This window comes from Passer domesticus, chromosome 2 (assembly GCF_036417665.1).
Source record: "Passer domesticus isolate bPasDom1 chromosome 2, bPasDom1.hap1, whole genome shotgun sequence".
NCBI lineage: Eukaryota > Metazoa > Chordata > Aves > Passeriformes > Passeridae > Passer > Passer domesticus.
The window spans coordinates 105,397,242-105,601,674 of NC_087475.1; the positions used below are offsets into that span (position 1 = coordinate 105,397,242).

The 204,433-nt window shown below is 47.0% G+C and overlaps 5 protein-coding genes and 3 long non-coding RNA genes across 16 annotated transcripts; 3 read left to right on the forward strand and 5 right to left on the reverse strand.

Annotated features, from left to right (window-relative positions):
• Nucleotides 1–17,574: 17,574 nt before the first annotated feature.
• On the reverse strand, nucleotides 17,575–41,001 carry GPR156 (G protein-coupled receptor 156). 5 transcript variants are annotated; one of them, XM_064410263.1, is made up of 11 exons: nucleotides 40,937–41,001; nucleotides 32,862–33,003; nucleotides 32,609–32,750; nucleotides 29,840–29,976; nucleotides 28,178–28,313; nucleotides 27,202–27,312; nucleotides 26,041–26,166; nucleotides 25,496–25,591; nucleotides 22,532–22,768; nucleotides 20,227–20,385; nucleotides 17,575–19,697 (listed from the first exon to the last, which is right to left on the reverse strand). In XM_064410263.1, exons 3-11 carry the CDS (start codon nucleotides 32,711–32,713, stop codon nucleotides 18,513–18,515), a joined length of 2,292 nt encoding a protein of 763 aa, XP_064266333.1. In that variant the 5' UTR covers nucleotides 32,714–32,750; nucleotides 32,862–33,003; nucleotides 40,937–41,001; the 3' UTR covers nucleotides 17,575–18,512. The 5 variants fall into 5 exon arrangements, with proteins under 5 accessions (XP_064266333.1, XP_064266332.1, XP_064266334.1 ...); XM_064410262.1 differs by having other exon boundaries at nucleotides 32,609–32,753; XM_064410264.1 differs by lacking the exon at nucleotides 25,496–25,591 and having other exon boundaries at nucleotides 32,609–32,753.
• Nucleotides 41,002–41,072: 71 nt separating this feature from the next.
• Nucleotides 41,073–55,729, forward strand: LOC135294686 (uncharacterized). The gene is made up of 2 exons (XR_010356769.1): nucleotides 41,073–41,433; nucleotides 53,623–55,729. It is a non-coding gene; the product is annotated as an uncharacterized LOC135294686 (long non-coding RNA).
• LRRC58 (leucine rich repeat containing 58) lies at nucleotides 54,560–71,763 on the reverse strand. Its single transcript, XM_064410276.1, has 4 exons — nucleotides 71,216–71,763; nucleotides 61,895–62,023; nucleotides 60,318–60,595; nucleotides 54,560–58,884 (listed from the first exon to the last, which is right to left on the reverse strand). Exons 1-4 carry the CDS (start codon nucleotides 71,731–71,733, stop codon nucleotides 58,676–58,678), a joined length of 1,134 nt encoding a protein of 377 aa, XP_064266346.1. The 5' UTR covers nucleotides 71,734–71,763; the 3' UTR covers nucleotides 54,560–58,675.
• A 2,842-nt stretch (nucleotides 71,764–74,605) lies between these two features.
• On the reverse strand, nucleotides 74,606–126,722 carry FSTL1 (follistatin like 1). Its single transcript, XM_064410288.1, has 11 exons — nucleotides 126,626–126,722; nucleotides 126,469–126,528; nucleotides 88,830–88,934; nucleotides 87,498–87,627; nucleotides 86,309–86,341; nucleotides 84,669–84,799; nucleotides 81,593–81,711; nucleotides 80,738–80,850; nucleotides 79,828–79,938; nucleotides 78,069–78,166; nucleotides 74,606–77,792 (listed from the first exon to the last, which is right to left on the reverse strand). Exons 1-11 carry the CDS (start codon nucleotides 126,626–126,628, stop codon nucleotides 77,748–77,750), a joined length of 948 nt encoding a protein of 315 aa, XP_064266358.1. The 5' UTR covers nucleotides 126,629–126,722; the 3' UTR covers nucleotides 74,606–77,747.
• On the forward strand, nucleotides 78,711–111,860 carry LOC135294696 (uncharacterized). 4 transcript variants are annotated; one of them, XR_010356779.1, is made up of 3 exons: nucleotides 78,711–78,820; nucleotides 80,699–80,927; nucleotides 109,897–111,860. It is a non-coding gene; the product is annotated as an uncharacterized LOC135294696 (long non-coding RNA). The 4 variants fall into 4 exon arrangements; XR_010356777.1 differs by lacking the exon at nucleotides 109,897–111,860 and adding an exon at nucleotides 101,275–102,529; XR_010356778.1 differs by lacking the exon at nucleotides 109,897–111,860 and adding an exon at nucleotides 101,323–102,529.
• A 182-nt stretch (nucleotides 126,723–126,904) lies between the features above and the next one.
• Nucleotides 126,905–170,899, reverse strand: LOC135294695 (uncharacterized). The gene is made up of 8 exons (XR_010356776.1): nucleotides 170,784–170,899; nucleotides 170,463–170,654; nucleotides 166,995–169,900; nucleotides 166,341–166,715; nucleotides 163,360–163,505; nucleotides 147,868–147,998; nucleotides 128,044–128,159; nucleotides 126,905–127,751 (listed from the first exon to the last, which is right to left on the reverse strand). It is a non-coding gene; the product is annotated as an uncharacterized LOC135294695 (long non-coding RNA).
• A 113-nt stretch (nucleotides 170,900–171,012) lies between these two features.
• On the forward strand, nucleotides 171,013–173,383 carry NDUFB4 (NADH:ubiquinone oxidoreductase subunit B4). The gene is made up of 3 exons (XM_064410289.1): nucleotides 171,013–171,261; nucleotides 171,529–171,675; nucleotides 173,219–173,383. The coding sequence occupies exons 1-3, from the start codon at nucleotides 171,061–171,063 to the stop codon at nucleotides 173,282–173,284; spliced, it is 414 nt and encodes a 137-aa protein (XP_064266359.1). The 5' UTR covers nucleotides 171,013–171,060; the 3' UTR covers nucleotides 173,285–173,383.
• A 118-nt stretch (nucleotides 173,384–173,501) lies between these two features.
• Nucleotides 173,502–204,190, reverse strand: HGD (homogentisate 1,2-dioxygenase). 2 transcript variants are annotated; one of them, XM_064410286.1, is made up of 15 exons: nucleotides 203,884–204,190; nucleotides 203,722–203,787; nucleotides 196,022–196,093; nucleotides 192,817–192,905; nucleotides 191,055–191,160; nucleotides 188,273–188,332; nucleotides 187,684–187,775; nucleotides 187,057–187,091; nucleotides 185,842–185,921; nucleotides 185,613–185,712; nucleotides 183,151–183,275; nucleotides 182,477–182,581; nucleotides 181,206–181,332; nucleotides 177,686–177,867; nucleotides 173,502–177,102 (listed from the first exon to the last, which is right to left on the reverse strand). In XM_064410286.1, exons 3-15 carry the CDS (start codon nucleotides 196,088–196,090, stop codon nucleotides 176,971–176,973), a joined length of 1,302 nt encoding a protein of 433 aa, XP_064266356.1. In that variant the 5' UTR covers nucleotides 196,091–196,093; nucleotides 203,722–203,787; nucleotides 203,884–204,190; the 3' UTR covers nucleotides 173,502–176,970. The 2 variants fall into 2 exon arrangements, with proteins under 2 accessions (XP_064266356.1, XP_064266355.1); XM_064410285.1 differs by lacking the exons at nucleotides 203,722–203,787; nucleotides 203,884–204,190 and adding an exon at nucleotides 201,141–201,276.
• Nucleotides 204,191–204,433: the final 243 nt, after the last annotated feature.

The window sequence follows — 204,433 nt, forward strand, 5'->3', positions numbered from 1 at the left end:
CAGTGCGGCGCTGAGGCGGCGGCGGCTCCGGCGGTGCGGCCGCTCATTGCGCCCGCACGGGCAGCTGGCGGCGGCTCAGGCACGGCACGCTGCACTGCGGGCGGCGGCTAGCGGCGACGGCACGGGCCATGACGGCGGCGCCTTCCCTGCTCCTCCTCAGCCCGGCTTCAGAGCGCTGGCGGCGGTGGCTGCTTTTGCTGCTGCTTCCCCAGGCGCCCAGGGCACATAGGACTCGTCCGCCCGGCTCAAGTCTCCCGCCGGGCCCCCCTCCCCGTTCCTGACGATCAGTCCCTTTGTCCCCGCTGCTCCCTCCGCTGCGTGCTGGGCTCCCGCCGCTGCGCTCTGTGCGTGCGCCAAAGCCGCGCAGCCGCCCGTGCCCGCCGCCGCCCCACGCTGCGGAGCAGCCGTAAGCGCCGTCTGTGAATACCCGGCCGAAGAACCCGGCGCGCCCGCGAGCCCCCGGCCCGAGGCCGATACGGAAATGCCCGAGCCTTCTCGGGGCCAATCCTGAGGCCGTGGCAAGGATGCCTGTAACTGGCCGGAACCAATCACGGAACCACCGCGGGCGCGACCGATTCTCCCCGAAGTGAAGCGGAGATCCAATCGGAGCACGCCGCCGCCGCCCTAGCAGCGCGGGCGGGCGGCCAATGGAAAGGAGGGCTCTCTTCCGGCCATCGCCGGGCCAACCCGAGTGGAGCCGAGGAGGGAGAGCCAATCAGAGGGCGCGCTGCCTCCGTCACCCAGCCCTGGGACGTCTTCAAGCCGCAGCCCGAGGAGGAGCGCGGCCGCGGGCTGCGATTGGCTGGCGGCGATGAGGCCGCCTGCAAGGGACCAATCGGGAGGCGCGGGGCCACGGGCGCGCCCGCTCCCGACGGGGCACGGCCGCTTCCCTCTGTGGGGGCCGGGGGAGGGCAGCGCGCATGCGCAGCGCGGCCGGGCACCGCCCCTCAGGCGCGTCCTCGCGGCTCATCCCGCCGGGAGCGCGCTTGGGGCAGCGCGAAAGGAAACCCGAAACTGCGGGGTTTGTGCCTAAAAGCCGTCAGGCGGGGAGGTGTTGCGGCTCTGCTTCATTGAGCCGTGAAGGAAATGGCGCTGACGCGCGCAGTGCTGTCAGAGCACCACAGAATGGTTTGGGTTGGCACGGCTCTTCAAGGGCCTTGCGTTCCCACCCCCCTCCTTCCACTGGACCAGGTTGCTCCGAGCCCCATCCAGCCTGGCCTTGAACATTTCCAGGGATGGGCCATTCACAAGTCCTCCGTGTAGCCTGTTCCAGTGTCTCACCACCCTCATGCAAAGAATGTCTTCCGAATATCTGATCTAACCCTGCCCTCTCCCCGTTCGGAGCCATCCCCTTTTGCCCGGTCACAACAAGCTCTGGTGAGCAGTCCCTCTGCAGCTTTCTGGCAGGGGACGGGAGGCTGGGACAGTCGTGGATGTGGTTCATGAACCATTCTGTACAAGCTGGGCCAGGCAGGGGAAAGAAGATCAAGGCTCTCATGGAAAGTCCTCGCAGTTCAGCTGTTACCAGCAAGGCTTCCTCACAGGAAACATAATTTGTATTGAGGCACTGAACACCCTCAGGTCCCACTGACACCACAGGTAGATTGAGCTTGGCCCTGGCCAGAGTTCCAGGCACTGTTCTGGAAGAACTTGTCCTTCTTCAGGGCTCTGGAGCATCCCTGGGGACAGCAGCTCCCAGCCCTGGCACAGCCAGCACTGAAGCACTGCTGCCTGCTGTGAACTCGGTGGAATTACTCGGCAGACATCAGCAAAAACTGAGCACCGCTTGCTTATGCCATTAAAAAAAAGAAGTGCTCTTGCCAGAATAGTTTATACCACAAACAAAATAACTTGGACTAGCAGAAACATATTTTGCCAGTGTTAGAGACTAAGACTGCTGTTTTCTTTTAAGGCACCAAAATATTGCCAGATTTACTTTTTTTGCAGTCGTGTTCTGAACACCATTGCTGTGTGACCAAACAAAGACCTGGCCAAAGGCAGCTGAAATTCATCCTTTACAAGAGCTATTTTACAAAGCAAAAAACAAACCCAGTCTCTCAAAATGGTTCTGTTCAGTACTTTGCTCGCCCTGGGGTGTTGGCTTGCTGGAAGCCTTTTTTCTTGCCTGAAAGATGATGAGTGGTTTTACCTACTACAAAGGCCATGGGACTGTGAGACATTTGATTCTCCAGGATCTACCTGTGCTGCTCTGTACAGCTGGGAACCTGACAGGTGAGAGTGGTGTCCCCCAGCAAGGGCTAAGGGACACTGAAGTCCCAGCATGGGAGTGGTTCTGCAGCCACCCCAAGCCACCCTACCATACTCATTGTTCCAACCCCCCTCTGAAGCACCACTGTGGCAAATGTTACTTAGACACGGCTTCAGTGAGCTGCCAACAGTGAAAATGAGATTTTCTCTCCTGTTTGGCAGAGCAGTTGTCAAAAATTAGGGTTACAGATTAGGTTAGCTCTCTGAAGAACATTCTTACACAAAGCAACAAAGTAAATGTGCCACCAGGCAGTGGCCAGCTCTCTTGTACCTGAAATGTACCACCAGGCATTCCAGTCATTATTTTTTCTGGCTTTGGGCATCAAAATGCTAACACAAATCACATTTTCTTATTTTCTGACTAAGTTCTTTCAAATTACTACGTAAACAGGATAACTGACTTAGGAGAGACAACCGAGCTTTGTTTCTTGACGAAGTTGGCAGTCTGAAAAACAGCAGGTGGGGGAGGGTGAGCTCTTTGCTTTTCAGCATTTGCTGTTACTCATGACAGTGGTAAATAAAAATCAGACCGATGCATAATTTATACTGATGGTGCCCATTTGAAAAATGTCCCTTAAAGCTCTGTAATGAGTCTACAACCTGATAATAAAAATGGGAAATCAACCTCATTTCCTTACAGAGAACAAGCTACTTCATGAAAATAAGTTTGTGCTTGTCCTCCTTTATCTGATATACCCATTCTCTAAAATCACCCTGTTTCCTCTTCAATACCAAAGTAATCTATATCAAAACCACAACTTGGTTGCTACAAATAACACTTTTCTGAATACCAAGCCTACCCATGCACAGGGGGAATGCATATTACAAAACCCCCAGCTGCAGTATTTCATATTTGGCAATCCTGCACATATTTCCATTTCATAATTAAGCAACCAAGTCTTCAAAGCCTGTCCATTCAAGTTGTAGCATCTTCTCATCCACCAGGAAACCACAACCGTGTTTTAAAGGCAAATTGTGATGTATTTGAGGGGATGGAAATGCATAAAGCACCTCCAATTTCTGTTAGTCTGTTCATAGATTCTTTCCTTAACTAAGACGACTCTCGGAAAAGCCCTAAACACACAATAAGGGCATCTATTAAACTTTCATCCTCAATGTGAGAATCATGAGTGAGCTAGTTGCTTTTTTAGACTGAAAGATTCTCTTTTGACAACATTGCAAAGTCCATATTTATTTTTGGTCCCTTGGCTGATGAAATGACCTCCCTTTAGAATCTGCAAATATAAATAGAATTGACGTTTTAATGATCAGTTTTCACAAGCTATTATAATCCAGCATCCCAAGCATCAATGTTGTGCCAAGTCTGGATGCACGGGGCAGTTTTACCCTGCTGTGTCTCTGTAATGTGCAAATGCCCAGGGAGCTTACCTGAATACATGAAGTGTCCGAGAGAAATTACTGAGGTGTTATCTCCCTGAAATGCCATAAGGTGGCAGTGAATTGGAAAATTGGTACAATTTCTGGGTAGAACAAAGCTCTAAGGAGTTCAAGAGAAGAGTAGGGCAGGGGTTTTGTTTGCTTGTTTAGGGGTTTTCATTTGTCTGTTTGCATTTCATATATCAACAATAAACTTCAGTCATTCTAATCAGACACTGAATCAGCCTGCTCCAACAGGTAGACATGTTCCAGCACAGTAACTCCTGCTATTTTCTTTCTCCATTGCTTCCTTTTCAAGTGATCAGCAGGAAGATTTTCTGTTTGCTTACCTTGCAGCTCTTGCTGGGTTGTTCCACCAGAAGTCATGGTGACAGGCCTACCTCTCGCTAGTCTGATAAGGACGCAATGATTCAAGGCTGTTTTGAACCTTGCTATGCTAGAGAATCTAAATTATATTAATGGAGCTACAAGTCTTGTATCTAACTCCTTGATATTGCCAAGGCAATTATCCAGAGAACAATTTAGTGAGACATTATAATGGCTTGTCTCTTGTTTGATTGGCATGGGCAAACTCAATAGTTATGGTTGAACTTTAACTTTGCTTTTTTTTTCCAGTGGAAAATCAGCGATTGTAACAGTAACAAATTTACCGATTGCCCAGGCGTTAATGATTAAACAATAAATCCTGAAAAGTGGTTTTGATTTTTGTCCTCGAACAAAACCTGAGGGCATCTATGTTTAGAACATACCAGTTGCATGTATGTTTCTGAGCAGGACACAAATTTTTAATCCCGAGAACCCACTATGTTGTAATCACTTCCTGTCACAAAATATGTCATCACCAACAATTGCTTCAGAGGACAGCTGATGTTTTGCTGATCTGGGTGTGCGTGGGTGCTCCTTGTCCTTGCAAGACTCCAGGTAACTTTGCCAGAACCAATAAACCCGAGTGGTCCAAACAGTTCAGTGTAACAGAAGCTACAGACAACTTTCTGTATTCCAATTTGTAGTGGAGGTGAATGAGCAGAGACACCAAATAGAGGTTCATGGCAATATTGCAACATGTGGAAAACATCCGTGACTGAGTACACAGGCAGATGCATCCTTCTGTGGAATTAAGTTCTCCCTGCTGATGTTCTGCACAGGTTTCAAGTTAGTTTTATCCACTAGCTCTTGACAAAAGCATCAGGTTTCCCATCATGCCAGGAGAACATCTTGTTCAGTTGAACAGTTGCCTTTGCCCCAGAATTTGTCTGACCACACTGTCTTCATAGGAAAACCTTTCACCTGGAAAACAACGGTGTCCAGAGCCAGAGAAGCTCTACCAGTCTAATGAGCTTTTGACAAATCTTCCAGATTCTTGTTTTCTGGAAAGCAACATCTATGCCCATTTCCTCAGAAATCTGAAAGGGTTCAAATCTAGAAAAAACGTTGGTCTCTTCTGTGTGTTTCATTTCACTCACGTTAGATTGAGTCAAGCAGCCCGAGACTGACATCCTTTTACTCTCTCTGTACTACAGTTTTGGTGGAAGGCCCCATGAATGTCCCATTCTCACAATTTCCCTGCTTCCAATCTGGCTGTTGAGGAGACTTCTAAAGTAAAGAGAGTTAAAGCCAGCCTGAATCCTGAGGCCTTCAGTTCTTTTGAGAAAACCTTAGAGGGAGAGACAGCCCCAACTGCAGCCCCAGGATTAGGACTACTCTTTAGCTGGATCTTGGGAGACATATGGAAGAGGCGTGTGCAGGGGAAAAGAGCCAGGCTGGCTTTCCAAATCATCACAGTGACCTGGAAGTTATACCAGGAACCAGGCACAACAGCCAACAAAGGAGATTTTTCTCCACTTCCTCCTTCAGACAGCTGGGTGATGTTGCACCAGGGTGATCAGGTTTATTGTGCCTTCTCACAAACACAGGAAGAGGATTCGCTAGTTCCTACTGAAATAGTTTTTGGAAAGAAAGCATTGCACATGGTGCAAGGTGCCAAGAGAAGAAAAGGCTGTTGAGAATAGATGTTTGCATCACCAAAGAAAGCAAAGAAAGCAGCAATAGGCCTGGTGAAGCCTGTCTGGGATGCCGTCCTTGCTGGAAGGGCTCTCTGCAGAACAAAATTACCGTCCTTAACTGCAGTGAAATGCTCATCCAGCTCTTGCTGCTGCAGCTGCTTTTACCCTGGCTGAGAATAACTGCATGGGTACAGGTCTCCCCAGGACAGCCAGCTCTGCGAGGGAGAAAGAGGACAATAGTGCTCTCTGGGTTAGAGCCATTCTTGATATCCACAAGGCAAACTGTGCTATAGTATGTCTGCAGAGAGAAATGCTTGCTCTGCAGTAGACAACACATATCCAAATGGTTGAACAGAGCCATCAAACCTTGGTCATACATCAGCTACAGCAGTGACCTTGTACGGTCGTATGTCTCGCCTGTGAACTGGGGTCTCTAGTTTGCAGCCCTGAATTAAAAGTGGTGATTCTCTTCAGAAAATGGGAGAAAATGAACAGCTAATTTGAAGTGGCCAAAAATGTAACAGTATTTTCATTTAGTTCATTGAGGTTTTGCCAAGCACTCTAATTGATTTAATGATCCCTGTCCCTGGCTGCTCACTAATCACCATCGCACACTACTTCCTTCATCTTTGGCTGGCAAATGGTTACTAATTGTTGCTGCATCTTGCATTGTACATCTGCTGTTGACAGCTGTCCTTGCCCTGAGATGGAGAGACAGCTGTTTTTAAATGGAGAGCTCGCTCTCAAATATCTAAAACATCTGGGAAAAGATGGCACTGAAACTGAGCTATCAAATGTAAAAAGTTAGCAAATATGTGGACAGGCTAGAGGGTCTGCAAACACAAAACTTAAAAGTAGACACAGGAATCAGAACAGAGAAGACTCTCTGCTGTGTCTTTAAAACACAAGTCCTGGGTGTTTCCTATAAAACGTGACTCTTTCCCCTAATCCCTGTAGACTGCTTGACATCATAAAATCTTTTACACTCTGCACACCTAATTTGATCAGGCTAACAACCCATGTTGCTTTTGCTTCAGCCTATTAGACATAATTCAAAAGCCTTTTTAAAAGGCAGGATTCGGGATCAGGCAGCAAGATCTAAGCGGCTGGAAACAAGAAACCAGTAGTACGAAAGCACCAAAAAGCCCTAGAAATCAATGGAAACAATTGCATTCCTTAAAAAAATAAGCCCAACCAATCTTTTCCAGAATCTCCTTTCCTCCTGAACATTTTGTGACGGTGATTGTTACGAGGAACCTATTTTTTTCCTCTGCCTGTTTATTTTGTGTATTTAGCGGCACTGAGCGTACAGTCCATTGTTTTGCTAATGGTCAGCAAAGCTTATCTCCTGATCTAGCCGAGCCGCTATTGCTCACATGCTGTTCTGCAAGACTTGGATGAGCACTCCTCTCAGACCCTGCAGAGGCTGCAAGCCAGCAGCGTGAGCAAGGTTGAACTCAACAGGCAACAATGAGCAGGCATGTAAGGACACAGAAAGGAAATGGGTGAGCTTTAAACCAGGTTATCGTGATTGGAGCAGGAGACACTACAAATGACCCCTAGGAAAAGAGTCTGCAAGCAGAAAATCCTGGCAGAATTAACAACGCCTTTTTATAAAGGAGTCATTTCAGGACATCTGACTTAAGGGAAGTGCCACATTTATGTATTTTTAATTGGACTGGATTTAAGCCATATCAAGCTGATGATGCCATTCTGAGTTCAAAAGGATATTCTCTTTGCCTCGTAGCACAGGAACAAGGGCACAATGCAATTAACAGGAAAGGCGGCACTTTCAAAAGCAGTAGAAGGGAGTATTTTTAAATTAAGCAGTTATTGTATATTTCAGGCACTTAAAGCAGAAGTTTGTGCTAATCAGTGGAAGGTGAGACACTACTCCAGGAGATGATTCCAATTCTCAAGTGTGGTTGCTTTTAAACTGCCCCTAGAGGAGCCTGTCTCTTCTCAACACCCATGGAAGGACTCTAGAAAGTCCTGCCTGGTAAGTGGCCTCTGGAGTAAGAAGCCTCCCACGAGGTGATGGGAATACAGTTACATTTCTAACTGGACTCTGAAACTCCCTGATGGAGGATAACACTGATGGGCAAGAACCTGGATAACAATGATCCCTTTTTTGGTGAAGAGCGCTGTTTGGAAATGTGCTGTTTGAATTGAAATCACTCTCTTAAGTGTGGATGTATGGGAACATTTATAAAATGCTCTGAAACATCTTGCTCTGGCCACAATAAGGATCAAGATGTTGAACTAGAAAACAAGGGCTGAGCTGTTTAATCATCTCCTTAAAGCTCAAGAGTGGTTCATCCTGACAAGAAGAAAATCAAGCAATGGTGGCAGGAGGCATGTGTGGATGAGGTCATGACTAAACTCTGACATAAAAAGGAAATGCACAAAAGGTGGAAGCAGGGGTAGGTAGCCCAGGAGGAAGCCTTACTGGTGACAGTGTCCTTTAGCAATCCCAAGCCCCTGAGCAAGGGGCCCAAAAGTGCTGAGGAAACTGGATAATGTAATTAAAAGGCCACTCTTTAAAAGATCACACTGATCAGGAGAGGTTCCTGAGGCCTGGAAGAAAACCAGAAGCCACTCCTATCTTCAACAGGACAAGAAGGAGCATCTGGGGAATTAGAATCTAGTCAGCCTCACCTGGAGTCCTGTGCCCAGTTCTGGTCTCCTCAGTACAAGAAAGACAGGGACTTCTGGCAATGACTCCAGCAAAGGGCACAAAGATGATTGAGGGACTGAAGCATATCTCATGTGAGGGAAGACAGAGAGCTGGGAATATTAATCCTATTCATCCCAGAGAACAAAAGGCTTAGCAGGAATCTCATCAATGTGTATAAATATCTAGTGGGAGAGAATGAAGAGGGAGATAGGTGCCTGCTGACAGGACAAGAAGCAATAGGCATTATTTAAGACATGAAACTCCACTGGAACACTAGAAAACATCTTCTTACTCTGTGGCTCATCTGGAGAGGTCATGGAGTCTCATCTTTACTGTGTATCCAGTTCTTTACTGTGAGGGTGTTGAGGCACTGAAAGGTTGCCCAGAGAAGTTGTGGAGGAAGTGTTCAAGGCCAGGTTGGATGGGGCATTGAGCATGTTGGTCTAGTGGGAGGTGTCCATGCCACAGCAGGGGGATTGGAATGAGGTGATCTTTAAGGTTCCTTCCAATTCAAACCATTCTATGATTCCATCTATGAGAATGTACAAAACCTAACTGGACCCAGTCCTGGATACCAGGTGTAGCTGACCCACCTTGAATAAGAGGGGGTTGAACCAGATGATCTCCAGAGATCACTTCCATCCTCCACATTCCTGTGATGATCCTGTGAGCTGCTACAGTAGTTCCTGGTGTCCTGTATGCTCTTTGTTCTTGTGTGTTTTGCTGATTTTTCCCTGAGGTAATTAATTATTGGTGTAATTAATTGTGCTGAATGCATGTGCCTCTGAGGATGAGGCGGTTGTGGAGAAACCTGAACTTAAAAAAACACTCAGAAGAATTGTCCATAAAAAAAACCTCAAAAAAACAGAGGATCTGGGAATCACATTCATGACTGTGAGGATGCTTTCAGCAGAGTAAGGACGGTCCAGGGAGATGGAAGCTGACAAAGTGCACAGGGCAGGGTCAGATGAGAAGTGGGAGAAGAGTGACATATGAGAGTTAGTGCTGAGTATGACACACAAAAACTTCAGTTTTATTTCCCAGGCTATGAGAGCAAATGCCACAAGGTCTGGGCAGTCTGGGTGGTGGTGGTGAAATTAAAGCCCTAAGACTGTATCGAAACAGGGCACCTAGCATGGACAAATAAATCAGAGTCAGTATTTTCAAACTGTGCACCCAGAAAATGGAGAAAACACAATTAATGACTACCCGGGAGAAGCTGGATTTACATGACCACCCAGGAACTCTGAAGCACAGACAGTTCTCCAGGGCAGCAGTCCACAAGCTGAACCATGAGCCTGTTCTTTCTCCAGCTGTGTTCCCAGTCTCCTTCACAGCATGCTCCCAGTATATTTTCTGCACTAAGGCAGAATGCCATTAAGAAAAAAATATGTGACTCTGTAATTAATGTCTGTCTCACAAAAGAAGATTAGAGAAACATTTGTCAAGAATCATCTAGGAATAATTGTTCCTGCCTTGGGAGAAAGAGATGGACTGGAGTCCCCACATGGCTTCTTGAGGTCCCTTCCAGGCCTCTTTTCCACAAAGTCATACATGCCAAAATTAAGCCAAATTAGGTTTGTGCACATTGTTTTCATTCCAGTTTTCTGTAACTTCTGAATGCTTGATTTCAGAGCCATTTTGGCACAGATACAGTGTCCCGCTTTTTAGGATCCTGGTCAGTGTGTTTTAAAGCCAATGCAACTTAGCACGGATACCATGATATGCACATTCATCCCTTGTAAGAGCCTTCTCCTGACAAAGACCTCTTCAAGGGACTGGCAGAGAAAACCAAGGTGACTGTGACCTCTCCAACTAACAAAGGTTACGGTGGCAGTGGGAGGGGAAGCACCAGAAACTTGCCTTTCAGATCCACATGCTGGGAGCAGATAAGATGAAAATCTAACGTTGCCTAGGTTCCATCCCAAACTCTGCAGAACAATATCTACCACTAGGAGCTTTTTTCTTCTTGCCATCCCTGTTCTCTCCAATCCTATTATTTTTTCAGATCCTTGAAAGCAAACAGCTCCTTTGCTACCTCTTCTGCTCCGTCCCACCACTGTCAAGTTAGGGTCTTTCATCTTCCCACTCTTGCCTCCACTCACCTCAAGTCATGCCCACACCCTACCTCTGTCTCCCTCCCAGTCCCCTGGCTTGTCCTGCCATCACACTTTTTTTTTTACTTATGCTATTTTCCCTACTTCCTCACCTCCTTTTTTTGCCCAACAGCTCCCAAACCCTGAATCCTTGGTGGCTTAAACCTTCTCTCTGTTCTCATTGCTGTTAATTGTTAATTGAGAAAATGAGCCTCCCCCCATTCCTGCCTCTGCCCCAGTCAGAACATCTTTCCCTCTTACACCACCTCCTCCCCCAGCTATTCCAGCCCCAGTCACAGCAGACTCTTCAAACAGATTTATCTCTTTCCTCCCACATCTGGCTATCACAACCACTTCTCCTGCCATGCTGCTTCACAGCCAGTGTGGCAGTCATCACTTAATGAGATAAACCCCACTTTGCTCTCAGCTCAGTGCAGCCTCCCACTGCAATGCCTGGCAGGTGGGCTGGGCTTGGCCACCACCTGTGCACAGCCCAGGTGATGGGTGCACCAGCAGCTGCCAGGACACAGAATATTCTCAGCCAAGATTTTCCCAGGGATGATTTGGGCATGCCTTTTTGTCCAGTAAGTGCTAATAAGCCTCCACAGACCTATGTGGTCTATGATTTTTCAAAGTCATTAAGTGTGGTCCAGTTTGGATAGCTTTTGTCAAGACCCATAAAAGCTGGATTTCCAGTTTGTACAGTGTAAGTGTCTCAGACCAAAAACTAAGACATACTTGAAATGCAAGTATACAAATGCTTTTTTTTTTAGCCGCCTTCTTGGAAATGTCCTGAATCACTTTAACTTTTCATCACTCTGAAAATTGTTTGTGAATGAATGCTGTGCAGCTTTAATATGCAGGGAATATGATGCACTCCTATGCATAGGAATGTTAATTTTTAGATAATGCAATCATAAAGTATTTCACTTTTTTTCACCTTTGTTTTTCTCATATCCATTCTCACCAATTATCAAAATCTGCTAATTGCTGCATACAGTGGAACTCTAATATTTTACTCTTCATTGGAGACCTTTTTGCTGCAGGACAAACTTGTCATTAGCTGGAACATCCCCTGAATTCATTTATTCAATTTGTGACTCCTGTGTGACTCCACATAAAAATAGTGGTATTATACTGAGGATTTAAGTCATAGGCAGTGTTAAAGGAGCAATCTGCTTGAGGAGCTGAATTAGTCTGAGCAATATCCTTTTCAGCACAGTGTCATGAACTTGCCTTACACTGATCAGGGTTTTTTTACAAAGATGATATTCAGGTTTTTTAAAGGTATTTCTCTTATCCTGGTCTTGGGCATGTTTGCTTAGTTGCTGAAAAAAAAGCCACAAGGTTTATGTCAAAAGTGGAAGTCACGGTGCTCTTTCCCACAGACACAGACATCAGCAGAACAGCTCTTGCTGCATGAATGGCATGAGCAAATCGATTTCTTACATCTGTTTTGGTCAGCCCAGCATTTCCTTTATACTCCACAGGTAAGTTGCAAACTTGCAAATTCAAGGAGACAGTGGAAATTTCCCTGTGAGGAAAGCGTGTCTCTCAACGCTTCCAGGCATGTTGTGGCAGAACAAAGCTGTGACCCATTATTTCATCTGCCACCCTAAGGGAAGGAAGATCTCTAGAAGTCAATGTCTCATTTATGACTGTGCATTAGAACGGCCTAAACTGGTCACAGAAAGAAATTATTGTACAATAATCCTGTAAAAGGAGAGACAGAATCTCTGTAGCTCAGCTGTTGGCTGCACAGGGCTTGGCACTGATCTTGAAATCTGCTGAATAACGTTGGAAATGATATTGTTCCTCGATTTCCAGCTGTAGCGGAAGGTAGGTGGTCAGTGCAAAACCTACCCTACCTCCTGCTGCTGCTGCTGCTACAAGATTGATGCTGTCTGGATCAGGGGGAGGACAGCCCAATTCTGTAAAATAAATAGGATCCTGCTGTGTCCAGCATAGAGGCGTCATCTCTCCTTGTAGGAGTGTGGCCCCCCTGCAGCCCAGGGTCTGATGGTGTTGCAGGACACTCATTTTTCCCAGTGGAAAGCTGCAAGATGATTTTTTTATTTAAGCGCTTTACCAGACATACCTCACATGCATGTGGGGTTGTTTCTAATGCTTTCATTATCTAGAAAAATCTTTGCCTCATGGCAGAAATCGCATACTTGCTGATGGCGAACAGGGTTCTTTTCTATTTCTAATTGATGATTGTCAAATTCCAATTTTTCCAGACGATGGGATGATCCTGAGAAAGTGGGATGTTTTTCCTCTGTGTAAAGACACAAATATATGCATGAACATGCACAGAAATATTATTCAATTCACTAGAACCAGCTGTTGTGAACAAACCACCCACATATAGCAACTACTCAACAGCAAAAACATTGGTCTCCCCTGTTAATACTCCAGACTGTTGTCTGAACTCCTTCCCCATCATCTCTGGCCTCTCACTCACTTTTTCAAGAGGACATTTGGGATTTTCACTGCCATCCAAAACCTGCTGTTTAAGGAAGTTAAAAAAGACCCACCTGGGAGCATCAGCTCCTGTTCTCCTGTTCTTTCCTGGGTCCTGCTGGTCACTCAGGCCTTGCTGGTGAAACACTTAGATCCAGTTTTGCAAACATAGTGAAGAAATCTTGATGCAACTCAGGGAGGTGGCACTTGAATGTCAGGTGCCAGTGAGTGACAGAAGAGACTGTGGTGTTTCTCTCTGAGATGAACATAACAGTCAGTAGAAGAGACAAGGCTGTTGACTCCCAAGTTTCCTCCTTGAGTAAATTGGACCCCATGTCATCCTTGGATACACTTTGTTGTTGTTGGGTTTGTCTGCTTTAAAGGCTTAATTCAGATGCCATCAGGCAGCTGTGGCTGAAGGCAGTGGGGGCTGGGAGCTTTTTTCCACGAGAAGGCAGTGAGTGTTCAGCCCAAAGGTGTTGCACTGAGGCACAGCAGGTACTCAGTAATGCCGGGCTTCCAGGGAAGGGAGGGCCTGGCTCCCCCACTGACTGCAGCACGTTCCTATCAGTTATTTGTAGAACTAGGAAAAACTCCCATTGGAGCGTTGTGAAGAGTGGACTGCAGAAGCAGGAGAGCTCTAAATGTGTTTTTGTTACTGGCATGAAAAAGGCTGTAATAGCAAGGAAGTTAACTGATACTTGCCAAAGTGTGGTTCACCATCAATGTAAGATTCACCTGTCAGAGGGAAGGAAGTCTTTATCCACCAGCTCTATTTGGGGGACTGTAAAAAAAGACCCAACCAAAACCCAGATGCTTTCAAACAGGGCTTGAATTTGCTGTAATCATGTACAGAGCAGCCTACTGTTCATGGATCTAGCACTAGCATTTGCAGCCTAGCACTGCTGTAATTCAAGGTGCGATTGCATCAGCTAATATTATTCCTGCTGTTCTCTTTGGTTTGAAATATCACTCAACTCATTTGGGTTAGATACGAGATGCAATTGCCTGGAAACCAGTGCCCAACTCCAGAAAGGTGCCTTGCTCATTATATTCACCTTTTCCAATAAAATATCCATGATATTCCTATGTTGGATCATGTCATCAGGACACTGCAGAGGAGATTGCTTTCATTTTCCCCTTCTGTGAACCCCTTGAGAGGTATCAGGGGCTTTCTAAGGAACTCAGATCCTTATGGATTTTCTAAGCCATGGGAAACTCCAAGAAATAAAAGCTCTTCATGGTTTCTTCATTCACCAGGCAGAGGTGCATCTCTCAGCATTTGCAGGAGGGGTGTTGAAAGGAAACATGGATGGACAGCCCTTCTGTGAGATTATTAACATACTAGTGGTAAATCTAGGCCCCAGGGCTATTGCAGACTTGCAGAGAAAATGTCAGCTTCCTGATGACCCTCTGGAATTTTACCTGCTTCTGGCCTGCCTTTCTGATGTCCTAAGTCCTAGTGAGTATTTCTTTTCTCTTTTCAAAGGTGAGCATGATCCTGCCCCAGAACCCTGGGACTCCTGTGCTGCTGGAGGCAGAGAACAGCGTATACAGCCATGCTCACGTGGCTGCCAAGGGAAGGGTATGACCTGGTAGCAATAAAACCAGGGCTCTTCCTCAAAGCCTTCCTGCAGACTGAAAGAGGGCTAGGTATGAGCTGCTGGAGGGAACTAAAAATAGACAGTCTCTTGTCTGAGTAGATCCTGGGAAGAAGAGGCCACATTCTTCACTGGCATGTAAGAGAGTAGGTTGGAGAACGGGAAGGAAGCACAGCTACTAACTAGAAGATAGCACTGGCATGAGAACAAGTAGACAAAAATAGGCTATGAAAAAATGTGGGCTGCAAATCAGAAACAAGTTTCCTTCTGTCAAAGTGAAGTTCTTGAATAAGCTGCCAAGAAAATTCCCAATGACTTAAGATGGACTGTGATAAATTAACAAGAGGGACTTATGACTCACTGTTTGTCATTGCTGGGAAATAGGATGATGACTAGGAGATCCCTTCTAGCCCCACATTCCTGCTGGTATGATAACAGAGGAATCTGTGTAGGGTGCAATAAATGCTGAATCACTGAGTGCTTTATCTAGCTGCCTGGCAGGACAAAGTCCCTCGTACCCATCCTGTCTGCAAGAACTTCCAGGACAAAAAAAAAAACCCAACAAACCTTACGTAAATGGTTGTGCTCTGGCAGCACAAAGCATGCAGCTACGGATGCCTGAGTTAGAAGAAAACCAGCTCACCTTCAGGCACCTCTAGACAGGGGAAAGGTGGTGGTATGGATGTGAAAGCAAGGAACCCCACTGTAAACACTGAGAGGTAAACATTCCAAGGTGAATGTGCTCCAGCAGCTTCAATACACAATCTTCACGAGAGAAAGAAACTCTTGGAACCGTGTGGCAGTGCTCCAAGCACTTGCTCAGCCAGGTGTGTGCAGGGATCGATCAGGTCCATAGGGCATGACTGTGTCAGGTAGCAGAAAGTCCCTGCAGTTACATCAACCACTGAGCCATCCACAGTTCTCCTGCCATGCCAGAATCCACAATTCTTTTGATGGTATTTTTCCCCTGTCTCCATGGAGTTCCCCCAGCACTTTTTGCCTGAGCACAAGGCCAGCAATCAGGATTCAGCTTACACTGATGGGTTTGGTGCCTCACAGCTGGCTGCAAGTGCAGACCTTGGGGTAACAGCAGCAGCTGGAAATTCAGCAGTGCAGAGCTGGAGGCAGAGGCCAAGCAGCCAGCCCTGAAAAACCAGACAAGGGAAGAGATAGTCCCAGCCTTTTGGCTCAGGAGAGCAGTGCTGCTCAGGAGGAGAGTACTTCTCCACAACCCTCATGGCTGCCAGACACAAGGAACATTTTTCTGGAGCTTCTTCCAGACCTGTGGAGGTCATGGACAGATGTGGGCGCTTCCTCAACTCCTCCAAACCTGCAGCACAGGCTACTTGGAGTCGTAGGGCCCCTGACTTCTGCTCCCCGCTGTGCCACAAGAATGTCTCCACACAGATGTGGCACTGTTGTGTCCAGGGATTGCATGGTCTGGTTACTCTAGGAAAAGGACACCCAAAGGTTCTCTCTCCTGCATTACTTTCAAATACTCATTATTTCTCATAACTGCATCCAGCCTCAAAGATCAGAGCAAGAGGTTTCCAGAGATCCCAGCTGCTAATGCCAACATGAGGCAGTGGGAAACTTCCACACCAATGGTGAGCACTCCCATGCCAGAGAGCCTGTCATAATCCCTCTCTGGCATAGCTAAGAAAGCTCTTTTCATCTCTTTTACCCCTTTTCTTTTTTTTTTTTTTTTAACAGGCAGCTGAATCACAATCAAGATCAATTTATTTCCTAAGCAGTGGCAAGCTGAGGGGGTGACAGAGGTAGACTGAGCCACGGCAGGTGGTTGTGGCACAAGACCCTCAAGGCTTCCTTGCCTTCCTGCCTCTTGCCCAAGGCTCACCAAGCAAGCATGGAGAGAGATCTCATCCTGGCTCTGACGTGACCCTTCCCCTAAACAGCCACCAGCAAAGAAAGGGCTCAAAACTGAACACAAGATTGGAGATGTGACCTCACCAGTGCTGAATAGAGGGGGGATGATCACTGCCCTGGTCCTGCAAACACTACTCTTGGCCTTCTTAGTAGGTGCATCCATAGGCTACGCAGTTTTCAGGTGGTGGCTGCTGGTCACTGCACAGAAAAGCAACGACCTCAAATTCCAGCAGTGAGTTTCCAAACAAACCCTGGGTTCAAAGTCCTCTGGAGGGTTTTTCTGCATTCACTAGTGGATTTAAAGTTAATTTTTATATCAGCCGCTTCCAGGTGGGTTCATGGTTGATCTTTTCCTTTGACTGTGCTGCAGTATTTCCCAGCCCCAGAGCAAAATGTTATTCTAAACACGTTTGGGGGTGGGGAGAGGTTTCGACCCATATTTAATAGGGTCCCTAGAGCGTGCTTGTCTCCCGCCCTGTCCCGGCGTGGCGATGCCGTGGGATGTACTTGGTGTTTGCCGGCACACGCGGCGTGGCAGCAGCAGCACCTGCTGCGAGCGCTGCAGAACTGCAGGCGGCTGCAGGCGACAGAGATCCCGAGTGCCACTGCAGGGAGCCTCCCGGCTCCCGGGTTTGCCCTGCACACGCAGGGGACCTTCCCAGTCAGTGCATTTCTCCCACACCAGAGCCATAAGTGCTCAGACAAAACTGAAAGAGAACGGTTTCTATTAGCAAAAAAGTGACCAAAAAGAAAAAAAAAAAAAAAAAGAAAAAGAAAAAGAAAAGGAAAAAAAAAAGGATTACACTCTGTCTGGGGTGTTTCCATTTTAAAAGCAAACAGGGGCTGTGGCAATATTGTTCCTCATAACATTACTGAGTCTGATGATTTGCCCTACATGCAAGCTTGGGAAACTGCACAGGCAACGGGGGGAAAAAAGGGTGACACCAGTGAAGGAGTGAAGGGAGAGGGAAGTGAGGGATTTCACCCTCATGAAGGGTAATGGAGATGGCAGTGCTAACATGCTTTGTTCAAAACCAGGTCTGGGATTTTCCTCTGACACCTGCTTTTTTAATCAAGCCTTTCTCCAGAAGGTTATATTGCACCGAGCATCAGGGCTCAGCGTCCTGAATGTCTGTGGAGGCAACGATAAGCTCAAATGTCATGATAAATACCCCAAAAAGGCACACACACGGGATTTACTGTTCTTGGTGTTTCTAAGATAAAAATTAAACAGAGCATATTAATTTAAACAAAACTTATTCCAGATTATATCATCCATACAAAGACAGACAGAAGAGCACAAGACCCAGAAATCAAGGTAAAAAAAGAAACCCCTTTTCAGATCCTCCATTGCAATGGCTAGTTTGTTTTTCCTTCAGCTCTGACCTGAGTCTCACCTACAATGATGCACCTGAAGAACACAAAATGCAAAGATACCTCAACAGACATCACCTTTGGACTCCATTTTCTTGTTCAGATGCTACAAAAAAACCCCATCAAAACCCAAAAGTTTGCTGTGCACCCCGCATTCCAAAGTCCTTGCTTTGCCTGGAAGCAGCACACCCCAGGTGAGTGGCAGCCTGCAACTGCTTCTGTCCGTCTCCCATGCTCGGCTGGGGGTGATGCCAGTGGGATGCTCTGCTTGGGCAGCCTTGGGGAAGGAGTCCTCTGTCGGTCCATATGGAGAGGTGTGCAAGAAGCCAGGGCTGTTTCTGAGGCAGGATGCTGCTCCCTGCCAGAGAATCACGCAGGTCTCACAGGGAAAGCTCTCTGAGGAGATGAAGTTTGGGCTCTCACAGACCCCCAGTCCCAGTTTCTCCACTGCTGGCACCAGGATGGACAGAACTGCTGGCTACCTGTGGGACACAGGCAGCTGCCCAGAGCAGCCAGGACAAGGCCACCGCCAGCTCCCTGAGTGCTGCCAAGCCCCTCTCAGCCAAACTGAGGCTGCAGTCACGGCTGACCAGGGTGGGGCTGACACTGCAAATCAGAAGGGGCAAATCCCCAAATTCCAGAACAAGGCACATTCCCCAGAGGGATGTGTGGCTTTAGCATTGCAGAAAACACGCAGTGTTTTGGGGGTGGGAGGACGCTTGCCTTTGCAGCAGGGGTGCCCCAGTCACACAAAAGTGGGTTTCAGATCCTCTTTGAAATTCACCACAGGCTGGGGCCCACCGTGGTGCTCTGTCTGGTGATCCTCACAGTCACTGGGCTCTGTGTCCGTGTCCGTGCTGCTGCTGTCCAGGGAGCCACGTGGATTCTGGAAGCAAACCTCGCAGCAGGGTCGGTGGCAGCCATGAAACATCTCCTCAGAGCTGCTGCTGCTGCTGGAGTCAGAGTCTGGGTAATAGTACAGGGAGCGCAGGGAGGGCTCAGCGGGGCCCCTCGGGGTGCCCTGCCGCCGCCGCCGCTCCTGCGGGATGCACGGAGAAGCACCCTGGGATTCGGGCCATCCCAGCCACCCCTCTGGCTGGAGGCTGGCCTCCCTCGGGATGGCTGCAGGGGATGGTGCTGGGCGGTGAAGGAGCCCTCTGCCAGCCATGTCCCCTCCCATTCCCAGGGAGTTTTGTGCTGACTCCCCACGGCCCCAGCTGCCCACCTCCTTCACCCTGCAGCTGGCACGAGGGGATACGTGTCCAGGGAAGCGTGTGGAGGCAGGGAGCAATGGGATCCTCCGTTGATGCCTTGCCAGGTAGGGGCTGAGGGCTGTGTGGATGCCTGGGTAGCCCTCCTGGCCCACCTGTGTTTCTTCCTGCTCGCCTGAGGTGCCCCGGTTGCCAAGTGGGGGTCCTGCAGATAAAGCTGGGCTGTAGTTTTTGCCATCCAGGCTTAACTCTTGCAAGATTTCCCACAGCTTCTCGCTGTTGACATAGCTGACTTTGGGGGACGACTCCCAGGCTACACCAGCTGAGTTGTCCTGGCCTGGCAGCTTCTCTGGAGGCTGCACCTGCACTGCAGGTGTCCCACACTCCTGGGCATCTTTCAGGCCACGTTCAGTGCTGTCCCCTGCATTAAAAAGCAGCACCTGAGTGCAAACAGGCTCCTGGGTTGCATGTTTCTGGAGGGCCTGAGCATTGCTGCCAAGAGGCGATGTACCCAACAAACAGGGGGGCTGCCACCCATCCCTCTCTGGATCTGGGGGGCAGCAGTCCCCTGGTGCATCCCCAGGCTGCCCTGAGCTCCAGGTGCAGGGAGCTGCTGGTAGCACACGGGGGTCGCAGCCGCTCTCCGCAGACATCAGCCTCATCAGCTTCTCCTTGGCGCTGCTCACTTGCTCCTGCAGGCTTTCGATCACGGCGTTTTTCTGTGTCAAACAAACAAGCCTGTCAAGTGTGGGGCAGGCAAAGAGGAGGAAAACACTGCCAGAAAACAAATCACCCCTCCCTGCATGGCAAGAGCCACACCAGCAGCATGTGTGACCTCAGCCTCCCCTGCAGACCCCCAGACATGTGTGTGGGAAGGGGCTCACTGGGCAGGCAGCTCTTCAAGCTGGGGTGTTCCTGCCCATGCAGGTGACAGAGCAGGAGGCTGGGGGCTTTTCTGAAACAGAGCATCTCCCCTCTAAATTAACCATGCTTGACAAGGCTGTGGGAACCAGGCTCTCTTGCACTACTCCCTACAGATGTTTTTTAAGCCCTCCAAATTATGCCTAAATTGTGGTGCTTTGGAGTGTGACAAAACAAAGCAGCTCTTCCCCTCAGGAAGGAAGAGGCTGGTGAGGGATCACCAGTGTGGACAGGGGTGTAGAAAAAGGGCTTCCCACCCTGCAAAGCCTTCAGCCCACAAAAGGGAAGGGGAGAAGCTGGAGGAGGGGGGCCAGCAGAGCCCCGTACCTCGGTGAGCAGCCGCTTCATAGAGTTTTTCTCCCCTATGAGCTGGTAGAGCTGCTCCTCGCTGTACACTGAGCGGCAGCTCCTGCTCGGGCTGGTGAAATATTTTGCCATGTGGCTCATCGTTTGGCTTTCTTCTTCAAAGGCTTTCCACTGCTTGAGCTGGGGAGTAGAAGAGGGTGTTATCCACAGAGCCCCAGCCGACACAGCGGGAGGCAGGCACAGCTCAAGCGCGAAGGAGACAAAGGGATGGGGAGGGGGAGACAAAGGCAGGGTGTGACGGGGGAGCAGAGACAGCCAGCCAGAGATGGCTGGGCGAGGGGCTGCAGTGTCACTTGGAGCCTCCCACCCATCTGAGCCCTACCCTGTTCCTGGCTCCAGCTTTTAATGCAGGAGAGGGTCAGTGCCTGGCTGCACTGAGACTGCTGAGCACACTGTAAAAGCCCCCTCCCACTTCTCCCCACTCCCTGACTCCATGACAGACAAAGACAGTGTCATGCATGCCCCCTCATCCCTGAATCACTGGTGACAAGCTGAAAACCAGCAATGTTTAGTATCTATTTTCTCATCTAGTGTCTGCCTGGAAGCCTTGTGCAGCCCAGCTCCAGCTGTTTATTGATTTCAGATGAGCTATAGAAAAGCAAACCCATTAGGAAAAACAAGGTAATGAATTAAAAGATCCAAGTTAAATAAAATGTTCAAGGGCCCCAGGCTCCCAAAGAAAAATGGTACAGGCGAAAGCACAGCTCATCAGCTTCTCTATCCTCAGTCCAAAAGACCTGGTGCTGCAGCAGGCCTGGAGCTCACCAGAGGAGGTTTGGATCCTTGCTCCCAAAGGCTGCTCATCTAAGGGCTGGGGGCTCTGCAGTTACACTGCCTCAACTGAGGCAGGAGGGGACCTCTGGAAATCATCCCAAGTGCCCTGCTCAAGCAATGTCAGAGGGAGCAGCCTGCTCACGCCTGTGACCAGCTGAGCCTTGAGTATCCTCAAGGATGGAGACTCCACAACCTCTCTAGGCATTCTGCTCCAGTGCTTTACAACTTTCACAAAAAAAACCTCCAGCCTTTTCCTCATGCTTAAATAGAATTTCCTGTGTTTCAGTTTGTGCCCATTGTCCCCTGTCCTGTTAGTGGATACCACTAAGAGCCTCGCTCCCCCTTCCCTATTCCACCCCCACCGATATTTATACACATTGCTGAGATCCCCTGAGCCTTCCCTTGAGCACACAGATGTGCTTTCCTCAGCTTCACCTCTTCCTCCCTTTCTCACCTCATGTCCTTGAGCCCAAACATCCCTCCAAACATTCAACTAAGTAAATAACTGTTTCCTTTCCCTCTAACAATGGGAGCATTATTCCCACTAACATGGTGGCCAGGCACACCAGGCTGCTCCTGGAGGACACAGGAAGCAGAAGTGCCTCACCTCACCACAAAAGGCTTCCTTTAAACACCTCTGCCTCCTCCTCCTCCTTGCTTGTGGCAAAGCCCAGCTTCCTTCTCCAAAAGTGCAGAGGAGGACAGCCTCCAGCAGCAAAGAAGTCTCTGAGAGTGGCTGGGCCATCCGGATGGTCTGTGCCCGGCTCCATCCCTGCCAGCGGCAGAAGCTCCAGGTGTGAGGGAAGGACAACTGCACAAAGGACACATCCCACCATCCACATGGAGCAGGAGGAGGAGGCCAGCGGCTGCCTTGCAATGTGTGCTGTCTGTGTGGCTGTCACCTGTGGCATGTCCCTGCAGGACTGTTTCTAAGCAGCAGTGCTGCACTCCATGGAGACTTTCCAGGCCATAAAGGGGGCAAGGAACAAGCAAGCTGGAGATGGACATTTTACAAGGACACAGTGATAGGACAAAAGAGAATGTCTTTAAACTGAAAAGAGGGTAGGTTTAGATTAGATATAAGGAATAAATTTTTCACTATGATAGTGGTGAGACCTTGGATGAGGGTTGTCCAGGGAAGTTGTGGATAGCCCAATCCCTGGAAATATTTAAGGTCAGGCTGCATGGCACTTCAAGCAGCCTGGTGTAGTGAAAGCTTCCCTTCCCAAAGCAGGGGTGTTGGAACTAGATGATCTTTAGGTCCCTTCCAATACAAACAATTCTGTGATTCTTTGAGACTCAGGGAACTTGCTTGGGGAAGCAGAACCACCAGGGTGGGGTGGGGCTTGGAGAATGACCTGTGCAGGTAAGTCCAAACATTTGGGGGGAAAAAAGCAGGAAAGTGAGTGTGTTGATGCCCACATCTGCTGCTGTTAAACTCTAAAAATGTGCCCATTTCCAGCCAAGTGACAGGACAGAGGTGGCAGCATACCTGTGGGACAAAGATGAAGCAGTTGATTGTGGTTGTACACACAAAGATGCCTCCAGAGGTAAAACCAAACAGCAAATTGTGCCAAGTACGGAAGAAGCGGTGAACTAAGCAGATGGTACCAGCAGCCAGGAAAACGAGGTTGACCCCAACAATGAGTGTCAAGGACTGGTTCACTGGTGAGGAGCTGACGTTGTCGGTCAGACCGGCCAAGTAGGTCCCGTATAGCAGGAGGATACTCTGGAAACAGAAAAAAGAGGTTTCCAGAGTGTGGAAAATTACAGCCTGATGGTGTCAACCCCCATGTATGTCGCACCAAGCCCGGTGAGCTCAGATCACACTCAGCGCAATCCTAATTAATGCTCTTTGATCTATAATGCAGACCTGGAGCGTGCGGCGGTGACGCCGTGACAAACACCTGGCACGCTGCTGCAGGCCAGAGTGGGGCTGGGGACACAGGGCAGGAGTGAGGGCACTGGTGGGCACGGGGGGCCCCAGCCAAAGGGTGTGAAGAGCCATGAGTCAGAAGTCAGCAGGTGCTGCCAGAGAGCAGGGGGTGGCTGGGAGAAATTGTGAAAACCACCCCTTGGGCAGCCTGGAGCAGGAGAAGCAAAGGCAGACAGGAAGCAGGGGTCTCTGCAGGGATGCAGCAGTGGGTACTATCAAGGAGCAACAGCATACTTCTCAAGGAGCAGTAAAGATATCCAGAAGGAATTCAAAGAAGAAGGCAAGGAGACACGGAGGTTTAGACTGGAGGGAAGAGGATGTACTTGGTGCCTCTTTAAATAGCAATAATCCAGGAAACTACCAGGTGCAATTCTTTTCCCTTCCCTTAGCTGTTTCCTGACTCCAGCAGCAGAGAAGGGCACTACAGAAATGCTCTGTACATAGAGGCTCTCCCTCCCCACGCATAGAGCAGCTGTTTCAGAGCAGGCTGTCTCACCACCCTCCTCCTCAAGGGACTCATGCATGCATTTTGCCAGTGTGCTCAGGATAAAACTACCCAGCAGGATAAGCCTCTCCTTCCCTAGGTGACACTAGCAGGAAACACCAAGTAGTTTTTGCCTGCTTCCATAGAACTGAGCATGGTCTGCCTTCAGGATCATTTGGAAATACCATCTAACAAAATCCCAGCTCCTGCAAGGAGCTGGAATGCAGGGAGTGTGACCTACATTATTCCTGTGCTACCCAGTAAGTGTTAGCCTTTTACTGAGAGTCATTGTTATTTGGGCATCAAGAAGTACTTTGTGACACAAGATGCAGACGTTTTTTAGACCCTGCTGAACCCCTCTGTGCTGTGGCTGGTTGATGACTCTGATGGCCACTGCCAGGGTTAAGGTCTGGAGGGACACAAGCAAGGGAGGTTCATGTCCAGCTCTCTGGTGAGACTCCCAACTTCAAAGAAGCATGAAGTCTCAGGGTGGGGTTGTAATAGTGAAACCTGCCTTGCTGGGAACTGGGCTTGTGCCTGACCCTGCTTTGTAGAATCTGCACTGGATCATAAAAGTGTCCACCATGGGGCACCTCCAAACAGCCCAAAGGCAAGGCAACCCCTAATCCCTCAGCAGGAAAAAAACAGCACCAAAGTCCCATTTAAATTCATGCAGTCTATCTGGGACACAGACAACACTGCTGCAGTCTCCTAAACTAGGACTCTCAGTGGTTTGTTTGTTTGTTTGTTTGTTTTAAACTTGAGCAGAGGACCTTGCTCCTAATTCCAGGCATGTCCTTGGCAAGTCATTTCTGTTCATTGCTCTGTGCCAGTAAAACCAGGATAATACACTGACAGTCTTCCCAAAGGGCAGAGCATATTAATGCTGTGGATGCTAAGAAGTGCTATGTACGCAGAGATAAAGCCTACACTCACATTTGTGTAAATCCAGACTAACTCCAGAGAAATCACCAAGGAAGTACTCCATGACCTCCAGTAAGCAGGAAGGAACAGGGCCAGATTCAACACAACATTAAAAAGATTACCTGGAACTGATTATGGAGATGTTTTATTTCCAAAAGGATTTTTTAAGGGCTGTAGGCAGAGACATTACCTCTCTAAACCCTAACACAAACTGCAGACAAAATCAGAGGTGGAAACACAGCACTGAAAGCCCAGGTAATGCCTACATTCCCTAATACCAGAGGACTTTCAAGGACTTTGAAATTAAGTGTAGAAAGACTTGGCTGTGTTGTGAGGTCCCTTTCTGCTCTTTTTCCTATGATTCTGGGTAGATGGTCAGTGAGTATTACATTACAGTGAATCACAAAGAAAGTGCCTGTGCTGCATGCAGAGATTAAGCCATTTCCAAAAAAAGACTGTGATCTCACAAGCTTCATCAACATCAGCTTTCTGAAATGTGTCCAGCCTCTGCCATACCAGAGACACATGAGACCACAGATAATTACAGTGATAATTATACCAACATAGTTACATCAGTATAACTAACACTGCTGGAAGAAGACTGGCCATGTGCAGAGATTCACCAGTGAAAGTGCACCTCAGAGGTATAATTAACCCGATAAGCATCCTGCAAAGGTGGGGACGAAGCACTTGTCATCAGCACCTCCTTGGTTTGAAATCACAGGACACAGGGATTGAGCCACCTTGGCAGTGGCCATTCACTGCAGTCTTTAGGGAAGGAGTGTGACATAAAGAACAGCAAGATGTGAGTTCCAAGAAGTGAGATGAAGCTCAGGGAGTTGCCTGGGAGAGATCTAGAGAGACCGTAAGTGCACAGTGTACATAAAGGAGATGGTGAAGCAAGGAGAAAGTAGCTAGCAGGACTTTCAGCCTTCCCAAGATGGGAAGGGCTGGAAACAGGAAGGCTTATGAGATGAACAGGAGTAGCTGGGATCTGCAATGGGCATGTAGCTTGGGAGGGCAGCAAAATGACAAATGCTGCCAAACAGTTTAGGCTGAAAGACGGGGAGGAGGTGAGATACAGTGCAAGAAGCAGTCAAGAGGTTACATACCTTAAACCCTAAAATGAGAACGAGCCAAAGGTCGGAATAGAGCGATGCACAGGACTGCACCCGGCTCACGGAGCACGTCATGCCTTTCTCTGTTGCCTACAAGGCAAGGGAAAGGCAGAAATGAAGGCTGTAGCACGGCACAGACTAATGGGAAGAAGCATCTAAGCTGGTCTCCTTTGTAAATTTCTGAAAGGAGAGGCCAAAGCTGGTGCTACCAGAGTCCTAAAGCAAGAAAACGTTGGCCTTCTGCTGCCTACAGGGCTGGTTAAACATTTCTCTAAAGCAGATGCCTTGGAGCCCTCCTGTGTCATGCAGGTGATCTGCACAGACCTGGAAATTTTGCAGTGGACTCTCGCCTCTGTAATAGACCAGACATAAACCAAATCTAGAGTGCCCAAAAGGGGCACTGCCTCTTTTTCTGCCTCTATTTTCTTTCTGTTGTTTCTCAAAGACCACCTCCAAATGCCTGGCCACCCATTAATTCTTTCCACAGAGCTCAGACAGGACACAGCAAAACCCCACAGCACCCCTCCTCATTCTTTTACCCGCAGTGAGACGCTGAGGCTTCGGAAGCACTGGACTGGGTCAGAGAACACCCAGGTCAAGAGCAAGACAGTGTCTGCCAGCACCAACGCTGCCACCATTGCCAGCAACTGCAGGTCTTTGATAATCTGCAAACAGGCAAGAAGTAAAAGTTACTACGGGGAAGAAATGGACACCAATGACCTCCATCCCCCTTGGGTCCCTTTCTGTTGTTTCTTTCAAGTGACACACCTATCCTACTACTTCGCCCAGAGAGGAGTCCAACATTTGAGTTGGCCACAAGATCTCTGTCTTCAGTTCCCAAATTCTTGGAGATCCAATCAGGCTTGAGACCAGGTATAAACCCTGCCTGGTGGTGTGGATAGCAGGTAAATGCTATGACAAAAAACAGTTCTTCCAAAGCAAGACTATCATCCTGTATGACCATATCACCAGCAGAGACAAAAAGGGCAGAGAAAAACACCTGGTAGGAGCATAATTTTGCAAGTTTAACACAGATCCCAGTATGAAACAGGAGTCCTTGCTGGTACCCAATTCCCCTGCAAACCCTCTGTCCCATCTTTCATCTGAGACCTAATTTTTTCACTGGTGCAAAGTAACCACTGAAACTTGTAAGTGCACTTTTTTGTGCACAAATTTTCCATTTCCCCCCCAGTTTCTGAATCCCCATCCTTAAGTGCTGCAGAGGAGAGCCCAGTGCTCCCTTCCCGCCTTCAAGAGCGGAACATATCTATCTGGGGATGGCCCTAGATCAGATGCTTTTGAGAACACCTGGTTTATTTTCATCCCACAAAAACAGCTGATTGTTTTTGTGGGACGAAAATAGACCTGAACACAAACATTGGTGTGTAGCGTAATGAAGGCATGTGGCCAATGTAAAGTGAGAACATAGCTTGGTGATGGAGCTGGGACTCCACTGGTGAAGAGGCAGCCTGGCAGGGCACACACTTGCCAGAAGAGCGGAAAAGCTCCTGCCTCATTGTGCAGGAATAAATGAAGGGCCCATGCCCAGCCAGGTGTGAAACTAGACCTGTGATTGTGGCATCTATCCCTGTCATGTGGCAGTTTCATCTGCTATCCCACACTGGTTTGGGACTTGCTGGTGTTTGCCCTCCATGGGAAGTCTGTCCTCCCCCGCTCCCGCCGCAGAAGCTGGTACTCACCACCCGCTTGTCGGGCACCCGCTGGGTGAACACCTTGTAGAGCCGCCAGCTCTTCCCCAGGACAGGGCCGAACACCAGGGAGGTCCCCACGCACAGCAGGCACAGCCTCACCTGCCAGGGGCCAGAGCGAGGGGGCTGAAAGGGGCTCACAGGGACACCACACACCCTCCCAGCCTGGGGTGCCGTAAGGATGGCTGGGGACGTGTCTGCCCTCCTCTGACTTCTGGAGGGTGATACCAGATACTAGAAAGCTGACTACAAGGTGAAATAAATTCAAAGGCAAGTACTCCTCTGTAGGCATGCCTGCTGCCTACCTTTTTCTACCTACCTAGAGACTCTCATTGGAAGGGCAGGCAGGGAGAGACAGGCAGCTTGTGAGCAGCAGGGACACAGGAAGTCCCAGCACCCATAAATCACTTTGCTGGCACCTCCGTTAATTATCCTCAGCCCAGTGTCTGAGTAGGATGCAGGATGTGCACCGTCCCACTCTCCCACACAGTCCTCAGTCCGGCAGGGTGGCTGTCTCAGGCCAGGACATGGGGGTTCATCACACAGGCAAGCATTTTGATGAAAATCTGCTCTGCAGCCAAAAATCTCACCCACAGCCTCACAGCACCTGTGCTGTGTCAGGCAGTGGTGGCTGTGTGGAGGATCCCATCTCCCTTTGTGCTCCCCTCTGTCTGCTGCACTTCTACCAGCCCAGCAGCCTGCCTGCCTGCAGATCTGTCCCCTGGGGACCTGCCTCGAATCCCTTCCTCAGTAGAGATGTGGTTTGCAAAACAGCAAAGGCCATTCAGACAGAAAGTGTCTGGTTGCCTTTTGCGTGTGTGAAAGCCACAGCCCAGCTGAGCAACGTGGTGGTGACAGGCTGTGGCTGGGACAGAGCATGTACAGGCGACAGCTGGCTGGGAGAGAGCACGTACAGACAGGCCTGTACATGTGTCAAGGTGCCCCTCCCAGCAAAACCCCCGCTCACCTGAATTAGCTTTTCCATTGAGTCTCCAGATGGCAGGCTCTGCTCCTGAATCCCAAAGAGGTAGGCACTTGTGTAAGTCAAGCCACTGCCCAGCAGGGTCACAATGTTGAGATTGGGGCTGGACATCTTCACAATCCTCCAGGAAACAAAGCAGGGGATTTGGTGACAGTTACTGAGCATCATGACCTGGTAGCACAGGGGTGAGGTCCCCTTACAGGGATGATGACGATCACAAGGAATGGTGACACACTGTCCACCCCCAACCTGTGCTGTTCACCACTGTTCCAAAAGCTCAGCCATTACTCCATGGTCCCATCCTCCCCCCTTTCTTGCTGGAGTGCTTCACAATCCTTCAAGTATGCATTTAGCTCTATGCCAAGACTTCTGCTTCAGAGGGTCAGAGGTGACACCACCCAGCACAGCCCAGGGTGACAGTGCCCAGCAGTAAGCTTTAGGTGCAAGAGCTACATGTGCCTCCAGGAACAGGCCCTTCCCACTGCTCCTTCCTCTGAGGAGATATCTCCACACTCAGCACAGGAAGCTGCCAGCAATGTTCAGGTTACAGTCTCCCCTCTGTAATTTCACCTCATCACTCATAATCCTGTAACTGTATTCAGGGAGGGGAGAATCAACCCACTGATCTCTTATGACCTGTCACCCTTCCCCAGAAAGCCTATTGAGTGAAAGCTGCCACCCTTCCCAATAGCTCTGCCCCTTCGACCTGCTGCCAAGTCATTACTTTTCTCTCTCCTTGAGTTCTTTCTTGGCTTGCTGTCTTGCAGTCACAAAGCCTGGGGTTCATCTTGTCTCTCTCCCTCCTTGCCTTTCTTACCATGTCTCAGCCTTTGGAGAAAGATATTCACCAGCTCATGCTCTCAGCTGCAGCTGAGAAAGGTCTCCTCCACGCTCCCAGGTTCAGGAGGCAGACCAGTATTTATTTTCCCCAGAGCAAATAAATAATGCACATTCATTACAGCACGTTCCGAGAACATAAATTCAAGCGGCCACTGAACACCACTCAGTAAATGAAGTGCTTCAGACTGGGATGCAGTTGGGATGCAGGTCATGCAGCTGCTGCAGCACAGCAGGCACGGGGCTCTCAACACAAACCCTTATGGGCAGGACCCTCCCGACTGCACCGCGGTTGTCAGCAGCATTAAATTAAATTAAAGCACAGAATCATTAATCTGGAAAAGACCTCCAAGACCATCAAGTGCGACCTTTGACCAAACACCACCAGGAGAACTAAACCACAGCACTAATGGCCACATCCAGTTTTGAACACTTCCAGAGATGGTTATTCCACCACTTCCCTGGGCCTGTTCCAATGCTTGACAACCTTTTTGGTTTTGCTGGTGCCCAACCTGAACCTCCCCTGATGCATTTCCTGAGGCCATTTCCTTTCATCCCGTCTACAGCTCCTTGCCTTGGGGAATAAAGGAGCAGTCCAAACAGGACTGTCTCCACCAGTGATCAAAACTCTGTGTGATGGAAGAAGCCGCAACATCCCTGGCATTACCCTTGCTTGCCCTGTGCTGCTCCTTCAGGTTTACACCCTCCTGACCCTTAGCTGGTCATCAGCTCAGAGCTTGGTCCTGAGAGAGCCTAACTCCCCTACTCCAGCTCAGGGGAAATGTCCCAGGAGAAGAGGGATGCCCTTACCTGTTTTTCCTGAAACGAATAGTGAAGATGAAAAAGAAGAGTGCTAGCAGGACTCCTCCAGTCAGGAATGTCCACACAACTCCCAGGAGACCAGCAGAGAACGATGGGGAGCTCTTCATACTGCGGTCAAACGATGTCTGCAGGAAACAAAAGGGATAAGGAAGAACAGGACATTGCTGGGGCTCTTAGCAATGAAGGTCCCTGCTCCAGCATGATCCCTCCCCACAGTTATCCTGCTCAGCCAGAAACCACAGCTCCCAGTAAGAATACGCTCCGGCACCAGACCAAGTCCTGCAGGTAGGGCCACTGAGATGTGTGTGGACAGGACACGTGCTCTGTCTCTTGATCAGTGTTCAGGAAGACACAGCAGTCCAAGAGCCCTCTTTTTATGGCCAACTAGCCAAATCCATAATGAAGCTGTACAAGTGATTCATAAATCTCAGGCAGCCCTGCCTCTGAGACATGGGAACCTGGACACTGGTTCCCCACTGGTCCTCTGGAAAGAAATCTTTGGAGAAAGGCCCTGTGGTGCCTCAGTCAGTGTCATGCTTCTTTAGATGCTTCTTGGCTCCCTTACCCCTCCCCGCAGCAGACAACTGATCAGCTGGTGGACGTGACTGGGAGCCAGCTGCAGGGCTGCCAGTCAGTGCAGGAGCACAGCAAAGGGAGTGTGACAGCGTTTTTCAGAGGCGGTGACACACGGAGCTGGAATCCACCCGTCTCCCAGCCGGATGGAAACTAACTTGGTCCCAGGCAGGCATCAGCTGAGAACTGGCTTTTGAGGGACACTCCCAAAGCGGGTATGATGGAGGCACCTCTCTCCTTACACACAAACCACCTTATAGGTTTAAATCTCCATTTAAAATAATCTCTGCTATCTCCTTATTAACATAAAACGGATAAAATGATCCCACGTGAAACAAGAAACCCACTTCCGCTGCTGATCTAAAATGCTCCAGCAGTTTTAACAGGGTGTGCATGTGTGGGTTACCAACCATTTTTTCCTTAAAAAACCCATCACTTTAATAAAAGTGCTGGCACATCCCCTTTAATGGGGGAGGGAGAAGAAGGGGGGTTAGGCTGGGATCACACACCTCCTCACTAACTTCTCTGGTGCTGAGTCCTTTCTCAGGTATTCCTGCATCCAATTTCTTTTGCAGAAGACTACTTTTTCCTTACAGTTGACACTGCCCCAAACTCACAATTTTTACTTCAAGGTCTGAGCTGTTTCTGCTTCCAGCCTTGCTAGAAATAAATCTTCAGGCAGAAGAAAGGCATTTGTTTAGAGCCAATGCCTCATGCACCTCTTCCCCAGCCAGGCTTCATCTCCTCTGGGCAAGCAAGAACAACGCACAGCTTGCAGAATTAAAGCCACCACATAATTCTTGACACAAAAACGTGTCACTGCCACACGAGCACAGCTGATCTGCAGGCTCCTGGCAGCTCACATGCTGGTGCCACGCTGGTCACAGGGCAACTGGGAAAGGCAAACCCCTGCCTGGGAGAGACATCCAGCTGAGAGCTGCTGCTGCTGGGATACAGCTGCACGCACTTCTCAGCCTTGCTTTGCAGCAGTGTGGAGGGATCCGTGGGGGGATCCTCATCTCCCTCCTGAAAACTGCTTCCTACCTCCTCTTTCCTCTTCCTATTCCCTGGGGAGTCTTTTGCCTCTCTGGGAAATGAAGACCACACCAGATGGTGAAGATGGTCAGCCAGATCAGTCCCCCACTTACACCAGGACTCTCTGTGTAAAAACCCCATCATTCAGCACAGATCAGGCCCATCCTCCCCCTACCTGGAGCTGACAGGGCTGGTACAAGGCTGTAATGCCATTCTATTTCTGTGCCCTGCCTGCTTGAGCCCAAGGGTAACACCTGGCTTTTGCCACTGAGGTGAGGAGCAGGGCAAACTCAGCATTCTGGAGCTTCAGCACTTCACTCCCAGATGCACCCAGCAACAAAATCACCTCTGGCTGCTGTCAAAAGTATTACTGCACCCTATTCCCTCAACCACCCAGGGTTCAGAAACACCCCTGTGATCTCTGCTTTTTCTCTCCCACACACCCTCCCACCTGACTGCTGTTTCCCTGGATGTTGATGCTACTTGAAGTTGATGGAGCGCTTTGCTGGCTGCTGAGCGGAGTAAATCCTGGTCCTGGCAGGGGGAATATTAATTGTAAGCCGGCTGCCGGAGCCAGAGGAGCCAAGCAGCTTACAGTCTTTTAATTAAAGGCCCATGGTCGTGCAGGACGTGATGGAGAGCCCAGTGGGCCAAGCCTCTCCGCTCCATCCTGCAGCCCCACGTGGTGCCAGCTGCAATTGAGTGCACCTCAGCGCCATTTCTACCGCCTTGCTGGTGGAGGGGGGAAGGTACCATTTATTACACAGGATGACTTTTAATTAAATCCTACTCTGCTCATATTTGAAAAGTTTCAAACTTCACTTTGAAGTTATAGAGGACAGGAAAGGTCAAGGGGAGATGGGGCCATTGCAGGCCAATCCTGAGCAGCTGGCTGACACATGGGAGGGCTGCTTGACATGATGTGGCTGTTGTGGATGCTTTCCCCCGTTCTGGATAACTGCTGGTGCCACCTAGACTGGGCGTGTCTTGTCTATCAACCAGGTGACAGTGTGCTGCCTTCAGCTGGACTGGAATTGCTTGGCAGCTGCAACCCCCTCTTCACCCCTCCCCAAATCTACTTCTGCTGAGCAAACCTCATGCCCCAGAGCACTCCCCTGCACCCATACATCCCACTGCATCCATACATACCAGTGTCACAGTGCAGAGCTCCTGCAGGGCCCGCTGCTGCTGCTCCGGGCTGCCAAAACTGGAGCTGCCATCGCAGAGCTCAGAGCAGTTGAATCCCGGCTCCATAGCACATCCTCAGTCGTCATCCAGCTGTACCTTTGCCCTGCTGGAAGGATGAGCATTGGCTTTCCTCAGAGAGAAGAAACCTCTGGCACACACCACATCCCCCCTGTCAGCAGGGAAGGGTCTGTGGACAGCCTGGGGCTGAGCTTACCCAAACTGATGTGATGCACATCCAGAGTCAGGAGAGGGAGTGGCCCCTGCCGGTGTCCCTGGGGTGTCCTCTGCAGCAAGGAGAGTCAGCTCGGGACCTGGGCTCCCACAGAGCACGGTGGCATCCCCAGCACTGCTACACCCTGCAAAACAACACCTGTGGAGGGTCACAGTGGCCTCCAGCCCCTATATCCCAGCTGGGAGCTGAAATGAGGTCCAAGGAGCATGGCACCCTGGCACCCTGAACATGCTGCATCTTTCCTTTGCCAATGCATTTCCCTTCACTGGAGTAATTTCAGGGTCATTTTGCAAGTACCTTCCTTGTGCTGGCAGTGACTGCTGGTTTCATGAAACATCCCTTTCTTCCAGCAGAGAACCAGCGAGCGAAAACAACAACAAACAGCAACAAGTGTTGCCATCGCCTACCAGGGCCTACACCCAGGCCTGGGTAAGCAGAGGGGAAGGTGCTTGAACGCAGAGTTTTGGCTGACTCGGCCCGAGATGCAGCTTGGCTGTTTATTAAGGAGATGTAGAAGCCTGACAGGTATTGTCCCTGCCCGCTCCTGCTCCCTTTGCACTACCTTTGCCTCTGTTCCCCCTTTCATTTCTCTTTTTGGTGTGGATTTTAATAGGCCTCATTACCATTTTAGACATGAGGTCATACTTATCCTCAAGCATCCTTACTCAATTACCATTGTCACCAGGTTTAATTAGCTTCCAGCGCACGACCATAAGCAAGTCTCCCGTCATTAGCAGCTGGGGAGGAGGCACAACAGCTCGCTCCCTATTTGCTTCTAACAACAGGTGGGAGGAAAAAATTATCCCTATCATGCTCCTCAGTGCTGCACCCTGGCTGAGCATCCCCTGTACCTAGCCAGCGCTCCAACCTTCCCTGTCGCTGCTCCTGACACTTTGATGTCCTCTCCTTCCAAGTCCTTTCTTTGGAAGAACTGCCGTCATTTTGTGAGCAAAGAAAGAGTAAATTAAAAAGAAGCATGGTCACCAGGGCCTGGTCTGAAACTTGTTGTTCGTCACAGGGCATAATTGGGATTCAAATGCCAGAAAAGCTAAAAAAGTGGTGTTCTCAGCTCGAGTGTAGACTGATTTTTCAGCTTTAGAGTAGCTGCTTACAAGTGCCAGCCCAAGCACATCAAGCTAAGTGGACTCCTTGTCCAAAATTAGCAGACCCACCTCTGAAGCAATAACCCCAGCTCTCCTGCTGGCAGAAGCCATCAGGTACTGCAGGTCTGGGTCCTGTCCTGCCCCTGCCAGAACTTCCTCCACCGTGAGATCAGCTCGCTGTGTCCTACAAACACAGTACCACACATCAGCCAGACTGAAGATTTTACACACATGACGTGTTTTTCAAGAGTGCTGAAGCCACCCAGCTCCATCAAGCCTCCTTCTCTCTAGCTTGTAGCAAACCGTGGTGGTGTTTCCCCTCTGCAGCAGGCTCATCCTCTAGGAATTTTCAAGCCCTCCATAGCTCAGGCTGAGTGACTGCACAAGAGCCCTGGCTCCAGAAGATATCCAGCTGCTGCAGTGAATGCCAGGATTGCTACAAGGCTGGAAGTGCAGTGGAGAGGAAGAGACAGGCTCCAGCTGAACAATTCAGAGACCAATGGACAGTGTGGAGGGACTGGGTGGGGATGGGGGTAGGAGAGGGGCACTGAACCTTTGATGCTAAGAAGACCTGAAGGTGAGCACTGCCCAGCTTCCAAGGGGCTCAGCTCCTCCCCACGCCCCCGGTAGGTTTAAAGACAAAAACCCTTTTAAGTCCTTGTAAGAATTATAGGGGTTTTTGTCTTTCTGCCATGTCAGATGGGGAGCACACCTGGCAGGTGGACCACTACCTAGGGCTGGCATGAGGCCAGCAGGCACAGCCTTCCTGTGGCTCACAAATGGAAGTGTTACCACAAGGAGCACCAGCTAAGCCCTCATCCACCCAGGAGGCCACCCCCTTGGAGGAGGGCAGGAGCTCCTTGGGGTCTCCCCAGCCCCCACCCCTGCATCCTGCAAATGGCTCCCACACAAAGTTGGTAACAAGCCGCGGCTAATTAGCGTTCATTAGTATGCAACAAAGCTAGCACCAGTGCAGTCGTTGCTGAAAGGCAACAGGCATTTCCAGCCCAGCTCCTGCCTCTTGTGAGAGCTGGCAGGAACACTTCTCTGTAGCCTGGAGAGGATCCAAGGGGGACCAGCACTTTGGGGGGGTCACTGACCTTCAGGGTGAGGCTGGGCAATGATTGTCAGGACAGACAACAACACAGGTAAAACCCTACATCCTTAAAATGAAAGGGTCTGTTGAGAACAGAGACTTGTGGGGTTTGGTTTTTCGGGGGTGTTTTTAAGACTTAAAATGCCAACCAATTCTGATAGATCGCTTCCAGAGCAGAATCACAGAATGGCTTGGGTTGGAAGGGACCCAAGAGCTCTGCTTGCCTTGCTCTGCCCTTGCTGCCCTTGCTGTCTGTGGCCTTGCACCTCCCGGCTGTCTGGGACATGGTGGAGAGCATTTGGCCACAGAGTAGCACTGGCTTGCACGCAGACATGATCCAAAAAAGCCAATAGGAAACAAGTGACTGGACCACATGAAAAATATTAGCACCATCATCTTCTCAGATAAAAGGGAAGCACTGACTGCTGGAAACAATATTTGGATAAAAGCAATTTGTGGTCACCTCAACAGTTGATCTCTGGGCTTGGAAAACCTGTTTCCTTAGATCTGTCGAGACCCAGGAATACTTAGCATAAAATCATTTCAGTTGGAAAAGAGCTCTTAGATCATCAAGTCCAACAATTAACCCAGCACTGCCAACCCCTCCACGAAACCATGTCCTTAAGCATGACATCTACATGTTTGTTGAACACTTCAAGGAACAGATACAGAATCATAGAATCACTAAGGCTGGAAAACACCTCAAAAATCACCAAGTCCAATATCTAACAATGCTGAGTAACTAACGCATAAATAGCCCTCAAAATAGATGCAGTTGAAGTCATCTAAATGCACATCTTGACTCTCTCAAAGTTTCTTCTTCCCTTTCAAAACACTTCTTTTGGGAAAAAAAAAAGAAACCCTTTAAAGAAGATGAAAAATTGGTGCAGCATGTATAGACCCAGAGTGGGCAGAATGAACTTTTCACCCCAACAGGTTCATTTTGATGTAGTGCTGAAAGAGAGGCTTCTTCCCAAGGGTGACATCGCTGCTCGGTGAATCAAAAGGTGCAAAACTGAAGATGTCAAATCACAGACAACAGATCAATCGCATTCAGAAATGTGCCAGTCTTCATGAGCTCTGCAATCCTGCCTGGTCACACCAGCCCTGGCAGAGAAATGGTACATGCACATCTCTGCAAGGAGCACATCTGGAGAAACATCTGCTGAGAACTTTTGGGAAGGCGGCCGTGTGGCCAGAGGCAGAGAACAACAACTGGGGAGAAGGAGCAATGTGCAAAGGGCAGAGCCACTCCTGCTGCCTCAGGAGGGGAGCAGGAGACCTCGGCTCACCCATGATGGGTCTGTGCTGCTACTGGCAGTCCTGGTGGGAGATGGAGCTGTGCTGGTGCGGAGCAGCCTCGGCTGGCAGTGGGAAATCAGCTGGATAACTGTTCCAGCAACATGAACACTGCGGGATGGGGTTTTGCAATTCAAAATCTGGAGCTTCCGAGTCAGGCTCCTGCTTCTTCCTTCTGCTCTTCTTGTCCAACAAGATCCCTTCTAGTCTGGCCTGAGAAACCTGCAATATTGCCATCCCCAAGGCGATCAAAAAAAGTCACAAGCCAGACTTACTGCAACACCCCCCGCAATGAAGCTACTTAAAAACTGCGAGCTAAAACACACAGCATATCTGAAGATTATTTTTAATTTATATTTAAAACTTCAGCACCTACATTTTCATGCTTTTCCTTGCAAACACAAAAGGAAAAAGAAAGAAAACCAAGAAACCCATCACATCATCCTAAAATGTGGGTTACAAAGGCTCAATCCCCAGGAACACTGGGGAGCTGCAAAGTTGTCACCCTTCTTCTCAGCGTCTGTCCTGTGCTCCTGCTTCATTCTGCTCCTGTCCCTGGGATTTCTAGAGCCACTTCCAGGCCCCTCAGATATCCTCATACCTCACAGATGGGCAGCAAGCTCAGAGAGAATAACCACCAGGAGCTGCAGGGCCCTCTGCCCACAAAGGAGGGAGATGCAGGACAAGGTGCTTCTGACTCTGCGTGCATGGGGAGCTTGCTGTGTGACTGAAACCCGAAATTTTGAGTTGACTGAAGCTAGGTGAGATTTTCAAGCTTCCTATCATTTTGGAAAGCATGTCCCAATATCATAAAAGCAACTTCTGAATGCTGATCTTACTGCTCGTCTGTCTCTGTCCACTGTAGCTCTCTCAGCTTGGGAGGATGGCACCAGGTTGGCACATTTAGCTCTACCTCTGGACTTTTCAACTTTAAAAGCACAGGTTGAATACCCACCTGGCTTTTTTCAGTTCTGTGGTTTACATTTTGAATTAAAGAAACCTCCATGCACAAAACCCCCCCCCAAAAACCACATTACTTCTTTTTTGAACCACCACACAGGCCTGCAAGGGGCTGACTCACACTTCTCCCACTAAGGAGCTGATAAGGCTTTTAACTCTCTAACCATAATTGCTATACAATGACAGGCATGTGAGAAACAGAGACAGACTAGATTGGAGATGCTCTAAGGAAGGAAAATTAGGAGGGAATACCGAGAAGCATAGGGAGCATGCCACAGATGAGGCCAGTAAGACCAGAGCTGATGGGGAGGTAAACCAAATCCTTGGAGCTATTAAGGAGTGACTTTGTGCTGCTTGATGATCTGAGCCCTCCCTCGTGTCCAGCTGCAGCAGCTGCTGAGCAGCAAGTGGAGGAAATGAGCAGAAACCTCCAGGTTTCTGCTGCCTCAATGTGCCTGGGAGTCCAGGGGTCGGGACCCCACTGCCCCTCGTGCTGAGCTCATCCCTGCTTGGCCAGGTGGCCTGGCAGGCTCCTCACACAGAGCCATGCAACAGCAGGAACAGCCAGAAAAGTCCTTCCAGCCGAAATTTAGTGACACCACGGTACCCCCAGGTGGAAGCTCACCTTCCTGCAGCCAGTGAGAGAGGCAGTGGGATCTCTGCTGCAGACAGCAGCCTCTCCAGCTGGGACCAAGCAGGGCACAGCTGCCTCCCCCAGAAATGGGCAGGGGCGTACCCCAAGCGCCGCTCTGAGAAGGAGCAGAGCTGCTCCCATGCCCACTGCCCTCAGCTGGGGCCGCAGCAGCTGGGCTGCATGCACAGGAAGGACACCCAGAGGCTTTTCACCACTCTGGGAAAATTCTTGGGTTTTCTTCACTCAGTAACAACTTCACCAATCATTTCATTTATTAGTGGGAGACCACATCTGTACGTATTGTTCTGCCTCCATGGGACAACCTCCCTGCTCATTCCCAAGCCCTGAGTCAGGAAGGTCTCCATCCCAAGTGCTGGGCATGTGGCAGATGACCTGGAAGTGGGATGGCAGGGGCTACCTCTCCAGAAACACACAGCCAATTCCATGCTGCACTGCACCTTCACCGCAAAGAGGCAGAAGTGGCCAGGGCTGGCTACAAGGCCAAACTGCCTTGCCACCATGCCCCCAGAAATGCAGCTCCTGCCTGCCACTCTGCAAATATCCCCAAGCATCTGCTTCACAATTTGCCCTGGTAGTTGCTGCAGGCAAACCATGAGCCCCCCCATCTGCCAGGTTGGTCAATCCTGAATCCCTGCCATGGATCACACCCATATCCCTGCCCCAGAGAGGATGGCACCTCATCACAGGACAAGGAGGCTGCAGGACTCCACTCTGGCTCTGTGACACTCACACTTTTCCACCAGGACGCGGATTCAAGGTGCTGTGACTGGGGCAGCATCACCAGGTCTCAGGGCTCTGTGCCCATTCCTGGTGTCTCTGTTGCCTTTATATCTGTTTCTATCCATCCACCTGCCTCAGAAAGCTGCCTTTTCCCAGGCCATTCCCATCACTTGCTGCTACCTTCTCCTTTGGGCATGTGCCCCAATATGCTGCTCTGAGGCACAGCTCAGCCCCAAGCACTGCTGCTGGAGGCTCCAACATCCCTTCCTTCCATCAGCTTCCTCTGTCTTCAGGGTGCTAGCACCAGCCTGACAAACGGGAACGCACTAAACAGCCGTACAGGAAGGTGTAGCCTGCAATTTTTTTCTGTCTTAACTGTACCACCTTTAGAGAGGCACCATGAATAAGAGGTAAAAAAGCCTGATGATTTAGAATTTTGATTTACAAGGGAGATCTACCTTGTGGTTGAGGTGTGTATGACTTAATTAAAACAGAAGCTCACTCCCACTGAAGCTGTTTGCTGCCGAGCTATCAAATGCAGAGGAGGGAGAGACCTCAGAAGGAGCATTTCCATAAAGCCATGTTTCACATTAAGCATATGCCTTCAAGAGCTCTCCCTTTCCAAAGCTGGCAGAAAGCTGCAGCTGCTACTTCGTGCAATCAGACACCATCCCCTCACAGCACTCGCAGCGCCAGCACACCTGTGTTTGCACAAACAGGGCTAGGATGGCCAGGCTGCAAAGCCACACAGCCCCAAGCATGGGGACAGCTTCTAGCCCTAACAAGGGCAGCATGTCTTTTCTCCATTTTACTTTTTTTTCTTTGAAATCTGGCAGGATTTTGGAAATCAAGTGACACACTTAGTCCTTAAAGAGGCAGGAAAACAGAGCACTACAGCTCTTTCACCTTACCCCTGATGACCAAGCAGCAGGGAATATTTTCCCCTAGGAGACAGATTTGACTTAAGGCTCTGAAAGCCAGAGATGTCCACGGCTCCTCTGGCTCCCCTCCCAGGTACCACAGGCTGCCAAACTGCACCCAGTGCTGCCCTGCTCGGGCTTCTAGTCTCCTTGCTGGGCAAAACAAGCCCCCCACCAAGGGGCAGGGCCACATCAAGGTTTCCACGAGGTCTGCCAGCCTGGCTCCCTGCAGACAGCAGTGAGGCTTGCTCAGGGGTGGAGAGGGGCAGCTCCGAAACTGGAGGCACAACCACACTGTGGAAAGTGCTGCTTGTAAACTGTGGCAGGACAGAACTGACAGCACAGCGAGAGGAGAGCGTGCAGTGCCCCAGCAGCAGGTGGGTGAGGGCATGTGGCAGCTCCGCCAAGGCTGCATTAGAAATGCCAGCTGCAACTCAACACTGGCAGCTCCTGGTTACCCGGGATCTGGTTCCCTTGGCCTCCTCCCTGCCCCTTTGAGGATGCAGAGCACCTGTGGGGCAGCGGAAAATCCAGCTCTGGGTCATGAGCCACCCTTCCCAGAGAGGTGACCAAGTCCTGGGAGTTGTGTCACGCTCAACTCTGGCAGCCAAGGACAAGCAAACAAGCTGGGTCCTGGAGTGTTTCCTTAGGTCTCACCCCTAAGCAGCACTGTGAGTCCAGGGCACACGGATCCCTCTCTCTCCCTCTCCACCCAGCAGGCTGCGGCACTGTGGAGTTGGTCGCAACTTTTCTTCCCCCTATTTAGAACTCCAAAAGGCACACGGCTCGCCCAGGTAACAGCAGTTTGGTTAGCACAAACTGACCTAGTGCTGCAGCTTCACATCCTTGCATCCTGCAAGGCAGCCCTTTCCCATCGCCAGGTGCTGGCAGGTTCCCGGTCCCACAGGCGCCTCCCGAGGGCTGCTTGGAACCTTTGGGACGGTGTTTTCTGGAGAGCTACAAAACACCGGCCCCAGCCCGCCCCGTTTCGAGCTCAGGATGCGCTCCGGGCACAGCCAAGCCAGCGAAGGGAGCTCCGCATGGCCCCGAGCGCGGCCCGGAGCCGCAGGGCGGGAGCGCCCGGGGGCCGCCAGCGCTGCCCGCGGCCTGGCCCGGGCTCCGGCCCTGCACCCCCGCGGGCAGAGGGGCACGGCCAGCAAACCACCCAAGCCAACAGCGCCAGGGCAGGAAGGCAGCTCGGCAGGTAACCCGGGCGCCCTCGTCTCATCCATCCCGCTCGCAGCCCCAAGCACGGCTGCCGGCCCCTGTCTCCCCACACCGCGCCCGGCGGAGCCCCGACCCACCTGCGGGGACGGCACCGCGGTGCCAGCCTGCGGAAACCTGCGGGAGCCCGGGCCGGGAGCAGCCCCGCAGCCGCCGCGGGACGCGGAGCTCGGCGCCGGCGGCCGCCCCTCAGCGCCCCGGCTCCGCCCGGCCCGGCCCGGCCCGGCCCGGCGGGGGCGGGCGGCGGGAGGGGCCCGCGCGGCCGCGCTCCTCCCGCTCCCGGCTGACCCGCGACAAAACTTCTCGGCAGCGGGGAAAAAGCCCAGGGGCCGGGGCTGTCCCGGCAGGGCTGGACCCCGTTTCACGCCGGCGGCTCCTCCAGACGAGAGCGGCGTCGATCCCTCCCCAGAGCGCCCCGGAGCCGGGAGAGCGGGACCCCGGCGCAGCCCCGCTCCTCCGCGGGCCCTGTCCCGCTGCTGCCGGCGGGATGCGCCCGGCTGGAACCGCCTCGCTCGGGGGCTCCTGGCGGCTGAGGCAGCACAAAGCCCCGCGTCTGTGGCAAAACCGGCCCGAGAAGGTGAGTAAAGGCGAGGGCGGCCAACCTCGTGCTCCGTGCCCTGCCCGTGCCGCCCCATGGCTAGTGGTAGCCAGCGTGACTACTGCAGCAGGTATGCTTGTGTGAGCAGCGCTCGGTGTCTTGCGGACAGACCCACCGCCACTGACAGCATCCCCGTGCTGACCATTTCCCTGTCTCGCCGCCCACGGTCCTGCAGCTCGCTCGCATCACCTTTGTACTCGCTCTTCTCAAGACACCCACTCCATTTTACTGGAATTTTTCCCCAACTCTGAGAGCCAAAAGCTCTGCTCCAACACTCTTTCTCTCCCAGCCTGCAGCCAAGTGCCAGGTGCTGCTGGAAAGGGCTGTTTGCAGACAGGTGTAAGGCCGTGCAGGTTTTCTCTCTTCACCACGTTCTGTTTACCTCATTCACCCAGCTCCGCTAGGCCTTGGCGTGAGCAGTGCTAATTTTTCACTCCTGCCCATTCCCACACCTGCAGAGCCATGGACCAGGGGCAGCTGTGGTCAGAATGGGAGCAGAGAGGTTTGCACAGCACTGTTGGTCACGCTCTGCCCCACAGCACCATCAGAAGCAAACAGTGACCTGTTACTTCCCAAGCCTGGTGAAAGCATCCAGTTTGCAGCCTCTGCTGTGGCAGCAGCTTCCAGTCCCCTTTACTAGATTTGACTGATGTCCCACAGAGGAGAAGCTGCCATAGGACCTCTCCACTCCCTTTCCCCTTCTGCTCTGAGGCTAAGCAGAGGCACGTACCTTGCCCAGGGAGTCTAACACCACCCTCCAGAAAGTGTTTTCCAGCCTGGGCAGTGATGGGCGATGAAGGCTCAGTGGGGCCAAGGGTCACATCCCGACCAGGTGAAGGAGGCAGAAGCCTTGTTACTGCCACGTAATGAAAAAGCCCCTTGGAAAGCCTTGGGAGACCAAGGTCCAGTGATTTAAAATATGGAGACCCATGGATTAATTCTGAATTTTGGCACTGAAAGCAGCCCTCGAATTTGCAGAGGTGTAGATTATCTGCAGTTCACAGTGGCTGTAATGAAGGTCTCCTTATTTCAGTACCTCTGGAAATCTGATCTCTTTTAACACATACAGGCTCTTAGACTGAACTTAACAATCTGGTCTCCACCTCCATGAAACCAGGACCATAAGTAGAAATATCTCTCAGCAGGCACTGAGGGGAGAGGAGTGAGACCCTGACAGTTCACACAGGAGCAGGAGTGAAGTGACTTATTTCTGGTTCCTCCCAAAGCTAGCAGAGAGCACTGCTGTTGCCCCACTGACTCATGCTTATTACTAAGCACTTTGTAAACTGAGATAATGAGAAATGGCCGCTTTGTGCGTGCTTCAATTTTTTCTCCTGGGTTTCGCTCTTAAAAAAAAAAAAAAGCTTTGGGATTATGGACAGTTCCTTGGCAACTGCTACAGGCACATGGATATGCATCACCTTTTATTCCTCACCCAACAGAAGTGGGACCACAACCTCATCCCAGTGAGCTTTGCAGCCCTACAAGAGCTGGGACATCCTTCTGGGTGTCACTTGGCATTGTCAGAGAACATGCAGTTGCAGCCAGGATGTTGGGGAGTCTGGGAAAAATGCCTGGATGTTTTGTCTGGAGGCAGGAAAGTGCCTGCTGCACTACAGGTGTGCACCAAAGAAGGATTTGTGCTGCTGAGCAGGAAGGAGTGGAGGTCTGGAAAGGCACAAGTGAGGGCAGACAGCCCATAGTTAAGGTGAGTTGTTACAAACTCTGCAGGGACGAGGGTCCTGCTGTGCTTAAAGCACGGTCAGTAACCCTGTGTTGGGAACACATCACCCCGTGCCAGAGAATTGCTGGAGCCCAGCAGCAGCATGGCTCAGCCCAAGGCTGGGTCCTAGGAAGGGAAAGCAAAAACTGAACTCATTTGAAACAGCCAGGGGAGGCAGGATGCAATTTTCTCCATCTATTTTCCATGCCTTTTCTCAGCCCTTGCTCTTTTAAAACATCCTGTTGAAGAGTTGAATTCAGAGCTCCCTGGAGGGGTTCAGTGTCCATCACTGCCTGATAAGAAGGATAAACCACCTGCTCATGCCTCTTCTCTGGCTCTTTGTCCTCAGCACCTCGTTCATCCTGCATGGGGCTACTTACCTGTTACAGCTGCTGGATCCCTTGTGGGAGCTGTGATCACCTGGGACACAGCACCTCATTTTGGAGGTCTGGCCCACCTCATTTGCTCCAAGATGTACACAACGGTTGGATCCTTGTTTCAAGTTTACTGTTGAAAAAAGGGGGCTTGGGTCTGATTTTTGTGGACTGAGACCTCCCCTTGCTTGCCAGTCATTAGAAATAACATTTCTTTTCTGGGGTCTGGCTCAGGGTTTTAGCCCATTTCACACTTAGGCTTTGTCCATCCTCGAGTGTTCACATCTGCTAAACTCTTCTTAAGCAACTCACATTGCAGTCAACTTTCACTAAATTTGCCAGAGTTTTCTTTAGGATGAATTGCATTTGGTTTTTGCTTCATCTTGGGGAAAATGAGTGTCTTGGAAAAGCCAAATTCATCTATGACTACCTATGATAGTCCTGGCTTTGCTCAAGTCCATTGCAACTGCTCAGCTCTACTGTCTCTACCCATCATGATGAATCTAAAAGGGAGACAGGGTGTGCTGGATGGACACATCCTCTGCTGGGAAATTATCATCCAGCTCACTTAGAAGCTCTCATGAGACTTGACTGTGGCCTGCAGGCAATCTCCACAGATGTGTCCCAGAATTAAATTATCTATGCAAATACAGTTTTCTTTTCACACGTTGCAAATGAGCCAGTAGAGAGAGACCCGTGCTGGGCCTCGTTTGATGAGGCAGTCAGGTACACACAGGCTTGTGCACCGTGCTCCCTCTTGGGCTTTCCTGATCTGCATAGTCTGCTCCGGGTCCCCGCTGTAGAACGGGTAATGTTGCCATTAGCATCAAGCACCACCCTTCTCTCTTTCAGGCTCTCACTCCTTTCTCAGCATGTGGCAGCCAGCAGTTGTAACATCCCCCTTTAAAAAAAGCATGTAGCCACACTTAGGCAATACCAGTTTTGTCCCATTCATTCCTAAAAGGGAAACTTCTTCATGTTTTCCTCTTACAAAGTTTCTTATTTGGGAGTTTAAACAACTGAACATTTTCTTTTCACATACTCACCTAGTCCATGGTCCCTTTGGTGTAAATTGTTTAAGTTTTACCCATTTGAAGGTTCATTAAAGTCATCCTGCCTTTCCCAGCCCATTTCCAGGCCATGAGGTTGGGCACTGGACTTTGGACAGGCAGCCATCCAGAGAACCCATCCGTAAGAACCAGGGCTTGTACCCCACACAGTGAAGCCTCTCAGCAAACACCAGCCACTTCTTCAGCCTTCAGGAGCTTCTATTCTCTTCTCCAACTCTCAGGAGCAGGACCTTGGACTATTTTTCTGCTTTCCTGAGATTTCTGAAGGTTTGACCAATCTTTTGCTGTTCCCACACCATCCTGTTGGCTTTCCGACACTTTCCAAACGACCTCTTCTCAACTCCTCTTAATTTCTCTTGACAGAAGTTCCCCATTATAACCACTTACCTTGATAAGGCAACTGGGAACATGTGTGGACTATTCTTACACAAAGAACTGCCCTCAGGGAGGTTCCCACTGCTCACTCTGTTTCTCCCAGTACATCCTGGAAGACTGTCCATTCAGATGGTGAAATCTCTGCCAGGAGAGAATCTCACCTCAGTTGGGTGCAGCTGAGGACACGAGTATGAACCAGGTCACATTCCCTTTGAAGCCCATTTTCCATGGCTCTGTGAACTGCTTTAAGATAACTTTGTAACTTGCTCATACCACAGAAAACTTTGAGCCCAGTTAGTACCTCTCCATCCAGGGCAAGTTAAAAAACCTTAGTTTGTAGTACAAGGCTCTGCATCTTGCCAGATTTGAATCAGTCTCTCAGAAAGGTGACCTTTCTATGGTTGATGTGGACCCCACTGTTGCTAGATGGACAAGCCAAGATCTTAGGAGTGACCCAGGTGGAAAAAGAAATAGGAAAGAGAGAGGAGAACCAGAGGGATCAAGAATATGGTGGAAGAATAACACCATGTGAAGCAAAGTGACATGTGACCCACATCCCCTTGTAGCAGAAGCTACAGCACTTTGAACTTGTCTAGGGCAGGAAGATCAGCTCCAGCGTGGTTTCCACCATGCTTAGAACTGCAGCTCACTCCCACCCATGAAAACTGGTTTGTTAGCAACACCCTGCTCATCCTGCCCGTCTCTTATGCAAAGTAAGGCTCATCCCAGAATCACCTGACAGGGGGCCAGGTCAGAAAGTCACAGAGGGCTTGGGCCTGAGACATGACCTCCTTCAAAGCTGCTGTTTGGCAGCTCCCTGTAGAAGTGGAGCTGGTTCTCACTACTGGAAGAAAGGCTGGTCTGCTTCAACTCTCCCTAATCCTTTCTGCTGCATCCATGAAGCCAATTTGTGGGGTGTTAGAAACTCTCTGTGTGAAGACTTTTTGCATCCTGCCAGTGGCATTGCTGGATGGGGACCAGCTGGATGGAGAAAACCCTCAGTCAGTCTGTCGGATGTGGGAGAGAGACTGACAACCTTTTGCAAGCTGGTTTCTCACATGCTTTCTAATTATTGCCTTTTTGGGGGATAGCATCAAGGGGAAAACACGAGGTTATGAATTAGGTACTGTGGCAAGGAAAAGGGAGCCAGGGTAGAGCTTCTGAGAAAGCAGCAGGATGATCCCGTGCCGCAGTGTGTAGCCAGAGTGGGTGGGAATCAAGCAAGGCTGTGACCAGGCTTTCTGGTGGAGGAGGCACCAAGCAGCTCTCTGGCTCTGAAAACAAGGATGTTCATACAGATTTGGTCCTGGGACTCAGAGACAAGTGGCTTCATCTTTGATGAGATCCTTTCCAAACAGATAGGACCATCGCTCCAAATGTCCCCCATTCCTCTTTCTTCCCTCCGCTTTACATACTGAGCATGATGTCACAGGGTGTTGAATAAATATCCCTCTGGTCAGTTGCTGTCCCCTGTCCTGGCTGTGACCAGCCCCCCAGGACTCCCCAGCCTCCTCCCCAGCCTGGCAGCATGAAAAGCAGAAGAGGCCTTGGCTCTGTGTAAGATCTGCTTAGCAATAACAAGAACATCTCCATATTATCAATCCTGTGGACAGCACAAATTCAAAATGCAGCCCCATACCAGTCATTGTAAAGAAACTTAACTCTACCCCAGCCAAAACCAGCACAAACGAGAGAGAGAAATTTAGTGGATCATTCCGTCTCCCATATGGGGTTGGAGCACCTGCACAACTTTTATTAAACATCAGCAAATCCCTCTCACAGGGATGGGGTCGGGCAGAATCAAACTTTATGGCAAAGCACAGGTTCTGCCAGTGGGAGGACAGGGCATCCTTGACTGAGCTGTCCACAGGTTGACACGTTTTATTTACCATAATATAAAAAATAGTGCAGGAGGGTGGGCAGGTGGGGTGGAGGGGAGCAGAAGAAGAACAACACAGTTTTCTTCTTGTTTTTTTTTTTTTTTTTTTTTTCCACTTGTATTTTCCATTGGAGTCTTGGTTTTCATCAGTCCCTGTTTTTGGTGAGGGAATAACAAAAGCCCTCCAAGGTTAGGTGGTGCTTCAGTGAAAGGCCATGCCTGGTACCACACTGCAGAAAAGGCTGCAGAGGTCCGAGCTCCTGAAGGACCAGCCAGGCTTTGCCCAAGCTCTAGTGCACGCTGACACAGGAGAGCAGGAGTTCAGCTAATTTCAGGTAAGGGACTGGTCATGCCAGATACAGTCAGTAAGCTTGCCCACTCCTTCCTTTCATACTGAGTCTTAATGTAGGATTTTTATTAAATGTTTAGCATGACCTGGAAGCCAGAGGAAACAGTCAGCCCTTTGGATGCTAATCTGAACCACCAAAACTTTTAAGGTTCTCTTCATGCTGCCAGCAACACCCAGTGCCAGCAGTGATTAGTGGTCTCCTGGGAGGTATCTCAGCCTCTTAGGATTTGACAGGGAAACAATAAAGTTTGCAGTGGAGCCGAGTTTCAGCTGTACCCATCTGCTAAATAACAAGTGGCAAATGATAGTTTCCTTCAATTGTAGCAGTCCATGACTACTCATGAAGTCATATAATGATCTCATCTCAGTTACTCACCATGTTCTTTCTTCTACCTGACACAGTGAAGATGTTTCTTTTTTTCTAACAGTAGAGAGTAAAACCAAACCCAAATCCCCATTAATACAGATCTAATGCACATGCAATGCACAACAGAAGCATCTCTTGTTTCTGGCTCTAGCTGCCACATCTGAAGTACTTTTCCATCTAAGAACAGGAAAGACAGGCCACTGCCTTCCTTTTAAGGTGTGCCCTTGTCACAGCAGGGGCCTGGCACTTGCCTCCCTGGATGCTAAGCACTCTGCTGCCAGGTAAGGATTGCACATCCCTGTTTCCAGATCCTTACAGACAATGCCCTCTTGCTCATGACAGTTCTTAGAAACCAAGACTTCAGGCTGAGGCTGAGAACCATGTGGCACAGAGGGCATTGGTGGAGATGTTCATCACTCAAAATTAGTTCCTGATGCTGGTGGGAATGTGTTGAATGAGAAGGGTCCCATGTCCATCCTGAGTGGGCCATCCTGGAGCAGAGACCATCTGTCTGTGTCCTTTTCTGTCCCCGTGGGGACAGCTGTGGAGTGCTGGGGGCCAGCTGTGGAAGGTGTTTCTGGGCTCACTGGGAGGAAGAAGAGGAGGCACAAAAATGTGAGGACAGAAGGAAAAACCACAAACGACTTGCACCAACAAGCCCTGTAGAAAAGCACGTCCATGAGAGTGGGCTCCTTGGCATAGTGGATGTCTATGCTGGCTGCCAGAGAAGGGGCTGCTGTGTGAGGAATGGAAGGGAAAAGGGTCACCATGGGGTCATGGAAAAATCCTTGTGCAGAAGGAAGAACAAGAAGACAGGAAGGGGGTGCTGTGTGGAGGCAAATGGGAGTAAAGATAAGCCAGTAATGCTGAGAAGCTGAATCAGTGTGCTAAATTAGTGCAAAGTCTTGGCTTTCACAAGGACAGCGCTGCTGACCTCAGAGACAAAGGCAGAAGGGGTTATGAGAAACAGAGCCAGGAAATGGAAGTCACCACCATCTATGTTTGGGCATCCATAATGCCAAGAATAACTTAGTAAATAGGAAGTTAAAAGCTAGGAGCTCATCAGCTGAAGTGAACAAGGAAAGTAGAGCAGGAACAGGAGGGGTGACAACTGAGAAACAAGGCAAATGCAAGCCTGGCATGCAAGGAAACAATTGTTTCTTATTCTCTGTAAAAGCTGGCACAAACAAATTTTAGAAGCAGAACTATTGTTTCCAATCCAGCTTTCCGTGGATGTGCAACACCCAGTTTAACAACCACTAAAGTGGTGGATGCTGATCTAAATATGCCCACATTTCACAAGTCACGTGATAGATTTTCCATGGCCTTTAAAGCTATTTTGAGTCAAGGACATGCACCTGAGAAATCACAGACCTTTAGTACAGAATTTTTAACTATGCAGTGAAGCACTTTGATCAATAAGCTTGCTGCTTTGTTGCCACTGTGAAATTCAAAGTGGCAACTGCTGATTGCTTTACCCCAACATTTAGAATCTGTTATGGGAAAATATTGTACAACTCAGAAGAGTTTCTGCTTACTGTCCTTTAAAGGGATTATAATCACAGGCTTCATAGGACAACACACACCAGCCTTGAAGTTGTGAACTCCTCAGTCTCTCTGAAGGTTCTGAAAGCCCATTCATCATGCGCTGCTTTAAAAATAAAAGAAACACACCTTTCTTTTCTTAAAAAGAAGTTGAAAAAATGGATGTCTTTGAAAAAGTTTGAGTAGATGCTTGCCAATGAAATTTGCATGAAGAAGACACTTGTTGCTGAATAAAAGATTGTGAAGACAAGACATTTCTCAGCTTTATTCCCCCTGGAGAATTCTGAAGAAAAGTCCGTGACAAAAGCAACAGGACTTGCAAGTATGAAAAGGTTGTTTCTGTAAAAAGAGAAGAGAGGAGAGGGGAGGAAATGGCTGGGCTGCCATGTACAACTCAGCAGTCACATGGAATAGCTCTCAGATCTGGGATGTTCAGGCACGTTATGGCAAGGAGAAAACACAGGCAAGGGAGGATGTTTTATCACTGTAGCCAGGAGTGCCAGCATTGATGTCTTCTCATGAAACAGCAACTCAGCTTCTGCAATGGTTAGTTAAACCCAAGGATATACCAAGTTTCTGGGAAGCAGGCTTGGGAAAATACATTATGCTGGTGCCTGGAGCAGTAGCAAAAGATGACTGAAAGAGCCTTTTCAAATGTCATTCCAACCTTTCTGTTGCCAGGCTATTACTCTGGACTTCAGAAATGAATGCACAGAATGAGCAAAGTTACTGCAGACCCATGCACAACTCCTGTGGTTCCCTGGACCGAGACTATAACCAACATGAAGTTGTCTGCAGAGCCTGTGGAAGGACAAAAGGCTTTTCTGCTGGTGGTGAACCAGCCATCACCTTAAAGATTTGCTGGGTCATGATAACCATGAACCTCCTCAACCATCCCAGGTTCCACTGGAGGATTCATCTGTTGGTGCATTAATGAATGAGAAAGAATTATTTGTGAGGCATATTTCCATATTCCTAAATCCCTTTCCATGGAAAAAGCAACATCTATTACTTTACACATGATGAAACATGTTTTGCTCTATCCAAAGGCCCTTTGTCACACCACTGTTGCTATTTAGTCATGTCAGACCAGGGACTCACTTTGTCATGTCAAATTATCATCAGGCTTCACCTTTGGCTACGGAAATCTGGGGACAACACCATGATGGTTAAAAAAGCATCATGTGAGACACCCTCACTAGATACTTGTGATGTGTGGAATGGTGTAGTAGGCATCTTTGTTGAAAAGTTGTCCGAAGAGGGAGTGGCATTCAGAAAGTGCCATTGAAGAGGATGTTTCCTTCTCACTCACTCGGTACAGAAGCCACCTTCAGAGCCCATGATGGATGGCACAAATCACCCCTGGTGTTCTCCTTTTGCCAGGAGACCACAAATGATGTTGGAAGGTGTTCTCTGTCAGGACACCCTTGGTTCAGAATCTGGTGTTGGGTTTGAGGAATTACCTTGGGGTCAGTATTATTTCATAATGTGAATCCCCAAAAATCTTAGGTAACTGGCAGTGTGACACAGAAGTGACACTTGCCACCCATTTTCAATATACTTCTCAAAGGGAGTCACCTTGGAGGGGCACATGTGTGACTGTGGGAGCAAAGCTCCTGTGACAATCCAGTGCAGAAAGCAAGCAGGCAGCCACTGGTGAACCTCTTGCTCCAAGAGAAATGACCTTTTGGATGCAAAAACTCAACTGGTATAATGGCAGAGGCATCTGCCATTTCCCAATCCAAAGGAGACACCTGACATGAGCCTCCCTTGGACCATGCAGGAACGGGCCCTTTTGACATCCTCACGAGCAGACAGTTCTTAGAACTTGTTTTTGGGCCAGCTGCCTGCAGCATCAGCAGCAATTACAGTAACACCCCTGCCCTTGCACTTGCCCTTTTCCAGGCTGCTGGTGGAAGACAAGCCCTGCTAATCCCCACCTGTGCAAATGGCATTTCTGTGCAACTGTGCAGGTAAACAAGCACAAGCTCAGGCTCCTCCTTGCCGCAGGCACACGCTGGCCCTGGGAGACGCTCTGCCTTTGCCCTCTTTCCTGTGGGGAATTCACTAGCCACAATGCCCTGCTTGAAGTGGGATCACAGGAGCAGGAATACACCCCATCAGGGCTTTGCCAGCCACCATTAATGCAGACCATATTTATATCAATAAATCAAAGCAGATCCTTATTCATGGAGAGTTTAAATATAACATGCCCACAGCCCTCTATCGAGAGGTGTGGAAGCAAACAAGATGCTCCTGGACATGCTGCACAGTGGTTTTCTTCCTCATGGCCCACAGTTTTAGGGATTTCTGAGCACAGGGTTGAAACTACCTGCTGTCACAACACGCCTGGCGTATGCCAGCTGTCAGCACTCAGTCAAGGGCAGTTTTTGCCTCCCAAGGCCATACTTCTCCCCTCCACATACACACCAAACAAAATCTGTTTTCCTAGAAGCCCTTTTTTCTAGACAGAATTCTTGGAGAGCTGTGCATAGGACCAGGGACGAGCTGTGGCCAGGCACCACAGTGTGGGCTTTCCCTACAAACCATGGCAAAGGGTCATCTCTGAACAGGTTTTCAAAGTGCAAGGCAGCCAGATGGGGTTTCAAGTTGTGAAAGACCAACATAAAGTTTCAGACATTCCTGGACCATTTCAAAACATGTTTTGACGAGCCCAGTTGCATGGGGTTTTCTGCAAGGCCTTTTATGATTATATCTCTCAGTCAAAGACTCAGGACTGCTTTAAAGAAAGAAAAACAAACAAAAAGATGCAATTTAACTCCAAATGCCTGAAGAGAGTAAGTAGGGAACCCAGCTTTGGAAAACACACTGCAGTGTTTATTTGAAGATAAAAACTACTGCTGCAAACCACTTGGGTCTGATTTAGATTATAAAGGGTGTTTGGTTATATAAATGCAAGGGATGTTTTAAAGTCTTCCAGCAAGGCCCTTTCAGCAGCGCTACTCACAACAGAAACAAAGTGCTGGGTTCAGCCAGTGCTTTCACCAGGCCCCCTGTGCCTGTGGGGAGGTTTTGTGAGCAGGGGTTGAGTCCAGGGCCCTCTGAGGGAGACCAGGACAATCCACAGGGAAACAAAGCCCAGTTCTGAGTGGCCCAGGGCGATCTGCTGCCAAGAAAGTACACAACTTGCAGCAACCCATTAACCTGATACAAAGGATGTCCCCAAAAGGACAGATTTACCCCAGCCTTCAAGAAATACCCAGCGTGTTTGAAGCAGAGGGTTATTGTTAAAGGAACTGCAAGGTCTCTGATTTCTAGCATCCAGGTTCCTATCCACATTCTGCTCCATTCCCATGAAATGCCAGTTCGGTCAAGATTTGTTCAGTGTTCTCCTGTTCACGAGGAGAATCCGTGAGGTCACGTACACCCATCACATGGCTGTTCCTGAGGAACCACAGGCTGCCCTTCCAAGTCAACAAACAGCATTTGCAAAGCAGGGCTTTAGAGCAACCACGTAACATTGGCTGGCAAAAACGACATTGCTCAATACTGTGCATGTTTGTTAAAGTAACTTTTAGTAGGGATGCCAGGAACACCAGGAATTACTGAAAAACATTTTTCCACAATGGCATTTTCCTATCAATTTTCAAAGCCTGAAATTTACTCTTTCAGGGACAACCCCCAAAGAAAACAATGCTGTGCCTTTCCTACATGTCCTTTCACCAGCAGTAACTGTCTGTGTCCTTGCAGACAGTGCAAGGGTGACATGCTGACCTGCTGGGCTCACTCTGTCAGCCCCTGCCCCCAGCTAAGCTATCACCCACATGAAGGGCTGGTTTGCCCTCCCAACTCACCTGTTCATCAGTGCCCAAGTCAAGCTCTGGCAAAGACCCTGTAACACTGTGGTCTGTCTCATTCCCTTACATAAGGAGTGACAGAGCTTGATGAAATAATTTATTTGTCAACACAATGGTCTTCAGAGGTGTGTAAAATGGCAGCCAGCCTTTGGACATTCTGGTGAAAGGGTAATATTTAGGATAAATATACAACTCACTTACCAGTGCTGACTTTAGATCCTGCTTTTTCCATGAAGTCAAGAAGTGATTACAGACAGGACACTTGGACAATACTGAAGATACATTAATCCTTTACCACTCTGAGAGTAGCTTTGAGCTGCTACCAGTAAGTCCCAGACCAGGACAAAGAGATGGCCCTGCCCTTCTTCAATGCAGCACTTGGACTTTCTCCTAATTTTTTTTTTAAGGCAGGCAACTGCAACTGACAACTTCAGTGCAGAGAAGAAGGTGCTTACATTCAGCTCTTAACTCTCTTGATCACCTAAGGCAGCATGTCTGAGTAAGAGAAGTACAGCTCTACTTGATGACACACTTCCAATGCATCAATGTAACACTTCCCTTTAGATCTGTGCAGCTGCATGAGCCTAAAATGTCAATTTGACATTCTGAGCATCTGGTTCAGCCACCTAGTCACTCACATTTCCTCTGCACTCTTCCTGCTGTTTTAGTGCTAAAGGCAGAGGAGAGGGTGTGAGAGCCAAGCTTTGCTGAGAGGAAAACATGGGCAACTTGTGTCAGGAATCATCACTTCAAGGATTTCATTTCCACATATAAGGTAGGCATTAAGAAGGTAAAGAAAAGTGTATCCTTAAATTAGTTAACAAAAAGAAATAAGAATATTCTCAGCCTGGCTATTACTGCAAGGTCACTGCACTCCTCTGTACTTTATGTTATTCAAAACGGAGCTGCTGCATAATTTGAGAGTTTTTTCCTTACATATGGGAAGTATGTTGAACCATCTCCTGCTGAAGTTAATATCAAGTCGTTCTTGTTTCCCACTGTCCCATTTTCCAATACACCACATTTCTGCACTGACAACTGGTAATTGCATGGCAGGATCCAAAACATTTTGGCAATAGATCACAAAACTCTTCAGGATGTAGGAGGAAACATGGGATTACTCAAGAAATGGGAACACATTAGCCAGTTAACACAATCAGAAAATTAGCATTCAAAAAATCATTTACAGGTTTCAAGGTTAGTGTATTAGGAGGGAAGCAATTCACAAAGTTTAGAACTGTTGTTTCATATTGTTGGAAAACTCCACCATGACGCCACTGCTCTTGTTCAGGTATTTATCCTGTCTGTGAGTTACTTCTGCCTTTGAACTGTGGAGCAAATCTCTGCAACATTCTTCCAGAAGTAAAACAGGGTCTGGTTCTGTAACACACACTGGTCTGTCACAAGTGGGCCCCAAGAGCCAGGAGTTTCAGCAGTCCCTTTGGAAGTCTCACCTACTCTTGGTTTTACCCAGTACAGGTCAAATCCCATCCACTCCCCACCCATGTACAGCCCCATTTTAATACTTCCAATCCTACAAGAGTTCTGTCTGCAGAAACACCAGAACTGAGATGTCAGGAAATAAAGGACAAACAACAGCAGAAATAACATTGTTGTAGGTTTAGTGTTTGCAATTTGTTTTACAGCTTATAATGAAATACTGTTAGAGATAGTCTACATTCATATGTTTCAGGCAAAATACAGTTTTAAAATCGTAAGGCACTTTAAGATGTCCTAAAACAAATGCTTATATAAAAATTCAACAAGAGAGCTGGATGAGAACCCTTTCTTACCCTTAGTGTTCTGGTCAGTAAATGATCAATTCTCTAGTCAGGCAAGCAAGTGAAATAATCAATATAAAGGTTTCCAAGACAGAGTTACTGCTGTATTAGTGTGCACTCTGGAGCACTGTATTTGAAGTGTCTTCAGTTGGGGAGGGAGGGTATGGTGTGAATAAGATGCATTAAAATAGTTCTTTGAACTGGGTAACAAAGATGCATTGCAAGGATTAAGTTTCATTACTTTCATTGGATTAAATTCCTTCCATTCATTATTGCCAACAAGAGTGAGGAACAAAAAGAAGTTGGTTCTCCCTTCCCTCCCCCCCAGTCCCATTATAATTCAACACAAGATTTCAAAGACTTAAAATGACCAGGACAGAAGCCCATGAAAAACTGCATCTGGCCACTTCAGAGTATTTTTAAATATTCATTACTGACTTCCTCAGGTCTCACCTCTTATTAAAGAAAGAGAAACATAAAAGAATTGGCAACTGTTTAAGTTGCTTCCCATTGAATTGCTATTTGGCTTCTTTTTAACACGACCCCACTGTTCCCATCAAGTACCTGCATTCAGAGACACACCAGCAGCTCTCCCTGGCAGAGGCTTGGCGGGGCAGTGGGTGAATGCAGCCAGGGCCCCAGGCCCCACATGGAAGAGGGAATGAGCAACTCTGCTTTACACACTCGTGTCTCAGCTTAAGAACAGCTTCAAAAGCTGCTCCATGCTGGGCTGCTGCAGCAACAAGGGGACTGATACCAAAACGCTGACTGAAGATTTCACTTGAAGATGCATCTTCAGGAGCTGAAATCTGCTAAAAACTGACAGAAAACAAACAAACAAACAAACAGACAGTGGCAAAACCACTGCCTACTTCTCAGGGCCCCTGAAGAGGGGATGGTAGAAACTAGTGCCTATCATCCACCTGCATGTTTTCAAGTTGTGTCTCACCTACTTTATTGCCCAGTACATTTTCAAGTCTTTGGGGGTGAACAATTGCTGAAAAACAACTCACAGGGGCTCAGTGTGTTAGGCACTACAATATATATCTGCATCCCTAGTCTTCTCAAAACTACCTCAGAGAGAAAAAACCTCAAACCCAACCAACCAACAAACCAACCAACAATTTGTTTTTCATACAAGTTCTTGATTGTTTTAAGTTCTGACTTATTTGAATTGCACTTTAAAGCCCAGCAGCAAAAAGAAAACTTTGTAGCTATATTCCGGAATATATATATACATATAAATTTTAAGACACATTTTATCAAGTCTAAAAATGCATAGATATCAACTGCATAAGCTGTCAAGTTTTGACCTGGCTGCAGTGAAGAATCTGTTAAAAAATAAGGATTACTCTAAGAGACCATATAATATTTGGGCAGAAGTGGGATGACTCCTTAGTTACGAAAGACACTAAGTTAAGGATCGAGCTAAATTAGAACCAGCCACCACTGGTCTGAACTCATCACACACAGGTGCTACTGTGCAAGCAGGAACTCTGATGAAATCTAGCTTTGTGAAGTGAAAAAAATACATGACTTCAAGGCAGCTGCTGCTAAAGACAAGAAAGAAAGGTGGTACCTCATGGCCCTGAGCTCAAAAGATCTTGAGATCTCAACTTGTGTGGCTCACTTTTGCTGGCAGGAGAGTCAAGCTCTAGATCACTCAGTTGATTGCTATGGTTATACCAGCAGGCAAGTTAAAATTGTGGCTCTGGAATCATCTTACTGTCATCAGTATTGCTGTGCCTACGTTCACTTGGGACAGCAAGAAGCATCTGAAAGAGGAGATGAACAAAACAGGACACTCACTGATTGCATTTTCATTAACAGCATGCAGTTGGTTTCTCTGAAAACCTGTAGGTTCTTCTTCCCAAGCAAACCTCACAGAATCTGCTGAAGTGACATCCAGTTGCTTGGCACATACACCTCATTGTGTCTTAAAAATATACTTAAAAAATTATTTGGAAAGGCATAGAACACATGCAATTAATTCCTTGTGGATCAATGCACACAGGGAATCCCATGTGTGTGTGGGAACTAAGTTGCAATGATTAACAATGGACAGGGTACTATTTTACTATCAGATAATTGCAAATTCCAGTTATTTCCAAGGGAAACTGGGGAAATAAAGAGTTCTGTCAAGGAAATGCACGGCAAGAAATTCAACTTGCTCACCAAGACAGACTGGAACATACAAAGTTTCACAGACCATGTTCTTCAGGTCACATGAAAGCAAAAATTGTAGTCTAATTTAAAAAAATCACTAAAGCTAGTTATAAAGAGCAGAATTATCAAAGTGCTTTAATACATAAAGTGTCGAACATAATTAAACAGGACCATTAACACAGAGCTGCCATAAGATGTTCAAATAGGTATATGTGTTTTCTGAATGCAGGAGAGCAGCACAGGTTTTTAAATTACCCTGTAGGGCCAAAGTGGGTTAAGAAAGTTTTTCTTGCTCATTTCAGCTTCTTAACACGATGGTTTTGCTCTGTTCATGCATTCAAAGGCACAGCTGGATTTGCTCTATCAGAAACTGCATCAAAAGGACTGTCTACCATGAAATATTAATAAAGGGGCAGCTCCCACTGAGTGAAGCACACAACAGCCTCATAAAGTAGATTTATAGATAGCTGTCAATTTGTAATATTAATTTCATAAGATATTTCTTGATGCTTAAAAATTCTGATCTATTTTCTGCAGCTTTCTCTTAAACACAGTTTAAGATAACTGAGTATATTATTTGAACCATCAACAGACTGCCAAAGGTACTGCCATGAGAGCAAATGCAAACAAATAAGGAAGACATTTCAAAAGCACCTTGTGCAAGACGCTCAGACAACATGCCTTTGCCTCCCTACCAGGTTTTCCCCTTCTGTTAGGAATCAGGAAAAAAAGACATTCTCCACAGCACTTCTCTGGGTATTTAAGTTCACTGAGCTGCTATGTACCTTAGGCCCATGGCCTTAAAGATGGAAAGTAACTCTATCAAGCACAGCAGAGCAAACTGCAGTGGGGAAATGTGGCTGTTTATAACAAAAAATGTCAGTCAAGACCCTTCCTACAGCTATAAAAGCAGATTTGCTCCAGTAAACCAAGAATCAAAAGTATGATACAGAGCATCACATCTGGTCCCTTGCACAGGCCACAAGTCTGAAGTAATACCAATTATAACAGAACAACTTGTCTGTTTTCTGAAGGCACCATAAAGACAGCAACACTTCAGGTGTAATGGGAAGAGGAAGGAGGAGGAAAAATTACAAATATTGTTAGAAGGAGACACTAAGAGCAGCTCAGCATAACAAGGGAGAAAAAAAGTGGCTCAGTTCTAGGATGGCTATAACATCTGTAACAGTACAGAAACCCTACACCTCTAGGCAAAGGAAGAGTAACCAGAGTTTGGAAAAATCTAGTCCTGAATAAAAAAAATTCAACTTTCATTTTCAGTGGATGGGTGTAAAATCTGTCACTGAGATCAAAGGAGACAGAAAGGAATCAAACTGCTATAAAAAACACTGGGGTCCATACATACTCACATGGCATCATTAGCCTGTTTCTGATTTACCACAGTGTTAAAGGATCTGGACAGTCTCCTTTGCTCTGCAGGATGACTGAAGTCCAGTCAAGTTTCATATATTAAAATCCTTCTGAATCCGCCAGTGAGAACAAATCCCTCTCCCAGCCCATCTGAGGCAGGGGGGTGCCTCCCAGCCAGGAGACATTTCTAACAACCCCAGGCAACCTACAGGCAGCATGCTACTGAGTTAGATCTCCTAAGCAGCACTGCACCAAGCAAGTCCAGGCTTGCTAAGATGTTCTGTCCCTGCATGGACTTGAGGACAACTTCTCATGAGCCCTTCAGACTGGTAGCTCATGCTTCACCATTCCATGATTGCTTTTCAAATCCATTTTCCTTCCTGTCTTCCCCTGTGGCTGCCCGTTATCCCAGGAGGACTTTCTGCATCCTGTGCGCGGCGACGCTGGCCTCATCCTCAGAGTCGGACTCGCTCTGGGAAGTGGAGCTCTGGGAGGCAGAGCTGAAGGGAGAGGAGCACTCTGGGGAGCACAGGTAGTGCATCAGCGGGAGCCGGTACTTCCCACAGAAGTCAACGAACTTGATCTGTCTGACGCAGCTGTCAAAGTACACACCTGGGAGGAGAGGGAACACAAAAACGTGAGACCCTGTGCCCAGGGACCTGCCAGCTCCGCAGGGCTCTTGTGCCTGGAGCACGTGCCTTCAGTCAGGATTTCACTGGCACTGCTCTGCACTATATGTAGGAGCACAAGGGATACTGGTGGAAGGGAAGAGACCAGGATACCTCTGGAAATGTGAAACTTCTTTTCTCAGTAAAAAATTCCTGTAAAACTGTATTTGGTAGGTGACTCAGAACAGCACACTCTTCACATAAAGACACAGGGCAGTTACTTCCAAATAACACAGCAATTTCTTCTAACCATTAGGGAGAAAACTCAGGCTGGGAATTTGCAAACTTCTGAAACGTCAAATGAATTAATGCACTCCATTTTCAAACTTGTAAAACCTCTTCTACCAGCTAGTAAAAACACATTCACAAACAGACTTTCACAGCTCTACTTTTCTTCTGCTTGAGTGAAGCCACCATGCTGAGCTTGGATGCTACTTACCATGGCAACAGTCTTGCTGTAACACACAATTATGTTCTCTTCCTGTCACAGCAAGTGATTTTAGACGCTGACATTTTCAGAAGTTTCCAGCAGTGTTTAAAGTCCTAGCTGGTCAGGAGAAAACTTTTCTCCTGCAGTGCTGGAGCAATGCTGCAGTACTGTGCAAGTTCATACGGCATAGTGAAAAAGCACAAAAGCACTGTTATCCAAGCTGTGCAAAACTCTTAAAAAAAGAAATTTTTATTTCCCTCCCAATATAAGTCCCAGTCCTTCCATCTTTGCTTATGGAGCATGCTTTGATATTGTCATGTAAGAAGAAAACAGCTTGCATTATGACTGCAGGGTAGATACTAATTAATTATGTTTTTCCCCTTAGTCTTCTAAATGCTAAATATGCAGATCATTTACTCTTAAGCCCAAGCATTCCAGGCTCTTTTATCAAGTCCTCTCCTTCCAAGAACTGCAGGCTAGTGGTCCCAAGCTAGAGCTAAACAAGTTACTGTTGGTAACTGCTAAGCACTAGAGCCACTCTCCCCTTTTCCATCCAGAAACGATGTTCACCATTCAGCAAGAGTGTGTGCAAAAGTTCTGCTGTCCATCACTTGCTCTGAGCTATTTCAGGGCAAGTGGATCGGAAATTTCTGATCATAAAACCACAGTGGAGTGCTGGGATGAGCTACAAAGACTCCGACAGAAGTGCTGTCTTACATTCCCATGCAAATACAGTAAACTAGCATTGCAACTCTGAATACTGCTCCTAAATGAACAAAGCTCCTTAAAGCCAAGTTTCCAGGAGACCTGGAGCCAGGGAAATACAGCTAGAACGTGGCTGCAGTGAGTAACACTGAACCTGAGTGAGCTTATAAAGTCACAGCAAGTCAGAGGGAAAGGCAACCACAAGGTAAGAGCAGGAAGCAGAGCTGTAAGGGTGAACTTACCCCCACATTTAGGATTGGGGCAGTTGGTGGCCAAGCTCAGGTAGCGGACAAGACTCTCTGGGAGATCGCTGGGAGTGTAGGGAATGTTGCGAGTTTTGATGGTGCGTCCAGCCAGCTCCTGAAGGCTCGGGGGATTGTAGGTCAGGTCACGCACAAAGCGCACCACCAGCGGGTTCCCACGCAAGCTCAGCTCGTCCAGGTGAACCAGGTTAAGGATCTCTCGGGGAAGGTAAGTCAGCAGGTTATTGTGCAGGCTAAGGGAACGCAGGGAATGCAGCCTAAGGATGGAGATGGATACTCTGTCAAGAAGTGCAAGCAAAATTGCCCCACAGCTCCATTAAGCAGATCTAATTACTCTCCCAGCTCCCACCAATTTCTTTTTCTTTGGCTTTTCCTCCTTTTAATACATAAATTCATGCTAAAAGAGCTGTTCTTACTCCAGCACACACAATACATTAGAAAACTTGGCTCAGCACCAGAATACCTGCTAAAGAAACACAGTCTTAAACATGCTGCTATCCCTCTCAGTATTCCCCCCACACACGTCCCAAAAAGGTAGAACAAAAGTGTACAAAGGGAGTGCTTTCAGGGGACATAACGTTTCCTTGTACCCAGCACATGCATCAAGAACAGTCCCATGCAGTGCTCTGAATAAGTCACCTGCTCTGTCTCATGCATTAAAGATGATTGCTGGGAGGGAGCCAGCCCTGGAAAGCCCCATGTTTTCATTGCTCGCGGCTGCACCACCTCCTGCTGATACCACCAGATCCCAACGAGGTCAGGCCAGGCCAGCAGCAGCACAGGGGACAAGCTATTAGTTTGCTTTTGGACGAGGCTTTCCCCTCTCAGGAAGCACAAAGCAACGTTCCAGCACAGCATCCAGGGCTGCTCCCAAACTTGTAAAAGTTACAAGACATTGTACTTTAAGAACAATCCCACTACACCATCAAATTCCAACTTGGAGAACTCCAGGCTGCCATTCAATTGTTTTTAGGATTACAGCTATACATTCCATCTTCATCTCCCACCTTAGGCTACACATACAGAATTGCAATGTCCTCTTCCCCCCATTATGAACAGATAAAGCAGTAACCTAGCCAGTAGAACTCTGCTATAGCATTTACACAAACACTCTGAGATCCTAAGGTAAGGAATGCCAAGGGAACACAGGGGGTGGTACAAGACAAAAGTACACACCAAAAGGTTTTGGGTGAAAGGCAAAACCCACCCAGCATTCACTACTAATACAACAGTACCATTCTTACTTCTTAAGGTAGCAATTTATCTTTTCTGAGTTGCCCAGGTACTTTTCAGGATCCTCTATGCAAATCTATCAATTCACTGTAAGGTGCAACTTCGATGATGGTTTTTTAACATTACCCCTTCATTGAGTTTTCCAGATCATATATTCATGGTCTGCCTGCAGTGGACCATGCCAAGGATGTTCTTTTTCAAAGCCAGTCACAGTAACAAACTGAAGGACAAATAGGTTCTCCCAGGTACTTTTATCCACATGCACAGAAGTAAAAGTTCAAAGAGTTAATTACAACTGGTGGCTGATGACAGTAAATACTCACTGTGCCAGCTGAGGTGGAATGCTCTGGATCTTGTTGTCACACAGAACTAGATACCTCAGAGAAGGCAGTTTTGCTAATTCAGGTGGAATTGCCGTAATGAAATTCCCTCCAAGGTATAGAAACTCTAAACTGAAAAACAGAGGAGAAAAGAGTGCATTATTTCATTAATTTCAAGTTTCTTTTAACACCTAGGTTTTCACAGCTACTGCATTTCTTAAAGGAAACTGACAGATGACTGACTACCTATGAGATAATTTGCTGAGAGCAGGAAAAAAAGCTGAGTTGCACATCACAATTACAACAGAGTTGCTGTTTCACAATACATAATGTTGAGCTTTTTACCTCCAGACTCCTGCAGTCACCATTACACCTGCAGGTAGGCACCAGACAACGGTGTATTCCTACACCAACCCCTTATGCAAAGCTCCTGCTCCTATTTCCACGGATGTGCAGCCTGCAAACACAAGGTCTGCAGGACCTCCACAGATCCTGTGGCAGCCAGTGGGAGCTCTCAGTTTCAGCAGGAGTGAAGCACAAGCACAGTGTCTCTTCCTGGAAATCCTGGCCCTGCACCATCACTAGCTGCTCTTTGTGGAATCATCTGACTCCTCAGTGACTAACTGGAACCATTAGTCAGAGGCAGCCCCCCTTTGATGCAATTCACATACCACCACCACAGCTGCAACAGCACACAAGTGCACCTAAGTCACACAAGAACATGCACTAGCAATTTCTCAGATTAATTTCACTACTCTGAAGTCATGAAGCCAAAACCAGAAACCATAGCTGGGCTTCACTGCAGTCTGGGCCCAAATAAAAGAATCACTGGATGTCCTGTGAAAACTCAGTGGATGGGACACAGGAACAGAGAGAGGCACTAGATCCCTTCTGCCAGGAGCAGCCAGTTATGTGCTGTGCATCTCTGCCCTTCTAGGAAGAAAAATTGGCAAGCATTTCTCTTTGACATAATAGCTTAAAGTTCCAATTCCACAGATCAAATAGCTGTCTTTCCCTGTTCTCAGATGTCATCTGAAAGAGGAGCAAAGGCAGGCTTAGTTTGGGTACATTTTGCTAACCACAGTCCAGCCAAGATTTTTTCCCATGTTTGAAAAAGGTGGATTCTGCAGTCCTGGTTCAGTACCTCCAGTACACACTCAGGCTGCCTAACTACAAAGCACCTTGGCTTTCTCTGATGCAGCAAGCATTGCTCACAGGCCAGGGAAAGTGAACTCATCCAGGCTCCATCAGCCTGTCTTTAAGTATAGGTTATAACTTCCTTGGAGCAGGAGACACCTTCATCTCACGCCAGCAACTGAGAAATGCCATGGATACAACTGGCACAGAAACACAGGAACAGAGCACCCAGAGGACATGGTGGTCCAGCCAGGCAAGGTCTGAGCCCTGAAACTCTGTGCCACAGCATATGTGGAATGCAGAGAAGCTCCCCGCTGAGACTTCCCCTGGAATGGAGCAGGAGAACAACAGAGTGTGTCTATTTCACTCAGTTCTTGCAAGAAACTTGAACCCCAGAGATCCAATGACAGCATCTGATTGGGCTACAGAGGCCACTACTGCAGCACAAATGCACTTGCCCAACAACAAGGACAGAATGACACACCACAAGATGCTCGCAGGGTTCAGCTTTCTCTGGGTTCCCTTATATTTTTCAAGTGTGTCAAAGGCAAGCTAAATAATAGAAATTGGACAAAGGGGGCAGAAAATGAAGTCTTAAAATGAATTTGATTATATGCAAGGCAGTAACTACAGACCAAGTGGGACAGCACATTTGGAAGTTACTCTGAAGGTGCAAGAAAGTGCACAGTGAAAAACCACCACCAAATGCCACTGCTTCGAAGTAACCTTAACCTCTCTTCTACTCTGACAACCTGGATATTGAGGAGTGGGGGTAGGAGGAAGGCTGCTGTGCAGAGACCATGTCAAGGAGAGATTATTTTAAATTAACTTTTGATCCCCTAACAAAGCCCTGAGTTTTAACCAAAATTCCTCCTTCAAACCTCCATTATTTCCTGAGATGGATTTAGGCTGCTTGGCTCTCATTAGGGACTTAACTGCTGAGTATACAATTCCATATAATTCCTAACTCTGTAACATTGCTGGAGTCCACACCAAAAGCTGTTGGGCAAGGGAATTCTAGCAATGTGGATTTCAATATTTAAACAAGGTTTAGATGTGTACGAGTTTGCACTTCCTAGGAAAAGTGAATAATTAACTCCTCATCCTTTGTGTTTGAGGACACTAATGCCTGTAAAGTGACATGGCATAAAAAAATGTAGGCACCTCCTACCAGGGTATGAAGAAGACATATGAAGAAGACAGCACAAGTTATACAGTAAAAATGTTTTGGGAATTCATTTCAAGGTATAAGAGGCATATGTTTCAAGATCAGCCTACTGTACAAACTAAGTGTGCAAAAACACTGCCTACTAACTTCTTACAGCTTCAAATCTGCTCTTTGTAAAGTCTGTAATGAGAACACTCAGTGATACCAGGAAGGATATAAAGACCTAACATCAGAATACAAACTGTCTCTAGCTAAAAACCCACTAAATAAGGTAACTCCTTCACTGGCAACAAAATGCTTCTTAAAAATTGTTTTCTTTTTACTTATCTTCTGAATCACCTTTTTGGGGTCAGTTGTCAGGGGGCCCATCAGTTGTCTCACGGGGCCCAGTCCAGTACAGCAAATTCAGAATTTCCACATCAGCTTATGGTATTAATTAGATGATTAATTTATTTAAAAAAACACAGGGAGGAGGTTTTGAAACTGCAAAGAAACTTATTTTAAGCATAGGAAAGATATTCTTCTAGCTTCCAATGAAACACTGCTCAGTGGGAAAACAATATCCATAACTCCCATCCCTGTAAGTACAATTTGCTAGGAAGAAGGATTTGGGCTGATGAAGGTGAAGGAATCAACAACAGCCATTTCTACATCAAACTAAAGTGTCAAGAATTGCCTGAGCAAAGCTAATCATGACACAGGAAAGGATTTTCAAGAAGCATGACCCTTTATCAAGAGCACTGACCACAGTAGTGGGATGCAGTTTGTTCCCAGCTCATCTGCTCCTGGCCTGATATTCATGTCACACTCATCCTAAGCCTGTATCTGGAAGCAAAGGTGATGCTGGCTCTCGAGTTGTCCTGCTCAGGGCAGGACAATTTGCTGCTCAGTAAGACAAGCAAAAGCACTGCTCAGCTCTGCCCTCTTCATACAGGAGCCCACAGTGAGGCAATCCACAATGTTCAGCCCAGGTTTATCACGAGGACCACAGCAGGGGTGGCACTGAGCTAGGTGAATTCTTCTAACTAACCTTTCACACTTAGACCTAGTCCTTCTGACAATCATTAATCTGTACAGTCATTTTGATCGATCAGCTAAGGTCTTGTGAACTGCTGTGTACACAGAGGTGGAACTGGATTTTTTTCTGCATTTTCAAAAGTTCAGAATCTTCAAAAAGCCAGAGATCAATTATCATCAAACAAACAAAAGCTCAGTTCCAATTTCTGAAGCTAGAATGAGTGATTTACTTCCAACCTGCCACAGTTTCATGATGAAACTCATCTGAATGAGTTTCAAGAGGGGACAAACACTAACAAAATCAACCTCAACAGAATCTGAAAAAATCCCCAACAACCATGTGACAGAGTTACTAATGAGGGTTGACATTTTCTCTCCTGCCTTTTAGCAATGTTGACAAATACACTAATAAAAGGCCAGAGTCCCTTTCAGCCTCACACCCAGCAGCCCCCTGCTCAGCACAACCAGTCCTAATTGCTGCCAAGAGCAGCCAGCACGCTGAGCCCATCATGTGGTGCTCCTCTCTAGCGTATTTCACACCACTGGGCCGTAGGCTGGCAATGAAAATACTTTTACCTGCTAGGAAATGAGTGGAGAAATGCTCAAACATCTATGATCAATTCACAGGGTGGCAGCAAAGTTTAACATGCAAAGAGACTTCTCACTTGAGTATGTCCTTGATATTTTCAGGTCATCATATAGCACAAATCAAGCCCAAAAGCCTCCTAACATTCAGTAAGTAAGAACAGCCTCTCTGAGGACTAGAGGTATTTTTTATACCCTATCAATTACCACAGCACTCCCATAGTCATATTTCAAGGGGATAATGTCTTCAGGCATAGGAGATACTCAAATTTTGAATCCACCCTGTTTCCCCACAGATGCTTCTTTGGATAAAATTTAACAGCTGACATCAAACAGATGCATCTAAACAGGTAATATAAAAAAACCCAAACCAACAATGGTGCCTGAAATAGCTCCGGGTATTTTTAAGATAAACTTTTTAGCAAGAAATTTCCAGGGCAGTTCTGAGGCTCATGCAAGGGAGGAATTTCAAAGCAGCCCACAATACACTCCTGCTAACCCTGTTCTACGATTTGCTAATTCCTGAGAGAACTGCATAGCCTTTGCTGACACGCAAATTTAAGATCAAACAGACGTCTGAACACTATTTGCAAAACGTTTGAAGAGGGGAAGAAGAAGGGAGACAGCAAGCAGATTTCCTAATGCTGTATCTTTATCAAAGCTCTGCTTGCCCTTTTTCCCACACTAACAGCCGTCCTTTAAGCGTATGCTTGTCTAACATGCTTAATGCTACCCACGAATGAAAGCAAACGCTCTGGTTTTCTATGCATCTAAGCCTTTACACAAACCTCGCATGAATCCAGTTAGGCATTTGAGGGCTTTGATCCCAGCCCTCGCACAGCCAGGCTTTATGAGAGGAATACCAGCAAGAAGGAAAGGAACATGCACGGGTCTTTTCCAAGCTCTGCCTGCTCCCGGTGCTCTACAGAGCATGAGAGTATTCACCAGAAGAGTATGACTAAACTCAAAATTCCCACGGGAGACCTGAAGTATCAGCTGCATTTCGCTAAGCCTTTGAGAATTATTCATTTTACAGGACACTCGCAGGACATTTCCCCAGGCCTGCATGCTGATCAGGATAAATCTTGCACCCTTTAAGCCAAACCTCACAGCTGCACCATTAAAATCAGAGCTATGTTTGACCAGATTTACCCTACAAATTTTGTGCCAGGATGGGCACAAGTAGATGGCCACATTTCTAACTCACCAGCTGTAATACACCTTGCCCCATAGTGCACACCCAGTTGGCTCAGCAAAGAGAGGATATACAGAACCAATGTGCAATGGGATCTCTGCAGATCACAGCTCAGGAGCTGCTGAGGGCTGTGAATTGAGTCTGAGAGAGAGTGACTGACCACAACATCTCCCACTGAAAACACAGCAAGGTCAGCAGGGAGAGCTACAGAGAAGATAACACTTGTGTCTGCCTATGCTAAGCTTGTATTTTATCTGGCAACAAACAGGAAAGCAATGCAAAGACAGACACTCTCACATGTCTGGTGCGTTCCTCAGTCTAAATTCACAGCAGGAACCAACACTCAGGGCTTGCACTGTACTGACACACCAGCTGACAGGAATTGGGGATGCTGGGCATACAGAAGGACCTGGCATGGCCTCAACATGACCAAGAAAAAGCCCTCAGCAGGGTCAACACCTATATTTCTCAGAAACACACGAGGCTATTGCTGGTCAGATTCAATGCTTACAGTGAAACTATGATGAAAGAGCACTGAATTTTCCTAATGGAAAACATGAAGCAGAGGTTATTCATCCCTGGTGCCAGCTTGCTATGATCAGCATCATCCTACTGCCATCACCAGAGCAATCATGATCATACACATATGAAGCCATGCAAAGGAAGCTTCAAGCATATTGGTGGTCCTTGCATAAAAACCTAGGAGATAACCAATGATCAGGAACACAGCACTCACTTTCCATGCAGGATCTTGCACTGCACACAAAACATTTGTGTGGGCAAGGATGGGGAAGATGGCTGAAGCCAGAAGGAGCAGGACATGACAGCAGCAGGACTGGCTGTGGTTCTTACCACCAAGTTCAATAACTTGCCAAGACATCAGGAACATGCCAGGGAAGTTTGTGCACGTCTGACCCAAATACAGCTTGTGTGAAGTGGTGGATTTATTATCTTCCTGTGTGTAACAACACATGGCACACACTTCCCGTTCCAGGACCTTCACATTCTAGTCACCAGCATGTGCCTTCTCCTTTGGCAGCTCAGACACATCAGCTTTTTATACTTTCAACTTTACCACATACACAGACTCTTTACCTGCTATATTCCTGGCCTTCATTAAAACTGACATGCTGTCCCTTCAAAAACTAAAACAGCAAACTATGGGGTGCAGAGGAAAGACATGAAGCTTAGTTGTCAAGAGTATTTTTTAGGAAAAAACTCATCACAACTCAGACATTCCTTGGAAATCCAAGAATCATTTCTAGATTTCTGCAACTCCAGTCTGTTCTATAATCAGTGACAGGAGCAAACGGGAAGCTGCCAGGGTCACAGTAAGAGGAGAACTGCTGGTCTCAGGAACTCTAGTAGTAGCAGGAGGAACTTGATCAGTAAGAGTGGTGCCTGCATTCCCCTGTGGTCTCAGAGCCCCTAAGATGAAAGAAAAATTTCTTTTTAGGAGATATTTCACATGGAAAAAGGGTCAAGGTCTTGGCTCCTCAGCAACAGCAAGACTGCCATTTGCAGACTGAGCTGTGAGGTTAATAGAAGCCACAACACCAGGTCCCACCTCCAGCTTCTAGAGCTCAGAAACTAACAGAGGTCTCCATGCTGCTGTGCTGTAACAGCTGGCTGTGCTCTGTCCTTGCTCAGGCTCACTCTACCCACTTCCACAACAAGCACACTCACACTGAGGACACCTCTCTTGTCAGCAGGTAGGAGCAGAGTCTGGCAACAGATTCTCTCCAGAATGTACTTTCTATGTTTTTGGGAAGGGTCACTGGTTATCTGAGTCCCAATGAATAGATTCAGGAGTCCCTCTGGAGGAACAATACATTATGGAGTGTTTTCTCCCTGCACTGGCAAAGCCGTGTGCAGCTCCCTATCATTACTTAAACAGACCCAGATACAGAAGTCACTGATGGCACAGTGCTAAAGAAGCTGACAATCCTGGTGGGGCACAGATTTGCTATCTTGAGCTAAAGTTCAATTGTATTATGTTGACATGTTAGCAGAAGTTCAATGAGGTAGCAGTGGTGACGTGGACAGCAGACAGGAGCTGTGTCTATGTGTAACTTTTCCCCCCGACACGTCACTTTGCAATGATGAACAAACAGTTCAACAGCTTTGTCTGCATTTGCTCTCTCTGAATTCTCCTTCTGGGGGTTCCAGCATGACCAAGAAAAGCTGCAGGACAGGACAAGAAGGAGCCCTGCTTCAGGGCAGGTCAGAGGAACAAAGCAGAGTGACAGAGGTGCAGTGTGGAACACAGGTCACAGCCTGCTGGGCCACCATGGGCAGTGCCACACAGCTCAGCACCTTCCTGGGGACATCACAGAAGAAAAGCAGGGCTGAGGTTTGCATTCTTGGGAAAAAAAAAGGAAAGAGAAAGAAAAAAAACCACAACCCACAGAGACCACAGAAACAGCAGCAGGGAGCCTCTGACTCAGAGGTGATAGCAACTATCAGATCCCAACCACATCCTGGATGCTATCAGACATGCTATGGAGACAATGTGGATCACCTTCCTCATGCAACTGCCCTCCTCCATTGGCCTCCCCTCTCTTGCCTCATTTTCTTTTTCATCCCTGAAGTATCTGTTCCCAGACAGAAAAAAAAGCTGAGCTTCCTCTTCCTCATGACAGCCCCAGCCCAGGATGCATCATAACTCTGCCAAGGATATGGGCATTCTCCATCACTCAAAATGTCTCATAGCATCTCTTAGCCGAGAGAGCTTAATCCAGAATTGCTTCAAATCCTTAACAGGTGCATGCTATGCCACCTGGATAAAAGCCACAAACCCAAAAGCCATTGTATTATACCGCAGCAGACAAAACCTTTCCCCAACAGCACTCAAGCAGTTGTGGTACCTCCCACCTTCACCCACAGGAGACATCACTCCACACAAAACATTCTGTGTTTCCACTGGATGCAGCTCTGCTGAGCCATCAGAGTGAATCCCGGTATTTAGGGTCAAGGGTGCTGGAATTTGCATTAAGAGAGGCTGCCTCTGGCGAGCCCCTTGGCAAAGAGCTGGAGCAAACAAAGTTCAGATCCAAAGTCTTAGCAGAGAGCCACAGAGAGGCCAGCCTGAGGCTTGGGAATGCAGCAGAACACACTGAGGTGCCTGTGCCACCTAAGCCACCAGAAGCATCCCGCTTGCCCAGGAGGACACCAGGCTTCAGGAGTGCCCAGCCCAGGCCTATGCAGGCAGCCAATACCCTGTGCTGTGTAAGGCCTGCTCCCACCCCACTAATGTGGCAATTGCTGTGATTCAGCCCCAAGTTCCTGTAGGACAGGCCTGAGGTGGCCGGATACAGTCCCAGAGGCAGACGTACCACCACACTGAGCACAGCCCAGGGCTCCACGCTTCGGGTCTGTCGGTATCTGTCAGATGTACACGAGAGAAACACCACAAAACCCCATCCATGACAGCAGGCCCCAGTGGGACTGCAGCTGTATGGGCAGAAAGGCTCCGTTGTTTGCACGAGCCACAAACGCATCTTTATCCTCCTGAGCAATCCATCGTGCAGCCATGAGCTGCAGGACACATGGGGTTTATCTCGCTGTCACCCAGAGGTGAGCATGAGAGGAAAACCACGGAGAGCCTTCCTCATGCCAACACTGACACCAACCACACCATCACCAGGGACTGGGCAGTGCCAAGAATCACCCAGTTTGTGAGTATGGAAGGCCCATTGTCGCCTGAAGAACAGACAGGATCAGTTGGGTTAGAAGGGACCACAGCAGGTCATCTGCTCCAACCTCCCTACTCAAGCCGGGTCACCCTAGAGCACACGGCACAGAGTTGTGTCCACTGGAACACCTTCAGCGAGGGAGACTTCACAATCACTTTGGGCAACCTGCTCCAGTGGTTGGTCACCCCCACATTGAAGTTCTCCCTCACGTTCAGGAGGAACTTCCTGTGCATCATCATTTTCGGCCTGCTGCCTCTTGTCCTATTGCTTGGCACCACCAAGAACAGCCTGCCTTCACCCTCAATGCCCACCCTTTAGATACTTTTATATATATGCACGTGGATGAGGTAAAGAACATCCTGGAGTTTTGGTAACTCAACACGACGAAGGGAAAGAGCCACGTTAGCGGCAGCAGTGCTTGGAGACACCTGAGGCTGGAGAGAACCGACCCCCTGGTGGGGAGTGTGGCAGGAAACCCGGCCGGGCTCGCCGAGGCTGTCCCTGTTCCCGCGGGGCCCGTCCCTCACCTGTGGAGCTCCTGGATGTCGGGCGGGATGCCGTGGAGCCGGTTGCCGCCGAGGCTGAGGCTGCGCAGCCCGCGGAGCTGCAGCAGCGCGGGCGGCACCTCGGAGAAGCGGTTCCCGCTGAGGTTGAGGACGCGGAGGGAGCGGGCGAGCGGCGCCTGCTCCAGCCCCTTGGGCAGCGAGCCGGGCCCGCCGAGCCGGTTGTTCTTGGCCAGCAACGTGTGGAGGCACGGCAGGGACAGCAACTCCGTGCCCATCTCCGTCAGCCCCGTCCCGCTCACGTCCAGCACCTCCAGCGCCGGGAACCACTGCGACAGCCCGGCGGGCAGCGGGCCCGACAGCCGCCGAGGCGACAGCACCAGCCGCCGCGCCTCCGCGCTGCGCCGCGCCGACAGCTCCGCCGCCAGCGCCGGCTCGGCCTCGGGCTCCGGCTCGGGTTCCGGCTCGGGCTCCGACTCCGGCTCCATCGCCAGCTCCGGTCCCAGCTCCAGCTCGGGGCCCTCCCCGCCTGCCGCCGCCATCCCGCCCGCACCGACCGACGGCCCCGCGCCTCACCCCGCCCCGGCCCGCCCCGGAACCTGCATAGCCCCGCAACCTGCATAGCCCCGCCGCCGCCCGCCCCATCATGCTCGATCCCGGGCTCGCCGCCGGCCGAGGCCACAGCGGCCCCAGCGAGGCGAGCGCTCTTATGCAGATTGCGGGGCACCTGCGGACGGGCGGCGCAGGGAGCGGGAGCGTTCGGCGGCCCGGGAACGAGCACGGGAGGGCGGCGCGCAGGCGGGGCCGGGGGCGCCTCATGGCCGCGGCTGCCCCGGTGCCGCTGCTCGCTGCTGCTGCGGCCGCAGTCTGCGCGGCTCATGCGGGACCGCCTCACTTGGCAGGGAGTACGAAATGGCCCCTACTCCCTGCCAAGTGTTTTACTCAAAGCTTGGGACACCAGAGCTGCTATGTGTAAAATTAAACCATAGCCTTTCCTGTGCCCCTTTTGGTCATCCTCGGAGCCCGAAGGAGTGGTGCTGCCTCAGCCCGTGTGCCCCATGGCCTCTCGCCTGTGGCAGCTGGTGAGGGAGCACGGCCCAGGGTCCCTGGTCAGCGGGTTTGTCCAAGGGTTGATCTGCTTTGGTCCCTGCAGAACAGGGAGGTTGGGACTGAGCGATCTTTGAGCACCCTTCCAACCCAGAACATTCTGTGGTTCTGTGAGGTGCTGCCGTGGAGCACCAAAAGGGAGGTACTCCCAGAAGTACCTCAGAGCGTGTCCTTGCCTGGATGTGAAAGGACAGCTTTGTCTTGAGCCGGGGCATTGGCAGGAGTTAATCCATAACGCTCACAAGTCTGCCAGGCGAATCAGTCTGACGCTGGTCCCTGATCCAATGGAGCTGACTGCTCTTCTGTCACTGATCCAATGGAGCTGACCCCCGTTGTGTCCCTGATCCAATGGAGCTGACCCCTCTTGTGTCCCTGATCCAATGGAGCTGACCCTTCTTGTGTCACTGATCCAATGGAGCTGACCCTTCTTGTGTCACTGATCCAATGGAGCTGACCCTTCTTATGTCACTGATCCAATGGAGCTGACCCCTCTTGTGTCCCTGATCCAATGGATCTGACCCCTGTCGTAGCATACGTACGCAAACAGGCAAGTCAGGATCTGTGCTTTCAGTTCATTGCTCTTTGAACGCAGGGTAACATCGGTGTAGTCAGCAATCAGAAGAAGAAGCAGCAGCCATGTGTGATAACAATGAGAAGAGTCACAATCCAAGGGAACTTTTTTCTTGGCTTTTTGTCCAGGCTTAAGAAGCAGACTTGCTTCCTTGTGATGCATAGAGAAGCCAAAAAGAAAGGAATAGCAATCTCCCACCTACTCAAAACACTTAATGTACACAAAAGTCTCTGTCATCTTAGACTGAAAGAAGCACAAACAAAATCACAGTTTGCAGGTACCAGCCAAGAGTTTAAAATGTGTGAAGTAGCAACAATGCTGATTTCAAAGGTGTCCAGAATACTATGGTCAAAACTCATAGCCCACTTGTCCTTCCATTGGTGCTCTTATAAACTCTGGATTTTATCACCACAAATATTTTTACATGACTGCTCCTGTTGCTGAGATGAGAAGGTTGTCAGGGCTATGCCCAGCCTTCAAGAAAGTGTGCTACAGTGGGTAGGAATGAACAGGTCAGTTTCCATTGGACTTGTTTCATTTGTTTTCCAAGAGTCTGTGGATTCACAAGTATAAGCCCTGATGTGAACCCAGAGATAGCTGCAGAACAGACACTTCACCAGTATCGTTAACTTCTTATCAACATGATTTTCCCCACTTTACAAACATTGTGCTGTTCCAGGACAGCTTTAGGAGAGTTTACATAAGCACAAGAGTAAGGTCATCTGGATCTTGCTCTTGTCTTTTGTAGTGCTTTCAGCCTGGTTCTCCTCAAGGTGTGTCTTGTGACATGGTTCAGGAACTGAGTCTTATTATAGATCAGTCTGCTCCTGTCTTCAGAACTCAAGTTAATAAATACCTTACAAAGGCAGTTCAGTCTCTTGGTCTATGACTTAAATAGTCTATTTCTCAACCTGAAGCTTAACAGCACTGGAGAATTGTGATTAAGGATATGTAACTATAGTGCAGTAATTTAATACTCAGATGTGCACAACTCCATAAACAGGTCAGAGCTTTTCCCAGGCCTCTACAAGCAGGGGACAGCAGAATTTTTGCTTTTCCTCTCTCCCACCTCAAAACCACTTTGCTTCAGGAAATATGCATGGAGCACAAGGCAAAACATTTGTAGTTTCACCTAGCTAAACTTGTGCCTGCTGCTTCCATTAATTTCTTAAAATCCTGGGAAATCCTCGCAGTAGAAATTGCAGTAATAAAACAGCCTCACTTTGCAGTTGAGCAGTGAATGGGCAGGGAATGCCACAGAAAAGATTGCACGTGCAGCAGCTGGTACATGCTAAAGAGGCCATTTGGTGTGAAAAATAACATGGAAGAGCCAGTGTTTGTGAGTTGTTTGGTTTTCTTTTTTAAACAGCTTTGGAAGGAGCACACCAAGTGGAACAAAGCAAGGCAGCTTTCTCTTCTGTCAGACCATTATCGCACAGAAGCACTCACAGCAGCGGCATTACACTTCAAGGGGAGATGAACAGTAGGGCACTTCCTCCTGTCACACAACACCATCGAAGGCTATTTCACCATTCGGTCACATTTTCAAGGCCTTTAGTCACTGTTTTTACTTGCTTATGGGGTCTTTCCACCTGATTCCCCAGCTCTAAAACAGAAACAGTCATGTCTTACGTTTGTCCAACACACTGAGGTCTGTGTATGAATGTGCGAAGACAGATGATTCTTTTTTTTTAAAAACAAGTTGTGAGGCTTGTGAAAAATAAACCAAACAAGTGTTATTTTTAAAATTTTGTTTCATTTATTTGGCAGTAATATCCAAACCCCCCTGCTTCAAAAAAATTACAAAATCAAGTAAAATAAGTGCACTAAGGAAACCTACAGAATACTGATAATTTTCACACACGTACAGGAGGGAATATAGAGGGAGGAGTGGGACTTTTTTGTTTGTTGCTTAAATTTGGTTTTTTGGGAAAAACAAAACAAAACACCTTCCCTGCCCCTTGTAGTCTGTACAGCAATCATCCCAGAGGGCAATGGCTGAAATTCAGCACTTCCTTCCCCAGCAGCCAGGTCACCCTGACTGCCCAGCCTGCGGAAGCCGAGCATTGCTTCCCCTCTGTGCAGGGAGCTGAGATGTTTTGGTCCCCTTTGAGAACTGCTGCCCTTAGAACGGGTCCTGCTTTCCACCACGTCCCTTTGTGGGGGCACAAGGAGGAAGATGCTCCACAGGCAGCAGCCCTTTCCAGAGGCACTGTTGCTGCCTGCTGCCCTAGGCTACCCTGGGATCTGTTGTATGGCTTCTCGGAGAGCTCCGCTTGCCGGAGACCGCAGCCCGTCCCTCCGCCTTCAGTGCAAGAGCAAGCTCTGTAAACCTCAGCTGCCAGCACATGTCTCCGGCTGCCCCAGCAGCCACCCCCTCCACACGGCTGCACAGCCACAGCGGGCAGGAGGGGACAGAGGACACATCACAGTGCAGCCTACAGAAGCCCTGAGGCCGTGCATTCGCCTCCCCTTCCTGCACGCGCTCTGGTTTTCACAGTTGGGAGATATTCCTGACTGAACAAGATGTTATCCCTGTCCAGGGAAAGCCTTTAAGGCAAGCTGTTGTGTTTTCTCTAAGGCACTTTAACAACCCAAGCTGGAAGGAAGTGATCTGGGAGGCACTAACTACCTTTTAGAACAGGGCTGGAATAAAGCAAAACATTTATTAACAATGTTCCTGTGACTCCAGATCCAGCACATGAAGCCCTTTCACTCATACTCTTGGGAGGAAGCAAGTCTATGTCTAATGGGTGCTCCTATTTCACCAACCACTTCTTCCAGTGCCACCAGAACACAAACAATGACTCTTTCCCAGTGTAGCATTGTCCACATTACGCTCAGCTCATATGGACTCATTCCTCTCACATTCACAGGTGACAGCTGCTCAAATCCAGGTCCTCACGAGAAAAAAAAAAACAAAACAGTCTCCTTCTGTGTTTATGATGCCAAAACCTCAATGCCAGGGTACATTATAGCTCTCACTGGAAAAGTGGCACTATGCCAAAGTCAATGGAAGTCCTCTGGCTTCACATCAAGAAAACAGCTCAAAGACCAGCCAGCCTTTAACACATCTGGCTCATGGGAAAGAGCACAGGAGGGACCAAGCTTTTTTCTTTTCTTATACTTGTAGGTACCAGCTCATTCCTCCTCTCCAAGGAAAGCACTGTGTAAGAAGGGGAAAGTTGGGACTAAAGTCCTGCTGATCTTCACTCAAACCAGACATGCTTTTTCAGATGCAAGTGGAATTTTGCTTGAGTGAGCAATAGGGATTGCAAGATACACAGCAACAACTGCTGAAGTTGCTCACAAACAGAAAGATGGAAGTCACAAGCAGTCGATCAGGATACATGCAACTGCTTGGGAAGCACAGCACAGGCATGAAGGGAACGTGGATGTTCAGGTGTGCATGAAGTGCATTTAACAACTGCATAAGAAAATCAGCTGGGCTTCAGGCTACAGAGGTGACTATCAACAAAAGAGCATTTCATTTACATCTAGGACCAATGCTCTGAGAAATGTGTGGGATGAAACAGACCCATGAAGGAATGTGAGAGTGGTCAAAGGTGGTCTGATCACTGACATTAAGAAATGTGTCAGTAATGAGGCTTCCAGCCCTGACTCCAAGCTCATACCTGGAATCAAATAATGTTGCTGCCTCACCCCAGAGGAAAATGAAAAGCCCAAGATGATGCCAACAGCACAACTAAACACTTTTCTACATAGTTAAGCTTTTTAAGATACTCTACTAATGGGACTGCCTGGTCCCTCAGTCTCTAGAGTGCTTTGAGCAATTTAGAGAGGCACGAGCAGACTTTAAGCACATGGTCAATGCTAGCTACGAGAGTGAGAGCTAGAGAGCTGCAGTGGCAATCTGTGTCTGGTGAAACTAATTACATCCAACCCTGTCTCTTCTTCCCATGAGGGACACTGCTATCCCCCAGCTGGGAAATACCCTGTAGTGCAAGGCTCACAATTCGCCTGTGGTGTTTGTGGCAGCTGAGCGCAGTGCAATACAAACTGTGCATGGGCATTACAGCACTGTCAACAACAAAAACCCACACGCTGGGTTTTCTTGAAAGATCTAGAGCTACAAAACATACAAAAGCTGAATCACTACCATAGGAAATAAAATAATAAAAAACCCGAAACAAAAAAAAATTGGGGAGTCAGCATGTGAGTGTGATAAGAAAAAAATACGATAGCACCTCTAAGGAGGGGGCAGGGAGAGTACGAGTGAGATGAGGTCAAAAGGAACCATGTTTTGTTGGAGCCCACAATGTACTGGAGGAGCTGCTGGGGGCAGTCTGGTGGAAAGCAAGGAGGAATGTGCTGGACTCATGCCAGCAGCATGGCACCACGACTCCCAGGTGTCACACCGGCTGACCAGCTTTGAGGAGCTCGAAGCAAAGGGTAAGGTCCATGGACAGTGATGCCCTGCAGCACACGTGTTCAGCTACAAAACTGCCAGGCCTGTATTTCTGCAGCCAAGGGTGGTGTTGACAATTGTATTGACTGAAGACCCCCTTTTCTATCCAGCATTGACCTCCATCCTTTCCCCAGATCCAGAGGAACAAGAAATCCCTGTTAGCTCTTGGAGGGAGCAGCTGTTTGCTCTGGGGAAGAGCCCCAGAGGCTGCTCTAAGTCCCTCCCAGCCTTCCAAGGTCCCAGCAATGAAGCTCCCTGCACAGGTGGGCTCTGCTCCCCTTTCCTGGCCCCATTCTTTGTGTATTACAAAACAAATAACCCATCGCTATACATGTAAATATCTGTGACTGGGCAACTGTAGCAGACACTTGTGCATACTGAGATCAGCACTGGAGGACAGGGTGGCAGATTGGGCCCATCCTCCTGGGCTCCTCCGCTGTGGAGGCCCCTTACATCTCCTTGGTGCTCATTCTCTTGGTCTTCTCAGCCGTCTCCTAGAGAAAGAGAGCACAGAAGTGAAGCTCTGTGCTGACACAGGAATTGGTAGCACTCTGAAATCTTTGGTCCATCCACAGGCAGTGCAACACTGGCTTGTATCTGAAAGCCCCACACCTGTATTTGTCCCCACAGGCAAGAGATTTACTCTGCTCCTCCTTCTACCTCTTGCCCCCTTCTACTTCATCTAGAAGTTTCCTAGTGACAGAAACAGAAGGAGCCCATCTGGCAAGGGGAGGCTTTGTGCAAGCAGACCTTCCCAGCTTCATGCTAACCTGATGCTTCTGCAGTTCCTGAACGTATCTGGCCATCTCCTCCTCAGTCAAATCTTGATCAGGTCGGTGTCTCTGAGCAGGCACCTTCTCATTCCTCCCTGGAAGCAGAAATGGAGTTTAGTGTTTCATAAATAGGGAATGCAAATTTCAGATGCTGAACCATGAAGAACAAAGGGAGGCAGGTCAGCCACAGCACCCCTCAAGCTTAGGAAGCCTTTGCTGGAGGATGGTATGGGTTGGCTTCTTAGAAAGAGAACAGGCCTTGTGGCTGCCTGGGACTTCACAACTTGGGTGTGCAATTTGTCCCTGTCTCTCCCTCCCTCATGACTGGTAATAAAGCCACATATGAAACACCTATAATTAGCTCAAACATCTTGGCCTCTTGTAGGGAATAAATGGAAGCTCAGTGCTACTTAAGTACAATAACTGATATCTAATGACGAGGTAATTTTGCTCAATGAAGAAGTAACTTGCTGATGCATTTGATCTGATTCTTCAGTTTCATTATTCCTCTAACAATAGCCTCTGCTGCTCTGACATGGGCAGAAAGTCAAGGAATCGTTATCCCATTGCATGCTTCTGTCATGGATGCAGGGAACAAAGTAGGCAGCAAGAACAGGTGTTGCATAGCAACTTTGACGGTTGTTTCTGTGGAGGCAACAAAAAGAGCCTCTCATTCTGTTGCTTAATCTATGACACCTACACACAGCTCCTCTGGCAGTTCTATTAATACTACAGTTGTCTTTTCTCAGGTGAGTTCCTGCTGCTGCAGCTAAGTTTGAGCTGAGGTGATCCTGAAGCCTCTGCTACAGAAGATCAGATAAACATGAAAAGCTCTGTACACACTGCTGCCCTTTCCCTCTCTTCTACTCTGATCTGCAACAGTGTACTCCTGGCAGATCCCACACAGCTCTGAAACAAAGCTCCTGCAAGGGCCTGGTTTCCAGGGAAGAAGGATATAAAAATGCAGAAAGGGCTGGGTTTCTAGGGAAGAAGGCCAGAGAAATGCAGCACTATGCTGGGAGGTGGATGTGGCTCCTTGGGAAGGACCCATACATTTGCCAACACAGGGAAAAGGTGGCATTCCACTGGCCCTGGACTATGTGTGAGAAGGTTAAACAGAGAGCTGTTGTTCACAACTGCACCATGACCTCTCACAATTGTACCCTGGCTGTGCAAGTTTAAGGGCCTTCCAAAGGAGGAACAAACAACCCTCCCTTACTACAGCACCACCTCCCTTCATCAGCATTATTCTACAGTTTTTGTGGCAAGAAGCTAAAGTGCTTTCTTGGCATTGGATGAAGGTTCCTATATCCCCTCTTGATTGAGACAGGATCCTAGATCCTGTTTTACAAATTCCATAAACAGTGAGGATATGGACACATACACAGGAAAGCTGACTTGCTCACACCTACACATACAGTCGCAGCAGTGACCTATTTGGTCTGCACCAGCTGGATGCAGAGTAGCTCTAGTTTGGAAGATTTAGTGCTGAATTTTCATGACACCAAGTCCAAACTACAAACCCCAGCAGCATTGCCCCGAGCCCAGTTACACATTTTCTGACCTCTGCATCAGCACCAGCTTGGGTTTGACTAACACGGAACAAGTGAGGGTTATGCAGAAACCACCCATGGAGAAGCTGAGGAAAAGCTGGAGAGAGGAGAGCCCTGGATAGCTGGTGCCTTTGGGAAGACACAGAGTGAGAATTCCTTTTGCCCAAACCCAAACCCAGTAGTTTTCTGGAGAGCATACAGACCCTCGCACGTCATTGCGGTGCACACCCAGTTCCCACAGGCACAGACACAGCGGTTGCACTCCACCTGGGTCTCTGCTCCATCCTCATAGGTCTCATCTTCCAGGGCACACCCTGAAGAGGCACAATATAAGGGCAGTGCTTGTGAGAGAGCGAGCAGGCTAAAGACAACATACTTTGGAGATGCCTTGAGAGAGAAGATGAGGTTTAAGGGGAAGCCGTCCTTCCCCCAACCACCAGAAGTTTCCTCATGACTAAAATATTCATGCTGAATTTGGTGAATGAAGTCAGCCAAAATATAATTTGGGAAAATCAAACCCTTTATTTTTCTTCCTCAGAAGAACACATTTCGATTTCTCAATTCCAAATGAAATCTCAGTGTTGGTTTTGTTTGAATTTCCTTATCTGTCACACAAAGAAAAGAACCCCTGAAATGAAAGCTTGGGTTATTCTGATCCAGGTGGAGATAAGTTGGGGAAATGATTTAGAAGGATAGTGAACTTTGAGATGCTCATCAGGGAGGCTCTCTGTGTGAAAAGTAGAGCATAGCAGGACTTTGGTCTGGTCTGACTTTCCTAAGTTATCCGGCCATGAACTCCTCACATGATTGACCTCTGCACTGTTAAATACATGCCTTGACCTTACAAGCATACCATACCCATTCAGCCTTACGTCCTTGCTTCTAAAATGCAAACCTTTCTTATCACAAGAGCTGCAGGAGCTCTGGAACAGTAAAAGCAGTACTTTAACAATGCAGGGACAAAGGGTGCTGTTGGTTGAGAGGCAGGCATATATTAAAATTATATCTGGCCGTGGAGTTACAGCACCCAATGTCTGGCCTGAAGCTGATCTCTTTTCTTTCCTCCCTTCCCAGCACCCCTCTTGTTCCCCAAGATAAGTGAGGAGTTCCTACTTTTCTCTGGTGGGTTGAAGGATGGGCTGAGGCACTTGAGAAATTCATTGAAGCTGAGCTTCCAGTCAGCATTTTCATCTGACAGCTCGATGAGGGCATCTACGCAGAGTCCCCTGAAAGGAAATACAGAGGCTTTTTCTGCACAGGGCTGTGCTAGCCCAGTCCCTGCTCTACTGTCTTCAGAGTGCAGGTGAGTAAATACAGTAATAACTAGGGAGACTCCAAGATATCTGGCAGAAGTGGCTTCTCTAAGGAAACCTCATGGGATACAGAGAAAAGAAAAACAGTCACCAAATACTCCCTGTCTGGCATCAGGCCGGGCAGTGGGGGATATTCAGAACAGCAGGAATGGGACATCCACATTTGTTGACATCTACATGCTGTCACATAGGAAGAGATGCAAGCACAGCATAACCACAAGCAGCCTATTTTCACACAGTGGCAAACAAAGAAAGAGGGAAAACTCTCAAACTATAGGCTGCATATGAACAGCATTTTCCCACCACCTTCCATGCACTGGATGTAGCTATTAGGCAAAAGGTGAGGACAGTCCCCAGCAAGCTAATTTAGGAATAGAAAGAAGATGACAAATCTTCTGTTACCCAACTCCCATCTGGCTGCACAACTGCTAAATTTAGGGCAAAAGAGGGCTGGAATACGTGCCTAACATGAAGGGTAGAGATAGGACTGCTCCTCTTGTGGTGTTCACACCTATTTAAACTGGAAGCCACTTCATACACAGTTAACTCTGCCAGTGCAAGCCCTAGCTGATATTTACCATGAGTGAGTTTCTATGTTCCATTCTACCACATTTGTCCCCCTGGCCCTCCCTCTGGCATCCTGTCCACTGCTCACCTGAGCAACTTGTTGGTCTCCTGGTCCATGTAGGTGGTGATGTTGATGGCAGTCTCATTCTGCTCCACAAACTTCAGGAATTCAGTGGAGTCCAAGCGAGAATCACCATCATCAAAGCTCTGTAGGGGAAGATAGGAAGATATGAGAGGCTCTCATTTATCAGTTCAAAGTACCCCTTCCTTCTTCCTCTTCCATACATACATATCATTTTGAAGCTTTAGTGAGACAAGTTCCATTATCACTGTTTTTCACAAAGAAAGAGGCCCAGAGAAAAGCAGCAACATATCCACATTAGCCTCAGAATAAGAGAGAAATGATCCTAGCCTTGTTCTCACAGATAAGCTACAGTGCCTCTCATTCACCTCCTGCTGCTTGATTTATGGCTCTAACCCTATTTCTTCTGTTTGTTTCAGCCAGCTCTTAGCTTTCTTATATACCTCCTGCCTTAAAGCAGACCAGCTGCATTCAAGGAGGTGTCAGCTTTCCAGTATGTGTAAATCCAAAGCTGTGCCTGGACTCTGACAGTGACAAAAGGGAAAAATCACAGGAAGCAATTTTCTGCTGATACCAGGGTAAAAATTTAATGCAATAGCACAACACCTCACCATCAACTTCTTAAGGTCCTGACAAGACTCCTGGCACTGAAGAGCAGCGTTTTTAGCCCCAAAATCCTGGCTGTAATCCCAAAGAAATAATTGCATTTTGCTTTCCTGTTTGGAGACGTGACACCGCAGTGCTGGGCACTCAGCAGGAACTGCTGTGCCCCCTCAGAGACAGCTGCATTGCTGGGAGTGGAAAATTAATCCTGCACACGGACTGCTGCCACCTAATTTTTGCTGTGTGATTGGGGCAGGTTGCTGTGGCTCCTTGTGCAGTGCTCTCAGGAATGCTGGAAAAGACACTGCCTGTTGTTACCTCTATGTGTTTCAGGAGAAACATCTAGGGCTAGGGAAATAATCCTGTGTAACTGCTCCACATGTCAGCTTCCACTAGACTTTGAAGCTTCTTGTCCTGCTTTTTATTGTGAAAATGACTGCAGTTCTCTTAAAGACCCAGACTGCTAAGTGAGTTTTCTTGCCTTTCGAAGTTATGGTCTGCATTAAGGCTTTTCCACAGAGATTCTCCAAAATGGAGCAGCTTCCTACTACCACTCTTGCTCCTCTTGAAATAATGTCCTTCAAGGTCATGGCCTGCCTGATGAACAAAGCACATCCCAGTGAGCCCCACAAGTCAGGCTTCCAGGAGGGAAATAGCTTAATGCCACATCTACAAACCTCCCCAGCAAGGAGAAAAGGGAAAAGCTTTGTTTGAACTGTGCCTCCAGTGTTTCCTACATGCAGGACAGGAATCAGGCCATTTGCAGGAATGCAGGGCATGAAGAGCCCCACAGCCCTGGCATGACAAAATTCCTCCAGTAACAGCAGACACTCGTTGCTGACACAAATTTCTGTGTGTTTGAAACCATTTAGTTTCCTTTGCCTTGATTTGTCCCAAGTTGTTCCAAACTCTGAATTCTGCTTAAAAATGTTTCAAAGCTGTAAGAATAAGGTAGTTGAAAAGGTGGATTACCACCTGATAGAGAATCACAGAATTATTAAGGTTGAAAAAGACCTCCAAGATCATTGAATCCAACCTCTGATTGAACACCACCTTATCAACTAAACCACAGCAGCAAGTGCCACATCCAGTTGTTTCTTGAACCCTCCACCACCTCCCTTGGCAGCCACTCTTTCCCCAGCCTGTAGTTCTGCTTGGGATTGTTGTCACCCGACACTTACCCTTACTGAACCTCATACTGTTGACCTTGGCCATGGAAATTCTCCCTTTGGTACAAGCAGAGATAATTCTTTGCCATAAGAACTCTCACCCAGTGGCTGGGATCAGTGCTCCAGAAAAAGTGGGACAATAAAGAGAACGTGAGGCTGCCTGCCTCTGAGCTGCAGCCTCAGGATATCACCAGCATGCTGACAAGCGTGGGGGCAGTGGGTGTGAACGGCTTGTGCAATGACAGTGGAACAAGCCTGTGGCTGGCTCATGCATTTCAGCAAAGCCCATGATCTGGGGAGACCCTGCAAAAGTGCCTGGGGACAGCACATTTGCAGGGAGAGGGACTGACACAGGACACTGCCGCTTTTGGGCGTTGGCAGGCACTGACAGGAGCACCCAGGGCAGTGAATTTCCACAGACAGAGCAGCACAAAGGCTGCAAATGTAAGGATGCTCTGTGGAGAGAGGGGACCAGCTCCTCTGTCTCACCAGGGGGTGCCATTGCCATGGCAAATTTGCTTGCAGTGCTAACTCCTGTCAGGCACCATTAATCTCTGGCTGTCAACAGCTCATGATTTAAACGTTCTCCCCTCTTCCCCACCTGCTCCTCCAGCTCCATCCTGAATGCTCTGAAGTCTCTGGCAGGAGCCAGGCGTGAGGGGGAGGGACGCAGCAGTGCATGTGGCAGGAGCATGGGAGAAGCTTGGGATCTGCTGGTTACAGAAGGGGGTGCAGATGGGCTGAGGGACAGACTGACAGGGAGGAGGGAGGAACAAGATTATTGCAAGGCCCAAGACTCAAATGGCTCCTTTCACTCTGCAGAGTACTAGGGAACTGCCAGCTCAGCCACAACTGGGACATATTCCTTGAAGCCCCCAAGTGTCCCTTACACCCATCTCAGCATGGCCTTGGGACTACCTAGACCAAAGTATAAGCAGCCCCTGCCACAGCTTCCTGCATTTGCAGCACTTTCACCTCTTTTCCCCTGGCTTTTTACCCCTGAGATTAGTGCTCTACTCTGCTACAGCCTCGTGTGGCTTGCCCTCCTCCTTTTCCCCAGGGCAGGTCAGACACCAGGAGTCAGAGATGTTCCACATCTGGTTGTCACAAGCTGTGTCAGTCGGTCAGTCAGTGGCTGCTGCAGGCAGCCCATAACACATGAGGTTGTAGGACTTATCAGATCCCTCTGGTCCCCAGCTCGGCAGGCACATCACACACTGGAGCCTCTCAGCTGGGAGCACAGCAGCTGTTACGCAGTGACAAGGCAAGAAATGTTGTCTAGGCTTTGAGGCAGGTGCTGCTCTACTTGCCTTGAAATATTTGTCCAGGACTTCACTGTAGTTACTGCCCTTGGAGAACCACCCATCTGGGATAATCTCAGCTTCCAGCCACTGGATGACCCGGCGACGAAGCTCGTCCCTGTCCGACTGGTAGCAGACAACTGTGATAGGAGACAGTGCAGTAGAAGGAAAAACAGGAGTGAGAGAAATCAAGCTGGCAGGGAGATCACAAAGAAAGGAAATGAAAGCCAGCTCGCCCTGATGGCAGCTTGCAGCCCCTCGGTCCAGTCCTTAGTTACATCACTGCTGTCAAGTGCTGAATAGTGGATGGGCTGTTGGTGACACCATGTGGCACGGCTGGAAAACAACACTCCTGCCAAAGCTTTTCCTTCCCATTCCTGAAGCTTGTGGAAGAACAACCCAGAGCTGACTCATCTTGGTGTGAAGAGTCCCAGACCGAGGGAGGAAGGTAATTGACAATGTCCCCAGGCTTCCTGACACTGCGCAGAATTGTCATTCAGCTGTCAACCCTAAAATACCAAAACCTCCATCCTCTGCAAGGGGGAAGACTAGACTGAGAAAGCCTTTCTACCTACCACTCTGTCTCTAAGACTTGAATTTTAGGGCCTATTATCTCAGGAAACACTGTTTCTTCAAAGCCCTGGTTTGTCCACTCTGACTGGAAATGAGAGGGGGTCAGACTGGGCTTGTTCACTCACAGTGCTTGCCAGTGTCACAGGTTTCTCCAGGGGAGTTATCACTTTGTGTGCTGATACAAACCATGCATTTAGAAACAAAACTGAAATCCTAGCTGGGAATTGTCACACCTGCCCAGTACTCAGTGTGCATTCATGTCACACACACTAAGGATCTTCTGATTCCAGTGACTACTATCACAATCAGATGGAGATGAAAAAAAATTCAGCTCTGTAGGGATTCTACATGTTTAATTTTGTACTTCTTTAAAACCGCTTTAGGGTGGTGAACATGCTCTGACATGGTCCTTCCTCTTCAGTTTGTATGAGACTTTGCTCTCATCTGTCCTAGGAAGTTAAAGTTGATGATTATACAGCTCCAGTACTTAGAGGCCATTAATAGGAAAAAGGCTCTCCTGATGACAAGCCAGGGCCCTAAAATCCAGTGTTAAGTACACGTGGCAATACATAAGGGGAGAAACCAAGCACAGGGAATCAAAGAGAACTTATAACTTAGATAATCATAGAATAATTTAGGTTAGAAGAGACTCAAGATCATCTTGTTGGCTGATGGTATAGGCAGTTCAGTTGTACCTCCTGACTCTCTGCACCCATTGGTTCATCACTCCTAAAGCAAAGTTTCCCTTTAAAAGAGTGCTTCATCCCTCAGTCTGGGTGATGAGCACAGTTTGAGTCCCTGGGGGCAAATTGGGTTTTCATTGCACCTTGTCTATGCTGAGTCCCTGAGACATCCCAGCACAGTGAAAAGCCCAGGAGATGTATGAGCTCTGAAAGGTTACCCAAGAGTAAAGAGCTGGGCAATCACATTTCAGCTGATTTATCAACTCAGACTCTTCTACAGCCCGTGCAGGATATGACTTCTACACAGAGCTCTGCACTCCCCCAGCACACCCTCTGCCCATCTCCCAGAGCATACAAATTCATACAGAGGCCAAACTGGAGACAGCTTCTTACCTGGACTTGCAGCTGGATTCTCAGACTTCTTCTCTGTTAATGGAAAGACAGAAGAGGACATTTCTGATGCAGTGTGAAACAATACAAATCTCTTCCCACCATGGGTAAAAGCAGAGGAACCTGGGAATCTTTGGATATATGAGGGCCACATACATGATTGAGGAACTGGAATCCTCTGCACCATGAAGAGATACTGAGGAAATTTTAGACTGAAGAATTGAAGGCTCAGGGACAATCTCATCAATGTTTATAAATCTGATGGAAGGAAATGCACCAGACTTTCATCCATGGTATTCAGTGACAAGGTAAGAGACAGGGGGCACACATTTAAACACATGAAACTGTCTGAACACAAGAAAACCATGCAGCTGGTGTGTGTGTGAGTTAAACAGGCCCACTAATGAGGCAAAATCCTTGCTCCTAAAGTTATTGAGGGTCCTTATGAACATGAATGATAGTATTGATTTTAGGAGTTTATCCTCAGAGCATGACTTTTCCTCAGCAGTTAAACTGAGACACTTACCTGGCTGAATCCAAAAGCTTAGAGTGAGGCAACAGGAGCTGCTCACTGAGTGCCACACTCCCAGAAGCTTGGGGAGCCAATAGTTCCAAGGTCCCCCACAGTCAAGGTGTCAGGGTTTTGAGTGCACTTATGAGGGCCTTAATGACCCTGCTGGCCTCACCTAGAGCCTCCATCCACTCCATCCAAACTCTCTAACCGTGAGCCATGAGGTTCCATTTAATATCTGATGGCTCAACTCCTAGTCCTTGCCTGTGATTATTATGTTGTAGCCATGCCTGTCTCCAGCTCTCTTGCAACCACTCTCTCCCAAAGACTGTTGATCCAGGCCCTGACCTGGTGACTGTGTTCCCATCTTGATCTCAGCCCTGCTACAGACTGCATCACTATGAGCTTGTCTGGCTCTTGTCTGATTCTGGTTACCAGAATCACCAGCACTGACTTCACAACTTGATTTCAGGCCTATTTCATCATTGCCAGCTTGCCTGGTCATCTGGACTCTTGCTTGAATCTGGCTACTGTCCTGAGGCCTGCCCTGTTTACCCCACTCAGCAACTGTGGGACAAAGTCTTGGCTGGTGAGGCCTCTGCCTCGCCTTGTTATCATGCCATGCTTCCCTTCCAACTCTTTGTCCCTGAGAGTGCAGCCAGCCCTCCTTGCCAGGGTTACCTTTGCAGTGGCCATCGTAATCCACCTGGATCTTGGAGCCGGTGAGGCAGGCGTCACGGTGCAGCTCGCAGTGGTTCAGGTACGTCTTGCCATTGCTCCCGCACACAGGCCTCTTGTGAGGTTTGCATTTCTGTGGGAGGGCCAGACAACACAGCGTTTCACCTGCCTCCTTGGGACAGCTTGGTGAGTCCAACCATCAGCCCAGCTCAGGACAAGTCCCTGGCAGAGTCCCCTTGGCCCTGTGTTTGGAACAGGCTAACTCACCCATCATTACCCCAGAAAAACCTACACAGGAAAGTCTGTGGGTGTGAGTTCAAAGGCCTCACTTCGTCCCAGTTTCCATCACCACCAGCATGACAAGAGTCTTTCTGAAAGCAGACCCCTGCAGAGAAATCAGTGCTCAGCATAAATATGGAGCATAATCCTGCAACTGCTGCTCCATGTGCCGTGGCCATGCCTGCCCAGAGGTGTTTCTGTGCCTCTGGTCTATGCACCTGGCTTGGCTCCATTTTGCATCTTTCTGCAGACTCTGCTCCACCCTTCTGCAACCAAATAGCAGAATAAGCCATCAGCCATGAACAAACAGCACAGCCTACAGCAAAGAGAGAGTTCACCAGTGCCACTGGTCAGGCTATGAGCTTCTCTCTTCTGTCCTTTTTGGTCTGGCCAAGCCTACCCAGAGTGACAGACTCTCTTCCTACTAACAGAGCATTTCTCTCCAGTGCCCAGGCTGGTCATGCCAAAGTGGCAAGCTGTGAGGGAAGGGGGAACAAAGAACCACATGGCCATTCCCAGGATCCAGGCAGAAATGTTTTGAAGGCATGGAGCAGAGCACAGTAGGGAGACATTGTGTCCCTACAGCTGGGAAAGACTCTTCTAATCATCTCTGACTCCCTGCTGGATAAAGCTATTCATCCTTACAGCATTCTACCACAATTATTTCCATTTTACAAAAGCTGATTTTTAGTAGGGTGCTTGTAACCTCCTCAAACAAGGTGCCAGTGAGGGCAGGCTGTCTTGGAGCTCACAGACCACTCTCTAGAGTGCCCTTCAAAGCCAGCTGCACATCCATACCTCACCGGGCTTTCCCAGCAAGAGTCTCCTGTACATGTAAAGACCCTAAGCAGTCCTGCAAGCAGCACAGCTGTGAGTCCCAGACTATATCTACCCTACAGGACTCTTCTCCCACACAACACTGGAAACAGTCGTGCTGTTTGAAGAGCCACTGTGAATTTGCAGCTGCTTTAAAACAGCCATAGCCTTATTCCATCACTGGGATCCTTCCAGTGACAGAAACCCATCCCAGACCCAGAACCTGTGCTGCTCCCATACCTCAATGCAGAGGCAGGTTGGCTCTCCCTTCTCGGTCACTGCACACTCACGCCCAGCTCCACAGAAAACATTGGCACAGATCTTAGATTTGCTCCTTGGCTCTTCCTGCAAGATACAAAGTCAAAGACACAAAATACATCATTAACCAGAAGAGTAACAACACAGTTAAAAAAAAATAGCACATTTAACTGGTATCAGGACCAAAAGGTACCACGGTGTTAAGGTGGAGGTGACAGAACAAGAGAGACATGACTTCAAAAAATGGACAGCTCAGACAATAAGAAGCAGCAGGCACAAGAACAAGGGCTACAGTCCCAAGAACACAGGGTTTTCTTCAGGTCATTCTTGGAAAATCACCTGGGAGAAGTGGAGCAAACATGAGCAAGAGGAAGTCTAGCATGAATGGCAAGAATAATTTGCTCATGTCAAGGACTGCTGTCTTTAAAATTTCTTTTCACAGAGGGTAGGGAGCAGAAATGTCTTTGCTTGAGACACTTAAGAAGAAGGTGAACATATCCTTAGAGAAAGGTACAATACAAACAGGCAGAAGAAATTTCCATCAGGCACCAGATAATGTCCTTGTCACAAAAAAGTCACAAAACTACATGACCCATTATCTTGCTTTCACTAGTCAAGATCAAATACTTTAAAGGAAGAACACTGTCATGGATGAGATAATTATCCAGTAATCCTCCTATAATGAAAGTTCCTTCCTGGTTCCTGACAGCCTGCAGTTGACTTATGTCCTGCAGTACAATTTATACACTTTACAGTTTTCTCCTAGTCAAAGTAATCACAAGTATTGTTGTTCACATAACTGTCCAATATTTTCTTTTTTTTTTTTCTTGGTGTCCCACAGCATTCCTAAACTGGCGACACCTAGCGTGGAATATTTCCATAGTTCAATCATGGTTTTGATACAACTACCACTTATTTTTATCCTTTTAATGCCTTTTAAAATAGACTTTTAAAAGATAAGGTAGTTCTAGGGTTCAGATTTTGAAGAGCCTGGCTTAATTCCCTGCTTTGTCATTAATTTCCTTTGTGACTCTCATTTCATCTAACATTTTCCACCTGTATGTTGAGTATCTGGTTTATGCCAGCCAACTGGCTTCTGCAACAGTTTTGCATCAGAAAGAAGACTGAAGAATGAAAAATAATCAGTGAGATAAGTCAATCACATCTGCTGTGTTTCTTCCCTCTAATACAAAAATGTTTTTTCACCTTCTCATCAGAGTATTATTCTTATACTCTGCTCATTTGTGGCATCTTTGTACCTCCATCACATACTATTGAAGATAGGTGATGAAAAAGGAACAGAATTTGTCAAAAGAGCAGGCATTATTGACAAATGCTGAACACATCTTTTTCCTCCTGTTTCTTCTTTATTCTAGTTTTTTGTTTGCTTTGCTTTTAAACCATAATTTCATAGAGAGGTGCTGTCTTTACTGAACAGCCCATAGAGACAGCCAGATCATTTTCTGAATAACCTTGCCCTGGTCTTCAGGATGGTTCGTTTGCTGGCCTACTGCACAATTCATCAGACCCAAGAAGGTCTTTTCAAATCACTGCAGGAATCCCTCCAGGTTCACATAGTGACAAACATCTTTCGTATTCTCTGCAGGTGTTCCTATTTTGCTGCTTACTCTGTCAAATACAGTATTTGGACATGCCAGTCTTAGCTGAGAAATGTATTCCATGTCCCAGGCTGTTCTCCCCATGAAGACAGCGTTACCCTCCTGCTGCCTTTTCATGTCCTTTCACACATGGTTTTTGAGCTACAAGTGACACCCTCTCCCTTCTACTGCATCCACCTCTCTCTAGTCACCTTCCAGTGGAGGGCTGGGGTAAATGAACCGGGCATTTCTGGGGTGGGATGGAACAATGGGAGTACTCCACTGCACAAAGCAACCTCATGCAACTCAGGGCAGGGAAGGAAGAGTAGCTCATTTTGCAAAATGCACAAAGAAAAACCCAAATTGTCCAAGGCTGGAGTCTGACTTTGGACACTCACATACCTAAAATGCAATGTAGCTACCAAAGTGCTGATCCAGTTAAGGATTTTGAACAACTTGTCAATCCCTTCAAGCAGTCAAAGACAGAAAAAACTAGCTGGGCACAGCTTTGAACGGCCACCCAATGAGGTCTGTAATCCAGGTGCCTGGCAATAGATGGCAGTACTCTGCCTCTCCCATGGACAGGCAGGACTGCCAGCAGCCACCTCTGTCCATGCCCACCAATGCCAAACCTGGCTTTTGGTTCCTGGCTGGGACTTAGGGCACTGCTACAATGCAGCCAGCCTCAACAAGCATTCACAGTGCTCAAGCTCAGATTGCTGGACTCCTCTCCCCAAGGGAGCTCACTTGGAAACCCAGTCTCCAATGTGGCCATCCACAGCTCCCTCCCTGATAGTGCTAAAGTGCAGGAATTATCCCACAGCTCTTCCACTGGAACCTGGGCTGGGGATGCTGACAGGGTGACATCACCAGCAGCTTCTGAAGACACCCTGCCACCTGCCAGGTTAGAATGCCATATTACTCTGATTTTTCTTATTAACCAAAGCAATACAATTTTCTGGTTGCTTCTTATTGTCTTAAGTTGCCCTAGGCTGGCAGGGGGTTGGGGCTGATTGCCACATTCCAGCATGGCTTTCTCCACCTCAGGATTCAGCCAGAGGAAGAAATGAAGCTGGCTGCTCTGCCTGCCTGCCCTCTCACTCTGGCACAGAGTTTCTCAAACCCAGCTGTGGTTACCACAGGGTGGGAACTCTTTCTAGCAGCTCCTGGCTGCCTTCCCAGCAAATGTGGGAGTCTCCTGTGCCCAACTGAGAATGTAACAGGGACAGAGGTGGATGACTGGATGAGTACAGTGGGGGTCTGCAAATGAGACTTTATGATCTCCCAATTCTCTGGTGATCTCCCAGAAGCTATCAGCCAAACTGGTTTCTTGTGACAGATACTCTGATCTTACCTTGGACCTTGTCATGTTTGCTTTTTATAAAGCTTCATCTGCTGGAGTCATGTGAGTGAGGATGGCAGCTGTCACTTTAATATTAAATAGCCCATCCTTGCACCTGCCTTGTAAAAGCTTGAAAATATAAACCACAAATTTTTAAAATTTAAAATTTTAAAAAAGGACTCCACAGTGTTTCAACATCATTGCCCTTAAATTAATTAATATCAGGATTTGGGGGCTGGAATCATAGCTTTTATACTGCTACATCTCCAAGAGCTGCCACTGCCTTTTCTGTCATCCTGTGCTTGGGAAGTGTCACCCGTTCCAGTCCACAGCACGCTCGGGCAGGCGGAAGGGAAAGGGCAGAGAGTTGTTATTAATTGCTGCATGGTGGCATTTCCACTGCAAGCTTTGGCAAGGCAGCTCCTCTCTTCTGCCTCGAGTGAGGTGCCCAAGCTCTCTCTCTGGGCAGTGCTTTTACATACTCCTCTGCTGCCCAGAGAGCAAGTGGGAAGGTGTAAAAGCAGCAAGGATGAAGCCAGGGCAGAAGTGCCTGTGCCTTTGGAATGTCTGCCACAGCACAGGGGCACTCTGACTCTTCACCCTGCAGGGGCACGACCTTCCCAGACATGCTCTCTGGCAAAGACCATGGAGAAAGCTGTTCTCAACAGCTCAAGGGCCAGAAGTTCAGGGCAGCTGGGCAGCGTCATGTATGAATAGCCCAGCTTGCCTACTGAATGGAGATGGGAATGCAGAATGCTTTTGGAGGGCTGGGAAGTGTAACCCCATGGATGAAGGTTCTTGCATGTTAACAGGCAAACATTAAGCAGAAGACCTGAGCTGACAGTGCAGAGAGTCACATGCAATGCCTCTGCCTCAGCTGTTGTCTCCTGAGGAGCAGGGAGGAAAAAGACATTTCCAAGGCACCCGAAGGCGAGAAAGCCAGAGGCAATGCCAGTGGTGAAGGATCACCATGGCAACCAGCAATGCAGGGCCTCAAGGTGGAGAGCTAAAATTAGGAAATTAGGCAGTGGAAAGGGCTGTTTCTCATCTCTGGCAGCATCTGGTGCTGAGAAGTTGGACCCCCAACACAGAGTGAGCACAGACATACGGAGCATTTCTGAGCCCCTGGCTGTACCCAGATGTCCAGGACCAAGTGTGACTTGACACACCAACACAGTGCCAGGTCTGCCCGGGATCCCAAGGTCCTGCAAGGTGCTGTGCCTGCTCTGCACTGGTGGGACTTCATGGGAACAGTGCAGTGTCTGCAGTGAGATACGAGTGATTGTACACATGACAGAAAAGAGGTATCGTGGCTCCTTGCCTTTACAAGGGAACTGCCCACTGCAGCTCTCCCTTGGCTGCCTCCTGCCCTGGCCTCTGTTGAGCCATGACTGTCTGGTATCCCTTGGTGGGAATTGGGACTTTCCCAACCAGCCTGTGAAAGCTGAAACCATGAATGATTCAATGACAAAACACTTCTGTAAGGAAGAACAAGCTTCCCCCTGCAGAGAAGAGCTGTGCATGCAGCTCCATGTCCACAGTGCCCTATTGCCCAAAGAGAGCAGCAGGGATTACTGCCATTACATGCATTCTGGAAAACAAGCAGAAAGATAAGATGAGGAGTTAATATGCTTCACAACAACCCCTCATACTGCCTTGTTTTCTGCATATCTTTCCACACAAAATCTCCTCTTTGAGACCTCAAAAGTCTTTTTCTCAACAGCCCATACTGCACTGAAGAAATACTACCTACTGTCCTGCTCCTATTGATACAAGTAACAACCTTTTCTGGTTGTGAGGGCAGGTCTTTTTTTCTTTTGGCATCACTTTCTGGAAATCCATAATCCATTATTTGACCCTCACATAATGCTCTGTGCTGTTTGCTGTAAAATCAAGTTTTTGTGGTTTTGCCTTGCGTGATGTGCAAGGAAATCAAAGTGCTGTAAAGCTGGAGCACTGAAAGCTCCTATGGGAGGCAACCCCATGTATTATACAAACTTGAGTATTACACAGATAAGGCAAAACTTAAGGGCACCAAAATGATGTCTGGGATTGCAAGACATGCCCAGATTCTCATGCCTCAGGGAAGGCAGCAGCAAAAGCTGGGTGCAAGTTTTCAGATATAATTAGTACAAGTCGCAGTAGACTCCCCTCCATGCAGCACAGAGAAATAATAGAAATACATAGCTGTGCAGCTATGTATTTCTGCCAGTCCTCCCTACATCTTCACTTCCACATCCCTTTTGCCTGTTCCCTGCCACAGCTAACATGGGAGTAGGGGTGTAAGGGATCTCTGAACATGCCAAGGTGCTACCCATAATTTCTAAACCAACTCGACATCCAGCCATGAAATCCAGCACCTTGTCTAGCTGTTGTCTTGGCAATGTTTGCTTCTGAATGCAGAAAGATTTGGAAACACAAGGCAGTAGGTTAATGATGCAGAAGGCTGAGACAAGCTATGTCTCCTAACTCCCAAACTTCCCTCCTCTCCTATTGTGGAGCTGGGAGGGAGAAGCACTAGTGTGCTGTAACATTCAAAAAGAGAGGGCTGGGCAGCAGAGCAGCTCAGGGGGGAGCCAGGAAAATTTAGCAATTCCTGTACAGTGATGGCATTGAGAAAGCATTTGGCTCGTGCATTCCATCCCATTACCCAAGTGTTTCTCCAGCTCTTTCAGCAGCAGCATCCTGCTGCAGAGGTCCAGGGAGACCAGATCCCATGTTCACCGGAGGGCACGAAGGGGCAGCCAGCTTGTCACCTCTGGTCATTCATGCAGCTGGCTCTGGCAGCACGTTTGTCCCGTTGTTCTGGTTTGCAACTAACAAGCAAAGCACTTCTTCCTCCCTGTAAACCTGACCCAATTCCTGTGGCAGCTCCCTGGATCCATTAACACTCTGGTGCGATGGGGCGGAAATTTGGCAGCAGCATAAACTGAGCAGATTAGTGTGAAACAAGAAGGCACCCCTGACACTGGGTTTGCCATAAATAGATAGGTAAGGTGACCATTACAGTTTTCCTTCCTTTGGGCTACTGCCTCAGGTTGGAAGAAAATCCACACAAATTATCTTAAATTCTTACTTGGAAGGCTTGAGTTTCATTTAGCGAAAGTAAGATGGTGATAGCCCAGCAAGTAGGGATTGAATCATTCTATTCCCACTTCAGCTCTCCAAAAAAAACCCAGACATCATCAGGACAATCCCAGAACATCATCACTATTGGGATGGTACAGTAGGCTGTGGAATAACACATACTCTACTCTGGAAGGAAACCTCCTGCCAGAGGTTGCTGTACACACTGGTGCAGGGTGCTCTCTTGAATGCTTCTTTTGGTCTGGTGTCATCTGGACTCAAAGTGGCACTCTCTGGAACTCCTCCCTCTCCTGCTGCAGGAGCTCCCCCCCTGTCTCTGGAAGGTACATGGTACATGTCCTGCAGCTCACACCAGCAAAGGTGTTGTTAGGCAGCTGGAAAAGCTCAAAACCAGGCTATCCCTGAGCTAGTTAGTTAGAAAAGAAGATATATTTGTCAGGCAAAGTCTGGACCAGGGCTAGATTCCCCAAGGGACTGTGACCAGCTGCATTTGACAATGTTCCCAATGCTAACAATATCCTATTTGAAGGGTGTCAGTACGGGGTCCATGCTGGATGCAGAGGGGTCCAGTGCCATTTAAACCGCAGGATTCCCCCTCCCCCAATTCCTAAAGCCATCCTGCAAGTGGCAGAACTAATGAAGGCCAGTTTCCAACAGCTCTCTCTGCATGGCCTGTCAGCCAGTTACAGGGCAGCTCATGGACTCCTTCCTCAGGGGAGGTCTTCACAGGCCCCTCTCATTAAGGCAGTCACCTAAGTCACAAAACCAGCTGGATCCCATTATCTCGGAGGCCTCCACCGCTTTATCAGCTGTGCCGGAAACAGGCCCATAGATTCAAGGCTTGCTGGAGGCCAGAGACAGGCAGGCAGGCACAGACAGCCTGCTGACATTGCTTTGCTTCCTTAGGGAACCAGGCAGGAATTCCTTTGCAGAGCTCAACACAACACGTCTCTGGCTCAGCCTCTCCTCTTGACAGACTCAACATCACTGCTGCTTGCAGTCCTGAGAACAGATCTTTACTCCAGGCCCCATGAATCCAGGCCCCCTGCTGTCTCCCTGCCACTGACCCCTGTGCTTCCCCTACAGCATTTTCTTTGTGTTGGAGGACAGACCCCCATCTCACTTCTGCCCCCTCAGAGCTTCCATCACTAGGGTATTTCAGCCAGCTTCAATCAAGGGCTGTGAACAGCGATCTGGACACAGTGTCAGGAGCTATTGCACTCCCTGTGGGATGCCTGCCATGGAGGACAACATGCCCTAATCCACCAACCCACACGCTTAAACATCAGCCAACCCCTCTTTCCAATCCTTCCTCCTATCTCTTTCTATTCTCAACTGACATCTAGGACTGGCTCTCTTAAAGCATCACACCAAGTGCAACCCCTTAAAGGCTTTTGAATGCTTGTGAGATGAATATTTAATGGCAGCTGACTTTGCTAATGGGAAACAAGCCAGACCATACATCTCTGCACATGCTGGGAATCAGGGCGTGTTCCCAGAAAATCTGGATGCAGAGGAAAGAAGGCAATAGAGGGAAGGAACTGCATCTCCCAGAGCTCAGAGGAGGTTCCCTCTCTGCAAACTCATACCTCACCCATTTGTGCAAGACCCTCCCTGACTAGCTGGCTGCTCAGTCCAGGATCCATGGATCAGATGTGTCCATCACATGAGCATTGAGCAGGAGAGTAGCTGAGGCTCTGGCTGACCTCTGTGATATGGGGGCTCATCAAGTCAGTGACCTCTACATGAGGCCATGGAAAAACAACATGCCTTGTGAAAACCTGCTTGTTGGATTCCCATGACTCTGTCAGGGAAATGGAGATGAAAATGTCTGATGCTTGTACTGCTACTAAAAAAGACTGCCTGGGCAGCATTGCCTTGCAGACATTGGTAGGATGGATACAGAGCCTTACATCCCCACTGACTCCTGGACTGCTGGCAGGAACAGCAGCCCTCACACACCAGCCATGGCTTTCTCATGTCACACAGACAGCAGGCAGAAGCTGGTGCCTGCACAGAAAGGGAAGCAAGAACTGGGAAGAAGGAAGGTTTTCTCCCCACAACCTAAACAAGAGCAAAAAGGCATCAGCCAAACAGCTGATGTCTCTTACAGCGTGATGCTGCTAAAACAGTTCCAGAGACAAGCACACCTCTTGGGGACTCCACTGCACAAGGGCTGTTTTCCCTTTTAAGCTGCAAGGAATGTCTGTGCTCTGGCCCCCACAACCTCATATTTTCCACCACAAGGCAATGACCGGTGAGGCCCCATTAGGGGAACAATGACATGAGAGTCTGGGGAAGAGGAAATCTCTCCTGCAAACAAGTCTGGAAAATGGCTGCTAGAAGGAAGGGAGCTGCATCTGGCAGCACTCTCACTCCTGCAGCCTCACTGCTGCTCAGGCAAAAACACTCCTTACACTTGCAGCTTCCAAAGTGTCCTGGCCCAAAGCTGCACTTCCCTCAGCACTATTCCCTCCACCTATTCCTACAGCACCTCTGGAAGAAGGAGTTTGATTCCCTTCTGCTGCATCATGTGGTGAAATTGCCAGCTTTTCCACAACCACTGGGATCTTTCTTGCTAGTGCTGGCTCCCAGCAAGGCACGGAGGCAGGAGTTCAGAGTGTGACTGATTTGTGCATACCAAACCAGCTGAAGAGGCTTCAGCTGTAAGCAGGGCAGAATCAAGTCCCACAGGAGGAGAGGACATGATGCTCTACTGCACCTTGGTTTTTAGAGGGAGGAATCAAGTTAATCACTTTGTATTTGGATAGAAAAATAACCCTCACACACAGGCAACATCTCAGTGCACATGAAAGGTCTTAATAGAAGTTAGTCCTACAAGGCCTTAGGGATGAGATTGGTGTCATCCTCTCATGTGACAAGACTGGAAAGGAAAGGCCCAAGGTGCAAGACTTGCTCAGGGATGACCAGAAGACAGCAGCTCAGCTCCCTCTGCTCTCTGGTCTGGAGCCAGGACCACTTCACTGAGTGATACACGAGTCATACTCCTCCCTGGGGCATGATTCTTCTTCCCATATCCTGAGTGCCCTGAGCCAGGCTCTATTTTGCCATGGCTGAGCTCCTAGGAATCACAATTCTCCATCCTATTTTGTTTAAAACAAAAATAAGAACAAGACCAGCATTGACTTCTGAATTCCAACAGAAGGGTGATGTTCTGTATGTCACAGCACTTAAGAGTCATCAGAGGAAGCCTTTGACAACAGGAGGATGAAGGAGGAAGATGAGGAGTTCACCCTCAGGGCCTCCACACCAGAGAGCTATGCACCACAAACTTTTGCTAGCAACTAAACATAGGTGTCATCACCTCTCTCTTTCTAAGCATACCCAGGCTTATCTGTAAAAGGGAGGTTTTTCTGTCAGATGGCATTTCCCCAAAGCTCCTTCCTTCATCTGCCCCATTCTGAGGTGCTCTCACACAGCTGCCTGCTCCCACACCCATTACCCAATCTGAGGCAGTCTGTGCCATATACAACCTCAAATGTTCCCTTTTCAACCCCTAAATCTGTGTTGACCCACAGCTCATTCTGTGTCATGGCAGTTCCTCTTTTTTCATCCTTCATTCCCCTAATTTCCCACACTCTGAAGTCCTGCAGATTTTACTGGTCCTGCCAGTAAGTGTTGTTGCCTCTTTTTTCTGACCAGGGATGATTTATTTCTGAATGGAATCCAAATCTGGCACATTTCTCAGCCATCACCTGGCTCCAACAGAGAGAAGGAAAGAGTGAGCTAAGCAGTGGGAGGCAAGTTTGAATTTACAGCCCTATGGCATATCCACACCCCTTCCAGTAAGTGGATACACAGGAGGAATGTAGATTGCAGGAAATGCTGAGGTTTACCAGCAGCCTCCAGCTTCTTGTGCAAGAGTCCTTAGTGGTTTTGTTCCCCTTACTGGGATGGCAATCCAACTGCAATGGATTTGATGATCCCTCTTCCCAGCTCTGTCCCTTAGTCCTTCTTTACTCTCCTTCTACCACAGCACATTGCAAAAAAAGCAATGGAAATCGCTCTGTGACTGGGGGGAAACACTGAGTCAGCCTCAGTGTGGGAGAGTAAGAACAGAGCTGGACATAATCCAGTTCTGTACTTCCCATTTTCCAGCCTTGCTGAAGGATTTGCTCAGCTCCTTGTTAATGCAGAGCAGCTTTGGGTCTGCTCTACCCAATGGCTCTGCTGAAGGCAGATCTGGAAGAGTGAATCCCCAGGAGACAGTGCTCTGTCACAGTAATTTCTCTCCTTTGAAGATTCTCTACTTCATGCAGTCATGAAATCCCCTTTACACGGTGAGAACAGTGAGGAAGGCTCAGAAAGCCCCTCATTATCAGGCATTATTTTGTGTAGACAACTTTTCTTGGTCTGTGGTATTGAGGGAGCATCCCCTTCCTGAAATCATATTGCTAGGAATAGTTATCAGACTAACAGGAACACCTGAAAATAGAAGTAAGGTGAATGTGGAAGAGAGCAAAAGTTTGGTAAGGCTGTGGAAGTAACCTGGAGTCTGCTCATCAGTAGTACATCTGCCAAAAAGGCATGGCTCCATCCAAGGTTCAACTGTGTCCCTGTAGCCAGAGAGAGCTGAAGGCAAGTCTGCCAAAGCTCCACCATACTGCAACCTGCAAAATGCAAACTAGGATTTCAGGAGGTGACCTGACAACTGGCAGGTGTGTGCACCTACTGATTAGTATTGGGAAGAGGAGAGAAAAAACTGCTGTAAAAACTAAGTGAAAATCCTTGCTGAAACTGGGACATTGGGAAGGCAGCAGAGGTACACAGGGAGAGAGATGTGTATGTGTTCACTGCTCCCAGAAAGATCACATCAGCAGCAAGCAAATCCTATTAAACTGCAAGGGCAGTCACCCCACAGCCCCACTCTGAGATCAGGGAGTAGCAATGTTGGGCCATGTGGGACCCAGCACAAGGGGAACTGTGACCCAAGTTATGATCAGCACATTCTTTTCAACTCCTGCTGTCCCTATTATCCTTCAGAAAGCCTCCAGTCAAGTCACCAGCACCTGAAACCATCCCTGTGAAGTGCTAACACCATTTCATGCCTATCCTCAAGAGACTTCTGTGGTAGGGAAAGCTCTGTTAAGTCTCTGACTTACACTTAATGACTGACCTCTTCACTGAGACAGCCAAGAGGAAGCTCTGATAAGGCAAGAAGGCCATGAGAAAATTGGCAGCGTCACTATGAAATAGGCTACAAAATAGAGTCACTATGGAAACTGCCACAGTTGGAAGGACAGAAAAAAACTCACTAAAGTCTGAGGGTTTCCAGCCTTTGCATGGATGCCCCAAGGATGGGTGTCCTCCAGGCTATCAGCACCACAGCCAACAGTGGCCCCTTTGCCCTTGCACGGCTCCTTCCACTGCTCTGCTGGACCCAATGTCACTCAAGAAGATTGGTTAAACACTGAGGCTTTTTCTTAGGCAAGCTGCTTGTGCTAACACTGGTGTGTCCTCGTGGGCCCCCCACCTCATTTCTGATTTAAAATAGCCTAAACAGAAGGGGAACAAGAGATAATTATGTTTTGTGGACTATCAGTGAGGAAGCTGGATGGTATTTCCCCCAACACCCCCCCTGACCTGTTAGCTTATGATGTGTTGCTTGGAAGATACACCTGTCACATCCACGATCCCTCTCCCAGCAGAGGAGCAGTATATAAAGTGAAGAGGAAAATGAAGCAAAAGACCTCTGCTGTGCTCATTAGAAATGGCACACCCCATACCCACACGAGTAGTTTCAGAGAACCAGACTCAGCCACCACCACTTCTGCCAGAGCAGAGCTTCCCTTATGTCCCCATGGCTGACAGCACAGATTTGGCAGCGTTTGCAGCCCCAAGGCAATTCTGTGATTAAGAAACAAGAGAAGTGACCATTGATTTCCTATAACTCCTAAATAAGGCTGGGTAACATTTGTCAGACAGAGACCTAATTCACTAGGAAATGCAATTTGAGGTAGACCAAAACTATTTGGAAATTTGTGCCTAGTTCAGGGAACAGCTTTGATTCCAGAATGATTTCTAAGATGAAGTGAACTCTTTTCCCTCTCTTACTTTTAAATATATTTCATGAGGTTATGTATGCAAGCTTAAAGGTCAAAGAAAGCAAAATAAAAACATGTTTTGGTAAGCTTAGCAACTTTGTTTGCCCAGCTATTTTTTTCTGCTGGAAATAAAACATGAATTTCAACTGACCTAAAATGCAATTTTTGAGTTGACTCTCTGATTCATCTAGGAAATTAAAAAAACAAAACCAATAAGTTATTCCAATGGCTTTATTCCTATAACATTGTTATTTGGTGTCTAAAGCAACCTATTCTTCTAATTCTTTCATCTCCTTCCATCTGGCTCTTTGTGACTGTGTCTGGAAATAACGAAGAACTGTTGCAGACATCTCTCTGCAACCATGGAATTTTTTCCTGTCTAGTTGGGAAGACTTTGGATGCCGACTCCCATGGCTCGACTTTCAAAAACAAACAAACAGAAAAATAAAGCCACATCTCCATTTGGAGGTTATGAGAACCCAGAGAGATGCTGCTTCAGGGAAGGCAAACCCTCCTCTGAGCCACTCCAGCAAAGCAGTGATTTAATGAGGCAGCTCCCACTCCAAACTGTACCAAGGCTGCAAACCCTGCTCCTGTTCTGCTCTGCTCTCAAACACTTGGTCCTGCTCCATTGCTTCTCATCCTTCAGACCCCCGTGCCAGCCTCCTGAGACACACAGTGAGTGCTGCAGCTGTCAGCAGAGGAGGACATCATTGCCCTGCTGGCACCATCCAAACCCAGCTGGGCAAGCTAATGGGCATCGGGAGGTTTGCATGCAGAAACTTAAATGGGAGGCTGGGATGTGCACTCAGAGATACACAGGCTTGCCTGGAGAACCAGAGCGCACCCAGGACTCGCGCAGGGACAACATGGCACTGCCTCCAGCTGCAGAGCAGGTGCCTGGGTCTTCCCAGCTCTCCTCCCTTGATGGATAATTTCAAGAGACACTGCCATCACCTCTACACACACCCAGATGTGGCTCAACTTGCAGAGACATAAAGGACCTGAGTACATCACTGTAGTCACTTAAACACGGGGCTTTTGAACTCCACTAGCCTGTCTGGCCCCAAACCAGTAAGGGTAAGCAATCAGTGTCAGCCACGTGTGAAGACAACAATCTGAGCACTTGCCCATCTCACCTTTCTCCCCGCCCTGGAGACAGTGATGAGGCATCAGGGACTTGCTATGAGTTTCAGTCATGCCCTGGGCTAGGAGGAGAGGGCTCCAAGCCCTTCTTGTGACCCCGAGGCTCTCCATGCCTCCTGCAGCCTGCGTTCCTAGAAGAGGGATCACTGCTTGAATCACCTCCAACAGCATGAACTATTCTCTAATTCTTCCTGAGCCCTTCCCAGGACGTTTTGCTTTCTGCCCTGTGGCCTGGCTGGGCCGCATTTCAGAGATGAAAGGCTGTGAGCACACACAGATGCCGGCATCCTTACACATTCCTGGCTCAAAAGTTTTCCTCGAAGCAGCTGCAGCTGCACTGCCAGGGAGGAGCAGCTGCCTCCCAGCCCAGAGAGAGAGCTGCAAACCCCAGCTTGCCAGGTATGCTGCAAGATCCCAGCACAGACCCCTCTGGCTTTGGGACCAGCTGTCACCCCCTCGGGCCCCCAGCTAGCCCAGCAGAAACTGAGGCAGCTTTCTTGCTTTCCCTGAGAGTTACAACTGCCTTAAGGAGACATGGTGCAAAACGTAGAGGCCTGATGCTATCAGCACGCAAACTTGCTCAATAAAAACATGTGTTTCTCATCTGTTTTGTCCTCATGGCTCCCAGAGCTCGTCGCAGATCAAGCATGTGAAGCATCACTGCCCACAGCTGGGAAACGTGTGCTATAGGGAGGGAACCCAAAGAGCACTCCAGGTCTTGGGCAGAAAATTCAGGATTTGTGCAACACCAAAGTAGTCAGTAGGGCAGGCACCTGGAGGGCTGCAATACAGACATCTGCATGCATCCATCTCCCCTGCCCAGCTCTAGCACAAGCCAAACCAAATTCCCAACCCCAAATGCTGAAGGGAAGCTTTTTCATAGTCTCAGCGTGCAGCTCAGTCCCATCACAATGTTACAGGGAGACTCTGCCAGCCGCCTGGCAGAATTTCAGCCCAACATACTGTCCCCTCAGTGGTTCCCACTAAAATTCAGCACTGGTGCAGGAGCTCAGCCCTGACACTCCACAACCAGCAAGAAAAGGTGCCTCCCTGAAAGATGATCTCCTCTGTACCACTTCAAATCCAGCCCTTTGTTCTGACAGGATGAAGCTGGCACAGCTCAGGAGATCAGAAGGGAGCTCTGAAGGATCACAGCAGCCTGTGGCACCAGGTGCTGGCAAAGCTCAGAGCCTGGGTGGAAGCTGCAGCCCTCTCTCTCTCACATAGCTAAGATAGGGAATTATAAACACAACCTTGTCAAAAAAACCCCAAAACAACACAAACCCACCAGAATCTATGGAAGAGTAACCACCAAACCAGCTGGATCCAATGTCTTGGGGAGATCTTGATGCCCTCATGCTTTGTGCATGCAAAGCAGAGGCACACCAACAGACAAGGGGCAGAGATCTCTTAGAAAATCCATGGTATTCCCTTAGCTGGCCACTCAGCACATTCCTTTGTGCAAGGGAGTCCCTGTCACACGGGCTGGCATTCACCCTGATGTAAATGCTCTGTGAAAGCAATGTCCTTGCAGTTGCCATGTATCATATAGTTTATCATATCATTTGAGACAAGTGCTCCCCTATTTCCCTCCCCTGTCATGTCTCAGAGGTGGGCTGAATTAATTGCATGTGCTTTTTCTGTGAGTATATAAACTGCACCATTGCCATATGCACACAAGACAGATTATAGCCAGAGTAAAGAAGTGGCTGGTTTTGTGTCCCCTTCACACAGATCCTTTCTCCTAATACTTCCCCAAGACAATTATTTTTTCCATACCACATGGGCAGTCAAATGGCCCCATTCCCACACCACCTTACTGAAATCACAATGCAAGAAAAAGTGGCTTTGTGCCATCCAAATCATGGCTGCTGTAGGAGCTGTAGCTGTAGCTGGCACAGCTCTGTCCCTGCATCCAGGTGCTGCTGAACCTCTGGCCCCCTAACACTGGCCTTTCCACATTCAGCCTTGCCCTGGACAAGGGAATCCCAGACAGGAAGAGCAAAAGTACCATTCCAGAGGAGAAATGTGTTGTTTTCTTCACACCACCAATGCAGTGTGAGGCTTTCAGCAAGGATGCTCCTGGTAAGAAACTCAGTCACCTGGAGTGTCTCTCTGCTACACAACCCTTTCTGCTGTCCACAGGCTGTTTAATTTCTCTCTCAAGTGCCAGAACTTCTGTTCATTAGCACTGAGCTTTCTCCAGTTGCCAGCAGCTCTCATTGCTCTGTGTTGTCAAACTGTAGTCTGCTTCCTGTCCTGTGTCATTCCCTCTTATGATTGATTTTTACTCCTGTAACTTTGTCCTTGTGGAAACTTCATTTCCTCAAGGTGCTTGGGCAGTCACAGTCTTTGATATCTTTCTAATGCTTTGGAATAAGAGGAATTCAGCTCCCCACTCCCTGCCTGTCCAATGACTTTCCTTGCCCATTTTCCCAGCACACAGGTCCTCTGCCCTCCAGCATTAGTCCCTATCACCAACTCTTGCCTTCAATGGGATCACACAGCTGGCACATCCACAGGGCTGGGAGTCACCAAGTCCTTGTGAGTCACCAAGTCCATCTCCATGTTACCTGTGCTCCCTCTTTGTGCAACTCCATTTACATGACACTGATTAAAGGCTGCTATTTTTGGCTGTCTCACACCCACAGAAAGCTTGGTCCCAAAACTGTCTTACAGTTTACAAGCCTTCCCCTAACGTCAAGGCTGACTGTATTCATGGCTGATTCATACATATTTATTCACACTGGCATAGGAATGAATAAATTCTATGCTTTTGCTGCTCTAAGCATATGACTTCTATACTTTAACTCAAACAACATATTTCCCTCCCTGGCATTTCATTCCCTTGTCTTGCTCAGCATAAGGGAGGAAAAGAGAAAGCAAAACCAGATGTCTGACTTAATAAATAATGCTCTTTTATAAAAGTAATTTCTGTTTTGATTGTTATCAACAATACTTTTAAAGAAACATGAGATCCAAAAATCTCTTATTGCATTGAAATCTGGGGGACAGGCCAAATCAGAGGTGAAAATATGCAGTTTAACACCATTTTATGGCCAGAAGAGGGCAAAGAAAGGTTACAAACCTGAATTTAATATTTTCACTACAGTGCAAGTTTAGCTAAGGTTCCAATCAGGACAGTAAGCCATGATCATCAAATTCCCGTTCCTTCCAGGGTAAAAGAATCCTCTGTATAAGATGTGACATGCGAGATTAGGGATGGAGAAAAAGTAGAATGGATTTACTCATGGCATCAATAGTCTGGGAACAAACAGAACAACATGAGGCAGCTCTAGTTTTGTTTCAGAGAGGGAACAGCCACCTCCAGAATTAAATCCCCTACTGTTTTGGAGCTGATACCCATTATTGGCCATGCTGTTACCTCAATGGGCAGCTGAGAGACAAAAGGCAGCATTTTCCCCACATTGTAAACCTTCTCCAATAACCCAGGACTATGTTTCAAATTATTTGTAATTGCTTCTAAACCTGCAATTAGAAATGCCATGCTACAGGCAATAATGTCCATGGATGCTTGGGATCTCTGCAGGTATCAAAGTGCCCATGCACCACAGATAGAGCATGCGAAGATTCCAGGAACAATTCCTGGGACCCAGGGAGGAGGAGGGTAGAGATGCTGCCACAGACCAGCTCATATCTGGCTCTCCCACTTTTTCCCCCTAGCTTTAATTCCCATGGAAAGAAACAAAATTTTTGTGCAGGCTTTTGCAAAATCTCTTCAGCAAGACCACATGTTTGTCCTTGTTCCTCGAACAGCCCTTGTGATGCTGCTTCCCAGAAGGCTGGTTAAGCACAGATGGATTCAGAGACCCTTGCCAGCCCTTTGCCTCCCACTGTCCAGGCAGGCATCCCATGCTTCTCCCCAGCATGGGGACCTGACCCCGAGGAACTGGAGACCTCCAGCAAATCCTCTGCTGGCATCTCCAAGAGAAGGCAGCAGACCACACAGACTTAGCTGTCCTCTCTTTGATGAAGAATGCTCCCTTCTGGGCAAATTTAAGGCTTGTTTTGGGATGCAGAGGATAGAGAAAAAGGGAGGGAGGAAAGCTGCATTGTTGTCTCTCCATTTTTGGCTGCTCTTTGGGTAAATAATGGACTTCTGTCTCCAGGGCTGCTAATCAGCTCTAAATGCCCTCAAAGAAAGCAAACAACAGCACAATAGGAAAGCCCAGAAATAAATCCATTTCATTATAAATTCATTTTGTTTTCATTCCATTTTTCTTGCTAGCAAGAAATTTAGGTTAAGCTAAGCACTTTCTTTTCCCAGCAATCTCTGCTGGCTGTCGGCTAATGCAACAGAAAATTAGGCTTTTGACAGTGTAATGGCTTTGTTATGAAAAAAATGCAATTATATTATTTCCCAAGACAAATTCTACAGCATTAAGTGTCTGAGCAATACAGCATTGTCCTTGAAGTTGTTGGTGAAGGAATTTTACATGAAGAAATAGTGGGATGACCAGCCTTCATGGGAGATTCATTTTACTGCATAGCTCTCCATTGCTCAGAAATACAGACAAGATTTCATAGCAGGGACAAAACCCATATGCCAGATAACTGTACTACACAAGCTTTTGCCTCTATGCTACTTGCAGCTGTGTCACCAGAACTGGAGATTGGAAGTACCTGAAGACTCCTCCACAGCACACAATAAACAGTGTTAATTCATCAGTGTCAGCTCATGTCCCTGCTGGTGTTCCTAACCAACTCGTTAGCAATAGCTATGGCTGATAATCCAGGAGTAATGAGGAAGAGTTTAGAGCACTTAATGGAGAGAATTCATAACATGTCACAGATATTTCAGTAATCCTCCATGTCTAGGCTAATCCCAGCAAAGCTCCTTGAAGTTCAGCTGTGGACAGGAATACCCTGAGGCATCAGGAGAAGCCACCAGGGGCTGACAGAGTGCAATCTACTCCTGAACACTACAAAGGGAAAAATTGAGGAACTGCATGGTTTTGGGATGGGCACAGAGGCTGTGCTTACCTTGGGAAATTCGAGAGAGCCAGGCACTAGCAGGAAAACCCCAGATATCCAAGCTCAGAGAATAGGGCCAATGGTATGGTCTGCATGTTCTCAGACATGGTTTGGGGGTTAGCACAGACCCCCGGTAACCAAGAAGTAATTCACATGCAGCATCTCCAAGTAAGAGCTAAGACAGTCTAACAGCAGCATAGATGTTGGCCATTTGGTCTCCCTTGGCCCCACAGTTGGCAAACCCGTGCATGTTTAATTTAATAATGCAGACATTGCCAAAGCCATGGCAGAATCTCAGCCACAGCCTGTAAGGAGTCAAGGACCATGATGGGAAATGTAGTAAAGGCCAAGGTAAAGGCATAATTTTCCACACATCTGGAATTTGCAAGACATTCTCGTGACTGGAAAATACAAAGACATGCCAAGCTGTGTATATGAAACAGCAGCTCTCATCCCCATCCAACTTTACTTGGGTTTGTACTTCAAGCCTGACCTCCTCTAAAGGTCCTCTGAGGAATGGAGAGCAGCTGAGCCAGCAGATTCACAGAATTCAAGGTGTTGTTGAATGAACCCACACTGTTATGGGTGTAACAGGTAGCGCCCAATGCTTAAAAGCAGCCTGACACTTTCTGTTACGAAAATATCTTTTCCACTGCTGAGAACTTTGCCAGCACTGAACTGCTCAGGTTGAAAAGTTTCCATGTCAGAAGTTTGCCTCAGGGTGACTTTTCCTTTTAAAGTGTCAACAGAAAAAGGTCAATGGTTTCTAAGAACAAGATTAAGTTGTTTTGTCCATGTCTGAGGAATTGTTAAAGTTGTGCTCAGAACGCAGAGCTCAGCACCTCTGCAAGAGCCTGAATTTGGTGGAAGAGTCAGCCTGGTACCTCTTGCTTGTGGGGAGACAGCCACATAGGACCATAGCAATTTAGTATGTGTTTGTGGAAATCACCAATTTACACACAGTGACCGTTCTAGCACCTTTTTACTTCTAAAACTTCAGTCTCTGTTGAGAACAATCTTTCCCCTTACAGGTCATGGATCCAAATTATATTGCTCAAACACGGCCTAAACAGGAATGTCAAATGAGCTCTCTTCTGGGTTTGCAGGACTTCTCAGGCATTTGCTGTTTGGGGTACAGCAAGGATCAATGAAATGAAAGGCAGGTGGGCTACATCTCCCTTTCAGGTCACCCATCATTGCAGCCAGCAAGGCTGAGATCAGAATAAAATAGGACAAACAGTACAAGGGTGAAGAACTGAATCAGCAGATGGTTTTCATAGAAGAGGCAGGCTCAGGACATGACTGAGAGCACAGAGAAGAGGCTGGGCAGGTAGGGCATGACCATTCCCCGGAGCTAGAGTCCCCTTGGGACCTGGATTGTGTGGCAGCAGATCCCAGTGTGTGCTTTATGTTCCCTCATCAGGCAACCACATAGTGGGATGAAGCTCAGGGCCTGAATGAGTACAGCAGCAGTCTGAATTCACAGGTACCACAAAGCCTTTGCCTGTGAAGATGGCTGAGCCAATGCTGCTCCACTCATGAAAACTCCCTCTTAGTTACTGGGTAAGCAAGAACTGTGGAGCCAAACATAAAGCTCATGTCTGACCTTTATCTTTTCTTACTTATCTTCTCTCAAAAGAGAAGCATAGCTCTGTGCTCTTCACCATACAGAGTTGGTGGTTGCCACCACATCTCTAGACAGGGGATGAAAACCACCTGGATGTGATGACTTTATTTGCTTGTCTTTGGTTAAAGCAAGAGACATGGAGTAACAGCCTACCTTACAGAGGTTTGACAGCTGCTCAGGTAATTAAGCAGCAAATTAAGCAGCAAAAAGCCTGGTTACTAGTGATAGCACCTGAGTGGATGGCATGAAAATGTGTCAAGGGACGTTAAAGTTAGATATTTGGAAAAGGTTCTTCACCCAGAGGGTGGTTGGGCACTGGAACAGGCTCCCCAGGGAAGTGGTCACAGCACCCAGCCTGACAGAGTTCAAGCAGTGTTTGGACAATGCTCTCAGGCACAAGGTGTGACTCTTGAGTGTCCTGTGCAGGGCCAGGAGTGGGACTCAATGATCCTTGTGGGTCCTTTCCAACTCAGAGTATTCTATGATTTTAAATGCTCTAATGGGCTGAGATATATGATGCAGCAGACAGCAAAATAGAATTATAGATGCTCTGCACCACAGAAGAAAAAAAACACTGAGGAATAGCAAACCAACTGCAGCCAGAGCTCAGCACTACAGGTCCCAGGTGTCTTGCTCCCCAATACCAAAACAGCACTCACCTACAGTAATTCACTCCTAGAAGGGTCAAGGTCCTTCTGGGCAGCCAGGTCTTTCCAACGCATGGCACCAACTTCAAGTGCCATTTGCCCTGATCACACAAACAGCAGCCACACAAGCAGCACAAATCTCCCCCACAAAAAATTAATTTTTCCACAGCATCTGGAGCTGCAGCTCAGCAGATTTACACCTTAGAGCTCAGGAACATGGGCAAGGGGGGTATTAAAGGCAAAATGAAGGTGGTAGAAAAAGATACTTGACAAGGCAGTGGCCCCCACAGATGTGAAGAGTACCTGAACAGCAGCAAATTCATTCCTGAGCAATGAAGGTGATTGTGCCAGACTTTGGGAAATGTCCCAGAAACCTAGAAGTTTATAGCAGCAGCAGAAGCCAAGATCTCTGCACAGACAGCAGATCTCCAATTACCAAAGCCAGGTCAGTTGGCTTAGCGACAGGTTATTTCCATGGGGGTTTTTTGCTTGCTCATTTAGTGGTAACATTTTTTATGTGTCTCTGTTTTCCCATACAACAGCAAGAAGCCAGACACCGTGAATTTCTGGTAGCCTCCCTGATCAGAGGGAGTGTCTGTGATGCAACTTGGAGACACAGCCCTAACCATGCTTTCGACCACTGGGGCTCCCAACTGCTACTCCTTGAATCAGAGGTGACACTGCTGATGATCTGAGCTTCGCTTTTCATCCTCTTGGGAGCCATATGAAGATTGACATTCCCCTTTTTACCTTTTGTATCCAGCCCTGCATGCCTCTCTTTAACCTCCTCCCTCAAAGAGAAAAATCATCTGATCTGCTTCAGTTCTTCTGCCAGGGGAGAACATTCCTCCACACAGCCTGCCATTCACAGATGTTGGAAATGCTTAGTGATACAGAAAGGAAACAAAAGCCTTCAGCCTCGCTGGAAATCCAGCCCACCGCACCAGCCTAACACTGCCTGAAAACAGCCCCTCTGATCTGAAAAGCTCAGCTCCACAAAGTGAGGGCAGTGGCCATGTTCTCCCTTTGCAACAATGCAGAAATGGCCGAGTTAATCTTTCTACACAAACCTCTTTGTTTGTGGAACTATCTAGACACCAGAGAGACGTGGCAGGCTGAAACTTGGTGTTTTTCATGCTTTATGTCAAAATCAAATCAAAGGCAGGGGAGCACACTTAGTTTGGACATATTTTAAGTTAAACAAGCATAAAATATTTGGCAAACTTCCCTTGCCTAATGCAGTATAAACAATTTTGGTATTCCAGAGAAAAATTCCCATTTAATGAATGCAGTGAGTAAGTAAAGAGAAGGTCACACTATTCTTGCAGTCTTCACTAAGCACGGGACAGCCCCAGTTTCTGCCACAACTTTAGCAAAGTCCATGTATGACATTAAGTGGCTCATTTGCAGCCAGGGCTGCACTGGGAAGTGAGAGGAAATATCCCTGTAGGATGGTAGGTTCTGCAGAACCCAAGTGAAGACAAGCCAATTTTTGCCATTACTTTCTGAGGGGAAAAAAATAAACTCTGATAAACACAAACCTGAGGCAGACTAAAGGTTTCAGAAGGCAGCCTCTGGCAAATCCAACTGCAGCAGTTTAAGACATTAGCTCGCACTGCTGTCTGCCAGCCTTGGCTGTCCACCTTGTTGGCTAGCCAGAATTTACTGCTCCTCTAATAAAGTCAGCAGAAAGAAATACATGCTTGTGCCTCAGCCACCACAGTTTGCAGCCCAGCGTATTAGACTGCATTGCTGCTGATTGGTGAGATCCCAAACTGTATATTGAAGGAGGAAAAGAACAGATAAGAACAGAACAAAATGTCTTGAAGGGCTTAGAAGAGACTTGAAAGGAAAGAGGCAAATAAAGGGGCTGAAGAACTACAGAAAGATGGGGGTTTTTTTCTACAGAAATGAATGCAGCATTCTTTGCTGTTGGAAAGGCTGGTTTGGCTATTGACTGCTCCCCATGGGGGCAGGGAGCTGTAGGTGCAAAAGATAAAGCCAGGTCTGCCAGAGTTATCAGCTCTGCTCATGCTCCCACCAGCTCAGAGTAAAAGTAGGAGCATCCTCCACTGCCTAATTGGATACAAGGAAGCCCTCCTGACCCTAATACCTGCACTACTGACACTACCCTCCCCTTCCAGGGCTCCCCTCCAGGAATGACATCACCTGAATGTATAAGCAGTCTATTTTTACAATTCCCAATGCAACCAGGCCCTCTACTCCTATGCAGAGCAGCTTTCAGACGTAAAATGCAATGTGTTGAAAGAAATTAAAATAGGAAATTTAGAAGGGACAATAGGTTTTCTTTTTTGACAAAGATTTAAGAAAACCCAGGAAATTCACACACCCAAAGCATTTATTAAAATATGTCCCTGGAGCCAGCTTTGACTAAGCATGCCAGGAAATCACTGGTAGCCTTTGAATACTAATAAAAAAACCTTAAAAGTACATACTGTGTACTGTAGACATAAATCTCATGTAATGGATTGTTCCACATGCTTTGTTAAAGATACACTAGAGTACACTACATTACCTGTACTAATGTGCATGCTGTAGGAAGTCTAATAAGATAAAATGATCAGTTTCACCCAAAATGATTTTAGAAATAGCATGTGATACTGTAGCAATGTATTAAGCCCCAGTTAACCAATGTAAGGTGCTGCAGGCCATCTGGAAGTTTTGGAATTGCTGAAAGTCTAATACTGTGTAATGAAAGGTTCAGGAACTCAACAAGAAACATTTTGAATTCTTGGTTTGTTTTGCAAAGAAAGCCAATCTTACTTTTCAGCTCCTCAGTAACTTGAGTTAGCTCAGTTTGAGATAACCTAAAAACAAGGAAACAAACAAAACCAAAAATACCCCCTCAAAAACCCCTACTACCCAATCGCCCTTATAGCAGGGCTGTGTTGGCATTCTGGAATTTTGGAGGATATGAGGCTCATGAAAGTCAACTGTGTTTTGCTGTAACAAAGGACTTGGAGGATTAGGCTTGGATAGCTGAAGCCCCAAACAGCGCTCCTAAAATAAAACTTGCAAAGCTTGCCCCAGTCCCTCCTTGCCAAACACCCAGACCCTCTGAGGGTGTAGGCACTTCAGGTCAGACACAGGTAAGATACCAGCCCTAGAAAATTGTCTCACCAGCCTAAAGGGATGGCTGTTTGTTTAGCCAGCAGGTGCCTATGGCAAAAGCAAGATACAGTAAATAACCTTAGCCTATAATGAAAGATTTACTGCAATCACAACAGCAACAACTTCATCACAGCCTAGGCAAATCCAGCTGCTGGCTCTATGTTCCTCCTTGTGTTTTAAGTGCTCCAGCACTTGTAATTCCTGAGCCACTTCAATGCAGTAACTCACCAAAGAGAGGCTACCTATCTTACTGTGAACATGAATGTCTTCCACATTGGTGCTTGTCTCTAAAAACCTCTCACTCATGAGGCCTTGACACCAATTCTCACTTACTGGGTGAACCACAACCCTTACCCATGCATGTCTTACTTGCTCTTGCCGTTGGCAGCCCTGACACTGTGAAACACATACACAAATACAGTCTAGTCCCAGCAGTGAACCTTTATACAAGAAGCCTTTAATGTTTTACTCAGCAACATTAAATCCAGGGTGTGGATGAAAATCAAGTCTCTAAGGGGCACTGTTTGCAGCTGCCTCTTCCTCTCCTTTAGCAATGAATACACACTCCATAGCAAAGGTATCCCAACTGGTTGTGGAGCAGCTCCTGCCAAGGAGCTGCAGCTCTCTGCTTCATCTCCCATGGGAAAGCTGCCCCATGTTCAGTTACCAGTGCACACTGTGCCATAAGCACTGCAGGACATGCTCCACAACCTGTCCAGTCATCTCTGCTGTGTGATGGCAATCTCAGCCAAAGGCTGCTGCCAGTGGCTGTGGCCACACTGCACTTCAGCTATCCAAGCCCAACCCTCCAAGTCCTTTGTTAGAGCAAAACACAACTGACTTTCATGAGCCTCATATCCTCCAAAACGCCAGGATGCCAACACGGCCCTGCTATAAGGGATGCTGTTCTTTCTGTCACATCAATGTTCCATTAAATCTTGTTCCTTCACCTTCTCATATGTCATCAAACATACCAAGCAATACTTTGTGAAACACATGCTTTACACCTCTGCTCACCATACTCCATACATGGACTTCACCATGTTTCTTCATCTTACCTGAGTTTTGTATCTTCATCTGAGCCAAGACATTTGAATTCCTCCCCTCCCCACTTCCCTGTCGGAAACCATTCAACTGCAGAGAGATCAGACTATAATAACACTGGGACCCCAGCCAGCAGTATGCAGTGTGCCTGGCTTTTAACAGCTAAATCCTATAAAAAATAATGATGCAAATATGGGCACTCCTCCCCAAGACATCCTAATGCTTTCAACAACCTCTTAGGAACACATAATGCTGTTGGATGGGACTGAGGCTGAAAGGAACTAATTTGGGACTCAGAGTACTTACTGTGAGTAAGTACTTACTGTGTGAACACCTGCTGGCTAAACAAACAGGCCTAGATATGAAAGCTGAGAAAGCTGTATGCACACTCTCCACTACTGTATCAGATAGCTGCTTCCTGAAAGCAGGCATGAACTGCACTGCATTATCACCTAAATGTGGTCATGGGGTAGAAAGCTCTTCTTTAAGAATCTTACATGCTGACACAGGATGAGGAAAATTCTACCAAAACACCCACCTTAAAGTAGGCTCAGACCACTATCATCATTTAGGAGACTAACTCCCCTGTCCTCCATGAATGTTAGATACATTATCTGTCTTCAGCACTAATCCAATACCACACGGGAAGTCTGTGTGAAGCTTTGCAAGTCCTGCCAGGTAAGCCCATCCTCACCTTCCGCCAAGAGCTGCAGCGGTTCCATGACACTGCAGGAGCACGAGCAAGGACACAAAGCCCTTCTCACACAGCATTAGGCTGATGAATTAAGCTTCTGCATCCACCCTGCAGTCATGGTACCTTGTGCCCTTGAGTACATCACCTAGTGTCCTCTGGAATTTGCCTCTGCAATAAATGAACACTTAACAAGCTCCCCATTCCAGCAGGGGACCATGGGCAAATGTCCTGTGGGGAGGTGGAAAGTCCCCCTCACCTGTATGCTGCTGGAGGCTCTGAAGGAGAGGTTTTATGTGACAGGAACCATGGGGACAGACCACAGCTTCTCTGAAAAAGCATTAAGATTCTCCTACATCCAAGAGACAGAGCAGCCAGCAAAGGGCTTCTGTCACAGGGGCTGTAGGGAATGTGATGGGGCAGAGGGGGAAGGCACCTCTTTTGCCCTCTATGCTCCATTTGCCAATGTTTTCTCTCATGCCTGTAAAGATAAAAATTAAAAACTACGTTCACCCTCATCACCAACATCTAGAGTTATTCTGGGAGGTAGAGTTCAGTTTTCAGCTGCCTAAGGGCAGAGAAAAAAGAAGAGGTAGCACTAAGGCAAAGCAGCACAGGAGATGCTCACCTTTCTTCAGGGCAGGTCACAGGCAGAGCGACTCACACACTCTGTAACCACTTCTTTAGATGCAGGTCTGAAGGAAGTGTGGCTACAAGTCTAAAAATCACAGCCCTGAGAAACAGGGCTTTGTTGAATCTTGCCAGACTTTTATTAAATATTAGTTTCAAGCTTGCAGCAGAGCACAGGGTGAAAGCATCACCTCAGGAGAGGGAACTATCTCCTTTCACCTCTCATCACTGGCAAAAAAAGACTTCCAACTAGCTTGCCCACAGGAAAAGTGCATGAGCTTTCTTTATCTGACTGCCTCTGCTACCAGTAAAGGCTGCTATGCAGGAAGATGCCTTAAAGCTGTGAAAGCACAAACCTTCAGCCTCGCCCATTCAGTCTTTCCAAGATGTGAACTGGAAGGGACCTGAGGCCAAGAAACACAGCCAGCTTTCCACTTTCTCTCAGAGGAGAAAAAAGTCCAACATCCCATATTAAAGACAAAAGTTGTTAAAGACAAAGGCAGGGCACTGGCTGGGGAGCACAGGAGCCCCAGCAAGCTTCAGCTGAGGCTTCCTGAGGTGCTGCAGTTCGGCTGCTTGCCTCCTACAGGACACAAGCTGTGCTGAACACACCTCCTGGCCCCCAGGCCAGCCAAATCTCACCTGTGAAGTTAAGAGGGTCAGAAAGCCTCCAAATATCAACCTTTAACTTAAGCATGTGTTTTAGGAAACTCAAACCCAAAGCTTTAGCTGGTAACAACAACAGCACATTTGTGTACTAAGGGAGCACCCCCATTGTTGAAACTTCACCAGCTGTGCTTCCTGATGGTGTGTGTTAATGAGTATAAATTCCCTAGCAGTAAATCAGGGCTTGTAGTGGTTTTCCCTTTCTTCTTTTCACAACTTACATTGCCCAGTATTTATGGATTCCCAGTAATGAGCACATGGAGGTGCCCTGTTATCAGAGTGAGGGGAACCAACACACTGGCAAAGGGATGCACTGTGTGGAAACCCAGTACTGAGCAAGAGACTGGGAAACTCACCTTGCCAGGGGATGGCTTGAGGAGCTCAGACTGTTCAGTTTGCCAAAGACAAGAGTGGGAGCAGTCCTGGTACAGACCACAGTTCCAGCAGTGGGGAAGAGCCACATTGGACTAAAGGCTTCTTCTGTTTAGTGGGTTAAACAGAAGATTCAGCATCTGTAGATCAAGACTAGACAAATGCAAGCCAGAAATGAGGTGTAACAGCATGTGGGTAATTAACCACTGCAGCAACATACCAAACACAGTGGTATTTTCCATTTGTGGTAATTACTTAATCAAGACTAGATGTTTTTAAGACACATTGTAGAGTCCAGAGCAAATGGAATGAATAAAAAAGACCCTAGATATATGGGCTGTATTGTGCAAGAGGGCAGAACTAAAGCACAATAGCTCCTTTTGGTCTCACCATCTACTAATCTATGGGGAAAATTGCCCCTTTTAGTGTCAGTGGAATTGGTAGACAGTCATATTTTTAGCAACAAGACATTCTGATGTTTACATGAAATAGCAATAATAATACATTGTGTTACACCCACACCTCTAATCTGAAATTCCCTAAGCTCTTTACCATCACAATGTCAGCAAGCCTGACAACTCACTGGCTGATAAATTGGCATTATCATCCCCCTTTCACCCAGCTTGTGCTTTTTCAGAGTAGCTAATCATCTGCTTACCATTTACATGGGAAACAGAACACTCAGGCTACCTGCCATCTTACTTCTAAGCCTTTTGGTGAGAAAATGGTCACTTGGGTACCTTGCAGTAGCTGTCAGAGTGGAAAGCAGCTCAGCACACAGAACTGACCAGCACCTGCCCTACTACAGATGCTCACCCCCAATACAAACTTCATAGCATTCAAAAACTATATACAAACTTCCCTAGGAAAATTCTGCCAACAAAATACTTTTGAAGAGCTGAAGTCAGCAATTAAAGTGTTAAAAACAAGAGAGAGAGAGAGAGAAAAAGAAATAATGCTTCCTAGTTGTTTTAACAAAATCTTCATATACAACAGACAGACCAAAAAAAAAAAAAAAAAGAAAAAAAGAAAGAAGAGTAATTTCCATTAGTTTCCATGACAACCAATGGAAATCACTAACCCATCTTCTCTCCCTTGTCAACCTCTAGCAGACCTGTCAGGGAAAGCAAGGGACTGTGCCCTGTGTAAGGCTCTCTGCTGAACCAGAACACTGAGAAATCTACATTGTCATAATGTCAAGTGCTCCCCTTACAGCACAGCTCTAGTTTGGTTTTTTTCCTCTGAGATATTAGGGGATGGAGAGGTGCTTACTTCCTTCCTGCAAAAGCAAATGCACCCCAGAAGTGCAATGCCCTCTGAGACACCCCAACTCTCCCACTTTATGACTTGCTTCTTTCTCTCTCTGGCTTCATCAAAACATTCAACCACCTCTGTGGTTGGCTCACACCTTGAAGGTGGCCCATATTAAGCCCTTTTTGCCCATCTTTGCTGGCTGGCAAGAAATTGCTGTATCACCCAGTAACTCTGGTCTACATTTTTTCTCCCTTTTTCTTACTATTGTTATCGTTGCTGGCAAGGAAAATGTTCCTTGGCAATGCCTGCTGCATCTTCTACATGAGAGCTTTTAAACTTTTCTTAACAGGAATGCATTCAGCTTTATAAACTCTGCTATGAGGCACAGCACCATCATTATTCTTGTCTTACAGATGTGAGCACAACATCTTAGAGGAATAGCATGTCTTGCCCAAAGCCTACATACAAATCATGGCACCATGCTAAGAGTGAGGACAAATTGGTCTGCAAAGAGTCTGTTTGCATTTTCTTGATGCCCACAGGCTCTAAAAGTGTGTGAACCACAGATGCTCAGAGTCTGCTGCAGTTCCTCCACCCTGCCAAAACCCCACAACAAATAAATATTAACCTGAAACAAAACCAAAACACCCAAACCTCAAATAGTTGTCTCTGTTTCATGCTGGTTTACTGTTGACCTTGCATCTGCAGCCAGGATGGCCTAACTCACCCCAGCATCTGGATGTGTGCTGCTGCATTGCAGAAGAGATTTGATTTGTGAGGAGGTGTTAAGATCCAGCTGTTCTCCCATCTCTTTCAGTTTTCACGTGCACAAAGCCAGGAGTGGCCTAGGCACGGTGCTGGCACTGTGTGAGGTCAAGCTTTTCACGTACCACAGTGAGATTTAACACTCACCCAGCAAGACAGGAAATCCACAAATAATCCACATCAACTGCAAATTTTGCTACATCCTCCATTCTCCCATCCCAAGTCTGGGTTGCAGGGGTTGCTGGCAAATAACAGGACTGAGCACAGTGGCTCTGTGCACATGGGTGTGGGCGCACACGAGGTGTAACAAACCACATTTTGTGCCCCCTGATTAGCTATGCTTAGGCTCAGTTTCCTCCATGACACCCTCCTGGGGGACTGCACACAGCTCTGAGTGCTAAAGAGGAGAAGACAAAGCACCAAGTTCAAAGTTGAGCAACAGTAAGTTGTTCTACAAACTGCTTCCTGCAGATTCCTTCTTGAGGCTGATGGCATTTAATGGCTGTGAAGGTATGAACTACAATCACTAGGGAATGCTCATAAATTGCTTCTCTGGCCTGCAGCAGAATCTGATCTCACACCCAAGCTTTTCCCACCGGGAAGGCAGTAAGCACTGCAGCACCACATCTACTTTTACAAAACTTAGAGCAACACTGTATCCTGTAGGAAATTAAGACGCTTCACTAAACATGTCTGAAACTGGCTTTTTAATCTAGAAGTTTGAGAAAGTTCAAAGGTAACACCAAACAGAGAATCAGATCACATCCATCTGTTTCCTTTCCTGCATTGACAGGAGGAAGGGAGCTACAAGGAGATGAAAAGAGGTGTGCTAAGCACTGAGCTGAGGGGTCCCATAAACTGGCTACGCGTACAAGGTGGAGATAATGGCATGGGGGAGGCACTGATTATCACTGAACACGGGGGTGTAATTAGGACCGTTGGGACAGAATAAAAAGATTAATGGTCTACTTGCTCACAGAAGAGGACTGTGAAGATAAACTTACTAACTCTGAGATATTCCAGAGCGCAGTATCATTTTTCAGAGAACAGGAAGGGGGCATCACTTATCAGGGATGTGTAAAATTGGATTTAACAAGACACTAATGGCTATGGTTTGTACAAGCAGCTACTAATCCCAGGGCATGCAGTGATACCTTGCAGAAAAAAACAGCCTGTTTTACTGAACAAGTAAAGAACAAAAAAGTACTCGCTGCTTAACCTGCTCCTCCTTACCCTTACACATCATCCTCTACAAAGGGGTCCAAGCCCCAGACCTGGGGATGACAGAAAAAGAGCTTTGTGAGAAACTGAACCTCTGCTGCAACCTGACTTCTCCATTGTCCATCCACAGGCAATTGGAGAGGGAGAGAACTGCCTGAAGATTAGGCTGACACTACTCATGTGGCATTCATTGTCTTAGGACTGGAATACCCCAGAGCTTGCATCGTGGAGCAAACACGCTGTCCTCACACAGGAACACCGCAGCTTTTCTGCCAAGATGAAGGCAATGCCTCCCACATGAATGCTTGGTCCCTTGCCACCTTAATCTTCCAGAGCTCTGGGTTTGAATGCATGAATGCAGACCAGAGCTCAGTCACAATGTTTACAGTTATCCCCGAGGAATTTTACTCACCCAGACAACTAAATGATCCAGACATTGCAAAAATTCCCCAATGAAATCGCTTCCTCCTACATATAGGAAATGAGACAACAATTCCAATCCCTCATACTTACGCTTCCTTGAACATAAACATGAAAATGCGGCCAAAACCGGGAGGGGAGAGAAGGTCCCAGAGCAGCAAGAAGTACATATGCAAGGAGTTACATCATGCAGAAGGAAAGCTCTTGGCTTCAGGGTAAAATTACCAGTGCTGAAATGGCTGCTCTAACATGGAGGGGCACCTTCCCAGGAACAGTCCCCCAGATTGATCCATTGTCGGAAAAACAGCACCAGGCTCTGCTGTCAAAACCATCCCTCGACAACACAGCACTGGACGCCAACTTATCAGCTGGCCAGTGCCTGCCAAAGCCCATCCTGGTGGATGGGCAGAAATTCCTGGTTCTGCCTCTGACATTCAAGCCCCAAAATACCTCACAATTGCAGCAGGGTGACAAGGAAAAAGCAGGCAAGGATAGCATTTCTGATGGCAGGAAGTACACCAAGGCTCTGGGCTCCTTCATTAGGACAAGGTTCACCAGTATATCTCTCCATCAGAGGCAGGTGCCTTGGCCAGCTCACTCCTGTCACTCCACTCTTGCTTCCCTCTTATCAAAGACTTTAACATCCTCTGCTTCCCTCCCGTGACTTGTAAGACTTAAGACCCTTTCAGGTTTGAGCCATACTACTGCCATGGGTACCTCCACAGCAAGTCTTTCCATGACCTCTCTGGGTCTCCTTACAGATACTAAACTAAAGAATTTGCTTCTGGCTATGAAGCAATCTTCAAATATTTTTTTCTTGAAAACTTTATTGTTGGGAAGAAGCTGATTAAGCACTGGAAGCTCTACCAGCATTCATATTCCCAAGGTTTCTTGATCCTGTCTCAGGACTCTAAGCAAGAAGCAGAGATGGGATCAGAAGGAACATGTAATGGCTAGGGACAACCAGCAGTGGATAAAGAGCTGTCCAAACAGCCTTTCTATGCTTGGAGCATAAGGTGTGCAAATCCTCTCTTCCTGCAAAGGAAACACAGAGGCTCTGTCTTGGTGTTTTTACTTGTTTCTCTCCATTGTTCCTTCAATTGTTGGTCTTTGCAGTGCAAAAGGGAAGGACTAAGGAGAAGGAACGAGAGAAGATGGGTTCTATGGGGTCCATTACACAGCATTAAGGAATTTTGAGAAAGTGGTTAGACGTCCATCTCTGGGACAGCAGTTGAGAGGGTACAGCCAAGGAAAACACTGTTTAGCTGTCAAACAGTGGAAATATGGGATTCACTTCCAGCTGAAGTTAACAAGATACTAAACTCCTCTCCAGTCATCCACCCCAAATCCTTTGCTCTTTCCAAGGTATTTGTCCAAGAGGACCCTCCAATTTGTTTCTAGCTTATAGACCTCCTGATGCACTCCAAACAAGGCACAGACGTCTGCAAGCAATTCCACATTTGCAGACTGGAGTATGAATTTGCTTTTCTTCAACTCTTACAGGCAGCCTTCATCTAACCCACTGCCCCAAGCAACCACAGGGCCCACACCAAAACCAAGAGGTACACTGTAATAAGTGACAAAACTACAACACAGTAGCAAAATTTCACAGCAGCTTATATGAACTTCACTTCTGGGTAGCTAGTTTGCAAGGCAGAGAAGGGACAGCCACTCATTATAGCTGCTTGGTGTCTGCAGCCCAGATCCATACTGAAGAGCATTTGAGAAAAAGTAGCAAGAAAATGCCACATGGTTGCTGCTTGTGCTACAGTTATCTGTGCTTTAACGGAGCATTGAAGCCTCCAGAGCTTTTTATCTGCCATTTGTTTATATACTGCTGAGGATTTGCAATTGGAACCCCACAGTTGAGTGCAAATACACCCCTGCTCTAACCAGCTCACACCTAACTGCAAGTTGTGCCAAAACCCACACCCCTGGTAAAGTCCAGATGTGTATAACGCCTTGTCTACCACCCAGATGCAGCTGTAGAAGTACACTTCACAGCACAACAGCAGGCTGCTCTTTTTGCTTGCTAAACTCAGACACAAGGCTGTGAGAGACAAATCTCTCCAAGGAAATGCTGGTTATTCACAGATTAGCATAGCTATCATGGTAGAGCAGAAGTAACCTCCCTGCAAAACTAGATGCAACCCAGGTAAACAAGACATTTCTGGGAACCAATCTCATCTAGCTCACAGGATATGTGGCGGAAACACAGCCTGGTTAATGGGAGTCTCATCAGTCTGGGAAGAGACATCTGGCTGAGATTCGTGACAAACTCTCTTCTGTACAAAGAGAAACACTCCTCAGCTCATGTAACACCACACAAGAAAGATCAAAGGTGTCCCGAAGCCTCCCGATGGGTAAGCAGCTGTACCAATAACAGCCGCTGGAAAATGCAACAGGAGACTCAGCCAGTGCCTTCCTCCTGTGCTGGGAGCAGAGCTGCCTCCTCGGCAGCCCCCAGCAGCAGCCCCCTGTTAATTACCGGCAAGGAATTTGCACTCTGGCAGATAAAGTCATTCCCTCAGCCACTGGCGCGTTTGCACAAAGCAGCTCGGCTCTGACAGCAGCTCCATCTGAGAAGCAGCATTTGGGTGCCACGCACATGTAAGTGCCACACGACATCGCGTCTGCCGCAGAGCTTGTGCCACACACGCTGCTGCTCAGAGCTTGCAGCCCCTTCAGAACAGCCGGGGAGGTTGTTTAAACACTCCCACACGGGGCATTTGGCCAGTGACTCCAGCACAATGAGGTGCCTCCGACACAACCGCTTGGTCCATCTCCCAGACTCCAACTCCTGAGACATCTGCAGCACAGCAGCTGCCTGGTGGCACAGCACGCACCTTAAAAAATAGGCTTTGCACTGATGAGCCTTTGCTGTGCTCCCAGGAAAGAATCACTTCTTCCCTGCCTTCCCATTTAAAAGGTGCTTATTGTCTTGAGATTCAGTTCCAGCAATGCCTGGTCTGGCACTCAAGGGAAGGATTTCAAGAAGGAAGACACCTATCACTCCAAAACCAGCTCAAGAAGAAAAAATAGATGCAATCTTTCCTTCCACTGAAGATGTGATTGCTAGACTAGACCTCGGAAGTCACTTTTATTAAATAATTTTATGAATGTGTTACTGCTGGGTTGTATTGCACAAAGCCAGTGCCTATTAAAAACAGCCTGAGTTACCCAAATCACTGGCACCATGCTGCCTTTTCTGTCCACTGTCCTGGCTAAATTTTCAGTGAAAGCAGGGCTGAACTATTCATAAAGTCTCCATCATTTAATTTCAAAAGGCAAACTTCTTAAAATGATGGCTTCAGAGCCAAATACAGCTATGCAATTACACAGGGACCTCAATTTAAATTTAATGAGTTTCATTTATTAAGACATCGGTTAGGTTTTGTCTATTGCAAAAATGTGGGAGAAGTTTGGCCAAGGCAAGCTCCTGATGCTGGCTACTCTGTGTGAACAGCCCAGTGGGAGGAAGTACACAAAGTCCTGTGAAGACCATCTGAATTCCCAGCTCCAAATCCCCTGGTGCACACAAGTACTCTGTTGGCAAAGGGCATAAGTCTTGGAAAGAGTCAAGAGTTGCTCTCCTTACATGAAAAAGCAGCCAAGTCAGATCAAGAGGAAGCACTTAGGTGAGTTAAGCAAACAGAAACCTCTGCCTTTTCTCTCCCCTTAACATCCCTTTTCAGCCTTACATATAGAAAAATTACATTGAGGGAAACAGAGGTCAGGTGAAAAAAAATCATCCCAAGGTTACAACACATGTAGACACTGCAAACACCATGCTTTTCTAAAAGGTTGTGAATGTGCCTCCAGATATTTGTCACCACTGTGTTGCTCAGGGGTTATAGTGCCTCAGATCTGTCTGTACATCTCCTCACAAGAGGAGAGTCGCAGGCCTTCCTCTCTCTGCTTGCCCTTTTAAGCCAAAATGAGACAAGTCAGATCAAACCATTTACACATAACTCTTTCCAAAGGCTGGCTCATTTGGCCAGAAATGGGTTAAGGATAGTTCAGAAGAACAGCTACAGGCCCAAGAGATTATTTCAAATGGCCAGAAAATTTGCAAGGAGCAGAAGGCAGGCCAGGTCAGTGACCTCTCCTCTTGGCAAGGCTGGATTCAAGAAAGGGCTTGTATTCACAGCTCACACCAATATACTCATGCTGGCATAAACCTCTTTGCTCATATCTAAAATTCACAGTGCAAATAACTTTCTCAAAGACTCTGAATGAGGTTTAAGCAAAAATGAAAACAAGAAAACCCCTCACTCTTACTGTGAAACAAGTAACCTGGTGGGACTCAGAATGATGCTGGTATGGAAGTGGTCCCACACACCAGCCTTCAGACCTCAATGGGCAGAGTCAAATAGCACCTGGACTCCTCTCCAGTGTTAACTAGGTAACTTACTCCAGCAGGAAGTGAACAACTGATTGACTTTAAATACATTCAACAGACAATTCAAGCCTCTCCCTTTTCCTCTGTCATGATGGATGCTTCCCAAAAATCACTCCATATGCTTCGGGAGCCCCAGCTGAGAATATGAGTAACTTCACATCTGCAGTATCCCTGTTAATACGAGTGAACAGCCACCTCATTGAGTCTGACCCAGGAAGAGAGAGATAAAAGGGGCTGTCTGAAGCTGGTGGCTGGCCTCCATCCGAGGAGTACAGTTCACCGTCTATTGCTCTTGTGACTATTACTGAACCAGGCCAAGAAAAGCTCCAAAGTTCTGGCACGCCTCAGATTTTCCAGTCTGCATGAAGTTATGCCAGGAACATTTACTGAAGCAATTTCTTTCTTTCCTTAAGGACTCTAATTATGCACCTAACAATGTTGTAGAAATGAATGTTGTACAAGAACCCCAGTACAACTCAGAGTTTTGCTAACAAAAGGATTAGAAGCTCAAGGCTCAGTGTTAATATTCTGAATGTACTGAAAGGGACAAAGTGCAAGCTGCAGCAGAAACAGAAGGCACAGAGAGGGTTATCGCTTCCAAAATCTGGAAAGGGAAAACCACACAGGAAAATGCCACACTAATCTTACTGAATGCCAGTGATACAGCAGAGTGGTAACAAGAAACATTTAGAAGTGAGTAACCATCAAAGCTGTCTCTGAATTATAAGCAGCCCACCTCCAAGCACAGCCCACTCCCTATAAAATGAGAAGGTCAAAATATCCCAGAAGGTGGGATGCTACCCCTGACTGAGCTGATATTCACTGCTTGGCAGCTACTAGCAAAGAGGAATCAAACTGAACCCCAAAACAAAAGTTGCCTGAAGTGTCCATTTTCCTTGAAATGAGACCCAGACCTCAGTCATCAGTCTCAAGTTTTCCTGAACTTAGACTGGAATCAAACCAAAACATTTACTGGTTTGCCACTTGGACCACTATGTCTGAAACCAGTCATAATAATTCATTTATTCACTCAAGCATGAACTGGCCTTTAAAATCAGGTTTTGAACATGATGGCTGTACATTTTTTCTTACTTTCAGTTTGCAGGTGAGACACAGAGACATGACAGTACTTACATCTGGGACGCTATCCAGGTACTACAAATTAGAGAACATTAGGCAAAAAGCAGGATTTAGCACTTCGACAATGTTAGTGACACCAATAAAATCACAAGTGCAGGGTGAAACATATTTTGGCTGTTTCTCTGGGTTACTGATCCCAGAAAGCTTTACTCAGACCAGTGTCATCATTATTTAGCTGTAATTATAATTTTTCTTATGCTGTGCACCTCCTTCCTACAGAGGTGTTGGTGCATATTGACCAGAACTGATAAAGATTTATTTAGGGTTCCTAGGAAAATGAATAAACACGATTTAGCTTATTCAGGACAGTGTTGGAGAGGATGCATGGAAACACTCACTACATAAGTATGTCACGCTTTGGGAAGAACGTGTATTACAATATTATCATGTACAGGCAGATGTGAAATGCTGGTCCATACTGCAGCTCATTCCCACTCCCCTTGGTTTTCATGACAGCAGCGACCAGAGCCCAACAGGGTTGACTAACAACCACCCTGTCTCACATCTGCTCCTTGCCTGGCCATTGCAGGGAGTTCACAAAGAGCTTTGCTCAGGGACAGAGCAACAGCGATGGGCTCCATCCTAAATCCCATTCTTTACCATAACCCGGGCAGCACAGTCCACGGGTGGGAGGAAGAAAAAGAGGGAACCAGACGTGTTTATGCTTGCTTTTTTTTTTTTTTTCGTGCAGCCAAACTGCGATGCTCAAGGGTGGGTCTCGCCATCTGGGAGAAATATGTAGGGAGAAAAAATGCAGGGAGGGAGGACGAGCTGCCCCCCGAGCGGGACCGCTTTCCTCCGAAGGCAGGCTCGGCCTCCCTTCCCAGCCCAGCTTGAGTTCATTTTCCTCAAATCACTTCCACATTTTCCCTGCCGTAATTATCAAATATTTTGTTTCTGACTTCACTTTTTAGGGAGGCCGCCGCAACCGGGAATGCAGGCACCGTTTGTTTTCTGTCAACAGAGCTGGGGGGGTTGCAGCTGGGGGCTTTCAAAGGTTTTCAATGTCATTGCAATGAAAAAAAAAGGAAGAAAAGAAGAGCGAGGGAAAGAGCGCGCGGGAGAGAGGGAGGGAGGGATGGAGAAAAGGAGAGAGAGAGGGAGGGAGGGAGAGAGGGAGGGAGGGATGGAGAAAAGGAGGGAGAGAGGAAAGGGGGCTGCCCCGGGGACCCGTCCCGGTGGCGGGATGCAGGGGTCCGGCCCCGGAGCGGACACAGCCCCTCGCCCCACCGAGGCGCCCGTCGGCCCCGCAACTTCCCTCTCCGCCCCGGCCGCCACTTTCCCCGCTCCCGGCCGCTCCCCCGCGGCGCCCCCGCTGTCCCCACCCCGTCCCGTCCCGTCCCGTTGCCCGTCCCGCCGCCGGGGCCCCGCGCCTACCTCGGCTCGCAGGCGGGCGGCGGCCAGCAGGGCGCAGAGCAGCGGGAGAGTTTTCCACATCTGCAAGAGAAGGAGCGGGGAGGCGGTGAGCGCGGCCGGGCCGGGGCCGGCGGAGCGGCCGCCGCCGCCGAACTTCCCGCCCGGCGACCCCGCTCACCATGCTGCGGGCGGCACCGGCGGGGCAGGAGGAGTTGCGGAGGCGCCTTCCCCGGCTCCGGCTCGCTCGTGAAGGGAAGGGGAGGGTTCCCCCTCGCCCCGACCCGCCAGCCCGCGGCTCCACCCCCGGCCCGGCCCGACCCCCGCCCCGGGGCCGACTCCTCCCCGGCCCCCGCCCGCTCCCGCCGCCCCTCGGCGGTGCCCCCGTCCCTCCCGCCGCCGGCCCCTCGGCCCCCCACGGCGACCTCGGCGGCCTTTGAAGGCAGCAGGAGGCTGAGGGGCGTCCAGGGGACTCGGCTGCCGCCCCACAAGGCCCGGCTTCACACCCCCGCCGGGCAGCACTCGGGTCCGGGGCGGCTCCCCGAGCCCTGTCCCGGTGGGGGTTCCCGAGGACTGGCGACAGCCATGCCGGGGCTGCCCGGATGCCCGCCAGCCGGGTCAAGAGCATCCCGCCGAGGGGTCGCAGCCGCCCCCCACATTGTCACAAAAATGGGGAAACTGAGGCACGAGGTGGCTTTTCCACAGGCGGGACTCACTCACTGACTCAACCCACTGAACCCCACGCTCCAGCCCTGAGGCCACTGAAGTGCTGGCCACAGCTACAGGTGGCACTCGTGTCAGGATGTCGGCAATTTTAAAAATAAGGGTTTAGACTCATATATGTTAGGAGCCAAACGTTCTCTGAACAAAACAGGCAGCCAGGGCTTCATGCCAGGCACAGGGGCTCAAAATCCCACCTGAAATGCCTGGTGGTGCTCATTTGTGTATAAATACTTGTGATCCTCTTGTTTTAGCTCTTTATCTCTGAATTTCAGTAGCCTCCAGTAGCTAAAAGAGAGGATGTGACAATGCAAAGAGGCCCATTGCCTTGGGCACATACAGAAATCTCTCTCACAGCAAGCAACTCTGTGACACCAGTTGTCAAAAGCATTTTCTCGAGTTTTGAGGTTTGTTGTAACCAAAATGACACCCCTGGCTTTGAAATACCATCTCGCTCTGACCAAGCATGCCCATAAGCTGTCTTCTTTTTCCATTTTATTCTGTGCCCTCAATGCAGGCAGGCATCAAGGGAGATCCTGGCATGTGTACCCTCATTCACAAAGACCAAAGAGTATTCCAGCATCCTGCTGCAAAGAGAAAACTCTGGGAAGGATTGCCCTAGATCAGCCCACATCTGGTCTGTTCATGGCAGCTGTGCCATTTTTCTGTGCTTCCTCAGGCTCTGCTTCCTTACTCTGTTTTGTTTTTAGGACTACTGTTACTAATTTTGCATTTATAAAGCATCCTCCCTAGCAAGTTCTGCTTCTGCCTGTGAATGGTACTAGTCTATAAATCCATCCTGAAGAGATGTCTAATTATTTCACTGCTGATGCTGAGCAATGTGATTTTCATTGCTTTGTTTTGGTTTTTTAAACTCACCTTTCATGATGTACCTCTTTGTTTTGGAGTCATTGATTGCCTCATGATACAGCACAGGCATAGTTATGGCTGAAATCATCTGGCCTCTAGTTTGCAGAAGCTCACCTTGAGTCACCCTGAAGTAAGTGCCACGATAAGAAAAAAACAAATAGCCAATGATAAACACATTTTAAAAGATTCATCAATTTCTGTGCCCTTGATACTCAGATCTGTGGAAGCTGTGTTACGTGAGGAGGCTCTCTATTTCCAGAGAGTAAAAGTGACTCATATCAGCCTTCAGAACAGAACACTAGCAGGGGTCTCCCAGTGCCCACATTCCCTCCCTGATACCACAGGCAGCCTCCTCATGCAGGTGTGATTAGGCACTCTGCTGGATTATGTAGGTCACCATGAGCATGGGTTTTTCTTCTGTGTACTCAAAGGACTAAATATGGAACAGAAAGTAAAGGATTAAATCTCCCATTCTGTGTTGACACTCAGGTACATGAAAATATATTTCTTCACATTAGTTTCTATCATGTGGAAATGGGTAGAAGTAAAAACCAAAAAGCATCTCTCATACAAGCATCAGAAAGGGTGAGCACAAGACAAAATAATCCCAGTGCAGCCACCAGAGCCTTATTGCTGTGTACAACAGCACACATTCTATAACCAAATACATGATATCCAACAAACTTTTCACATTTTTCCCAAACTTTCACCATTTAAAACCTGCAAAGGAACAGTCTGTACAACCTGAGAGCGTGACAAATAAATCTGGTGGGAATCTTTGCTCTTTCGTGATGGACCCAAAACACGCAGCTTGAATCAGAAGCACTAGAATAAGGGGAAAGCAAATGCATTTACAGTTGTGTTTTCAAGCTGTGGCCATAATGGAAAAGGTAATTCATCATTTCTGGCTACACAACCAAAGTATCATAAAAATGCTTTCAGCTAAAAGCTTCATTATAAGGGTGAACGATGTTTGCCTGAAATTTTGAAGGCTGCAATGCTCTGGTGGGCCAAAGAAATGGGGAATCATTGCTCTACAGAGAAGATGTTGTTATATTACATATACCAGTATTTCATTTCTGCTGATGCTTACTTTCCAGTCACTGGTATTTCTAAAACAAACATTTTGTTACACATATGGGATTGCAAATTTTGAGATACATACTTATTCCCAAGTGGCTGCACAACTGAAATTCAGTAACAAGTTGTTGCCTGAGAAGCAGATCAAGGGAAGCCTGGACACATGCAAGTGTACATCTCATGGGTGGATACATTCTTCTGTGTTTAATAAAATGCAGGCTTCAACAGAGGCTTTCTCCATTCTTGGGGCACTGTCAAGATCACTCCCCTGGATCCCTGGTGCCTCATGAGTGTTGCTCTGAAGGCTCAGCCTCTCCCTTATTACAGCATGTGAACACATATACACCCAAAATGATACTGTAAGCCTTGTTTCCCAGGGAAATGAGGCTAAACAAGCCAAAATTACTTCTTGAGCCCTCACCCAACCCTTGTGGCTGTACCATTATATCACCCTCTCCACATTACCTCACTCCTATCCACCACCCACATCCTTCATGTTTCCCACTTTCCCCTGCCATATGAAACATCTGCCCTAAGGGATGGGGCTGTGCTCACACTGCTGTGATGAAGTCACTGATTGCCCTGCCTGCACTGTGTTTCAGGCTACAATGCAAGAAACCAAGTTGGTTGGCAAGTGGCCCTCGTGACAAGACAATAGTTGCCTGTGTGATGGGACAACAGTCTGTCCCATTGAAGAGTAGGAAATTTGCAGCAACATTATTTGGTGGAATTAAGAAGCAGGGAATTATTTTTGAGTAGCAGACCTGTTAAGGTTGTAGCTGAGAAGACTCAGCTCGTGTAGTATCGGAGACATCTGTGTTGTCCTGAGCTATGTGAGCAGTGACTCCTCATGGACCAGACTGCCAGCACCTGAGGAAGGTCCAAGGGATGTCTGGGTTTTCCCAGCAGACACAGACCAAGACTGCAAGACATGAGGAGAAAGCCTGGAGCAAGGTTTTACCCTCAAAGATGAGGGCATCAGACCCAAATGAACTCTAGGATGACCGCAAGGCCAGCGTGAGGGTCCCCAGAGCTGCAACACATGGATCACCTCACCATCTTCTTTGAGAACTCAGGCCCACAGCAGCCTTCTCCAGGTGTCCCCCTGACCTGGCAGTGCTGATTTGAGTCCATAAATACCTTTCTGGAGTTTGGTTACTTTGCAGACTGCACTGTTAAATACAGATTTTTTTTTCTATTCTTCTGGCTTTGTTTTTTGCTTCATTCCCTTGCTCTTTAATTTTCTTCCTCATTGTAGTTTCCTCATTTCTTGCTCCTGCTCCAGCTGCAGTATTTGTACTAATCATTATTTCTTAAAGCTCTATTTCAGACCTGATATAATAAAGTGCTATATCTTCCCCTTTTTCTCTCCTAGTAGATGTCTTTATTTTGCAGGTAGTACTGGGGACATTGCTGACCCAAGGGCACACAAGTCTGGCACTAGCAGGCTATGTGGTTTGTATAAAATGCATTCTCTAATGGTAAATGCATTTGATAGGCTTTTGGATATTCCATTAGCTATAGCAGTAAAGTGCCTAAATACTTTGACAACCTGGCCCTTAAACTTTATCCTTGGTATCCCTTATTCAAGGTGAGTTTTTCTAATTTCAGACAAGCTCCCAAAGGCAGCATTTCCTCACAGAATTCAGCCAGCCCCAGCACCCAGATGTGATAACCCAGGTAAGCCATGCCCATCAGGAGTGAGAGCTGCACCCATGTCCAGACAGTGTAACCATATCCACTCTGCATTTGCCACAGCCTGGCCAAGGCTAATTTGATGCTCACAGTACCCCCTCATAGGCTTGAACTACATTTGGATCCAAGTCATGGTCTAAGAAAGAAAAATCAGTCTCAAAGCGTAATGTGGAAACAGTCAATCTGTCCTCAGTAGTGTGGCGTGCTTCTGTCTCAGCATGTTCCTTGTGCCCATTCACTCCACTGCTGTCAGGCCAGGATGCAGCACAGATAAATTAAATACTCTTGGTTTTGACTCTGCTCCTGCATGTGCCCTTTGTAAAGAGGCTGAGGGCACAAGGCTTGTGGCTTTACCATGCCTTGTGCCTGGAGAAGAGACCCTGTTCAGAGCAGGAGGGTAGACTGAGGTCTCTTCCAACCTGAATTATTCAATGAACTTGTTTGGTCTTTTAAGTTTGGTACAACCTTTAAACTAAAAGCACTCTCACAAAAGAAGTCCTACCTATCCAAAAGCAGTTTGATACAATTCCCTGAAAGTTCTCCCTAGGATGGTGCTTGCCCATGGCCAAATATCTCAGAACTGCCAAGTCCACCAGCTGTGATCTGGATATATGGGCTTGTGAGAATTACTGTGATTCTTTATGTACAAAGAACATGTCTCATGCATCTGGAGCAACAGCTGGCATGAAGGAAACAGTGTTCCCAGGCAGTTCAATATCATCTACAAGGCTGCCCCCCAGCCTGATGGGGAGTAAGAGCTATCCCAGCTGCCAGATGTGTGGTTCCACCATTGTGTAGATGATGACTGGTCACAGAGATTGGCTCATAGAGACTGCCTGGCACATCTAACCTGGTGCAGAGGAGATGTGGCTCATGACTTAGATGAGCAAAACCTTTATTTCATCTAAATGAGGCAGTCACTAGCAAGATATCCGTACCCACAGTTATTTTGTAGGGTCCTAGCCTATGTGCTACTGCCTCAGTTTGTTGAATGAGTCTGACCCCAAAAGCTTCTCAGAGACAGTTTGATAATGCAACAAGCAATTGCAGAAGCCTAGCAAATTAAGTCTTGGGACTGGTATCAAGGTAAGGTGAGTTGTTCATTGTATAGACAGCTGAATGGGCCAGTCCAATTCATAATATGGATTTCCTCATGTGTAATGCTACATCACAAAGCAGGATGCAGCTATGCACTGTCAAGAAGAAACACTGCAAGGCAGAGCTCCAGCTGGGCTCCACACCTGCCAATGTCACATGCACTTCACAGCACAAACTATTACATATGATACTATTCTTTGAAAGTGAGGAAATAAACATCTCTGCCTTCCACTTCCTTTCCCATTATCTCCCTTGTTTTGCAGACACTTTCACTGAGGAGTTGCTAAGGTCATTTCTGTCAGACCACAGAGTGAAACCCAGGACTCTTCTGTGGCTGAATGAAATTTCAGCTACTTTTCTTTCTGCATCATTGAGCTACAAAGATGCACTCAGCCCTGCCATATTCCATACAATAACCCAGGCACCCTATTCCCAACACATTACTGCTGTGGAGCGAGCGGTTATCTGCCACCAGCAAATCCCGATTCACACAATTAAGAGCACTTCCTCCATTAGCTGAAACAGTAGGGTGTTTGTGCTCACGAATGTAGCAGGAAATCAACCCAGGATGTCTTGAGCTCAGGCACAGGCCCATTATAATCTATCAATTATATCGCAACAAAACACAAGTGTTCCACATGGCGCTCACTTGTCTCACCTCTCAATTACTGCTGTCAGGTAGGGGCAAGCTTAACATTTAAATGAAATATCCAGAAAGACTTCCAGGAGGTGTGCTAGCACCTGCAAAGAAGCAGCTCTCTCTCTTCAGCAGCCAAAGCTCACCACCTGTGGCTCGGCTGTGGGACCTACAGATCCTGGCTACCAAGTCAGAGTGTCAAGTCCCAGAAGAGTCAGTGGGCATTTCAAGGATTAATATGAAAGTCACAGGAAGTGCTGGGGTGTGTGCAGCCAGCCCCTTCCTGGGAAGGGCAAGGACAAAGAGCTAATGAGCCTACTGAGGTGTGGGAACATTTTGTGTGAAGGCTTTTGTGTGCCTCAGCATCACACAATCCATCTACGAGGTATGGGACCTCAGAGACCGCTGAGGTGGCCCTCCACTGAGCAGCTCTGTCTAAGGCTGTCTCCTAACCTGCACAAGCTGTCCACAGCTGTGTGGCAGTAGAAACTGAGTGCACACCAAGATGCCACCAATCCATTCAAACAATTGCCACAGCAGCAGATCCTGTTTCTCAGCAATGCTACAGGACTGTCAGAGTACATCTCAAACTGCAGTCTTGTAGTTACCTTCTCCTTACCCTTACATTATACATATACAAAAACCTCATAGACTGTGCCAGCCACTTCCATGATCCAGAGGACACGGGTTCTTCCAGCCACTCTGAATAATTTTGCTACTCACACACATAGCTATCTGTCCCAGCCCATGGCAGAGCCTGGGATGCTTGCTAGAAGGCTTTCAGGAATTTGCCTAAAATGCATTTGAGCTATGTGAGTCAAGCCTGGGTCAGTGGGGACTGGGTGTGGAGCAGGAGCTCTGTGAGTCACCAGGGGTCTGTGAGTCCTGAAGGAAAGGTCGACACAGCCTTTCTAAAGTACAGACTGCTGCGATGTTCCGTATACTGATTCAGGATGTCTGTTCCAATGGTGTATGTGAGAAAGCTTGGGAGCTGGCCATGTAAGTTTGGACAGCTGACCTAAAACATAAACATGAGTTAAGGGACTCTTACAAAATGAGAAATTATGCTGCTAAGCAAGAAAATGTGCAATGTGTTAGTAAACACAGCTCACCCTAGAGATTAGCTCTTGTCATTGCTTAGCAATGCTATGAAATCATATATTCCCCTCCCAGCCCTGGGCTAGACAGTAGAAACCAAGGGGTCAAGGGGTTTTAGTTTTCCTTCATACAGAGGAGCAATTCCTGTCTTTAGCCAGAACTATCATTCCCTAGGAGATGCTAAGCACCCTCAGCCCCACTACAGGGGCTGGCAAGTGCAGTTCCTGAGCACCTGAAAATATGGTTGTTGCATTAGGTTGTAAGTATAGAGAAAGTGTCTGACCTCAGACATCCATATTTGAACACGTTGGCCTTTAATTGATGCAGGCAAGCTGACCCAGTGGGTCAGGATCATGCCAGACCTTTAACGTGTAAGAAGAGGATAAATAACTGTAAACAAAGCCAATCCAAAGGAAAAGGTCACTGCTTTCAACCTGTATGAGAGAAAAATGTTGAATTGGAAATGTTAGTGATAGGAGGGAAAGTGGATAAGAAGTTGTGATTACAAACTGAATGAGTTGTCCCAGGAGAATGGAAAGTGGGAGAGCTGGATGGGCAAGCTCAAATGACATACTCCTCTGGGCCAGTGCAGCGCTGCAGTGAACACTGAACTCTGTTGGAAAGCAAGGTGAAGGAGGTGAGAGACACCCTTCTGGCAGAACAACAGAGTGGAGGAGATGAGCAAAACAAGCCATAAGCAAAAAAGAGAGGCTGAAAGCACCATCAGAGGGCTTGGAAAGGGGAACAGGTTCCAGCTGAATGGCACGGATTTGGAGGGGCCTGCCTGGCTCTGAAAGGCTGAGGGAGGGAATAAATTCATGGTGGAAGTGTGACATCTTCCAAAATCCTATCTGTATATCCAACACTCCCAAGTTCATTGACTTTAACAGTAGCACAATCCTACCTTTAGAAAAGAAGTGTGCTCACTGGATCTGAACTTCTGACTCTTTTAAAATGTCTATATCCATGACTTCCCACAGCAAGAGGTACAGCTGTTTAACATATCATTGCAGAGACCAAAATGCTGAATAAAATCTGTCCACTGAACCCAGATCTCCAGTATCTTTTACAAGCTTGCTTCTTTTTTCCTTTAGCAAGGAATGAGGTCATCTGCTCCAAACAAAACAACTTTTTTGGCAAAAAAAAACCTTGGCAGTTTATGCTTTTGTGGGTACCTATCCCAGTTTGGTGGGAGAAACTTAATGGCCAGGTGACACAGGCAGGTCTGGATGCAGCTGTGCTTTGTAACTCTGTGCCCATGCAAATCTGTACGTGATGCACACAACATCTGTCCAGATGCTCTGGGGCAGGGCTTTTAGAGGCCTTTTCCATCATCTCACTCCCAAGGAAATGCAAACCTGGGAATGGCATGGCTCTGGGTTAGCGTAAAGCCTGGAAATGACAAATTAACATAAACTGTGAGTTTACATACTTCTCACAACCATTTATGGCCTTATGGTCTGAGCTTAAATAAAAGCCATGGTCCCTGGAAAATTTGGGCCTGTCTGTCAGTGAGGCATTCCAGAGAAAACATCACGTGAAGTGAAATAAGATCTTTGTTCTGCATGCTTTCCCTCCCCCGCCCCTTCCCTTTTTCTGAATGAGGCAGTTTTGTCCAAGGATTACAAGCCAATGTTCCAATCCCTCACAGACGTTTTCCATTATCAGAGCTGCCTCTTGTCCTTCAAATCATTTTCCACAGGACTCCTGTAACTGGGGCTGGGAAACGAAGCCAAAAGCTCAGAAGAAAGGACCCTATTCCAGGCTGCTGACAAGACTGAAAAATGCTTTAGGGTGTTGCTGGGACCACCCAGATTGAAGCATCCTCAGCAGGGGAGTAGCTGAAAAAGATGCTAGTGGTGGGAGGAGGATCGCTGTGCTGTACAGGCATTTAAACAGCTTGGCAAATTAACTTTGATGAGGTACAATCACATTGTGTGGAACTGACTATAGAGACTGGTGGTAGACAGCAGTGACTGATGATTAACTCCACAGCATACAGTACAAAGGGCCTTTGTGTTACCCCCCCTCCCACAAGACTTACTCATATTTTGTGAGCTGCCTCTGTCTGGGAGTCAAATTGCCCCTGCTATAGAAAACTACCAAACGGGGTTGGAGGAAGGGAGGGGAAACTTCAGGGAGGTTTTCTGTTTGTATTCTTCTTCCCCCCCACCTCTCCAAAACATCATCCTGTGCTGGGGGTCCCACATGTACGGAGCTGGGCCACATACTTACTGCACAGAGCCAAGCAGCTTCCTTCCTGCAAACAGACACCAGCTACAGGAATGGCATCAGGCTCTGCTCTGCAGATTCCTTTTTCCATTGAGCTCAGCTGCAGAGCAGGTCGCCAAGCTGGAAGGCCCCATCTGAAGAACCCACAAAGTGCCTTTCTGCATCCTCACATAACTTTGCCATTCTGGCCTTTGGAGACTTCTGCTAAGTTCCTCCAACCATCATGATGTCACCTGCCTTGAGAATGAAAATCTCCAATTCCTTATTTCATGTTTGCAGAAAAGTTAAGATGGCACTTGGTGAGAACCATCCAGAAATGAAATTAGGTTCCCTACATGTTCCCTTCCCTCTAACTCAGCTCTAAGCAGTGAAATAAAGCTACAGCAGAAATGTCAAACAGGTATTCACAACCACAGTTTACATTGCTGCAGAAAGATTTTCCAGGACTCCTCTGTCAGTATCCTAATGTGAAAGAATTCTGCTGCTTCATGAGCAGGGATTGCTCCAGGACAGGAGAGGTCTGAGTGGTGGTATTGTATTCCCAATGGCTGTATTCTGCTTTTTGTCAGGATGTTCTGGGAAGTAAAACACATTAGGCAGGCCTGGCTTCCCTGATCAGAGTTCATGCCCCCTACCTTCTGGACCAGACCTCGTTTCAACTGGCTTGATGAGTTTGACTTTTTCTCACTTACAAGCCCCAAGATTTCAACCAAAGTGTTGCATAATTCCTGGTGTCTCCCTTTTTGCCATACTAAGTCTAGAAGCATGTCTCACCAACACCATATAAGTTCCGAGCACCTGATTAGATGGTGAAAGATGGAGAGAAATTGTTTCCTTGGCAGCTCTTTGCAGAGTTGAACTGGCTATCAAAGTGAAGGGGATATGAGCTGAGCACCTGTGCCAGGCTGGGACTATATGTCAGTTTGAGCAGTCCTGCAGAAATGCTGGCCTGGAGGGGATCTTGGGGGCTGTGTGGTTCAGCCTCCTACCTGAAGCAGGGCTATGGACAGCACTAATTTGGTTGGCTGTGCCTCTGTCTCAACAAATCTTGGAGATCTCTGCAGATGGAGACTCCACCTCCTCTCTAGGCACTTGTTACAGTGACACACCACTGTACCGGGAACCTGTAAGAGTTTATCCTCCCTAAACTTACCCTGACCCCTTCTCAGGACCCCACACATGGGGTTCCTCAACGCCTGTAGGGGTATCCATATGTAAGAGATCAGTGATCTGAAATGGAGCTTTTGACTGCTCTGAGAAATCTCCTGTACCTGGACAGACCTTGGCCATAGACAACCTGAGTCACTGATGAAGTCACTCTGTCATTACACTCTACTTGACATCAGGAATTAGTTTGCATTTAGGATATGGCTACAAATTAGGAATTATGGTAATTCTATAATTTTTATTAATACAGATATTATTATGTAATAATAATAAGTACTAATACACATGAATCGTGTAAACTCGCTACAAACCTAAAATAATATAAAATACTGACTGAAAATGTATAACTACATTAATCCTTTTCTACAAACTCTACCACTTGCATTTTCTTCATTAGTACTAGGTAAAGAGGCATTCAACTGCACGCAGCCATCTTCTGCTTCTGTTCTCCTGCTCTGATCAGTAACAAGACTGGTAAAAGGCTTTTGGTTTTTTGAGCACAGCTACAGCATGAAAACCTGGCCAATTTAGCTGAGAATAATGGCACACTGCTTCACCTAGCTGATTCTCTCACCACGTTGGGGATCATGCCTCGTTCATTCTTTTCTTGCATACATTATACTGCAATGGTAAACAAAAATTAAAACCAACTTAGTTACATTGTTTGGTCAGAGCAAAGATCAGACATTTCCCCCAAAGCAATGCTGACTTTTTCTTGTCTGCCAAGAAGTGCTGCAGCTCCCTCAGCTGAGGCAGTACAAGGGCAGGGGGGGGGTCACAGCTGATTTTGCTTCTGGGCAGAGACTGAGCTTCTGTAATTCTCAGAAACTCCGGACTACTTGCAGATAGCAAGACAGCAGAGGGCACACTGCAATCACTGCAGGTACGGGGCTCGGGAACAGCCGTGGTTCCACCACACAGTAAGCACACACAGATGTCTCTGATGTACCCGTGCAAGGAAAAAGGACAGTGTGCCATCCAGACAAGACAGAGCCCAGAAAAAGGGTAGGGAAGAGAAAGGGAAGTGGGAAGCAGTGATGCCCCAGAGGAGATGATAGCACACAGGCTGGCAGAGGCCATGCATGGAGCTCCTGAAGAGCAGCTGGTGTAAGGAGGTCATTGGGGTTTCACTGCAATACAAGGGCCAATATGAAATAACTTTCCATGTCCTGCAGGTTCAAAGCATTTCAATTTGGCAAGACTCATCTGTCCCATCCTCCAAACAATAAATTAAAAAACAAAACAAAACAAAACAAAACAAAAAACACCAAAAAAACCCAAACAAACAAACAAAAAAACCCCAAACAAACCCAACAAAAATCAACAGCAACAACACCAAACCCCCATGGTATGATATCAGATGGACCACTGCCCAAAACAATAGTGGGGTACAAGGCATTGTAAGAGGGAGCCTCTGTAAATGGATCAGCTGGAGGACAGGATGCTGCCTGTATGCAGACAGCACATCCTACTGAGGTTGGTGGGCAGCAGATGGGGGTCTTCCCAGTCTGATTCCTTCATTCCTACCTTGTCCCGGTTCTTTCTGTACTCAGAGCTGTTTTCTCATTCCAGTCTTTGCTCTCCAGTCACTGCCTCCCCTCCTCATAATTGCTCCCTGCTTGCATTCTTTACTTGCCCCACAAAGTATCTATTTGCCTTCAGCTTTGAGGCTCAGCCTCCTTCTACTTCTCACCACCATTCCCCCAGACATCCATGTCCTGATCCTAGGCTCCTTCCTCCAGCTTTTTGTCCAGTCACCCACCCTTCCCAGTCTCCTTCCTCAGACTGTCCACAGCCCCTCCACCTCAGCTCTTTCTGGCTGTGTCTCCCCACTCAGTCTCATCTCCCTCTGTGCTCCAGATCCCACAGTTGCTGTACTACATGTTCGTGGTCACTCTTTGCTACCACAATCACTGTTTCAGGTCCTGGAGGCTTGCCCAGTATAATCCATTTTCTTCCCATCTGGTCCTCCCCACTCTGCATTGCAGGTAAATGTCTTTCCTTTCCCAAGTTGCTTGGGCAACTGGCAAAGACATCAGAACAGCACAGAAATAATGGACTTCCTGCCTCCAGCTGGGAAACAATGGGCAAACTTGTCCATTCTGAGAACAAACTTGTGCTGCTGCCCTCACCCAAACCTAGAACGATCAAAGCAGGTACCCACACACCCATCCAGCATTTGGGAAGTGTGGGGGCCATGGCAGTGGCTTTCAACTGATGTGATGACATGGAGATACGGACATCATGCCCTCTTCAGACACAGTTCCATTTTACCTTCTCATGCTTGATTGTCTTTCAAACAGAAGTACTGCTCTGTAGTGGAAATGCCTCATTTTAGTGTTTGTGTGTGGAAACACACTAAAGCAAAGCCCTCTTTAAGACAGCCAGATTTGTATCCTTGGGAAAAGCAGTAGATGCTCTGTGGAGAAATGTACAACATTGGATCTTTTCCTGACAGGAGATGAGAAAGACCATGAAACCTGGTGGCTGCAGTCCTGCATTCCTAATAATGGAAACTAACTTCAACTTGACCTTCCTGATGGACAGATAAGATTGCACCAAATTGTTTCATCATTTCACAGAGTGAAGAAAACACAAGATAAAGTCCTTTGTTTCCCTTTCCATGCTGCTGGCATGGCTGATCTCAGTAAAATGAAGGCAAAAGGAAATAGGCTGGAGCTGGGAAGGCTGAGTACAGCAGGAGGGGGAAAAAAACTTGTGGCTAAAATTTTGGCTAAGGCTGGGACAAGGTAAAGGAAGAGAAAGAGAGGAGAGGCATTTTTAGGGGAATATACTGAACTCCATCTGAAAAAATACCTGCTATTTCTCCACCATAGCAGCCTTTTGTAGCATTTTCTGCAAAAGAAAAAAAACATTCCAACAGGCACATTCTTTTCTTTCCTTAGAAATCTGACCACTGGTAGAGCCAACAAGACAACCTCTCTCTTACAGTGTATTACAAAACTTTGCCCTGGCTGCCAAACATTCACCGTTTATTTGTACTGAAATTTTCCATTCTTGCTTTCCGTCTCAGACATGTATTTCCTTTTAAATTCTTACAGAAATAGCATCCTTGTGTTCTGAAAGAGGCTTGGGAAAAGAATAGTTTTAACAGTGCAGATTTGTTTTTTCAACCATTCCAGAAAGGGGCAGAAATTCAAGGAGTTGAAGCAATAACTTTAAATGAGAGAGAGGACCCAATCCCTTCATTTTTTTTTCCACCAGATCCTTGGCTGACCTTATCAGACCCCTCAGGAAACTTGAATTTATCAGCACAAATACCAGTTTTCCTGGGCTACAGCTAACTGCTTCCTGTGGTCAACTGGTAGAAATAACCAGCAGACCTTGGCTGAAAACTGGATCCTGATTTCTTCGATTTTACAGAGGAGCTCACACTCCTAAAACTTGGCAGCCTGGTACATTCCTTAATATAAAAAAAAAAGAAATAAAAAAAGCTCTCCTCCCACCCTTTCATGACTTTCCTCTTTCTTGCAATACTTGCAGTGTTGTAGCAAGACTATGAAATGTGGTAGGGTACATAAGTCAGGAAAAGATAACTTTATGTAATATGGTCTCATGAAAATCTGTTCAGATTTTGGGTTTCAGTACAAAATGTCACAAATTTCCATTTCCCATCTGTGACTGGCATAGCACAGCTTGTGGTTCTGGCCACTTGCCACAACTCCATGACAGTTTTATTGCCATATGTAAGTTCTGGCCCTGTGTCCTGCCACTTTCCAGAGAACTTTGGTCCAGCTGATCTATTGCCAGCTGTGAAGATGTGGCCAAATGTGATACAGGAAAACTCTTTGATTACTGATGTCTAGGTGCATGCATATTTCTCCCTCAAATGAAGTGTTGGATTACCAGAACACTGGCCCATAGTATTCTTGTAGCCAGAACAAGGTGGATTGGGTTAGATGAGGGGACTACAAAGTGAGTAAAAAACAGGCTGGACAGGTGAACTCAAAGTGTAGAGGGCAACATTCCAAAGTCTAATGGGTAAATGGGAAGCCACTTGGAAGTAACATTCCTCAAGGGATTAATACCATTTAACATGCTCATCTACAAGAGAAAAAGGAGGCACAGAACACCTTGAAGAGCTCACAGATGATACAAACTTGGATTAGCGGTGGGTGTTCTGAAGGGCAGCACTGCCATTCTGAAGGACCTAAATAAACTGGAGAAAAGGGCTGGCAGACATCTTACCAAGTTCAACAGTAACAAGCACAAAGTTTTGCAGTGCTTGCCAGTGCAGACTGGCTGCTGACTGCCTGAAACACCTCTGCAGAAAGGCATTAGTGTCCCACAAGACTACTGATTGAAATCAGAAGTGCACTCAGCAGCTATGTAGGCCAAGGGCATGCTGGACTGCAGAAACAAGAGAGCAAGTCAAGAAAAGGGATAATTTCCCTCTGTTCAACACTGATGAGGCTGCATCTGGAACATTCTTTCCTGTTCTTTTCTTCCCAGGTATGAATGATATTCATATACTAAGTGGAGTACACCAAGAAAATAAGGAATCTGAAGCACTTAATGCATAACCCAAATATGAGCAAACCCAGGGTTCTCAATATTTTGAAAATATGCATATTTTGAGAATGCATATTCTCAAAATATTGAGAACCCTGGGTTTGCTCATACTGGAGTACAGATAGTTGTTGGGGACTTACTTGCTGTCTGACTAATTGGACAATTATGGGAGTCAGACTCTTCACAGGGGTCCAAGCTGAAAGGATGAGAATCAGTGAATACAGTTGCAGCAAAGGAAATCCCACAGTTTATAATCTGAGTGCCAAGTGCATATTCCCAGTCTTTGGTTCCAGCTGGGTCACATTTTCCATTATTTAATCTGAAACTGCAAATTTCTTCTTTAAATTAGTGAATGTTAAAATTTATATAATCATTCAGGTTGGAAAAGTTGTTTAAGATCATGGAGTCCAGCTGTAAACCTCCCACTGCCAAGTCCCACTAAACCATGTCCCTAAACTGCAGTAGTCACTAGTCTATCTCTGACACTTGATACCATATCAAATGTCCAAAATCTTGCACACACCTGTATAAAAACAGGAGGAAATGGCATCACAGAATCTCTTGCAAAATGTCTCTTAAAATTCACCTCCCCATTTTACGTCCCATCTACAAATTGGAAAGGCTCAGAGCGTGACATATGTTGTTGTCATTTGATTCAAATAAGGAGCAGCTGGAGGAGGCAGTGGACAGAAGAGGACGAGCTTGACACTGCATTTGAATTCCATTGGGTCTTTCAGTGAGCACAGCCCTTATGGTGTGAATGCCCTTCCTGCTGGTGACAATGTTTCTAAGGCCAGAAACTGTAGATGAGAACAATTAATGGTACAAATTACTGGTACAAATCTGTCTCCACTGATAGGTGGCTCCCAGCTCCTCACCGTGTGCCCCTACCCTCCCAAAACAGTAATCACACAGACAGCACTCGACATCCCAAGGACTTCTGGACCCTCTCACCCCACTGTCATTACCTGATGAACTGCAGGCATCATTGTATGCTGAGTGAATGCTGCTTTTGTGGGATTCAGCACGCTGCCATAGAATTTGTTAGGTAATGGTGTAGCTACAGAACACTACCTTTTGACAATAATTCACAATGTGTGGTATCTCTTCTAGAGAATACATCATTGTCAGTTTCTGCCAATAACACAAACTTTCATTCACCTCTTGCAGTACTCTTTCTGGTCTGAGCACCAATGTCCATATTTCCTTCTACCTGTGGTTTCACACCATGTCAAAAACTTATGCTTCCTTTTCTATTTTTTTTCCTAAAGCATTATAGCAAAAATCCCCTTTACTTATTTTTTTTCAGATCCATTTTTCTAGGAATCACTGTTTCTCCCTATGTTTCATTCTTAATCTTTTCTCTGCAGACAATGTTTTTCTCATCCCAAAAGTCTGCAACAGCCAAGGGAGCTTGTTATTCTTGTGCAGGTCACTCTGCTCTCTTTGCTTCCTTTTAAAACACAGCACATCCCAACTCTGCTTTTCTTGCTATTTCTGATAAATGCGGGTACTGTTAAGTGTTGAACTATCAGTATGGATTCCTTCCTCAAATTCTTCTTTTTTTCCTTTTCTGTATGAAATTTCAAGGAGGATATATCAGAACTCATCTTTCCTTGATTATATTTTCCCTTTCAATTTGAATCTTTCTAGTTTTAGAGTTACATGTGAATTACTTGGTTGTACAGGAGCATGAGGCTTGTGAAGAACATCTCCTAAGAGACCACAAAATTTCTTGCAATGTTAGTGTGTGGTCGAGCATTGTGCCAGAGAAAACTCTGACATCCAGACAGTGGCAAACAAGGACTTTTCCAGGAATTTCATTTTGCAGCATTAGCTTCAGTTCATCCATAAACTACCAGAGGTCCTTCCTACTACTTTAACTGTCTGATGTGGTATTTTCCTTGCTTTTGCTGATTTAGCCTGATTTCAAAGCAACTGCTTTGGAGGTCTTGTTCAAGGTTTTCTTGTCACTATCCCTTCTTAGTCTTCCTCATTTATATCTTTCCTCAGTTCACAAGCTATGCATTTACTCTGCTCATGGTATAAATCTTGATAGGTATGTCAATATTCCTTGTGCAGTTGCTGACTTTGAGAGGGAAGTTGCTGTTCATTAGCTGCTTTCTTTACTTTGAATCAAATCTGATGTCTCCTTTTTCTGCAGCATGGACAAAATATTCAGTTCCTTTGCATGGATTTGCATTTTGCTGTGATTCAATTTTAGGCTGCAGTCTCTGTAGGTAATGCTGTTAGTTTTTGGGGGGTTTTGTCAGGTTTTCTCTGGGTCTGTCATTCATAAGAACTTCATCAAAAGTGACTCCTGCCCTTCATCACCTTCATGTTATTTTAGAAATATTTTAGGTAATATCTCCAGCACAGGCAGCATTTTAAGAGGCTTAAAATTGAAATGCCGTCTTCTTAAAGTTATTAACATTCTGCTTTCTTGGTGCAACCTGAACTGCTGGTGCCTAGATGGAACACTTAGTACATGTAGTATATTTTGTGTAGAAAGCAGATAGGTGATCTCATCTTGGGTGTGTAAAGTGCAATATTTTACTGCTTTCTTTCTGTCTCAATAGCCTTTACAGCTACATATTATGATGATATTTCTCTCTTTCCCTGTGATTATTGTGAAATATCATTCCAGTGCTTTCTCCATTGGCTCAGTTGTCTTTAGCTGCAGGAAAGGCTCCCCAGCCCTTTCTGAGTCTTGCTGCTGGTGGATGCCATGGTGTGTGTTCATAATTTTAGGCAGTAGCTCCTCTCTTGTAGGGAGGGGTTGTGTTTGGATCTCGAGGGAGCCTGGGATGTCATCCTCAATGATTCCTGCAGATTCAATTCTCCTGCAGCAGAGGAAAAATCATCCATCATTCTCTGCTGCAGCACAGCTTCACTGCTGGACAAGTGCCCCATTCCAGCCTGGCAGGCACAATGAAACCACGGCAGGGAGCAGCAACGCCCAAGTGAAGAGGCAAGCCTGAGGTTCAGACGGGAAATTGAGAGCCCGTGGCAGGGTCAGGGCTCCCATCAGCAGGGTACCAGCCTGGCAGGAACACGGCCACAGTGCAGCTCAGGCAGCAGCCAGGCATGAGAGGGCTGTGACTTCAAGCAGTTCCCAGGATAAAGAGAAGGGGCTCTCCCATGAAAATATCTCAGCAGATCTTCGCAGTGAATCCTCTACAAAAGCTTCTCCCAGCTATTCTTTTCTCACCAGCTCTGACCAGCCAGCTGGTCTGAAGCTGCCAACCAAAATTCTAGGAGAGTGACAGTGCCCTCAGGGCCTTGACAATCTCTCTATCCCATGTCTTCAAATTCCAGGAAAGCATTTGGTTTTCTCTTCTATTAGGCAGACTTTGAAATTTTTTATCAAATGGCAGGGACTTAAGGTTTTTTGTCCCAGGACCAGTTTTCCTGGCATTTTTATATCACAGCACTGGAGATATTTGACACCTTGATGTATGTGTGTCTGAAACACTGCATTTCCCCGCTGTGCCAAATGCAGGTCTCTGCATCCTGCCAGCCTCCCAACGGTGTTCACGGGACAGTTCAGGCTGTGCTTTCCTTTATTCTGTCCTAGGGTGGTAACTGGCCTGTAGAGCCATGAGAAGATCCAGTGTCACCAGTGTGTCTCCTAGGCCATACATATAATGGAATTTCATACAGTCATGGAATATGCTAAGCTGGAAGGGACCCATCAGGATCACCAAGTCCAACTCCTGGCCCTGTGGGAAGAGTGCAATGTCACTGCTGCTGAATTGCTGTCCTTGGAGGCGCTCTGCAGTCACCCCTGTGGGTGTGGCCAGGTACCTTTCCATCTGCTCAAATGACAAGCTCTCACCTGGACTGTGGAGAGCCAGGGTTGCTTGTTGCTTTGCACAGTGCAATGCATCACACTAGCATCCTGCTGATGTGCCTCTGCTGCTTGCTGCACTTTAACTGCTGGGTGTGGCCCAGGCCCTCTGGTACCTCCCTCCCCTCTCAGCACTGCTTGTGTCACTCTGTTGTCCTTGTCTCTTCATATAATGAGATAACACAACCCCAGCTTCTTCTCGATGATGTCTGTGTTCTCTGAGCTCCCTCTGTTCAGTTGCTAAATGGGTCTTCATTGCTAATTTTCCTTGTGCCCCTTTCTGGTTTGACCCTGTTAAAACCTTTTCCTTCAGTACACTATTCCTCTGTCAAAGCAGAATTTTCCTTAAAGCCTGAATTCTCCACTCACTACTGGGCTCCTCCTGCCTAGGTTTGGGTTTTTTCCTTGATAATTAGTGTTGTGCAGATATTTTTTCCTTTGCTGAGCTTTGTCTCTTTGTTCATTTGCCCCAAGTTTCTCACCAGTCACCACAAAGCATCCAGTTCCAGCCCACCTCCTTTGCTGTCTTTCCATAAGCTCCCCATGCCCCTACTCTGCTTCCATCTGCTCCTCCCCTCGTGTCCTGCTCTCCTCTTATGCAACATCAAGCAGGGAACTAACATCTTACCAGCTACTGCTCAGAGGACATTTAAGTGTGGGTTGCTGACAACTGAAACCATCCTGCTCCTGCACCTCCCCACCAGTGCATGGCTGGGCAGTCCCTCAGATCAGCACACTCATCCCACAGACATTTTCCTGGGGTAATTTCCAGTCAAATAACTCAGCTCATCTGATTCAGATCACAGAATCTCATGCCAGGTCCAAGTTGATAAGAGGTAACCAGAAGCCCCCAGGGGAGCAAAAAAAGCCCCATGGGACAGCCCCTCTTGTCAGCACTGCAGCATCAGTGTAGCTAAACAGGACCATGAATCATGCCCTGGGACAAAGCAGTGACAAGGAGATGCTATTTGGCTTCCTTGAGCAGCCTGATGACTATCACAGGTCTTTTGCCTTGCAGGAAGAGATTTAGACATTTTTCTTTCTAAGTAACACTATCAGGGGACCAGAAAAAGCCATATAGAGGTAATTATGCTCAAAAGCACAATCAGAAGAAAAAATGTGCCTGCTGGCTCTGCAGGCATGAAGTCCAGTGTCAGCAACAGTAACACAGACCCTGAGCCACAATAAAAGTAATAAATAACAGCAGCAATGAGGACTGCTTTTTTTTTTTTTTTTTTTGCTAATCTGGGAGAACTCTGATGGGACACTGCATGGGTGGGGGGTATAAAATGGGTGTAAAGTCAGAGCAAAATGAAGAATGTGGCTCTTACTCCATGCAGGACAGGCTGTTCAAGAACTCCCTAAAATCAGAGGAAAGTCACTGTATTGCTTGGCACCCACCCAAAGTGATTTCATTTTCTGTTCAGGATTAAGATGTATTAATAGCCTGAGGGCAGCATTTTCCTTGCCAAAAAATGCCTTTCCTCCTCCCCCCCTGCTCCCCCACCTCCCATTTTGTTTTAAATATGAAGGCTTGCAGGTCAGCAGTGAACACTCAGCGAGCATTACTTGAATTATCAAATGAAAGTGCAGCAATATCATTTTCTTTCAAGCAAACACTGACTTAATTAAAATGTGCACTCTGAACTTGGAAACTTTCACATTATTCATGAGAAAGGTATGGGTTTGTCTATTGCAAAGGCAAGCTAAAAATAATCAGAGATACAGAACCAGAAGGGCAGCTGTTAAGAGTGAGGCACTAGAACTTTTTCTGGCAAAACTCTATCTCCAAGAGTGTCATTTACCTTCAGACCATTATCTAGTCCCAAACAATATAGCAAAGCTGGAAAAAGCCTTCATGTAAATGTGATTACAAAATCCTTTTGGCCAGAAAACTATGCTCTCTTTGGGGAAACAGTATAACCTGTAGGGGCCAAGGCACTCCTGCTGACCTGTGCCCTAGGAGGGTGTAAGGCTGGAAATCCAGGTGGAGGCAGCATTCAAAGGCTGCAGTGAGAAAAGTTTCCAGCTCTCAGAGGCCCAGTCCAGCAAATGAGGGCTACCATGCTTCTGCCACAACCTTGTAGATTTGTGTTCTTCTTCATTCTTCTTGAGTGACTTTTTCCATAGCAGGAGGCACATCTGCCATTGCCTACAGCCTTGTACCACCGTGGGTACTTGTGCAGATCTCTCTTTGGGTTTCAACAGGGAACCAAGGACCTTGACAGCCAGAATGTGCAGTGGGACTGGACAGATATGAGGCCAAAAAAACCTGGAGTCGTCAGCATCACAAAAGTGGCAGCAATTCTCATGTTAACAGAACCAAAGCATTTTCACCTTAAGGTTTTATTCAAAGGACACTGAAAAGGGAGGAGGATAATTAGAGCTTATCTTGCACATCACATTAATAAAAGTCTGTACACAGACCAAAGAGATGACTTACCCTTTCTCCTCCTTCCAAATTATTTTCTATTGCTTTGCTCTTAGACTGGAGATCAATTGATTGGTGAAATGACTTCCCAATATAAAATTTGCCTTCTCTCCACTGCACCTGCCATTCTCTGGCAGGTTGATCTGAAACCACAAAGTCACATTAGTCATCTGAAAATCCTAAGCAAGATGTTTCCTGTCTTACCTGTGTAAATTTGGGTCAATCTCATCTGCTTCAACACACCCATTTAATAGCTGATGGAAGGAAAATAGCTGAAAAGTATGAGGGCAGTGAAGGTTGGCCAGTTTGCAGTACATCCAAGCCAGTTCAAGAGCAAAGGCTTTCTTCTGAGATGACATGGTCTGCAATCCTCCATGCAGGTAAAGCAGGACAGAAATCTCCTGGCAGTAGATGAAAACTGGTCTATTTGCTAAAATTATGCCCTTATCCCTAGTTTGGAAGATCTGGAGGAATTCTTACAAAAGATGCTTAGAGAGAATCTGGTAGGTGGGGGCAGGATGACCAGCAGCACACTGCATCCATCCCAGAAGCCCTGCCAAAAGACACGAGCTGTAGCAGTCCTTGGGGGACAAGGGAAATGTTGCTGCACAAATACTGCACTGCAGGGGCTGGTTGGACAGCAGAAAGTATCTCTGACCTAGGGCTGAGTATAAGAGCGTGGCCAGTGGTTGACATCAGGTCTATACCAGGAGACAGGCAGGGATCTCTTCCTCATCTTTCAGAACAGGAGCCCCAGGAATAGCTTCTGGAATATGGGCTGGGTTCCATAGAGGCACTGTGCAGCCTTGCTACACTATCCTGGTCTGCTGGGAAGCATCCATTCATCCCCAGAGAGATGTTCTCCTTCACCTGCCCGCCCCTCCACGAAAGAAATGGGAGTGTGTGAGGAATTTGGTGCATCTATTCTGTGTTGAGTTGAATAAAGAGGAGCATTTGTCTCTCCTCTGAAAGTACCATCTGCAATGGATGCCACCCTCAAAGATAATGTGAGACTTCAGGAGGTTTTTTTGAAGAAGTATGGCCATTAAGCAGAATAAAGTATTTTGATTGTAAGGAAGATTTCAACAAATAGAAAGGTAACTAACCTCCAGCTACAAAATAAAACCAAGGTAAAACATGACTAAGAAAAGAGACAAATTTTATCTCTGAAGGTATCCAGAAGGAGAGGAATTCAGATTGTGCATTGAAATCCCCGAAGGCTCATCCCAGGAGCAGATTAGTATAGGTACCCTTGAAGAATGAATACAGAACAGCTCTTCAAGTGCTAGCTGAAATAACATGCAGATAATAGCTCTCTTGGGGCACCCAGGTTTAAACATAATGCTTATCTTGATTGAGGAGGAATCTGAAGGTATGAATGGGCAGAGTGCCATGCTTCTATGGGGGACTCCACATCTGATCCTGACAGCCTGGAAGAGCTGGGGGCTAGGGAGATAACACTGTGGTTGTAGCTACAACCTTGAAACTCAAAAGTGAGTGGCACAGGTGAAGGTCAGACCAGTGGACTACACCATGGGTAGGATGTGAGAGAAGCCAGTAGGAAACAACTCTGAGTCTTTCAAACATCTCATTTCATAGAAGGCAGATAAAGAAAGCTCTGGTTATGTGTCACCAGTATCTCAGAAATGCAATTGAGAACCAGGATCCTGTTGGGCTGGATGCTGCTCAGAGGACAGAAGCCCTGCTATGGGTTTCTGCTGGGAGCTGAGAGAATCCACTCTGTGTCAAGGAAGTCTATGGCAAATGTGTCCCTATGCTGTGGATGGGCAGCAATTCCACTTAATTTATTGGAAGCTTTGTACCATTCTTTGAGGTGTGACTCTCCCTTCAGCATTACCCCAGGGACTTTTGAGGGCTTATTTTGTGAAGCAGTATCAGGCTGCCATAGCTGGATTTACTGAAAGCTCTGTGAAGAGCAGATGGGGCCAGAGCATACATTAGCTCTGCTCAAAAAACAGTGAGTCTGAAAAAGACAGGAGCAGGAGAAAGAGAGAGCCTTCTCACAGCAGCAGTTCAGCTGCTGTTCAGCTCTCCTCCTGCCTGCCTGCCTTCCTACCACAGTCAGAGACATCCAGCTTTGGCTCTAGGGCTGGCAGGCTGCTGATTATGGCACTTGACTACACCTTGTCACCAGCCTCTTCTCCAGGCTGTGCTACTTGTTAAGGTTGTAAGAGAGCTGGGACCTTGCAGGTTTACCTGGCTTGATTTTTCTGTTTGGGTGAAGCAGAGATGGTTTACATAATCTGATCTCCATTTTCCCTTTTTTCCCATTTTTCTCATTGAAAAGCTCATCGTGCACCCAGGGTGAATGCTAATCCTATAATCTGCTGCAGATTCTGTTTGTGTTGAAATGCCACCTGTGTAAACTTATTCTGCTTAAAACATGCAGAGTTTGGTTCATGGAGACTTGTATCTGTACTGGGGAGGCCAAAGGGTTATCAAAATAGAAGTATTTTCCAAAAACCACCACAAAAGATGACAGCCAGTGGCACCACAGAGTGAAAGGAGACTTGCTGGAAGCTGCTGCATGGCAAGCAGATGAGTCTCCTGTCCTGACCCCAGAATTGCTTCTGTGATGGTGAACAAAGGCCACCACTGTCCCTCTGTGCACAGGAGGGTTGGCTCTCTCTCAGCAGCAGAACTGCCTCTTGTCCTCATCAATGCTTTAGCCAAGCCATGGCCCCCTCCAGGTCAGGTTGCATCTCTGTTAAATTTATTAAATAAAACAAAATGAAAGATTCAAGGGCTGTGGGACATAGGCATCAGCCACGTCAAGCACTTAAATTCTCCACTAGAGCAAGGAGGCTGTGTTCAAACTCCTCTTGCCTGTTGGTAGATGTGTAGAGCTAGAGATGCTGTCAAACACCAGGAAAGGTGCTACCCACATTCATGCAATAAGTTTTTCAAAGCCTTAAAAGTTCATCCTGGGCTTGATCCCAGACCTGTCCAGGGCGCTCTGAGGTGAGCAGAAACTGACACCAGACTCAGGGTTAATCAGTTCATAAGGAAATAATTGGGAACTGCTCCTCCCCAAGTTCCCATTTAAATGGTATCCAGTTCTTTTCCAGACTGGAGGTGATTGGCACAGGCCAAAAGGGTGGCCAGGGAACACAACCATTAAGTCATACAGAAGCTGAGCTTTGCCAGTATAGACAAAGCCTCTGCTAACACAGCTGGCCAAACCTGGTGCACTTCTGCAGGGGCTCTGACTCACTGGTATCCCAATTCAATCAGCCAAGGGCAAACCATGCCCCTGGAAGCAAGCCATAACAATGAAAAGAAAACATGTTTAAAAGAAAACTAACTCAATTTAAAACTTTTAATATAGGGCTGTGAGCGTGTCAACCAGGAGCATTCAGCACAGGGAAGGCATAACAAATATCCCTGGCTGAGGTGCCATGAGATCTCCAGGAAGCCTGAAGCTCATTTCATTCATGCTTCTGTGTGCAGCAGCAAAACCATATGCCAAGCACTATCTGCAAATTGAAGTGTCTAAGCTCCCTCCTGGGCAAGGAAAATGTCCTAGCTTTGTGAACAAAGGCATTGTTTAAGACTGGAAGCGGGCTGGAACATTTGAAATTAGGAACAACTCCAAAAGTATATCTTTTTCCTTCAAATTTTATCTTTCTCCTCACAGTGCAGGCTTGGGAAACAAAAAGAAGTGCTTCTGCCATACTCAGGCAGTACTCATACTTCTCCTCTGAGAGACATGAAGAGCTGCTCATGCAGAGGCACAGGAGAGCTGGATCTTTTGCAGACTCCTTCTCCAGCCTCTGCTGATGCATTTCACCCCTCAGCTCTGCTGAGCCCACTCCTCCAGTACAGAGGCAGATGAAAGGTGGGAGCACACTGGCACTGCTGAGACTCACACCAGTGCAGCAGCCACAGCTTTTATCTTTCCTCCAGCCAAGCAGTCTGGGAGATGGTGGCACTTGAGGTGGGTGTCTCAAAGAACTACACACCTCTCCTCACCATCCTGTTACACTGCAGATGACAGTCCTGGAAGAAGAGCTACTTCATCCATGGAATCACAGTAACATGGAATGCTTCAGGTGGGAAGGGACCTTGAAGACCATCCAGCTCCAATCCCTCTGCTATGGGTGGGGCACTTTCCACTAGACCAGGGTTCCTAAAGGACCTTGAAGGGAATTTACTCAGGGCAAAGGACTAAGGCTGATGTTTCCAGTGTTAATATTTGCCTTTTCACAGCTAAAGCACATGAAAACAGCTAGATTGTTGTGTGAAGTTTCTTTCAAAAATTGAGGGCATTTTTTGAGAATGAGAACATGATATTGCAACATCCACTAAATAACAAGGATTTCAAGCTGCCTGAGATGAGCACTTCTGCATTTTGTTCTCCTCTAATGAGGACATAAGAAAATAAAGGAGTTTATAGGAGCCTATAGTCTATCAGACACTGTAGGAAATACAGGAATCTTTCCTGAAGGGTGGATATTGTTTACTAAGCCATTTTCTGATATACAATACAATAGACCTCCCATGAGTCTGGCACCAAAATGGGTGTTTTAGTGGGAGCTACAAGTGGGAGCGGCTGAAGTGGGAGCTACAAGTAAATGAATTCTAACATATTAAGACCCTCAGCCATGTCACCTCTTAGACAGAAAAACCTCCCAGCATCCACTGCACAAAAAAGAAGCCTCTTGTACAAAATCATGTTTTCCCATCAGCTGCAGGGAAATAGACTTTCCATATTTTTTGCCACTGCATTGTTGCTACGATCATACAGGGACCAATGAACTGAGACAGTATTTTAATATGTAGTTATAAAAAAATCCCTTTGAGAGTTGAATCTACGTAGGCCAGATATCTGTTTGGGTAGAAAAGGCTGGCTGTAAATACACAATGAAATAAATAAATAATTTAAGGGATTAACATACTGAGTACGTGTCACAAAAATACAGTCTCCAAACAAGAAACATTTATGCAAAACCGAAGTTGAGAGTACTCTTTTCTAGTAATTCAGAATCCATAAAAGTTCCTTCCAAATGGCAAGAATAGCTTTTGCTTCTTGTGCAAAAAGAAAAGCAGGAAGCCCTCTTCCAAACAGCAATTTTTTGTCCTGCTAGTGCTTACATGATTCTGAATTTCCTAATATTTGATTTCTTGAAATTTCTGTGAGCAACAAAAAAATTAGCAGTACTATCATACAGGTAATACACCAGTGAGCACAAATTTCAATTGCAAAGTAATTTCTATTGCTATTCATTTTTAAAAATTATTTTTGTTCACTTACTGTTAAAAAAGTTTTGTTTGAATGGCAAACAATTAGGGGAATTTAAGTTTTCTGGTCTTTCAGTTTGGATATGACAACATTCCTATTTCACTGCTGGAACTTTGGCAAATCCTTTATGAACCTGATGAAACTTCAGGCTTTGCATTCCCACTTGAAAGCAAAAATAAAGCAGAAAAAAAACCAAACCATAAAGACAACAAGCCAACAGTTTTAGGCTCTTAACATATTTGTGAAGAAATAAAATGCCCGTGATTGTGCACTCTGTTACTGTTCCTGGCACACCTATAAAATAAATCTCAATCAATTCTTTCATCATTTGAAACCAATGCTTACAGGCCCACTGGGTTTATTCTGCTATGCATAGAGCTAAAGAAACAATTTCTTAGCCAACAGACTATTGCACCAGCCTTCCTTGGTAATTCATTTGAGGTGTGACTAACCATAGAGTCTCCTCACACAAGCTGTTTTAATTGTTTCAAAGATTGATATGCACATATATCTAAGCTCTCCTGAGCTCTCCACAACAGAAAATCTTCACAAGCACCTACCATAATATCCAAGCACAGGTAGGTCCATTTGGTGAGATATCTTTGCAACCACAGCCATGTGCAAGCTTTTTCAGCTATCTATGGACATGTTCTATGTTCCTCCAGCAACAGGAGTTATACCAACTACTGAGCTCTGGGCTTGTTTTGGTAGAAAATGGAGACCAAGGCAGAGAGATGTGTTGTGATGAAAGTGTCCTTGCTCTAGTGCTCCATTCTGCTGAAAGGCTGAAGGTAAGGCAGAAAGGCGGAAAACGTGTGAAGTTTTTACTTGGAACGTCCTCTTGAAGTTGGCAGGTTTTAAGGTATTGAACTACAGCTCATGGTAACTTGCCACTGTACTCATAAAGAAACAGGTCTGGGGACCTGATGCTCAGGAATTACTTTTATCTTTCTATCTCTTCCTAACTCCACACATTGATTCCTGGCATGACCCTGTGTGGCCAGCATCTAACCATGTGCACATGAAGATGCAGGAGGGGAGAGTCCAGCAGCCAAAGTTTTGCATGAGAAAAGGTGTTACTGGCTTCCTCTAGTGGCAAAGCTCATTAGAAATGAAAAGTTAGCAGGATTTTTGTGGAGGCTGTGTGTGCCTAGGAGCAGCAACATAATTTTGTTCAGGATTCAAGAAGTCTGCAAACTGAGGATCCCCTAATTTCGGTTGCAAGGTCCCTTCAGCTGGGGTGAATCTGCCTGTACTGTGCTGCATCTGTAGCGTGATGGAAAGGGATGGTCAGTTGCTCAAGAATCATACAGGTGCTGTGCTGAGGTAGCTCACATAAAGTGCTTTTGCCACACTCCTCTAGGTTAAAAGCAACTGTAAGAAACTCATTCTTCAAGGACAAAACATACACAGTTGGTAAACAGATCACTCACTCTAATCCACAGGTGTTTTTGTCAAAATCTATTTGGACTGTGCTCTCCCTGCAAGCAGGAAAACTATTCTGCTTGCTTTCCTCCCACATCTGAATCTGAATCAACCCAATATTTCAATATGAACTGTTAGGAGCTTCCTAACTCTGCTGTGTGATGGACTCACCATAAAGCTCTGAGAGACAGATTGGGTATTGAAACACTCAAATGCTGACAGCCCTGGCTTCATACTTTGAGCTGCAATAGCTGTGCTTGGCAGACAACATGCTTTCATTGAGTAGCTGGAAGACTCCTCCAAAATCTGCCATCCCACCTGGACAATGGCATTCCCATCACAGGCAAGCCTCTGACTGCAGCAAGGAAATCCTGGCTGCAATGAGGGACCCCACCTCACAGGGGAGCCGTTTGAATTTCAAGAACAGTACAAGCCTAACCGGAGGCTTGTACTGGCACGTGTCAGAATGTACAAACTGCTTTGGTGTCCTTGGATTGGATATTTGAAAAGGTTTTAAACTTCTCCCTCTCCTGTTCTGCCACCAGAGGGCACGGCTCCCCACTCTGCCAGGAGATGCATCAGATTGCAAGGACAAGGGGATTGCCTGCTGGATAAGTTTGATGTCCTATTTCTCCCACCTTCCCTATACCTGCATTTCACACTCTTGGCTGGACCTGAAGCCCTGTCTAGGAAGAAAATACCCTGAGAACTTTAGCCGAGGCAGAAGGGAAGGCAATCGGCTGTCACTTTGCATGGCTTGAGAAAGCATCTGACACGTCTCGTTCCTCCGCTGAGCCCGTCCAGAAGCAGCTCTGCCAACACGCCCCCTTTCCTATTTCAGCTCTGCCTCGTTCGCACTGTGCTGCACATCTGTGCACAGCCACAGCCCTGCCTCAGCAATGCCTGGGCACACGAGGGTGAGGCTTCCTGCAGCTCTTGACCTGTGGGAAGCAAGCTGGGTAGTGAACCAGATGCTCACTCCTCCTTCACAGCCATTGCAGAACTACAAGATGCAGGGCAGCGAGTAATAGGACAGTGACCTTTTTCTGCTATGACCATCCAGTAAACAGCACATTCTATTTTATTTCTTCCCCAATAGTCACTGCCAACAGACTGTGACAAGCAGCATATACTCTCCTTTGATGTGACAATAGAAATCTAACCAGAGCAGCCACAGATTTTTACTTCTTTTTCTTTTTTTTCTTTTTATTTTTTTTTTACCATAAGTAAAATATGGCTAAAATACAGGATATTAGTCATGCCTTTGGGAAGTCAGAGTAAGGCAAGTTCAGGAACACTGACAGTAAAACAAAGAAGAAACACTGAATTTGCACTAAGCTGAGGTTCAGACCTACTCAATTTACAGTGAGGCTTTCCAACAGCCATTGGGAAGCAAAAAAATTTAGCTTGCAGCAAAGCTGTTAACCTTTTCTCTAAGAAAAGCGCTTCCAAACTGGCATGGCCTCTTTGATGCTGTATGAGGACTCAGGACTAATTTCCTAGAGGTATTTCTCACTGATGAGTGCTCATTCAGGAATTCATGCAAATGTATTTGAGGTTGTGAAGTGCTGGGAAATCACTTGCACTTCCTCATAGGATGTATATGCCTGGTCTCCAAGAGTGGTACCTTTTCTGGCTTGATGGTTAGAACAAACAAACTCTGGTTTTGGACATTAAAAGTCAGAAGAAACAAAAACTGAATTAGTGAAACTTTTTGGTTTAGTTTGATGAGCTAAGATTTTGTTTCTCCTTAGTTAATGCACAAGATGCACACAATTGTTCAGATGCAGATATGTATGGAGTTATAAATACCTGTCATTTTCCATCAGTATGAACTAAAGTCCATGCAAAATAGGCAAACATGATCTTGCCAAAGCAGCCACATATTTTAAAGGAAGAAATATAGTAAAACTTATTTTTATTTTTTGAAGATACAAATGGGTATTGGAAGGTACTCTGAATTGGAGTCTAGCAATTCACTGGTAAAAGCAAAAATAAAGACAGCCTAAGATATTGCTGTGTGTAAATGCCAAGTATCAGAGCTTGTTGTGCTGAAAAAGGTTAGGAGTTTGAAGCAGTGATATAGGACATATAATTTTCCCAAGCAACCAAGATTGTATTCTTATGCAAATGATGAGGCTACTAAAAATACCAGGCAATTGAAAGGACCAGCTTTATATAAGCAGAAATACATACAAATCAGCATTCCATGAGGCTCACCAGCAGGCACCAGCAGGTTTTTAATGGGTGTTTTAAACATCTGCTTTCACCCTCTCTCCCTGACAATTTGTCTCTCTACGTGCACCAGATGCTTCCAAGGCTGTGGAAATGCCAGGAAGTCAGCCCTGGAGATTCAGAAATGGAAAGGCAATTATCATCAGTAAAGAGGAGCACAACATGGATCAGGTACCTTCCCAGGAGACTGGTGCAGTTCCTGCTGCAGGACACAAAGAATTTGGGCACTAAAACTGTGGGCTGCAAAAGCCCAAGGCAAGGTCTCCAAGGAAATGGTGGGAAGATGCCCATGGTGCAATACAGCTACTGCTCTTCCTCCAGGCCTGATCTGCAGCCTGGCAGCGACAGTCCTGCCAAAAGAAGCAGGAACAATGAGAACACATCCTCATCATGGCAAAACTGCTGTGATGTGACCTATGATTTCTTTCCATATCTCCTGCCCAGCATAAAGGAACTGAAGAATTTTGCCATGTCCTTTCTTAAACCTAAGTCCTTCTATTGCCAAATGGCTCTTAGTCTTCTCTGCCAATGGCACAATATTGTGGTAGTGATGGACTCTGATCTGGCAGCACTGCGGCACCACTTCATTGATCTTGAGTGAAAATGTACTATAAATGCTTCTGTACGTATTTCCAAATAACAGGCAATGTGAGCAATCTATAGCATCCCTTGGCAAAAGTTCTGAATTAGGCACTCAGAAAAAGCTGGACTGACTCCTGACCTTGTGCACTAAGGACCTAGATAACTCAGATGTCAAACTCTCCTTTTGCCCAGAATTTTAGCCTGTGAGAATCCGCTTTGTGGTCCTTTTGCAGTGACCAGAGGGGAACCTTAACTGAGCTTCCCATAAGTTTTTGCTTCAGCACAGAGTTCTTACTTTTGTAGCATGACATGTTGTGCATGGACCTCTTTAAGCAGCCCTAAGAATGAGTTTTGACCCCATCATCAGATGGAAAGATGTTTTGACTTTTAATAATCCACCACGACTTGGGCCTGGCAGTGTATGTTCTCTTTCCAGCCCTCCCACACACTGTATCTTTTTAACCTGTGTTGGCTACCAGACCAAGCAGGAGAAGATTACTTTTGTCCTCTTCCTTTGTGCCTTTGTGCAGCACCAACACACCAACTTGTCCTTTCTAGGGAAGGACTCCCAAGGAGACACCTGAGAGCCCTTTGACAGGGATCCCTCTAGACAAATCTCTGAAGCTCTCTCTCATCTGGGTTGAGATCTTAAGTATTCAGTGTTGCTACATTGGGCTCTGTGTAAAAAACTCTTGTGTATTTTAATTTTCTTCCTATGTTGTTTTCTTTGGGAAAGTTAACAACAGCTGGAAAAGTTCATTGCAACCCCAATATTATTTTCTGAAACAAATGCTTATTTTAACATTGTACCCAGAAACAACAGGAAGTTCCTCTAGAAGTGATGGCACTGCAGCTTCTTTAAAGCAACTAGCATTTTTGGCAACAGCTATTTTTACCCACAGAATGCCACTCAGGGTTAAGAATGAAGGTAGAAGAAGCATTACTTATCACAGCTCCATTTTTCTCAGTGTATTATATTATAAACTTTATTTTTTCCCTTTAGAAATTCTTCTTGGGCTAAACCCCAGCATACTAGTCAGAATTACTTCTGATCCTGTCTACTTTACTGCTGCAGCCAAGACATATCTTGAAAACATATATCAAGTTTTGCATTAGGCCAGTGATCCCTTCCTTTCTGAACCCTTTACTGTTTTACTAGTTTGGGTCTGCATTGCTCAAACTTCCTTTCCCATTCAGCTGAGCATAATTGTTGGCTACCTGGTGGAAAAGCATTCTAGAACTCAGTAAAGAGAATCAGTTTTGCTAAAATATGTTTGATATTGCCTAAAACTGTACAGAACTTGTTTTGACTCTCGGTTTCTGCAGAGCAGAAAATATTTTTTTCTAGGAAACAGTTTTGCTGCATCACTGCTATTCATCTCCTGCTTTCTGCAGAGCTTCACTGATCTCAGCTCAAGAACGGCAGCTGAAGTTTCTCATCAATAATAATAATTATGATAATAATAATAATAATAATGATAATAATAATACTAGTAGTAATAATAAAAATAACAATAACAACAACAACAACAATCCTCTTGGAGCAGGACTCCAGCACACCTGCAGTACACCTACCAGACTAGCACATGCAGAGTCTCAGGAGGCTTTGTTTACTGGTGCAGAAAGGAGCAACCTAAAGTTACTTTGTAAAGCGAAGCAGCAGCTATTGATAATTGTTAAGAAAACACTTAAGATTTGCTGTTTATCATTGCATTTCTGCAGTTCTAAAACCAAACCAGCCATGTTGTCCAGGAGCCAGCATTTTCTGGGTATTTCATGCTAGCCTTTGCTACACTTGGGGGGGTAAAATGCAGTAGGAATTGATTTGAGAAAGCACAGAGAACAAGCAGCTTTTGCTGAAAGGAGTTTTCTTGTATTTTTATCATGATGATATAGCTGGGTTTGGTTGAAAAAATTTATTAAAAATAACAAAGCCTGAATTGTTTTCTTTTCCTTTATCCCAGTTTCCCCCTCTTGTTTACTTCTCTGTTTCCCTTAGCAACTGGTATAAAGAGGAGAAAAGGAGGTGAAAAATAAACAAACAATTTTTTTTAATGGAAGGATGAGAAAGTGCTTCTGTTTCTGTCAAAAACCCCAGAAATGTTGCATCAAAACAGCAAATATGTGAAAATGGTTGTTGAGGGAAATTTTGTCAGACAATTTTTATTGGTATTTTTATCACCATCATCATAAACCCAGTATGCTCTCTGCACTACCTCTTACTGCTGGGAAAGACTGACGACTTCTTCAGAAATACTGGACTGGATCCAAAGATTTGAAATCCTGAGACAGGGTCAAACCATAAGGAGGGTGCCAAGCAATGTCCCAAAATGCAGTTCTAGCTGTTGGGTTGTTCATTCACTTCTCCTGTCCTAAACTAAAGATCACCTTTTTCTCATCACATTCTGGCCTTTCACTGCCACAGAGCACAAACAAGAAGCAACTCTCAAGCAAGAAAGTGATCTTTATCAGAATCAATCACTTTGAAATATCTATACTCTGATCAGCTAACGTTCTGTCCAAGGGACACCCAATCCTGACTTTTCCTTTCTTCCAAGAATAAGGTATTAGGCAAGGACAAGCCAATGCTAACATGGTCAGCCCTAAACTCCTAGGGACATCTCTCTGCATGCTGTGCCCCAAGGTCACCCCAGGGCGATGAGCACGGCAGTACTTTCTGTAGGAAACTGTTTAAATTCAGTCCTGATCAAACCTGTGACTGTCTAGACTCTGGGACCAAGAAATACTTTTGCACCTTTGCTTCTGAACAAGGTCAAGATAATGCAGTGAGTGACAACTTCTCCCTCCACAGTGTCACATCTTGCAGTTGTCTTCCTGTGCACCATGCACAGCACATCAAAAAGTCTGTATGAGCAGCATGCTACATGATAGAGAATTCAGAAGAATTAGTCCCAAACAGAGTCAAAAATCCAGACAAAGCTGGTGCCAGATGCTATATAGGTCCACTCAGAGAAGAGAGAGATGCTGGTATTTGGAAGACGTTGTGCTGCAAGAAAATAGGATAAAAATCCATAAGCTGTCAACTGAAGTTGTCAACTGCCTGACAAATGTCAAAGGTGGGACGATGCAGCCAGAGGTAACTCTGCTCTGAAACTGCTCTGCAGGTCAGAAAGACCTTTTCTATCATTGCCTGAAAAAAATGCAGCATTGCTGTCAGGAGCAGTTCTCACTTCTGTGATGCAGAAATTATGTCTAAGAACAAGGAAACCAAAGCTTCATAATTTCACTGATCTTAAAAAATATGCAGGAGATTTTTAAGATTAGGAGCTCAGTTTCCTGCTTTGTTCAAGCTCTTTCTACAATGAAGTAAAACAAGTTGACTCAGCTCCACAAGGCAAAGCAAAGCGATGGGAAATGGGGTCTTGCTCTGTGCTGGGGAGAAGTTATATAACTGTATTAAAAAAAAACCCAAAAAAACCAAAACCACTTTAATTTTGATGACTGTTGTGCTGCAGGTGTTTTATCATATTTCAAATTTTCATTTGGATTTGAGACAGATTTTAGCATATTAGTTTGTCTCATGAGTATATCCCAGACAGTCTCAATTATTCATGAGAAGGACTATCCTGGAAAGAATTAAGCAGGTCGAGAGGTGAGTCACCACCCTTTTTCTTTCAATTGCTGAGATGTGTTCAGTCCTCAGGGAAATTATGGAGAAATGCAACCTTCCTATTAATTGGTCCAGAAGAAGAGGCATCTCAGCCAGCTGTGAAAGACTGATACAGACATAACAGCACCAGGCTTTGCAATTTCCCTTGGAGTCATTCCGTTTGTGACTTTGTGCTGTGGGCAGCTCTGGTCACTGCAGGGACTGGTGGACTATGTTTGGAACAAGAAAGGGCTGCCTCCCTGGAGCTTGCAGCAAGACCAACACAGCAACAGAAGGTGGGGACACCATGCCTGCACCTGAGTCACAAGAAACTCTCTCCTGACATATGCTGCACACAAAGAAAGGAAGGATTCACCATGAAAAGCATTAGTACAGAGCTGGATGGGCCCTTCTCCATAGCCTTCACCGTGATACTGGTCAGTAAAAGTAAAAGGCTGGTTGTAGAAACTGAGTTTGATCAGCCCCCTGTGCTGAGGAGAACCAGCAAGCAGTACAATGGCTGCTTGCACTTCCCTTAGCTTCAGGCCCAGGAAGCTTCTGAAATAATTCAAAGCAAAGGAGGAAGAGCTTCAAATGCTCCTGCTCCCAATGTGCTGTGTACACATTGCTTGATTCAAAGAAGATGAGAAGAATCAGGGAGCAGAGTACCAAAACATCATCAGTTGTCATCTATCAAGCATGTTGCAAGTGGCTGCCACCACAACTGGATCTACCTTTGAAGATTTTTGGATGAAAGCGAGGTATGTCCAGCAGAGAGCAGGGAAAATACTGAGCAGTAAGTGAAGGAGTCAGAGGAAGTCAAAGTAGGTTGAGGGAGTAAAGAGCCCCTCAGGAGTGCTGAGAGTGTGAGAGAACAGAATTGGGTAGGGCTAAAACATATGCAAGTGAGTAGGAAGGAAACAGATGCATGTAAGGGGATGGAGTCAGGACAGTAGGAGAGCAGAAAAAGCACTGAGTCTAAAGAGTCCTGCAAGGATCACACCATGAGTAGAAATCTTCCCTTTAAGGACTGAAATCACAATTACACTGGTTGAATTAGGGAATTATGGCACTCTAAATAAAAGTGGTTTACACAAAGAGCAAACCTCTCTGCTAAGCGATTATCTAGAGAAGTATGGAAACATTAATTTAGGAAGCAATTTTTAACCTAGGCAGCTGCCTTACCCCATCTCCCCAAAAAGACAGGTGAAACCTGTTGGATACAGGGTTCTGCAATGCAAAGGCATATTTCTTGTTTAGTGAATGTTCCTGATTTATACAATGATAACAGTAATCCAGGGACATTGCCTTTCTATTCTATGGGTCAGAAGTTTAAAGTTCTAGTATTGCCATAATTTTTTTTAAACACTGAAATACCCAGTCTGGACATGGTGTATCCTTTCCACTAGCTGGCATCCTGCAGCAACAGCCTCATTTGTATTCTGTCTTCTACTTGAGCAAAGAAAAAAACCACTCTGCATTGCCACAACTATAGTCCTTCCCCACTGCAATACAGAGACTGCCAAACAGTCACACTAAATTCAACATGTTCCTACTAACATATTTTATTCATACTTATGGTCTGCTTTCACAATGTGTTCCCAAATACTTGATTTAAAATTTAAGCTCCATATTTCTAACAAAATATATAAAGCAAAACAAAGTGAGTATCTTTTTCTACATAGCAGTTCAACAGAGCTGCTTCTCCTTCAAGGCTCATCTATCACAGATTTCAGGCAGGAGGTTTTTTTCCCCACACAGGGTTGGAGTGTCTTCCTGTACAAAGGAGAAATTTGTGACTTCTAAAATAATCATTGTCTATAAAGTCCTACTTCTTTTTTGAGATAAAAATGAATTTCAGGCTGTGGATAAGTTTTGGACCTGATGATACCACAAAGTGAGGCATCCTCCAAGGTAATCTTCCTGAGTGGATTCCACCTCCCTAACTCCAAACCAACAGTTGAGGCACTGTATTTCTGTCTTGACAAGCAGGAGTGGCCATGTCTGCTGGGGATTAAAGTTTCCCTGGCCCTTCCTGGTTGGGTCTTTACACAGCAGGCTTTTCTTTACACTCTGATTCTATTTGTGAAAGAAAGTCCAGCTAAACCCATCAGGTAACTTCAAGTAAGACATTGCAGACAATCTGAAAGCCTTGTGGGCCAGAGCCATTAGGCTCTCCTTTGCTGTCAGCAAGTCTAGCATTTCACCTGTGGATCTGAGAAGAACTTACAGCAGCATCCTCCATGTGCAGTAAAGGCTGTGTAACATTTTGCTCCAAGATACACAAGCCATGGCACTCTGATACTCAGGGAGCTGGAAAGTATATGGGCTACATTAAAGTCCTTCCAAAACCCATGAAGAAAAAATTAATTTCTAAGGGATGGCTCACCTCTCAGATATATTTTGTGTTAAGAGGACTCTCCCCATCATGTCAGAAAGAAGCAGGCAGAGCTCACAGTAGGCACTGTTACTTTTCTGATACCCAAACTAAATGAGGCAGATCTATAATTTCTTATAGTGGGCAGAGCAAAACACCTGCAGAGAAATGGGGGAAAAAAGAAGCATCAGCTTCTGGTGATGGTCTATGTCCGGAGCAGCAGGCCAGAAAAGATGCCTCCCCTTATGCTGCATGAGCCATTTCCTGCAACACTTGAGTTTCTTCTCACTGACTCCTGTTAGCAGCTGCTTTGTGAATTTTTACTGGCAGCCATCTGAGTTCACCCTTGGCACCACATACACACTCCAGAGCCATGAGGCTGAGCACTGCTCCATGGGTGACACTGCAGTCCAGGAGTGGCAGGACTGGGTTGAGCTGGGAGCCAGACAAGGTGATGAGGGCAGGTCCAGTGGCAATAACCATAACCAGCTGCAGTCCACTGTTTTCCAGGCAAAGCCAAAGTAATGAGGAAGGCCTGAGGTCAAGCTAGGAACTTGAGCCAAGCCTAGATACAACACACATCTCACATAGTTCAGGCCAGCTCTAAGGCCAGGATCTCAGCTTTATGCTGCACCTGGGCCAGGTGGAGGGTGGTTGGTGCAATGACAGCTTGCTGGAGTACTCCAGGTCCTGACATCCATTGTGAGATGAAGTCTAGGAACAGTGTTAGCCCTCAACTGGCTAAGCACTTCTAAAACTTAACCAGCAACAGGACTTACCCTCAGACATGCAGGGTATGTTTCAAATTCCCACCCTACTCTGAGACCTCTTCCTCTCCCACTCTTCATTGATACGTAACTATTAATAGTTTCTTGTGTGAGGAGCTGGAAGCAGAGGGAGAGCTAAGAATATAACACTATTAAATGCTACAATCAATGACTTGCAAAGGAGTGGAGAAGGGCTGCTGGCTGCCAGCTTATCCTCTCACCAGGGCCGCCCAGGCGGCACCAGCTCCCTGGCTGAGGCAGCTCAGCCACGGCTATAATTCAGTGTGAGTGCAAAGTTTTCTTTTGACAGGAAAAGCTGAAACAGCAGAGGGCTTCTTGCCATCATCTCTGGACAAGCCAAGGAGAGGCAGGAATGGTTTGTTTAATGCCATGTCTCATTATTCCTGGCACTTCATGACTCATTAAATGTCCTAGTTTTGTAACTAACTCCTGCTGAGCTCAACATTTGATACACATTTATGGGTGGCCTGTTGGCTGTACTAACAATTCATAATTCCCCTAACCATCTTAACTCCTTCCTTTGCATGCTAGGCTTCCTTTAAACAACTATAAAATAAAGATACTGGGGACTTCAGTTCTTAACACAGAATTAATTACATGTATCTGGAAAATTTATTAATGCTGCAGTTAGAGGCACTCGTTCTGAGTTCAAATAAACTGTGCTGGATCCCAATGCTTCTTACACTGCTCCCCTTCTGTATCCATTTGGCTTTTACCATGGATATATCCATGCACCTGAATGCTTGATATTGATGTCCCTTCAAAAGAAGCGCAGCAGCACACTCAGCAGTATTTATTCTCAAGGAGCCAAATGACCCTTCTTGGCCATTACATATGGGAATTAGAAGTAAGGGGGCTCTGTTCAGGAATCTTCTTGTGACATGAGTGATTTTGTCAGCTTCCCCCATTTTCCAGCTTGCTTTCTTTGCAAAAGGTCAGTGGGAATTCACAACAGAGCCCAGCAACATGTTGACCCAGTCTGACAATGGATTCAAACGGGGCAACTGCAAGCACTCAGCACAAGTCTGACAGGCACCAGTATTTTTGGAGTTGACAGCATATTTAACCTGCCTCTTCTGAAAACATCATGCATGGTCACCTTGGATGTAGCTAGACAGGTATGTGATTTAGGTATTTTTTCTCTCATTCACTTGAAGCACAGAATCACTTAGTCTGGTCACACTGAAAAGTGTGGCTTTGGGTACACAGTCAAAAAATCCAGTCTGTGTATTTCAGGGCATGACTGAAAAGCCACTAGCAAAATCACACAGTTCTAAACTGAAGGTATCTTGGATTACTTTAAACTCTAGGTGGAAGCTATTTGCAGCTTCAATCAAAGAATGTCATAGAAGTGTGTCTGATTTCAGGCTACCTTGTATGAGAACAGTCTGAAATTCAGTGGTGTCAGACAGCTTTCAAACTGCCTTTGTACTGGGTTTGGTTGGGATGGACTCAGCTTTCTGCACAGCAGCTTATAGGGTCTGTGCCTTTCATCTGTGGTTAAAAGAGCACAGGTAGCACTTGGGTTTGGGTATTGATGGGCAGTGCTAGCACAGGGTCAGGGCTTTCTCTCCATCACCCCACCAACAACTTTGAAGGCCTGTAGGCTGGAGATGGGCAAGAGACTGGGAGGAGTAATAACGGGGACAGCTGACTCACATAACCAAAGGGATATCCCATGCCGTATGATGTCCTCCTTAGAAATAAAACTTGAAGGAGAATGATGGGAGGACATTTGTAGTGATGTCATCTGTCTTCCCAAGCAACTGCTATGCCTATTGAGGCCTTGCTTCCCAAAAAACAGCTGGACATCTGCCTGCTGATGGGTTGTTGTGAATGAATTCCTCTTTTTACTTTGCTTCCATGTGCAGCATTTGCTTTTCTTAACAACCGCACTTTTATCAAGCCACGAGATTTTCTATGTCATTTTCTCCCCCAGCTCTTTCAAGGAGAGGAGTGAGAAAGCAGCTGGGTCGATATCTGACAGTCAGTCAAGGCCAACCCTCCATGGGGTTCTGGACAAAGATTAATTTTCTTGACTGTTCTTTCCACTTTGGTTACTGCTGATGGCAAAGAAAACAGACGATGAAAACTGCAAAGGCATTTTCATAGGAGAATTGTCAATTTCACTTAATACTGCCAACCTTGAACATTCAATAAACATCAGTCCTAATTAAAAAGAAGAAAAACCACTTGGGGTCTTACCTGTTAAGCCTCGGTGTGTGAGCCCACGAGGATGTGGTTTTATGACCAGCATATTCTAGTTCAAGCCTATGCTACCCTACTGAGACTGGCCCCGCCCTTACTAGAGCCTATTTTACATTCCTGCTGCTTGCTTTAGGTCAACACTAGCAGTCAGGAGGAGAGTCAAAGGAGCTTCAAGATCTGGCTGACAAAACAGGGACAAGAAGGGTCTTGTTCATTCTTGCAAAATCTTTTGTTTCAGAGGTGGTTTGCAGTAAGCAGCAAGACTGCGTTCAGCGGCTGCCATAGGGTGGTCCAGGAGGAGCAGATGATGCAGGAGGTCTGCACAGGAGGACAGTTTGTCACTGCAGCATTTCTGCCTGGGAGCAGCAGTTCCTGTCAGCAGGAGAAAAAACAATCACTGATTTCAGTCAAGTGCTTTGTCTGCAGCATTTCTGTCTTTGTCCTGCATTGCTTTATGCAAGGGTGAAACACTGACTATTGGTGACTCAGGCTTTTGCTGAAGGATGTGTTTTAAAGTTAGAAACATGGCTGTTACAAAACAAAGAAAGTGCACAAATTCACCCCTGCAAGAGTGAAAACAACAAATTGAAATGCACAGGCTTCAGGGTCAGAGAATATTTTTCTCTGGAAGGGATTTAGTTATTTTCTTACCCCATGAAACAGGTGCCATCTCTCAGAAAAGACTTCCTGTGAGGATTTTGATCCTTTGGGAGGGAGGATGAGTTAGTGGCTAGAGATGAAATGCAAAGGTGTTTTCAGCATAGCAGCTGGCTGCTCGGTTTTCTAATACAGTACATTACATTGTTAATGGAAATGTTGCTTTGTACCTTCTGTTTTTCTCCCAGTAGAATTAATTCCAGCACTGTTTGCATGCCAAGCATGCACACTCACAGCTATGAGCTCTGGGGAGAGGCACAGCTTGGACAGCACTGATAAGATCACAAAGATTCTGCACAGGGCTGGAGCTGAACCAGCTGTCTTTGCCAAGTGACTTCACCGTGAGACCATCTCTGCTCCTGCCCACAGGAACCATCACACACCACTACAGACAGGCCTCAGGAGTCAGCGGATTGGGGCAAAGGCATCTGGCTGTTTTGAAGTCCTTTGGGAGATTTGCAGGAACAGGGTTCTTCTGTTCCACTCTGTGATACAGCAAAGAGGGAAAAACCCCACTATTTCCCACAGAGCAGCTAACCCTTCCTAGTTTGCTAATCCAATCTGCAGTCCTACTTCTGCCAGGAATCAATCTGTTTCAAGGCTGCACGTGTCATTTTATTAAGAAATAAGAGAGAGCAGGGAGGAGCAGCTTTAAAAGCAGCAAGCCATGCAGAGGCTGGGAGACAGGCTGCCAAGTCTTTGGGAACACTCAGAGATGAAAGTACCACAGGAGTGCCACACGGCAGTGCTGCTGGTATAGGTACCGTGCTGCTAAAGCAGCTCTCTACATGCCAGTTATGAAGAGACACAAATTGTGGAGCTGGAGACAAAAAGCGCACTAAATCCAATGGTCACAAAATGGGAAGTAAAGGGAGTATATTTTTCCATGCTATAGGAGCCACTGACCCAAGCTGAAAGCCCTGGGAGAAAAAGCAACAGGGAATATTAAGTACTTCCCTGGGAGCTGACTGTGAATGAAGCAGCTTGTTTTTCACTTGGATTTGCAGACACATGTTTGTGAAGAAAATGAGGGTGCAAAAGCTGGAGAGATTTCTGAGAGGACTATAGGCTTGTACTTGAGAGAGGGAAATGCATCTAATGTAGCGTGTTATGGTGGGGATGCTCAAGGTACACAAACTGCAGAAACATCCAACTTGTATTTCATCCCGCTGAAAGCAAGTCACAACTCCTAATCAGCTGTTCAGACCAAAAGGAGGTTGTTTATTTTCCAAGTGCTTAAGAAAAAGAGTGAAATTGTAGGATGTGAGGAAGAGCTTGTGCTCTATTATTGCAGTGCCAAAGCACAGTATCTTAAATAAAGTCAGCAGTAATATTTTGTGTATGCTTAGGAGGAAATTGTAATCCCTCATCCAACATTACCCGAGTCTGCAGTTACCACAGTCTGAATCAAGCCATAACTATATATGCACAGCCATTAACTTATTGGGTCTCAATCAGCATAACTATCACTGTTATCACTAGAAGAAGAAAACACAATAGTGAACTTGTTTATTGGCTACTTTGTTTCCATAAAGACAACTTGCATTGTCTTCCTTTATATCACTGGAGACCAAAGTACTGAATATCAACAAGACAAAAACTTCTTAAAGACAAAGCCTAAGAATCATTAAGGTTGCAAAATAACTCTAAGATCATCAGGTCCAGTGATGAACCTGGTACTGCCAAGTCCATCAGTAGACAGTGTCCTCACATGCCATGTCTTTTGAATATCTATGGAGAAGGTTCACTACTTCCTGGAGCAGCCTGTTCCAGTGCTGGATAATCCTTTTGGTGAAAAATTATTCTTAATATCAAATCTAAACCTCAGGTCATTTTCTCTTGTTCAATCACTTGCTATATGGGACCAGAGACCAACTCCACATCTGGCCACAGCCTCCTTTCAGACAGTTACTGAGAGCGATAAGGTCTCCCCTGAGCCTCCTCTTCTCCAGGCCAAACAACCCCAGCTGCTCCTCACAGGACTTGTGCTCCAGACCCTTCACCAGCCCCACTGCCCTCCTTTGGACACGCTCCAGCACTTCCATGTTTTTCTTGTAGAGAGGGCCCCAGAACTGTTCACAGCACTCGAGGTGTGGCCTCACCAGTGCCGAGTACAGGAGGACAATCCCTGCCCTGCTCCTGCTGGCCACACCATGGCTGATCCAGGCCAGGTGCCACTGGCCTTCTCGGCCACCTGGGCACACGCTGGCCAAAAGCAGTGCGAGGTCAAACCCTTGTTTTCTTTGCCCAGTGTTCACCAAGCAGAGGGTGAATCCTGAACCTGTCAATAGTGTCCGTCAAGGTGGTGAGTCACCTCTTGAGAATCCTGGAGGTTACCTGGCAGCTTGTCCACTCAGCTCAGCCTTGGTTAAAGAATCAAAGGGACAATTTGAAGCTGAAAGCCAGTAACTGTGGGATTTTCCAAGTACCACTCTGCCTGCAACATATCTCTTGTGCAACATGGAATACTGTTCAGACGTAGGGATTTTTTATTCAGTTCAAAAATGAATTAATGTTCAAATGTAGCTATTACAAAACTCTCTGTAGCACTGACAGTGTAAATTAATTGCAGTCCTTCCTCATGAGGGGAAGTGGAGGGGCAGGTACTGATCTCTTCTCTCTGGCAAACAGTGACAGGACCCAAGGGAGCGGCCTAAAGTTGACCATGGGGAGGTTTAGGTTGGATATTAGGAAAAGGTTCTTTCACCCAGAGGGTGGTTGGGCACTGGAACAGGCTCCTCAGGGAAGTGATCACAGCACCCAGCCTGACAGAGTTCAAGAAGTGCTTGGACAATGCTCTTAGGCAGATGGTGTGGGGGGATGGTCCTGTGCAGGGCTAAGTTGGACTCAATGATCCTTTTGGGTCACTTCCAACACAGATATTCTGTGATTCCATGATCCTGTAATTTGAAGAGACTTATTTTCAGCAGTTTGACATACATTAACAACACTTTCTAAAACACACAAATACTGTTCAAAAGGGCAGTAAACACCCCCACAGCAATGGCACCTCCTTGTCCCAGCAGGCTCAAAGAGGTCAACACTCCTGACCTGTGACTCCTCCTGAAGGCAATTTTAATTGCAGGGCACAAGAAAATTTGACCTGCTGGGACTGTTGTTACTGTGAGAACAAAACCTTCCCCTGACATGCCCTGAGCCATAGCAGGTGAGGCCAGGTAAGGCCAAGACAGGCTGGAGAAGTGGATACCCGGGAATCTCACGAGGTTTAACAAGACCAAGGTGCTGCACCTGAGTCAGAGCAACTCCCATATCACCACGGGATGGGGGATGAACAGATCGAGAGCAGCTCTGCCCAGGAGGACTTGGGGGTGCTGCTGGGTGAGAGGCTGGACATGCTCCGGCCACGGGCACTCACAGCCCAGAAAGCCAAACATGTCCTGCATGGGCTGCATCCAAAGGACAAGGGAGGGGATTCTGCCCCTGTGCTCTGCAAGATCCCACCTGGAAGTACATCCAGCTCTGGGGCCCCTGGCACAGGAAGGACATGGACCTGTTGGAGTGAATCCAGAGGAGGCCAACAAGATGATGACAGGGATGGAGCACCTCTCCCACGAGGAAAGGCTGGGAGAATTGGGTTTGTTCAGCCTGGGAAAGAGAAGGCTTTGAGGTGACCTAATTGTGGTCTTCTAGTACCTGGAAGGGAACTCACAGTAAAGATGGGGAAAGGTTATTTACAACAGAATGTAGTGACAGGAGGAGGGGGAACGGGTTCAAATCAAAAGAGAAGGTTTAGGTTAGATATTACAGAAAAAAATCCTTTACCCTGAGTGTGGTAAGCCACTGGCACAGGCTCCCCAGAGAAGCTGAGGATGCCCCATCCCTTGGAGGTGTTCACGGCCAGGCTGGATGGGGCACTGATAAACCCGGTCTAGTGGAAGCCGTCCCTGCTCACGGCAGCAGGGCTGAAGAGAACGAACTTTACCGCCGCGGCAGCCCAGACCATGCTGCGGCTCCGTGAGGGGAGGTCGCTGCTCCCGCAGAGGGCGGAGCGGGGCCGGGCCGGCACCGCCCCCGCCGCCGGCAGGGCCGGCTCTCCAAGATGGCGTGGGCACCGCCTCCGTCGGCGGCCAAGCTGTACAGGCCGAACCGCTTCGTCTCGCTGCCCGCCGAGCTCGACCCCGCCACCTACGACACATCGCCGGAGAAGCTCCGCGCCGAGGCCGAGCGCCTGGCGATCCGCTCCCGCCTCAAGCGGCAGTACCTGCTGCAGCTCAACGACCCCGGCGCGCCCGCCGTCATCGTGAGTGGGGACCGAGGGGGCCGAGGGGGCAGCGCGGGGCTCGCCCGCCTCACCCGGCGGCGTCCCGGAGCGGGGCCCGCGCCTGCGGCCGTGCTTGGGGCCGGGGCTGGGGCTGGGGCGGCGGGGCGCTGCCCGCCCTCCCCGTGACCTTGGTGCCCTTCCCGGTGTGCCTTGGTGCCATTCCCGGTGTGCCTTGGCCGCAGTCCCCGGGTGCGGGGCTCACTGCAGGGCCCCGCGGGCCTCACCGCTGTTGTCTTTGCACCCCAGGAAAACCCCGCCTTGGCCCGCTGGGCCTACGCGAAGTCGCAGAACGTCTACCCTACTTTCCGTCCGACACTCACGACGTCCTTTCTAGGAGCTGTTTATGGGTTAGGCCCCCTCCTGTTCTGGATCTTTGTGTTAAAAGCTGACAGGGTAAGTCGGCCGGGAACGCTGAGCGTCAGCGAACACCACAAACACCAGCTTGTAAAATGTAGATCTGGTTGGTGTCTCAGTTTGTGGGATCCTCATGCGCCTAAGAATGATTAATACCATTGATGTAGTGAGGGGAGGAAGGCTGTAGCCAGCCTGCTGTCTCAAACCCTGTTACTGGTTGCAGCGTCTTTTTCTGAGAGCCCTTTATTTTACCCTTGGGGGCATGGCCAGACACAGTCTGCCTGATCAGGCTGTTTTGCAATCACAAAGTTTTCTGTAGCACTGAGTGAAAATTAATCCTAAGTTACTCTTATTTTCAGCAGTTGACGTGCATTAACTATGCTTTTTGAACTCAAAATACAAAGGAAGCTTATGGATGGCAGACCTAACAATATCTCTGTGCAGTTGCTTGACCATTTCTCTAATTTAGTGAAGCAAATGGGGAGCAGTAATTATACCAATTGCAGTGTCTGATCTCAGCTGGACACTAATAATTTGGAAGCTTTATCTTGCTTGCATTCTAACCCCTAAACTATGCGTGTCAGAATCTAAGGAATGGTAGATCATTATGAAAAAACTCAGCTATATACATACATAAAAAATGCTAATAGGTAGACAGTGGCTGTTTTTAGTAGAGAATTTGTGGCTGTTGTAAACCACTTTTATTTCCCTCTTTTGCACAGAAGTAGCGTTTTAGATCAAATCATAAACCACGAAGCACTAACATAAATTAACAGAATATTTGTAGGAAATGTTGTTTGCTAGAGTGAATTGAAAATTCAGGTTGTAGGAAACATGCTGAACATCTTGATATAAATGTTCTTGAGACTTCAATATCTCTGCAGTATTTTGCCATGCTGAAGTTTTTAATTAGTATCCAGGATAATTCACTTTCCTTTATTGTGGTTCCTTTAGTGATGTTTGGGGATTCTTCTTGTTTTCCTGGTAGTGCATAAGGCACGGTAGTCACAGTCTTTTCTCTGAGGAATGTTTGCTGTATGTCTGGGAAAGCAAGAGGTAAATTACCAGGTTTTAAGTAAATCTTCTGGTTTTATCCAGCAGAAGGAATCTGATCATTATCTACAGTGCCTGTGTACTGTAATGGTACCTGTCAGAAAGGTCCATAACTGCAGAGTGAGGTACAAATGGGTAGGAAGAGAGCACAGGTGCTTGTAGGCAAGTTTTTAAGAACTTTCTCCATAATTAGATCTCTCAGCTGGGTTATTCAGCCAGAAGGAGGAAATAGAAACTAAGGTACAAATGATGAGACACAACTAGTTTGGTGAAAAACGCCTTACAGGAATTGGTCTCTGCTGGCCTGTGAGAGTGCCTGGACGTGAGGTCAGTCTGAGCAGGTCTTCAGCAGGTGAAGCTAAGTGCCTTGCTATCTTTTACTTTTAAACAGCTTGTGCTCAAAGAATCATTTAGAAAACACCCTTAAAATCCTATATGGTGAAATACTAGAACTGCTGCTCTGTTATCCCAGGCTGATTGAAAGACCTTCTCTAGCAGGAAGATGATAAATGTTCTCTTTCTTCCACAGGATCGTAAAAAGAAGCGTATCGAGGAAGGTAAATACAAGCGATCGCCGTTCAGTGTATTCTTCTAAGGCCCTGGAACTGCAGTGATGTTCTTGGGATATAAATAAAATAAGATGCATTATGTGATGACATTTCTCTGTCACAAAAATAAATCTTAATTGCTTGTTGGTTGTCTTGCATCTTTAAAAATCCTGGGAAGTGCAAAACTGTAGGATCTTTGTATCCGAACCAGATGGATAGAGAGAGGGTGTCTGGAACTCAGCCACTCTACTTTTGGTGTACATACCGAGGATCTTTTTAAACCATGGAAGTTGCTGTTGTCCAGGAAGGTTGAAGTTTAAAATTACTAGCATGCTAAAATGCTAAGCAAGACCAAAGCAGTTTCCTAAAGGAACTACTGCTTGCCTTCCAGATGTTTCTTCTTGGTGTCACCTTGGCTCTGTGGTTTGCCCTAGCTGGATAATAGGCAAGTTGTATGATACATTTTTAAGAACTTAGGAGTCTGCCTGACTGCTCTCAATAAATTGAGGTAATTTTTCTTTTCCCGGATGAACTACCAGCCTAAACTGTGTGTTTGTTTACTGTAATAAACTTTTATTTTTTACTAGTAAGAGATTTGGAAATAGTGGGCTCAATGTTGTCATGCTGTATGTAACCAGAATTTCCAGTTCTGTGGTTCCTGTGAATGAGAGACCAGAACTACAAGATTAGGAGTTTTACTTTGACACTGACTATCTTGTAGTACGGGAGAATTCATCCCTGTAAGCGGGCTATGTTCCAAAAAAAAAAAATCCACCACCAAGCATAACTGAATCTTATGCCTGCAATGATGCCTTTTCTGTTTAATCTTATAAGAACACAAGTTCTTTCTGCCCAGATCAACTGGTATAGAGGACTCTGGAATTGTTACTGCCAGTGTACTGAGGTATGAGTGCAAAGAAAAGATTTTTGATGCATACTTGAATTTTTACATGGCCAGTAGGTGCCATCATGATCCAAACAACCCTCATTCTTCAGAGGTTATGGAACTGGTTTCTTCCCAGACACTGAGGTTCACACCAGAAGCTCAGTCTGATACAAAAGTTGAAAACTTCCCTTTGCCTGCTGGGAAAGCAGCCAGTGTGAAGTCAGCAAAAACAGGTCTACTGCATCCTTTCTTTTCCTGCATGATGAAGATGTAAATGTGGGCCATTTGCAGTCAGTCTCCAGCAGAGTGAATTGATGAGCTTTTTCACATAATCACTAAGTGGCTGAGGTTGGAAGGGATCTCTGGAGGTCATCTGGGTCTTGCCCTCTGCTCGAGTAGGGCTGTCTAAAGTGGGTTGTCCAGGACCATGTATTTACAGGTAGCTTTTGAGTATCTCTAGACATGAAGACTCCATAACTTTCCTGAGCAACCTGTGCCCATGCTCAGTCACCCTCACAATAAAATCACTCTCACTGTGTGGGTTCTTTTTGATGGTGGGTTTGTTGCTTGGGGGATTTTTTTTTTGTTTGCGTGGGGTTTTGTTGTTTGTTTGGGGTTTTTTTTTTGTTTGTTTGGTTGGTTGGTTTGATTTTGGTTTGGTTTTTGTTTTTTAAATTAATTTTTTAAAGCGTTTCCTATTGCAGCTCTTCTTGGGTGGGCCATGAAACATTCAGGCTGCATGGAGCTTGGCACTAATGCTGTCCAGAAACTGGACTAGTCAGTGCTAGGTTTTGCAATCCCATATGTGCTCCCAGCAACCCTTTTGCATCAGTTTCTGCAGCTTGTTCTGCTAGTTTAACTAAAGCAAACCCGTATTATTCTCTGCAGAATAGCTCCTAAAAGACTGTCACAAATGATATTACAAGATAGAGCTGTGGACCAGTGCAAAGAGGCATCAGTGCATGGAGAGAGTGGTATTTAGGGAAAGAAATAATTGCTTGTCTGAGCATGCTAAATTAGCTATTCTTGCTGCCACAAACTAATTTGATCTCCCAGGACCCATTTCCTCAGCTAATTGGAACTTGAGTTGCCACACATGTAAATTCTCCCTTGCAGCTGTATTTGTTTCAGGCCAGCTGAGCAAATGCTTCGGGATGGGTTGTGGATGAGCACAGTGCCTCTGGTCTTTTAGGGCAGCGTTGGATTGATGCTTGTGGCACCTGCCACAGCCCTTTCCTTTCCAGCCCTGAGTCTCTGATGCTATATCCCTGCAGATTAGGGCATGGTGCTTGGGGAAAGGCTGCCCTACTTTTCTCTCTTGTTATTTCCAGAACTCTCCAAGCTGTTTTCTTCCTAGGAATGAGCATGCTATGCTGCTGGAGGTGGGGTTGATGTTTGGGGCAGTGGTGCTGGGTGCAGTGAGGAAGGAAAGAGGTTTCCCTTCAGATATCTAGGGTGGTGGTAGGAAAGTGAATGTGCCTTGTGGAATTTTACCCTTGGCTGATGTGTTACCACCCATATATGCTTTGGTCATGTGTCTGTACGAGAGAAATTCAAGCCTGAGGTCACTGGATGATAATTTTGGTTCCAAACAGAAAACATGCTCTTCCCCTCTGCCTGTGAAACATTTAGACCTCATTTATCCCTGGATCAGTCTGATTAAATCAGCTTCTCTGGCAAATTGATTCTCCCAAATGTCCTTTTCTGAATTGGCTATTTTAGAGTAAACGTCTCCGTGTAGATTTTATAATACTTTGCTCAAAGCTGATGCCTTTTTTTTCCCCAAGGACCTGTGCAGATCCAAAACTGATGATGGATGTAACTGACTGATAACTGTGTGTCACAGGTCTGCATTTTCTTCTCTTTGGGAAAATTTGCTTCTCTGGGGAAGTAAGAAACTTAGATCTGGTGGCACATGGTTTAGAAACTTCCACGTGGGTATGTGCTAAAGTACAGGCCTGAAGTGTGGGGTGCCTGGGCTGTGCTCCTGGTTCCCTACTTGGGAACTTTGCTTGCTCCCTCCACCTTGTGGAATTCACCAGCTGGGGATGAGGCTTGCGTACTCCACTCAATGTTGAGGTCCCCCATGGTGTCTGCAGTTGAATTTTTTTCCAGGTACCTTCCCCAGGACAAATGCTTGGACTGGCCAGAGAAGCCCTTTCACATTTGCTATGCTGCAGATTAGCACAGAGCTAGGGAGAGAATTTGTCAAGTGTTGACAAACAAGTCAATATTGCAGGATGGCCAGAGTGTGGAATAGAAACTTTCCCTCACCTAGCAGTGAAGTGCTTTGGATTTTCCCACCTTTTTTCATTGGTGGTCTACTTTCCTGACAACCAAGTCTTTCCTTGGCAGCCCTCCATGATGAACAGGTTAAGTGGCTTGCTCTGATGGTGGGCTTAGGCCTGGTAGAGCCTTCAGCTCTGTTTATAAAGCTCTTCCCATACAGACAGCATACAATGCTTTGTCAGTCCCTAGCTTCTCCCTGGGAGAGATACACTGGGGTGTATTTTCAGGAGGCCCTGTGAATGGGAGCTAGCTAGCACCTCATGTCCACACAAGGTGCAGCTTTCACACCAGGTCCATGTGGTGAGAGCCACACAAGTATTTCAGCTTCAACATGTCACCAGGAAAGCTTTAATTGGATACTTGAAAGATAAGAATAATGATGGGTTCTACTGCATTTCCCAGGTTACTTAGGGATGATCATTTTCGTGGCTCAGTAGCTGGTGGAAGTGCCAGTCTGTGCTGGAGCATTCTGCACTGCCCGAGTTGACTGTGCCATCACATGCAGGTATGCTGGATTTCCCTGCCTTCACTCATGTTGCATGCAGAAAGCACTTCCCTTTACTTGCATTTAGGGTTGAAATGGCTTTTCAGAGGTTCCCAGCACTTGTAGTAGTTTTTGTCTAGGCGATTTGAGGTCTGGAGGCCCCATTTTGTGACAGCAAGACTGAGGGATGATTCAAACATGAAGGCCTATTGGGAAGAGGAAAGTAGGTTAGGGTAAAAGGGAACCCAGGCAAGGTGTCTTCTCTATCACAAACAGAATTTGTATACATGGTGCAGTATTTCCAGGCTCTCTCTTCAGCCTGACCAGCTCGGGGAGAATGCTCTTCAGATCTGGCAATGCAATGCTGGAATTAGTCAGGTCTCAGGAGTGACTTTGGACTCCCTGCCTGCCTAGAAAAGCCAGGTTGTTCCAAACACTAGTTCAAGGTCTGTTGCTGATCATCATTAGATTTTAAGGGGTAGAGACAAGAGGACAGTCAGGGTGTTTGCTTCTTTGCCCATAGGCTAAGACAAAAATGAAATTCCCAACTTCCTGCTCAGGCAGCAGTTTATGTGGGCAGATGATCAAAGCTGGCTGGCATTGGATGTCTCCAGGGGAGCTCCTGGGAGCTGAGCAGTGCTCACTGATAAGGGAGCTGAATGCTGCAGCAGTTGGGTTCAAGTACTTTTCCAACTTGCCAGCAAGAAGTGACAGAACTAGGCTTTAGTTTAAAAGTGGGCACTCTGCCATGCTCTACCCCAACTCTTCCGAGCTCCCTTGGCTCCTTACCATGGTCCCGTCTGCGACCCGCTCCGGCTCCAGCTTGGCTTTGCTCGCCTTCTCGAAGCAGTCAGCATCTGGCCCGTGAGGGGTCATCATGCTGTGCAAGCTGCCACCTCCCGGCTGGAAACCTTCCTCCTTTGCTTCATAGTGGCCTTTGATGAGCCCCATGAACTCGCTCATACAGTTCCCTGCAGGAGGCAAAGAGAAGAGGCTGCAGAGAAGGGTGCTTGGGAGGGATCACAGACAGGCTGTGGGCTCCTTGAAACCCATGAGCTAAGCTGGGCCAAGCACAGGGTGGAGTGGAAGTTTCTAGACAGGGTATCACGCTAGGGGACATCAGGCAATGCTTGTAAGGTTGTACAGGACTTTACTACCTGATTGAGAAACAGAGCTCCCTGATTAAGGACGTTCATTAGAAATCACCTTAACGAAAGGGGTTCCATCAATCCCTAAATGATGTTGATAGACCTGTGCTTTTCCTGCATCTCAAGCTGTGTTAGTAATACACCTGCATACGGACTGCATGGTGTAAACTGATTTTACAGACTTGGATTAGGGACTGTGAAGCATTGGAAAGGAAGTTCTGTATAATCATTCCTGTGTTACAGACACAATATACCTGATCAACAGCCTTATGAGAGAGCTTGCTCTGCTGTCCCAGGTTATAAGCAGGAAATTATTTTGATACTCTTCTACCACCTCTAGTGCAGTCAGCCACTTCACTACCTTATGCTTTTAATTCATGCATTATCTGCCTACTTCTCTACAGCCACTGTATTCTCAAAGATAAGAAGCCAAATTCTGTCCTTCCCTGAGGAAAAATACTTTCAGTAGACACTCTGAAACCACTTGAGTAACATACCACTAAGTTAGGCAAGGATAGTTGTATCTAATCATTCAGTACTTACTGAGTTATGCTCCCTGTAAGGAAAGTACTTTAAAACCTGTCATCGAAGCTTTCAGCTTTCCTACAGCTGATGTGACTAAACAATATGGCAACTTTCTGCTCAGCAGGTAGTTTTTGTAAAACCTGGACATGCTTCCCTAGCTATTTTATATATAGCCCTTTTAAACCACTAATTCAGTCTTTGTTAAGTACAATCCAGGCTCTGAAATGTTTAACAGCAAAACTAATTTAGCTCAAAGTGGGGTTGGCCTATATATGTATACAAACTTTCATTAATTTTCATTCCAGGTTGTCAGTGTCTCATGTAGGACTGGATTGTTACAAGATTTTCATTGAACCCGCTCATGTACTGCACTTGGCACATTTAAATTGCAGTACAGACCCTGAGAGTTGATAGCCAATTTGTCTGCAACAGGAATTTTAATATCTCTTAGGAAGACTGGGCAGGTAAGTAGGAAACCAGCCTGGAACTTAGGAGATGAGCAGAATCTAGTCTCTTTTTCGCTTGTGAATTTCATATATGAACCCAAACAACTTAGGTGTGCCTTCCTTCCCTGTTAATTAGTGTTGTCTACAAGCAGGATATGGTGAAGTTAAAAATCTCTTATTGGCCAGTAGGTATTAAGGACCCACTATAATGAGAATCACATAAGCACTCTCTCAGAGAGAAGTAATATATGCCCATGGTATAAAAAGTATACCAGATATTTTTAGTCTAAGTTCAAAAGTACTTAGGAGTAATTAACAGCCTCTAAGGATGTAAATGTAGCCAGGAGAAGTCAGTATTTACAAGCTGTACGGCCCCCTTTGTATGTGAAATTGTTATGGTGTCTAAGAGTAATATTTTTGAAACACCATTGCTGTACTTGGAGCAAAGTTAATGAAGTATGAAAACCATAACTCTTCAGTGCATCAAAATTCTCTGAACACAGGCTTTCAACTGCACCAGAGGAGAGGAGGCAACAAAGGATTTCTGGCATGCAAAATAAGCCTCTGGTGAAATACTTGGAGAGAAGGGAGTTCAGCAGAACTGAACTTGTTGGAATCAGTATGGAACTTCTACCCCTGAGTTGCTCAGTCCTGTGATACCTCTTAATGCAACAACATTCTCGTCACAGCACTAATTGCAGGAGTTAACGTGTGCAGTTGATAATAGTTGATAGATAGTTGACAGTCACAATGTCTGCCTTACTCACTCAAGCTCTTCCCCTCCATGGCTGGGGTAGAGCAGACAACCAACCTGCTCAGCATGAATTTAGTGTTCCAGCTTATGGCTGAGGTGCTGTGGTCAAGTGAGGAGCTATGGCAGCCGCAGCTGTCCTCATGGGTGCTCTTAGATCATCACAACGTGGACAAGAGAAGGAGAGCTCTTTCTGTCTTTTAGCACAGAAGAAGCAAGGTTGAACAACTTCATATTTGTTATGGCTCACAATGCGTCCGTGTAAAATTAGCACAGCTCTGCTGATGAGCAGCAACTTCATTGTAGTTAACCAGCAGTGTGTCTCACCTCCTAGGGTCTAGAAAAGAGTCTTGGCACTATCCCAGCCAGCCAGGAGATGTGTTTTCCTGTCACCCTCATTATTGCAAATGAAAGCAGAATGACAGGGCAGGACTTTGCCTGTGGGATTTACTCAGATGACTGCAGAGCTGCCTGCTATGTTTGCAGTGCCACTAATTCTGCTGGCCTCCAAGGTGCTTGGAAATAATTTAAGTGGCAGAAGGAACTGGCTGTTAAACTGTGGTTAGTAAGTGTGCAGAACTTCTCTCAGCACTTCAAAGTGACCACAGCATGGTCACTTGATATCTTCTGGGATGGAGCCTGTTAGCTGTTGATGTAAGGGGTGCAGGATGGCCAAGCTTTCTCTCTCAATCTCACAGAGCAGGATGTCTCATCCTCTTCCTGGGAGGGCAGTCCCATGTTGGGAACTAGATTTCTAGCATCCATTCAATGCCACATGTTGCCATGCTCTGCCAAGACAAAGCCAAAAAACTGCCAAAAAGAAACCAGGTCTGCAGATGGCAACCAAATCCAAAAAACATCAGCCAACTCCCTGCCTGAGAAGCCAGTTCCTTATCACTGGCTTCTTAAATGTGAGCAATACCTCCATCACTGTGCAGGTGGCAAAGAAGGGCTGTGGAGAGCCAATTCCCTCCTTTGCTGTAACTCTGATCTCACCATACAAGTGCCAGCTCTACACCCCTCTGGGCTTCTCACCGCTTGTAATATGATATTTCCCTTTCTCCTGTTCTTTATATATGTACTCTAATGAGATATTAAGTGATTCATGGCTGGGTGATAGGACAATATCTGACTCATTTGTACAATGCCAAGTTCAATATGCACCCGGGCTCTCTGGGAGCCCCTTGAGTACAGACACATCCATCTATGCAGAAGCAATGAGCCCATCACCTCTAAACTTTCATGAGATGCTTTAAATAGGAACATCTTTGGATTTGTCCCTTTTCCAGGGGGGACTGACTGACTCCAAGAAGCTGACTAACTAAGCCAAGGACAACAAACCAGACTGCAGCTCCCCTGCACATGCTCTCAAACAAATGGAGACTTGTTTCTTTCCTGCAGTCCCGGACTCAAGCGCAGCCCGGGAAGCGCGGACGTACGGTGGTAGTAGGGAGGGCGGAAGGTGTTGTTGGCTACCCCCCATCGCGGGGGGAATATGACAAAGTCAGCGAGCGCCACTCCAGCACGGGTGGTCTTGGCTGTCAGGACAGTGAAGATGGAAGGATCCTGGAAAAAAGTAAAGCAAAAAAGCATGAAATGGAGCAGGGCTCAGAGCTGTCTGCCCAGGGCACCAAGGTGGTAAAGCTGACTGATACAGCCTCTCCCTTGCCTAAACACTTCTGTCACCCACACCTGATGGTGTGGATGAGATGTGGGACCCTGGGGAACAGCACTCAATTCCATGCTGTACAGGGAGGACAAGAAATAGGTCTGGATGGTTCTTCCTTTGAGCAGCTTCGACAATCCTTCCCATCCTGGCCCTTGTAGCTGGCAGCATAAATGAGGAGGGTGGATGACCCTGCAAGATGAGGTACTGCAATTCCAGGAGCAATCTCCAACACTCCTACCACAAAACTACACTTTTTCCCTAGCCATTTACAGAGGACAGGAACATCCTGCTAGAGGCATTTACCCTCATGGCCCTGTTAGTTTACAAATGGAGAAGAAATTGCAGAGAAATAGTGGCTTGTTGAAATCTCTAGTCCAGTAAAATGATTTTCTGGGCTTTGATCCCAAACCTGTCCTTCTCCTGGCAGATTTTTCTGGAGTTTTAAACAATACTTTCTGTTGGTTTTCTCACTAGAAATGCTCCAGTCTCCCTTGCACACCCACTTGCATTGCTGTGGGCATCTCTCCCACTGGACTGGTTTCCTTTTCAGATGAGTTGCTTACATTAGTTTTGGCCTTAGTTATTTTCCATAAAATCTAGAAATTATTACAATAAAAGCTGCCAGCTCTTCAAAATGAAATTCAGTGCTGGACTCAGAGGAACCAGAGGAAGGAGCCTGTCCAATAGCAAGAAATAAATCAAGGCAAAAATTTGAAGCAACAGTGTTTTTGCTGAGTTGCACGGTGTATGTTGGCATCAGTATTCACTCCTCCTCCAGGGCACAGAAATTCTATGCTAAGCTGCACAGAGCTGTTTAAGAAGCTGATCAACCTCCAGTTATGTGTTTGTACCACAAAAGAGGACGTCTTCTCCTATGAAACCTTGGTTTGGACCCAGGGAAAGTGGCACTAAAGATTTCACACTGTTTCTTAGAGTGCAACATATTTTCTAAGACACTTAGAGCCCCTGGAGCTCAGGGTGGACTTGGGTGGTACAGTGGCCACAAAATTTTTCTTTGCCTTGCTCAGTTCCAGAACTTACCGCGTGGTCAAAAGCAACAGCATTAATGACCATGAATTTTTCCAGGTGGTATTTGTATGGCGTGTAGTTCCCATGCCAAGCTACAACATTGTAGGGGGAGTAATCCTAGCAAAGCAAAGAGACAGAGGATTACCACATACAGCCTTCCAACATGCTGCACATGTGCTGCATGCTGCTCTTTCCCAAGTGAAAAGTGGGTTTAGTACTGGTTAGAGGTACACTGGCAGCTCTTTAAGCACAGCCCAGTGTTGTGAAAACGAGGTTTTCCTCAGCATTTATGCTTGGTGAGCCTCTGGGGTTTGGTCTCTAAGAACCTTTGAGTGCTCAGGCAGTGTTTGGACAAGGCCAGCTGCAACACCAGCTCTCTGGTAAGGAAATTCTGGATTTTCACAGTAGCACCAGTTCTTCATTTCTACGTTGTCACTATAAACATATGGAGGCTAAGACCACTGTTGAGTTTTTGGACAACAAAGTCTTCACAAACACTTTTTTCCCAGATGGAGGATCCTCAGCTGGGAAAATGAATGACCCAAGAAGACAAGGACTCAGTTCTGCTCCACATAAGTAAGCAGGACTTTGTGAAATGACATCTGTGCTACTGAGCTGCATATCCCAGGCCATGCACTGGCAGTCACTGCACTTCAGTGTTACCTGTTCTCCCAGGGCATCCTCACCTGCTGGGCTGCAAACAGCTTGCCCTGGTACTTGCTGATCACTGTGTAGCCCCCTGGCACTTGGCGGTCCTCGTACCACGCCACGGGCACCAAGAAGTCACGTGGGTTGGCCAGGCCATTGGCTCCTGGGAAAAAAGGAGAGGTGACAGAGCTCTTTGGGCAATCTGCCAGGGAAGTGAGAGGCTGGCGCAATCTCCTGGCTTTGTGGGTGCCCTTCTGTGTTATGAATGACCCAACTGCTTCCTGGCCACCATGAAACCTGAAATAGTCATGTACTTCTCGTGCTCCTATGAGTAGGTGATTGTAATTCATCCTAGCATTCAAGTCCGTGCTCCCTTTGTGACTAAGAGAGGTCCCACCAGTTGCCTTCGGAACAAGATTAGTACGTCATCCTCAATTAAAGGCATGTAACAACCAGGAATTAAGTGAAAAATGGAGGATGAATTGCTCTCTGTTCCTGGACATCCTGCTGACAGGATGCTTAGCCATGCAGAAGTTACAAGGCATGTCACGGGGGGGCCAAATACATTTCTGAATGCTAACAAAGAGAGCAATAAAATAGTGATACCTACAGACTCGGGGCATACTGAGGGGTTGCTTAATGCAAAGAGTGCATTTTCAAAGTGCAAAGCACCATATGGGTGCTGGAGCATTCTTCTCCTCGTTAGTATTATTGTTACAAAGTGGTTTTGAATTTCTTGGATAAAAATGCAGACATTACTACCTGCTGCTAAGGTTTAACAGTCACTGCTTTTCTCCAGCTATCACTTTTTTCAAGTGAAAGGTGAAGTTAAAATAAAGCAAGACTGAAATACAAAGGATCTTGGTCTCTGAGGGGAAGGTGGGTAGATGGTGAGAAGAGGAGCTCTTGTAATTACCACCTCCTGAAAAGGTTTACAGGCAAGTGCAGTCTTTTTCTTTTCTCCAGAAAGTAAGCCTTATAATAGATTCCTGCCTTCTGTAGACAAAAAAAAAAACAAACTAAAAAACCACCAAACCAAAATGCTAAAGAAAGTCTAACTGTGTCTGAAAAACTAGCTAACGGGAAAACTTATTGCAAACAGGCTGGGCAACCATATCAATAATCAAGTGAGCAGGCACAGGGTATGATAAGTGGGGGATGGCAGAAAGCTGCAGCTGGCTAAAAGGCAAGCTGTTGAAAAATCACTGTAAGCTCCATGTGGAAAATTATGTGCCCAGAATGTCACACAGAAGAGATGCTCAAGGGGGGTTTCCACTAAACAGCTGCAGATTGGGTTGGTTCTCCAGTGAAAGGAGGACCGGGTTCACTTCCACCATATCTGTGAGATACAAATGCCCCTGAAGGCAGATGTGTCACACCAAGCTTGTTACTGAATGACAATACCAGTTAATTTCCTTGAAGCATGGCCAGTCCTCCAGATCACGCAGAGAGCTAAAAACATCTAGTGGGGAAAAAAGCCCCAGTCCAACCTAAAACAAAACAACCAACCCCAAAACACCACTCTGAAAGTGGAGAACTGTTGGCACTGGTTTTGTAGTTATTTTAGCTGTTACAAGAGGAGTTTCACTTCCCTTCCCTGGGACAATCTTAGTAGAAGCAACCAGGAGGTGTTTTTCTCAGCAAGATAAATTTGGAGGCAAGTACCCAAGGGATGAGGAAGGTGACATAACCTGAGCTGAGCACTGCCAGAAAGCTGACTGGGTAATCATGATGTGGGCAGCAGGCCTTCAGATGCTGTGTCCCCTCACAATATCTTTGTCACGACAGCAAAAGGCTGTGCCTTCGTGATCTGTGACTCTGCACAGAGCAGGAGGCATCTGGCACAGAGGATCTGTGATTTCTGAGAGCTAGACCTGCACTCAGTGAAAGCACATCCTCCCCAGCAGCACCACACGGAGATGTGAATGTCTCGCTGATCCAAGCCCTCCAGTGCTGCTCATTTTATTGGTTTCTAATTCTCCAGAGGAAGCAGTTTCTGACACTAAAGCACTCTAGAGCTCCAAGGTTCCTCTGTTAACTGAAGCAGGGGGGAAAACACCACTTGTTTAAATCTAAAATGGGCCTTCAGGAATATCTCATTTTCAGTTGCCTCTGAAATCTGCCCTTCCTTTTACCAGGAAAATTCTCTCCTATCACTCCAGTTTATGCTGTATCTGTAAGTACAAGGCATCAGTGGTGATGGCCTCTTGGGTTTCTTTTGGTAGGAACAGCTTCAGAGACAGCAGATGGGGACACGCTGACCAGAACTGAAAAGAAAACAATAGAAAAGAGGGTGGGAGATAAATGGGCCCCTCAGTGACAGGGGAATCTCTGGACAACTAGTCTGTCACATTTTTTTTTGCTCTTCTGAGGAATAACAGTGCTGGAACGAAAAGCTTCTTTGTAAAGGAGATGTGCATGGGAGGATGTGATGGATTTGGGCTTGTAATTCATGCCTGTCCCTATGAAATTCACTGTAGGTGTAACAGGAGATTATTACCAATGGGTCCCAAGTCAGGCAGCTCGAAGTGTGCCCCATACACCTCCAGGATGTAGCCTCTGGTCTCTCCAAACACCTCCACACTGAAACGCATTCCTTGCTGGAAAAGAAAGAAAGATACTAGGATCCTCCCAGGACTTTGCTGACAAACCATGAGCAGCTGAGTGCAGGAGTTGGCTTGCTCCAACATCTGGCTCTGAGCCACAGGCAAGGTGCATTCAGCCCTTACCTGGATGACACAGATTTCATTGGGCTCCACTAGCATCTTCCCAAACTCAGTTGTGATGAGCAGTTTTCCTTGCTGGGGCACTGTGGAAACAAAATACAGACAGAGGAGCTGAAGTAGCGTTGTGACTGCCACCTTCTCTCCCTGTCAGAGCACCCAGGCTCCACGGAAAAGCAATGGGCCCTTTTTGGCACAGCTACACAGTGAGTCTGGGCTCCCATGCAGACTCCTGCAACAGAGAGCCCCGGGGTGAAGCTTCCTCACCAGCTCCATCCTCCCCATGTCACAGAAGGTACTTGTATGAGCCAAAATTTCGTGGCCCCTTGGTGTAAAGTTTGCACCACAGTCCAGATAAATGGGATTTGATACATTTGGGGTTCATACCTCTCTGTCTCACAATCTTCATATGAAACAGTGCATGTACCCATCTTTGTCAGGACTGTGGCAGTGTGAGATGTCTGGGAATAACTGCTTCCTGAGGGTAGAAGCAATACTCTTGCTAACATCTGCATTGTTTTCCCTGACTGTTCTGGCACAGGAGAGCTCACATTTTGACTTGAAAAACTAGTAGATTTACAAAACCTGCCCTGGCACTTCTACTTCACAGTAGTGAGGGAGGTGAGTGAGAACAATTTAATAGCTATTTGATGGAACAAATGTTCCTGTTGGTGTCCCGAAGGCATTCCTGTTCCTTAGTCAAGAAAGATACAAGCAAATATCTGCCTTCTGATACCACTCAGAATATTTTTCAGCATGTGTGGACTTTATGTGTCAACCTCCACACTCACTGTGGCAGTCTGGTTGCCTGAGGCTGGCACAGCATGGGAGCTAAGCTGCCGTGCCAAATAATATTGGGCTAAAGCAACAAAGGCATCTAACTGTAAGCTGCTCTGAAATCCTGAGGTTTATGATTTCCAGAAAACCTCTGCCTGTGGCGTGTCTAATACCAGTCTGGAGAGCACTGGGAAATGATCCCTGAGCACCATGGTCAGGGTGGAAGCTGGGTCACTGCTCAAAGAGTTGAGGTCTGGCACAGGAGCAGTGCAACTCGCCGAGCTGGTGCCAGAACACCAAATCTGCATGGCATGGGGGTGAAGCCAACCCTCTCCTCCAAATCTTGGCTGTAGAGCCCCAGGCTCTGGCAGAACAAAGAGGGAGGCAGGTGGTAGCCCAGGCAGAACCACCTGGAGGAAAAAAGAAGCCAAAGCATCAACTCACCAATCAGGAAGTCGCCATCGGAATTATAAAGGCATCTAAAGAAAAAGGGGAACAGTAAGGTTAAGGTGCTACAAGCCCCATGCATTTGTGCACATCACAGCCACAGCTGGAGAGTTTTGAGCTGGGAGACTGACATGGCAGATTTTCACAAATTCACAGAATATTCTGACTTGGAAGGGACCCACAAGAATCAAGTCCAACTCTTAAGTAAATGTCCCAGCCTGGAAGCAGGATGTTCTCTGACCTCTGCCAGGTCCCTGCCTTTGTACTCATGGGCACATCAGCTATTGTAAGCTGGGGAGTGGGGCTGATTTCCCCCCTGGGCCACTGCAGGGAGCAGCAATGGCTGCTGCATGTGTGTTGAATTCTGAGGAGTAGCTAGAGGACCTAAATCCAAGACATCTCCTCTTGCTGCACCCCCATGTCCAGCTGCCCACTTCTCTTGGTGGTTCCTCAGGCACTCCTCCAGTGTTTGACCACAGAGCACAACCCACTGTGGACACAGAGAACACGTTTGCCTGTGCACACAGGAACACAGGACACAGAGGGATGCTGGGAGCTGGACTCCAGTTGGTGGCAAACAGACAGCCTGGAGCAGCCTGAGGCACCAGCACAGCAGGCACTGACCTGTCAGTCATGGAGGTGTTGCAGACAAAAATATGGACAGCGATGCCATTGCGTCCTCTGGGCTCACCAGCTCCACACAAGGTGTGCAGTCCCTGCAGGCAAACCCAAAGCACCAGGAGTGAGCAGAAGGCAGGGCAGCAGGGGCAGCCCTCTTTCCTCCCCTCACCCCACCCTCTTGCTGGGTCTCACCTCCTCTCTCATTTCCCACACTGCTACTAGCCTTCCTCTGTGTGGTCCTTTGTCAAATATATTGGATTCTTTTTAATATAATAAAGGTTTCTTAAAATCCATGTAAGCTAGTGTTTTCCAGCCAAGGGTCTGGGGAAAACTGAGGGTTGGGGCTTTTTTATTTCTTTAAGAGTTCCTTGAAAGTCAATGAAGAAAATCAAGCCCACTGCCAGTTGCTTGGGGTGTGCAATCCTCTCCCCTCCCACAGATGCTCAGCATGCCCCTCCCATAGATGCTCTGCAAGCCCAGTGGTTTCAAAACTGCCAATATTACCCCAGTTCTGAGCATCTTGTGTGCCCTGCCACCCCCTGAGGGGAAACAGAGATGGAGAATGCCCAGATGCTCTGGTTCCCCAACTTACGCTCACAAAGTCCATCTTATTCTGAGGGGCTTTTGGAATCTCAAAAGGTTTCCACCGCAGCTACATTGCAGCAAACAAAAAACAAGGAGATGGCAGTGATCAGAACACAAATGGTGGTAATTCAAAAGAAAGTAGACCCCTGTCCTCCCCCTGCTTCTCCTTGCTGAGCTGTCTCTTTCCTCTCTTTTCTCTTTCCTTATTGCCTTGATCATCTGGTTTACAAGTGGTTTTTTTTTTTTAATTTAAAAAAATTATTTTGGGGGGGATTTAAAATTTTTTAATCATAATTTTGTAAAATAATTGGCAGGTCTGTGTAGTGCCAAGGTCAAAAAAATCCTATTTAAAATCTGCCTCTATTAATAACAACATTTTTGAGAGCAAAGAAATTCAGATAAGCAGCTTTCTGCAGTCCAATTGTTATGGTCCTGTGCTCCATGCTAAATGATTCAGTCCTTCTGTGACCCAAACATGACATTTTTGTTTGCTCCACCTCATTTTCCCCCCATCCAAAGCAGAAATAGCTCTGCCTGCATGAGCAGGAGCCATGAGCAGCACTAATTTCTTCTTGCAAAGCCTATCAAGGTCCTCAGGCAGAAGGTGCCAGAGGAGTCCAAAATATTTGTTGGATTTGAATCCACCTGCATCCTCTCACAAGAAGTTCCACAGTTTATGTTTGTCTGGAGCTTTTTTGTTTGTTTGGTTGGTTGGTTTGGTTTTGTTTGTTTGTTTACTGTGACATTTGTTATTGGTATTTGTTTTTTCCCTGCCTCTCAATCATAGCTTCTCTTTGTCATCTCTGTTCCAGTCTGGAGAGCTTTCTTCTGTTTCAGCATTTCTCGCTCAGATGCTACCCCATATTTTTTCATCACATTTGACTCCTTTTCAGTTTTGTCATCTTTTATAATTCTGCCATTGTCCTTGGGTAATTTTAAAGTGTCATCTTCCCCACTGACTTCAATGGGCTTTGCATGAGGTGCCTCCATATGGCCATCTTTTTAGATGCATGAGGACTGCTGAAGCTCCTTAAGTACCTGGGTGAAACACAAAGCATCTCAGGCAAGAGTAGGTGTTGTCCAGCAAACTGAACCTTGTCTCTAACCTTGCTTCAGAGAGGATAATATGGAAAGCAGGAAGGTGGCTCCCACTTACTGCCAAGAAATAACTCTTCTGGGTTTGGGGGTTGCCACTGAAAGTGGCAAGAGAGGAAGTAGGCAGGAGCTTTGCTGCTGTTTCCTTAGACAAAAAAAGTACTACATGGAAATGGTTTCACATGCTTGAGAGCTGGGCATCTTGGAATTACTGTAATGATAAATAATCATAAAGGTAGATGTGGGGTGCAAAGGACATCAAGGATGGATGAGGTGATAACAGAAGTCATTGGAGCTTTATCTGGGAAGGAGCACCAAAGGCATATACATATGAGCCTGTCACTGCTCCCTGGTCAATGGCTGGAAAACATATTCCACCAGATCCAGGAAATTATTTAGACAAATGGTGAGGCTGCCGGGAGGCTGGAAATTAGCTAATCATGATGCATCAAAGGGCAAAACCTGAGAGAAGTGAAAACCAATGACCATGAGATGATGGTGAGAGGAGAATGGCAACAGATTAGCAAAACCAAACGTTCTGGGGCTGGCAGGGAGGAAATCATGATTAAAGACAATGGCAAGGCTGTAACAGAGGAAGACAAATGCCATCTCTCTGTGTGACTCTCCAGAATGAAGCTAGATTTCCCATGAGGGCTGCAGAGAAATGGGCTGGCAGCCAGCAGCCTCTCCAAAAGCACAGGGAAGGACAGGATGGATGCCAGAGACACTCAGCTGCTTTGCTGGCTGAGCTGGGGCATGAGAATTTGATGGGGGACACTGAAGGAGAAGAGAGAGCAGATTAAAAAGTGGCCAGGAGGAGCCCCAGGGGAGATACCAGGTAGCACAGATCTAACCCTGTGGCACTGTAGCCGTGCTGGGAAGCAGCACAAGGATCTGTCAAGATGTGAAACAACAAGCTTTGAGGGCTGTCCTTCCTTGGGTGACTGTGGTGAGGAGCAATGAACAGGTGGCAGACAAGACCCTGCTTTTGAATTGGTCAGACCCCCAGGAACCTGTGGCTCCTTCAGACTTCTTGCAACGCAGTGCCTTTGCACTTCTGGTTAGTTTGACATTTGACTGTCCTTTGTGGGAATCTATAAAATCAGAAAGTTTGGGGAAAGCTGCAAAAGGCAGGCCTCAGAGACAGCAGAACTGTGATTAGAGTTAAGCAGTAGCCATAAAATAAGTCAGCAGAAAAATAATGTAAAAAGTAGAAAAGTAAGGACAAATGGAACAATGGTCTGTGTATTAATGCTTGTCTAGAAAAACTCTTTAAGCTGCAAAAAAGTATATCTAGCAAGATATTAGGAAGTTCTAAGCTTAAGAATGGAGCTCTGTGCATTGTGTTTTAAGGCTTACAAGCAGGTATTGTATTAAAAAAAAGCAAGCATTGTTTTAACCGAAAGTACATGTGCTTATAGCAATTGGATGGAACTACTGTCAATATGCTTTTGCTTTGTGTGATTGGTCAAAAAACTTATAAAGCAAGTTGTAACATTAAGTTCTTGATCTGCTGCCTGGGATGTGAGCTGCTGGCATCTTCCCATTGCCATAACCATGTAATGAGACTGATGCTGAAAAATAAAATGGCTCGAGGCACGTTCCTAGCAGTCCCGTCCCGTTCGTGATTTGTACACAGCCCCTGGCCGGCGATATCCTCCTGGCAGGACCAGAGCTCCTTCCAGCATGGTTACCTGGTTGGGGTCAGGCTCAATTTCATCCCAGTCGTGTGTCAAGTGGCCCTCCTCAAGAGGTTTGAAGGGTTTGTGGCAGACTGAAGGTAGGATTCGATACAGCCAGCTACAAACAAGGAAAACACCTGGATTAGCCTGGGGAAGAGGTTGAACCCTCTGGGTAGCTCCTAGAATAACATTTACATGAGTGGCAACTGGAGCAAAAGGTTTATTAAATATCAAATTAGTAATATTAAAATTACATAGCAAACAACAGCTCACAGCCAGAGGTTTCCAGAGAGATGGTTTTTATTATGGGCTCTAAATACAAACATGTCCTGCTTTATACAGGTAAATGTCTATACGTGTATTTGCATGTAATTGCTTATGTCTACATTCACACATATGAATATGAAAAAATAAAGATACAGCTTTTTCTGTTGCTGAAATACAGCAATATCACAGCTGGAAAAAGAAGCTTGTTTAAACACAGCTATAAAACAGCTCAGACAAGACAGGGGTGAGCAGTGTCCAATGGAAAGAACAGAGGAGCCCTCTGGAGATAGCCTGTATCTGAATTTGGATGAATTACAAAAGTAGCATCCTTTGCTTGGTATGCCATGCCCATGCAGCAAAGCCCAGAGTTTGGAGCCTCCTACAGCCCAGCTTCCTGCTGCTGTAGGAGGCTCCCCGTGCCTCTGTCACTGCCTGGGACCATCGCTCTCCTTCCTTGCTGCCTGCTGTGGCTGTGGGCCCTGCCAGCACTGCCACTCTGGCATCCACACACCCTGCATGCTGCAGCCAAGCCCAAAGCTGGGCTTTCAGTCAGGTGAGAGAGCAGAGGTGATCAGAAAAGCCTCAGCTAGGCAGGGCAGCCAATGCTTGTGATGTGTTAACATTGGTGGTTGCAGTTTGGGCAAGTCGGGGAGGGGAGGAGGGAGCTCTCCCTTGAGAGCTTGAAAAATTCCATCAAGGACAACTTCGTGCAGCAAACAATGATTCATCCCTTTCCCACGCACACTGAGAGCTGGCACCAGCCTGGAGAGCAGAGGCATCTCAGATGATGCATTTGCCTTTCATTTGAACAAGCAGCAAAAGGGACAGAAGAGCCACAGTGGGAGAAGCAAAAAGAGAAACCCATCTTCTGCAATCTGGTTATGGCTGGAGCATGACAACCAGGACAGAGCTCTGGGAATCTTGCTGCTGGCTGGAACAAGCTGTTCCCAGCACTGCTGAGGTGTTTAAGATCATGCTGGGTGCCTGGCACTTTTCTGAGGCCCTGGACAGCCCCAAAATAGGAACAGACTGAGCTAGCAGCTCACTGGCCCCAACCACTGTGCAGAGCATCCCTTAGGAGGAAGGAATCTTTCTCAGAGGCTTGGCTTTGACACTGTGCAACATCAATTGCTTACCAGTGCCAGGGCCAGGGTGATCTTTCCATAGAAGCAGCAGGGCTGAAACCCTGAGGTTGTTTCACACAGCACACATAACCCATTCAGGACTCTGTGGTTCCTGTGAACATCCCCCTCCTTCCTCATCTCCCTCAGAAAACCACTTTGTTTCCCACCCCAATCACTCCTTTTCTCAGCATTTTTTTAACCCACTTGCCCCACCAAAGCCTTTTCTCTCCCTCACCTGTGGTCTCCTGTCCTTGGCCCTTTCCCATTGCACAGCAGGGCTTGTTTTACCTTTCTAGGCTTACAGAAAGCACTGGTGGCATCAAGGCAGCCTCTCCACCACTCCCCGAGTGCCACATCCCCCCCAGAGCCAGGGGTCACGGTACCTTCTCCTGTTGGTGGGCCGGGGACAGGTGAAGGCAGAGCCCGAGAGCTGTTCCGCGTACAGGCCGTAGGGGCACACCTGGGGGTTGTTCTGCAGGGGAGGAGAAGGAAAAGAAGGAGTGAGAAGCAGTGGCATGGAACTTGGCTCTGAAGCCTCCGGCAGAGCACTGACCTGGGCACCCAGCACCCTGATGCTGTAGGGTGCTGTGCTCTCCTGAGGCTGTGCTTCAGCTCCAGTACTTGTGTGTTCTTGCTCCTCTGAGGCACCAGCCAGACCCCAAACACCATTGCACAGAATCACACAGAATCACAGAATAATGAGGTTGGAAGAGACCTCTAAGATCATCAAGTCCAACCTATGCCCTAACACCTCAACTCGGAATCCAGACTATAGCACCAAGTGCCATGTCCAGCCTTTTTTTAAACACATCCAGAGATGGTGATTCTACCACTTCCCTGGGAAGAGCATTCTAGTACTTTATTATTATTTTGGTGAGAGATTTTTTCCTACTATCCAACCTATACCTTCCCACATGCCACAAAAGTGCCCTAGGGAATCAGCACAGCCACTGGGGCAGCAATAGAGTAAGCTGCAAGGGGCAGTGCTGCACAAGGTCAGAAACAGGATTATCAGGGAAAAGGAAATAATTCACAGTGAACACAGACTGAAAAGCACACTGGTATTGAGCACAAACTTTTCTCAGACCAAGTGTTCAGAGGGTTACCCCAGAGCATCCTGTCTGGCTGCCTTTCCAAAAGGTAAATTAAGACACAGAAGCTGAATACACTGAATTCCCCCTTCTCCTGCCCTCTGCCTATGGAACTGGTGCCCAGAGCAGGTGTTTTGGTGTCATACTGCTTCCTCCTGACAGTGCTGCTTGCTGCCCAAAAGCATCAGTGACCTGCAGGGTTTCTGCGCAGTGAGAGCCCTCCTTTGGAGTACAAAGGGGGCATTTCCCCCTTTGCAGAGCTGTGGGCACAACTAGCACAGGTTTTAGCAACCCTTATGAGTTCATAACTGGAGGACAGAGTCCTCCTTTTCAGAGAACAGAAACGAAGCATTTTGATCTAAGTAGGCCACCATCTATTTGTTTGAGATCAGCAAGAAGCAAAGACATCTGAGAGCTGCATGAAACACCCCAGTGGGACAGCCATACAGAGCTGCATGAAACACCCCAGTGGGACAGTCATACACCATTTGCTATCCCATCTCCCTCCTGCAAGGGATGGCATCCTGTATCCTGCTGCTGAGCAGACCAGCCATCCATACAGCACCAAACCCTGCCCTGAGAGGCGGGCGGAGGGGAGAGCTAAAGCTGTCTGAGTTCGTGTAGCTTCCAACCTTCCACTTCCATCTTGTCAATATGGGTGTGCAGTGAAGCAGGAGGATCAATAACCCTGGGATTTTTTATCTTAGCCAGCATTACTGCAGATGCCAGTCTTATAAATACTGCAGCGGAGAAAGGATCCACTCCTGGGACTGAAAATCTTTTTTGTCTAACTTGTTTTCAGATTTTTCTATTAACTCTTTTGATACAGAGTCCACACTCTGTCCGGATGAGAGCACCTCAGACAGGAGCTGGAGGAGTCTGCTCTGGAAAATGAAAATGGTGCTGCTGTGGAAATCCTCAAAGAGCACATCCACACAACCCAGTGCCTTTTTAGACCAGCAGCCGCTATTATTGATCTTCCAGTTTTAAGTTTCTCCATCTTACATTTTTTTCTAGCCAGCCTCAGTAACAAGACACTGCATCAGCCAAACTACCAGCCTGAACCAGCACAGCAGTTTGTCTTTCTTGTGAGCACACTGTGGGCTGCCATGCAGACTTAGGGGACATTTGCATTTAATGTGTCCCTGTGTTGTGCGTTAGTGTCCTCACTGACACACAACATGACAAATATCAGAGCTGGGGAAATCCAGGAAACTCAGGAAAGGCAAAAGTAGAAAAAGTCTTCATTTGACCTTAATTCTACTGGCCTCTTTGCATAGATGGGGAAGAGGAGCACCAAGGGGTGTAATTAGCTTAGCACCAAGTCACAGAACCCTAGAATGTTTTGGATTGGAAGGGACCCTAAACCAACCTGCCATGGACAGGATCACTTCCCACTTGACCAGGTTGTTTAAAACGCCATCCAACCTGATCTAGAATATTTCTAGGCATGGGCTATCCACAGCTTCTCTGGGCAATCTGTGCCAGTGTTGCACCATTATCGTAGTAAAGAATTTCTTTCTAATATCTAACCTAAGCCTGCCTTCTTTTGGGTTAAAGCCGGTTTCCCTTGTCCTGTCCACTACCTGCCCTTGTGAAAAGCCCCCCTGCAGATCCCTTGTAGCCACATTTAGGTACTGGAAGGTGCTATAAAATCTCCCAGGAGCCTTCTCTTCTCCAGGCTGAACAACCCCAACCCTCTAAGCCTGTCTTCATAGCAGATGTGCTGCCATCCAAGTCCCAAGATTGCAGGAGATCCAAGGGAAGCCACAGGCAGCCTCAGAGTGTGTGCTGGTGTAAAGGAGACCAGCACAAAAGGAGGTGAGAGAGGTTTAATTCTTCAGGGTCTCATTCTCACCTTTGGGCACCAAGAGGGTAGTGCTGCATGGGTTGCAATTCCTTCCCTTAAAACAGAATTACCCCATATAATTTATTTTCATAAAAAACATGTTCAGAAGTTACTTTTAAAAATTAATCTATCAGTTTATTATTACAGGTGTTCATGTTCCCTCCCTACAAAGAAGCTTCCCCCCTGCAAATTTGTATGTCAGCTTCATTGAACCCCATTTCTACAGAAGTTCTGAAATCTCCTGCATGCCTCTCCTGCATGAGCATATCTCCATGCCAATCTTCAAACTTCTGCTCTGGTTTGATCCAGAGCTGGTGGCTTCCTTCTCAGTGTGGCTGAGCCACTTGTATTGCACACTCCTTTAGGAAAAAAAAACCCTGTTGCTGAGCAGAGGTAATTTAGGCAGGTCTTAACACCTAAGGTGAAACTTGGAAGCTCACAAATAACTTTAAAATAGAAAGTATTAATGGAAATCTTTATTTCTGACTTCTGCCAGCATCTTATTATTCCAGTCTTGTATAAAGAAAGCTCCTGGAGATTTTCATGGTGACAGAGAGAAAGGAAACATGTTAAGATGAAAAGAAGCCAAAGGATTAGATATTCATTCAAGAGTGCATTTTGATAAAACACTTAAAAACCCCTCAGTACCTGTCCCTCCGGTAAAGCTCCTGGACAGTGTGGATCCTCAGAAGCATGTTCATTTCCAAATCCTGACATGTACTGTAAAATAAAGCACACAGCTCATCACCGTTTTGAAAACACAATTAAAACCTCTCCAAACAACCCACCCATTGTTTTCCCATGCATTTTTCCAGGCTTTTTGTATGCATTAAGACTTTCTCAAGTGGTCTGCTTGCATGTTGCCACAGACCATTTTCACAGCTCCTGGATTTTCTTCATTAGCTAACTGTGTGGTGGGCTGGGAAGCACAGACAGGAATTGCTCTCCTAAGACTGCATGTCTACTTCTACTGCATTCTGCTCCATCAAGGCACTTGAGAAATAACCCAAATATCACATATACTGTCAGACTCAAGGACAACAGGGTGATTGATAGGAAGAACTGTGCACCAACATCATGGATGTGTGCTAGCACCATTCACGCTCAATCTGACTTTGCTTCAGTCATGGGTGCTCCAAAATCTCCAGACTGCCTTGCAAATTTGTTCACTGGGTCCTCAGATTCTTAGAGAATGAAACTGGGAATCATTTGGTTGGCATGCCTTGTGATAAATCCCCATGCTCAAAGAAAATGTCAGGATGTAGATGGGATGAGGGATGAAGGGAAAGACAGCCAAGTTAAACTGTGTCCTGATCTGCCCTGAGTAAGCATTGTCCTGTTGGGCATAGTGTCAACTAAGTAGAATTAATCCATTACTGGGTGATTTTCTGGGTCTCTAGAGCAGTGAATTCCCAAGAGACCCACAAATGGAACAGACCTACACGTCCTCCCATACCTGCCCTGCCTACAGCTGTCATGGTCTGAGCATGGCTAAAAGCCACAGGATAGAATGGATGCAGATCCAAGCTTTGCAGCCCTGGGGAAAGCACACAGCAAGCCTGAGACACATAAGGGAAGCAGGAATAACAGAGACCTTAGCTTTGCACTGTCAGAAATGTAAATACAGTCCCTTCAGATGCTACAGGAAGCCACAAGGCAGCTCTGCTGAACTCTGCATGAACGCAGAGGTGTTTTTTGGCAGCGACTGGCGGTTCAGCCCCGTGGTCTGGGGAAGGAGTTAAATATTAATGCTGCCCTCTAACAACTGCAAGAGTAGCGGGGCTGCTCATCAGCCTTCAGGCAGCGGTGCCAGGATGGCAAAGCCCAGGGGCCCTGAGGCTTGGCTGTCACACATCCTGGCTGTCAGCAGCACTGAGCAGCCCTGGCAGGGGCAGGGACCATCCTCAGCATGGTACGAGCTCCCAGGAGGCACAGGTCTGAGATTAAAGTGGACAGACGCCCCCATAACCTGGTTTATTTTATATATAGTATTACAGCACCTGGATTATTCCCCCCAGGGGTGTTCAACCTTGGGCAATTTGCAGCCCCCTTGTAATTTTCCCAGTGTAGTAGACACTCAGAGAGCAAGCCTGAAACCTCCTGAGAAATCATGTGTTTTCCTCAGGCTCCTTTCAGCCACCTGTAAGAGAAGACCATCCCCAGGGGACTCAGGCTGGCTGGAAGCCCTGCTCAGCCTGAACCTGAAAATATCCTGGTTTCCCTCCGTTCAGGGAGGATATTTCTCTCGTCTTGTAAATGAATATACATCGCTAGGAGCTGCTCTCCGCTGGGTTCTGCAAGAAGCATATTGATATGCAAAGCAGTAGGTCACCTAAGCAGCCTTGGCAAATGTATTGTATTGGAACATTCCCCCCACCAGCCCAGTTTTCCTTCCCCCCTCCCTTTTTTAAACGGAAATGCAGCAATATCTGATGGGACTGCAGCAGTTCCAGAATGAACTGAGACTTCCACACTGCATCCTCCTTTACCGGGAACACGGAGGTTGTCCCAGCATTTGCCTTCGGGGCAGCCCTGGTGAAAAGAGGAGGAAAGAGAGAAGAGGACGAAGAGGGAACAAGCTGATTTTCTGGAAGCATAGCCAGCAAGATTCGACAGGCTCTGATGAGTGCTGATGGAGGGCTGGGAGGGGACAGTCAGTGGCTCTTCGGAGGGTTTGTGTACCTGGCAAGCGTTGTGTGCTCCCTGCAGCCCCGTGCCACACTGCTGGGGTCAGGGGGACAGGAGGCACAGAGATTCTGCTGTGGCAAATCCATCCCTTGTCCTTCAGCCTAAAAAGCTGGAGACCTGCACATCTGAACTGCCCATCCACATCCCCAGAAGTCCCTTTGGCTTGCTGGGCCAGAGAAAGAAAGAAAACCATCTCGTGGCAGCAGCTGCTCTGTGCCCGAGCGCAGCAGGGCAGGGAACCCTTTCCATGGGCTGGATGCTGAGCTGCTGCCTTCCCCAGCTGCACCAGGGGCTGCAGGGGGTGGCACTACCCTGCTGCCTCCAGAGTGGCAGCAGAAGCTGCTGCATCATTGTTTGGTCAAATATTTCTTGCCAAGAAAAAAAAAAAAAAAAAAAAAAAGAATTCTCAGGTAACTGCATCGAGGGTTGAAAAAAAGACATTGGCAGGACTGCAGCCGCTGGAGGGGAGACGCCTTGCTGCTGCTGAGTGTGGCTCCTAGACTTTTGCCTAGAGATTGGATGTGGCTTTTCTTATTCCCTGTTTCATTTTCTCTTTCCCTGTGGCATACCTCAGAGAGGTTTCTCTCCTCTACATGCCCATTCCAAGGCATGCAGGGAGCTGGCACTTGGCAGGTGCTCCCTGCATGCCTTGGAATCATCATGCTCCAGGGCTCTGGGGCACTGTGCAGGGACCCTGCTGATACAGGTTGGGTGGGAGTAGCAGTGAAAGGGCCAGGCACATCATGGTTTTTCTCCCTTCCAACCCTCCAGACCCACCTCCCACTTCCCAGTTTCTGTTGCACAAGGTGCCCCCAGGCCAAGGGAAATTACCTCCTTCTGCCTGCCCAGCAGCAGAGCATCATTCCTGGGCTGAGAAATCTGTGAAAATGGAACCCAACCCCTCTCCATGACGTGGTAGCCTGATTTGAGTACCAGAGCACTTCCCTCTAGGTCTCTGCCTGGCCTCTGCAGTTCCTAGAGAAGTTATTGAAATCTCCAGGCTGGGTAGGTTGATGGGCACTATTGTAATTGAGCGGCTGGTTTCTCTGTTACACAAAATAGTCTCTGTGGCTCTTTGTTTTCAGTCCTGCTTTTAACTAGTGTTGTTATTTTGTTCAAGATCCTGTAGATTTTTATGCCAACGGGACCTTAGGTGTTCATCTGACGCCACTTTGGTTTTTGTTTTGTAGTTTTTCGATAAAATGAGAGAGATAAAAGCCCAGCACAGCATAAAAAATTCAGCATAGCTCATTGATTGGAATAACTGGGATGTAAAGCAGAGTGCTCGCAATGGGCGTCGTGCTCTGACCTATAAACCATAACCTTTTGTTCTCCAGATTAGACAGCAGGCATGGGAAAAACACATTTGAAGTCTGAACACATACTCTGCAAAATAATTAAGACCCTTCTTCAAACACTGCATAATATATTTCTCTATCAGCTCCTGCTGCAGGACACAGGGAAACAACATTCTTCTCTCAACAAGAAGCATGGCACTTTTTATCAGCTCAGTCCAGTCAGCCCTGGAGTGTTTAACACAAATGCAGAAACATTGACATGAGCATTTGGGGCAACGAACAGAGCAGGTCTCCCACCTTCTCTGTGGGGCTCCACAGCCTCCTTGCAGGCTGAGGCCAAAGCACACAAACCAGAGCTCTGCCCTGGTGATGCAGGGCCAATAACCCCAGAAGAAACTGACACCTCCCCTGACATTTCAACATCCCTGTTCTCCAAAAGTACTGGAGATGGTCCTGGGCCAGGCCTTTCCTGAAAGAAGCTGCTCAGCTCTAGGCTGGGACATGACACTCTGCAGAAAACAGAAGAGAGGGATGGATGCCAGGGGAGTGGAGAGGAAGGGCAAACCAACAGTTTTAGAGGAGAGGTGCCAAGAGAAGGTGAAGAGATGACGGGGTAGGGACACGTGTGACGTCCCAGAGAGGAGCTGCTGGCAGAGCAGCCTGTTCCCATGGGCAGCTCCGGGCAGAGCCACGCTCAGCCTGCAGCCACAGCCACAATGGCCAGCAAGGCATCAGGGCTGCTAGGAGTGAGTCAAAGATGGACATGGAAGATGCAGTCACAGCCATGATATGAACCAGTGGAATGGTATAGGGACAAGGCTGCCCTGCTGCTGAAAGAGGATAGTGAGAGCTGGGAAGTGTCATGGACAGGCAGGGAAGAAGCACGGTGAAATCTTACTGTTTGAGGAGACAGGACTCCTCAGAGGTGAATGAGACCTGTGAGAGCACTGTGTAAAATAATGAGCATTACAGAAGGTGGTGAAGGAGCAAACACATATATCTCCAGAACTAGGAGCAGGCTTAGTAACAATAACATCCCAAAAGTCCAGGGAGAAATATGATGGTCCTACACAAGTTCTTGAGACTCACCATGTCCTGATGTGAGGCCTTGCCACTCCTGCCTGCTGCAGCAGCCTATGCACCCCAGAGGCCGTGGGGCAGCTGGCCCCCCATGACAGTGGTGAGGTGCTGATGAGATTCAGGGCTGCAAATCTCATGTTCCTATGCTTGAGCCACAAGCCCCCTTATCACACCCTTCTCCCAAAGCTCTGGCAAATGCTGCAGGGAAAGCTCCTGCCAGCTGCCCTGCTGGGGCTTGGAGGGGAGGGCATGGCCAGAGCCTTGCTGCTCCAGGGTGCCCTGCAAGGGGTACTGAGAAACAACCCTGAATGGAGCCACTCCTGGGGCTGCCGGGGAAGATGGGGGCCAGGCTTGCAACATCTGGGCAGATGTTGCCAGCCAGATTTCATAGGCTGAGGGGGAAACACCCCCTGGCAGCCAGGACGGGAGGAGGGGCACATGCAGAGGGTGGGGAAAGGACAACTCCCACCATGAAGTGGTCCTGACCAAAAATGATTTCCAAAGAAGGTGAAGAGGGAGAGAAATGCTTATTTATAGATGAAACACAGCAAAATACTTCATCCCAAGAAAGCTTTAAAACCACACCTTGACACACAAAAAAGGGGCACAATGAAATGAAACAGAGCCCCAAAAAGTTAGTGTGAGCAGAGAAAGGGTGTTTACAGCCAGCACTGGTGGGTTCCAGGCACCCGACCTCTTACCTGCAGGCCTGTCATCTCCACCTGGTTATCCTCCTCCTGGAGCAGACACAAACCCCGAGCAGGTATCTGGCCAAAGCAGCCTGGCAAGCAAAGCCTGCTCACTGATCAACTGAGCTGGGCTGGAGGCAGGCTGACAGTGCTGGGAGTGAGAAAGTCCAAGGGAATTTTCAACCTGTTTGCTCAGCCCGGTGTGTGTTTAACCAAACGCCCTTCTCTGCAGAACCAACCCCAGGATCGATCTGAATAAACAGGGGGTGAGGGGGACTGGGTTTCCTCATCGCCACTGCTCCCCCTCAGATGTTAAAAAAGGGGTTATAGCTCCCACACATGGGGAGGGGGAAAGAATAAGGTGTTTAGAACCAAGAAAAGCCATTTTGCAACTGTTTTATAAGCTTCTTTTGTAAATTGTACCTCTAGCAATTTTCAGACATAACCCTTTAAATGTGTGGCAAATATTTGTTCATTAATTCTTCTGAGCTGTGTTACATTGGGGATAGAAGAGATCACATCTTCATCGTGGTGAAGGTAGTGATATTTGTGAAACACTGTGTGGCAACATTACACAGCATTTTGGGGCCAAAAGCAGGGAAGGATTTTGTATTCATGTGATTAGAGCTAGTAAGGGAAACTCACAAATTCTGAAATATTAATATTCTTCAAGAAAGCTGTTGCTGGGGAAGAAGTGGCAGCAAGCATTTAGCTACAGAATACTAATGAAAGCAGCTCTGCACTCCAGAAGTTGCAGGGGAAAAAACACAATTGATTTTATTTGATTTTTTTTTTACTTTGAAATCTCAACCCCCGAAAAAGAAAAAGGCAGCATTTTTTCCATTTCCATCACCTGCTCTGCTTATATGTCCGACCAGGAGGAAATTTCTAGGAGGCACCTACTGAAATTTGAATGTGACCCTGAATTAATGTCTCTTCCTCTCCTAGAGCACTCTGAAAGCCTTCCCTCCCCAAAGCAGTTACCAGCCCCTGTGACCCCCACAGCACCCACTGAGCTTGGGCTGCAAGAGGGGCAGGTCTTAAATCACCTTTGCTTCTCTGAAAACTGGGAGCTCCTCACACCACTCTGAATAACAAATTGCAGCCACTGAGAGCTGCTGCTTTTAGGAGCTGGCAAAATGGGCAGGCTGCCCTGAGGGAGAAGATGGGCTGTATGAAGAGACAGTGGTTCTGGATGGGGGAGAGGGAGAGAGACTTTTCCTTGGCTCTAGAAGAATATAGACTGAGTAACCTCCAAGTAATAAGTCTTCTTTGAGTCTCTGTTTCTGCACACCAGGAATGCTCTCTCCGTACCCTGGTGTCTCCAAGATTTGCCATAAAAAAAAATCACTCCTGCAGAGAGGAATTCTCCAGGACAAGGCAGAGACTGTGAATATGTTAGCTCATCCTGAGCAGCAATTCATCATTGCCAAAGAAATGAAGTATCTGGCACCTGTCACCTACCCTTGAGACTCCTTTTCTACCAGACAAGATTTAAGAGTAAAAAGTTCACCTCACTTATTTTCTGACAGAGAAGAATTACACATTTGACTACAGTTTAGCGAACTGCAGTTGCAGAGTTTCAGGGGTTTCCAAGATCCTCTTTTACTGAGACACACAGCAGGAGAGAGAACATCACATTTTAGCTTACATTTCCCTTTGAGAGCCTACATTTCACCTTGCTCACATCTCCTTCCAGGCTCCATTCTCTTGTTTTCTTCTCATGGGACAGGTAAAAATAAAGGTGTTACTTTTTAATTATCTGTAGGCTTATTTCCTGGTTGTTTTTGCTCCCTAATGTCGTCACTTTACTCACTCGATGGCCATGTAATGTTTTAAAATTGATTAGTCTGCCTAACCATTCCATTGCATTCCATGAAAAATGTTATTTAGTAAGATCCTGTTGAAATGCCACTTCATTTATTGATCCCCGAATTATATGCAATATGGAAAAAAAATTGTAAACATTTTGTTTCGGTTCTAGCCCATACCATTCAAGAGAGAAATAATAATTCCATGCTGATCACTCCAAACCATCGTCATGCTCTTCATGTGTGTGAAAATGTTTCCCAGGATTAGCTGCCTTGAAGCATGCCTTCTGAAGGATGGAGGTGAGGCTGACTGTGAACTGAGCTCTGTTGGCTTTCTTTCTTGGCCATAAATATGAATATTAAGTGGTGGTCAAACACTGGAACAGATTGCACAGAGAGGTTGTGCATTCTCCACCAGTGAAGACATTCAAAATCCATCTGGATATGGTCCTGGGCAACCTGCTCCAGCTGACCCTGCTTGAGCAGGGGATTGGATGAGATATTTAGCCTAAACAACTCCTTTAGTTAGTTGCAGTATAAATCTTGACTATCAATCTTATGTAACATGAAATATAGATGTACTTCATTAATGTTTTAGCAACTGTATTCATTGTCATGTAACTGTGAAACATGGAAACATAATGAATTGTTATTGCATAAAGGTCCTAGGGTGACTTCCTCCCAAACTTGCCCTAAACCAGGACCATAAACATGGGGCATAAACACAATGAATTAAGCCTGGAAGAATGAGCATTGAAAGCATTCAGTGTTTTCTCAGCTACCTTTCTGGGTTCATGACGTTATCCAGTGCATGTCTTTATCTGGCTTTTACTCCAAGGAGATTCCAGCTGAAAGATATAACGAGACCCAAAAGAAATGTCAAAAAGCACAAGACATCCATACCACTGTATTTGCTACATGATGCATGTACAGCTGGATGGTACCTGCATACCAGCAGCTTATTACTTGTGAACTGTTCTCAGAGGCATCTGAAGAGGTGTTCAAAGAGCTCATCTACTTCAGAGAGGCAGCACGAAAATACCAAGGGACTTGCTTGAAAATTTAGCAGCTAGTGTTCAACATCCTGGTGATGAATGAAAGATGAGGAAGAGAATGGAAAATATTTCCTTTCAATGAGAAGTTGAAGCAGCTTGTATTTGATCCAACAGAAAAAGGGGACTAGAAAAAATTTGAATTCACAGCATATGCATTAAAAGGCATTTTGTTTCCTGCTGATTCAGGTAGTGGGGCCATGGTGTGAACTATTATTGGATCACAGCCCACCACTGCTTCCTGCAGCAAGGCATTGTCTGGTCCCAAGAGTCAAGCTCTTCTCTCCTGGGAGCAAAAGACGTCACAGGTGACTGAGGCAGATCCCTTCTGATGTATTTGTGCCCCTCCTGTTGCAACAACGTGTTGTTTTTCACAATGATGCACCCTGCTTCTAAACTGACCTTCTCCTCCTGTCTCCATCAGCTAAACTGCGTCTGTGAT

Bases quoted from the DNA above. Each gene is read 5' to 3' on its own strand.
- GPR156 (XM_064410263.1), bottom strand. From the start codon at position 32,713: ATGGAGCCGGGATTCAACTGCTCTGAGCTCTGCGATGGCAGCTCCAGT. The intron at 28,314-29,839 runs GTAAGGGCATCC...TGTTTCCTGGAG, and splicing joins ATTCGTTTCAGGAAAAACAG to GATTGTGAAGATGTCCAGCC. The intron at 27,313-28,177 runs GTGAGCGGGGGT...GGCCCCTGGCAG, and splicing joins CAATGGAAAAGCTAATTCAG to GTGAGGCTGTGCCTGCTGTG.
- LRRC58 (XM_064410276.1), bottom strand. From the start codon at position 71,733: ATGGCGGCGGCAGGCGGGGAGGGCCCCGAGCTGGAGCTGGGACCGGAG. The intron at 62,024-71,215 runs GTGAGGGACGGG...TCTGTTTTTCAG, and splicing joins GACATCCAGGAGCTCCACAG to TTTAGAGTTTCTATACCTTG. The intron at 58,885-60,317 runs GTAAGTTCACCC...CTCTCCTCCCAG, and splicing joins CCCCAATCCTAAATGTGGGG to GTGTGTACTTTGACAGCTGC.
- FSTL1 (XM_064410288.1), bottom strand. The intron at 84,800-86,308 runs GTAAGAAGCTGT...CTCCTATCACAG, and splicing joins GAATCCAGCTGCAAGTCCAG to TTGTCTGCTACCAGTCGGAC. The intron at 79,939-80,737 runs GTAGGAACTCCT...GTGCCTCTTCAG, and splicing joins CTTCAACCCACCAGAGAAAA to GGTGTGCCCTGGAAGATGAG.
- NDUFB4 (XM_064410289.1), top strand. From the start codon at position 171,061: ATGGCGTGGGCACCGCCTCCGTCGGCGGCCAAGCTGTACAGGCCGAAC. The intron at 171,262-171,528 runs GTGAGTGGGGAC...TTTGCACCCCAG, and splicing joins CCGGCGCGCCCGCCGTCATC to GAAAACCCCGCCTTGGCCCG. The intron at 171,676-173,218 runs GTAAGTCGGCCG...TTTCTTCCACAG, and splicing joins TTGTGTTAAAAGCTGACAGG to GATCGTAAAAAGAAGCGTAT.
- HGD (XM_064410285.1), bottom strand. The intron at 183,276-185,612 runs GTAATAATCTCC...CTTTTTTCCCAG, and splicing joins GCCTGACTTGGGACCCATTG to GAGCCAATGGCCTGGCCAAC. The intron at 182,582-183,150 runs GTGAGGATGCCC...TTGCTTTGCTAG, and splicing joins AGCTGTTTGCAGCCCAGCAG to GATTACTCCCCCTACAATGT.